The 243,922-nt window shown below is 57.5% G+C and overlaps 16 protein-coding genes across 38 annotated transcripts; 9 read left to right on the top strand and 7 right to left on the bottom strand.

Annotated features, from left to right (window-relative positions):
- Positions 1-3,020: 3,020 nt before the first annotated feature.
- Positions 3,021-5,393, top strand: RFC5 (replication factor C subunit 5). 2 transcript variants are annotated; one of them, XM_083874269.1, is made up of 11 exons: positions 3,021-3,071; positions 3,173-3,237; positions 3,338-3,474; positions 3,560-3,639; positions 3,860-3,933; positions 4,069-4,228; positions 4,321-4,402; positions 4,482-4,611; positions 4,793-4,870; positions 4,955-5,009; positions 5,129-5,393. In XM_083874269.1, exons 1-11 carry the CDS (start codon positions 3,040-3,042, stop codon positions 5,223-5,225), a joined length of 990 nt encoding a protein of 329 aa, XP_083730395.1. In that variant the 5' UTR covers positions 3,021-3,039; the 3' UTR covers positions 5,226-5,393. The 2 variants fall into 2 exon arrangements, with proteins under 2 accessions (XP_083730395.1, XP_083730394.1); XM_083874268.1 differs by having other exon boundaries at positions 4,793-5,009.
- A 403-nt stretch (positions 5,394-5,796) lies between these two features.
- On the bottom strand, positions 5,797-9,872 carry WSB2 (WD repeat and SOCS box containing 2). The gene is made up of 9 exons (XM_083873649.1): positions 9,816-9,872; positions 9,551-9,722; positions 8,556-8,791; positions 8,250-8,381; positions 7,869-7,969; positions 7,508-7,680; positions 7,077-7,190; positions 6,636-6,743; positions 5,797-6,434 (listed from the first exon to the last, which is right to left on the bottom strand). Exons 1-9 carry the CDS (start codon positions 9,829-9,831, stop codon positions 6,272-6,274), a joined length of 1,215 nt encoding a protein of 404 aa, XP_083729775.1. The 5' UTR covers positions 9,832-9,872; the 3' UTR covers positions 5,797-6,271.
- Positions 9,873-11,289: 1,417 nt separating this feature from the next.
- RASAL1 (RAS protein activator like 1) lies at positions 11,290-20,047 on the top strand (the record flags this gene model as incomplete). Its single annotated transcript, XM_083874298.1, has 20 exons — positions 11,290-11,439; positions 12,667-12,723; positions 12,812-12,925; positions 13,018-13,079; positions 13,183-13,312; positions 14,078-14,159; positions 14,283-14,420; positions 14,630-14,718; positions 14,811-14,928; positions 15,011-15,164; positions 15,332-15,396; positions 15,477-15,589; positions 15,749-15,935; positions 16,036-16,173; positions 17,089-17,233; positions 17,357-17,532; positions 17,948-18,085; positions 18,527-18,879; positions 19,248-19,391; positions 19,834-20,047. The coding sequence occupies exons 1-20, from the start codon at positions 11,375-11,377 to the stop codon at positions 20,045-20,047; spliced, it is 2,682 nt and encodes an 893-aa protein (XP_083730424.1). The 5' UTR covers positions 11,290-11,374.
- Positions 20,048-20,234: 187 nt separating this feature from the next.
- On the bottom strand, positions 20,235-28,465 carry DTX1 (deltex E3 ubiquitin ligase 1; the record flags this gene model as incomplete). Its single annotated transcript, XM_083874282.1, has 9 exons — positions 20,235-20,609; positions 21,174-21,263; positions 21,341-21,502; positions 21,858-22,016; positions 22,109-22,170; positions 22,393-22,554; positions 22,655-22,716; positions 24,328-24,985; positions 28,207-28,465. 9 exons carry the CDS (start codon positions 28,463-28,465, stop codon positions 20,385-20,387), a joined length of 1,839 nt encoding a protein of 612 aa, XP_083730408.1. The 3' UTR covers positions 20,235-20,384.
- Positions 28,466-33,195: 4,730 nt separating this feature from the next.
- On the top strand, positions 33,196-43,186 carry EMID1 (EMI domain containing 1; the record flags this gene model as incomplete). The annotated part of the gene is made up of 15 exons (XM_083874297.1): positions 33,196-33,320; positions 35,705-35,818; positions 35,905-36,008; positions 37,781-37,867; positions 37,957-38,018; positions 38,137-38,263; positions 38,508-38,624; positions 38,800-38,937; positions 39,550-39,636; positions 39,723-39,775; positions 39,859-39,912; positions 40,028-40,072; positions 40,153-40,197; positions 41,715-41,805; positions 43,056-43,186. The coding sequence occupies 15 exons, from the start codon at positions 33,196-33,198 to the stop codon at positions 43,184-43,186; spliced, it is 1,380 nt and encodes a 459-aa protein (XP_083730423.1).
- A 1,580-nt stretch (positions 43,187-44,766) lies between these two features.
- EWSR1 (EWS RNA binding protein 1) lies at positions 44,767-66,279 on the top strand (the record flags this gene model as incomplete). 5 transcript variants are annotated; one of them, XM_083874080.1, is made up of 18 exons in its annotated part: positions 44,767-44,833; positions 47,792-47,828; positions 48,046-48,097; positions 48,558-48,611; positions 49,854-49,977; positions 55,263-55,449; positions 57,679-57,846; positions 58,521-58,735; positions 59,343-59,523; positions 62,216-62,253; positions 62,892-62,924; positions 63,522-63,640; positions 63,961-64,090; positions 64,213-64,335; positions 64,411-64,588; positions 64,920-65,017; positions 65,384-65,657; positions 65,928-66,279. In XM_083874080.1, 18 exons carry the CDS (start codon positions 44,767-44,769, stop codon positions 65,965-65,967), a joined length of 2,118 nt encoding a protein of 705 aa, XP_083730206.1. In that variant the 3' UTR covers positions 65,968-66,279. The 5 variants fall into 5 exon arrangements, with proteins under 5 accessions (XP_083730206.1, XP_083730208.1, XP_083730210.1 ...); XM_083874082.1 differs by having other exon boundaries at positions 44,786-44,833; positions 62,219-62,253; XM_083874084.1 differs by lacking the exon at positions 48,558-48,611 and having other exon boundaries at positions 44,786-44,833; positions 62,219-62,253.
- A 1,867-nt stretch (positions 66,280-68,146) lies between these two features.
- Positions 68,147-77,028, top strand: GAS2L1 (growth arrest specific 2 like 1). The gene is made up of 5 exons (XM_083873718.1): positions 68,147-68,795; positions 71,254-71,361; positions 71,700-71,796; positions 72,446-72,725; positions 74,336-77,028. Exons 1-5 carry the CDS (start codon positions 68,151-68,153, stop codon positions 75,327-75,329), a joined length of 2,124 nt encoding a protein of 707 aa, XP_083729844.1. The 5' UTR covers positions 68,147-68,150; the 3' UTR covers positions 75,330-77,028.
- A 71-nt stretch (positions 77,029-77,099) lies between these two features.
- On the bottom strand, positions 77,100-99,491 carry AP1B1 (adaptor related protein complex 1 subunit beta 1). 3 transcript variants are annotated; one of them, XM_083873604.1, is made up of 24 exons: positions 99,439-99,491; positions 94,918-95,027; positions 93,713-93,775; positions 92,752-92,857; positions 90,126-90,261; positions 89,219-89,464; positions 88,283-88,473; positions 87,636-87,857; positions 86,513-86,633; positions 86,263-86,358; positions 85,454-85,569; positions 84,604-84,769; positions 83,630-83,728; positions 82,820-83,070; positions 82,308-82,500; positions 81,463-81,483; positions 81,181-81,210; positions 80,907-81,062; positions 80,611-80,756; positions 79,978-80,107; positions 79,692-79,776; positions 79,349-79,435; positions 78,916-79,070; positions 77,100-77,911 (listed from the first exon to the last, which is right to left on the bottom strand). In XM_083873604.1, the coding sequence occupies exons 3-24, from the start codon at positions 93,747-93,749 to the stop codon at positions 77,837-77,839; spliced, it is 2,865 nt and encodes a 954-aa protein (XP_083729730.1). In that variant the 5' UTR covers positions 93,750-93,775; positions 94,918-95,027; positions 99,439-99,491; the 3' UTR covers positions 77,100-77,836. The 3 variants fall into 3 exon arrangements, with proteins under 3 accessions (XP_083729730.1, XP_083729731.1, XP_083729732.1); XM_083873605.1 differs by lacking the exon at positions 94,918-95,027 and having other exon boundaries at positions 99,439-99,463; XM_083873606.1 differs by lacking the exons at positions 81,181-81,210; positions 81,463-81,483.
- A 2,338-nt stretch (positions 99,492-101,829) lies between these two features.
- NEFH (neurofilament heavy chain) lies at positions 101,830-107,153 on the top strand (the record flags this gene model as incomplete). Its single annotated transcript, XM_083874295.1, has 4 exons — positions 101,830-102,622; positions 103,756-103,955; positions 104,675-104,799; positions 105,108-107,153. The coding sequence occupies 4 exons, from the start codon at positions 101,830-101,832 to the stop codon at positions 106,675-106,677; spliced, it is 2,688 nt and encodes an 895-aa protein (XP_083730421.1). The 3' UTR covers positions 106,678-107,153.
- Positions 107,154-108,041: 888 nt separating this feature from the next.
- On the bottom strand, positions 108,042-121,025 carry THOC5 (THO complex subunit 5). 5 transcript variants are annotated; one of them, XM_083873880.1, is made up of 21 exons: positions 120,913-121,025; positions 120,152-120,203; positions 119,715-119,795; positions 119,197-119,340; positions 118,370-118,483; positions 117,694-117,791; positions 116,961-117,107; positions 115,164-115,278; positions 114,600-114,732; positions 113,624-113,701; positions 113,414-113,454; positions 112,110-112,209; positions 111,864-111,972; positions 110,659-110,760; positions 110,469-110,565; positions 110,108-110,222; positions 109,196-109,299; positions 109,015-109,102; positions 108,780-108,895; positions 108,431-108,621; positions 108,042-108,241 (listed from the first exon to the last, which is right to left on the bottom strand). In XM_083873880.1, exons 2-21 carry the CDS (start codon positions 120,185-120,187, stop codon positions 108,178-108,180), a joined length of 2,073 nt encoding a protein of 690 aa, XP_083730006.1. In that variant the 5' UTR covers positions 120,188-120,203; positions 120,913-121,025; the 3' UTR covers positions 108,042-108,177. The 5 variants fall into 5 exon arrangements, with proteins under 5 accessions (XP_083730006.1, XP_083730005.1, XP_083730007.1 ...); XM_083873879.1 differs by having other exon boundaries at positions 120,092-120,203; positions 120,913-121,024; XM_083873881.1 differs by lacking the exon at positions 119,715-119,795 and having other exon boundaries at positions 120,092-120,203; positions 120,913-121,024.
- A 957-nt stretch (positions 121,026-121,982) lies between these two features.
- Positions 121,983-125,391, bottom strand: NIPSNAP1 (nipsnap homolog 1; the record flags this gene model as incomplete). The annotated part of the gene is made up of 10 exons (XM_083873890.1): positions 121,983-122,330; positions 122,417-122,500; positions 122,573-122,667; positions 122,776-122,807; positions 122,961-123,101; positions 123,193-123,263; positions 123,369-123,463; positions 123,729-123,774; positions 123,900-124,027; positions 125,309-125,391. The coding sequence occupies 10 exons, from the start codon at positions 125,389-125,391 to the stop codon at positions 122,266-122,268; spliced, it is 840 nt and encodes a 279-aa protein (XP_083730016.1). The 3' UTR covers positions 121,983-122,265.
- Positions 125,392-130,719: 5,328 nt separating this feature from the next.
- NF2 (NF2, moesin-ezrin-radixin like (MERLIN) tumor suppressor) lies at positions 130,720-178,092 on the top strand. Of its 4 annotated transcripts, none has more exons than XM_083873877.1 (17): positions 130,720-130,861; positions 142,268-142,393; positions 143,395-143,517; positions 145,712-145,795; positions 150,301-150,369; positions 150,512-150,594; positions 151,218-151,293; positions 151,519-151,653; positions 154,127-154,201; positions 155,678-155,791; positions 158,501-158,623; positions 159,002-159,219; positions 159,869-159,974; positions 165,059-165,186; positions 167,408-167,567; positions 169,238-169,282; positions 176,753-178,092. In XM_083873877.1, the coding sequence occupies exons 1-16, from the start codon at positions 130,748-130,750 to the stop codon at positions 169,271-169,273; spliced, it is 1,770 nt and encodes a 589-aa protein (XP_083730003.1). In that variant the 5' UTR covers positions 130,720-130,747; the 3' UTR covers positions 169,274-169,282; positions 176,753-178,092. The 4 variants fall into 4 exon arrangements, with proteins under 4 accessions (XP_083730003.1, XP_083730002.1, XP_083730001.1 ...); XM_083873876.1 differs by having other exon boundaries at positions 165,056-165,186; XM_083873875.1 differs by lacking the exon at positions 169,238-169,282.
- Positions 178,093-186,141: 8,049 nt separating this feature from the next.
- CABP7 (calcium binding protein 7) lies at positions 186,142-192,595 on the top strand (the record flags this gene model as incomplete). The annotated part of the gene is made up of 5 exons (XM_083873648.1): positions 186,142-186,250; positions 189,997-190,140; positions 191,312-191,424; positions 192,179-192,332; positions 192,468-192,595. The coding sequence occupies 5 exons, from the start codon at positions 186,142-186,144 to the stop codon at positions 192,593-192,595; spliced, it is 648 nt and encodes a 215-aa protein (XP_083729774.1).
- A 5,246-nt stretch (positions 192,596-197,841) lies between these two features.
- On the bottom strand, positions 197,842-212,798 carry ZMAT5 (zinc finger matrin-type 5). 9 transcript variants are annotated; one of them, XM_083873744.1, is made up of 7 exons: positions 212,694-212,733; positions 211,203-211,285; positions 207,606-207,828; positions 207,191-207,253; positions 206,679-206,759; positions 200,489-200,603; positions 197,842-198,066 (listed from the first exon to the last, which is right to left on the bottom strand). In XM_083873744.1, the coding sequence occupies exons 3-7, from the start codon at positions 207,730-207,732 to the stop codon at positions 197,937-197,939; spliced, it is 516 nt and encodes a 171-aa protein (XP_083729870.1). In that variant the 5' UTR covers positions 207,733-207,828; positions 211,203-211,285; positions 212,694-212,733; the 3' UTR covers positions 197,842-197,936. The 9 variants fall into 9 exon arrangements, with proteins under 9 accessions (XP_083729870.1, XP_083729872.1, XP_083729869.1 ...); XM_083873746.1 differs by having other exon boundaries at positions 212,690-212,710; XM_083873743.1 differs by lacking the exon at positions 212,694-212,733 and adding an exon at positions 212,380-212,450.
- Positions 212,799-212,866: 68 nt separating this feature from the next.
- On the top strand, positions 212,867-214,351 carry UQCR10 (ubiquinol-cytochrome c reductase, complex III subunit X). The gene is made up of 2 exons (XM_083873753.1): positions 212,867-213,041; positions 214,110-214,351. Exons 1-2 carry the CDS (start codon positions 212,901-212,903, stop codon positions 214,146-214,148), a joined length of 180 nt encoding a protein of 59 aa, XP_083729879.1. The 5' UTR covers positions 212,867-212,900; the 3' UTR covers positions 214,149-214,351.
- Positions 214,352-216,145: 1,794 nt separating this feature from the next.
- Positions 216,146-240,664, bottom strand: ASCC2 (activating signal cointegrator 1 complex subunit 2). Its single transcript, XM_083873873.1, has 19 exons — positions 240,617-240,664; positions 238,215-238,310; positions 236,577-236,735; positions 236,066-236,236; positions 234,002-234,131; positions 232,136-232,203; positions 231,587-231,697; positions 230,568-230,680; positions 229,470-229,544; positions 228,852-228,959; positions 227,729-227,797; positions 227,033-227,107; positions 226,442-226,619; positions 225,658-225,872; positions 223,972-224,091; positions 220,194-220,415; positions 218,355-218,463; positions 217,781-217,857; positions 216,146-217,040 (listed from the first exon to the last, which is right to left on the bottom strand). Exons 2-19 carry the CDS (start codon positions 238,293-238,295, stop codon positions 216,872-216,874), a joined length of 2,250 nt encoding a protein of 749 aa, XP_083729999.1. The 5' UTR covers positions 238,296-238,310; positions 240,617-240,664; the 3' UTR covers positions 216,146-216,871.
- Positions 240,665-243,922: the final 3,258 nt, after the last annotated feature.

The raw sequence follows: 243,922 nt of genomic DNA, 5'->3' as shown, positions 1-243,922 counted from the left end.
CTCCCAGCTGGTATCCCCATCCCAGTCCCTCTCAGCTCTGGGAGAGCGCAAGCCAAATTCCCAACAGCTTTATCCGTGCTTCCAGCGGTCGACTCCCTTCAAGCTGGGCTATGGCTAAAAAAGCTGCAAATCTGCTGATTTTTGCCTTTTTTCTTTAAATCAGGACTTTTAATTTCCCCGAGATGGGATGTCCCTTTTGTGTCCTGTCCCCAAGGCTGGCTGTGAGGGGGCTCAGAGGGACCACTGGGGTGGGAAATGAAGTCAAGAACTGCCCAGCACCAGGGAAGGGAAGGGAAGGGAAGGGAAGGGAAGGGAAGGGAAGGGAAGGGAAGGGAAGGGAAGGGAAGGGAAGGGAAGGGAAATATAAAATAAATTGCCATCAAGGAGACTCCATTCCACTGGGGTAAAAGAACCATCCCAAAAGCCCGCAGCAGCAGAGCTGCAGGGATATTCACCAAACATCATGCTTCCCAAAAAACCCTACAGCAGCCTGTGGGATAGCTCCCATGCTTGGAGCTGGCCATGGTCTGAGGGGATGAACATTCCAGACAGTGGGAATGGCACAATCAGTCCATATTAAAAAATCATATTTTAATTGACTTCTGTTGTTTTTCTCCATAAGAAAAGAGTTTGGAGTGACTCAGGGTCTCTAAACTGGGTTAATACTCCCTCAGTGCCAAAGGTGCTCTTCCAGGCACGGCATCCTGCTGGGAAGGGAGAGGGAATCCCACAGCATGGCCACTCCATCCTGGGAAAGCACCACCACTGCATCACACCAGAGGTTTCCCACCTAATTCCCCCAAACCACCCCACGAGGGTTCATTGCTCCAGCTCGGGGTGAGCTGCTCCAGGGGAGCCTGTGGATATCAGCATTGGGGTTTCTTGGTGATTAATATGGCAAAGAACTTCTTCAGCTCCACGTGGGGTGGGAGGATCCCTTGGATTTCAGCTCTCAAGGAGCACCTGTTTTTTCCTCTGTGGAAAAGAATTTTTTTCATCATCCCCTCCATCCCGTCACCTTTGTCTTATCATCCCCATCCTATCACCCCTGTCACCATCTTCCCTGTCCCATCAACTCTGTTCTATCCCTGTCCCTTCAACCCTGTCACCATCATATCTGTCCCCACCATCTCTGTCCCATCACTTCTGTCATCAACACCACTGTCACCATCATCTCTGTCACCATCTCTTTCATCATCTCTGTCCCATCATGCCTGTCCCATCAACACTGTCACCACCTGTGTCACCATCACGCCTGTCCCATCATCTGCCTCATCTCCATCACCATCATTCCTGTCACCATCCCCCTATCCCATCATCCCTGTTCTCATCACCTCTGTCCCATCACCCCTGTCCCATCAACACTGTCACCACCTCTGTCACCATCATGCCTGTCCCATCTTCCCTGTCCCATCACCTCTGTCATCATCTGTCACCTCTGTCCCCTCATCCCCACCCAAGAGGGAAATCAGAGCCATCCCAGGGGGATGCCCCCATCGGTTTAACCCTATCAAACAACACCCCAAAGATTTTCCCTGCTCCGGAGCTTGGCATTTATTAATGATGGGGAAAACGCCTGGGAAAATCCATTTAGGAGGACAAGAGCCTGCCCCAGGCCAAGGCAGATCCAGGGGGAGAGCTGCAGCTCTGGATCCAGGACGTGCAGGAAAATCCCAGCTCCCGGCTGTTCCCAGGTGCCCGGGAAGGACCTGGAGGCTCCGGAGGGAAGGGCCATCTGTCACGGCTGTCACGCGCCCAGAGGGACGGCTGAGGCTGCTGACCTCAGCTTCCAGCTCCTGCTTTCCTTTATGGGGCTGCAGGGGGAAAAAAGGGGGGGAAAAGCCAGGAAAGCAGCTGCCCTCCAGCAGATTTTTGGGAGTTTTGTAGGAGCCAGCCTGGACTCTTGATGTTTCCACTTCCCTTGTCAGCAACGGCATTTTTCCAGGGATTTTTTTTTTTCCTGCCCTGCACCTCTACTTCCCAATGGATCGCTTCCCATCCTCAGTCCACCTGCGTTTTCTGAGCCAGTGCCTCTCACTCCTGCCTGCTTTCCTTTCTGGGATCAGAGCATCGCTCCAGCAGCCCGGGCTAATTCTCACCTCTAAGCTCCTTCTCTAAAGGAGACTCCAGGGGTTTTCTGGGAGGCAGCAGGAACAGGGATAAAGGTATTTTGTTCTGGCAGCCACCTCTGAAGTTTGCTGTTCCTGTCACACTGGGAGGATCCCAGATCTCCTCAAGTGTCCCTGCACCCAAAGGCGCCCCTCTCATCCCAAGAGTTTTCCTAGGGCAAGGGCACTGTGTTGGTCCAAAACCGTGTTCACAATCAATCCAACCATTCCTGCTGCCGTGACTTCCCCAGGATCACAGGCACCACCAAGACCGTGCTCTTCCCACAGTCACAGAATCATGGAGTGGGTTAGGTTGGAAGGGACCTTAAAGGTCACCTGGTTCCATCCTCTGTCATGGACAGGGACAGCAGAATGGCAGGGGTTCTCCCTCTCCACTCAGGTGAGATCCCAGCGGGAATGCTGTGTCCAGCCCTGGGGCCCAGCACAGGGAGGACCTGGAGCTGCTGGAGAGAGCCCAGAGGAGGATTTGCTGCCAGGGCTGGAGCCCCTCTGCTCTGGAGCCAGGCTGGGAGAGCTGGGGGTGCTCACCTGGAGAACAGAAGGCTCCAGGGAGAGCTCAGAGCCCCTTCCAGGGCCTAAAGGGGCTCCAGGAGAGCTGGAGAGGGACTGGGGACAAGGGATGGAGGAACAGGACACAGGGAATGGCTTCCCAGTGCCAGAGGGCAGGGCTGGATGGGATATTGGGCAGGAATTGTTCCCTGGGAGGGTGGGCAGGCCCTGGCACAGGGTGCGCAGAGCAGCTGTGGCTGTCCCCGGATCCCCGGGATCGTTGGAAGGCACCGGGATGTTCCCGGGACGTCCCCGGGATGTTCCCGGTCCGGCAGGACCCACCCGCCCCTTCAGGTCCGCCCCGCCCCGCCCCGCCCGCAGCTCTCGCGCGCTTGGCGGCGCTCTCGCGAGACTTCCCAACATGGCGCCGGCGGGCAGCGCGAACCTGCCGTGGTACGGCCGGGAGCGGGGGAGACAGGGATACCGGGATAACGGGATAACTCCGCGGGAGCTGCACCGGGGCTGACCCCTGCTCCTTTCCTTCCCCTGTGCAGGGTGGAGAAGTACCGTCCGCAGGCCCTGTCCGAGCTGGTGTCTCACCGGGACATCCTCAGCACCGGTATTTAATCCCACCCCCGCGGTGACCCCCCCGCCGGTCCCGGGTGTCCCCCAGCCCCGTTATCCCGCTGTTATCCCGCTGTTATCCCGTTATCCTGCAGTGCAGCGCTTCATCAGCGAGGACCGGCTCCCCCATCTGCTCCTCTATGGGCCGCCCGGCACCGGGAAGACATCCACCATCCTGGCCTGTGCCAGGCAGCTCTACCGGGACCGCGAGTTCGGCTCCATGGTGCTGGAGGTGAGCAGGAACAGGGTGGGATGGGATGGGACGGGACGGGATGGGATGGGATGCAGGGACAGGGATCCACACCATTCCCTTCCAGCTCAACGCCTCTGATGACCGGGGCATCGACATCGTCCGAGGGCCCATCCTGAGCTTCGCCAGCACCAGGACCATCTTTAAGTACGTGGTGGGTCTCTGCTTCCCGAAGTTCCCCATCTCTTTGGCATCCTCCTGGCCCTGGCACTTGGACTGGGAAGGGGATTTGGGAGGTCCCGGGGTGGGTGGGAACGTGCCCAGCAGGCAGAGAGGGTGAGGGTACAAGAAGGACTTCCCAGGAGTCAGGCTGGGAACAAACCTCCCAGCTCCCCCTTCTCCAGCACCAAACCCACCCTCTTCCCAGGAAAGGCTTCAAGCTTGTCATCCTGGATGAAGCCGATGCCATGACCCAGGATGCTCAGAACGCACTGAGGAGAGGTGAGGAGCACTGGGAATCCCACACCTGAGAATCCCACACTGTGTGCAGCCATCGGCCTCATCCAGCCCGGCACAGGGTGGGAATCAGGACAAGGCAACAGCCAAGGACCCTCCTCCCCTCTCTCCTTTTTGCAGTGATCGAGAAGTTCACAGAAAACACCCGGTTTTGCCTCATCTGCAACTACCTCTCCAAGATCATTCCCGCCCTGCAATCCCGCTGCACCCGCTTCCGCTTCGGCCCCCTGACCCCGGAGCTGATGGTGCCGCGGCTGCAGCACGTCATCCAGGAGGAGGGGTGAGGGGGGATCCCTCCATGCCCGTTCCCTGCCAGGGAGGAGCAGCAGGTTGGATGCCCACGGTTCCAGATCCCCGGGTGTTGTTTTCCAGGGTGGATGTGAGCGAGGACGGGATGAAGGCTCTGGTGACCCTCTCGAGCGGGGACATGCGCAGGGCCCTCAATATCTTGCAGGTGGGACTGCGGCCGTAAGCCCCTGGCCAGGGGAGCTGGAGGGGCCTCTTCATCCTTCCTGTTCCCTCCTCTTCCTCAGAGCACCTCCATGGCCTTTGGGAAGGTGACAGAGGAGAACGTTTACACCTGCACGGGGCATCCCCTCAAGTCTGACATCGCCAACATCCTCGACTGGATGCTGAACCAGGATTTTTCCACCGCCTACCGCAGTATCCTTTGCCCTGGGGGTTATTCCCAGCTGGGATAAATCCTGCTCTTTCCCAGGGATCTCTGTGGCCTCTGGGGTGAGTGCTGCTTGCTGGGGAGGCCCCTCAGGGTTGCTGCAGAGATGAGGAGCAGATCTGGCAGGGAAACACCTGGAAGCAAGGCCTTGACTCACTCTCATCCCAGAAATCATGGAGCTGAAGACGCTGAAGGGCTTGGCCCTGCAGGACATCCTCACTGAGATCCATCTCTTCGTGCACAGAGGTGGGGAAAGGGTCTGGCTCCAGATGATCCTGGAGAGGCCAAACTTCCCCCTGCCCCTCACTGAGTGTTTCCTTCTCTCCACAGTCGACTTCCCCCCCTCCATCCGCATCCAGCTGCTGACCAAGCTGGCAGACATCGAGTGAGTGTCACTCCCCCAGTCTGGGCACCCTGGGGTGGCACTGCTGGCACACAGCCCATGGCTTTGGGGGGCACCCACAGTGGCAGAAACCCCCAAAGCTGTCCTTGTTCCCTCTCCAGGTACCGCCTGGCTGCTGGCACCAGCGAGAAGATCCAGCTGAGCTCCCTCATCGCCGCCTTCCAGGTCACCAGGGACCTCGTGGTGGCTGAAGCCTGAGTCCTGCTGCTGGATTTGGGAAGGACCATCAGCCCCATGCCTGGAGCTGCTCCCTGCAGCTTCCCAGTTCCTTTCTGGAAGCTTTGAGTGCACTCAGGGTAAAAAGGCTGTTAAAAGGTAGCATTATTCCCAAGCTCCATGGGAAAATACAGGTGCCTCCAAAGCCCAGCAGGTCGCACTGGTCTTTGCTTTTCCCTCCTGAAGGGAGGTGGGGGGTTAGGGAAGCACCAGCTTTCTCTGTTCAGCTCTTCCCAAGGGAAAAACAACATCCTGGGGATGTTTGGGGGAGAATTCCCTCCACAAAGCCTGCCAGCACACAGGGAATGTGCTGTTGCTCCAGCCACCAGCTAAGCTACAGGATGGGGACAAACAAAACATGCTGCATGTTCAGCATGTCTGGGAATTTGGCTGATTGAGTGCCCTGCTCCAGCACAGAGAGAAAACAGAGCGATGGGAGCAGGGGGTGGAGTGAAGCCACCTCTTCCCACAGGTGGACACCTCTGCCACCCCTCCCTCGCAGCCAGGGCGGTGCCAGGCACTCCCAGGTCACCTGAGCAAGCCAGGAGGGAAATCATGAGGAATCAATTTTTATTTATTGAGACCTGCTCGGGCTTGTCCCATTCCTGTCCACGCCGGGAGAGCGGCAGAGCCCGCGCTCCACTGGGACAGAGGGACATTCCCAGGTGGGTGTTTTGGGGGGGTTTAGCCCCATATTTGTGCAGGTGACAACAGCTCTGCTCCTACAGCAGCTGTTCCACCATCCCACACCATTGCACTCAGAAGCAGAAGCACCTGACCCAACCCCAGCAGGGGACAGGGGGACCTGCGTCCCACCCATGTCCCCTGCAGGGCCACCACAGCTCTGCCTCTCACCCTCTGCCTGGGATTTTGCTGGGTTTTTGTATTATGACACCAAGAAAAGCCCTCCACAGTCCCAAAACCACGGGAGCAGCCACACTTCTGGCTCACGGCTCGGCATTCCTGCGGCGCCGCCGGCCCAGGCTGAGCCCAGGGCTCACCTCCGTGCCTCTGCTGTCCCTACTGCCTTAAAAAGTCCGGTAAGTGAGGAATTCCTTCAGCTTCCTGGGAATGGGCAGCGCCAGCACCTGGTAGGTGGTGAGGAAGGTGCGCAGGGCTTTGCGGCACAAGTGCTTGAGTGACGAGAGGACCCTCGGGGCCGTCCAGAACTGCACGTGGCCATCCCTGGTCCTGCAATGGGATCCAAACAACCCTGAGCACAGGGCAGAGGGACACGAGGAATTCCAACTGATCCCAAATATTCCCAAGCTTGCCAAGGAGCGTGTGCTCCCCAGCCCAGGAAAACTATCCCCAGGGAAGCCCAGAATTTGCTGAGCTGCAGGATCAGCTCAGCTGATCTCCCTATTTCTCCACCCTCTCCTGTTTACTCACCCTGTGGCAATGAATCCTCCATGTGGGAAGTACATGCAGCACAGACCATTGGTCATGGGGGCAAAGGCCACTGGAGACCGAAATTCCAAGGCCCAGATCCTCAGGAGCCTGTGGAGAAAGGGAGAGATACGATGCAGTGCCTGTTGCCAAAATAAAGCCTCTGGGGTCACCTGAAGACACACAAACAAGGATTTGCTTCCCTTGGAAGTGTCCCAGGGAGGACTGTTCCCTGCTGAGTGAGTGACATGCTGAGGGTGGCACAGCACCCAGCAGGGCCCTGACCTTGCCACCCCTTGTCACAGCCAAGCCATAGTGTTCCCACGGGCCTGACCTTTCCACTTATTCCAGGACCTGGCGCATTTATTCCCCACCTCCTGAGCTCCTGGTTCATTCTGGTCTCCTCTTGGGCCCCTCTCTGGGTCCCCACAAGGGTTCACTCACCTGTCATCTGCCACTGTGGCCAGGTAGAGCCCCTCGGGGGAGAAGCAGACGGAGCGCAGGGAGCTGGTGTGGATTTCACTGCTGGAATCCAGCGTGGAGTGCAACGGGACGTGGCTGTGGGTGGGGACAAAATCCCAGAGTCAGCTCTGAGCTGCCACCAGCCCCTTCCCCAGCTGAGGCTGGCAGAGCTGCCTAACTCAGCAAGCCAGGCCCCCATCCTGCCTCTGGAAGCAGAGGAGTGGTGATGGCTGTGCCCAGCGAGAAGAGAAAGCCACATCCAGCCCTAAAAACCTCTCTGGCATTGCTCTGTGCTGTCCCACAGCGTTACCATGGTCAGTGTACAGATGGTGGCTGTGCCCATCCAGCTGGGAAAGCCACATCCAGCCCTAAAAACCTCTGTGGCATATCTGTGTCCCCTCCCAGGCCTGTACCGCAGTGTCCTGAGCTGCTCCCCGGTGTAGGGGTCCCACATGATGACACAGGCGTCGTAGGAAGCGGTGACAAGGAGAGCAGAGTCTGGGGAGAAGTCACAGGACACCACGCTGCTCTGGTGGCCCTCCAGCCTCCGGATGAGTGTGTAGGATCTCATGCTCCACAGCAGCGCCTGCAGGGTTTGGGCAGGGGATCAGGCTGGGAGCATCCCAAGGTTTAAACCACGTGGGCTCTGATCCCAGTTTCCAGCTCCTGAGGAGCCAGGGCAGGATGGCCTGGCCCTTCTCCCAGGGGGTTTCTGGGGACACAGAGGGCTGGATTCAGCAGGCACAGGGATGGCTCCCATCCTGCAGGACTCACCGACTTCTCGCCGGCAGCGGAGCAGAGCATGCTGCAGTCTGGGGAGATGGAGCAGCAATAGACCCACTGCACATGGCCCGACAGCACCTGGACCTGCCGCCCTGGGGACAGCAGAAATGTGTCACCAGAGGGGAACAGGACTCCTTGGCTCTGCTCTCCTTCCTTTCCCCAGCGGGAATTTACACTGGCTGGGGATTCCCTGGGTAAATCCCAAGGCAATGCCCTCCTGCATCTCTGAGGTCAACTCTGCTCCCTGTCACAGGGCTGTCCCCTTCTGCCTCAAATACTGTTCCCAAAGGTCCTCTCCCACCATCTTCCCTCCCAAGATGGGTTTCTCTCCCTTCCCTGACCCAGCACAGGGATATCCCTGTGCATTCCTACCATCCCTGCTCAGGTCCCACACGCGCAAGGTCTTGTCCCGCGAGGCCGACACGAGGATGGGGCTTCCATTGGGAGCAAAGCTCAGGTCCCTGACAACATCCTGGTGTCCCAAGAGGCTGAAGAGGAGGTGCCCTGCAAGAGAAGAGCCATGCTCAGGGCCATCCATCCGTGGGGAATGAGGCGGAGCCCCTCATGCAGCCCTGCTTGGGACAGGGCAGGTATTGGGGAAGGAGGGAGATGGGATCTCCTTCCACAGGGGAACAAGGGGACAGCCAGCCTGAAGCCACGACAGGGAGGGCTGCTCACCTGTCTGCACCTCCCACACCTTGATCTGCCCGTCGTTGAGCCCGGTGGCCAGGACCAGGCAGGGAAGGCCCACGGCACAGGCAGGATCTGTGTCCCCATCCTCAGCTGCTGGCCAGGCACTGAAGGCCAGGCCCCACACGATCTGCCCACACTCCAGAGTCTTCTCCTTGGCTGCCCCACGGCTCCAGGTCTCCGCTTTGCCGCCCCGGCTCTTGCGTTCCGAGGCTTTGCAGCCGCTGGAGGGAGGCAGGGATGGGTGGAGTGCTCGGAGTGCTCACCCCGAGGCTCCCCACCCCAGCTCCATGCACCCATCTACCCACACTGAGCAACCCCTGGGATCAATCCAAGCTGTGGAATGAATGGATGGAGAGCAGCACTGGGAGGACTTTGGTGCTGGTGAGTGAGGGCTGGAAACCAGAAACACCCTGGGCTGATCCCCCAGTGTGGGCAGCAGGGGAAGGGGAATTCTGCCCCTCTGCCCAGCCCAGGTGAGACCCCACCTGCAGAGCTGCCCCAGCCCTGGGGTTCCCAACATCAGAAGGATGTGGAGCAGCTGGAGTGAGGCCAGAGGAGGAGATGCTGCCAGGGCTGGAGCCCCTCTGCTCTGGAGCCAGACTGGGAGAGCTGGAGAACAGAAGGCTCCAGGGAGAGCACGGAGCCCTTCCCAGGGCCTAAAGAGGCTCCAAGAAGCTGGAGAGGGACTGGGGATAACGAATGGAGGAAAGAGACATGGGGAATGGCTTCCCAATGCCATGGGCAGGGCTGGATGGGATATTGGGCAGGAATTGTTCCCTGGGAGGGTGGGGAGGCCCCGGCACAGGGTGCCCAGAGCAGCTGTGGCTGCCCCTGGATCCCTGGCAGTGTCCAAGGCCAGGCTGGACAGGGCTGGGAGCAGCCTGGGACAGGGGAAGGGGTCACTGTCCATGGCAGGCAGTGGGACTGGACGGACTTTAGGGTCCCTTCCCACCCAGCCCATTCCATGACTCTGCACTCACAGCTCGGCCTCCCCCAGGGGCCACGGGATCAGTTTGACCACGCAGTGTCCCTGGGACCAGGCGAACCAGGCCCCGTCGGGGGAGAAGGCGACGCTCCAGGTCTCGCAGCTGGATTTCCAGTCGTAGCGCTGGGGCCGGCCCGGCTTCAGCTCGGCCAGCAGCACCGGCTCCTCTGCGGCGGGACGGCCCCGTCAGCCCCAGAGCCCCAAACCCGCCACCCCTCACAGCCCCAGCCCCGGTGTGTCCCCGCCCGGGCCCCGCTCACCTCCGCTCGGCTTCATGGCGGCCCCACCGCCCGCTCGGCCCCGCCGGGCCCGCCCGGCCCAGGGCGGCGGCGGCGGCGGAAGCGGCGGCGCGGGGAGGGGACCCGGAGCCGCCTCCTCCGGCCCCGCCGCCACCGGCACCGCCCCGCCACCGGCACCGCCCCGCCACGGGAGCGCCGGGATGGGCCGGGAGGGACGGGGGAGGGACGGGGGATGGCGGGATGGGGCGGGGAGGGACGGGGAACAGCCCCCTGAGGGAGAAAGGGCGGGCACCGGGCCTGCCCCCCCCGCCGGGCCCGGGGTGACCCCTCAGGGCCCAGCGCCCGCACCGGGACACTCCCGGCGGTGACACCCCCCAGGGCCCACACCGGGACACTCCTGGCGGTGACACCCGGCCCCAGGGCCCACAGGGTGACACCCCCAGCAGTGACACCCCCCAGGACCCACAGGGTGACACCCCTCGGCAGTGACACCCCCCGGCACCCACAGAGTGACATCTCCCACCAGTGACACCCCCAGCACCCACAGAGGGACACCCCCAGGACTCAGCACCCACTGGATGACACCCCTCCCCCCCATCCAGCAGCCCCCAAAAGATCAGCCCCCCCATATTCAGCCCCCTCCTCAGGAGCCCCCAAGGATGTCATTGAGCCCCCCTTTAGCAGCACTCCGAGGACCCCCGTGCCCCACATGGTCCCCCCAAGAACCACACCCCAAGAACCAGCACCCCGCTCTGAGCCCCCCCAGCCCACCCTGGGCGATGCCCGCCCTGGCAGTGCCGGCCGTGAGTCACACACCTGGCCAGCCCGCCAGCACCACGAATTCCGCACCTTCCAGCCCCCCAAGCCCCCACTGCCCCTCCCCAGGGCAGAGATGTCCCCCCTCACCCCCCGTGCCCTCCATCCTCTCTGGCTCAGGGCCCTGGTGCACGGGGCCGGGCTGCAGGGAGCGGTGGGTTGGGGTGCTGCACCCACAGACACCCCGAGACCTGCTGGAGTCCCCCCAGTTGGGCTCAGCGTGTCCCCTCTGAGGGCTGGGGTCACCGGGATGTCCCTTGGGGGTCCCATGCACCTTCTCCCTCCCCTCATCCCTAACTCCAGCGTTCACCCATTCCCCCGCTACTCTGGCACTTTGGGGTCCAGACCGAGCCCCCCACCCCGGGGGCACCCACCCCTTGCGCCCCTCAGCTCTGACATGACAGAAGCCCCCCAGCACAGGTGCCCCCGCTCTGCCGTGCCCCCGTGCCTCAGTTTCCCCGCCTCTGGGCCGGGGGGCGGCTCTGCTCTCTGGCCGCCGGCCCGCGATGGGACCCCCGCGGTGGGCACGGTGCCGCCTCGCCCTCCCCCGTGTGCCCGCCTGGACTCTCGCCCGCGGCTCGGGCGCAGGTGGGAAGCGGCAACAAAAACAGCCGAGCAGAGGGAAGAGGAAGGAGCGCGGTGAGGAGCGGCGGCGGAGGACGAGGCCGGTGCTGGCAGCCCCGCGGCGCTCTGCGGGGGCTCAGGCGCCCCGGGCACCCATCGCGGCCCCCAAGTGCCCACCCCGAGGGCTGAAGTTGGCCGGGATGGCCAAAACCACCTCGCTGCGCTGCCGGGTGCTGGAGGGGAAGGACCTGCCCGCCAAGGACGTGTGAGTGCCTCGGGGGGTTCAGGGCCCCCCACTTTCCCCCGGACCCACCCCGGGAGATGTGGCGGGGAGGGGTGCTGGGCGCTCTGCCCGCCCTGGGTGTTCTCTCCGTACAGTTTTGGGGGTCTCTGCTTGCACCCCTTACCCCCAAAGTGGGGGTCTGGGGTGTGCAGGGGCTGCCAGGCCCCCCCATCCCCATCCCCCAGGAATGACGACCCTCCCAACCCCTTTAGCATCCATCGCCAGCAGGGCGGGCACAGAGGATCCCCCCAAGCCTGGGGGTGACCCTGGGGGGGCACAGCCCTGCAGCCCCACCCCTGCTGGCCATCCGCACCCTTGGGGGGTGGGGTGGTGAGCGGGGGGCTGCAGGGAGACCCCCGCCCGCTCCTGCCCCGGGGACACGGCTCAGCGGCGCTGGCAGTCCCGGGCACTCCGGATGTGCCAGCTTGGCACCGCCGGCCGCTCCCAGGGCCGGGCAGGCGGGAGCGGTGCCGTGTCCCTGCCTCAGTCTCTGCCCCCAGGGGTGTCACAGCACCGCGCTGGGTGTGCCACTGGGGGGTCTGCACAATGATGGGGTGCCCAGTGCCGCTCCCAGCGCCCCCAAACCCAGCTTGGGGCTGTCGTGGGGCTGCAGAGGGGGTCGGGGTGAGCCGCTCCCACTTCCCGTCCCGTGGCAGGGACAGAGACTGCGGTCACCTCCCTCATCCATGTCGGGGTCCCAATCCTTGTGGAAGCACCTCCTGGGGATTTGGGGCTCCAGTAGCACCCCAGGGCCGCACCCTTCGGTGCTGCTTCAGCTGCCATAAATCAGCAGGAAGGGCTTTGCAGGGACCGGGTGGATGATCCCTGGATCCGTCCCTCATCCCTGCATCCTGTGCTCCCGGTGAAAAGGGCCTGCCCGGTGTCACCCTGGCCCCGTGGGCTGTCACAGACTCGGGCTGGGCAGTGCTGCTGGACAGGCAGCGCACCCACGGGTGGGTGGCACAGGGACACGCGATGACGGCTCGGGGTCACCCACAGAAGGTCCCTCCGTTCAAAGAGGGCCAGGAAAAGGGAGTGTCCCCATCCCAGTGTCAGCTGCGGGGCCGGGCTGAGACCGGGCAACCCATCTCACCCCCGGAGCTGAAGGGCACCATCCACCTGGTGCTTCACTGTCGGGGTTTGAGGCCCCCGAGGGCGGGGGGGATTCCCGAGTCGGGGCTGACCCCGGGCACCCCCATCCCTGCCCAGGTCCGGCTCCAGCGATCCCTACTGCGTGGTCAAGGTGGACAACGAGGTGGTGGCCAGGTACGAGGACACCGTCCCACTCTGGGAGGGGACATGCCGGGGTGGGGGATCTTCCCTGGGGGGGCAACCACCTCTGCCATCCCGGCAGGACGGCCACGGTGTGGAAGAGCCTGAACCCTTTTTGGGGTGAGGAAATCACGCTGCTTCTGCCCCGTGGATTCCACAACCTCACCATCTACGTGCTGGACGAAGACACCATTGGGTAGGGGGACAACACGGGCAGGGTGGGCACTGGGGACCCCCCGAGGGGTGGCAGGTCCCCAGCAGTGTCCTGCTGTGTCTGCTCCCTCACAGGCAGGACGATGTCATTGGCAAGGTCTCGCTCAGCCACCAGCAGATCTCGGCCGAGCCGCGGGGTCAGTGGGGGGCACGGTGGGGTGGGGGACAGCAGGACCCATCCTGGCACCGTGGAGTGCCCACACTGTCCCCACGCTGTCCCCACACTGTCCCCCTCGGCAGGCATTGACCGCTGGCTCAGCCTGGCGCCTGTGAACCCCGACCAGGAGGTGCAGGGTGAGATCCACCTGGAGCTGCGAGTCCCCGAGCGGGGCCACCCACGGGTGCTGCGCTGCCACCTCATCGAGGCCAGGTCGGGGGGCTGGCAGCTCGGGGGGCTGCGACCACCACGGGGGCTTATTTTGGCAGGAGGGAGGAGAGATGGGGATGGGGACAGTGGTGGCACAGGGTTTGTCCTCCCCTTTCCACACTCAGAAGGATCCTCGCTGTATCATGTTGAGGACATCAGTGGTGCCAACTCACGTGTGACAATGCCATGGGGGCTCAGTGGGAGCTGTGCTGCCATCCCTGCTCGGGGACAGGGGCACTGGAGCGCCATGGAGTACCCAGGGATGGTCCCCAGCAGAGTGCTTGGCTCTCACACCATGTTTTTGACCTTTAGTTTCAAAATTTGGGGAAACTGAGGCAGGGCTCAGGCTGCCGGTCTGGGTTTGGGGCTGTAGCTGTGTGTACAAGTGTGTGCACGCGTGTAAGAGTGCACGAGGACACACACACGCACACGGTGACACGCACACAGACACACACAGCTGATAGATGGAGCAGCCGGCAGAGGCAGCATCCCGCTGCCATGGCAACCAAAGCGGCTACCAAGGCAACAGGATGGCCATGGGGACAGGCTGGCCATGGGGACAGCCAGGAGGGACGGCAGCACCCCCGCTAGGGACTGGAGGAGGAAGGGCTCCCCTGGAAACGGGGCAGGATCTCCCCAGCATCCCCCGGCACCTGCCGGATGCCCCAAATGCCCGGGCGAGCTGGGACAAAGGGGACACGGGGCGCTGCAGGGACCGTGGTGGTGGGGACAAACCCCCCGCCCCTGCTGACCCCCGTGTCCCCACAGGGACCTGGCCCCCCGGGACCACTCGGGCTCCTCGGACCCCTTTGGGCGGGTGTCGTGCTGCGGGCACACGTTGGAGACAGCGGTGAGTCAGTGCTGGGTGCTGGGTGTGGCACCCGGGCCCCCACGGACCCAGGAGGCTCAGGCACCCTCAGGCAGCCTCAGGAACCCTCAGGCAGCCCTCGGCCACAGTCCCTGTGCCCAGCAGGTGATTAAGAAAACCCGGTTCCCGCACTGGGATGAGGTGCTGGAGTTCGAGCTGCCAGAAGGGGAGCTGGGAGAGGTTGTGCTGAGCGTGGAGGTTTGGGACTGGGACATCGTGGGCAAGAACGACTTCCTGGGGCAGGTGAGGACCTCGGGGCACACGGGAATGGGGCAGGGTCCTGGGAGCACCTCTGCAACCCCAGTGTGGGGTCTGGATGACCACAGGTCAGGACCCACGGGGATGGCGACAGTGGCACACGCAGACCCTACCTGCTCTGGGCTGTCCCCCAAGGGAGGTGCAGGACAGGGGACTGGCACATGTCCCCCTCATCCAGACCCTCTGTCCCCTAGGTCGAGTTCTTCTTGGACACCCTCTGCCCAGGCCCCACCAGGGGCTGGTTCCAGCTCCTGCCCTTCCCCAGCACCACTGAGGACCACGGGTGAGTGCAGGCAGAGGGGACAGGTGGTGGTGACCAGAGCAGCACGAGGTGGAGGGCACAGGACCCATGTGAGCCCCCCGGTGTCATTGCAGGGGACAGCTGGGTGCCCTGAGGCTGGCAGTGAGGCTGCTGGAGGACACAGTCCTGCCCCACCACCACTACCAGCCCCTCATCCAGCTCCTCACTGAACCCATCCTCTGCCCGGCCCAGGTGGGTGCTGGGGCTGTGGGGAGCTTTGGGGTGACCACCCCAGTGCAGAGGCCTGGCTGTGCCCACCCTGCCCTCCCCACAGTCCCCTGAGGGCACAGCCCTGGCTGTCCTGGAGGAGGTGACCTCAGGGGAGAGCCGGCAGGACGTGGCCACCAAGTTGGTGAAGATCTTCTTGGACCAGGGGCTGGCTGTGCCCCTCCTGGACTACCTCACCACCCGCGAGCTGGCCAGGACCTGTAAGTGCCCAGGGCCACCTCAAGAAATGCCAGGCCAGGGGTCCTCCCATAGAGAAAGAGTGAGGCCACCAAGGGAGAGGCAGGAAAGGTGCCACATGTCCCTGGGGTTGGGCACACCAGGGATGTCACCCTGTGGCCGCCTTGTCACAGCCTCTGTGCTCTTCCAGCTGATCCCAACACCCTCTTCCGCTCCAACTCACTGGCCTCCAAATCCATGGAGCAGTTCATGAAGGTGAGGCTGGGAAGGGACACCTCCATGATGTCCCAGCAGGGCATGTGGTGACAAGGACAATGCCTTCCCGTCCCTTGCAGGTGGTGGGGCTGCCCTACCTGCACGAGGTCCTGAAGCCGGTGGTGAACCGCATCTTTGAGGAGAAGAAATATGTGGAGCTGGACCCCAGCAAGATGGAGCTGAGCCGGGGCAGGTGGGCACAGGTGGATGTCTGGAAGGGGCACAGGGCACCTGACATGTCCCTGTGTCCCCTGCAGAAAAGGGCCACCTATTGCTGCTGAGCCCATGGGTCACTTTTGGCCAGCTCGGTGCCCCTGTTCCTGGTGTCCCTGACCTGGCAGTGTCCCCACAGGAGGATCTCCTTCAAGGGGTCCCTGTTGGAGGTGCAGGAGAGCAGCCTGGAGCTGCTGAAGGGCTACCTAGGAGACATCATTGATGCCATCGTGGGCTCGGTGGACAAGTGTCCCCTCCCCATGAGGGTGGCCTTCAGGCAGCTCCGCAGGCGGGTGGAGGAGCGATTCCCCTTGACACAGCATGAGGTGGGGCTCACGGTGGGGCTGGGGGTCTGCACAACCCCAGGACCACCAGCCCAAGCTCTGAGCTGGCCCTATCCCCATCCCTGTCCCTGTCCCCTTCCAGGAGGTCCGGTATTTCTCCATCAGTGGGTTCCTGTTCCTTCGCTTCTTCGCTCCCGCTGTCCTCACCCCGAAGCTCTTTGGGCTCCGGGAGCAGCACGCAGAGCCCTGCACCAGCCGCACGCTCCTGCTGCTCGCCAAGGTGGGGGAGAGGACAGGGACACCAGAGAGGGGGGACCCTTGGGAAGGAATAGGGACACCAGAGAGGGTTGGGGACCCTTGGGAAGGGATGGGAACACCAGAGAAGGTTGGGGACCCTTGGGAAGGAATAGGGACACCAGAGAGGGATGGGGACCCTTGGGAAGGAATAGGGACACCAGGGAGGGATGGGGGCCCTTGGGAAGGAATAGAGACACCAGGAGGGATGGGGACCTTGGAGAGAGATGGGGACATTGGGGAGGGGATGAGGGACCTGGGGAGGGATGGGGATCCTTAGGGAAGGTGGGAGTCCTGGGGAGAGATATGGGTGTTTGGGGATGGATAGGGATCTTGAGGAGGGATGGGAACTCCAGGGAGGGATGGGGAACCTTGGGGATGAATGGGGACCCTTGGGGTGGATGAGGGACCTGCAGAGGGATGGGGACCACTGGGAGAGACAAGGATTGTGAGGAGGGATGGGAAGCCCAGAGAGGGTTTGGGACTTCAGAGAGAAACCTCAGGAAGGACAGAGACTTCCATGAGGGATGTGGACCCTGTGGAGAGATGGGAACCCACAAGGAATGGGGAGGCCAGAAAGGCAGGAGACCCTGGGGAAGGACAGAAACCCCAGGGAATGATGGGGACTTGGGGACCCCAAGGAGGGCAGAGCCATTCCTGCCCCTGTGCCACACACCATGGGCTGGCTCCTTCCTGTGCCACTTGAGGCCAGTCCTGCCTGTCCCCAGGCCGTGCCACCACGAGTGGCAGAGTTCAGGTCCCATCACCCCTTCAGCTGGTCCACTTTTCCTTTTCCCACCCCAACCCCTGAGCCCTCGGGGTCCAGGGGAGCAGCCAGGGGGGTGCAGGGGATCACACCAGAAGGGACACAGCAGTGTGACCCCTTCCCTGTGTGGCACAGGCCCTACAGACCATCGGGAACCTGGGGCTGCAGCTGGGGCAGGGCAAGGAGCCATGGATGGCCCCGCTGAACGCCGTCCTCCTGCCCAGTGTCACCCGTGTCCGGGCCTTCCTGGATGCCCTGGTCACCGTGGAGAGCCCCGAGGGTGAGCGGGGACAGCGGAGGGGACATTGCTGGTGCTGGGTCAGCGGCATCACCCTGGTGCTGCCAGGAGCACCCTCGGGCTGTGGTGGCACTTGGGGTGACACCACTCCCTCCCTCCCTGCAGTGGGTGAGGTGGCAGTGCCACAGGGACATTCCCAGCCCTCGGCCACCATCAAGGAGGGTCCCCTGCACACCTGCCCAGAGTGGGGGGTGGCACTGCTGCCCCGCTTCGCCTTCAAGAAGAGGCACTTCAGGCTCAGCACCCAGGCCCTGGCCTGTTCCAAGACCCCCGGGGGGCAGGTGGGTGCTGCCCCAGACCCCCACCCTAACCCAGGTGCCCGGGGGGGGGGGAAGGATGTGGGCAAATATTTTGGGGTGTTTGGGGGTATCCAGCTGTGCTGCTGCATCCCTGTGCCTGCACATCGCTGGTGCAGCAGGTGGGGGATACAGGTGTGGGAACAACTTTTGGGGTGTTTTGGGATATCCAAGTGAGCTGCTCCATCCCAGTGGAGTGAATGGGGGATATGGCCATGGGCACATATTTTGGGATGTTTGGGGGTATCCAGGTGCACCCTTCCATCCCAATGGAACAGGTGGGGGATATGGATGTGAGTTCCATTTGTTTTGGGGTGTTTGGGGTTCCCCAGGTATTCCATGGATATGGGTAATGGATATGGACATGGGCATGTATTTTGGGGTGTTTGGGGGTCCCCAGGAGCTCAGCTCCATCCCAGTGGAGCAGATCCGGGCAGTGGAGCAGGTGGACAAGGGCACCTTCCAGCACCCCCACGTCCTGCAGGTGGTGGCACAGGATGACACCGGGCAGCTCCACACCACCTACCTGCAGTGCAAGGTGGGTGACCCCACCCTGCCCCTGCACCCCAAAAATCCCAGGAACTCCCCACCACAGAGGGGCTCCCTCCCCAGCACCCAGCCACAGGTGCCCCCATGGAACAATGGGAATGGTCCCAAATGGTCCCAAATGGTCCCAGCTGTACCCAGACACTTGCTGTACTGGGAGCATTGGGAGCACTGAGGTCAAGGGTCTAACTGGGATTACTGGGGAAGTTGGGGTGTTCTGCCCTGGCTGTACTGGGGTCACTGGGGTACCAGCCCTGTTTGTACTGGGAACACTGGGATACCCTGGCTCCTGCAGCACCATCTCCCCTCACTTCCTTCTGGGCAGCTTTGCCACCAAACTGTCACCCCTGTCCCCCAGCCCTGCTGCCTGTCCCTTCCTCCCCCCTCCTCCTCCTCCTCCTCCCTCGCGCTGGCAGCGCCCAGCCCAGGGTACCCCTGGGGGTGTCCCTGTCCCTGCTGTCCCCGCAGAGCGCCCCGGAGCTGTGGCAGTGGCTGTGGGCGCTGCGCCGGGCCACCAGCGCCAACAGGGACATGCTGCCCGCCTGCCACCCCGGCACCTTCCGCGCCCGCCGCTGGACCTGCTGCCTGCAGCCCGCCCGTGCCGGTAGGAGCGGGGGAACCCTGGGGTCGGGGTGCCCGGGAGGGGGGTGTTGGTGTCGCCGTGTCCCCACTGGTGTCGTTGGCAGCGCCCGGGTGCAGCCGTACCCACGGCACGGTGGTGCTGGGAGAGTGCAGCGACCTCGGGGACACGGCGGTGGCAGCACAAAGCCTCTACGGGCACCTGCGGTGAGCCCGGGGGACAGGGGGGCCCGGGGGGCTGGGGGACGCTGGGGGGCAGGGTGGGAAGCCGCTGAGGGTCCCTGTCCCACTGGCTGGTGGGGATTTGGGATCCTGAGGGCAAATATGGGGGTCCTGAGGGTCCTTTAGGTGGTGGTGGGCAGGGTGGTGGCTGTGGAGGGTCCTTGTCCCCAAGGACAGTGGGAGCTGGGGTTCCCGGGGTCCTTTGGGTGCTGACAGGCATGGTGACAGTCTGCTGAGGGTCCCTGTCCTGCAGGGTGGTGGGAACCAGGGGTCCAGAGGGTGGCACAGGGATCCGGGGGACATTAAGGTGCTGGTGGACAGGGTGGGAGTGTCCTGAGGTCCCTGTCCCCCAGGACGGTGGGAGCTGGGGGTCCCGGGGTCCTTTGGGTGCTGGAGGGCAGTGGGAGTGTCCTGAGGGTCCGTGTCCTGCAGGGCAGCGCTGGCCGGGGGTCCCGCGGGCAGAGCCGGGGCCGGGTCACCCCGCCCGGGCCAGGCAGGTACGGGGAGCCCCGCGGGGCATGGGGGGACCCCCACGGGGCGGGGCGGGCACCACAGACCCCTGCGGGCACCACAGACCCCTGCGGGCACCACAGAGCGCCGCGCTGGCTCCCTCCACGAGGGGACAGCAGATACACACGGATGGGGGACACGGGGACACGGGGACACACGCAGCCCGGGGGGATGGCGGGGCACGGGGTGGGATGGGATGGGCCGGGGGGATCGGGTGGGGTAGAGGCGTGTTAGGGGTAGGGGACGGGTGTGGGGGCTGGGGGGACACCACGGGTGGGTGTCGGGGATGGATGCGGGGCTGTGGGGGGGAAATGCCCGCGGGTGGATGCCAGGGGGGCTGGCAGGGAGGTGGAGGGTACGGGTGGGTGCCACGGGTGGGTGCCGGGCACTGACCCCACCCTGGGGTGCAGGGGGGCCCGCTGGGGACAGGCTGCAGGACGTGCTGCGGGACCTGGACATCGCCCACGACGCCTTCGCCCGGCGCGAGGAGACCCCAGAGCCACCCCCGAGTCCCCTCCGTGCCCCCAGACCCCCGGCACGCCCCCGCCCCGCCCCCTCAGCCCCGCCCGGGAGGGGCAGCGACGCCAGTGGGGCCACAGAGGGGACGCGGGGACAGCAGCCCGGCACGGGGTGTATTCTGTAACACGGAGATGTACATGGCACCGGCTGTGCGCGGCTCCCTGGGGCAGCGGCGGGTGACACGGGTGACACGGGTGGCACGGGTGACACGGGTGGCACAGACGCGCAAAGAGGCCACGGGTAGAAAAAAAACCACGACGCTATCGCCACGAGAGCGGGGCGAGCCGGGACGGGACGGGGCGACAGACAGACAGACGGACGGACAGACAGACAGACGCACACGGGGACACGCGGTGGGTGGCACCGGGTGGCCCGGGACGGGGAAGAGCCCCCCGGGCGGGGCTGCGGTGAAGCGGCGCAGGCGGAGGCGGCACGGGCGGGGCCAGGGGGGCTCCCCGGCCTCAGTCCTTCAGGGTGGCCTCGGACACGCCCTGGGCCAGCAGCTCGGCCAGGACGTTGTCCAGGTAGTTGGGGTCGGGGTAGCCGTGCCCCGTCAGGTTGGAGCCGAACTCGGTCTTGTGGTGGATCTCGTTCCACACCACTGTGTCCGACTCGCCCGTGGTGTTGGACGTGCCGATGGTGAAGATGAGCCGCCGGTCCCAGGCCACGATCAGCAGCTTCAGCACCTGCAGTGGGCACGGCCATGGCTCGGCCACCTGGGACCCCTGGCACCCCTGGCACGGCCTGGCACAGCCTGGCACGGCCATGGCTTGGCCATTTGGCACCCTGAGCACAGCCTGGCACGGCCTGGCACAGCCACCCAGCACCCTCAGAACCTCCTCCCCCCAGCACAGCACAACCTCAGCCCCACCAGGGTGGGATTCAGGCCCAGCACGGTGCCCACAGGATGCCACCCTTCCTTGTGGTACCCCCCACCCCATCCCAGTGCAGCTGCAGCCTCCCCATCCCATCCCTTCCCATCCCTTCTCTTCCTGACTCCATCCCATTCCTTCCCATCCCATCCATTCTCCTTCCATCCCACCCTATGCCGTTCCATTCTATCCTCCTCGGTTTTTTTCTTCTCATCTCATCCCATCTTTTCTCCTCTTTTCATCCCATCCCACCCCATTCCCAACAATCCCATCCCATCCACCCTCCTTTGACCTCATCCCTTCCCATTCTGTGCCATCTTTATTCCATCCCTGCTATCCTTTCTCCTCTAATCCCACTCCACCCCATCAGGGTCTCACCTTCCTGCCCTTCTCATTGTCGGGCAGGTAGCAGTGCCGTGGGAAGCCTCGTGCCGTGAATTTCTTCCCAGGATTGGGATGCTCTGGGCCCTGGGTGGGTGGGGGACAGGGGGTGAGTGGGGGACACTGGGCAGGGGTCCCCAGCCCGCCCGGGGGTCCGGCCTCACCTGGATGCCGGTGGGGATGTCGTAGACAATCCGGATGGTTTTGGAGTCGGTGTATCCCGGGAGGGAGTGGGGGATGAGGTGGAATTCCATCTTCCCGGGGGGCTGAGTGCCCGTCTTCTCCCCATAAATGGCCTTACAGGTGGGGCACTGCAGGCTCCCGTCCTGGGGACACCGTGTGGGCCTCAAGGGTGGCACCCGCCCAGCACCCACTGGAACATTCCAGCACTCCCCAGCACCCACTGGGACCATCTCAGCACTCCCCAACACCCACCCAGCACCCACTAGGACCCCCTCACCACTCACCCAGCACTCACCCAATGCCCACACCCACTCCAACACCCCCTCAACCTCACCCAGCACCTGCCTGGAACATTCCAGCACCCACCCAGAAGCCCTCACACCCACCCAACACCCAGTACCCACCCAGCACTGCCCAGCACCCCCCCCTGCACCTACCCAACCCCCCTGGCCCCCAACACCCGCCCCGCCCCGCAGGCGGCCCCGGGGTGCGGCTGACCTTGTTGCCGTTGTTGTACATGGCCAGCAGGCACAGCAGGTGGTACATGTGCCCGCACTTGCCCAGCTTGCCCACCAGCTCCGGCTTGATGCCCCTGGGGCTCAGCACGCCCTCGTAGCCGGAGGAGGTGACCAGCCGCTCCATGCAGATGGTGCAATCCTGCCGGGAACGCCATCAGCATCCGGGGGGGATGAGGGGTCACCCCCGGCCCCGCCTGAGCCTCCTGGAGCCTCCCAAACCCCCCCACTCACCTCATCCGGGGGGTTCTTCACCTTCTGGATGTAGCGGCGCACCACGTCCTCGGGGGTCTTGCCTGAGGGGAACGACATCAGAGCCTGCCCGCGGTGTCACAACCCCCCTGCCACAGGAGGGGGCAGCCCTGCCACCCCCTGCCACCCCCTGCCACCCCCTGCCACCCCCACTTGGCACAAAGCAGCGATGGGGATGGCCCCACGCACAGCCCTTGGGGGTCTCTCACTTCCCCCTCCACGTGTCCCCTGTCCCTGATCCCGCTGGGACATTGGAGGCTCCTTACTCTTCTTGAGCTGCTTCTTTTTGGTTTTCCTGCAGATGCCGTTGACGCCGGGGACAGGTTTGATGTCGCTCTTGCTGACGGGCGGGGGGTGCAGGATGGGTTTGGGGGCGCGGGTCAGGCACACGGGCAGCCCGGCGGCGCACATGAGGATCCCCGTCATCCCTGCGCCGGGAGAGCGCCTGTCTGTCCGTCTGTCCGTCCTTCCCACCCCCCGGCAGCGTCACCCCGCGGTGACACCCCGCCGCTGGCCGGACCCGCTTACCTGCCAGGGCGGGGTGGACGGGGCCGGTGCCGTTCAGGTTCTTGACCGGGAGCGCCGGGACCCTGCAGGGACACGGGAGAGGAAGGGGCTCAGCCGGGCTGGCACTGTCCCCTCCTCGCATGGCACGGCCCCAGAGCGGCAGCATCCCCACGGACACAGGGCAGTGTCCCCTGAGGGCTGCTGGCGCTGTCCCCAGGCAGTGTCCCCCCCACGGGACACAGGGCAGTGTCCCCTGAGGGCTGCTGGCACTGTCCCCAGGCAGTGTCCCCCCCACGGGACACAGGGCAGTGTCCCCTCACCACCTTGGAGAGCTGCTGTCCTGTCCCACGAGGCTGTCACCCAGTGCCACCTGTCCATCCCTGGGCACCCAGTAGCACGGGTGGCATCATGTCTTCCTCAGCCCAGGGTAGGGGCTTTGTCAGGGCATCCCGATGGTGACACCTCATGTCCCACACCCCTGAGGGGACGTGCCACCACTCGTGTGCTCCCCAGGGACCCCACCCTGCTGGGGCTGCCAGCAGCAGGTGGCCCCGGTGTCACCGTGCCCAGGGCAGTGTGTGGGGCAGGGGGACCTGGGGACAGGGATGGAAGGGGACAGGACCATAGGGGTGGGATGGACAGAGAGAAGAAAGGAGGGATGGACAGACAGATGTGGGAGGGAGGGAGGGAGGGAGGAAGGAGGGAAGGAAGGAAAGGGAAGGAAAGGAAAGGAATTTAAAAAAAAAAAAAAAAAAAAAACCACGAAATCCAGTCCCGAGTGCTCCTGCCCTGGAGGCTGCCCATCTCAGCAGCCTGTGGACAGCCCAGAGCAGTGGCATCATCCCCCTCCCTGACCCCAAAACCCCCTCCCATCCCAGCCATCGCAGTGATGAGTTCAGCAGGGCTCAGAGCTGGGGCTGAGGGCATTTTTCCTTCATTCCCAAAGCTCCTCTACCCCACACAGGGCCATGGCAATGATAGGGGCCCAGCCCCACACCAGGATCTTCCTGTCCATAGGAGTGTGCCAGAACAGGGACAGTGATGGGGACAGGGACAAGGACAGCTCAGCCCAGCACTCAGAACACAGAAGTGAAAGCAGGACGTCAGCAGGAGAAGGAAATGTGCCAGGAGCTGCCAGGGACTCAGAGAACCCACCTGTCCCCCCAGGCTGGTGCTGGCAGCCCCGAGGGGACACAAGGCCAACCCACCACGGGGCACAGCTGTGGAGATGTGGGTGCCAGGACAGGGACACCCACCAGGACACAATTCCAGGGGTCTGCTCACCCACCTGGGCCCCCCTGGTGAATCATTCCCACCACTGAAGGGATGCCAGGGCTGCGGTCCCTCCCCACAGCTGTGCCCTCCCCTGGTGGCGTCAGGCCAGGAGCTGGGTCACACAGCCCATGCTGGCCCTGGGGACACCATTCCCCTCGGACCAGGCACTCCAAGTGCTCCAGCTGCCATGGATAGCACGGCACAGCACGGCACAGCACGGATCACCCCATCCCCTCTGCGGGGATCCAGGCACCACCAGGATAACCCAGGTGTCCCTCCCACCACCACATCCCCGGGGCTGGAGGTGCCACAAGAGCTGGGGCTGCTTGCCAGGTGACAGCAGGGGACGTGCCCATCCCCACATCCCCTCCCCGCCTCGGTGACACCCCGGCTGTCCCCTCCCCTCCCACCCAGCTTACCCGGGGGGGACGGTGGCCCTGGCGCCCAGTCCAGCCCCGCGCTGCGTCCCGGGCCGGTTGAGGTTGTTGAGGCCGGACAGCGCCGCGCTGGGCACGCCCTGCCCGGGGCCGAACCCCGCTCCGGCCACCCGCAGCCCTTCGCCCTTGTTGCCCCCCGCCAGCACCGCCGGCGGCCCCGTCCCCGGCGGCCACAGCGTTCCCCCGGCGAAGGTGCTGCTCTGGCGGACGGCGCCGGGGTAGAGTTTGCGGCGCTGGGACGCCAGGATGGCGTTGGAGGCGGCGCGGGTGCTGTTGACCAGCAGGCACTGGGGGCACGAGCAGGGCGTGCCCGTGCTGGAGCCCACCGGCCACGACTGCGACTTGGGGATGGAGCCCATGGTGAGGGGGTAGGCCAGGTCCATGCGGCGCCGCAGCCGCCGCTTGCGCTGCGTTTGCCGGTTCATTTGGGACATGCTGCTGAAGTAGATGAGGTAGCAGAAGCCCAGGGAGGAGAGGTCCAGCCAGGGGTGCTGCTTCTCGTAGGCGTTCTGGATGGTGATGCAGATGTCCATGTCGTAGGGAGTCCAGGAGTTGTTGTCGTTCTCCCATTCCCACACGATGCCCTTCCCCGGCGCCGAGGAGGGGTCGTAGAAGTTCCTGCGGACGGGCCGCATGGTCCCTGGGGAGACAGGGGGTGACACCAGGGGGGGCACCCACACCCTCACAGACATCCCCGTGTCCAGCCTCCAGCCCGGCATCCCGCGGGGATTGGGGTACAGAGGCGCTTTGGGGTGCAATAGCTGCTCTCCTCCTTTATGACAGTCCCTATTGCACCCCAACAGTGCTTCCCTACGGATCAATCCAGCCCTGAACCCGCTGTTGGTGACAGTGGCTGGGACTGCCAGCACTCGGGATCACTGTCCCGGATGCCCTGGGAAGGGTGATGCTGCTCAGCCCTTCTGCTTTTCCCAGCTTTTTCCATCCCTCTGGTCCAAGCCCTTCCCCACCCTCCCCTCCCCGTGGCCATCCCAGGCCGGGGGAAGCATTTCCCGGTCAGGAGAGGTTTCCTGACAGCTGCTGGCTCTGGCAGTGACACAGCCAGGGATTGTCCAACCCGGCCAAATCCCGGCCCCTCGCTGCTCCTTTGGGATGGAGCTGGATCCTGCAGCTCCCCCCGGAGCTCCACGGTGGGGGGAGGCATCGCAGCCCTCGCCTCGAGTCCCCCCCCGGCACGGGGCCTGTCTATCCCCTCGCCGGCACCGTTTGCCCAGCTCGATTAACGGCGCTAATTAAGGGTCATTAATCATGGGCCGCATCAGGCAGCAGAGCCAGGCCCCAGCTGCCGCCGTGTGCTGAGGCAGCTCTGCCGGGGCTGGGAGGGGAGCGGGGGGGCCCTGCTGCCCACATCCCACATCCCAAATCCCGCTGCTGCCTGCAGGCCGCTCACACCCACACCCCACTGCCCGCTGCTCCCCTCCAGCCCCACTGCCCGTTCCCATCCACATTCCCCTCACATCCGTGTCCTGTGTCCCACCTCAGCTCCCAGCCCGGCCTCCTCGCATCCATAAACACATCCAGGCCCGCTGGTCCTCGTTAATACATCCCACATCACACTGCCCCTCACGAGCCCTCCCAGATCCCACATCCCCATCCCAGATCCCACATCCCCCTGCCCTTCACATCCCGCATCCCACAGAGAACGTTGGAGGACCAGCCCGTTCCCATTGACACACACAAGTCCTGGTCCCCAAGGGCCACCAGCTGTCCCCAGTCCCCAGTCCCTGCCTCCTCTGCCAGCCATACCAGAGCCACAGGGCCAAGCCAGTGTCCCCAGGGCCCCCGGGAGGGGACGCACGTCCCTCCTCTCAGAACGGGGTCACCTCGTTTTGCTCTGTCACTGGGTTTGTGTCCCCAGGCACTGCGTGGGCCAGGCCCCCTGAGCCCCCACCTCCTGCCAACCTTCCCTGTGTCCCCATGTCACAGCAGGCACCAGGAGCACCCTCAGCTCAAGGGACCCTCCTGTCCCCAAGCACCATGAGCCACGTGAGAGGTCAAACCCTGGGCCTCACCCTGGAGAAGAGAGGATGGGGAGAGATGGATACAGGGATGGGGATGGGGCACACGGAGACCACAGTGCTGAGGACAATGGCCACATCCCTGCCATGACTCCCCTGGGGACACTGAGGTCCCTCTCTCAGCATCCCTGTCCCCAAGTCCTGCTGGCACAGGGACTGTGGTACAGGGACATCCTGGGAAGAGTTGTTTTGTCACCCCAAATCCATTTATGGCCCCATCACGGGGACATGTCCCCAAGGAATACCCAGCACTGTGGCCATGGGATGTGATGCCAGCTGCTGTCAGAGGATGGGTCCTGGCCAAAGCTGGCAGGAGGTGGCATGGGGACAGCCAGGGTGTCCCGGTGGCTCCCGCAGCTCTGAGTCAGCGCGGACCCTCCGGGTCGTGCCGGCGTCCTCGCTGACTCAGGGCTGCAGGTGCCAAGCTGCCCTTTGCCAAGTCCGTGACCGGCTGGAGATGGATTCAGAGCCAGGCTGGATGGCAGAGGCAGGTGGCAGGTCCCTGCTTTGGTCCCCATCTCAGTCCCCAGCCCACGGCAGGAGCCATATGCACACTCAGGGTCATTTGGCATCACTGGGCACTAGGAATGGTGGCATCAGTGGCCAGGCTGAGGTGGCACAACCATGGGGGTCCCGCTGTGGGGTGTCCCCAAGCATGTCCAGAGGGTGTCACCTGACGTGTGCAGGTCCCCTGCCTGCTCTGCCCTGGGTAGGGATGCAGGGATGGGCAGGGATGCACCCAGAACGGCGCATCCCCCACAGCACAGCCAGCACGTGCTGCTTTAATGGGTCACACCGTGACAGGGACACATTTAATGGGGTCTGGGCTTGGTCCCAGCCTGGGACCAGCTCTGATTTCCCACAGGATACGTGGCCTGGATGCGCTGCCACAGCACCAACCGGCACAGCTCCAACCATCCCAGTGCCCACCACTGCTCCCAGTGCCCAAACTGGGGCCTCCCCACTGCCTTGGGGATGGAGCAGCTTGAAGGGAAAGATGAGGGGATGGTGGGATAATGGGACACACCGCAGCACCCCACAGAGGGGAGAGGGCATGGAGGGATGTGGGGACATGTCCCTCTGGGGTGAGGGTCCATGGAGATGGGAAAGGAAAGGGCTGGAGGAGCCTGGAGGGGCACATGGGGGGACTGGAGCCCTCCACTGGAGGGCTCCCCACTGGAGAGTGAGGGGAGGAGAGAGGGAACAGATGGATGGACAGATGGAGGGATGGAGGGAGGGATGGAGGGACACAGGAATGAAGGGACAGACAAATAAGTAAAAATGAGGAAGGAAGGAAGGAAGGAAGGAAGGAAGGAAGGAAGGAAGGAAGGAAGGAAGGAAGGAAGGAAGGAAGGAATAGAGATACACTGTCAGGGAAGGAGTGAGACAAAGATGGAGGGATGGACGGATGGACAGACGGATGGATGGATGGATGGATGGATGGATGGATGGATGGATGGATGGAATGACAGACAAACAGACATGAAGTGACAGATTCACGGATGAATGGAACAAGACAGATACACACAGGAACATGGGAAGGGAATGAAGGGATGGATGGGAGGATGGAGGGATGGAAGGAAGGAGGGAAAGATGGAAACGTGGCGGGATGGAAGGACAGAGGGAGGGAGAGAGGGATCTATCAGTGAAGGATGGATGGATGGATGGATGGATGGATGGATGGATGGATGGATGGATGGATGGATGGATGGAAGGAGAGAGAGAGGGAGTGATGACTGTGTGGATGGACAACTGCATGGATGGACAGACAGATGGAAGGACGGACGGGTGGCTGGATGTTCCTGGCTCAGTGCCAGCCCCTTACCCGTGTCCTGCCGGAACTGATGCATGGACTGGAGGTCGATGACGTAGGGTGCCAGCTGGACATCGACCTGTCCCAGCACCACGCTGCCACGGGCGTCCTCCTTCAGCACGTTCTCGATGTGGTGGCACACGGCGGCCGAGTAGGGCCGCCAGCGCCCGTGCTCGTTCAGCCACTCCCACACCACCACGCGGGCCAGGTTCTGGGGGGGGAACCCCAGGCCCCCCGAGGGCAGCATGGCCCCCGAGCCCTGCCGTGCCATGCCCGGGGGACGGCGGCTCAGCCCCGCAGCATCCCCCGGCGCGGGGACGCGGGGGTCACCCGGGGCCCGGCCAAATCCTCCTCCCGGCCGCGGCCGGCTGCGGGCCCCGGAGCTCAGCGGAGCAGGCGCCGCGGGGCTCTGCAGAGGCGGGTGCTGCCAGCCAGGGCCCCGAGCTCCCCGAGCCGCCCGGTCCCGCTCCCCCGGGGCCGCCGCGCGGGGCTGGGGCCATCCATCACCCGGCACGTCTTCCCCGGCTCTTCCTCCTCCCCGCGGGGCCGGCAGGGCTCAGGCTCCAAAAAGCCACCGGGACCCCGCAGACCGCGTCGGCTCAAGGCTGGCGGTGCTCCTGAACGCTGGTGGGGACACAGGCACGGTGCTGTCCCCGAGACACCCACTCCTCCTCTTCCTCCCGGTGTCCTGTGCTCAGCCCACGTCCTCGGCGGCTCCACGGCTGCCCCCGCCGCCCGGCACGTCACCGGTGGCGAGTGAGGGGGGTGTCACCTGCAAAACAGGGCCACGGCGGGTCACCCCGGGCACCCCGGGCGGGTGGCAGCGGGGGGACCGTCCCCAGGCCCCGCGGAGCGGGCGGGCAGCGAGGCCGCGGTGCCCGCAGCCCCGGCAGCGCGGGCTGTTTGCCAGCCCCGGCCGGCTGCTGGCCTCCAGCGTGACACAGGGGACAGCGGGGACAGGGGGGACAGGGCACCCCGCTGACGGCCCCGGGGGGCTGCCGGGGGTTCCACGAGCCCGGGAAGCCTCATCGCTCCCCGCGCCGGTGCCTCGGGTGCCGGGGAGCCCGCGGGCCCCGGATCCCGCTCCAGCCGCCGCTGATTTATGATCTGCACTGCAGGCATCGGGCTGGGGGGGATCCCGGCCCCCCGAGCCCACCCTGGCAGCCCCCAGCCCCACGGCGGCGGGGGGGGGCCCGGGCAGGGGGGAGCGGCCGCACAAACAGGCGGCGGGCGGGGGACGGGCACGGCCGGGCGCACACAGACACACGGACACGGACAGACACGGGCACACGCACGGCCGGCGGCACGGACAGACAGCGGGACCGGCACGGACAGACAGCGGGACCGGCACGGACAGACAGCGGGACCGGCACGGACAGACAGCGGGCGGGCACGGGGAGCCAGGGCAGCACAAGAACCCCCCGCGGGCACACACACACACACACACGGCCACACGGGCCGGGCTCACCGCACCGCGCACCCCACACCGTGTGCGCCGTGACCCCGAGCGCCGCCGGGGGGGACCCCCACCCCAGCCCTGAGCCCCCCCGGAGCGCTCGTCAGGGACCATCCCCGGGGACAGCAGCCCCCCCAAAGCCGGCCCGGCTGCTCTTCGTGCAGGGGGGTTGGAAGAGCAGGCCTGGCCCCCGAGCACGGTGTCCCCCCCCGCACGGCACCCCCCGGTGCGGGGTCTCCCGCGGTGGCCGGTGCCCCCCGGTGCAGGGCAGCCCCCAGGCCGCCGGCGCCCGGCCCCCCCGGAGCACGGCACCCCCGGGCACGGCGGCTCCCCCCGCTCGGTGCCTGTTGTGTGCCCCCCCGGCGCACGGTGCCCCCGGTGCACGGCACCCCCATCCCTCCGGCGCACGGTGCCCCCGAGGCGCGGCAGCCTCGTCCCCCCGCGGTGCCCCGTCCCCGCAGCCCGGTGCCCGGTCCCCGCCGTGCACGGCATCCCCAGCCCGCCGCTGCCGGCTCCCACCGCCCCCCGAGCCGCCCCCCCGCCCCGCCATGGCCGCCGCCGCCCCAGCCGCGGCCCCCGCGCCGTTACCTCCGCCGGCCGCAGCCGCGCCGGGACCCGCGGCCGCACCGGGAGCAGCGGCGGCGGCGGCGGCGGGCGCGGGGCCGGGCGGCGACAGCGCTCAGCCAGCGCCAGGCAGACACCGACACCGGCACCGGCGGCGCGCACGGCCGCGGGCACACGAGCCGGGAACGCGCGCCGGGAACGCGCGCCGGGGAGCGGGGGCGCGCACGGGGGAGCGGGATCTGCACCGGGAGCGGGAATACGCACAGGGAACCGGGCACGGCACCGCAGGCGCGCATCGGGAGCGGGGTCACGGCCGGGGACACGCACCGGGGACACCCCCCGGGACCGCGGGTCTGCGCTGGGGACACGCAGCGGCCACCTGGACTGGGGCCGGGCAACTGCGCCGGGAACACGTACCGGGATCGGGCACCCACAGCGGGGACACACACTGGGCACGGGGGGACACTCTCGGGACACGTAGGGGACCTGTAGTGGCTGTGGGCGTCCACAGTGGGGACACACATGGGGACCAGGGACACACACTGGGGACACACACTCGATGTCTCCGTGGGGGTTGTCCACCACCCTGCTTGGACAGCTGTCCTCAGCCTTGTGGGGAAACTGAGGCACAGGAGGTGGCAGGAGGCCCTGAGCCACAAAGGCACCGCAATATCTGTCACCTTCAGCCCAAGGACTGGTGGCTCTGCCTGCCAAAGGACAGATCTAGGGACAGGTGTGGGGATGGGATTGTCACTCTGTCTGAGACCATGAAGGGAGGCAGGGGAGTTGTCATGGCCGTGCCCACGGCAGGACAGATCTGGGGACAGGGGAGGTGACAGTGGGGTTGTACCCATGGAGAGGCGTTTGGGGACAGATCTGGGACAGGAGATTGTCACTCTGGTTGTGCCCATGGAGGGGCAGATTTGGGGACAGGACTGGGGTTGGGGCAGGGGCCGGGCAGCGATGGCCGCGGTGACCTCGCAGTGCCACCTGGTGGCTTCGGGCACGTGCCGTGGCAGCCCGGGGGGTCCCGGCGGAGCGGGGTCGGGCATGGGGACACCCACCCGTCCCCCTTCCTGTCCCCACGCTGGGGACCTCGCTCCCTGCCAGCCCGCACGGGCTGGGGCCACCCGCTGCCATCGGTGCAATGAGCTCTGCTCGGGTCTCGGGGGGGCTGGCACCCCACGGGCAGGGCACGGGGCAGGGACATGGCACGGGGACACGGAGATGGCACGGGACAGGGACATGGCATGGGGACACGGCATGGGGACACGGAGATGGCATGGGGGCACGGAGATGGCATGGGGACACGGAGATGGCATGGGGACACGGAGATGGCATGAGGACATGGAGATGACATGGGGACACAGAGATGGCCTGGGGACACGGAGATGGCACGAAGACATGGAGACAGGGCACCAGTCTGGAAATGGGACCTGCAGAAGGACCTGGAGCTGGGGTGGGGACACAGCACGGGGACAGAGCTGGGTGACACCATGGGGACATAAATCCAGGGCAGGGACATGGCATGGGGACCTGGAGCCAGAGCAGGGACATGGAGCTGGGACTTGATAAGGGGACATAAAGCTGTGATGGGGACACAGAGGTGGGACAGGGCCATGGCACAGGGGCCTGAAGCCCCTCCAAGGAGCCCTGAAGGGGCTCAAGCCGTCAGACAGGGGCTGAACAGGGCAGGGGACCCCGGGGCCAGCTGGGTGTCATTTAGGGCCTTGGGGACAGGATCCCGTGCAGCCGAGGCTGGGCCCTACATCTGTGTGGGGACACACAGGAGCATCACCCGGTGCAAAACCTGCTGTCCCCACCCTCGGCCCCCCCGCCCCGGGCGCCGCCACAGCCGTGTTTAGTCTGGGCAGGAGCGGGGGTGACCTTCGGCTCCCGCGAGGGTAAACAGCACCCGGGCCCCGCCTCAAGGACACCAGGGGCGGCCGGAGGGTGGGGGTGACCCCAAGGGGCACCCATGGGTGGGGGTCCCTGGGGGGAGCGCCCCAGCGCCGGGTGCTGCTGTGTCCCCAGCACGGGTGACCGGGACAGGGTGGGGGGATGTGCTGGGGTGACCCCCACCCACACCCCACAGGGGACAAGGTGGGGAGTCCCGGGGTGCTGCCACTGCAGGGATGTGCCCCAGACAGACAGACAGACAGACAGCCTGTAGGGCCCCCCGGCGGGGACCACCCGTGCACACCCATGCACACACACACACACACACACACACACACACACACGGCCTCCTTGCACGCCCCGACACAGGGACCACACACACGCACACACATGGCAGAGGCAGCTGGAAGAACAGCAGGAGACAGACAGACAGACGGACAGACAGACAAAGAGGCAGACAGACAGAAGGGTGGGTGAGCACACGCCCGGGCCGCACACACACACACACACACACACACACACACACGCAGGCACAAACACACCTGGGTGTGCACACGAGTGTGTGAATTTATGGGCACACAAGTGTGGATTCTGTGTGTGTGCGAGGGTGTAAACAATGAACAAACGCGGATTTTGTGTGCACACGCGTGTGTAAACCCACGGGGATGCACACGCGGGGTCCCGCACACGCGTGTGTCCCCACACCGGTCCCCAATCGCTCCCAGGGGACCCGTGTCCCGCAGCCGGGCCCAGCCCCGCACCGCGCCCCCTCCCCGCGCTGCGCCTTCCCCGGGCCCTCACCGCCCCCGGCCCCCCGTTCCTGCCCCCCCCCGGGCCGGTTTGTCCCCCCCCAACCTCCCAAATTGCCCCCGCGCCCCGTGTCCGCCCCGCCAGCGGGACCCCAGTGCCGGCGGGGCGGAAGGAGGGGGAGCGAGCGGGGGGGCGGGCGGGGGGTCCCTCCTCCATCCCTCCTCCATCCCTCCTCCTCCTCCATCCCTCCTCCTTCCTCCTCCCCTCCCCCGCCGCCCGCTCGGTGCCGGTGCCGGTGCCGGTGGCGGGCAGCCCGAGCCCCGCGGAGCGGCATGGCCGGGGGCTGGGGGTGCTGCCGCCGCCCGGCCCTGCCCGCGGCCCTGGGGCTCTGCCTGGCCCTCTGCCTGCTGCCCGCCGCCGCCTGGAGCCCGGCCCTGCTGCCGCCCGCCGCCCGCAGGTACCGCCACCGGGGACACGGGCATGCGGCACCGGGCACCATCGCCTGTTGGGGGCACCGGGGGCTCTGGCTACCGGGGACACCAGGCACCGGCAGCTGCGGGTTCTGGGTACCGAGTTCTCGGCACCGGGGGCGTCAGGGACCGGGCACGGGGGGCACCAGGGATGTGGGAACTCGGGACACTCCGGGGGTCTGTGGGGACCAGGGGTCCGAGGTACCGGGCGTGGGGCCATGGGGTGTGGGGGCATCAGGCACGGGGGGCTCTGCGGGTACTGGGGGCTCTGTACCAGCTGTGAGAGCACCAGGGACAGGGACCACGGGCTGCTGGGCACCCCAGGGAGGGGCTGGGGCGGGGAGGGCTGGGGCCAGCAGGACTTACTGGGGGGTTACTGCGTCTAACTGGATTTACTGGGGGTATCAGAGCTGCCAGGCTTGGCAGAGTGCTGGGAGGTGCTGGGGCTGCTCGGGCTGCCTGGGCATTTTGGGGTCCTGGGGCTGCCCGGGCACACTGGGGCTGGGACTGCTGGGACTGCTGGGTTTACTGGAGCTACTGAGGCTACTGGGATGGATTATTGGGGCATACTGGCACTGCTGGGGCTGCTGGGGCTGCCTGGGCATACAGAGACATGCTGAGGCTACTGGGGCTGCCTGGGCGTATTGGGATACTGGGGCTGCCTTGGCATGCTGGGAATACTGGGAATGCTGGGCATGGTGGTGCTCCCTGGGCACACCGGGTGTGCTGGGGCTGCCTTGGCATGCTGGGAGTGCTGGGCATACTGGGGGGGCTGGAGTTGGTGAGGGGTGAATGTCCCCAGCCCCAGGGTCCTGCCCGTCTCCTGGGGGTGGCCCAGCCCGGGGCTCTGTGGGTGCTGGGGGGGCTGTGGGTGCTGGGGGGGCGGTGGGTGCTGGAGGGGCTGTGGGTGCTGTGGGTGCTGGGGGGGCTGTGGGTGCTGTGGGGGTCTGTGGATACCGTGGGGTCTGTGGGTGCTGGGGGGGCTGTGGGTGCTGTGGGTGCTTTGGGGGGCGGTGGGTGCTGGGGGGGCTGTGGGTGCTGTGGGGGGCGGTGGTCCCTGTCCCGCAGCGGCGGGGGGTTTCTGGCGGGATGGGGGGGTTGTTTACAGGAAACCCTTGGGTCTGGCCGTGTCTCCGGCACCGGATTGCCGGGACCTCCCGGTTCCGCTCGGCTCAGTGAGGCGACGGGCAGAAGCCGCCTCATTTCCCCTTCCCCTCCCGGCCAAGCCCAGGAAGCCCCCGGCGCCTTGGCACGACCCTGCCGTGTCCCCCCGCGACCCCCCAGGCCAGCACCCAGCACCCACGAGCCCCCAGCCCCAGCCCATCCCTCCCTGACCCAGCACCGCCGGGATCCCACGTGCCCCAGTCGGGGGCACAAAGCCAAGCGGGTGATTTTGGGAATGGGAGCGGGATTCGGAGCCAAACCTGGTGTGGGCTTTGCCCCGGGTAGGGACAAGCCCTGGCAGCAGAGGCCGGACCCCCGGGGTGCCCGTGCGGTGCCAGGTGGGCCGGGGTCACGCCAGGCCACGCGGGCGCTCACATGCCAAAGCCTGCCAGCTCCTGCCCCGCTCCCGGGAGGGCATTCCCCTTGGGAAACGAGCCGGGACCCATCCCCATCCCATCCCATCCCATCCCAAGAGGCATTTCCACAGCTGGAGCTGGCACCGCCCAGGAGCTGGGTGTCCCTCCACGGGGGCCGGTGCCCCCCGGGACCCCTCGGCACGGCAGGGCGGCAGCGGGAGCGCGGCAACAGCCCCGGCGGGCTCTGAGCTTGCAGAGCCCTGGCGCGGTGCCCGCCTGGGACGCTGCCCAGCCGGAAAGCCCTGTGCCACCCCGCTGTCCCCCCCGCCTCCGGCACCTCCCAGACAATTGTCCCCCCGCGGCGCCCGCTTGTCCTTGCTGCCACCGCCTCCCTCCTTGCAGCACTGCGGCGGTCCCGAAAAGCTCATTTTTTGACCCAAATTGTGCAGCCTTTGAGTTTGGAGCTGCCGAGGGTACGGCAAGTCCTTCCTGCCGTGGGGACGGGGACACTGGGCATCGTGTCACTGCTGTGTCCCCCTCTGCAGGGGGAAACTGAGGCTGGGGTGCCCGGGGAGGGGGTGGGCAGAGCCTGGCATGTGGGGCAGAAGAAAGGAGCCTTTGTGTGGGGTGGGCTGGGGGTGTGGGGGGCTCTGGGCCCTGCTCCAGGCCGGCCGCCACCAGCGCCATGCCGGGAATGCAGCAGGAATGTGGGGCCCCGCATGTCAGAGCAGGGCTCCCCATGGGCACCCCAAAAACCGGGCATGGGCAGCTCCCAGGGTGACAATTTGGGTGGCAGCACCCCTGTGATGTCCCTGCAGAAGGGCCGGTGACATCGGTGCTTTCTCTTGCAGCAACTGGTGCTCCTACACGGTGACACGGACGGTGTCATGCCACGTCCAGAACGGGACATTCCTCCAGAGGGTCTTCCAGGGCTGCCGCTGGCCCCTGGCCTGCAGCGGGGGCAGGTGAGCGGGGCCACCAGGGTCCCCTGGGGACAGGGACACCTGGGGTGTCCCCAGGATGGGTCTGAGTGCCACCCCTCTGTCCGCAGCTACCGCGCCGTGGTGCGGCCCCTCTACAGGGTGACCTACAGGACCCTGACGGCGCTGGAGTGGCGCTGCTGCCCCGGACACACCGGGGCCAACTGTGAGGAAGGTGGGAGCTGGCAGGGATGGGGGGCTGTGCAGGGTGGGCAGGGGGCACCCAGGGGCTGTGGGACACGGCCTTCTGTGTCACTGGTGGGGATGGGTGAGGAGAAGGACCTGTGGGTGGGTGGGATGGATGGATGGATGGATGGATGGATGGATGGATGGATGGATGGATGGATGGATGGATGGGTGGGTGGGTGGGTGGAGGGGTAGAGGGAGGGATGGATGGATGGATGGATGGATGGATGGATGGATGGATGGATGGATGGATGGATGATGGATGGATGGATGATGGATGGATGGATGGATGGATGGATGGATGGATGGATGGATGGAGGGATGGATGGATGGATGGATGGATGGATGGATGGATGGATGGATGGATGGATGGGTGGATGGGTGGATGGACGGACGAATGGACAGAAGGATTCTCCCACGGCTGTGCGAGTGTGTGGATGTTCCTCTGTATCAATGGCTGGCTGTGCCCATGGATGGGCAGATGGGTGGACAGGGGCTGGATAGAACTTCCTGCGTGGGTGAGGGTGTGTTCCTGTGTGTGCATGGATGGGGAGGTCCCCACCTGGGTGGGTGGGGCAGTGGATGGACAGTCAGGTGGACAGGAGTGGGTGGGCAATGGGATGTGCCTGGGCTGGGGAACTGAACCAGCTGATGGACAGGGCGTGGGTGGATGGACAGATGGACATTCCTGGGCATGGCAGTACCCACCAGGGGGTGTGGCCCCCCACCCACAAGTGGCTGGGTGCAGGTGGGTGGTGGATGAATGGGTGCGAGGCTGTGCTGTGTGGGGGGGGACGGGCGCTGCCAGCTCCTGACAGGGGGGTCTTTGTCCCCATTGTCACCACATCCTCCTCCTCCTCCTCCTCCTCCTCCTCCCTCTCCCTCAGGACCCCGCTGCAGGTTCCAGCCCGGCCCTGGATCCCACAGAGCCAGGGGTGTGAGGGCAGCAGGTGGCACCCAGGGGTGGGGACACCCTGGGGTGGCACTGAGGGTCTGCAGGGCAGTGGGTGACATGGGGGGCCCGGAGGCAGCTGGGCGGGAGCAGCGCTGAGGGAGGCGGGGGGTTCTTCCTCCTCCTCTCTCTCTTTCTTTTTCTCCTCCTCCTCCCTGTGTGCTTGGCCGCCTGCCCCACATCTGGCCCCACTTAGGGCTGTCCCCTGCAGCACGGCGGTGGCTGTGCCGGGGTGGGGTGACAGTGTGGGGGGGCTCGGGGGCCACCTCTGCTCCAGGCACCCCTTTCCTGCCGTGCTGGGTGGCCCCAAGGATCCCTCTGGGGACAGGGGACTTGGACTCCACCACGGGGTGTGGATGTGGGCAGTGTCCCCAGGATTGTGCCCCCTGCTCCAAAGCCACCCCAGAATGGAGCTGGGGGCCATGGGGGTGTTTGGGGAGATGGGGGTCAGGACTGAGGAGGGGATTGGGGGGGGCTGGAGCTGAGTTTGGGGCTGAGATTGGGGTGTGATCATAGGGAGATTTGGGGGGTCTGGTTAAGGACTGTGGGTGGGTTTGAAGGGCTGTGGGTTGGGGGGAATCTGGTGTGTGGTCATGGAGGGTTTTGTGGTCTGGTCCAAGACCATGGGTGGGTTTTGGGCTATCCCGACTTGGGGTTATGGGTGGGACTGGGGGTCTGAGGCTCACCCAGAGCAAGGCTGGGGCCCTGCTCCCCCAATATATTAGAGGGAAGTACAACATGAAGGTCTCCCACAGGAGGTGATGCCCCACAGGGGGGTCCCCCCGTGCTGACCCCCGTTTCCTCGGCAGAGGCTCACACCCTCCTCACCCTGCGGGACACGGGCCGCCCCAGCGCCGCCCCGCGCCGGCCCCCCCTGCACCCCGCCGCCTTCTCAGGTGGGTCCCTCCCCAGACTGCCCTGGGGTGGGCACAGCGGGCTGGGCACCCCCCACCCCACCGCCTGTGCCCCCCAATTCCCCCCGCAGGGTGCCTGAACTGCAGCCGTGTCGGGGAGCTGACAGCCCGGCTCGCCACCCTCGAGGCGCAGGCAAGTCCCAGTTTGGGATCCGGCCACCTCCCTCTGCACCCCCCGTGGGGCACGAGAGCCCTGGGGGGGTCACCTTGTGCCCCCTGCTGTCACCCACCCCCTCCCGTGTCCTTGGCAGGTGGCCCGGCTGGCAGTGGCCGAGCCCCCCGGGCCGGCAGCCCCCAAAGGCAGCGCCCCGGGCAGGGGGCCCGAGGCCGGGCAGCTCTGGGGGTCCCCGGCCGCCCGCGGGAGCCCCGGGGATGACGGTAAGGCAGGGTGACAGTGACAGTGACACCTGACAGCACTCACAGGGCTGGGAACCCACCCGGGTGTTGTCAATATTGGGGGGAGGCAGTGCAGGACCCCTCACTTTGGGGAAAAGCAAAGCTGTCCCACCCCAGCTGTGACACTGAGCCACCCGCGGGGACAGGCCAGCTCTGGGGAGGGGGTGGCTGATGGTGGGGGCCGGGTGTGGGTGGGGGGCACCCCGAGGGGCTGTCCCCCCCTCAGGGTGCTGCTCTGCCGCAGGGAGACCCGGCTGGAGGGGACCCCCCGGCCCCAAGGGCGACGCGGGAGGACGGGGACCCTCGGGAATTCCTGGAGTGAAGGGTCCAGTGGGGCCACCAGGTAAGGGGGGACAGTGTGGGGGGACCCCAGCCTGGTGCCTGGCCCAGCCGAGCCCCCCCTTTCCTGGTGGGCAGATCTTGGGGGGTCCGTGCAGCAGTTTGGGGGCTCAGAAGGGCTCCAGCGCTGCACAGCTGTGAGCACACCCCAATCTTCACCATCCTCTTCCTCCCTGCAGGTCCCCCCGGGCCCCCAGGACCACCCGGCCGGGATGGAGCCAGGGGGCTCCCCGGAGAGAAGGGGTTACCCGGGCCCCCCGGCCCCCCGGGCCCCCCTGCCCCCCTGGGGCCAGAGATTCCCCGCCTGGCCGAGCCCAGTAAGGGGGGGCTGGGCTGGGGGTTCCCCCCAGTGTGACCCCAAAAACGGGACTGGGTTAGGGCAGAGCTGGGCTGGGGGGTTTGAGCATCACCTGGGCTGGGAGTGCTGTGGGGACCTTCTGGTCATCCCTGGGGATGAGATGTGGGACACTGGGCAGCACTGGGGACCCCCAGGCCATCAATGGGGTGCAGAGATGAGCTGTGGGGCACTGGGCAGCACTGGGGACCCCCAGGCCATCACTGGGGTGCAGAGATGAGCTGTGGGGCACTGGGCAGCACTGGGGACCCCCAGGCCATCAATGGGGTGCAGAGATGAGCTGTGGGGCACTGGGCAGCACTGGGGACCCCCAGGCCATCACTGGGGTGCAGAGATGAGCTGTGGGGCACCGAGCACAGCCAGGGACCCCTGACCAGGATTCCAGGCATGAGGTGGGGGGCACCGGGCACTGCAGGGGACCCCCTGCCAACATTGGGGTGAGGCTCTGGGAAGAGCTGGGGACCTCCTGCCATCACTGGGGTGACAGGGATGAGACACAGGGGAGGAGAATGTGGTCCCCCGTGTCCCCAGGTGGTGCCAGGAGCCCAAACAGCCCCCTCCATTCTTCCCCCAGGGGACCCTGTCCTCTCCAACACCTTCACCGAAGCCACCAGGAGCATCGTGGGTCCCATGGGACCCCCCGGACCCGTGGGGCCAATGGGTGAGGGTGTCCCCCCTTCCTTTGTCACTCCCCAAGGCTTTCGGGTGCCCCAAAGTGGGGCTGAGCTGTGTCTCCTCTCCTTGCAGGTCCCCCCGGCCCCCCAGGTCCCATCGGTCCCCCCGGGCCCCCAGGACCCGATGTAAGTGCTGGGGTGGGGGGCACGGGGGGCGCAGAGCCCCAGTGTCCCCCCAGGGCTGATGTCCCCCCCATGTCCTCGCACAGGGTAGAGCAGGAGCACCCGGAGCTGCCGGGCCCCCCGGGGAGAAGGGGGACAGGGTGAGTGTCCCCAGCCCTGCCCTGTGACACCAGCTGGGGGAGGGGGGGGGGGGGGTCAGCCAGGGGGGTCTGGCCGTGCCCCCCAGGGGTTCTGACAGGCTCTGTCCCCCCGCAGGGTCCCCAGGGCCACCCGGGCAGCCGCGGGCAGGACGGGACACAGGTACGTGGGTGGGTGAGCCCCTCCCCCGGCCCAACCCCCCGTGCCCCCCGCTGCCAGGCCCTCTCCTCTCTGTGTTTCAGGGCGAGCCGGGCCCCCGGGGCGAGCCGGGCGACAGGGGCACTTGGGTGAGTGGCACTGGGGACACCGGGGACAGGAGGGGACACGGTGCTGGCAGGGCTTGAGTTGGGGGGTGATGGGCATGGGAGGACCCCGACACCCTCCCGGCTGCCCCCTGCACTTCATCCCCAGGACCCAATGATGTACTCAGGGTCCCCACTTGTTCCCACTGCTCACGGGTTGTCCCTGGGTCCCCAGTGATGCCCTGGGTGTCCCCAGCTCTGCCCAGTGCCATGTCTCACCCCAACGGTGGCACTGGGGGTCCCTGGCTGTGCCCAGTGTCACCTGAACAGGGCGATGGGGCACAGGGTGGGCGCAGACCCTCCCGGGGTAGCCCCACTCCTCTCCCTGGTGTGGTGGTGAGTTGGGGGTCCCCATGTCCCCTCCATTCTCCCCCCACGGGGTGGCCTGAGGCCATTTGGGGTGCAGCTCCCCCTCAGCCCATCCCTCTCTTCCCCAGGGGGAGGGTTTGCACCAGCTCCGCGAGGCGCTGAAGATTTTAGCGGAGAGGGTTTTAATCTTGGAAACAATGATTGGGCTCTACGGTGAGTAGGGGGACGGGGACCCCCGGGGTGACCCCCACCCCTGCCAGCAGGTCACCGGGTCCCCGTGACCTCATGGTGGCCCTTGGCTCGCTGATGTCACGGAGCTGCAGGCAGGGGACCCTCAGCAGCCCCTCCTCATGCCATGGGGGGACAGGGACAGCAGGGTCACCCCCCTCCAGGGGTCACCCCCATCCCTGCCGGGAGGTCACCAGGCCCCCAGGACATCATGGTGGCCCTTGGCCATCTGACATCAGCTGTGCATGATGGTCACACCCTCATGGTCACACCCTGAGGACTGGGGACCAGGAAAGGCCACCAGGGTCCCCCCACCCAGGCACCCCAGGGCCCCCCCAGGCACTGCCCACCTCGGGCAGGGAGACCTGGGACAGTCTCAGTGTTGGGGACAAGCCGGTGGCCTTCTGACAAGGTTGAGGACATGTGCCCCACATTTTGGAGAGCTCAGCGTGCTGGGGGTGGCAGAGGGAGCACCTCCAGCAGGGGACATCAGTGTCCCCCCAAATGTTGGAGAGCTCAGCGTGCTGGGGGATGGCAGAGGGAGCACCCCCAGTTCAGGGACATCAATGTCCCCATCAGGGCACTGTCAGGGACATCAAACCAGCAGTGTCTGCCACAGGGCCAGCACAAGGGACGCCCCTGTCCCCATGGACCTGCAGGGATGGGGGAGCCCCCGGCACCCCTCTGAGACCAGGAGGGCCCTCCTTGGAGACCTGGCACCCCCTCCTCGTGCCCTGGCACCCCCATCCCGCTGGGGCTGCACCCCTGCCGTGCCCCTGCCCTGCTGTGCCACCCCTGCCGTGCCGTGTCCCCACCCCTGCCGTGCCGTGTCCCCACCCTGTGTCCCCACCTATGTCCCCACCCCATGTCCCCACCCCGTGTCCCCACCCGTGTCCCCGTGCCGTGCCCGCCGCGGGGCCAACGCGCTCTGCTCTGCTCTGCTCTGCTCTCTCCCTCTCCCCCAGGCCAGTAGCTTCCAAACCCTCCTGCGGCAGCAGGCCCGGCTGGAGGTCCTGGCTAGAAGGGTCACCTTGCTGGAAGCCATCATCTGGCCAGGTAACCACCCGGAGAGCCCCCGGGAGCGGGCCTGGAGCACGGGGGCTGGAGCCACCGGGAACGGGGCACCGCAGAGCTCCGGGGCCGCGGGAGAGCTGGGAGACCTGCTCGGATTGACGGGGCAGCCATGGAGATCCGCTTGGACTGAGAGGGGCAAACATGGAAATACTCTTGGATTGAGAGGGGCAAACATGGAGATTCTCTCGGATTGAGAGGGACAAATGTGAAAACACTCTTGGATTGAGAGGGGCAGCCATAGAGATCTGCTTGGATTGAGAGAGGCAGTCATGGAGAACCTCTTGGATTGAGAGGGGCAAACATGGAAATACTCTTGGATTGAGAGGGGCAAACATGGAAATACTCTTGGATTGAGAGGCGGCCAGGGAGATCCGCTTGGACTGAGCCACACAACCATGGAGAACCATTTGGATTGTGAGAGGCAAACATGGAAATACTCCTGGATTGAGAGGTGGCCATGGGGATCCTCGTGGGCCAAGGGAAACTCTGGAGCTCCCCAAAGGTTTAAGAGAGACCGTGGAGAGACCCTCTCACTCCAAAGGAGCCCATGGAGGCCCCTCTTGGACCAAGGGGAACCCTGGAGCTCTTTAGGGTTCAAGGAAGACCATGGAGCCCCCCTCACTCCAAAGGAGACCATGGAGACCCCTCTTGGATCCATGGAGGCGCCCCAAGGCCAAGGGGAACTCCAGAACCCCCCTGGAACCAAGGGAGACCTTGGAGCCCCTCTTGGGTTGAGAGAGGCAACTACAGAGCCCATCTTGGGCCAAGGGTAACCCTGGAGCTCCCCAGGGCTCAAGGAAATCCTTGGAGAAGGGAGACCATGGAGACCCTCTCAAGCCAAGGGAGACCCACGGATCCTCCCAGGCTCACAGGAGACCATCCTCGGGCTGAAGCGGCTCCCAGAGCTCCCGTTGTCCCAAGGGATCCCCTGTGCCACCCCCCGTGCCAGGGTGCCCAGCTGGGGACAGCGGGTGCCCCCACCCTCATCCCTCTCCCCTCCCCATCCCAGCTGTGCTTTTCCCCAGGGCTCCAACCGGGGGTGCCAGGCAGGGGTGCCAGTGGGGGGTCCTGGGGGGATGTCCCCAACCCCTGGGGACACCCAGGGCCACAGCGGGGCAATGACCCCATTTCCGTGGGGCAGAACACCCACAGCCCCCAGCGCTGATTTGGGGATTTTTGGAGCGGGGGATGACATCCCACCCCTGACACAGCCCTCTCCTCTCTTCCCGCAGAGCCAGAGCCCGGCTCGGGCAGCGGCGCCCCCGGCACGGCGCCCCCCGCGGTGGCCCGGGGCCGGCGGGGCAGCGGCCACCCCCCCTATCGCATCGTCACCGCCGCCCGCCGGGGCCCCCCGGAGCCGTGACGGGGGCGGGGGCGTCACCCGGGTCACCCCCGCCGTGCCACCCTGGGGAGCAGGGCGGGGTCACCCCCCGTCCCCCCTCTTGGTGCTACTGGTGGCACGGTACCGCCCCCCCGCCACGCTTCGCCCCCATCGCCGCCGCCTGAGCCCCCGGGGGGCCGGGGGTGTCCCCAGACCCATTTCTGTCCCTCCCTCCGAGCTGCAGCTCCGGGGGATGGGTTCTGTCCCATCCCATCCCCATCCCGGGCACCCCAGGCTGGGGGGAGGGGACAGGGGGGCTGGCGGTGGGGACCCCCCGGGTGGGGACCCCCCTGCGCCGCGCGCTTCGCTGCTTTGGGACCTGCGAGGTCATTAAATGTCCCCAAATCCGTGTCCGGGGGTGTCGCTTGGTGTGCCAGGGACCTCCCGGGAGACGCGGGCAGGTGTGGGGGTGGGATGGGATGGGATGGGGTGGGATGGGGTGGGATGGGATGGGATGGGATGGGGTGGGGTGGGATGGGATGGGGTGGGATGGGGTGGGATGGGATGGGATGGGATGGGGTGGGATGGGGTGGGATGGGGTGGGATGGGATGGGATGGGATGGGATGGGGTGGGATGGGATGGGGTGGGATGGGATGGGGTGGGATGGGGTGGGATGGGATGGGATGGGATGGGATGGGATGGGATGGGATGGGATGGGGTGGGATGGGATGGGGTGGGGTAGGATGGGGTGGGATGGGATGGGATGAGATGGGATGGGGTGGGATGGGAAGCGATGGCACAGGGACACCCAGGGGACACGCGGCTCTGCCATGGGACACCCACCCACGATGTGACACCAATCCAAGCAATGTCACCCCTGGGACACCCGCCCATGTCACACCGCTTGTGGGACGCCCACCTGTGGCACCACAACCCGGGGCTCCCGCCTACCCCCCGCAGGACACGTTGTACCCGCACCCCCTCCCGTGTCCCCGTGGTGGGATGACGTCACACAGCAGTGTCACACAGTGACGTCACTCCGCCATGCACACCACGTGGGCAGCACGTAGTGCCAGGCAGAGCACGGGAGCCCAGCCAGAACCCGCGGTGCCACTTCGTGGCTCGTGACCCGTGACACCTGGTGACGTCACATACAACCCATGGTATCAACTGCGAGCAGGTGACACCCAGTGACCTCATGGGCCAGAAGGCGCCACCAGGGGACCGCGTGGCACCCAGGGCACACCGCCGGGTACGGTGCGTGACGTCACAGCGGCCCCGCGCCACCCGTTACGCCGCAATGACATCACTACACGGAGCGTGACGTCACGCCCCCGCCGCGCCCCCCGCTCCGCCTCGCGGCCCGAGCGCCTCTTGCGCGACGGTCCCTAACGGCCGCGGGCCGTACCATCCCACCGCCCCGCGGGGGGGAAGCGCCCAGCGAGGCGGCAGAGACGCGCCCCGGAGCGGCGGGCGCTGCCCTTAGGCCCGTCCCGGTTCTCGGCGGGCGGTCGGAGCGGCGGGCGGGTGGCGGGACGGGGCGGGCCGACCCCTCAGAGCGCCTTCTCCCGCCGCTCCCCCCCGGGCGCGGGGTGGTGCGCGCGGCGGGGCCGGGCGGCGCATGCGCGGCGCGGGGCGGGGCCGGGCGGGCAGCGCGGAGGAGGAAGGCGAGAAAATGGCGTCGACGGGTGAGCGGGGCCGGGGCGGGCCGGGCCCGGGCAGGGGGCGAGGCGGGACGGGACCCCTGGCAGCGCCACGGACTCCGCCACGGGGTGGTCGTGAGGGGCGCTGGGGCGGCGCCGCCGGCCCGTAGCGCCGCGCCCGGGGGCCGCTGGGGCCGGGCCGTGCAGGGCCCGTCTCGCCCGTGTCTCCCCGCGCCGCCCGCCGGGGCCTCGCCGGGCCGGGGGTGTCTCCCCGCAGTGCCCGGTGCTCCACCCGCGGCCCCTCGGCGCTGCGGCCCCGCGCCGTTCTCGGGGCTCGGCGAGCCCGGGCTCCCGCCGCGCTCTCGGCCCTGCCGGGGCTCCGCGGGCGCGTTTCGGGCGGATACGGGACTGGGGAGCGCTGCGGGTGGGAACGGACCTCAGGGCTCGTCCCACGGGCAGGGACACCCTCCGCTGCCCCAGCCTGCTCCCAGCCTGGCCTTGGGCGCTGCCAGGGACGGAGCATCCTCCGGGATATCCATTCCAGCGCCTCGCAGCCAGGAATTCCTGCCCAATATCCCATCCAGCCCTGCCCTCTGGCACTGGGAAACCATTCCCTGTGTCCTGTCCTCCGTGCCTTGTCCCAAGTCTCTCCTGGAGCCGCTTTAAGGCACTGGAAGGGGCTCCGAGGTCTCCCAGCTTTTCCCCATAGGGAAGCGAGGTGTTCCATCATCTCCATGGGTCCAGATTTATCTGAATGAAATGTTTTTCCACGAGGGCTCTAGCTGGATACAAGTAGTTGGAAACTGAGACTCCCCAAGTGTGGGAACATCACCTTTAGAGTAGTTGAAAGTCCCGCAGCCCAAGATCTGACTCTCCTTAAAGAAGAAGGATTTTCCTTTTTTCCAGAAAGGAAAATGTCCCAGGGCAGGGAATGTGAGGAAATACCACCAACAGCACCTTGGAGAGCTTGAAAAAGAAAAGCCAGTAAAGGAACATCTGCCAACGGAATTGTCAAAATGGGGGGTTAAAACCACAGCTGTGTTTTCCCTTAATTCATGGAATTGTTCCTCCTGGGAGCTGCTATTTTCAGCCTCTGGTGTGCTCCTGAGCTTCGTGGAAAAAAAAAAAAAAAAGGGATGAAGATTAATTTCCCCCTGGAAATAAAAGCCAGGAGATGGGTTTAACTAAATGAACCATAATATTATTTTTTATTAATGTTCCATGTTCCTCCAAATCCCAGCAAATTAAAAGAGAGGCATCACCACAGGCAAACTGCAAATTCCACACCTGGAATTAAATCCTACAAAGGGAGAAATGTTGGGTTTAGGTGGGACTGGAGAGGGCTGCGAGGACAGGGGTTAATTGATGCCCCTGTGTGGAGCTCGAGGCCAAAAAGGGGCTGGAAATGGAGAATTAAATGAAGCTTTGGTGGCTGGAGGGTGAGCAGGGAAAAGAGTGGAGGGGAATGAGGAGGTGGTAGGAAAGGGAAGCTGGATGAGGGGACCAGGCATTAATTAACACTGAGGATTTAGCAGAACCACGTGTAAAGTGAATTTAAAAAAAACCCAAAAAACCCAACCCTGAACTGAACACGGAAAACGTTCCACGTGCCAACCTGAGAGGGAAGTGGGAACGATGCCAGAGGAGTTCAACAACTCGTGCTGTGTGTCCTGGGAGGGGGGAAACCTTTGGAGAACTCAAAGTGTCTTCTTTGTCCGTGTGAGGTGTTCTGGACAAGGTCAAAGGAATTAATAACTCCCAGGAATTCCTGCTGGGATCACGGCAGGGCTCCAGGGGCTCTGCTCCTGCACAGGGAGCAGGAGGAAAAGCTGGGAGTGCACCTGGAGCGTGGGGAGGAAGGGTTTGCTAGGGATGGATGCACAGGCTGAGGAACAGGTGGTTGTGGTGGATCGAAGCTGTGTTTTCCAAGTGATTCCTGGTGCTCCATTGCCTTGGGAATAGTGGGATAAAGGCGTTGGGAATAGTGGGATAAAGGCGTTAAAGCCAGGCAGTTGCTTCCTCAAATTCTCCAATGCTGGAGTTGAACTTGATCCGTGTGGATCTCTCCCAGCTCAGGATATTCGATGATTCTGGGATAAACTTGGATTTCTGACCAAGGTGTGTGATGGTGATGGGAGCACTGGAAACTTTTCCCACCCAGGGATGTCTGGGAGCAGCTCCACTGATCCAGCTCCTGCCTCTGCCTCAGCTGCTGTGGCCTCCAGTGGGAACTTCTGGGCTCATTCCTGATCTCAGGACTGCTGTGGTCCTGGGAGAGCTGAGATCTCTGGCCAGGCTTGCTGGGAATGATGAATTCATCCCTGCTGCAGACCTTGGGATGGGAGCTGGAGCTGTTGGTGCCTGTGAGGGAACTGGGAGCTGCAGTTGTTTCAAATTTAGCCTCCTAATTGCCATGTGGATTCATTTTCCCTCCTCGCCAGCAAATCAGTTCAGCACAGGCTTTGCTGCTTGGATTTTCAGGATTTTGGTTCTCCCAGTCAGTGTGCTGACATGGATTGAGGATTTGGGGAGGGAATCACTCCCAGCTCCAGCCCTTCCAGGGGACAAGTGGCTTTCCAGCCACCGGTTTGTGTCCTTGAAAGGGAGAGAGTGAAGGTGGTGAAACCTTCCAGCCCGGCCCTTTCAGAGCAGGGTGAGGGGTTTGTAAGGCTCAAATCCCTGTTTTTCCTTTGTTCCAACCCAAATCCCCCCCTGCCAGCCCCCTGGGATCCATCCAAGGTGGCAGTTAAATTGAAGCGAGGTCATTTGAGATCAAAGTGGCTGCTGCGAACAGCAGGAACAATGAGGGGAAGAGAGGTTTTGTTCCCCTCAAAAAAAAAGGACTGAAAATGTGCATTTACCTTCCACCCTTGGGAAACTGGAATTCCAGCGGTTTATAGGGAGCTGCAGGAGGAAATTCCAGCTGCTGTGCTCTTGGAGTCTTTAATTTTGTTAGGCCTTTATCAACATTTTTATTCTTTTTTTCTTCTCCTTTTCTTTTAGATTACAGTACCTATAGCCAAGCTGCAGCTCAGCAGGGGTAAGTAGCTTATCCTCCATGTTTTAAAAAAGATGTAATAAAAATAAATCATAATTATGGTTTGGGCTTAACTCAGGTGTGTTTGGAAATCCAGAGGGTTTTCCTGGAGCTTTGCATTCCCATAGAATTTCAGCAGACACCATTGGGCTGCTTGAAAATTTGACTGGAGATGCAGATTTGGGGCAAGATTTTAAATGTCTTTACATTCACTCCACAGCTACAGCGCCTATGCACCTCAGCCAGCCCAAGGATATGCACAGACCACCCAGGTAAAATATGGGGAGGGGGTGGAACTCCTGCTCAGTCCTCTGTTTTTCCAGGAAAACGCGCAGCCGGGAGAAACTCCGAGCAGCAGCGTCAAAATCCCCGGTTAAAAGTTGTATTGGAGCTTCTCCCCCAGCCCAAAGTGCTTTTTAAAATAACCTCAACAATCCCCCTTTTTTTTGTTAATTTATTCAATCCTGATCCAAGAAAAGCCAAATTCTTGGTGTATGTTTGACATCACCACGTTGGTGGGTGTTGTAATCAGAGGTGTAGGAGGGAAAAAACGTGGGAAGAAAAGGGGGGAATGGCCTTTTGGGAGATGGCAGAATTGGACAAAGGAGGAGGAGGGAATCAGTTATTTCCTGGAGTTTTTATTGCTGTAACTGTTCATACTCTCAGTTGGCTGGACTGCAAAATAATGATGGTCTTTAAGAGATTAACTTAATGCTTATTTTTAACCTTTAGAATCCAAGTTACTACAACCACATTTGTCTGCAAACTCCAAGTATGTTTCCAAAGGTAAATTCTTGTCCTCAAAAAGTGCTGTAGGCTTAATTTTCCTTCCCAAGAGGAGGAAGACAGGCTCAGTGTGGGCTGAAAGGAAGGTGATGGTGACTTATTTAAAATAAAAGACTTTGGAGATAACAACTGGAAGAGCTGCTCCCAGTTGTAAGTGAGGTGAAAGGTGGGAGCAGCATGACAGGGGTAGGAATAGGAGGCCTCAGCAACTAAAACCAGCTAATTAAACACCTAACCAGCTAATTGAACACCTAACCAGCTAATTAAACCCCTAACCAGCTAAACTCAGCTGTAGGCATGTGTCCATGGGAAGTTTGCAGCATTCCCTGCCTCTTGCTGGAGGGAACTTCCAGGGATAGGGATGTGTTCACGTGGCCAAGGCTTTCCTGCTCCTGGTTCACACCTGTGCCCTGAGTTCAGGAAGGCTGAATATCCTCAAAAAGTCCAGGCTCTCCAGAAGTCTGAATTCTTACAAAATCTGGAGGTTAAAACTGTCTCCATGTCACTCCTTGAGTTGTATCCAGATTTTTATCCTAAGCCAGGAGCTGTTGGAAGCTTGCTGGTGCCTGGAGCATGAGCTGTAGGGCATGGCTTGGGCAGCTGGTGACACCGCTGGGCGCAGCTGCTTCTCTCCTTTCCTCAGCCATTTTCAAGCTGGATTTGGAAATAAAATCAGGGAATGGGTGAGGTGAGAGCTGATCCCTCACTGAATGCACAGGCACCGGAATGGGAGCAGCACCACCGGGATACTTTGGGTGTTCCCATGGATCCCATCCTTCCATGCCTGCACCAACTCCTCTATTTTTCAAATTAATGTCTGATGGGCATGAAAAATACTCCAAATAATGTAATTGAAACCTTGCACGGGTTTCTTTAGCCAACACCAAAGCAGTTTTACACTGAAGTGACTTCTGCTTCGTGCAGTTCCACCCTCGGAGCACTCCCATTCCCGTATTCCAGGTTATTCCTGGGATGGTGCCTGTGAGTGCTGCTGCTAGCTGTGTGGAGCTGGGAGCTTTCCTGTTTGCTTTCCACAGAGCAGAGGTGTGTGGTGACAATGTCAAGAGCCTGTTCCTTCAGTCTTGGCAGGGAAAAACCACTCCATAACCTTGCAGAGCTGACCCGGAATTTCCCGCGGCACCTAAACTTTTCACAGCAGCCTTGGCTTTGAGAGTGCTCAGCAGCTGCAGTTCCAGGGGGTCACTTGTGCTCATGGATTGAATCTGTGTCCTTTTGGAGCAGACCTACGGGCAGCAGAGCTACGGGACCTACGGGCAGCCCACCGACGTCAGCTACACACAGCCGCAGACCACGGCCACGTACGGGCAGACGGCCTACGCCACGTCCTACGGGCAGCCCCCGACAGGTGAGGGCCCTGCTGGGCTGGGACGGCCTTCATGTCACCTGGGCCAGCCCCTGCCATGGCCAGGGACACCTTCCACAGGTTGCTGCAAAGCCTGGGAAAACTTGGACACTCCCAGGGATGGGGCAGCCACAGCTCGGGGTAACGTGTGTGATCACACTCACAGGGAACAATTCCTTCCCAATATCCCATCCAGCCCTGCCCTCTGGCAGTGGAAGCCATTCCCTGTGTCCTGTCCCTCCATCCCTTGTCCTCAGTCCCTCTCCAGCTCTCCTGGAGCCCCTTTAGGCCCTGCAAGGGGCTCTGAGCTCTCCCTGGAGCCTTCTGTTCTCCAGGTGAGCACCCCCAGCTCTCCCAGCCTGGCTCCAGCCCTCCATGGACTGGCTCCAGCAGCTCCATGTCTTTCACAGAATGGTTTTGGCTGGGACAGGCCTTGAACCTCATCTCATTCCCCACCTGCCATGGCCAGGGACACCTTCCACCATCCCAGGTTGCTCCAAGCCCTGTCCTTGGACACTTCCAGGGCTGTGGCAGCCATGTGTAAACAGGACTAAATGCACTGTTGAGTTTTCAGGGCAGGGTTTGGGTGCTGTGGGACTGAGCAGGACATGCTGTGCTCAGAGCCAAGGGAACAGTGTCCCTGGCTGCTCCTCAGCCCTTCCCTGCCCTGCCAGTCCTGTCACTGGCAGTGACATGAGCCTGTTCTGATCCTGTACCTTCTCCTTCTCGTCTTGTGCTTCCCACAGTGGAAGGGGCCAGTCCAGGTTGGACTGTCCTGCTCTTGCGTGGAAAATTCCATCTCATCCTGTCAGAACTTGAGGTCCCCTTTAGTGGGAACCCTTGAGGTGTCACTTGGTTTTAGTGCCAAAAGCCTGGAGTGTCAGAGCTCACACAGGCAGTGACAGCAGGGATTTGTGAGGCTGCAGTGCTCTGCAAACTCTCCCAAGTGCCATCTTCACTGATAAAATCCTGACCACTAAGACCTTTTAGGTGGCTCCAAGCCCATTATCCCCCCATTTCCTAAAGGATGAACAACATCCTGCCCTCTGCCTTTGCCTGCCCCATGGTGGTTTTGGATTTCCAGAGCACATACTTGTTCATTAATGCTCTATAAACTCTCCCAACGTGTTCTTGGAGCTGGAATTTCCTCCAGACGATTGTCTAGTGTTTAAAACTATTGAGACGATGTTTAATTCATGTATATTCATGTTTATTTAATGTATGTTCGCACTGAATATTCAGGAAGTTTAGAAAGCAGATTTTCTTCCCAGTGATTCCTTGGGTGCGTGTCCTGCAGATTCCTTGGAGAGACATTATAAACATTTTGTAGTTGGAATTAAACACTTCCCAAAGCAGGGGAATACCAGGACTGACACTGGCTATAGAGGCCATTGAGGAATTCTTCACAGGGAAGAGCTGGAAAGAAAATTATAACCAAAATTAAAATATTTACCATCTTTACACAGATCAGGAAAATTCCTGCTCGTGAGTTCCATATCCATTAGCCAGTGTCACTGGGGGTTATCTACAGGGCTTTTTCCTTTCATTTAAGACTACCTAGACAAAAGTTGGCAGCAAAAAAGGATTTGTGAACTTCTAAAATTCCTTTCTTAGAAATATTTATGTCCCTGTGACTCCTGTGGACTCTGGACTCGCAGGGGTCACAGGAAACTGCTCTGTTTATGTTTTTCCTTCTCCCTTAAGAGGAGATTTGCTGGAGGAATAATAATAGTAATATCAGCCTTCCTTTTTTATTTTCTGCACAGCTGCACTTTTTTTTTTTTCTTTCCTTTTTTTTGTAGGCAAAAAAAAATAAAAAATAAAGCTTCATTTTCTTTTCATCCATGAAAAAACCACCAACTTAGAAAGTGGTCAAGCAAAAGATCCTATCAGCCCACAGAGCAGGGTTGTGGCAGCTCTGGGCATGGAGCCAGGTTGGATTTATCCTTCCTCCACCTGCCTCTCCTTGAGGAGCCAGAGCTGTGGAAAGGAGACTGCAGCCCCTCTCTCTCTCCCTCTCCCTGCCTTTCACGCTCAATAAACCCCTGGGCCAGACATTGTCATGCCCTGAGAGACGTGCAGCTCTTACAGTTGAATCCCAATCCTGTTTTCCTAAGAATCATCTTTTTGTACTGCAGTTCCTTAAAGCAAAATGATTTTTTTTTTCCCTGCCTAAACAGCCTGAGGTTTGGGGAAGGTGTTGTGAGGTGAAGGAAATCCAAGGTCTGTGTGGATGCAGCCTCTCAGGATGGATGGGAATTACAGGGATGGATTTTTCCTTCCCAGCATTCTGTTATCTCACCTTGCCCTGCCTCCAGGACATGCCAGGAAAGAGTTAGCACTCTCCCTCCTTCACTCCCTGGGGCTGTAGGAAAAGGTGTCTTGGAGCCACCCAGCCACTTTGTTCCAGAGAAAAAAGGATTTGGAAGCAGCTCCCTCAGGTTAGGGATCACTGGGCACCCTCAGACCTGTGGCTCATTAATCACTGCAGGGTATTAGCAAGAATTACAGGAGTAAATAAAGAGCATTTCTGTGTCCAGGTGTGGATCTCTTGGAAGTGGGATTGCTCTCTAAAACCAGCCAGCCCCTGCTTCCTTTTATCTGGGAAATTTAGGGTATGGATATTGGAATTTCTGATGGGTTTGGAATTAATGAACACACAGCTGCTGTAACCCCAAAATATCCCAAAACAGGCTGGAGAGGGGATCACCTCTGCTTCCCTTCTCCAGCCCCTCACTGGTGAGATACACACAAGCCAAGCAGGAGGCAGCTCTCTTCCTGAATAAATCTCTTTGGAAAGAAGAAATCTCTCTGAATCCAGCCTTTTCCAGTTGACTTTCTCTGAGGATCAAATCCTGCAAGCTTCTCCACCACCTGAAGAATTTCTAGGCTTCACTAAGGGGTTGGTTTGGAGCCTTTGAGAGGAATTCAGACACTTTCAGCAGGTTATTATTCTTCTGTTAGCTTTTTCTTTCACCAGCTTTCCTGCTGTGTCAACTTTAATCTTCCTAGCTGGGAGGGGAGGAGAGAGAAGTGATGTAACAGAAATGCCACCCTCAAAATGACAGCTCTTGAGGGTTCCCAGAGTATCTAAACTGGGCTTGATTTGTGATTTAGACCAGTGGGATGGGAAATCACTGCCTTTCCTTTGGGACAAACCCTTCCTGCTGAGCACACTCTTCACGAGGGAAATGCTCCATCTAGAGCTGAAGCTTTAAAATTCAACGTCTTCCTTTTTTTTTTTTTTTTTTTCCTCCCTTTTATCCTGCTGCCTGTGCAAAGCCCAGCAAAGCTTTTTGCTCCCAGTAACAGCACTGGGAAAGGGGGCCCAGCTGTGGGAGGAGCACCCTGGGGCTCCAGATCCAAGTGGAACAGCCTGGGGCAGGGCTGTGGCTGCAGCACAAGGGCTGCAGGCTGTATTTAGCCTTTTTTAGTGTGTGGTCAGACTTTAGCCAGTTAAATTAAGGGTTTATTTAACTCCTGGGATTGGTGCTCCCTGTGGAATTGCTGTCTGGCCTCACATTGAAGTGTTTGGGCTGCTCAAATTTGTCCAAGGCTTTAAAAATCCTCCCGTTGGGCATCATCTCCTTCACCTTTCTCAGCAACACTTGTCAGAGAACAGCAGACAGAAAAGCTGATTTATCTAGTGATTCCTACAAGTTATTTCCCAGTGGGAATCCAGTTTACATTCCCAAGTTGGCAGCCCTGGGATGGGGATGGGTTGGGAACCAGGGGTAGGAAGAGGGAGAAGTGGGCAGAGGGTCCAGGCTTGGCCTTGTGTCTTCATCAGGATCCTGAGGGTCAGCAGAAAGCTGAACTTTCAGGGGTGTTTTTAATGAATTTGCAGTGCAAACTTCCTGCCCTCCTCCTGTTCCTCTTTCCTGCCCCCAGGGAAGGGCCCTGGTGTTGTGGCAGCCCCGGGGCTGTGGCAGTGCTGTGGTGCTCTGTGAGGGCACAGTGTGTTCTGCTGCTGGAAGTGCTGTTTGCTTTGCAAATGAGAAGATTGGAATAAAATGCTGCAGCCCAATTTGCCTAAAGGAGAAGTGTGTCACAAGCCTCCCGTGTTTATTAAAAATCAGAAGTGATGGGAGAAGCTGTTGCCTTCACTGATCCCAGCCATGACAGCAGTTGGCTGCTCTTTTTGCCTTTTTTTTTTTTTTTTTTTTTTTTTTTTGGTCAGGTTTGTTTAACAACATTTTTTATTGCTGTTTTTCAATCTAAGTCTCATATTCTTAATTTGAAAACTTGCTAGAAAGGTTGTTAGAAGCAAAACCCCACTGTGTTCATGCCAGCTCACCTTTGTGACAAGGCAAATACCACTAAATTACACAGGAGCTGTTTTGGGATCTTGGATATTGTAAAACTATTGAAAAGCAACTCTGTGAACTCTCAGCCTTTTCCCTAAACCAAACTGAAATTCTGAGAAAAGGGAAGGTACATAAAGCATCAAGAGCTGCCTGTGTCTCTTTTGACCTTTTTCTCATGTGAAAGCAAATGGAAAGTGCTTTTCTTTTGTTTCCAGCTTTACTGATTTAAAATAAGCCTTCAGAAATGCCTCTGAAAGACTTCCCAGGTCAGGTTTTGTGCCTTTATTTTACAGAAAAGCTAAAAGGATGGGACTGTACTTGCTAAATCAGTTGGATTTCTTTTACTTTGGAGCTCAGGGGGTTTTGTTACCTTGCCTTTGTTGAAGAGATATTCCATGTCTCAGCTTGCCCTGCCTGAGCTCTGGTTGCTGTAAACAATCCTGAGTGCTGGTCCAGGGGTGGCTTCCAGAAAGTTCCTAGGAGTGGGATTTTGGGATGCTCAGGGGCTGGAGTCTGAGGCTTCCTGAGGTGGGAGGGTTCTGTAAGGAAGGCAAAGGGGCAGGATGGGGTAATTGATGGTTTTTGGGTTGTCTGAGGTGTTTTTGTGGTGGTAAAGCTGCGTCTTTGTGTTGAGTCCCAGGATCACCACAAGGGCCAGAGTCTGAGATATTTGGGAAAGCTGGAGAGGGTCTGGAGGGACAGGGTAAGGGGGAATGGCTTCACATGGACAGAGAGTAGAATTAGGGATACCGGGAAGCTGAGCTGAGGGAGGTGACACAAAGGAGCTGTGGCTGTCCCTGGATCCCTGGCAGTGTCCAAGGCCAGGTTGGCCAGGGCTGGGAGCAGCCTGGGATGGTGGCAGGTATCCCACGGCAGGGGGATGGAGAGAGAGGAGCCTTAAACTCCCCTCTACCCACCCCATCCTGGGACTGCCTGGTTCCCAGCAGCGCTGTGGGGCTGAGCGTGGTGTGTGTGTTGCAGGTTACAGCGCCCCGACTGCCCCCCCTGCCTACAGCCAGCCCGTGCAGGGCTACGGCAGCGCCGCCTACGACACCAACACGGCCACGGTGACCAGCAGCCAGAGCTCGTACGCCGCCCCGGCCGCCTACGGCACCCAGCCCGCGTACCCTGCCTACGGGCAGCAGCCGGCCCCGGCCGCCCCCGCCAGGTACTGCCCCTCCTCTGCTGCTTCCTCTGCCTCCTCTGCCTTCTTCCTGCTCTTCCTCCTTCCTCTTCTGCCTCCTCTGCCTCCTCTGCCTTCTTCCTGCGCTTCCCCCTTTCTCCTCTGCCTCCTCTGCCTCCTCTGCCTTCTTTGCCTTCTTCCTGCTCTGCCTCCTTTGCCTTCTTCCTGCTCTTCCTCCTTCCTCTTCTGCCTCCTTTGCCTTCTTCCTGCTCTTCCCACTCTTCCTCCTTTGCTGCTTTCTACTCCTCCTCCTCTTCCTTCTTCCTCCTCTTCCTTCTTCCTCCTCCTCCTCCTCTTCCTCCTTTGCTGCCTTCTCCTTCTCTCTTCCTCCTTCTCCTCCTCCTTGTTCTCCTCCCTCTTCTTCCTCCTTCTTATCCTTCTCCTCCACTCACTCCTCATCTCTTCATTCTTCTCTTCCTCTTCCTCCTTTTTTTCTTTCTCCTCATCCTTCTTTTCTTCCTCCTCCTTCTCCTCTTGTTCCTCCTCCGCCTTCTCTTCCTTCTCCATCTCCTATTACTCCTCTCCTTCCTCTTCCTTTTTTTCTTCCTCCTCCTCCTTCTTCCTGTTTCCTCCTCTTTTTGTTCCTCCTTCTCCATCCTAGTTACTCCTCCTCTTTCCTTCTCCTCATCTTCATTCTTCTGCTCCTCCTCCTCATTCTGCTTGTCTTCCTCATTCTCCTTCTCCTCCATCTCTTCTTCCTGCTCCTTCTACTCCTCTTCCTCCTCCTCCTCTTGTTCCTCCTACTCTTCCTTCTCTTCTTTCTCCATATCTCATTACTCCTCTTCTTCTTTTTTTTCATCCTCCTTCTTCTCTTTCCTCCTCCTCAATCTTCTGCTCCTTCTCCTCCTCATTCCCCTTCTCTTACTCCTTCTCCTCCTTCTCTTCTTCCTGCTCTTTCTACTCCTCTTCCTCCTCCTCCTCCTCCTCGTTGTCCCCCAGCCCCCGTGGCTGTGGCAGCCCCTCCTCCCCGCCTGTTGCCGGCGCTGCAGGGCCGGGGGAGCAGCGTGGGAGGGCTGTGCTCTGTGCTCTGTGCTCCAGCACGGTGAGTCAGCGCTGCTCCTGCGGGATCAGGGAGCCACCACACAGCCAAACCAGGCTCTGGGCTCTGAGGGTACAGCCCAGGACTGACTCCTGTCTGCTCCCGAGTCACGGGGTCAGGCAGGATGCTGGGGTGGATGCACAAGGCTGCAAAACATTTCCTCTTTCAATCTCACCCCTCTGGGCACTGCCTGTCATCTATTGAGTCAAATTGTTTGCTCAGAGGATATGAAAAATTTAGAATGCATAATGGGAACTTGTTTAGAAGTGAGTAAAAGCTGATTTATTCCTTTACCTGGTGTCTGTAGCCGGCGCTGTGGGAAGGAAAGGCAGAGCCTGGCACAGCTCTGAGAGGTTACACTTTAAAGGGATGTAAATTTGCAGGATGAATCCTGACATTGTGAATAATTTTTTTCCCAGCTTCTACAGCAAAAGCAGCTTCAGTCTTTCTACTCCACTCTGAGAAACAAATAGAAATTAAAGACTCATAGAATCCTTTGAGTTTCTGAGATCACTGAGGCCACCACTAACCCTGTCCCCAAGTGCCACATCCACACAGCTTTTAAACTTTGGGACAAACAGAAGGGGATGTGTGAATCACATGCAAAAAGTTCTCAATTTTCAGGCCTTGAGAGTTAATTCTAAACACGCAGTCACAGAGTGGTTTGGGTTGGACGAGTCCTTTAAAGGTCACCCAGTCCAAGCCCAGCATCCTCTCTTTTCTGTGGGATAATCGGGATAACATATATGAGGCAATATCTGCCTGAGCTGGATTCTGAACCAAACAATGGGGCATTTCACTGCCTGCTTTGCTGGCTGCTTCACCTCCTGCTTTCCCAGGGCTCTGCAGGAGCAGCCTTGCTGGCATTCCACACCCTCCACTCAGCCCCACAGCCAAAGTCTGAACCCCGTGGCTTTGGGATGAACAGGAGCTGTGGTGATCCATGCTCTCTCTGTTCAGGACACTGCCTGGGCCTTTCCTGGAGTGTGCAAATACCCAGGCAATGACTGCTAAAACTGTGTTTATTACATATTTATTGACTGTCACCAATCAAGGCCAGCTTTAATGCTACCCCAAAAAAGAGGTCACAACCCTCAGTCCTGGGGGGATCTGAGCCCTTTGCTGCTGCCAGCTGTTGGGCTGGGCACTGATGTTGTTCCATAATTTGTCCCCAGACCCCAGGATGGCAGCAAACCAGCAGAGACCAGCCAGCCCCAGTCCAGCACGACGGGCTACAGCCAGCCCAGCCTGGGCTACGGGCAGAGCAACTACAGCTACCCCCAGGTGCCTGCCAGCTACCCCATGCAGCCCGTCACCGCTCCGCCCTCCTACCCTCCGACCAGGTGAGGCTTGGCAGGGCTCAGGTCGGGGCTTTCCTGGGGGATTTTAGGGAAAAGGAGCTTCCAGGGGCCTGGGAGGAGGAGCTGTGCTTCTTTAGTTGTTGTGGTGGGGATGGGGAGGCTGTGGCTGAGTGTAGAAGTGTCTCTTGTGTGTGCACATGTGGGAAGGAAAATGATGACAAATGGGTTTAAGACATTAATTCTACTGTTTTTTTTTTATTATTTTAACTTTTTAAAATTTTAATACTTGAGAATTTTAAGAATTTTCCCAGAGTGACCTTTTGCTGCCTCCTTCCACATTCAGCTTGGCCAGGAGCTCCCTTCTCCCCTCAGCTGCCTTTAATGTGACTTCTAAAACGTACACTTTGAAATTCTCAAAGCCTCAGCTCCATGAGGGGAACGTCTTTTATCCAGGGCCTGTTACCTCCATTACCACTGAGTTTTGCCCTGGCACTTGTGCCTTTTCCTAGAAGTGTGAATAAACTGAGATTGGCCACGTGGTTTTTGCTTTCACAGCCCTCCAGACTGGCCTCCATAGGATGACTTCAGCTTTTAAAGTGATTTACAGCACTAAATACAGCCTCTAATTGCATTGCCTTCCAGCATGGAGCCACTCCACACACACTGCCAGGGAATTGCCTCATCATCCCACCTTTCCCAACGCTTTTCTCTTGCAGCTATTCCTCCACACAGCCAAGCAGTTACGATCAGAGCACTTACTCCCAGCAGAGCAGCTACGGGCAGCAGAGCTCTTATGGCCAACAGACCAGTTATGGCCAGCAAAGCAGCTACGGGCAGCAGCCCCCTCCCACCAGTTACCCACCTCCCACTGGATCCTACAGCCAGGCCCCCAGCCAGTACAGCCAGCAGAGCAGCAGCTACGGCCAGCAGAGTGAGTGCATCCCTGGGGAGGAGCCCTGGCCTTAGTTTGGATCTAAAACTCACAGCTGGGTTGAAGGGAGAAAGGGTTGGAGCTGGGCTGTGGCCTTTCTTGATGAAAAATGGCATCTCTGGAGGCAGTGGTGGGTTAGGATGGTCCCCTCAGGGGAAGGGTGGGAACACAGAGACACAAAATACTTGTGGGGAGGAGTTGAGGGGGCTCATCCTGGAGAAAAGGGGGCTCAGTGGCGACTTTCTGGCTCTGCACAACTCCCTGACAGAAGGGGCAGCCAAGGGGATTGGGCTCTACTCCCAGAGAATAAGTAATGGGACAAGAGGAAATGGCCTCAAGCTGTGCCAGGGGATGGTCAGGTTGGATATTGGGAAAATTTCTTCGTGTTGGTCAGGCCCTGGGCAGTGATGGAAACCCATCCTTGGAGGGATTTAAGAGCCATGAGGATGTGACACTTGGGGACAATGGGGTGATGGTGGCCTTGGCTGGGGGAACAGCTGGAATCGATACTCTCAGAGGGATTTTCCCAAACTGAACAACTCCAATGCTGCTGTCGTGGCTGGAGCTGAGGGCTGCCTGTCCCTGACCTGTTCCCACCCTTCCCCAGGCTCGTTCCGCCAGGACCATCCCAGCAGCATGAACATGTACGGGCAGGAGTCCGGAGGCTTCTCCGGCCCCGGAGAGAGCCGGAATCTGAGCGGCCCCGATAGCCGGGGCAGGGGACGAGGGGGATATGAGCGTGGAGGCATGAGCAGAGGTGGGCGGGGAGGAGGACGCGGTGGAATGGGGTAAGAGCAAAGCTTTTCTCCTTTTCTTTAATTCTGGTTTACCCATAGGATTTGAAACGCAAAAGAAGGGACTGAAAGGTTGACGTTCCCAGCTGTGTTTCCATGGAGGACATGTCTGTGTAGCGGCATTGCTTGTCATCCATGGAAACATTATCCTAAGGGAAATAGGAGCAGGATGGTTGGTTTGTCCTGCAGCTGGTTGGGCCCCCAGGGAGGGGGTAATTGGGGGTAATGCTGGCCCTGGCACTTTCAGCTCCCTTCGTGGTCGCCCAGAGGTGGAATCCTCTGTGGGGTTTAACAGTAACTCTGGGTGGAACACACACAAACCTCCCACCAGCTCCAGGGGATGCTCCCTGGGCCTCAGGAGCGGGGATTTTGACAGGGCAGGAGCCTTGTGTCAGCCTCCTCCTGCGGAGCCTGTGAGCTCGGAGTGCCCGGAACACTTGGAGCACGTGGAGAAGGAGCCCGAGAACAGAGAGAAAGAAGTGCTTTGGCTCCCAGGCCTGCTCCCCCTCGGAGCATTCAGGTGCTCTGAATCAGTTTGGCCATTTCACCTGATGGCACAACCTGGTTTGGTGCCACCTATGCCTTCAGGTGTGTCCCCATGCGTGGAGGTCGTTCTGATAGAGGTGAGGGAGGCTCCCAAAGGCTCCTCCAGGAGAGAATTCACAGCTTTGTGTGTGTTCCATCCGCTCACCCCGTTGCTCAGAGCTCTGCAGTGTGTCCCCAGGTGTGGCACAGGACACGCTGTGCCCACCCTGGTGCTGGCAGGGTGGCTGTGATGGCAGCTGCCCTCCAGAGGCCATTTCCCGTGTGGCACAGCCCGGTGACAACCCCAGTTTGGCAGTGGATGGCCCCATTCTGCATAGCTCTGTCGCAGCCCATTGACGTGGCATGAAATCTTTATCAGAGAAATCCAGCAAAGAGTGGAAAAGGCTGGTTTTGTGTGGGAGCACATCCAGCTTGGAATTGGCTCGAGTGGAACAGAGTTCCAGGGATCTGCATAAAGATTTCAGCCATGCTGTATTGATCTCTTAACGATGAAAGTAGATGTAGACACCTGAAATGTCTATCATCACATCTTCAAATTTCTAGCCCCTTCCGAGCTTCTCATTGCCAAAGATTTGTCACCTGTCTCTGATCTCACACCTTAATCCCAGCTCAAATTTGCCTCCCGAGTGATTTCCCACCTGGCCAGGCCCTTACAAAGGGTCCCCCTCCGGCCTTATGGACGTAAAGTTTGTGATGTCCATAGAACAGGTGGCTTCAGGGGACACCCAGGGCAGGTAGGGGAACTCGGCCCACCTTAGCATGCTGTGGTGATGGATTTCAGTGTCTCCAGCAGGTAAGGAGCTCGATGTTATTAACGTGCCCTTTTTCATTGCCTCGATGATTTGATATTTTTATGAAAATGGAAAACTTTTTAACATGCTTTGTCGCATTTATATGCTACAGGTTACAAAGTGAGAGCCTTGTAAACACCTCAATACTTAAAAAGTACCCGTACTCAGTACTCAGCCGGCAGCATAATGAAAAGTGGGACTAGACACGGTGTCCATATGGAGAGGAAAAATATACATAGAATATTTTTAACCCAATGTATTGATTGTATAAACGGAATCCTTCTGTAACTTTGGTAACTGCATACTTGTTGTTTGGTAATAAAACCAGAGGAGGGTATACTACTACTTTAGAATTGTGTAACGTTAAAGAAAAAAAAAAAGTGTAAAAATCTTATGTTTAAAAAGAGAGACATTACGTAAATGGTGTGTACTTTAACGAGAGGAGGCAAAGCTGCATGCAACAGCTCGAAATTCTGTATTGACTTTTTTTTTCCCAGTATTAGAGGTGCAATACTTGCTAGAAAAATTCACGGTGCTCTCCCTCCTCCGCTCAGCTCCTTCCAAACAGCTTGCTGGCTCACCCAAAAAAAGAGCAAGAAGCAGCCCAAATCCTTTCTCAAGGTGGCATTTTCCTACTTCACCACCACGCTCCAAAGCGGTTTTAGCTGTGAAAGCTTCAGCCAAAGCTTTTGGTGAAAACTGCGGCCCTGTTTGCATTGGCACCTGCCCAAAAGTAGTGAGTGTGTCCACAAAGCTGCACCCCAGGCCTTGGAGCCCCCGCTGTACTCTGTAAGTTTTCCCTCCAGAGAGTTGTTAAATTCAGTAGTGACCTGAATGTATGACTTTATTTTGAGGGTTTTAGGGGCGATGTCAGCTGAACTGTGTTGTAGGTCTCGCGTGTGGTTTTGTCTCCTTTTACACTGTTAAATGTCAGGGACCCGCGGGCCCACGCTGCCACAGGCTGAGGGTGCACCTTGGTGGACACACCGAGGGGAGGGAGTTGACCACTGAAACACCCCCAAATTGCTCTTCAACAACAACAACAAAAAACCCCCACTGTGATTACAAACAACCCCCATTTCTCAGCCAAGTATTGCACTGATGATACCCGAGTAACGCCAGGGCACCGACAGCAAAGCGGTGCCTCAAACCACACCAAGGTTGCTTTATATGTAAAGAAAATTTGAGCGAGCTGCCCTGAAGAAAGGCCTAGTGCCAAGATGAGAGAGAGACAGAGAGATGTTTGGAGATGTTTAGCCAGTGCCCTTCTCCCCTGTGAGCCGCAGAGGCTCAGAGCGGTGCTGGCTTTGTAAAGGGAAAGGCCTTCATTTCTTCGTTTATCCCCCCAGCAGCGCTGGAGAGCGAGGTGGCTTCAATAAGCCTGGTGGTAAGTTTTTGAGCATTACAATGGATAGTGTTAAAAAAAAAAAAAAAAAAAAAAAATTGCAGTCAGTATTTTTTTTTTAGCACAAAGTGTAATTTTTTATTCATTTAAGTGGTTTAAAAATGACAATGTGCAACCAGACTGTAATGGGTACTGCCGGCGATGCCCAGGGGTATGCGGACACAGTGGAAGAGTTGAGCAACCACTCCTGTAATTTTGGGGAAAAGAAATGGTTTGGATGTAATAAATCTTTTTTTTTTAAATATATATAAATATATTAAGTAACTTTTATTAATGAACGTAAAAACCGATTGGCTTGGTAAAACCTTTTAAAAAGTCAGCGTTAATAGTGGTTATCAGTTTGAAACCTGCTAAAAAAATCAGTGTAATAGTGGTTAACGGTTTGAAAGCTGCTAAAAAATCAGTGTAATAGTGGTTATTGGTTGGAAAAAAAATGCTTAAAACCAGTGTAATAGTGGTTTTTGGTTGGAAGAAGTGCTAAAAGAGCCACCTGATGGCCCAGTAAGGTGCAGTGCTGCTGCTTGTGCGGCGCAGGTCGTAGCTAGTGTTGTGTGTGTCGGTTCTCCAGCCCGCAGGGCCCCCACTAACACCCTTCCCTGTGCTTCTCTCCCGCCTGGCAGGACACATGGAGGAAGGACCTGACCTGGATTTAGGTAATTGCCACCAAACTCCCTCCTGAGGAGCAGACCTCATTCCGAGGGCTGCGGCCACTGCAGTGTCACCCCACAGCTGCTTGCAGGATTTCTGGCTGTCCCCATCAGTTCTTCATTCCCAAACAGCTGGAAAACCACACGTGGTTGGGAGATGCTCCCCCTTCTCTGCAGGAATTAGAGGGGTCGGGGACTGCTCTGGGGCCCTTCCAGGGAGCCTGCAGCACCCCTAGAGCCTCATCCATGGCTTGTCCCTTCCTGTCACAGAGGCGTGTCTGGAAGTTCTGCGTCAGCCTTCCAGCATCGGAAAAAGGGGGGTGGATGTCCTTGTGTGGGAGCCCAGGGGGCACGAAGGTCTTCCTCATCTTCTCTGGGATGTGTCCTGAAATAACCTGGAGGCTCTTCCCACGTGGGTGGGTGTGGGCTCTGTCTGGCACTCAGAGGTGATGGGGTCAGTCACCTCCCTGGGGCCTGGGGTTTCCTGTCACTCCCAGAGAGCGAAGCTGCAGCAGTGGCGGGGATGACGGGATGGAAAGAACTCGGCCCTGGGATATCCCTGCCCTTCCTCTGCCTGCACTGACCCCAGGAATTGTCTCCTAGGCCCCCCCATGGACCCAGAGGAGGAGTCGGACAGCACTGCAGTCTATGTGCAGGGACTCAATGATAATGTGACCCTGGAGGATCTGGCAGATTTCTTCAAACAGTGTGGTGTTGTCAAGGTGAGAAGACACCAGTGACCCTGCCACTGGCAGAGGGAGAAGGGTCACCCATCTCCTCCTCTTCCTCCTCCTCCCTGCCCATTGCTCCCGTCCTTCAGGCCCATCATGTCCAGGCTCTGGGAGAGGCCTGGCAGTGCTGTTTGGGGTCTGTCCCTTCATTCTGGGATGTCTGGGCAGTTGCTGTCATTCTTGGTAGACCAGGGGCCCTCTTCTTCTATCCTGGAGTCCCTGGAATGAGCTTCTGCTGGAAAGTGGAACAGAGTAAACCCCCGCTGGGCTATGGGGAGACAGGACTTGGGTGACATTCCACTGTCCCTTAGATGAACAAGAGGACGGGGCAGCCCATGATAAACCTCTACATCGACAAGGAAACGGGCAAGCCCAAGGGCGATGCCACTGTGTCCTACGATGACCCATCCACTGCCAAAACAGCCGTGGAATGGTTTGATGGTGAGTTTTGGGGACATTTTGGGGTGGAATTCCAAACATTCCAGGTGTGGGAAGCACCTGGGTGCAGGTGTGTGAAGCAAGGACGTGATTCACTGATGCTCCTGCCATTGTGTCCCTCCCAGGGAAGGATTTCCAGGGGAGCAAGCTGAAGGTGTCCCTGGCACGGAAGAAGGGCCCGATGAACAGCCTGAGGGGCGGGATGCCCCCCCGGGAGCAGCGGGGAATGCCCCCACCCCTCCGTGGAGGTACCGTGCAGCCCCTCCAGAGCTGCTGCCCGCCCCTCCCGTGGCTCCCAGCACTAACGGGCCTCCTTCCCGCAGGGCCAGGGGGACCCGGAGGCCCAGGAGGCCCCAGCGGGCCCAGCGGCCCCATGGGCCGGATGGGGGGCAGAGGAGGAGACAGGGGTGGCTTCTCCTCGAGAGGCCCGCGGGGATCCCGGGGAAACCCGTCCGGAGGGAGCGTCCAGCACCGCGCCGGGGACTGGCAGTGCCCCAACCCGTGAGTACCACTGCTGCCCACAGCCCTGCGCCAGGGGCATCGTCCCAGGAGCTGACAGGGCAACCAGGCCTTTCCCAAACCCATGACCCTTGACCTTTTCCCAAAATCACTTGCTGGGCCTTCCCAGGAAGCAGCTTTCACCTGGCACGGAGGGAGGGAGGAGGTCGCTCCTGGGGGCTGTGGGTGAAGGGGCAGCCAGACCCCACCCCACTGTGGGAACTGTGCCCCATCTCCGGCCCCTGTCTCCCCTCTCCACGTGCTCTCCTCGTGCTTCCCAATGTCACCCCAGCTGGAATGCTGTCCCACTTGGCTAACTGGAATTTGTACCCAGGGGCTGTGGAAACCAGAACTTTGCCTGGAGAACAGAGTGCAACCAGTGCAAGGCGCCCAAACCAGAGGGGTTCCTCCCACCCCCCTTCCCTCCTCCAGGTATGTTTGGGGGAATCACAGCCCCACTTCCCAACAGGACACCCCAGGCCTGGCCTTGGGCTCCTTGGTGAATGGCTGGGACAGCTCCAGGAGCTGCCAGGCCTTCATCCCTCTGTGAGCCATGACATGGAGCCTGGGGTCACCATTTCTCCTGTGCTCCCTGGATTTGGGTGGCTGTCAGCACCATCCTGACTCCCCAGGGCACTGCTCCAACCTTAATGAACCCTGAATCCCCTCGGGTCCCGGGCAGCTCCCAGCCCTTCTCCTGCTCTGCCAGGGCTGGATGTGCTGGGATCGGGGGCTGGGGAACACGGGGGCGGGCTGTGCTCCCCTGGGGTCGCTCTGAGGGTCTCTCCTCCTCTGCAGGCGGTGACCGCGGCCGAGGCGGCCCCGGGGGGATGCGGGGCGGGCGCGGCGGGGGCCTCATGGACCGAGGGGGGCCCGGAGGGATGTTCCGAGGCGGCCGCGGCGGAGACCGAGGGGGATTCCGAGGAGGCCGGGGCATGGACCGAGGCGGCTACGGAGGAGGCGGCCGGAGAGGAGGAGGAGGCGGCGGCCCCGGGGGACCCCCCGGACCCCTCATGGAGCAGATGGGAGGAGGAGGCAGAGGACGGCGCGGAGGGCCGGGAAAGATGGACAAGTATGGATGGAGGGCGGGGCGGAGAGGGATGGGAGGGGACACTGGGGAGGGGGAGACTCTGATGGGGAAAGGGTCGGGGGAGCGGCTGGGGTGGGACAGATGGGTGGAGGGGCAAGGGGGTGAATGGCGGGGGGGGGCAGGGCGGGATGGGGGAGTGGGTGGGGTGGGAAAATGGGTGGCAGGGTGTCTGGGGCGGGGATTGAGGAGCCTCCCCGGGCCAGGGAGGGCTCCTGGAGCCCAGGACTGACCCCTGTCCCCCCCGGCCCACAGGGGCGAACACCGCCAGGATCGCCGAGACCGGCCCTACTAACGCCGCCCCCCCAGAGCCGCATTTACTACCAGATTTATTTTTTAAACCAGAAAAAAAAATGTTTTAAATTTATAATTCCATATTTATAATGTTGGCCACAACATTATGAGTCCTCCTTGTCTGTACTTTAGTATTTTTCACCGTTTGTGGAGAAACATTAAAACCAAGTTCAACGGTAGCGTGAATTCTTTCTTCCCCCCCCCTCCCCCAAAATAAAACCGGTTGTTTAACGCGCCCCCGCCCCCCTCCCCGCCTGTAACGCTGTGAACGGTTGTGACGGTTGTTTTTTTAAATAAAATTCCCGCTGTTTGTAACCGCACCATTGCTGGCCTTTCTTGAGAGCATCCCTGGGAGCCGGGGGAGGGTGGGATGGAGGGGGGGCCGGAGCTGCCCGGGGATCCCGCTGTGCCTCAGTTTCCCCTCGCGGTGTGAGTTCCGGGGTGGGGGGTGGGGGAGGAGGCGGATCAATGGAACCGGGAGCCGCACCCGGGCGGGGGTGGGGGATGTCACCGCGTGTCCTGTGTGTCAGCCCCGTGTCCGTGTCCCCCCGCCATGGCCGTGCCCCCCTGCGGGTCTGCTCCTCCCCGTGCCCGGGCCGTGTCCCCGTCCCCGGTGTCCCCCCCGTGCCCGTGCCGTGTCCCCGCCCGCCGCCGCCGCCCCCGTCCCGGCCCTTTCTGGGCCGCCTCCAACTTCCCGGCCGGGGCGCGGCGGCGGCGGCGGCGGCTCGGCGGGGCTGCGGCGGCCGAGGCTGGTTGGGCGCCCCCCCGGCCGCCCCCCGGGCCGCTGCGGTGGCCGATGGCGGCGGGGCCTCGGCGGGGCCCCCCGGCGCTGGGAGGCGCGGCCCGGCCCGGAGCGGGGAGCGGGCCCGGCCCGGCCCGGCGGGCGCGGAGCGGCGGCGGTGACGGTGAGTGCGGCCGGGGGCGGGCGGGGATGGCCTGGGCCCGTGTCCCTCCCCGTGTCCCCGCAGGTGCGGAGCCCCTCCCGCCGCCCCCCTGGATCGCCCCGCAATAGGGAGCCCCGCGCCGAAAGGGACCCCCCCACCCCGGGAAAGAGACACCCCAGGGATGGACACCCCCCCCCGGGAAAGGGGGACCCCCATACGGACACCCCTCAGCACGGACACCCCCCCGAGGGTAGGGACCCCCCAGCACAGACACCCCCCCCAGGGAAAGGGACCCTCCAAACAGGGACCCCCCCCATCCCCGGGGGAAGGGCACCCCCGGCAGGGACAGCCCCCCCCCCCCCCAGGGAAACGGAGACCCCCCCACAGGATCCCCCACTCTGGACGGATGGGGAATGGGGACCCCCCACAACAGAGCCCCCCATCCCCGAGGGTCGTAATCCCCCCCCCGCCCCCCCCGAGCTGAGGGGACCCTCCCCAGCAGGGACACCCCCTCCCAGGGCAGGGGACACCCCAAGGAGGACAGGGGACACCGCAGGGGAAGGACCCCCCTCCCGGGATGTGGGGCTGGGCTGGGGGGTGGCAGTGCAGGTCCCTGGGCCCCCGGGAGGGGGTGACCCCTCTGCTGAGACATCCCTGGCTCTTGTACCCCCACCCCAGCTCAGGGCCGGCCCGGGGCTCCCCCAGGTGCAGCCCCCCCACCATGGCTGAGTGTTGGGGACCAATCCCCCAGTCCCCCCGGTGGGTGCAGCCCCTCAGGGTTGAGCCCCACCCGGGTAAAGGGGGGCCCCTGCCCCTGGCACTGCCATCCCTCGGGGTGTCACCTGCTCCCAGGGTGGGGACACCAGGGTGAGGACACCCACCATGACTGGGCAGCGTTTAGGGCGGGGTTGGGGAGGGATGTCCCCTCTCTGCCACAGCCCCGCCGTGGGGTGGGCATGGGGGACAAGGGGCTCGTTAACCTGGGGGGCTGGAGGGGACACAGGATGAGGGGACACAGAGTGGGGGATGTGGAGAATGGGGGGACAATGGTGGAGGGACACGGGCTATAGGGGGGACACATGGGGTGGAGGGGTGCAGAGTGGAGGGTGCTGCAGGTCCTGGCAGGGGTCAGGCAGGTCCTGGAGGGGAGGTGGTGGTGTCAGCAGTGACGCTCCTGCCACGGGTAATGTGTGGGGGAAACTGAGGCACAGAGGGGTCACTGAGGTTGGTGAGTACTTTCGGGGTCTTTGGGGGTTCCTGGCCATAACAGCCCCCGTTGTCCCCCCGCAGGAAGCTGGCCATGGCTGACCCCAGCCACATCCAGTCGGCCGCCTCCAAGAGCATCCGCCCCTTCCGCTCCAGCGAGGAGTACCTGGAGGCCATGAAGGAGGACCTGGCCGAGTGGTTCAACACCCTCTACGACCTGGACATCCAGGTGGACACCTTCCTGGAGAGCCTGGAGACGGGCTGTCACCTCTGCCGCCACGCCAACAATGTCAACCGCACCGCCCTGGACTTCCAGGAGCGGCACCCCGAGGCGGCCGCCCGCATGCGGGTGCCCCAGAACGAGGTGGTCTTCCAGGCCAAGAACGTGGTGCCCGGCTCCTTCATCGCCCGGGATAACGTCTCCAACTTCATCCAGTGGTGCCGGCAGGACCTGGGCATCCAGGATGTGCTCATGTTCGAGACCAATGACTTGGTGCTGAAGAAGAACGAGAAGAACTTTGTCCTCTGCCTGCTGGAGGTGGCCAGGAGGGGCTCCAAGTTCGGCATGCTGGCGCCCATGCTGATCCAAATGGAGGAGGAGATCGAGGAGGAGATGAGGGACCAAATGGGCGACGGCGCGCTGGGCACGCGCCGGGAGAGCCGGGACCCCCAGGCGGGCGCCTTCCCCAGCCGGGCCCGGCCCATCACCCTGTGCGACCTCAAGAACCTGGACGAGCTGGTGAGACACGCGCTCCCCTGGGAGCCCTGTGCCTGGGTGAGGGCCTGGCCGCCCTCCCAGCGCACCAGGGGCACCGCCAGGGCCTCGGTGGGCTGTGGGAGGTCCTGTCCATCCACCCCACGGGCAGCTCTGGGCTCTGGGAGGTCTCTGTCCACCCAACGGGGTGCCCGCTGTCTCCTGGGAGCTCCTGTCTGTCCGCCCCTCTGTGGCCGCTGGGAGCTCCTCTCTGTCCACCCAGTGGTCACTCTGCAGGTCCCACCTGTCTGTGCCTGTGGGAGAACCTCTCCATCCACCCGGTGGTCACTCTGTGGTCACACTGAGGTCCCACCTGTCTGTGGGAGAAGCTCTCTGTCCACCCAGCAGGGTCCATGGGGAGTCCTACCCATCTCTGCGGCCCCCAGGAGTCCCCTCTGTCTGTGTGGCCCCTGGCAGGTCCTGTCTGTGTGCCCCATGAGTGCTCCATGATCCCTGGGAGCTCCTGCCCACCTGCCCCCCCAGCGGGGCATCCTGTGGTCCCAGGCAGGTCCCACCTGTCCCTGTGACCCCCAGAGGTCCTTTCTGCCCATCCAACGGGGTCCAGGGGAGGCCCCACGAGTCTGTGACCCCCGGGAGGTCTCTGCCCACCGCTGTGGTCACAGGATGTGCTCCACCCCCCCATCCCAGCTCTCCATGGCTACGGGAGCTCCTCTCCGCCCACCCGCACCCCCCTCGGCTCCCGCGGAGCCTCCCGACTCCAGGGGGGTTATTTTGGTGGCTGTGAGCAGAATCACAGTGGGGACACACAGGTGTCACCTGTGCCCTGCCACCTCCTCCCCGTCAGGGGGTGACTCACAGTGGTCCCACCCCAGGACTTCTCCTCCTCCTCCCCCCACCTCGGGGCTGCTGTCCCCAGGGCCGGCCGTGGGGACATCCCGGCTGCTCGGGGTCACAAATTGGGGTGTCACAAGGGGGGTGCAGGCCCCCCCGGGCCGGGGGCTCAGGACGGATTAAAGGCGGGTGCAGGATCCGTCCCGCGGGCGAGGCAGCGGATTAATGTGGGGCGGGGGGGACACGGGGGGACAGGGGGCTCTGCCCTCCCCTGACTCCCTAAGCCTTTATTTAATTGAAACCCAAATTCCTCATTAAGTCCCTCATTAAAGAGCATCCCGACCCCTCCCTCCGCCCAGTGCCGCTCCAGGGGGGCCCCCCGTGGCTGTTGCCCCCCCAAGCCCCCCTGGCCGGGCGCTGCCAGCCCCGGCTGCATTTTTCCGGGCTGCGTAATTCCTCGCCATCGGCTTTTATGGGCAGCGCCCGAGGCGGGGAGGAGCCTGGCGGAGCGGGGTCCGGCCCGTCCCCAGGTGCCCCCCGGTGTGGCCGCGGGGTCACGGCCCCCCCCAGTGCAGCCCCCTCCCCCCCCGCTCCCTCCGTGACTCAGTTTCCCCGGCTGGGGCTTTCCGTGTCACCCGGATGGGAACCGGAGCGGCCACATCCTTCCTTCCTCTCACCGCTGTGATGGGCACAGGAAGACCCCAAAAATCTCGGGATTACTAAAGAACCCCCAGATTTGGGGGTGAGGCGGCGCTGTGTCCCCCCCACCCCCCAGCCCGGGCCGGGGCAGGATGTGTCCCCGTGTCCCCGCGTCCCCCCCGGCTCCCGCTCTAATCCCTGACGTCAGCCCGGGGATGGAGCCGGCAGCTGGCAGCCGGGGCCACCCCACAGCCCCGGGGTCCCTGCCCGGCCCCCCAAACCCGCCCGCTCCCTTCTTCCCTGTGCCTGACCTTCAACCTCAGAGACCTTCAAACCCCCGCAGGGATCTACCCCATTTCTGTCCATGGATGTGGGTCCTGCCCCACGGCGGGGATTTGGGGGCAGATCCCCCGTGGTTCAGGATTAGTGGGGAGGGGGATGTTTTGTGCCCAAACCCGGGGGTCCCGGAGCGGGTAGGCCCCAAATGAAGAGAGTTTCACTATTATTAATATGAAATTTCATTTCATTCAGCAGCTGAGGGGCTGCATCTGCAGCTCCCCATCTGCATAATGGGGATCCACAGTGACCCTATAAGGGGTTTGTGCCCCACCGGTGCCATAGCAGGGGTTTCTATGCCCACCGGCCCTATATCGGGGTTTATGCTCACTGACCCTATAGTGGGGCACTGTGCCCACCTGCCCTATAATGGCGGCTCTGTGCCCCACTGACCCTATAGGGAGGGTTCTGTGCCCACCAGCCCTGTAACTGGGGGATCTGCACCCCACCGGCCCTATGGCAGGGGGTCTGTACCTACCCATCCTATAGCAGGGGTCTGTGCCCCGCTGAGCCCGCAGGGGGGTTCTGTGCACACCGGCCCTATAGTGGGGGGTCTGTGCCCCACCAGCTCTGTAACGGGGGTCTATGCCCCACCGGCCCTACAGGGGAGTTCTGGGCCCCACCGCCCCTATAGCAGGACGCCCACGCCCCGCTGACCCTCCCCTGTGTGCTGCAGGTGCGGGAGATCCTGGGCTGCTGCTCCTGCCCCTCGCAGTTCCCCATGGTCAAGGTCTCGGAGGGGAAGTACAAAGTGGGCGACTCCAACACGCTCATCTTCGTCCGAGTAAGAACCATCGCCGCCTCCCTCACCCCAGTGTCCCCCCCTCACCCCAGTGTCCCCTCCTCCCCCCAGTGTCCCCTCCTCACCCCAGTGTCCACCCCTCACCCCAGTGTCCCCTCCTCCCCCCAGTGTCCCCTCCTCACCCCACTGTCCCCCCATTACCCCAGTGTCCCCTCCCCATCCCAGTGTCCCCCCCTCACCCCAGTGTCCCCCCATTACCCCGGGACCCTCCACCCGGGCAGGGGGGGGGGGGGGGTCCCGAGCCGTGTTTCCGGCCCGCGGGGGCTCGGGGGGCTACGGGTGCCGTTTGGGGCCGTTTTTGGTGCCAGCGCTGCCCGCAGGTGCTGAGGAGCCACGTCATGGTGCGCGTGGGCGGCGGCTGGGACACGCTGGAGCATTACCTGGACAAGCACGACCCGTGTCGCTGTGCCGCCCTCGGTGAGTGTCTGCGGGGCCCTCAGCCCGCCTGGGCACCGCCCGGCCCGCTCCTCCTGCCTTCCCGGGGCCTTCCATTGCTGCGGGGTCCGTTCTGGAGTCCCCCTGGGGCCCCTTTCCCTGGTTCTCTGTGGGGTTTGTTCCCTATCTGTGAAGTTCCGTTCCCTGGCTCTCCTCGGGACTCTGTTACTGGTTTTCAGTGGGGCTCCATTCCCTGTTTCTCCACGGGGCTCCGTTCTGTGGGGCTCCATTCCCTGGTTCCCCATGGGTTCCATTCCCTGATTTTCTGTGGGGCTCCATTCCCTGGTTTCCCATGGGGCTCCATTCCCTGATGTTCTGTGGGTTCCATTCCCTGGTTCCCCATGGGTTCCATTCCCTGATGTTCTGTGGGTTCCATTCCCTGGTTCCCCGTGGGGCTCCATTCCCTGGTTTCCCATGGGGCTCCATTCCCTGGTTTTCCTGTGGCTGGGCTCCTCGGAGCGCTGATCCGGCTGGAAGGGGAAAAAGGGGAGTGAGAAGAGTCGGGGTTGGGGGGGGGGGGTCCCCCAGATTCCCGAGGTGTTCCCCACCAGCCCAGCTGGAGCCCCGGGGCGCAGTGAGGGGAGGCGGGCGATGAGCGCTGTCCCCCTGACCTCTCCTCTCTCCGCTCCAGCTCACCGCCTGCCCCAGCCCCGCGCCCCGGGCGTGTCCCCCCAAAAAGCGGCTCCCGGCCCCTCGTCCCGCGCCTCCAGCCCCGGCACCCCCCGGCGCCCCCGGCCCGCAGGGCCCCCCCCGGGCGGGGCGGAGCGGGAGCGGGGCCCGCAGCCCCGGGGGGACCCCCCGAAGGGCCCCAGGCAGGAGGGTTTGCCCCCCCGCGGGGGTGCCGCGCCCCGCTCCGGCTCGGGCAGCCCCTCCAGGAGCCCCGCCGAGCCGCGGGGAGCGGCAGCGCTCAGGTACGGCCCCCCCGCGGCGCTGCGCCGGGACCCCACGGCAAAGGCTCGGCCCCACCGAGAGCACGGGCAGGGAGCGGGCAATGGGGGGACAGCGGGGGAATGGGGAAAACACCGGGGGGCAGGGGGGGGAATGGGGGACAAGGGGCGGGAGGTGCTGGGGTGGAATGGGGGGACTGGGCTGGACTGGGGGATGCAGTGGGGAACAGTGGGGAGATCATGGGGGGGCACTGGGGGGGGAATGGAATCACTGGGGGGCAGTGGGAGGTTCCAGAGGGTGAAATGGGCAAAGGAGGAATCACTGGGGGGTACTAGAGGGGGAAATGGGGGGTGCAGTGCAGGTAATGAGGATCAGTGGGGGGTGCAGTGGGGAAATGGTTGGGGGAAATGGGGGGACAGTGAGCAGTACTGAGGGGGCACTGGAGGGACGCAATGGGGGCAGCGGGGGTGAATTTGGGGTGAAATGGGGGTGCAGCAGGAAAGAATGAGGTGCAGTTTGGTAGGGCAGTGGGGACAGTAGAGAAGGACAGTGGGGGGCAGTGGGAGAGGAATGGGGGGCAGTGGAGGAATGGGGGTGCAGTTAGGGGGGAAATGGAGGAATGGGGGTGCAGTTAGGGGGGAAATGGAGGATGACAACGGGGGTTTGGTGTGGGGCCATGGGGGGCTATGGGGACAGATCATGGGGCACTGGGAGGGGATGGGTGGTGGAATAGGGGGGCACTGGGAGGGGGTAAATGGGGAAAGCATTGGGGGGTCAATGGAGGGGAATGGGGGGGCAGCAGGGGGAGGGAAGGGGAAATGGGGTGTGCAGTGGGGCATGTGGGATTTTTTGGGGGAGTGCAGTGGAGGGGGCAGTGGGGGGCAATAGGGGTTCACTGGGGTGCAGTGGGGGAACAAGGGGGGATGGGGGTGGAATGAAGGGGCAGTAGGGGAAATGGGGGTACAGTGGGGTGTGAAATGGGGGGGGATGGGATTGGCAGTGCAGGGAATGTGGGGCGCTATGGGGTGGCTATAGGGGAGTTCAGAGGGGGAAGGCAGTAGGTGTGCAGTGGGGGGAAATGGGGTGCTGTGGAGGGAATAGGGGGTGCAGTGGGTGGAGGCTGAGGGGGAGAATGGGAGGATTCAATGGGGATTTATTGAGGGGGGAAATGGGGACAGTGGGGAGGGAAATGGGGTCCTGGGGGGTGCAGTGAAGAGGAATGGGCAGGGAAGAGGGGGAATGGGGGGCTTATTGGGGGGTTATGGGGGGCGAGGGGAAGAGAAATGGGGTTCAGTAGTGGGAATATGGGGTTCGGTGGGGGTGCAATGAGGAGGGAAATTGGGTTTAAGGGGGGATGTGGGGTGCAGTAGGGGAGCAGTGAGGAGGAATGGCTAGTAAAGGGGAAAGAATGAACGGGTGCAACGGGGAGAGAAACGGGGTGCAGTGGAGGGAACGTGGGGTGCCTGGGGGAGAGTGGGGAGGGCTCAGCGGGTGGGGGGCACTGGGGGGGTTCCACGAGGAGGGGCGCAATGGGGGTCTCAGTGGGGGTGTTCACGGAGGCTGTGCAGTGAGGGGGTGCCTTGGGGGGCACACCAGGGTGCTCATCACCCCCCTGTCCCCCCGCCGCCCCCAGGCCGCGCACCCCGGCGCGCTCCCGGCGCTGCTCGGGCGACAGCGACTCCTCGGCCGCCTCTGCGCAGAGCGGCCCCCGCCGCCCCCCGGCCCGCCGGGACCCCTCGGAGCCCCCCGCGCCGGGCTCCCCCCGCGCCCCCCGCGGCTCCCCCCGCGCCTCCCGCAGCCCCGGGCGCGGCCCCGCGCCGCTGCTGCTCATCCGCCGCCGGCCCGACGGGCAGCACTCGTGGGCGCGGCCGGAGCCCCCCACGGCCGGGAGCCCCGGGGGGCGGCGCGACCCCCGGCCCGGCGCCGGGGACCCCGAGGAGCTGGCGAGGAGGCTGCGGGCCCCGCGCTGGCTGGAGCCCGGGCAGGAGCAGCGGCTGTTCCAGCGGCTGGAGGAGGAATTCCTGGCCAACACGCGGCTGCTGGAGCAGCTGGGAGACACGGAGAGCCCCCCGCCCGCGCCCCCCGCCACCGCCGACTCGGCCTATTGCTCCTCGTCGTCCTCGTCCTCCTCGCTGAACGTGTTCGCCAAGCACGGGCTGCCCGCCGGGAACAGCGACGGGAACAACAACAACGGGAACAATAACGGGAACCACGGCGGGTGCCCCCCGCTGCCGTCCAACCCCACCCTGGCCGATGCGAGGCGCCGCTCCACCTTCTCCAGCTCCTCCGACGAGAGCTGCTGCTTCCCGGCCTCCTGGGACAACCGGGAGACCGCGGGGAACCCCGGCTCCGACACCGACTGGGCCACCGGGGAGGACGAGCTGATGGAGCTGGAGGAGAGCCCCGCGCCCCCGCCGCGGCCCTGGGCCAAGCCCCGGCTGGACACGCAGCCCCACAAGGCGCCGTCCCGGATCCCCACCCCCCGGGGCTTCGGGGCAGGCGCCCACCGGGCGGCCAACGGCAGCCCCAGGGCCTGGGGGGCTCTGCAGAGCATCCCCTCCTCCCTCCTGGAGCCCCCCTGGGCCCCGCAGGAGCGCCAGGGGCTGGAGGAGAACGCGTGGCCCTGAGGGCTCGATGGCAGTGGCAGCTCCCGGCAGCCCCTGGGGACATCCCCGAGCTGCCGCGGGAGGGTGGAGGTGGCACCTGAGTGAGACGCCGGGCCGGGCGATGGCCACAGAGCTGGGGTGGCCAGGAGCCCTTTCACTCGGTGACTGTTGGCATTGGGGTGGGCCCTGCAAGGCACAAAGGGTGCCAGGGGTGTCCCATCCCAAGGGGAGCAGCTCCACAGGGGGCTGTCCTGTGGGCAGGGCAGTGGTGGCCAGAGCACAGCTGGCACCGGGGAATGGGGCTGCAGAGCACCTGGGTCTTCTCTCCCTGCTCTCTTCATCCCCACCTCCTTCTCCACTTGTTTTCCTCATCTTGGCCTTCTCATTTTCTCCCCCTCTTCTTGCTATTCTTGTCATCCTCCTCCTCATCTCATTTTCTCTCTCTTCTTTTGGGCTGCCTCCTCCTGCTCTTGTCTTCTCTCCTCTTGGCCTTCACATCCTTTTCTTCTGCCCTCTTCTCTTCTTGGCCTCATCATCACCCCCTTGTCCCCTTTCTCCTTTCCCCTCCAGTCTCCTCTGCACCCCTGAGATGACTTGGGGACAGGCAGTTGGTCACCACAGCCCGTTTCAGGGCAGGAGAGGGTCACTGTTCCCTCTCCAGCCCCCAGCCGGCCACAGCACTGCCCAGAGCTCCTGTTGATGTCCCCGGGGTGGGACAGGGCTGTGCCCCCAGCCCAGGCCACCGTGGCCCCACTCCTGCAGCCCTGCATGTCCTGTCCAGCCAGTAAAGACCAACGGAGCTGAGCCCACCCTGTCTGCTCATCTGTCCAGGGGGTTCAGACCCCCCAGGCCCAAGGGAGAAAGGCTCTGAGGGTCCCAGGAGGGGTGGGGGCAGTGAAGAGCTGGGGTGAGGCTGAGTCCCAGTGTCCTGTACCCCATTACAGCCACTGGGACCATTCCAGAGGTGTCCCTAGAGCCCAGACTGCCCCTGGCCAGGGACCTTCCCCTCAGAGCTGCTGGCCTGGGGGCTGGGCAGGCTGTGGGCCACCAGGAGAGTCCAGACCTGCTGGTGGTGGCCACCCTGCTGTGACTTTGGGGGCTCCAGAGCCAGGTGTGCACTGTGGTCCCTGGACACCTGTGCTGCCTCTCCTCTGGGAGTGGGGCTGGTGGCCCATGGGCTGCCCCAGAGCAGCACCAGTGATTTATGGGGTGCCTCAGAGCAGCACCAGTGATTTGTGGGTTGGCCCAGAGCAGGACTCAGTGGTGCTGCCCATCCTTGCCAGGGACTGTCACTCACTCCCCACAGGGACCAGCAGCAGCTCCTGGGGATCCCATATCTGTCCCCAGCCCCAGCAGGGGTTGGGGCTCCCAGACTGGACACCTTGTAGGGGTGCAGGGCCATGCTGACCTTGGATCCCCGAGAGGCTCCAGGGGCAGAGCCAAGAGCTCTCCAGGCCCATCCTGTCCCCAAAGAGTGAGTGGCCCCGTGTCCCTGGCCCACAGGCCCAGCCCTGTCCCTCTGCTGTGTCAGGCCTTGCCGTGCCAGAGGCCACTGGCCCCAGGGCAGGGTTATCTGGCCCTGCAGTGCTGGCAGGAAGCTCCCAGGATCCTGCTTCCCTCGGGATCACCGGGCCATGGCCACCCTGGCAGCGTCCCCATGGGCCAGTGTTACCTTTATTCAACATTCCCTTCAGACCAGTGAACATTACAATATATTTATCTTTCATATATTAGAGATTTCCTGCTTCGAGGGAGGGGGGGACCCATGGCTTGAATTTGGGGGGAGGGAAAGGAGCAGTGGGAGCCCCAGGGGAGCACCCAGGGGGCAGCAGCTGTGGGGCTGGGCAGGGGGAGTAGGGACACTCAGAGCCCTCCCAGCCCCATTTTTAACCTGCACATTAAGTACAGCCTCACATTTGGGATCCTTGAGCCCTTCTGGGAGCTTTGGGAAGGGCTCCCATGGGAAGGAGACCCTCTGTGAAGGGCTCACCCATGGCTCTGCTGAACCAGGGCACAAAATCAGGGAGAGGCAGAGAGGGGAAAGAAGCCAAAGCTGTTTCCCACCTGCTCCAGCCCCAAATCCCAGGGCTCCAGGGGGATCTGCAGCCAGAGCCACCTAATCCCACGACACACTGGGCCCCCCAACCACTATTCCCAGGGTTTGGAATGCTGAACCCACCACCAGACACCACTCCATGAGAGCCAGGACCAGGAGCTGGGGTTTTTGGGAGGTGGGAGAGCAGCCCCCCACAGCTCCCAGCCAGAGGGTAAAACAGACCTGGAGGGAGCAGCAGCAGCCGGGAGGACACAGCATCACTCACACACGGAATGCTACAGGGGTGCAGGGACTGGGGACAGCCCCCCTGCCCCCTCTGCTCCCCCCAGCCCCCCTGGGACAGGGAGAATCCCAGGGGCTGCTCCCTGGGCAGGAAGGAAAGGGGACATGCACACGGATCCGGCCCTGCTTCCTCGGGCGGGAAAGGGAGGAGAGGAGGAGGAGGAGGAGGAGGAGGGGCTGCAGCAGCACCTCAGTTCTTCAGGATGGTCTCGTAGGCTTGGTAGATGTACTGGGACACCTCTGGTGCTCGGCATTTCAGGGATAACTGTGGGGAGAGAGGGAATAGTGGGGTCATGGAATCCCACCCCACGCTGGAGAGCTGCCAGCCCCAAAGCAGAGCCCTGCATGCTGCAGCACCCTCCCACAAGGCAGTCCAGCTCCTGAGTTCAGCTGGAAAAAGGTTATTAAACCCCTACAAGCCCTCCCAGGGCAGAGCCATCCACATGCAGCACAGGCAGGGAACAGGCAGGGGCAACACTCCAGTTTTTGGGATTGGATTCAGTGCCTGGTGCTCCAGGGTGAAGGGTTCCCCAAAAACATCCTCCTCTCCAAAGAGAAACTAGGCCCTTCAGGTGTTTGCTTAAATATTAAATCATTCCAAAACCAATTAGCTCCTCAAGCTGGGAAAATTCATGGAGAATCCTCTGGGATTTGCAGCTATCCTCATCCCCAGTGAAACCAGGAGGGCAGTGGGGACACCCCAAGCATCTGAAACATCCCTTTCCTTGTGCCAGCCCTGCTGGGAAGGAGAGGCAGGAGGCACCAGGAGACTGGCAGGGCAGGGAAAAACATTGGGGGAGGCAGGAATATCCAGGCAGCAGCCAAGGAGAGCCCAAAGCCAGGGAAAAACCAGTCTCTAACCTCCAAATCCTGCAAGAGCGGGCAGGCCGGCGAGGGCAGGCGGCGGGGACGGAGACACAGAGAGAGGAGTCAGGGTGACACAGCTCGTCCCACCCCAAAGACAGCGGGCTGCCAGGGAGGTGGGGAGGGGACAGGGAAAGCAGGGATGGCTCATGGATAGATCCCTGCTCAGGGAATGCTCTGAGGACAGGGTTTAATGGAGCTGGCTGGGTTGGGACCCCTCTGTGTCCTTCAGCTGTCCCCACAGGAGCAGTGTCACCCTCCCCATGAGAGAGGGATAACAGGGTGGCACCAGCACCACCAGCAGCTGGGGAGGGTCCCACCAGCAGGGATGTGCCCTCAGCTCGGGGCAGGGAGGGCAGGGAGCTGCCCCAGGGGGCTGGGGGCAGGCAGGGGATGGGGATGTACCGTGAAGCTGGGATTGCTGGGCTGGATCCGGAGCTCTGCCAGCACCCAGATGCCGTTGGTGAGCTTCAGGGACTGGTAGAGCATGTCCTGCCCCTCCACGTTCCTCTTGGCGATGGTGAAGATGTTGCTGCCTTGGAGTTTGCTGCTCACAGCATCTGGGATGGGAGAGAGAGGCTGAGGGGCTGGGCTGACCCCCTGCTCCCTTTGGACTGCTCCTGCCCTACCTCCTTCCCTCCTTGTCATGGAAGAGGTTTAGATTGGGTATTAGGGAAAATTTCTTCATGGGAAGGGTGGTCAGGGTGGCACAGCTGGCCAGGGCAGTGCTGGAGTCCCCACCCCTGGAGAGATTTAACAGCTGTGTGGATGTGGCACTTGGGGACAGGGTTAGCTAAGCATGACCTGAGCCAGCTCCTTCCAAGGGGGTGGGACTCACCTGCATTGAGGGAACAGTCTTTGATCTGGAACTGGGTCTCGTTCTCATTGGGAATGTCCTTCCAAGTGGCCAGGAACATCTGCCTCTCTGCAGGGAGGGAGGAAAGCAGCACTGAGGGAGCTGCCGGACTGGCCATCCCCAAAGGTGACACAGTACAGGTGACATGGCAGCAAAGGTATGTCACCCCACCACCCCCTCCAGCAGCTCCCCAAGGCCAGGCTCAGGGCAGCCACCTGCTTTTGGGGGCTCACCCAATGTGATCAAGAAGGTTCCAGGGGCTGGGATGGCACCTAGGGACACATGACAGAGAGCACCTTGCTGGAGCCATGGTCACCCAACTCACCCATCTTGCCATCCTCCACGAACAGGATGTGCAGGGGGTACAGGGTGCTGAAGTAGAAGACATCAATGTTGTTCTTCACAGCCACCTGGGGTGGAAGGACACGGGCATTTCAACACCTCCAAGCCACAGCAGGTTCCCAAAATGTCCCGTCCCATCCCATCCCTCTGGACCCAGGAGTCACTGCAGCAAGTACATGTCTCCTGCTGTCACAACTCCCTCTAGACTTCCCCAAGGGACCCTGCCCCATCCCCAGCTCCCCAGGAGGGGACACCCTCATGTTCCCCACCTGGAGGTTGTTGAGGGGATCCATCTTCATGACGGAGCCCACGGTGTTCAGGGGCAGGGAGATCTCCACGGACTGGTTGGGAGCCAGAGGTGCATGCACCTGGAGAGGAGCTGCTGGGGCCAGGCCAAAGCTGGGGAACACCAGGGAGGGCAGGGGGTCAGGGTGGGGACAGCAGGTGATGGCACAAGGTGCTGTCCACCCAACCCTGGCACTCCCTGCCCTTCTCCACCGGCATCCCAGGAATTGCCTTGCTGCCCCTGCACTGTTCAGGACAGGCCTAGCTCTTGCTGTGCCCACCCTGGGCCACCCCCAAGATCTCTCCCCTTCCTCCTACAACTATCTGTAGCATTCCTGCAGCATTTCCTCAGGGCCTTTGAGGGAAAAGGAAGCATCAGCTCCCCAGGACAAACAACAGGACAATGGTCAGACCCCTGAGGAACGGCCTCTTCAGCCAACTTCTTAGAGGCTTTGGTTTGATGCTCATCACCACCACAGCCATCAGAGAAAGAAGAGTCATCACCAGAGGCTGTTCCCAGCCCTTGTAGCTCCTTCCCTCATGCCCTTTTCTACACAAAACTGCTCCAGGCAGTGTCTCCATGAGTCCCAGGAGACCCCAGCCCAGGTGGGACTCACCTGTTGCGGTTGAACTGGATGGCAAAGTCAGACATGACCTGCAGGGCTTTGTTGGTCAGCACGAGGTCCATGGAGATGGAGCCCACCTGGCGGCTGAAGGTGCCAGAGATCTCCAGCCCCTTGGCTTTCATGGCAGGGAGCCAGACCTGGGCCAGGGAGACAAGAAACCCTTGGGGTGTCACCCAAAAGAGACCCCCTGGTGTTCCCCCACCTCCTCCAGGGGAGGCTCTGCTGTGGGGGGGGTGGGCACGGGGGTCTGTGCCCCCCTTAACCCCAAGCCTGACTGCCCCACTCACCGTTTTGGGGGCCACGTAGGATCCTGAGAGGGTTCCCACCCCACCGGTGAGGTCGAAGAGGTCACCCAGGCCACTGTCAAGGGGTGCTCCCACGTTTGTGGGCGCTGTGGTGCTGGGAGCTGGTGTGAAGCTGCCACTGCTGCCACCGCCACCCATCTGTGGGGACAAGGGAGGGGTTACAGGGGGCACCACGGAAAGGGGAACAGGAGGAGGAAGAGGAGGATGAGGAGGAGGATGCAGAGAATGAGAGGGTTTGGGTGTGAGGCAGACTCACAGCAGGGCTGCCTCCCACATCGCTGCGCAGCTGCAAGAGAAGAAAGGGGCATCAGCAGGGGCAGGGCTGAGGGCACAGAGCCCCCCAAAATGTCCCCTCTGGACACTCCCTGAAAGTAGCAGTGTGGGACAAGGGCCTGGAGTTGGGATGCTGCAGTGGTCTCAGAGCAGGAGCTGTGAGGGGCAGGGGTGTCCCCACAGGGAAGGGAGGTGTCATTGGGGCTTGGGGGGGAGCAGGGGCAGCCAGGGGTGGGCACGGGGCTGGGCACAGGGTGATCCATACCCCTTCCGACTCGTCCCCCATCTCCAAGCAGAAGCAGGCAAGGTGGAGAGAAGAGCCAGCCACATGCAGAGAGAAGCCAGGAGAGAAGAGACAAAAAGAGAGAGAGAGAAGGGGAGGAGAGGACAGACGTTAGTCCTGTCTGTCCATGGCTGTCCTGGAGCCAGGGGACAGAGCCAGACCTCATTCCCAGCTTCAGTGCCAGCCCATCATCAATCCCCAAGAGCCACAAGGCGCCAGGGCAGCACTTGCAGGGTTACAAAACAGGAAAGGCAGGGACGCTGCCTCCCCTTGGGGATAAATGCTGGATTTCATGAGTCATGGAGGAAACTCCAAACTCCATTCCTTCAGGGAGCCTGGCCCATCTCCAGCACCCACAGGGCAGGTGTTCCCACACAGGGAGAGGTTTCCATCCCGCCTCACCCCGAGGCCAAACCACTGCTTGCGCTGCAATCCCAGGAGGATACGCTGTCACCTCTGAATCTCCTGGCACAGGGGACACCCCACAGGCTGGGAGTGGGCACATCCTGGCCCAGCCCTGCAGCAGTTTGGGGGTCAGAGAGGGGCCCCCAAGAGCAGCCACTCCTGCAGCACAGCACATGGAGTGGGAACAACCACACAAACTGAGAGAAAAGGCACCAGGAAGTGGTAGGTGGGACACCTCCACTGGATAATGGCAGGATAAATTGGGGTGCAGTGCCCTCTGTCCTCACCCACTGCAGGGAAGGACCAGCCCGCATGTCCCCAGGCTGTCCCATGACAGCCCAGAACAGGGCCAGCATCAAGCCCAGCACAATGCCAACGGGACAACCTGGAATCAGGGAAGGAGCACAGGAGCTGGGACGTACCAGGATGTCCAAGCCACCCCCGAGGAGGTCCACGGCGCCCATCTGCACGGTGGCCATGGGTGGCCCGCTCACTGGGGGGCCCAAGTCCAGGTTCAGCAGGTCCCCCAGCAGGTCCCCCTGGGTGGGGATCACCGAGGGCTGATCCGCTGCTGGCCCTGACGGGGCTGTGTCCGGGCTCTCAACACTCTCACTCCTGAAGGGAATGGCACAGGAAAGATGGGAGAAGATGAGGTCCCACTGCAGATAGGAGTTGGCCCAGTTGGACCCTCCAGCCCATCCTGGCTCCCAACACATTCTCATGGAGATCACCTTCCACTGGATCACTCCTTCAGCTTTTTAAGGACAGGGCTGAACCCACCCAGCCCTGCTCCTACAGAACCTCCCTTGGGGATGGGGGCTCAGCTCTGAGCTCTGAGCCCACAGCAGCCCCTCACCCACTCAGCTCCACATCCAACCCCTCCATCCAGAGCCCTGGAAGTCCCAGCACTGGGTGGGGACACGGGAATACTCACGAGACCGTCCGTGGGGGCAAACTCTTGTGCACGACGCCCTCCACGAAGGCGCTGGGGGGTTTGTGGTACACCGAGGCCAGGGTGCCGATGTAGCAGATGAGCTCGTCCAGCAGCGTGGGCTCGATCAGATCCGTCTCCTCCGAGATCAGCGGCTTCTCTGCCAGCACCACCTCCTTGGCGGCCACAGGGTCCGTGGAGAGCAGGCGCCAGTAGATGTATCCACGATCCCGCAGGTCGGGGTTGTCCGAGTCCTTTGGGAAGTCATTAGGAAGCTGCAGCTACTACAGGGCTGCTCGGAGCAACTGCTGCTACTACAAGGCTGCTCAGAGCTGCTTTTCTCATCCAAGCCTTGCCCAGAGGGATCACAGGGATCAAAGAGGTATGTCCTGAGCCATGGCAGTGTCCACACTCTCCATGCTGTCAACTGTCAGCATTCCCAGAGGGACTTGGGACAAGGGATGGAGGGACAGGACACAGGGAATGGCTTCCCACTGCCAGAGGGCAGGGCTGGATGGGATATCGGGAAGGAATTGTTCCCTGGGAGGGTGGGCAGGCCCTGGCACAGGGTGCCCAGAGCAGCTGTGGCTGCCCCTGGATCCCTGGCGGTGCCCAAGGCCAGGCTGGATGGGGCTTGGAGTAACCCAGGACAGTGGAATGTGTCCCTGCTGGCTGGAACAGGAGGATCCTTAAGGTTCCTCCCAACCAATTCTGAATTAAGCTCCAACTACCTGCCTGCTGTCACATGACCAAGCCATTCCCACTGCCCCGGGGGATGGGAAGCCCTGGGAAGCTCTCCCAGGTGTCACCCACCTGTGTGGCCAAGCTCAGCACCTGCTGCACCAACTCCTGTGTCTCCGTGGGCTTCTTCAGGAACAGCTTCACAATGGCTGTCAGCAGCTGCAGCTGCACCTGTGGGGGACAGACAGGGTGAGGGATGGACAGACAGACAGGTCACACTGGGTTTGTGCAGGAATACATGGATTTGCCCCAGGACCTAACCCCAACCTGCCTTTCAAGGGACCAAAGGCACAGTGACCATGTCAGTGGCAGTGACACATGTCAGGGTACCTCACCTGGCCCCCTTCCAGCCCATTTCCACACCCTCAGACACAGCTTGACCCCAACATGATGGGGCAGGATCTTGGGAGCAGGTTACATGATCCCACAGGGCACAGGCCAGAGCATCCTTTGACTTCCACATGGATAAGTTGCAGGAATTCCCCTGTGACAGTCCCTCCCAACCTCTCAGGCAGCCTGGATCTCTGGCTTTGCTAATTAGCATTTGCAGGCTTTGCCCTGTTCACCGTCACTTGGTTACAGGGTGTTTTGCAGTTTTCCAGAGATGGAAACTCTCCAAAATTCCACAGGCAAACCCATTGGCCTCAGTTGCCCTGGGAGACAGGGCAGGCACTGCTTCCTCCGCTCATTTTCCAGCTCCAAAGGGATCCTGTGCTGGCACAGTGGGATAACCAGGTGACTGCTTGGTGCCCCCCAACCATGGAATAGGGAAGGCATTTGGGACAATGCCATGCTGGCATTTCATAAAACCATGGAACAGCTTGGGCTGGAAGAGACTTCAAATCCCATCTTATTCCCCCTCTTGCCACGGGCAGGAACATCTTCCACTATCCCAGGTTACTCCAAGCCTGGACCACACCCTACACCCAAACCTGCCACAGGACACGGCTCCAAGCACCTGCACCAACAATCCCTTCAGAGCAAACTGTCCCGGGCTCCACTCAGTGTCACAGTGTCCCCCTGAGCCAGCAGGACCCTTGGCACACCTGGGTGCTCTCATCATGGAAGCCCTCCAGGAAGCTCTCCAGCAGCTCGTCGGCGTTGTCGATGCGCTCGGCGTATTCCCCCACGATCCAGATCATGGCAGCCCTGGCCTCGGGCTCATCCAGGGAATCCAGGTTCTCACAGAGCGTGGCGATCACGCTCTCGTACCTTCCCGAGGAGAGGACAAAAAGCAGGAAAAAGCTCACCAACAGCAGGAGACCCGAATCCTGATCCACCCAAACTCCAAACCACGTCCCACTGCCCACAGCAGAACTGTGTCTGAGGGTGCCCTGCCTGGGGCTGTGCCCTCTCTCCATGGGCAGCACCCACACTGCTCCCAGAGCACATTCCCTGCTCCTGAATTAACCCTGCTCATCTGATCTGCTCCTCTCCAGAGCCACCGGCTATTCCTGCAGAGTTCTGCTCGTCACCAATTCAGTTCATTAGTATTTATTACCACTATTAGTCCCCAACTTCCTGATTACAGAGTTGCCTATTCATCCTGGCTCAGCTGGAACATTCCCTCCCCTCTCCTCCTGCTGCCCTTGTTCCAGCATCAGGAGCTGGACTGAGAGCCAGGGACAGTTTCTGCTGACGCAAGGGACCTGCACATCCCTGGCAGCTCCTCTCCACTGGAGCCCCTGGACCTGGAACTGCCACCATGGACTGATCCTGGGGCTGGGGACAAAAAAACCCAAAGCCACCTGTGCTGGGGGGAGGCTCTGGGGGCTTCATCCCACCAGGAGTTTGTGGCCCCTTCATTCTGTCCCCAAGAGCACAGAGGGGAGGGAAGAGCTCGCGTAGGACGGGGAGCACCCCGGGGAACCCACATCCCAGAACATCCCCACGCACTTGTTGGGGTACTTGCGGAAGATGTCCTTGATGACCACGATGGCCTCCTGCACCACGTAGTTGACCTTGGTCTGGATGAGGTCCAGCAGGGTGCTGACACAGCGCTCGGCCGATTGCTGCAGAGGGACTCGGTCACAAGGGGACAGTCCTGGGCACTGACCCCCTCACATCCCCATCCCAAACCCACCACTGCCACCCCACTCTCCCTTATCCCCCCCAAATCCAACCCACAGCACAACAGGGCACACATCAGTGTGGTCTCCCCTTCACATTCTGATGTGGCTCCTCCTCATCCTCTCTGCACATTCCCACAGGCTCCTCTCTCCCCATGGGAAGCTTTCCAGCCATGCAGAGCCACCTTTCCAGGGAGGTTTTTAATAATCCCCTTTGAAAAACTATCTCCACAGGGAAGCAAAGCCTCTGAGCAGCCCCTCAGGCAGGGACGGATTCCCTCCTAGCCCCTCGGGAAGGCGCTTGCAAAATGATTGGGACCTTCCCAGCCCCCTGGGAGGGGATCAGCTCCCTCCCAGTCCCACTCTGGTCCCCAGCAAGCCACTGGTATCATCCACTGCATCCAGAACTGGCCCTGCTTTAGGCAGGGATCCTAAAGCAGCTCCAGTGGCAAAGGATAAAGGGATGGAATACTCTCCTGGCACCTCACTGATCCCCATGGAACAACTATGGCTCATCCTCATGCCTGAGAAGGCTCCAACTTGCAAATTCCTGGGAGGAAATGGCCACCATATACTGGAAAGTGCTGCCCTGCCCAACCAGAGGTGCCACCAGGCCCAGTGTGTCCCAGCCCTCACCTCCACCTTGATGGCACAGCGGCCGATGGCTCTCACTGCCTTCCTGACAAAATCCACATCCACCTCCGTGGCATATTCCTTCAGCTCTGCCAGCACCTGAGGGGTGGACAGCACAGTGAGAGCCTGGCAGCAAGGCAAAGCCACCAGGAGAGCGGGGCACTGACCCAGCACGAGCAGCCTGGGTGGGACAGCTGCCCCAGCCAGAGCTGGGTTTTGGATAGGCCTGGATGCCCCAGCCCCAGCTCCTGACCTGAGCTATGTTGGCCTGGGAGGCCAGGCGGATCATGATGTCCAGTTTCTCCAGTTTGACGTAGATGGGGTCGTTGTACTTGACAAAGAACACCTTCATCTCGTGCTTCAGGATCTCGGGCCTGGGGGCAGCCAGAGGCAGCGTTAGGGGCAACATGCACTCACTTCTACCACAATCCCAAGGTTTTGGGGGCCTCAAGGAATCCAAGTCATCACGATTATCCCCCAGGACTCTGCCCCTTGGCTCCCCTTTGCTGGCACACAGGGGACAGAGCACAACCTTGTCACAAACACGTGACAGACGTGAGGCAACGGGGGACATTTGTCCTGCCAAGGCTGGAAGGGACGTTTTAGTGGGAGCAGAGACACAAATCCAGACCCCAGGGCTAGGCTGGACCTTTCTCATCAGCTCACCCTCTCTCTAAGCTGGGACAGAGCTAGGCCAGTTCCAGCTCCAAGCTGCCTTCCACATTCCCACTCCCAGGGACACTAATTGCTTTCCACTTCTCCCAGAAATTGCTGCTATTTTTAAGAGACGACCACGGCGCTGACTGGGAGGAGGACAAATCATCTGACTGGGCTGGGGCTCTCCAGCTGCCACTCCTGCTCCAGGCACATGTGTGGGGCCTTGGCCACCTCCTGCCCACCAGGATTTTAGATCAGCAAAGGGACAAAAGGACTCTGAGCACTTGTTCCAAGAGGACAACTGTGGAGAAAGCAGCTGGCAGAACAAAAATCCCTCCCTACACACGGAGTGACTACTCCAAAGTCTTAAAGCTTTCGGCTTTGCCATCCTTTGCTGCCCCAAATAAAGAATAAATTAAACTGAAGGATACATTAAACTGGAGATCCCAGCTTAGCTCCCTGCTCATTCCCTCACTTGACTGACTCAAGGCCAGGCTGGATAGGCCTTGGAGCAACCTGGTCTAGTGGAAGGTATCCCACAGCAGGGGGTGGGATAAGATGAGCTTTAAGATCCCTCCCAACCAAACCATTCCATGATTCCATGACTCCCCTTGGATTTTAAACAAGAGAGAAGAAAACACCCTACAGGATGTGTTGTGACACTGCTGCAGCCAGAGGGACTGAAGCACCTGTGGCTAAGAGGGGACACCTGGACTCACCTTTTCTGCACGATGAGGTTGATGTTGCGGAGGGCCACGTACTGCAGCTCAGGCTCTGCAGACAGCAGAGTGACCAGTGGTGGGGCCAGCTTCTTCAGGAGAGTGCCATAATAATCCAGGTCCTTGGACAGCATCTCCATGAACTTCATCAGCACCTTGACAGCCGACAGCACCACGGCAGAGTTGGCGTGGGACAGCCGTGGTGTCACCCGCTCGCAGATGCTGCCGGGGCAAGGAGAGGGGAAAGGAAATGATCCCAGCCCTTCCTCCTGCTGAAAAACCCCTGCCAGCACGGAGGAAGGACTTGCAGGAAAGCTAAGCAGCCCTTGGGACCTTCCCAAAGAGGCTGAATTGGCTCCTGAATGCCCCAGTGAAGGTTATTCCCCAGGCCCTGCAGAACCCTCTGGCGGTGACCCCGTTTCGCGGCTCCCTAGTGCCCATTGTCCCCTGCAGCCACATTTTAAGCAGCTCAAGGAGCACAATCCCAGTGCCAGGGCTCACTACAGGACCAGGGCAGGCTCCAGATGGCCATGCCCAAGGCACAGGTCCAGCAGATGCCCGCTGTCCCACCTCCTGCAGCAGGGTCAGGAGATGAAGACTCTCCTCAGAGGAGAAGGGGCAGTGCCAAGCCCTGCCTGTCACCTCACCTCTGTGCTTCCCGGTCATCCTTGGGCATGTAGTTTGCCAGGCAGTCCAGGATGAAGATCTGGCCCCACTCAGTGCACTCGTTGAGGGCTGTGAGCAGCTTGTTGATGGACTGAGGGTTGAGGTCCAGGAGGTTGCTGCTGGGATGAGACTCTGCTATTTCCGACAGCGCCGCCACCGCGTTGGCCACCACCTGCCAGTGGGGACAGGACACGGGTTGGTGACACCAAATGTGGCGTGAGGGGATGAGCTGCCTCCTCACTATGAACCCCTCACATCCACCCACATCTGGGCTCCAGCTTCTCCCTCCCCCAGCAGATCTGAGGGGGATGGATGAGCCATCCCCACCGGCACACTCCCACCGCCCACACTGCAGCTCCAACGGCTCCCACGTGTTCCACAGGAGCCAGCCTTGGCTCTGTGCCCAGTTCCCTTCCCCAGGCAGCTCCGAGGAGTCCCAGAGCTTTCCACACAGCTCCTGGGCTCAAACACTATGCCCAGGGTAACACTGGAAAAGCAGGAAAGCCTGTGGGAAGAGAGACCCTGGGGAAAGGTGGTTTTAAAGTTCCCCATGCCTGGGGAAAGGGAAGGAAGCTAAAGCCCAGCTGCCGGGAAAACAAGAGGCAAAAGCCACTGGCTCTGTGGTATCAGAACCAAGAACCAGCTTCCCTCTGCCCTGAGCCAGCTGGAGCAGCCTCCTTCCCACTAGGAACAGAGGAATAACACACTGCAAGGAATGGGAGAAACCCTCTGTCCAGGACACACAGTTACAGGGCAGGGAACACAGCCTGCAGTCCTGAGAGGCAAAAATTCCCCAAAAGTGGTTTGTTAACACCAAAAAGAGAGTTTGGGAGGAAGGGAGTTGGATGTGAACGTGATGGGAGAGTGGTGACTGCCACTTGGATGAAGAGGAGGTGTAGAAGGCCAAAAATGATCACCATGGGGTTGGAGTCTGAGATGAGGTCCTTGAGGGTGTCCAGGAAGCCCTGGTCCTCCACCAGCTGGGCGTTGATGTCGTGCAGTTTGGCCACGCAGACGGCGGCCGTCTTGCGCACGTAGGGGTCCTCGTCCTTGAGGCACTTGCGCAGGGGCTCGCACAGGTACTCCGTGATCTTGTCCACGCGGATGCAGCCCATGGTCCGCACAGCCAGGGCCCGGATCAGCGGGTTTGGGTCCTCACAGTCCTGCAGGGAGAAGAGGAGACGTTGGATCTCCCAGGCTCCTCAAGCACAGGTATCCTCCAGGAGGATTTGGGTTCAAATCCCGAGGTTTTCACGTTCTGCTCTTGAGAACAAGTCACTCAAGAGAAGTTTCTCACCCACTGAGTTCCAACACCACCAATCCTCACTCCCAAAACCCCTCAATCCACGCAGGAATCCCATGTCCTCATCACTTACACTAGGTACCTGAACCCAAACTGATGCTGGAAACCCATATCAGGATTATTATGTGGGGTTTATGCTCCCTAAAAAGCTTGAACTCCCTCTAAACACCCCAGGCCTTTTCGCTGAGTTTGGCAATATCCTGGTTCCTAACACACTCTTCAGTTCCCAGCTCCAAAGGGAAAATCACGAGGGATTTCTCAGCACATAAATTCCCATGACGGCTCCTGATCACGGGAGCTGCCCACACCCCTGACAGAGAGACTGGCACAGGATGGCTGCCAAAAAATGGGTTTCTGCATTACTGGACAAATTCAATCAGTTTTCTAGAGCTTGGAGAGGCCCTCTTCCAGAAGGGAGAGGCTTTGGAAAGCTGCCCACGCTCCCTGATTTGCAGCTTGGCGCAGTGAAGTGGCACATGGTGTCCTCTGTGGCCCCAGGACACAAAGCCCTGTCCCCTCACCTTCACAAAGGTGTTCACTGCCATGATGGCCATGTCTGGCTGGCTCTTGGCATAGTTCATCAGGTAGAGGTAGACCAGCTTCTTCAGCTCCAGGTTGTCTGTCTGCATGCAGTTCACCACGTCTGGGAAGAGAGCACTGAAACAGAGAGAGCTCTGTGAGGGCAGGACACAGCCACACTGCCCAAGGGATCTCCTTCCCATGGATAACCCTCTCCTAAAGCCAGGAGAACCCAGCTCCCTCCTGGGAGGAAAGGCTGGGAGAGCTGGGGGTGCTCACCTGGAGAGCAGAAGGCTCCAGGGAGAGCTCAGAGCCCCTGCCAGGGCCTAAAGGGGCTCCAGGAGAGCTGGAGAGGGACTGGGGACAAGGAGTGGAGGGACAGGACACAGGGAATGGCTTCCCACTGCCAGAGGGCAGGGCTGGATGGGATATTGGGCAGGAATTGTTCCCTGGCAGGGTGGGCAGGCCCTGGCACAGGGTGCCCAGAGCAGCTGTGGCTGCCCCTGGATCCCTGGCAGTGTCCAAGGCCAGGCTGGACATTGGGGCTTGGAGCAGCCTGGGACAGGGGAAGGTGTCCCTGCCCGTGGCAGGAGATTGGATTACATGGGCTTTAAGGCCTCTTTCCCACCCAAACCATTCCATGATCCTATGATTCCATGACCTGCAGCAGACATGGCTGAAATCCCCATGGTCCATTCCTCAGTGGATTTTTTTAATGGATCTATATCAAAACCAGCCCTTGATGGACCAAAATTGAGCTTTCCCACAAGGCTCTGCTGCATCTCCACTCCAGGGCACATCCACTACCTGGGAGAAGGTGCTGGACAATTCTCTCAGGCACAGGATGGGGTTGTTGGGGTGTTCTGTGCAGGGCCAGGAGCTGGACTGGATGATGGGAATCCCTTCCAAGACAGGATTCAGGATTTTATGCATCATCACAGGATGGTGCCAAAAGGAAGAGCCCCACTCCCCTGGGTGAGTCCTGAGCACCAGGATACTCTGCTGGGATGGAGGGGGATGGAGCAGATCAGGTGCCTGCACAGAGCTGGGGCTTCTCCTTCCCAAACACCCTGGAGCTGTGGGATACCAGAGATGCTCTTTCATCCAAAGACAGACCAATTAGACAATTAAACCACCTCAGGGGAGGCAATCAAGATCCCAGGGCTATCACAGGGGATATTCCACCCTGACAGATGTCCCAAGGCTCCAGGAAGTTTTTCTACCTCCACAAACCCAGCCAGGATCAAACCCAGGGCCCCCTAAATCCAGGGAACTGGGCTTTGCAAAGCTGCTACCCTCCTGGGCTGGTCTCACCCTGGGCTAAACCAGGCTTTGCTGGCACCTCCTGGGGAGCAGTGAACTCAGCAAACTGCCTCCCTGCAGCCTAAAACAGGCACACAGCAAACACATGGGCTGGCACAGCCACAGGACCATGGAATGGGTTGGGAATCATGGAATCTTTAAGCTTATCAAGTTCTACCCCCTGCCATGGTCAGAGACACCTCCCACTGTCCCAGGCTGCTCCAAGCCCCAATGTCCAGCCTGGCCTCGGACATTTCCAGGGATCCAGGGGCAGCCACAGCTGCTCTGGGCACCCTGTGCCAGGGCCTGCCCACCCTCCCAGGGAACAATTCCTTCCCAATATCCCATCTAAATCTCTTTTAGTTTAAAGCCATTCTCCTTTGGCCTGTCACTATTTGTCCATGTAAAAAGCTTTTCTCCCTCTTTTTTTAAGCCCTTTCAAGTACTGGCAGCTCCTGCCATTTCCATGTGATTTCCACAGTGGTCCCAAGATGGACACTCCCTACTGCTGCTGCTCTGGGAGCCAGGGATGCCCCAGTTCTCCCAACACTGAGTGTGTTTTTCCTCCATTTAATCTCAAATGCACCGTGAAAACCAAACTGCTGATGCTGCCTGTGCTGGGACAGGTCTGTGCAGGAAAAGGCACGGAAGGAGCCATGTGCAGCTCAGCCAGATGGAAAAAGGGAAGCAGGAACAGCAGCTGCCTGACCTTTTGGACTGGAGAGGCTGTAAAGGGTTTATCAACATCCAGGCACTGCCACCAACCCTCCACCACAAAGCCTCCGAGGGGGTCCTGCTTGTTTTTAGCAACACACAAAGGGAGTGGGAATAATCCCAACAAACTGATCTGGCAGCCAGACCAATCCTCTTTTAGCCAGATTACAACAAAAGCCAGGAGAGCCCCCACCTGCCAGGTGGCCACGTGGACACAAACTGCACTCCAGGAGGGAGAGCTGCAGCCAGGAGCAGACCTGGGTGAATCCCGAGGGGAAAAACAGCATGGAAACCCCCTTGGAAGCAACAGGGGGAAAAGGGAACCCAAAAGCCATCTGAGTTTGTCTTGGGCACATGGGAGAACAGCATGAAGGAGAGGTTTAGGATAAATTTCAAATAAAGGTTCTTCCCCAGAGGGTGCTGGGGCACTGCTCAGGCTCCCCAGGGAATGGGCACAGCCCCAGGGCTGCCAGAGCTCCTGGAGTGTTTGGACACCAATCCTCCAGGGATGGGGATTGTTGGGATGTTAGTGCAGGACCAGGAGTTGGGCTGGATGATCCCTGTGGGTCCCTTTCCACTCGGGATATCCCACGGTGCAGCCCCAGCACACACCTGACGTCCTTGCCAACGGTCATGGACGCAATCACCTTCTTCACAGCCTCCTTCTTCTTCTCCTTCTTGTCGCTGTTCAGCTCAGCTTTCAGCTCAAATATCTCCCCTGGGAAAATGGGAGAAGTGGCAGCTCAGGGATTAGTGGAAGGGGCGCCCCACCCTTCTGCTAGGTGAGCACAGCTCCCACCTGCTGCATGCCAGGGTTCCTTTGCCACCCCTGAAAAGAGGGATTTAACTTCCCAAACACCTCACCAAGGGCTGGGGCTGCTCTGAGGGCTCAGCTCCCATCCATGGGAATGGAGACGAGCCTCCTGGTGAATCCCTGGGGCTCCTCCAGCCCCACAGGGATGGGAGATCCTGCAGGAGCCAGGAGCACCCCCATGGGGTTATCAGAGGGTATTTCTGGCTGTGGCTGGTTATCCCAGCCCCAGCAGGCCCTACCCTTCCCAGGGATGATGGCAGATGAATTTTGGGCACTGTTCCTCAAGTCCATAGGAGAAAGGGTGGCTCCCAAATCCCTCCCTGTCTGTGGCAGCAACCCCCCAGCCCAGGGCACCATCTCCTGCCCTCCTGAAGCCACACTGAGCTCCTTATTCCCTCCTGGGCTGGCAGATTGAAGAGGAAGATGCCACATGGCTTCTCTCCACATTAATTCCTCGGTCTGGAGAGCGCTTAAGGCCCCGAGCACTGCCCAGGGGAGCTCCTGAGCTGCTAAAGCCGATCACCAGCTGCCACCAGCCCTGGCCGGGGTCAGGGGGCTGGGGACAAGGTGTCCTGACCCCACAGCAGCCCAGGAGCTGCTCCAGAGCAAGGAGCAGGGTGGGGTGTCAGCCACAGCATCCCACAGGAACTCAGGGCATTCCCACAGCAGCTTCCCAACCCTCCCCAGCTGGTTTATAAAGGTGTAGGAACCAGCTGGTGGTTTTGGGATGAATTGTGATATTCCTGCTCCTGCCCTTACCTTTCTTGGTGGTGGTGAAGTACTTGGAGTCCGTCATGGTGGTCTCCAGCCAGCAGCACGGCCCTGGAGGACAGGCAGAGCACAGAGGCTCAGGGTTGATAATTTCCTTGCAGGGATTGTTATGGAGAGCTCCAGGAATGAAAAAAAAACAGGGGAGGGAAAGAGTTTGGGATCTCAGGGGGAGAGTCACAAGGAGAAGCACAATCCCTAAAGGACAGTGAGCACCTTGCAGCTCTGTGATGATGGAGAATCAGCTGGTTCTCCACAGAGGATGTGGAGGAGGAAGGGAATGACTGAAGATTCTAGGGCTGCAGCCCTGACTTTGCTCATCCCACCCTGCACAGAGCCAGGCAGCAGGTGCTCAGTGATCCCCCCTGGATTCACCTCTCCTCATCCAAAAACTGCATTCTAAAGGAAAACTCACACCCAGCCCTCCCTCGCAGCTACACAGGGAAGAGCTCTGGGCTGGGGAGAGGAACTGAGCCAAACCCAAGGCTCAGCTCCACAGGACGGAGCAGCCAAGGGGCACGGATCTGCCAGATCAAAGGGAGCCTCTTCCAGAAACCAGCCCTGCTCCAGCAGGGTTGCTTTAAATTCCAAGGGTGCAAGGTTTCCGCCCAGCACTTCAGGCTCCATTATATAATTCAGGCAGTTTAGGGCAGATTTAGGGCTTGGCAGGCTGAGGAAGGAGATGTGCAGCCCTTCGGAAAGGTCAGCAGGGATTTGGCTTTTACAGCTCTGGTTTTCCCATCTTTCCTTCAACAGGGAAGGAACCAGAGGCTTGTCCTTGAAAGCCTGCAGTGGCCTTGCTGTTTTGGAGGGGCAGGAACACGGGAAGCAAAGCCAAGTGGAAAAAAAAAAAGAGATTAAAAAAAAGAGCTTGCGGATGGGTTTAAAATGCAAATGAGCATCTTGAAAGCCAAACGCAGCAGGAGCACAGAGGAACTGTGTCCTCTGTTCCCTGTCCAAGCTGGAGAGGGATCCCCAGCAGGGATAAAAAGAAAATCTGGATGAAATCTGGGGGTTGAGCACACTGGGCAGAGCACACAGCTTGGCAGGGAGGGAGAGAGGAGTCTGTGTGGGTTTGGGGCTGCTCTGGGGGCTGGCAGCATGATCCTGGTGCTATTCTGGAGGGAGAGGCCTGTCACCACATTGCCACAGCCCTGCCCCTCGTGAGACAGGACACTCCTCCCTGCCTCAGTTACCTGGGATTGATTCAGAGCCTTTTTTATCCCACTAAGTCGATGGCTCTCCAGGGAACAGCGGGAGCTCCGGGCTGCACCGCAGCTCTCTGCACCTCACTGCAGATCTCGTCCTGCCAGACAGGGAGGAAGGAAGGAAGGAAAGAAAGAGGATTCACTGCAGTCCCTCTGATTCCAGGACCTGGCTCACACTCAGCCCTGCTCTGCAGAAGTGCCTGGAAAGCAAACTTAAAGGCGAGCAGGGAATTTCTGCAGGCAGCTTGGAGACATGAATCACACCGGCTGCTTCCCTGCAGCTTCCTGCTCTCCCAGAGCCAGGGAAAGCACAGCCTGTGGTTTCCCCATCCACAACCTCACCAACATGTGGGTCAGGCGCTCAAAACCCCACTGATTTCAGAGGCTGAATCACCCTTTCCCCCCATTCCTTTAAGCCCAGCAGCAACTCCAAGAAGGAAAGTGGCTCCCCCAGCTCAGGAATGAAGGCGCACCCCTCGCGTCTCACACTGACACAACCTTCCCGGCAGGAAGCACCCCAGGGCCTGGAGCAGGGTGATGAGGGGATCCAAACCCCTGCCAAAGCCCAGTGCTCAGCACCCTGCACCCTGTGTGTCCCCCAGGCTGTGCCAGGGTGACAAGGCAGGGCTGGCTGCCAGCCCAGGACGCGACCGCCGCAGGTGAATTCCCACAGCTCAGCCCTTGGGCAGAGGCCAGTGCTGCTGCCTGCCTTGGGTTTTAAGGATGCAACTCTGTGGTGCAGAGCTGGAAGAGAAAGTGTTTGCTCCCTCAGCTCCAGCAATTCCCACCCAGCTCCCTTTCACTCTGATCTCCCAGTGAGAGGCTGAGTGGAGCAGCTCCTCACTCACAAAAGCAGGGTGAGAGCAAGAAAACAAAGGGAACCAACCACCCCTGACCTTGTGGCAGCTCAGGTTTTACCTCATCTTCACACCAAACTTGTTTTAAGCTGGTCTGGCAAACAGGATACAAGGAGTCAAGTGTCCATAAGGATCTGGGAGCTGCTGGAGAGGAGCACCCAGAGCTCCCCCACACCCAGTTTGGGCTCCTCAGGTCTGCTTTTGGGACAGGTTTTGGCAGTGGCACAAACCCAAAGCTTTTATCCCTGATTTCATTCACTCCAGGGTACTAAATTCTGCAGCTCCACACAAATCAGAGCCTCTCAAGCACCCAGGGCAGGGAGATGGCAGAGCTCAGCCACCCCATTTTTCCCACTGCCACACCAGCACCTCCCAAACTCAGCTATCCTGGGAAAATAAGAGGCTTATAAACCCAAAATACAACAACAAACACATCAATGGGCTTCCCACCAAGGTGGTGCTGCCAGTGGCTTCCTGGGAATGACACCATTGCCAAATGAGCCATTGCTGGGGCTGCTCATTTCCCCTTATGGAGAGCGGAGGAAAACTCGTTTCTTCTGCTACTTTTATCACCCTGTTTTAGGATAATTCCTCCATCCTTGAAGGTGGAGATGCTGCTGACCAGAGACTTTCACCATGGAATGGTTTGGGTGGGAAGGGATATTAAAGCCCACTCAGTGACACCCCCAGCCATGGGCAGGGACACCTCCCACTGTCCCAGGCTGCTCCAAGCCCCAGTGTCCAGCCTGGCCTTGGACACTGCCAGGGATCCAGGGGCAGCCACAGCTGCTCTGGGCACCCTGTGCCAGGGCCTGCCCACCCTCCCAGGGAACAATTCCTTCCCAATATCCCATCCAGCCCTGCCCTCTGGCAGTGGGAAGCCATTCCCTGTGTCCTGTCCCTCCATCCCTTGTCCCCAGTCCCTCTCCAGCTCTCCTGGAGCCCCTTTAGGCCCTGGCAGGGGCTCTGAGCTCTCCCTGGAGCCTTCTGTTCTCCAGGTGAGCACCCCCAGCTCTCCCAGCCTGGCTCCAGAGCAGAGGAGTCCAGCCCTGAAAACATCTCTGTGGCCTCCTCTGGACTTCCCTTCAGCTTCCACCAACACAGACTCACTGCCAGGACCAGGATGCAGCCTTTAACCTGTGCCCAAGACATCCCAAATCCCCACTTATCCCAGCCCACCACAGCTCCCAGATCTTTCTACACCCTCTGACAGCCCAGCCCAGGAGTTCTCTGCCTGCCAGAGTTCTGATCTGCCCATCCTGGCCCAGTTCTCAGGAAGGAAGGGAGAAAGGCAGGAGGTTCATCCCTGCACACACATTCCTGCTGTTCAGGGGGGACAGGCTGGCACCTAAAGCAAGGGAGAGGAGAAAGGAGCAGGAACTCAAAGGGGAAAGGAAAGGGCTCACCTGGAAAACAGAGGGGCAGCTGGAGGTTAGTGGGGAAAGGCAACTCCCACAAGGAAACACCTCAGCTGGAAATGAAGCACTTGAGGGCCAAGGTGGCATATTTAGGGAAATAAAGGAAGACTCTAAAAAATTTATGGGTAACTGGAGCCGTGGGGAATCACATAACTGTTCCCTGCTGGTGTGAGGCAGTTCCAGGGCACTGCAGCGGCCAGGCAGGGGTGAGGTGGTGATGGCTCCCCACAGCTCCCAGCACATCCCTGACCTATGGACAAACCCCAGGAGCTGCCACAAACACGAAACACCCCAGGGTGGAAGAAGAGAACCAGAGGCTGAGGATACACAACCCCCCAGCCAAAGAGCCTGGTGCTGATCCCAATTCTTGCCCTTCTCACTCACAGCAGTGTTTCCCCATCCCACAGCCATGGGCACAGCCCCCAGCCCTGTGCTCATCCCACCTCTGCCAGGCTGCCACAAACCCCCAGGGCTCACACCAGCCCCACACACATTCTCACAAATATATTTTTCCTCTGTCTGGCCTAACTGGAGCCAGTCTTTGCTCCAGCTCAGCCCTGCAGCAGCGGGAGGCTGTGATCCCACTGCATCCCAACCAGGAGCATCCACATCCTCTCCCAAATCTGTTCCTGACCAATCCACAGGCACTCCAAAAGGCTCCATCTCCATCAAACAAGGGGCTCCTTGGATAACTCAGGGGTAGGAGCCAAACTCACTGTGCCATCAGCAAAGTGCCCAAAACCACGGCAGATCCAAGGCAGAGGCACCAGCAAATGAGCTGTAACCAAAAAATCCCATCAACCAAGAACTGGGGAATAAACTCAAGGAAAAAGGACAATCCTGAGGGGTCCCCTGCAGCACTCACTGCCAGGATCCCACTGCCACAGAGGCCAAAGCACCATGCTAAGAGCTGGGGGGATTTTTAATCACCTTGAACAGGGATGGCACCCACAAGGGCTCCCCCCAAACTCCGGCTGAGCATCCTCAGAGACATCAAGGACCTTGTTCTGGACACAGCATCAGGTTCCCACAGCAGGGGGGATGTTCTCCTCCTGGGAAAGCCAGGTGCTGTGGGGTGGACATCTCCTGCCATGGAATTCCCAGCCTGGCTTGATCCAAGCAAGGCCCAACACCTCTGGAAAGCCCCTTGGGGTCCCAAAGCCCGTTCAGCCTGGCAGTCTGACCCCACAGATGGGTGTGGGAGACACAAACCACATCAATCCAACTACTCATCCAAGGCTTATCCCATTCTCTGTCACCCCAGGAGAGAGGGGACACAAAACCCCACCTGAGCCCCCGCAGCTGCTGGGGATGGGAGCCCTGAGAGGTGTTAAAACTCTGGGAAACTCCACACAAAACACCTGCAAGAACAGCAACACCTCCAACACTGCTCCTTCAGGCCGGAGCTGTCTCACTGATCCTTTTTACCCACTTTGGGGCTTTTTCTCCTAAAATCTCCATAGAGGAAGCAGCCAGCGCAGGATCTATCAGCCCAGCTGCCTCCTTGTTTGTTCCATGCCCAGTTCCCAGCTTATTCCATGCAGAGCCAAGACTTTTCCCTATGGATGTGCCATGCCCTGGGGTGGGTGAAGGAGACACCCCGTGTCCCCCAGCCCTTGCAGAGGGTCCTGCCCCCAGTGCAGTGCCCGTCGGGGCTCCGGCTGTGGCCAGGACACGGTGCCCGGTGCTGGGGCGGGGAGCAGAGCCCGGGGCGATCCCTCCGGGAGGATCCCAGGGCTGGGACACGGGGACAGGCGGGACACGGACACGGCTCTGGCCCGGGGGAGGCTGCGGGGTGGGGGGACCCCTGTGAGCCCCAGCCGGGCGTGGGAGGGGACACAGCCCGGACTGAGGAGAGGATGGGGACACAGTCCAGACTGAGGAGGGGAGGAGGGGACACAGTCCGGGACACGAGGTCAGAACAGGGACACGGCCCGGGGACACAGCCCGGGGCAGGAGGACACAGCCCGGGGCGAGGCGGAGGCCGGGCGAGGGGTCACAGTGGGGAGACAGCCGGTGCCAGAGGGGCGAGAGGAGACACAGCGCAGGTCGGGGGGCGGGAGGGGCCCGGGCCCAGGAGGACGCGGCGCGGCCCGAACCCCGGCGGGGGACCCGTCCCAGGTGCGCACGGGCGGAGCTCGGGGAAGGCGCCCGGGGCAGGAGCAGCTGCGGGTCCCGGCGCGGCCCCGCGGGGTCCCGGCTCAGCCCCCGGCCCGGCCCGGCCCGGTCTGTACCTGCCGCCGCCGCCGCCGCCGCCACCGGAACTGAGGAGCGGGGAGCGCTTCCGGGGCGGGGCGGGGCCAGCGCGGGGGCGGGCCCGGGGGCGGGGCCACGGCGGGCGGGGCGGGGCCGGGAGCGGGAGCGGGACCGAGAGAGACGGGGCGAGGAAACGGGGACTGGGGGTGGGGACTGGGGACGGGGACAGGGGACGGGGACAGGGGATGGGGAGGGACAGGGATGGGGAGGAGGACAGGAAGGGGACAGGGATGAGAATAGGGATGTGGACAAGGAAAGGGAAAGGGATGGGGACAAGGAAAGGGAAAGGGATAGGGACAGGGATGGGGAAGGAGATGGAGACAGGGGATAGGGGCATGGTATGGGGACAGGGAATGGGGATAGAGGATGGAGACATAGATGAGGACATGGACAGGGACACAGGATAAGAACAGGGATAGCGACAGGGGTGGGGACAAAAGGACAGAGACAGGGGATGGAGAGACAGGGTGGGAACATGGGATGGAGCAGAGAGATATGGGGACAGGGGATACCCCACAGATTGGGATGGAAACGGGGAAAGGGGCTTGGGGACAGAGAGGACAAGATTTGGGAACAGGGGTCACACCCTCCATGGCCTGTGTCCCCATTTCTCAGGTGGATGTCCCCACTCCTGGGGCCCGTAGGGTGGGAAGGACCCTCTGGGGCATTGTCTGTCCCCCACCCGTGGGTCCCCCATGGCCCCAGGCTGGGGGAATGGCCAGGAGCCATCCCCGGTGGTGGCCAGTGGGAGCAGGGCGGGCACAGAGCTGCTCAGGGGTGGCCAGTGCCTGCTGTCCCCGTGTCCCCAACGCTTCCCAAGGATGTGTCACCAGTGGCCTGGCCGAGGCTGGGGGTGCTCAGCCTCCCTCTCTCTCCTGATGCATCCTGGCTGCTCCCGGAGCTGCTTCCATGACTTTTGTGGGATGAGGGATGGGGTGGGATCCTGCTCCCACATGGGACAGCTGTGGGGGACAGCAGGGACACCATGGCTGCTCCTGGGATCTATGGCCCTGCCTGCTGATTGGCTGCGATTTACAGACACATGTGATGATTGGCTGGGAATCTATGGATCTGTGTGTTGATTGGCTGGGAGTCTGTGCTCCTGCCTGCCGATTGGCTGGAATCTATGGACCTGTGCATTGATTGGCTGGGATCTCTCAGCCTGGCTGCTGATTGGCTGAGATGTCGGTACCTGCCCAAATGTTGAGCTCTGTGTGTGCTGATTGGCCACTGGTCCATATGGGCCGACTGGCTGGGCTGTCTATGAATGTTGATTGGCTGGATGGCACCTGAGCGCTGATTGGCTGTATGGTACCCAAGTGCTGATTGGCTCTATGGTACCCGAGTGCTGACTGGTCAGATAGTACCCGAGTGCTGATTGGCTGGTGTTCCATGCACGCCCAGGTCCCAAGGGCAGGTTTGGGGGGGTCACATCCCCACACCCCATCCCTGTCTCCATCCCCATCCCAGCCGGGATAGAGACCTGGCCCTCACATTCCCTCCCTCCCTGGAGCCCCCAGCACCCCGCGGGGTTGTCCACTGTCCCCACAGGGGGCCCTCCTGCCACCCACCTCCCCCAGCCCCAGTCAGTGCCTGACCCCGGGGGGACACCAAGTGAGGGCCCAGCCCAGGGCCGCCGCCCTGGTATCCCACCCTTGGGGGGTGTCTGTGCCACCCGGGGTCCCCCCTTTCTCCACCCCACCGGAGTGGGGACCTGCTCTGTTCTGGGTGGTCCCAGCTTCCTTCCCAGGGTCACTTGCTGGGGACCCCACTCTATTCCCAGGTGTTCCCCTCTCTGCTCAGGGGGTCCACGGTCACATCAGGGGGTTCCCCGCTCCCTTTCCGTGGGGTCTTCGCCCTGTCCTCGGGGGTCCCACCTCCCTTTCTGAAGGTCCCACCCTCAATTCCTCCTATCCCCTTCTCTGCTCGGAGGGTCCATGCTCGCTTCAGGGGCTCTCCACTTCCCACGGGGCCCCCACTCTGTCCTGGGGGTCCTTGTTCCCTTCCCGGGGCTCCCATTCTCTCTTCCCAGCGGTCCTGCTCCCTGGCCGAGGGGTGTGTTCTCCCTTCGGGGGCACCCTCCTCCCCTTCCCGGGGGTCCTGCCGTCTGCCCGGGGGGTTCCGTGCTCTCCTCGGGAGCTCTCCACTCCCTTCCCGGGGGTCCTGTTTTCTACTCCCGGAGCCCCCGTTCTCCGGCCGAGGGGAACCCGCTCCCCCCTGGGCGTGGCAGGGGGGTCTCCCGCACCCGCGGGGCTGCGGCGGCGGCGCGGGGCGGTGCCGGTGCCGGTGCCGGTGGCGGGGCGGAGCGGCCGCCCCGAGCGCTATAAAGCGGCGGCCGCGGCGGTGCCGCAGCGAGGGCGGGGGTCGCCATGAGCCTGATGCTGGAGACGCTGCTGGGCCCCCCGGGGGGGCTCCGCAAGGAGCCGGGCCGCGTTCCCCCGCGCTCCGCCGCCTCCAGCGGCTTCTACTCGTGGCCGGCCCCGGCGGCGGGACGGGCGAGGGGCGCCGGGGGCGGCGGCGGCAGCGCGGCCGCGTCCTCCACCGAGAGCCTGGACTCGCTCAACGGCGAACCGCGGGCGCGCAACGAGAAGGAGCTGCTGCAGGTGCTCAACGACCGCTTCGCCGGCTACATCGAGCGGGTGCGGGCGCTGGAGCAGCAGAACCGGGCGCTGGCGGCCGAGGCGGCGGCGCTGCGGCAGCAGCAGGCGGGGCGCTCGGCCATGGGCGAGCTGTACGCGCGGGAGCTGCGGGACATGCGGGGCACCCTGCTCCGCCTGGGCGCCGAGAAGGGCCAGCTGCGCCTGGAGCGGGCGCGCCTGGCCGAGGACGTGGCGGCGCTGCGGGGCAGGCTGGAGGACGAGGCGCGGCAGCGCTCGGAGCTGGAGGCGGCGGCCCGCGGGCTGGCGCAGCGCTCGGCGCAGGAGGAGCGGGCGCGGGCGCCGCTGGAGGAGCGGGCCCGGGCGCTGCGGGAGGAGGCGGAGCAGCTGCGGAGGCAGCACCGCGCCGAGGTGGGAGCGCTGCTGCGCGGGGCGCGGCCCGAGCTGCCCGCCGAGCCCCCCGCCGCCCTCCGCCCCGGCGTCACCGCCGCGCTCCGCGACCTGCGCGCACAGCTGGAGGGCACGGCCGTCCGCAGCACCCTGCAGGCCGAGGAGTGGTTCCGCGGTGAGTGCGGGGTGTGGCGTTCCCGGGCCTCCCCGGGGACACACCGGGATGGGGTTGGAGCGAAGGGAGCTGGGGAGTCCCGGGGGATGCGGGGAGCCCCTGCTCTCTGTATCATTTTAAGGTGCCCCCATCCCGGGAGGTGCAGGGCCCCCTCCCACCTCTGCTGCGCTCCTGGAGGGTGTTGGGAGGCCGTCGCCCCAGGAGGGTGCAGGGACTCCTCATATAATGTGCTCGGGGAGGGCGTTAGTGTCCCCAGGGTGTGCAGGGACCTCCCGTATAGCCAGTGCCGGGGAAGGCTCCAGGGTGACCCATCCCTGCCACCAGACCTCCAGTGGGTGCGCTGCCCGAGCCCCCCTCTGCCCCGCAGTGAGTTTCGAGGCGGGTTCCAGGATCACTGGCCCGGCCCCCTGCACGTTTTTGGGGTGCCGGACCCCCCCGATGCTGCAGGGGGTTGTGCTGGTCCCTCCCAGCCGGGGCTGTTTGCGGTGCTGGGGGGGCGGTTCCGCATCCCTACGCGGGAGGGGAGGGCAGGGAGTGGCCCTTCCTGGGGGGGTGGGGAGGGGTCACCACGGTCCGGGGGGACGCGGGGTGGGGTCGGCAGCCCAGACTGAGCCCCCCGGGCGGGCCGGGCGGGTCCAGCACCGCGGACAGCGGCGGTTCAGCACCGCGGGCAGCGGCAGCGCCGACCCAGGGCCGCCCGTCCCGCGGGGCCGCAGGATCCGGGATCCCCGTTCCTGTCAGATCATTCCGTGCCCCCCCTCCATGTCCCCTGGGGTGTCCGCAGGGCGCTGCGGCAAAACCCCCCCGCCTCGGGCCGGGGTTGGCGTGTGCGGGATGCGGCAGCGCCCTGGGGCAGGGGCTGTGGCACGGCTGAACGGGAGGCGGGGGCTGCAGCGAGGACCTGCACTGGGTGAAGTCCAGGATGGCAGAAACACCCCCGAGCTCGTCTTGCCCGTCCTCCTTCACTTCTCGGCGGAGATGGAGCGAGGGGTGGGGAAGGCAGAGTGCCCAGGGAGCCTGGGATGGCTCTGCAGAGGACAGGGATGTGTGGCATGGACGGGTTTGAGTTTCCCCAAGGAGGGGAGACTGCAGCCCCCTTTCCCCCGCCCTGCAGCTTCCCGTTTCCATTGCAGTGAGGCTGGACAAGCTGTCGGAGGTGGCCAAGGTGAACACGGACGCCATGCGCCTGGCCCAGGAGGAGATCTCCGAGTACCGCCGGCAGCTCCAGGCCAAGACCACCGAGCTGGAAGCCCTGAAAGGGACCCAGGAGTCCCTGGAGAGGCAGAGGCAGGACTCAGAGGAGCGCCATCATGCAGATGTCCTGTCCTACCAGGTACCGTGGTGCAGTGGGCAGCGGCCCAGGATGAGGAAGGACCATCCAGCTGCTGGGGAGGAACAGCGCTGGGATTTTGGCTTCAGGGATGTGAAGGAGTTGTGGCAAATGCTCAGGGCTGTGTCAGAACTGACCTTCCCCAGCCCAGAGGGATCAGGAACCCAGAGCCTGAGGTGGTGTCTGGGCTCTTGTATCCCTCAGCAGCCCTGGAGGTGGCCCATGGCTCTGCCTGGCACTGAGCTGCCTGTGAGGATGGTCATAAACACCATGGAAGAGAGTCCAGGGTTTGAGCCACATCCTGGGGAAGTGAGGGCTGCCTTGGTGGCCACACAATGAAGTGCTGTCCCCAGGGTGATGCCCCATCAGCCTCCAGCTGGAGTTCAGTTGCCATTGGACTCCCCCAAGTCCTAGAAGCATTCCTACCATTTGTCCCTGTTGGAGGGAGGTTTAGGTGTGGGCCAGGGGCTCAGCTGAATTGCAGCTCCTTGCTCAGGGTGTGCAGGACTCCTGCCACACCCATAAAGGCAACTGGACACCCTGACACCACCCTGGCTATGTGCCCTTTGCTGTGTGTCTGCAGGAGGAGGTGGCTGCAGACTCCACTGTGAGGACGCCCTGGTGCTGGAGACCAGGGAATAGTTTAGGGGGTGCTCTGTGTCCCCCTGCTCCTGGGGACTGTGCCATGTGTCCCCTCCCATTATTGCTCTGTCTGCCCACAGGAAACCATCCAGCAGCTTGACAACGAGCTGAGGAACACCAAGTGGGAGATGGCAGCTCAGCTCCGGGAGTACCAGGATCTGCTCAACGTCAAAATGGCCCTGGACATTGAGATTGCTGCCTACAGGTACAGGGGGCCAGGGGAAAGTGTGAGGAAGTGTCAGGCAGGTTAACAAGGTCCCTTGTTAATACCTGGGCTCTTTTTGGTGATCATCCATCCTCCAAAGCTATGGTTGGCAATGTCCAGTTGGGTGATCCAGTGGTGCATGGAGGGAAGGGCAAGGAAACCTGCTCATCCCAGGCCACAGGAGCAGGAGGATCATCCAGGATGGGGCAGGGAGGGAGTAGAGCTGCAGGACATTGCTGGCAGCTCCTGGTCACAGGAGGAGATGAGAAGCCATCACTGAGGGCCCTGCTCTGGTTTCTTCCTGGCAGAAAGCTCCTGGAAGGGGAGGAATATCGGCTTGAGACTGGCATTGGGATGCTCTCCTACCCCGAGGTGGTCCCCAAGCCTCCCAGCATCACCACCAGCATCAAGGTGAAGAGCGAGGAGAAGATCAAGGTGGTGGAAAAATCAGAGAAGGAGACAGTGATCGTGGAGGAGCAGACAGAGGAAATTCAGGTGACTGAGGAGGTCACAGAGGAAGAGGAGGCTGAGAAAGAGGAGGAAGAGGAAAAAGCTGAAGAGAAGGAGGAGGAGGGGGAGGAAGAAGAGGAGAAAGCTGAAGAAGAGGGTGAAGAAAAGGCCAAGTCTCCTGCAAAGGAGGAGGCCAAGTCCCCAGAGAAACCTGAGTCCCCCTCAAAGGAGGAGGCCAAGACCCCAGCAGTCAAGTCCCCTGAAAAGCCCCCAACCCCTTCAAAGGAGGGGATCAAGACCCCAGTTGTGAAATCCCCAGAAAAACCTGCAACCCCCTCAAAGGAGGAGGCCAAGAGCCTGGCTGTGAAGTCCCCAGAGAAACCCTCGACCCCCTCAAAGGAGGAAGCCAAGACTCCAGCTGTCAAATCCCCTGAAAAGCCACCAACACCCTCAAAAGAGGAGGCCAAGACCCCGACTGTGAAGTCCCCAGAGAAACCTGCACCTCCCTCCAAGGATGAGGCCAAGACCCCAACAGTGAAATCCCCAGAGAAACCCACACCCCCCTCTAAAGAGGAGGCCAAGACCCCAACTGTCAAGTCCCCGGAGAAACCCCCAGCCCCCTCTAAAGAAGAGGCCAAGAGCCCAGCTGTGAAGTCCCCAGAGCCACCTGCAACTCCCTCAAAAGAGGAAGCCAAACCCCCATCTGTCAAATCCCCAGAGAAGCCCCCAACCCCCTCTAAGGAGGAGGCCAAGCCCCCAGCTGTGAAGTCCCCAGAGAAAGTCAAATCTCCCGTGAAGGAGGAGGCCAAGTCTCCACAGAAGGAAGTGGCCCCAGCCAAGGAGCCAAAGGCCCCTCCCAAGGAGGAGCAGCCCAAGGAGGTGAAGGCTCCCTCCAAGCCCGAGGAGGGAAAGAAGGAGGAAGCTCCCAAGAAGGACATCCCAGCCAAGGCAGAGGAGAAACCCAAAGAGAAGGCAGCTGCTGTGCCAGAGACTCCAGCTCCACAGGCCAAAGAAACCAAGCCAAGCCCCAAACCTGCTGAAGAGGGAAAAGCTGAGGAGGCTCCAGCAAAACCTCAGCAGGAGGTCAGCAAAGCGGCCACCAAGGAGGCTGAAAAGCCAAAGGCTGAGGAGAAGGTGGAGGAGCCTAAGAAGAAAGTAGAAGAACCCAAGAAAGAGAAGGTGGAAGAGGCCAAGGAGAAGACAGAGGAGCCCAAGAAAGAGAAGACAGAGGAACCTAAGAAGGACAAGGCAGAGGAGCCTAAGAAGGTGGAGGAACCCAAGAAGGAGAAGGCAGAGGAGCCCAAGAAAGTGGAGGAACCCAAAGCTAAAGCAAAACCCAAAGATGAGCCCAAAGCCAGTAAGGAACCCCCCAAAGCCGAGGCTCCCTCCAGCAAGGAGGGCACAGCCCCAGAGCCAGGGAAGAAGTGATGGAAGAGTCCTGGGCGCCGAAGGCACCTCAGGGCATGGGAGCTGCTCCGCTCCCTCCGATGGCTGGGCTGGGGTGGGACCCCAGGCCCCCCAGGCCAGGCTTTCCCTTAGCAATAGGCCCGTGAGAGCCCCTCGGGTGGGCGACTGCTTCCCTCGCAGAACGTGATTTCGCCGAGCGCCACATTTAAACACTTGAATTATAACCCAGGAGAAGAGAGGGGGACCTGCAGGGGAACCCCACCACCTTTCTCCTCTAAGTGCATTTATTTAATGTATGTGCAATGGATGGATGAGTGCAATGCAGAGCTGTAGCTGCTTGGGGGGCTGGCGGGGTCCTGCCCTGCCCTGGGGGGTGACAGTCCCTCTGGGCAGAGGTGGGAGAGGCTGGGAGCTGCTGGAATGCTCACAGACACACACGGTGCACCAGGAACCTCAGCCCACTGATCTATGCTTTCTGTGCAATAACCAAATAAAAGTGCTTACACAGACACCCTGGCTCTGCTGGCTTGTCCTGGGGAGAAGGCAGGGAAGGAAGGTGGGAATGCAAGTCTGGGATCTGTCGCCCAGGGCTGGGGTGGGTGACATGGGGCTTTCTGGAGGGAAAACACATCCCACAGCAGGCACGGAGGACCCTGTGTCCTGAGGATGGAAACAGGGCCAGCACTGCCATGCTTTCCAAAGGAATTCAGTGTGTTTTTTCCCTTTCTTCTTTTTTTAAAGCATGGCTCCCAGGGGACTGGGAGAGCCTGGTTTAACCCAGGGGCTGCGGCACAGCCTGGCACTGCAGCACTGCACTGAGGGCAGGGGCTGGGGGGGAGCAGGAGAGGGGCTGTCAGCCCTCCTGGGGGAGAAATCACTCCCAGAGGAGACACGGAGAGTCTGGGGTGAAGGAGGGACAGTGACCTTGGGAGGGGGACGGAACCCCAGCTCTGCCAGTCTGGGACCCCCACACAGAGTGGTGCCAGGGAGGGGGCATATCCCAACTCCCTGATGCCAAGTGGGGCAAGCTGGAATGTTCCAACCCTCATCCTGCCCATCCCAGGACCCCAGTCTGCTCTCCCCCAAGCCCAGGAAGCAGAGAAGCCCCCCAGGATGCAGGGATTGTGCTCAGTGGGATGGCAGCCAGCCGGCAAGGACAGGCTGGGGCTGCAGTGCGGGCTCTGGAAAAGGGCTATTTTTAGCCATCTCAGTTTTTAGCCATCTCAGCTCCCCAGTCCCTGTGGTGGGGAGGGAAGTCAGGAGGCAGGGAGCATCCCTAGAAAGGCTGTCAGAGCCCAGGGATGGGACAGAGGACTTGCTGCAGCCCTCACAGCTCCCTCATCCCAGCCCTCTGCACAGACAAGGCGCCCACACATTTTTTCTTTAGCTTAGTTTAACCCCTTTGACTACAAAACCTTCAAACAAACCCCAAAATATTGTAAAAGGAGCAGAAATGTCAGGATGGGTACACTCTTTCCACAGAGTGAACAAGTCCCATCCCAGAATGATGCCCAGGGCTGCTCAGCGATGGCTGAAGAACCCCTGGGGGTAGTTGAACTTGAAGGGTTTCAGGCGCAGGGGACCCCTGGAAGAGGAGAAGAGAGAGAAGCTGTGACCCACAAGGACCAGGAACATCCCATGGCACCCCCAGAAAAGGCTCAGTTCCTGGGCTGTGGGGGCAGATCCCCCTAGGACAGGCTTCCAGGCTGGCTCCACAAAACATCAATGCCACCAGAGCCCCTGCCAGCACCCTCAGCCCCCAGCCAGCTCCCACCTGACCAGGCGCAGACACATCTTCTCCTGGGGGAATTCCTTGGGCCCCTCTACGCTGGGATCGTGGGGCTCTGTCTCCAGGTACACGTCCAGCACCATGCACAGGCGCTGCAGCTGGTTGGTGAGGAGCTGGTAGCCGGGTTTGGGCCCCCACAGCTCCTTGTAGTAGACATTGACCTCGCTCTCCATGGCCTGGAAAACAGGGATGAGGTTGGCACAGGCTTGGATCTCTGCTCTGCATGCCCAGGAGTGTCCAGCCACCAGCTTATCCCAACATCCCCTTCTTATGGACAGAGAATTGCTGGAGACACCCCCAAAATCCAGCCCCCTCTGCCCCCACCCCACAGTACCCGAATGTTGTCGTCGTTGCTGCTGTTCCTCTCTCCCTTCCAGTTCAGGCACAGGCTGAAGACGGGAGGCAGCGTGGAATAACCAGGATTCAGCACCACAGCTGCCTGGAGCTTGGCTGAGCAGGGAAAAGGTGTCACTCACAGGGCATCCAACCAGGTGGATTATCCATGAAGACTCCCAGAAGCTGCCCTGGGATGGGGATTGGGAATTCCCAAGAGAAGGAAAGGTGCCTACCTGTTCCCCTCTCTATCAGGGCCATGTAGTAGAGGTGAGTGTCTTCAGCCAAGCCGGCCTCTATCACATCCTTAGTGTAGGGCAGTTCCTGAGAGGAGGAGGAGGAATGATGGCTCCAGTGCCATGTGGGAGCAGGAAGGGACTGACCTCCTCAGTCACCAGCCTCATGCTCAGCACTTACAGCATAATCCTCATAGGGAATGGCAGTCCACTTCACCAGGCGAGAGACGATTTTGGTGGGGAAGAGCTGCTGGCACTCACTGGACACGGGCACAACACCGTGCTCTGAAAACAAGGACAGGGCCCTGAGCAGGGAGGGCTGGGGATGCAGCTCTGGCACTGCCCTGCAGTGGGAATGCTCCCAAAGCAGGACCTGAAGATGATGTTATCCTTCAGCAGCTTCATCAGGTGCCCAGCAGAGGCCTGGGCTGTGATCCCACAGGATCCTTGGCCTGCAACCCCACTGGATCCCTGGCTTGTGATCCCCACTGGATCCCTGGGCTGCTTGACAGGCACACAACATGCACAGTGTGCAGTTCACCTCCCACCACATCCCAAATCACTTCCCAGAGCTGGGATGGCCATTCTCAAAGAGGTGCTGGGCACTGGAAGGAGCAGAGTCTTCCTCTGCCACCCAAAATAGGGCAGTTCCTTCATTCCTACAGCTCCCAAGGGCTGAGGAAACAACTGAGAATGCTGAGGGTGGCACTGCCACCCACCAAAGGTGACATCAGCTACCTGATGTCTCCTCTCCTGTGACTGCTGCTATCCCACTCTCCCTCCCAGTTCAGGCACTGCCTGAAGATGAGCAGTAGCTTGGAATAACAGATTCAGGACCATGGCCACCTGGAGCTTGGCTGAGCAGAGAAGAGATGCTTCCCTGCATGATGGCTCTGCCACTGCAGCCCTGTCCCCAGGGAAGGATGGGGAGCCTGGCAGGACCCTGCCACTGCAGCCCTGTCCCCAGGGAAGGATGGGGAGCCTGGCAGGACCCTGCCACTGCAGCCCTGTCCCCAGGGAAGGATGGGGAGCCTGGCAGGACCCTGCCACTGCAGCCCTGTCCCCAGGGAAGGGCAGGGAGCCCAGCACTCACCGAGGGATGCAAACTGCTTGTGCAGGGCCAGGCGGGACTGCAGGCGGCTCCGGAGCAGCTTCACTGTCAGCTCCATGTGGCTGGCACTCAGGGAATTGTCAGCAGCCACCGTGTGCTGTGGGCAGGAGGGATGTCAGGCCAGGAGCCACATCCCCACAGGGACAGGCACCCATCATTCAGTGTCACTTAAAGGGCTTGGACTATCATGTGTGTGACATGAAATATGTCAGCGTGGCCCCACACACAGATCCAGCCCAGCTCAGCCTGTCCCAGACATGGTTTGGGAGCAGCAGGGGGACAGGACTGGATCCCAAACCTCAGCCCAGTGTTGTGGGGGAGAGGGGAGGGGTTTGTGCCATGCCTGAGGCTGATCCTTGGGGAAATGCAGGCCGCCCAGCTTCTGCACCCACACGTAGGGGTGTCCCAGCTCTGTCACGTAGTCACTCAGGGTCAGAATGCTGTGGGGACAATGAGGAAGGGTCACACCAAGCCAGGGAAGATTTGCTGTACTGGAGCAAGGAACTGATGGCAATGGCCTGGGTGACACTCACCCCACTTTGTCAAACTGGAACTGGTTGGCCGGGTTGGGTGTTTTCCTCCCGTGGTCCCCTGGATAGAGGCAGTTGAGGAGGGAGTCCGGGGAGAGCAGGTCCCTGGCAGAAAGAGGGGAGAGGTCAATCAGCAGCAGTCTGGGCTCTTCGTCCCTCCACAAACAGGATTCAAGCCCAGAGAAGGGGATTATGGGCTTCATGAGTTCTAGAACAGAATGTTTTTCCCCTAATTCCACTCCAAAAGGAGAGCTGTCTCCTCCCTGCCTGGAAGAAGATGGAAATCACAGGGCACCAGCTATTCCAGGAAGCTGCTCCCTCCAGTGCCATAAAACTCCTCACGTCTCACTGTACTCACAAGACTGACCAAACACAATGGGCTGTAGGATTTGGGGTGTGGCTCAAGGCACAGCCTCCCCGGTTTGGGGTAACACAGCCCAGGTGAGTGAGAGGGAGGGAATGCCCTGCACAGGATCTCCAGCTGCTGTCAGAGGGTTTGGGGTGTCTGCAGCAAGAAGAGAACCCCAATTGGATGAGGAGGCTGCATATGGGACAGGCTGGGAGGCAGCACTTGTTCCCAGGCAAGTCCAGACCAACCTCTCCCACCTCCCTCTTCCTCAGGCACCTTCTGTCCCAGGGAGAGCCACCAGAGAGCTGGCAGCTGGTGGGAATTCCCTGGGCAGGCTCCCAAAGCTGCCACTTCAGCTTTTCCTCACACCAATCAGGCTCCAGCAGGCTCTGGGGAGCATAGGGAGAGGCAGCTGCATCTCTGGAGCTCAGGACAAGGTGACCTCAGGAGCAGTCAGGTGAGGGAGCTGCCAGGCTCTGCCTGTGGGAGGGAGGCTCAATGTGTCAGCAGGAGAGGCTTTCCCCCAGTTCCTGACAGCTCTGGCACTGCTGAGAGGTTCCCAAACTCCCTGACCCTGGGTTGTCACAGCAGAGGAGAGGGGGAGGAAGGTGCTTGGGCCGTGCGGGGCTCCTGGACCCACGGGGGCAGAGGGGTCACTGCCTGAGGAGCTCTGGGTTGTGTAGGGCACCCAAATCCCACAGGGCAGAGGGGTCATTGCCCAGTGATCTTCAGGCTGCATGGGGTTCCTTGATCCTACGGGATCAGTGCCTGATGATCTCCAGGCTCTGCAGAACTCCCAAACCCCAGAGAGTCACTGCCCAATGATCTCCAGGCTTGCTGCCCACAGGGCTCTCCTTACCCAGCACTGATGGCCGTGGTCATCTCCACAGCCGTGGTCACCTTGGCTTTCACGGTCATGACATTGAGGTTCATCAGGTAGTAGAAGGTCAGGTGAAGCACATTCTCATCTGCCCACACAGAAAGAGTGACATTGGTGCCTGCTCCAGCTCAGAGAAACCCCTCCACACTTCCAGCTCCCCACAGGGTCCCTGGGGTGCTGCTGGGGTCAGTCCTTGAGCTGCTGTCACAGCCCAGAGTCCCTCACCTTTGCACTTCAGGTCGAGGGTGACAGACAAGGGGTGTCGCTTCAGCATCTCCTTGCGTTTGTCGTCCAGCTGCACGCCCAGGGTGGGCCTGCGCCGCTTCTGGGGGGCAAAAACAGCTGTCAGAGCCTCCTCCTGCTCCTCACCAACCCAGGGACCGCCCCAGCCCACAGCTCTTTCCCTCCAATCCAGTTCCACAATCCCCCAGCACCATGGCCACAGCTCCCTGGGGAGGGAGATGGGAAACCCTCACTCAGCTCCAGTTCTTGTCATTCTTTCAGCTCCAAGGAATGTCTCCAAGGAATGTTCTGGGAGACAAAGCCAAGGACCTGCTGGCCCAAAAGCTTTCCCACTGCAAGAGGCAGAACGTGGAATCACTGAATGCTTTAGGTTGGAAAAGGCCTCTGAGAGCATCAAGCCCAACCACTCCTGCAGCCCCGCCAAGGCCACCACTGTCCCCATGTGCCACAACCACACAGCTGTTCAGTCCCTCCAGATATGGGGACTCCCCCACTGCCCTGGGCAGCTGTGCCAGGCTGGAGAGCCCTTTCTGTGAAGGAATTTTCCCAGTATCCTCTGGCAAACTCTTCTTTCCTTTCATCTTTTCCCTGTTCCCTGGGAGCAGAGCCCGACCTCCCCGGCTGTCCCCTCCTGTCAGGGAGTTGTGCAGAGCCACAAGGTCCCCCCTGAGCCTCCTTTTCTCCAGGCTGAGCCCCTTTCCCAGCTTCCTCAGCCTCTCCTGGGGCTCCAGCCTCTTCCCCAGCTCTGTTCCCTTCCCTTTACCATTCCCCACAGAACAGCCCCATACACCTGGCTCTGCTGCTGGGTGCTGGGAGTGGAGGCCCAGAGCCCCTTCAGGCTTTGCTGCTGGGAGCAGCCAGCACCTCCAGCCTCGCCCTCAGCATCCAGCAGGAATTATCTGTAGGAGAAACACTTCCTCCAAGGAGTGCTGAACAAGCCCTGGTGCAGAGAATGCTTTTGGCACAGGATGGACACGGATCCCTCCCTGTTGGACACCAGCTCCCTGCCCTCAGGCTATTTATACAAAGTGGAGCAGCTCCAGCTGGAGAGCTGCAGGGCAGGATGGGACACCAGAGGAGCAGCTTTGTACCCTGGCTGCTCCTGCATTTGGGACACCAACTGGAAATGACAGCTCCCTCCTCACAAGGAAGGCTGGGATTTGACATCACTGCACTTCCACACACACTCACAGCGTGTAGGGGCAGTTCCCAGCCCCAGCTCTCCCAGTACCTCCCGCAATGCAGTGCTGGGAGAGGACCCCGAGGGGGACAGCGCTGTCCCTTACCGTGGTTTGCTCCTCCTCTGCGTCGGAATCGCTCTCATCATCTGTGCAGAGACAGGGTGTCACCAGGGTTCAGCTCTCCTACCACCAGTAGGACCACCAGGGCTTTTTCCAAGCCCATGGCTCCCCCTGGCACTCCTCTGCCAACAAAAGCAGGGTCCCAGGAGCTGCAGGCACACAGGGACAGGCCTCCAGGGCAACATCACAACTCACCCTGCGAGTCCTCAGGTGGCTTATAAAGGGCTTTGGCTTCCTCCACGCTCCCTTCAATGGCCACCACAAGCTTCTTATCTGCAGAGGAGACAGGAAAACTGAGTTAGGAATCCCACTCCTGCTGCAAGGGCAGTCGGCAAAGCAGCCCTGCCCCAAAAGCTCCTGGTTCCTGGTGAAGGAAGCTCCAGAAATAGGCCAGAGGGAAGAGCAGCTGTCTGGAAGGTTCTGAGAGGCCACTACTGGGCTGGATCTCCTGGGCGGGATGGGGTCAGAGGATGGAAAATGCTGGGTTTTGAGTGACTGTCCCTGGAAACCATGAGGGCCAAATCTTTATTAAGAGCCAAGAGAGGTTGGGGTCTAGCTGGGGACAAGCAGGGACCAAAGAGCAGTGTCACCATGGCCTGGTGTGGCCAAGCACCATCGTGTCCTTCCATGCTCCTCCAGCACTGAGAGGAATAGGCGACACCACACCCCTCACCACACAAGGTATGCACAGGCCAATGGCATTCCTGACCTCTTCGAGAAAATACCTCCCAACTCAGGGAGGCTCCAGAAATCCCCTCAAAATACAAAGCTTCCTGAGGGGATGAATGTTGCCAGATGAGCTGTGGGAATGGCCCCTACAAGGCCTGGGGTCCCCACCACCCACAGGTGGCACAAGGCAGGGGGTGACAGCTCTGAGGAAGCTGTGACAGCACTGAGCCAGCTCACAGGCTGCAAGGACATCCCTGCTGACCTTGGGAAGGGGGGAAGGGGTGGGAAGGGAGCTTCCCAAGCACTTCTTCCAGAGAGGCAGCTGAGCAAACAAGGTTTCAAATGCTGCTGCCTCACTGCACCATGGGGCCGCCTCTCTGCTCTGAGCTCAGCAGAATCTCCCAGCAGAGCAGACAGCAGGGAAAGACCCCCAAAAAGTGGTGATTCCTGCAGGCAGGAGTGAAATCTGACCCGTGGGGGGCACTGCCCCCTCAGTGCTCACCACAGGCCTGTCCGTAGGCGCTGGCTTGGACGAAGAGGACGTAGAGAGGAGGCGGGAGGTGCCGGGCAGTCTCGTACTGCTTGTGAGCCTGGTCAAAGGGCATGAACAGGTACTCCTGGACAGGCAGAGAGGCCTGGGGAATGACAGGGAGAGCCTTCATCACTGGGAAGGGAACAGCTCATCCTCCTCGTCCCAAAAGAACGGGAAATTAAGCCAGCACGGCAGCAATGGTGCAGGGTTAAACACAGAGAGCCCCAGGGAAGGGCTGGCAGCTGCCTCTGCTGGGAAAGTTTTGGATCTGGAAATAACCCAGTTCCTTCTCCTGTTCTTCCCTCCCAAGGTAGTCACAGGGGGCTGGAACTGCGTGGGGCTCTCCAGGGAAAGGCCCATTTAGCACCTCCTGCAGCTGCAGTTCTGCAGGAATTGCCGCATAAACAAAACAGGAGATCCGGAGGGGTCTCGGATCTGCTCCTCGCCCACCCCGACTGGGAAGGAAACATCTCCAAACCCAAACCAGCCCAGGAGCTGCCCCTAGGAGTGTGACCTGCTGCAGGGCTCAGGTACCTGCATGATGCTGTTGAGTCGAGGCTGGAGGCTGCTCAGATATTCCTTCTTCACCTCAATCTCCTTCAGGATCTTCTCCTTGCTGGTCAGGCACTCCTTGTACTTCTCTGCCAGCCTAAGGGTGGGAATTCTGTCACTGCCACACACCACAGCTCTAAACCCACTGGGGTCCACATGGATGATGAGCCCCAGCACCTCTGCCCTGACATAAGGAACAAGGAGAGCTCAGACATGGGGCAAACACAGAGCTCCTAATGCCAAGGGCAAGTGGGGTCAGGCAGGAACTGACTGGAGATGGAAAACAAACAAGGGGAAGCTCAGCCTCGTGCTGTGCTCCATGGAGGCACAGCAACTGGATCTGCCCTCAGATCTGCTCCTACACCAGGCTCTGCTGCCAGCAGCATGACCCGTCCCAGCCCCCTAAGAGGCTTTGTCACTTCATGTCACATAGTCAAAGTTCAATAGGGAAAGCCCAGGAAAATGCAAGCCCAGCACGATGCTCCGAGCTCTGGATACATTCGTGTTTAGGGAGGACACACCAAATCTCCTTATTGCTTATGACTGCAAGCCCTTTCCCAGCAGGAGCAGGGAAGCTGGCTATGGAAGTGGCCTGCCCAGGACAAGGGCTCTCCAAGGGGGAACAGACCTGACTTTGTGGAACTTGGATTTTGTTTTCAAGCACAACTGTATTTGTAGGGGTCAGTGCACATCCCAAGAGGCTCCTACACGAGCTCCAGTGTTCACACACCTTCCCAAAACAGAGCTACTGAAACCCCTGCACACCACTACAGAGGCACTTCACACAAAAAGGAGAAAAATCCAAAGCCAATCCAACGAGGTTTAAACAGCTAAAAACACCAACATAAATTAGAGACAGATGTCAACAACCCCAACATCAGAAAATGCCCAAAGCACCACTGGCATCTGCTCTTGAGCAGCTGAACAGGCCATATCCCACCTCAGCAGTGATGGGAGATGGACTGGGGCATTACTTAGATACGACAGAGTGAGGACTGGGAATGCCAAGGCTTCTCAGCAATCTAATGTGCAGCTGTGGGTCTCCACGAGGTTTGGAGATCAAAATCATCATTTTTAAGCCCAACTCTCAGAGATGTGCAGGCTGAACACTCCTCAGCTTGTACCACAGGCAGAGCCAGCTGGAGAATCCTGGATGTGCCTTCTACCAGGAAAAAGCAGCCAGGTTTTAGGGAAAGGATTTGGGAAAAGGGAAGGGTTGGAGGCACCCAGCACTTCTCACTGCTCTGTTGAGTTGCCCTCAGGCAGCACCAACCATCACTGATCTTTCCAGAAGGCGCTCTGGGCACTGCCTGACTGTTATGCAAACACATAAATGCTGTGTCATGTTTGCAGTTCCCAGGGGGCAAGAGTCAGGGAGCAGCTGGCCCCTGGGACAGTGGTGACGCCAGCAGCAGGACACGGGGCTGTGCCAGCCTGGTGTGGTTGGCAGCTCCACACCACGGCATGGAATGGCAGCAGGTCCAGCCAGGACGGGCTCCCTTTGCTCCTTGGATCATCAGGCAGTGACAGAGAACAAGAAAAAGATTCCCAGCAAGCCCAGCTCTGCGCAGAGGGAATCTCCCAGTTGCATGATAAATGCCTGCTCCACACTGATCCAAGACAGTGTGAAAAATTTCATCCCTACATTTGCTCTCCCAGCAGCTCTGGGTGTCTGCCCAAATTCCTGAAGTTAGGACATGGAGTGGGGACACCCAGAACTCCAGGTGCCTGCCCAGATCCCTGGAGCAGGGGCAGGGAAAGGGAACACCACAGACCCACCTCTTGCGCTGCTCCAGCTCCCAGTCTAGGCGGGCCAGGGTCTGCTGGTGGGGCTCGGTCAGGGTGATGGCAGGGCGGCTGATTTCAGGGGGGGCCTCTTTGTAGAACTCCTCCAAGCTCACCAGCTCGATCTCCTCGTGTTTGGATCTGCCAGGACACATGGATCAGACCAGGAAAAAGTGGGAAGTGCTCAGCATGTCCCACTGATGCTTCCTGCCCTGACTTCCCTCCACTACTGAACCACTCCATCAGTGAGCTGAACTTGTTTTGACCTCCACTGTCTGTGCCTAAAGGGGCTCCAGGAGAGCTGGAGAGGGACTGGGGACAAGGGCCTAGAGGAACAGGACACAGAGAATGGCTTCCCACTGCCAGAGGGCAAGGGAGAGATGGGATATTGGAAAGTAATTGTTCCCTGGGAGGGTGGGCAGGCCCTGGCACAGGGTGCCCAGAGCAGCTGTGGCTGCCCCTGGATCCCTGGCAGTGTCCAAGGCCAGGATGGATGGGGCTTGGAGCAGCCTGGGATAGGGGAGGGTGTCCCTGCCCATGGCAGGGGGTGGGACTGGATGGGCTTTAATGTCCCTCCAACCCAAACCATTCTATGATTACAAACACCTGGAGCACCCGCTCTGCTCCCACAGTGAACTCAGAGAAGGTGAGAAGAGCTCCCAAACACGGGCATCACCCACCCATCCCAGACACACCAATGCTCCCCTTGCTCCCTGGCCACACTCACTTGAACTCCAGGCACTTGGTGATCTCTTTCTGCAGGTGCATCACCTCATAGAGCAGGTTCTGGAGCTGCAGGTGATAGGCATCGACCTTCTGCTTTGCCTGAAATACGGACACAGCCAGAGCAGGGATGGAGCAGGAAAGACACCCCGAGAGAGTCATCAACACCCTGTGACTATGGCAGCTTGGGACAGCAGGTTTTAGGGTATGCAACAATTTTTTTGGGGAAAAATGACATTTTTAAGGGCTGGAGCAGCAAAGGATTGCGACATGAGACTGATCCTGCCCCTTCCCGTACATTTCAAAGCCAAGGCACAGGACAGGGCTCATTTGTTGGAGCACACAGAATTCCCTCTCTGAGAACTCTGGATATGGAGCTTCCAGGCCAATCATCCACCCATTTATACACCTGCAGAACACCAGAATCTTAAAACAGAGTTTTCTCACTTCCCACTACACTTGAAACAAAAGCAAAGAGTTCTCCTTCATTACTTATCTGCCCTGCACCAAGCAGGAGTTCATCAGGATCAGAGCATCCAGACAAACGCTCAACTCAAACCCCACGACCTGGCTGAGGTGTAGCTCCTCACACCACACACACAGAACAGGCAGGACCTGCCCCATCTCTGACCCTGCTGAATCCCAAGGTGCATTCCTCACTCGCAGCCCCTCCTGGGTACCTCGTGGGTCTGGTCCCTGCCTTTCTTCAGCCGGATGTGAGCCAGGCGGTTCAGCTTCTTCAGGGTCATGAAGTGCACACAGCTCTGGACGCGCCGCTCGTCAATCTCTGCGGCCTGAGGAGCAGGAGAAAGGGTTTGGAAGCAGGAAGGATGGCTGGCACCATCCTTGCAAGGAATTCCTGCCACAAAAGGGGCTCCACACTTTGCTATTTATGTCACTGGGGCTTCTGAGGGAGCCTCCCCCTGCCAGATCACAGGGCACTGCTGGGAAGAACTGGGAGGGGGTCCAGGCTCCAGAAAGAATCACTCCAGGCGTTTTCCTCAGCAGTAGGAACAGAGGTGGTTCGGCCTGAAGCACCTGACATGTCCCAGGAGCCTGGGACAAGGGAGGCTATTCTATTTCCAGAGCTAAACCCCTGCCCCAGGAGCCCAAGAAAAGGGAAACTGTTCCATTTCCAGAGCTCAATTCCTGCCCCAGCAGCCTTGGACAAGGGAGGCTGCTCCACTTCCAGAGTTCAATTCCTGCCCCAGCAGCCTTGGAAAAGGGAAGCTCCTCCATTTCCAGAGTTCAATTCCTGCCCCAGCTGCCTGGGAAAGGGAAGCTTCTCCATTTCCAGAGTTCAATTCCTGCCCCAGCAGCCCGGGAAAGGGAAGCTTCTCCATTTCCAGAGTTCAATTCCTGCCCCAGCTGCCTGGGAAAGAGAAGCTGTTCCATTTCCCTGACTCTGCCCAGGAGACACCACAGCTCCTGCTGCCTTCCCTCTGGGATTAATGGGGAAACCCCAAATGACAGACACGTTACACCACACGTGGAGACCTTTCCTCACATTTTCCTTGATGCCCCGGCTCTTCAGCTCCTGGATCTCAGCCATGAGCCTCTGGAGCTCCTGGCAGGTCTCCCTGTAGAGCTCGTAGTCCTTGATGGGGTCGCGCAGATCCACCTCGCTCTCCTCGCTGTAGTACCTGACATCCTGCCAAGGCAACAACACCTCCCATGGCTCATTCCTCCCCCTGGAAAGGGCTCTGGGGGACAAGCTGCCATTTCTGGCTCTGCCCATGAATCCCACAGCTTTACACAGGGAGAGGACTCAGCTCCAACAATCCCAAACCCACCAGTCACTAAAACACCTGCCTAGTTCAGGCTGTTTTTTATTGTTATAAATTTGAATTGGCACCGTTGGGGTCTCCTGTGCAGGGCCAGGAGTTGGACTGGAGGATCTCTGTGGATCCCTTCCAACTCAGGATATTCCATGATCTACATGACCTCAGAGAATAAACCAGAAAGGTGATTCCTCCTCCACCCCACTCCCCAGTCTGGCTGATCCTACACTATCCTGCTGCTCACGGGAGGGTTTGAAGGCACCATGCAAATCCCTGAGGGATCTTCCAGCTTTGTGCTCACTCTCCAGAGGAGTGTTTGTGTCTCCTGAAAGAGATGGAAGCAGGTTTAGGAATTCATAGCAGGAGTTTAAGAAGCATTGGAAGCTAGGGAAACTGGGTCTCACAATCCATGGAAATCCAGAATGGTTTGAGTGGAAAGGGACTTTAAAGTCCATCCAGTCCCATGGGCAGGGACACCTTCCACTATCCCAGTTTTCTCCAAGTCCTGGCCTTGGACATTGCCAAGGTGGGGCAGCCACAGTTCCTCTGGGCATTGTTTTCCAGCAGGGAGAGCCAGGCCAGCAGGGAGGGCAGTGGGAGAGTCCCTGGGCAGGTCTGTACCTGGTCCGTGTCGCCCTTGCCCCGCTTGCCCTCGGCTGGGACCCCATCCGTGCGGATCACCTTGGGCTTCCTCTTCTTGCTGGACTCGGAGGACATGGTGCTGCTGGCAGGGCTGGGGAGGGGGCACAGGGGGAGTCCGTGGGGGCCAAGCCTGCCTTGACTGGGGCTCTCCTGCCCCCCCCCCGCCAGCCCCGCCTGGGCTCTGCAGTGTCCCCTGTGCCTCCCTCCATCCTGCACCTCGCTCCCCTTCCCAGCCCCCCCAGACCGGCTGAGCCCCACCAGCACAGCCCCCCCGGACCCCGCACTGCCACTGAGCTCCCTTGGGACCCCGAGCACTCAATCCCTCCCGGCCTCAGGGGCTGCACAGCCCCTGAGCCCCCAGACTGCACACCGGGATCGCGGCTTCTGCCCCTCCAGAGCCCCCCAGACCTGGGACCCTTCGCTCCTCCAGAGCACCCCAGACCCTCGCTCATCTATCCGGGGCGCCCGCTCCTCCAAGCTCCCCCAGACCCGGGACCCTCCACCTGTCCAGAGCCCCAGACCCCAGCACACCGGGCCGAGAACCCTACACTCCTTCAGGGACCCCCCAGACCCTCCCGCCGGGGACTCTCCGCTCCTCCAGAGCCCTCAGACCCCAGCACACAGGGCCCGAGGCCTCAGAGCTCGCCCAGCCCCCCAGCACGGTGCCTTTCGCTCTCCGGACCAGGACCCTTCATTTCCACTGATCCCCTTACACACACACCGGGCCATGGACTTTCCGCCCCTCCCGGGGCCGCCCCCGCCATCCCCTCCCGAGGGTCCCGGTTCGCCCCAGCACGCACCGCGCTCTCTCCTCCGCGCCTCCCGGAAGTGACGTTACGGAACAACAGAGCGCGGCACGGAGCGGCAGCGAGAGGCTGCCACTGCTACAGGCGCCCCCTAGCGGATCTGGCACACTGGAGGACCCGCAATGCGCGTTGGGGGCGTGGTTTCCACAAACGGGCGTGGCTTGCGACGCTGGGGCGTGGCTTAACCAAGGGGCGTGGCCACCGCCCCATTTGCAGACCCGGGAGAAGGAGGAAGGGCAGCCTTGGGGGAATCCATATTGGGCACACTGGTGGGGCTGGAGGGGGTCCTGGTGTAGAAGGGCACAGGAATAGGGAGAGGTCGCATAGGGGTTCCAGAAGCCCTGATGGGTGTCCATGGGCTTGGAATGGGCTCCCCAGTGGCACTCGGGCCACTGGTTGGGGGGCGCATGAGAGGGGGTCCCTGATGGCACTGGAGGTACCCATGGGCTTGGGATGGGATCCCCAGTGGGGTGAGGGGCACAGGATGGAGTCCTTGATGATGGTGCGAGGATCCATGGACTTCGGGGAGCCTAGGGATGGGGTCCCCAATGGCACTGGGAAGAGCCGTGGGCTCAAAAAGGCATGGGAAGAGGTCCCCAGTGGCACTGGGAGCATCCAGAGGGAGCCACTGGGAGCTTGGAGGGTCATGGGATGGTGTCCCCTTTAGCACTGAGGGGTTTCAGGGGTTTAGGATGAGGGCCCCAATGGCCCTGGGTATCCATGGGCTGGGTTGGGCCTTGGTTTGGAGTGCCCAGTGGTACTAGGGGATCCCCAGGAGCTTTGGGGGGCACTGGATAGGGTCTCTGGTGGTGCTGGATCTATCCGTGAGCTTGAGGGGAGCATGGATGGGGTCCCTGATGGCACTTGGGGGTATCCATGGGTTTGGCAAGGGGACCCCCGTGGCACTGGAGGTACTCTGGGGTTTTGGAGAGCCCCTCAGTGTATCACAGCACCCATGGGTAGAGGTCCTTTGGTGCAGGAAGCACCCACGACGTGAGGCAGGGCAGCCCCCTGGGTGACACCAGCCTAAGGGGTCTCACCAAGCACCCCCAGAGGGCCCAGGCTTTAGCATATTAAATATTTAATTGGCAGCAAAGGCACCCGCTGGGCTCATTAGGAGCAATTACGCCTCCCCCACCTCCACAGCCTGCCCAGCCCCCCCCCAGGATGGGGGGCTCCCACCTTCCCCTCCCTGCTCTCAACCCCACCAGGGCATCCCAAAATGGGGTGGGGGAGAGAGCTGGGAGCCAGGGGGCGCAGAACCCCCCAGCCCTTCCCCAGCAGGGCCAGGGCACAGGCAGGGAGCCCCTGGAGATGCAGAGAGACACCCCCAGCACGGCCCCCCAATCACTGCAGGGGGGAGATCTTCAGGGGAATCATTATCCGTGATTCCATGGTCCGGATCAGCGGGACTGGGGAAGGAAAGGAGAGAGAGGTGAGGGCAGGGAGTCCCCAGCACAGGCAAGGGGTCCCCAAAGGGCGTGGGGGTCCCACTCACCAGTGTAATAAACGTTCTCATCCCAGCCCCTCTTCCTCCAGGCTGCATTCCTTGTCTCCTCCCGGGACTGCAGATCCCTGTAGGCTGTGGGGAGAGGACAGGACTGGCACCCTGAGCCCCCCAGGCTGGGGGTCCCCCCAGGGTGACACCCCTTACCCCAGAGGTGATGCACCACGTAGAGCTCCCCGATCTGGGAGAAGAACCCCCCAACTGCCTCCTGGTTCTCCTGGCGGTACTTAATGGCCCGAGCCCTGCACAAAGCAGGGGACACATAGAGGGACTGCCCCAGGTGGGGGCCCCTCTCCAGAGGGAGCTTTTCCCACCTCGGATCTCTCCATGCTGGGAAACCAGTGGCTTACCAGTTGTTGCCCCACTCGATCATGGTCCCTGGCTGGAAACAGGGGAGGAAACCCAGTCAGAATGCCCCTGCTCACGCAGCTTGGGGTGTCCTCATCCAGGAAGGAGGAATTTGAGGGGCTGCCCGCCCAAATCCTGGGGTATACCAGCCTGAAGATCCCCCCCTGAGGCAGAGGCTGATCCCCACCTTCAGCTTGTAGGACCTCAGCTCGTAGATGTTGGGTCCCTGGCGTGGCCGGGGCTCATTCCAGAAGCTGAATTCCAGGAGCAGCTGGTTCCTGCGGGACAGCAGCATCCGGCTCCTCTCCTTGCGGAAGTCCAGGTACTCCTGGGGACAGCCCCAGCCGGGGGTTTCGGGGTGGGGGCGATGTGGGCCGCGGGTGTCGGGCACAGGGGTCTGGCCCCCACCCCGGTGGTACCTTGTTCTGCCTGAGCTTGTTCATGCAGTCCATGAGCGCCGGGTACCCGCCCGAGAAACGCCACAGGTGCACTGCAAAGAGGGTTCTGGGGTGGGCAAGGGGAGCAGCACCTCAAAACCCCACCAAAATCTCTGCCTTTGGCAGCAGAGGCACCAGGAGCTGCTGCCTGCCCTCACCTGCCTGGTCCTGCTCGCCATACCATGTGTTCCAGTTGCCCACCAGGTCACAGGGGTAGTCGGGGTCTGAGTGGAGCTTGGGCAGCACCTCTTCTCTGTGGGGGCACAGAGGGGAGTAGTGGGGTGGGGGGCAGCACCCCAGAACCCCCCCAGTTCCCCCCTCTGCCCTCCCAGGGTTTGCCCAAACAGGATCTGGTGCAGCCTGGGGGATGCATTCATTTCACAGGGAGGGAAACTGAGGCACAGGACAGGGACACACATGCACCCAGGAGCCCTGCAGGAGCCCTCCTGCCCCTCTCACTCCAGAACAGCACCCCAACATCCTGCTGGGATGCTGGGAAGCCCCCTCAGTGTGCTCACGTCAGCTTGTTGTAGGTTTCCAGGCACTCCGGCTTCACATTGTGAACTGCAGGGACAGGAGAGAGGGGCTGGGAAGGAGGGAAGGAAGGGGAAGGATCCGGGAACGGGGGTCCCAAGGGGTGAGGGGTGCACCCCATCTGTGCCTGCCTTCTTCCCCGCAGGAGCACTCACACTGGATCTTGTAGAGGTTGCTGGTCTCCTTCTTGGAGAGGAGGTTGGAATGTGCATCCTTGCGTGGATCCACCTTGTGCACGAAGAGGGAGCGGAACCAGCTGCCCTCGGCATCCCTGGAGTACCCCCTGTGGGACAGCGGGGCGGGGAGACACCGGGAATGACCGGGAATGACCAGGAACGACCAGCTGGACGGCAGAATGGGATCCAGAGGCCTCACTGCCAGTCCTGCAGGCAGCTGCCGCCATTGTCCAGCTTCTGGGAGCCCCAGGACTTCACTGACTCGTGCTCAGTCCATCCTGGGAGCCCTGTCCCTGCTCTGGGGTGAGCCTGGCCCCAGTTCCAGTCTGGCCCCATGAATTCAGAGGGGGTTTGGCTGTGCTGCCCAGCCGAGCAAGGACACTGGTGTGGGGTGTGGGACAAGGGGGACAGCCCCATGGGAGCCCCCTCAGCCCCAGTGGCCCCCCCAGTGACAGTGACCCCTCCCCGGGCAGGGGGACACGGGGCAATGGGGCATCGCCCCCAAGGATCCCCTTTACCCGGGGGCTGCTCCGGTGCCGGTGACCCCTCCACGGGCAAGGGGACACGGGGACACGGGGTGGTGGGAGCAGCCCCCAGCCTGTCCCAAGGTCGCGTTCCCCGCCAGGGCAGCGGCGGGGGGGGACGGGCCCCTCGGCCCCGGGTCCGACTGCGGCCAGACCTTTGTCCCCGGCGAGGCAACGACCGTGGGGCCACTGCGGGGGCCGCCCGCGGGTCCGGGAGGGTCGCGGGGTGCGGGGAGGGCTCAGGGGGCTCAGGGGCGGGGGTGTGGGGGGTGCGGGGTCCCCGCCCGGGGGATGCGGGGAGCTGCGGGGTCCGGAGGGGATGAGGGGCCCGGGGGGGTCAGAGTGGCGGGGTGTGGGTGTCCCGGCCCGGGGAGATGCAGGGCCCGGAGCCCGGGGAGGATGCGGGTCCAGGGGGAGGATCAGGACGCCCAGGGGAGCGGGGTGCGGGGCCCCTCCCGGGGCGATGGGGGAGCGGGGAGATGCGGGGTAAGGGTGGGGATCAGGGGTCTCAGAAGAGGGGATGGATAGGGGTGTCCCGGCCCGGGGGATGCGGGGTCCGGGGGAAGGGGGGGCTCGGGGAGCGGGGTGCGGGTGTCCCCGCCCGGAGGATGCGAACAGCGGGGGAGATCTGGGCCTCAAGGGCTCAGGGGTGGGTCTCCGCCCGGGGGATGCGGGATGCAGGAAGGATGGGGGGCCCGGGGGAGCTGCGGGGTCCAGCGAGGAGGAGGCTGCGGGGTGTCCCCGCCGGGGGCGATGCGGGAGCGGGGCGCACGCGGAGCCGGGGGAGGGTGAGGGACCCGAGGATGCCGCGGGGGCTCTCAAGGCGGGGGTTGCAGCGGTCCCCGCCCGGGGGTCCCCACTCACCGCGCGCCCCGCGGGGCCGCGCCCGCGCCCCCGCCCCGCAGCCGCCGCAGCGCCGCGCTCCCGCCGCGCGCTCCCGCCGCCATCTTCCGCACCGGGGCGGGGCCGCGCGCGGCGCGTGCCCACCTGGGCCCGCCCCCTCGGCCCGGCCCCGCCCCCTCAGAAGCTGGCCTGCAGCAGCGTGATTCTGATTGGCCGCCCGGCCACACCTTCGCGCGCCCAGCCTCGCCCTCCCGACCCCGCCCGCCGCCGCTGCGACGCTTCATTGGACGCCGGCGCGGGGGCGGTGTCCGCGGGCCCGGCCGCGCTCGGCAGCCAATCAGAAGAGGCGCTCGGGGAGGCCGGTGGCCGATCGCTCCCGATGTCTCGCTCCGGCGGGGGCTGCGGAGCCGCTCCAGGGGGGCGGGGCCTCCTCGGGTTCCGCCCTGGGGAGGCGGGGTCAGAGTGGGCGGGGCCGCTCCGCCGAGGGGCGGGGCCGGGTCTCACCTGCGGGCGCGGACTCGGGGGGTCCCCCCGGTGTGCCCTCAGCACTGAGGGGACATCCCCGCACCGGGGGCTCCTCCTGGGCTGGAGGCACCTGAGGGAGGGCACAGGGAGCGCTGCTCTGGCCGGACCTGCGGGGTTCCCGGAGCCGCTCCTGCCCCAGGGCCCCCTCTGCCCATAGCCCCCCTCTGCCCATAGCCCCCCCCTGCCCATAGCCCCCCCCTGCCCATAGCCCCCCCCTGCCCATAGCCCCCCTCTGCCCACAGCCCCCCTCTGCCCATAGCCCCCCCCTGCCCATAGCCCCCCTCTGCCCACAGCCCCCCTCTGCCCACAGCCCCCCTCTGCCCATAGCCCCCCTCTGCCCAGAGCCCCCCTCTGCCCACAGCCCCCCTCTGCTCACAGCCCCCCTCTGCCCATAGCCCCCCTCTGCCCACAGCCCCCCTCTGCCCATAGCCCCCCTCTGCTCACAGCCCCCCTCTGCCCAGAGCCCCCCTCGGCCCCATTGCCCCTTCTCTCTACCCCAGAGCCCCCCTGCTAGGCCGATAGCCCCATAGTTCCTCCTGCCCCATAACCCCCGTCCCATCTCTCTCTCCCCCCGCTCCGCCCCATAACCCCCTCACCGCACAGATCTGCACCACAATCGCCCCATCACTTGCTCCCCTCATATTTCCCCCATACAGCAGTAGTTCCAGTCCTCCCCGCGCCCCCCAGATCTCACCTGGCTGTGGGGCCGTGGAGGGGCCGGGGGGCAGCAGGGAGGGGGCACGGCCGGGCCCCCGGGCCCTTCACCCGCGGAGTGCGTGGGCAGTGGGGGCGAGGGAGGATCCGCACCCCGGGATCCCTGGAGTGTCTCCGGGGAGAGGGAGCGGGGGGAGCTGGGAAAGGAGGAGAAAACAATTGTTAAAGGGTTAACTGCCCCCAAGACCCCGCCAAAGGCTCTGTGACCCCCACAAAACCTGTGACCCCCTCCGCAGCTTCCTCAAACTCTCTTTGTCCCTCCCCAAACTCTCCAACCTCCTCCTGCCGCCTGGGATCCCCCGAAACCCAGGTCCTCTTTGTGCTCCCCCCACCCATGGCCTCAGGCCCCCCGAGCCCCCCGTGCCGCACTGACCCGGGCAGGGGCGATGCCCCCCGAGCCCCCCGTGCCGCACTGACCCGGGCAGGGGCGATGCCCCCCGGCGCAGGGCGCTGACCCAGGCGTGCAGCTCCTCGGGGGTCTCGGCCCCCAGGCAGTAGGTCCGCATCCCGGGATGTTCAGCCTGGGAATGGGGATCCTTGGTAGACGGGGCTCAGGTGTCCGGGTCCCGTCCCCCCCAGGGCACCCCCGGATCCGGAGGCCCAGGGAGCTGTGACTGACCGTGAAGAGGAACGGGGGGGCGCGGGGGGCGGGGGGCAGGACGCGGATCTCGTAGCCGGGCAGGGGGAGCCCGCCCCGCACTTGCTGCTCGCTGCTGTCTGGGGGGCAGAAGGTCACGATGAGGGGCACCAGAGCCCCCATCTGTCCCCCGAGATCTCCAGTACCATCAGGGGGACGGCGAGGACCTTCTCTGAGTCCCATCAAATGTCCTCAAACCTTCCAGAGCCCCCCAGTCCTTAGAACCCCACCAAGAACCTCATCAAGACCCCAGAGACCCCCGATCCCGCCAGAATCTCATATCCATCCAGAGACCCCAAATCCCCAGGAATTCCCAATGCTCCAGAGACCCCCAATCCCTGAGGGATCCCGGGCTCCCCCAGAAACCCCCAAATGCCCCAGGGATCCTTGATCCCACTGGGATCCCTGACCGCCCTGGGGACCTCCAACACCCCAGGGACCCCCCAGTCCCCCAGGATTCCTGGTTGTCCAGGGACTGCCCAACACCCCAGGACTCCTGAGCCCCCCAGAAACCCCCAATGGCCCAGGGACACCCTGACCCCCCAGATCCCTGTGCCCTCTGGGCTCTCCCGGCCCCCCTGTCCCCCCTCACCCCGGTAGTAGTAGAGGCAGAGATCCACCAGCACAAACCAGCGGCGCTTCCAGAGCCGCAGCCCCGAGCTGTCCTGAGAATCAGAGGGGGGGAAGCGGGCTGAGCCCCCGCAGCCCATCCCCCCCCGGGACCCTCTGCTGCCCCAGACCCCTCAATCCCTTCCGATCCCCCCAGGTGACTGCCATGCCAGACCCCCAAACTCCACAACCCCCCGGCACCCTCTTCCATCCCAGACCCCAAACTGCCCCACACTGCCCCGTCCCACCAAGTGTCTCTGATCTCCCCAAACCCCATAACTCTCCCTCCCCACCCAGTGAACCCCCCAACTCCCTCTGATTTCCCCCCCAAGCCCCATATCCCCATGGCCCCCTGACACTCCAGACCCTCAACACTTCGTGCCCCAGGTCCCCCAAACCCACAAACCCTCCAGAATCCCGCACCTCAAACCCCATACACCCCCTGAACCCCCTCCCCAGCCCTCCCCGCGCCCCCCACCTCACCTGCTTGTGCAGCCAGCCCTGCATGGCGGGGGGGCTCCGGGGGTCCCTCCGCAGCGCCTGCTCCCCCTTCCCAAAGGCGTGGACCCTCGGCACGGGCCGGCAGGGCTGGGCAGGGGGGGTCACCCATGGTGGGGGGCCAAGGAAGGGGCCCAGCACCCCTAGAGCCCCCCAGGCCTCCAGAGTGTCTACCAGCCCTCCTATCCCAATTTATCTTTGCTGCCCAGAGCACCCCCCTTGTGTCCCATAGGTCCCTATGGAGTGTTGGGCTCCCCTGTACACCCCAACGCTCCACATGCCGCCCTCGTGCTCCCTCGGGTGTCCAGGTTTCCCCAATCCCACCCCCTCCCCAACCCCTCCAACCCCCCCCGGTTCCCCAGTTTCCCCCCCTGCCCCCCACCCCCTTTGCCCACCTGGGGGCGGGGTCCGGCGGGGGCGGGGTCCCGGCGGGGGGAGTTGTCGCGTTCTGCCATGGGGGGTCCTGCGGGGGCAGCGGGGGTCCCGTCAATGTCCCCATTGTCCCCGCGGGGACAGAGGCCCCGTTCTTCCCGCTGCGGAGGCGGGGGCCGCTCCCGGACGCCTGAGTCCCCCCGGGGGTGTCGGGGGGGCTTCTGGTCCCTTCCCCCTCCCGATCCTGCCGGATTCAGGTCCGCCCGTCCCCCTGTGCCGGTCCCAGTTCTGTCCCAGTAACCCCAGACTGGTCTCAGTTCCTGTCCCGTTACTCCTGCTGATTCCAGTTCCCGTCTCCTCATCCCCGTGAAGGTCCCAGTTTCCGTCCCGGTATCCCTCAACCTCTCCGTCCTGATTCCCACCCCAGAATTCCCGTGCTGGTCCCAGTTCCCGTCCCGGTAACCCTGACCTGGTCCCGGTCCCTCCCGTTATCCCTGTGCCGGCTCAGTTTCCGTCCCAGCGGGTCCCGGTTTCTGTTTCGTTCCCCCCCGCCCGTCCCGGTTCCCAGCCCGTTATCCCACACCGGCCGGGGTGGCGGTCCCGTCCCCTCGCCCCGGTGGCGGGTCCCAGCCACTGTCCCTCATCCCAGTGGCGGTCCCGGTTCCGTTACCGCGGCCGGTTCTGCTGCCGGTCCCGTCCCGTGTCCCGGTGTCGGTGCCCGTCCCGTCCCGGTGCCCGCGCTGGTCCCAGTCCCGCAGTCCCCGTTCCCGTCCCGGTCCTGCCCCGTGTCCCCGCCCGCCCCGGGCGCTGGTCCCAGGCTCTGCCCCCACCCACGAGCCGGAGCACCGCGTGGGTCCCTCGCCCCGGCAGCGCCGAGGGGACAGCGCCGCGTGTCCGTGTCACCGGGAACCCCGGGCTGCGGGGACACCACGGCACTGGGACACCCGTGACACGGGGACACCCTACGGCACTGGGGACACCCGTGACACGGGGACACCCCACGGCACTGGGGACACCCGTGACACGGGGACACCCACGGCACTGGGGACACCCGTGACACGGGGACACCCCGCGGCACTGGGACACCCGTGACACGGGGACACCCTACGGCACTGGGGACACCCGTGACACGGGGACACCCCACGGCACTGGGGACACCCGTGACACGGGTCACCCCACGGCACTGGGGACACCCGTGACACGGGGACACCCCGCGGCACTGGGGACACCCGTGACACGGGGACACCCACGGCACTGGGACACCCGTGACACGGGGACACCCCGCGGCACTGGGGACACCCGTGACACGGGGACACCCACGGCACTGGGACACCCGTGACACGGGGACACCCCGCGGCACTGGGGACACCCGTGACACGGGGACACCCACGGCACTGGGACACCCGTGACACGGGGACACCCCGCGGCACTGGGGACACCCGTGACACGGGGACACCCCACGGCACTGGGACACCCGTGACACGGGGACACCCCACGGCACTGGGGACACCCGTGACACGGGGACACCCCGCGGCAGCGGGGACACCTCAGGGACCTTACGGAGCCACAAATCCCGCACATCTCAGGGATCCCTGACACCCCACGGACTCCTGACACTTCGTGGTCCCTGAGACATCCTGGGGACCCCGGACTGCACACGGGCCCCGGACACGCCAGGATCTCCTGACACCCTCCCCTGTCCCCCCGTGTCCCCCCGTGTCCCCCCGTGTCCCCGTGTCCCCTGTATCCCCCGTGTCCCCGTGTCCCCCCGTGTCCCCGTGTCCCCGTGCCGGGTCCTGGTGCCCGCCCCTCTCCCGCTGGCCTCTGCAGCGCGCTCCTCCCGCCGCCAGAGGGCGACACCGCCACGCCTAATCTCTTCTACACACAGCCCTGAATGGCCCCGCCTCACCCCGCCCCTTTTCTTGAGCGGCGTCCTCTTTACCCAATCAAAGCCGCTTCTTCTCCCGCCTCCCTAGCACAACCTTTTCTATTGGCTACAATGCGCGGCGGGGGCGGGCGCACCGCGCGGCGCTGCCAATGGCGCGGCGGGGGGGCGGGGCCAGGCCGCCATGGCGCCGCCGCCGCGCTGACCGGTCCGCGCCGCCATGGCCGGGGCCATCGCGTCCCGCATGAGCTTCAGCTCCCTCAAGCGCAAGCAGCCCAAGACCTTCACCGTGCGCATCGCCACCATGGACGCCGAGATGGAGTTCAGCTGCGAGGTGACGGCCCGCGCGGGGGCGGGGCAGGGGTCCCGCTGAGGGGGGATGGACCCCCCGGACACCCCCACACCCCTGAGGGGCCCGGGCCCCTCCCGGTACCCCCGACCCTCCGCAGGGCCCCGGGCCTGCCCCGGCCCGGCCGCGCCACCGCCTTGTTTTGGTTATAAATCAGCGTTATCCCGGTGTGATTTTGCACATTATTCTGGTTATAATTCGGCTTTTCTTTGGCCGTAATTCACCTTTGCTTTGGTTATGAATCGGTGTAATTTGGCTTTACTTCGGTCATAACTTGGCTTTGTTTTGGTTGTAATTCGGTGTTATTGTGTGTGTAATTCAGTTGTATCCAGGTTGTAGTTTGGCTTTGTTTTGGTTATAATTAATCCTTATTATGCGAGTAATTCAGCATTATTTTGGTCATAAATTGGCTTTTTTCTGGGTATAATTTGGCTTTATCCTGGGTATAATTTGGCATTATTCTGGTTATAATTAAGTTTATAGTTTGGTTATAACTCAGCTTTATTCTGGCAATAATTTATCTTCACTCCAGGTGTAATTTAGCTTTATTTGGGTTATAATTTGGCTCCATTCCTGTTATAATTCGGTCTCATTCTGGGTACAATTTGGCATTATTCTGGGTATAATTCATCCTATACTTTGGCTATAATTCAGCTTCATTCTGGATATAATTCAGTTTTATCCTGGTTCTAATTCAGCTTTATTCTCATTACAATCCAGCTTCGTTTGGGCTCCAGTCCATTGCTATCCTGCCATCCCAGCCCGAGCCAGCACTGCACCGTGGCTGTCACAGGGCAGGGGGAATCTCATTGTCAGGATTTGAATCCACAGGAATCCAACTCCCACGTGCTCCACAAACACCCAAGAACAGAATTTTGGCATTTTCCTGAGCTCTTAGCTCACCATGAGGGATGCTCCAGGGGGTTGGGTCTGGTTTTTCTGTGATGATTTCCCTTTTTGGGGCCCTTGTAAAACCTTCTCCCAGGGCGTTGCTGCCAAACCCTGGGGTTTGCTCTGCTTTTTCAGTTGATCCAGAGGGGTTGGCCAGAGAAACTCTGAAACCCCACTCCAATCTCTTCATTTAATAGTTTATATTTCATTAGCCTCACCCAAAACCTGACAGAATCCCAGTGTCCATCAGCCAAGGGGTGTTTGTCATCACTGATTTCCTTGCTGTGGAAATCTGCTCTCAGCCCTGAAGAACTTCCTGCTTTTCCTAGAGTTTAAGGATTTGCTCTTAGGCAGCCCTGTGAGCTTCCCACTTCCAGCAGGGTGTGAATGTCCTGGCTCTGTTTTTCCTGGTTTGTGGAGGCTGCAGCAGTGACTGATGATGGAGAGTAAATAATTGTTAATTTCAGTGGCCGGGTGTCCTTTCCCGCTGGGATCAGGGGGTTGTGCAGCGATGAGACAGCATTCCCCTGGGATTTGACTGTGGAACTGGTGCATCTCCAGCTGACTTTTCTGGGAGGCTCCTGCCAAAAGAACTTGTTGCTGCAGAGAGAGTTCTGCAGCTGGAAGGAGCTCTGGAGCTGTGAGTGTGGCCCTGCTGAGGAATCCTGGGTGGTGCTGGGGGGATGCAGAGGGAATCCAGGCCTCCTCCTTCAGCACTGGAGCAGGACGAGGGGATGGATGGAGGGATGGGTGCAGGTGGGTGGTGGGGCTGTTTCACACTGCAGGTGAGGAGTGAGTTTTCATGGAATCATGGAATGGTTTTGATGGGAAGGGACATTAAATCCCACCCAGTGCCACCCCTGCCATGGGCAAGGACACCTCCCACTGTCTCAGGCTGCTCCAAGCCCTGTCCAGCCTTGGCTGGGACACTGCCAGGGATCCAGGGGCAGCCACAGCTGCTCTGGGCACCCTGTGCTGTCCCAATGGGACACAAAATAAAGATGCCTGACCCCAGTCAGGAGGCAGTAGAGATCAGAAGGTTTATTTACAATTCATTCAGCCCTTTTATAACACGCTGTGCTGAGAAGACACGTTATTGGTCCATAAGGCTGGCACCTCTCCTTTGGCTCAGTAACAGAAATAGCCAACAACACCTTTTGTTGTGGGAAAGGAATATTGTTTACACAAGGTTGTTTTGAGAAAAAGAAAACTGTTGAAAAGTTTCCTTTGAGAAAAGCTCAGCAATTTTCAGGCTCAGAAAATATCAAGCCCACACTGTGCCAGAGCCTCAGCACCCTCACAGCCAGGAACTCCTCACCAATATCCTATCTATCCCTCCTCTGGCAGTGGGAAGCCATTCCCTGTGTCCTGTCCCTCCATCCCTTGTCCCCAGTCCCTCTCCAGCTCTCCTGGAGCCCCTTTAGGCCCTGGCAGGGGCTCTGAGCTCTCCCTGGAGCCTTCTGTTCTCCAGGTGAGCACCCCCAGCTCTCCCAGCCTGGCTCTGGAGCAGAGGGGCTCCAGCCCTTGGAGCATCTCCATGGCCTCCTGGGCTTGCTCCAAGTCCAGGGCAGCCCAGCTTGAGGTGTGAGTTTTATCCAAGCTCTATCTGAGCAGTCTGGCTCCCTGGCTGGATCTCTGTCCCTGTGTTTGTGTCACTCTTGGGAGGCTCCGGGAAAAGCTCCTTGTTTTGCTGACTCTGCAGAAACATCCATGGACAGAGGGATCAGACACACCTCGAGTCCTGGGGTTGGGAAGGTGGCCCAGGGAAGGGCTTGGCTTCCTCTACACCCACAGTGAGACCTGGAGCCAGGGGTGGAGTTTGTGCCCTGCTGAGAGTCAGTGGGGTGGGAGAGTCGATTTTTGGGAATGACAGTGCTCCTCCCTGAAGGAATCCAGCCCCCATCCCAAGGTTTGCCAGGAGAAGAGTGAGCAGCACTGTTTACCCCCCTATCTGTGTGCTTTGAGGTGTCTTTGGCCAGGAAGGAGAGCTGCTGGCCCCAGCAGGAGCCTGGGAGAGGGAAATCTGCCTCACAAACACTTGAGAGGATCACTGGAAGGAGGTGCAGTGGGAATCCTGCAGTTTGGGGGTGCTGTGATGTGCTTTTGTGGCCTATGAGTGGCACCTTGTGCTGACAGGGACAGAGAGCTGCTGATCTGTTGGATGTCTGGAGCTGGTCTTCCATAATCCCTGGGAGTTCCTCCCAGCTCAGGATATTCCATAATTCCATGACCCAGCCGTAGCTGCTGGAGACTCACCTTGTTTCTCAGTGTTAATTTTTCAGTCTGCTCCCTAGAAATCCCCAGCTGTGCATTTTAAGGGATTAAACCTGCTTTGCATCTGTTTATTCTGCAGTTGATGTCTCTAAATTGAGCCTAAATCTAAAATAATTCCTAGAAATGAAATCTTAATCTTTCTAACACAGTGATGGAGATTAATAATCACGGTTGGGGTTTCACTTTAAAGACTTAAAATTTGTTTGGGGAAATCTTGGAGGCACAAAGCGAGTGTCTTCCTTTTGTTACTTCCATCTCAGAGGTTTGAGCTGTACCTAATTAATTGATAACATCTGGAGGAAGGGTAGACATTTGCATAACTCTTGAATCCCTGTGCTAAAGCAACCCCAGCTGCCTTTACCTTCCTGAGAACCTTGGATAGCCATGTAGAAGCCTCTTCCCTGTGAGGGTGGGGAGGCCCTGGCACAGAGTGCCCAGAGAAACTGGCTGTCCCTGGATCCCTGGAAGTGTCCAAGGCCAGGCTGGATGGGGCTTGGAGCCACTTGGGATACCAGAAGATATCCCTGTCCATGGCAGGGAGGTGGGACTGGATGGGTTTTAATGTCCCTTCCCACTCAAACCATTCCAGGAGTTATTCAGTACTGAAAACCCCATGGTATTTTTGAGTTCACATCCAAAGCACTGTTTATCCCACATCTCTGGTGGGGTGGCAGAGGTGTGGTGCAGCTGGTTGGTCTCACCCTCTCCCATGTGCAGTCTTTTCCCTCTCAGTTCCCTGGCTGATGGGAGAACCCCTCCATCTTTCCTTTGGTCTCATGGGTGTCTTTGCCAATTTCTTCCTCTTTCAGTGCTCAGCCCCATCAGTGTCCCTCCATCTCAGAGCCACAGCCTGCTTTCCAAAGGGTGTGTTTTGCTTTTTCTGTTGTGTGTGTGAACTTGGGCTTGAATCCTGCAGGGATGGTCACTCCATTAGGGTGCAGCTCGCTGCCCAGCTGCTTCCCAACCTTAATCCTTTGATGTCTTAGAAATGAATTGGAAAAGCTTTACAGCCAGCCTGGAGAAACAGCTTGAATGTTCAAGCAGCAAGAAGAGGCAGGTTTGTGCTGATGTATTTGCTGGTCTAAACATGCATCCTGTTATTGCTTCAGTGCTTAAGCTGTTCCTCTCTGTCCAGAGGATAATCCTAGTTGGAAGGAATCTTTATTTTAGCCCAGTGCCCCAGTGGGTGCAGAGCCAGTTGGACGAGGTTGGATGTAAAGCCCTTGTAAGTAGAAGAGTTCTGATTTCGGCCACGTGCGGCCGAGTGCTGTCCCTTTGTCACCAGACACAGAGAGTTGTGTAGCTGAGCTGCAAAGCTCATCCTCTGGAACAGGAACAACCGAGGATTTGGTGGTGGAAATCTGGGTGGAAATGAGTTTTTGAGGAAGAGCTGGTTTGGTAAATCGGAGCTGAGTTTTGAGATGTGTCCAGTCACTGCACCAAAATAAAAAGACAGGGAAAGGAAATCAGGGAATGGAATGCCCTTGGCTTCCTTCTGCATTGCAGGATACTTGGAAGAGAGTTTATAAAGATCCATGCATTGGCAACTGCACGCAGCAGAGTGCTGGTAGAGACAGTGACCTCTTGATGCTGCACAGCTTCCATGAATGGACACAAACTTAACAGGAAAACACCAGTCTGTGTGCAGGAACAGCTGTTTAAAAAAGCTGAGAGAAATAATCCCCTCAGGTACAGCATGATTCCCAAAAAATTGTTGGGATACCAGCTGTCAGGTCAGTGTTTGGTTCCCCCATGTGCCCGTGTATCCTGATTTTGTGCCAGCACTCAGGAGCGTGTGTGGCTGTCTTTGAATCTGAGACACAGCAGGTAAGGGCTGTTTCCTCACTCATGTCTTGGAGGGGTTTGTGCCCCAAAACCTCAGAATTTCTCATTCACACCACTGACATTTGGGAGTTAATGTTTTGAGGCGTCTTGCTTGGTGCAGTTCATTCCTCTAAGTTGTGCTTGTGACTTCTGGACATGGATCCTCTTTGGCTTTGGTGCCTCACCCTGCACCTGAAAAGTTCTCTGGATCTCCTGTTCCCATCACAGCCTCTTCCAAGCCAGTTGGAAACTCCTGTTACTTCTCTCCAAAGACTGTTTAAAACTGCTGTCAATCTGCAGACTCTGTTAATTAATCCAGAGATGAGTTGATGCAGAGGGGAAGGAAGGAGGAGGGCATTTGGGACAGTAAATGTTTCCCTTTTGGTGTATAGACTCCAGTTTTGATGCTCTTTAATACCTCTTTTTTTTTTTTTTTTTTTTTCTTTGTAGAGGCAGTGTCTTTCAAGTAGGTGGTTTTTGAAATTAAAGGTACTTGAACAGGGAAGCATCCCAGGGAATAATCTTCTTGAAGCTGGGAGGCAGCACTGATAGGGAATCCCAGAGCCCTGGAAATGGGAAGAGGGGTGTTTATCCTGGCATCACCCCGAGGTGAGCCCCTCTCCTGCCTGGGTGAGCTCTGTGCTCAGAGCTCAGCAGTGTGTGAGGGCCCATCAGAGCAGGGCAGGCTGGGCTGAAACACCCTGTGTCCATCAGCAATCAGCTCCTGCGTGAGGGAGAGCTTGGGGCTGTCCTTTCCCAGGGCAGGGAGCAGTGCTGTGCTGCAGGTGTGTAAGTGCAGCACAGAGAGCTCTGGCCGATGTTACAGCTCTGTGCATCCTCGGCAGAGCTCCCTGCAGGATCCAAATCCTCCTTTCATCCTTTTGGAGCTTCTTGCTCTGCATTGAGCTGCTGCTTGACCCTGTAACTCCTCACCTGTGTGAGCCCAGCTTATGGGGTGGGGTGAGGCTTTGGGACATGGAATCATGGAATGGTTTGGGCTGGAAGGGAGCTTAAATATCATCCAGTTCCATCTTGTGCCATGGGCAGGGACACCTCACACTATCCCAGACTGCTCCAAGCCCTGTCCAACCTGCCCTTGGACACTGCCAGGGATCCAGGGGCAGCCACAGCTTCAATCTGTGCTTACAGGGAACACTCTGGCAGTGGGAAGCCATTCCCTGTGTCCTGTCCCTCCATCCCTTGTCCCCAGTCCCTCTCCAGCTCTCCTGGAGCCCCTTTAGGCCCTGGAAGGGGCTCTGAGCTCTCCCTGGAGCCTTCTGTTCTCCAGGTGAGCACCCCCAGCTCTCCCAGCCTGGCTCTGGAGCAGAGGGGCTCCAGCCCTGGGAGCATCTCCGTGGCCTCCTCTGGACTGGCTCCAGCAGCTCCAAGTCCCTCCTGTGTTGCGCCCCTGGAGCTGGGGGCAGCTCTGCAGGTGGGGTCTCACCTGAGCGGGGCAGAGGGCACACTGTCACCAGTTTTTGTCCCCTGTTCTCCCCTGGCTCCGTCTGGTCACAGCCGCCTGTTCTCAGTGTTCCCGCTCCGTCTCTGTCTCGGGCAGACACCACGGAACGTGCTTGGCTGCACCATCTGCGTCCTCATGCCTGGGCGCCTTTTTGGCCTCCTCGGTGGTTAACAGAAATAGGTTTTAATTAAAAGCTCGTTATCGAGTTGTCGTGTAGCATTAGTAAATAAAAATAACTTTTACAGCCCTGCCTTGTGACTCAGTAAGTGGCAATTGAAAATATTTGACATCGCTTTATTTAAAACAAAATTGACGAATATTCCATTTTTGATTCCCTGTTTACTCCAAATGGGCTTTAAATCTAAATAAATGGTTGTCTGTGGCACTGTGGTTATCATTCAGGTCCAGAAGGAGAAATAAGTGTGGTCTGCAGTCTCAAAATCATCTCCATTTCAGTTGTAAACTGTTGCGGCTGGGTGGTTTGGGCATCTCCGTGGGACAGGGTTTTGGAACAGCTACAGCCAACATCCATTTCCTCATTCCCAGGTGGTTAGTGGAGGGATGCTCTGCTCAGGCCCAGCTCTTTCCATTTGGTCCTCTCCATCCCTGTTTCAGTGAAGAGGTGTCATGTTATCTCATTGAAACTTGATTCTAAACAGGAATAACTTCACTCTGAGCACTCTTTCCCGGGGCTTGGTCCCCTTTTCCCAGCAGTCCTTTGGCTGTTGTATCACAGCAGGGGCTCTTGCCTCTCTTTGCATCCCTATCACAGAGCTATCACCTAATAAAATTATCTGCAAAGCAAAAAGCCATTTTCTGTGTTATTTACGGGTAAATTGGTGCAGTAAAATACTCCGTAAATGTGAGTCATTTCTTCAAGGTTGTGTGTTAACCTTGTCCTGTGGGTGGGGTGTGCAGGGATGGCTGCTGTGGGTTTCCCCGGGAAGCAGCTGAGCCTTGATGCCCTCTGCTCCCTTGCTTGTGCCCTTATTGCCTATCCTGATCCCAGGAGGAGCTGTAGCTCCAGGGGTTTGTGTTTATGATGAGGAGAAGATGAGATCTTTATCTGTACCCACTGAGCAGAGCCAGGTTTTGTCCCCTGGAGTTTGGGCATCTCCCAGTTGTCCCAGGAGAGCCTCTTGCGTGAGGAACCTAAATATTAAATTAAACCCATCCCTCTTACCTTCCCTTTACCACCTTTGACACCGTTGAAGGAAAAGCATCAACCTGACAATGTTCTGGGAATCTCTTTTCTGTGTAGATCCCTTGCTCAACCGTCTCCATGCAGGATGGTTGCACCCCTTGTCCCTTGCTGCCCATTTTTTTGAATTGTGGAATATCCTCAGTGGGAATGGGCCCACAGGGATCATTGATCCATCCCCTGTCCCTGCCCAGACCCCCCAACAATCCCACCCTGGGCACCCCTGGCAGTGCTGTCCAAAGGCTCCTGGAGCTCTGGCAGCCTCGGGGCCGTGCCCATTCCCTGGGGAGCCTGGGCAGTGCCAGCACCCTCTGGGGGAAGAGCCTTTCCTGATCTCCAGCCTCAACCTTCCAACACAGCTCCATTCCCTGGCTTGCCCTCCCTCCTTGTCGCCCCCTGATGAGAGGACCAGACAACCCTTCTGCTCATTTTTGGAGCTGCTTTATCGAGTGGGGAGCTGAGGAGCAGTTGTGAAACTTGACAGAGAGGTTATGCTCCAAAATAAATCGCGCAGTTGCCTGCGAGTTGGAAATGACTCCCGGTGCAGGTTAATAAATAATGCAAACCCTGTTAATAGATGCCAAATGCGCCGTCTCCGCTGGAGAAAAAGATGATGCCAATAATCTGGACTGGAAATACTCTGTTCTAGCCACTGGCTGCAGAGTTTTAAGTGTTTAGTGCTGTTAATTTAAAATGCTTTGCTGATAGATTGTAACTGGTCTGTACTTAGTAAAGAACACAAACAGCTCGGTGGAGTAACAGCCTGTTTATAAAGCACTTCATTCCCGTGTCCCTTCGGTGACTCCTGAATCCCTGCAGCCGCCCATTCTGTGATCCTGCTAATGGGAAAGGAGCTGCAAATGTCAGAGGTGATGCCTGCAGCACAGGGAGGATGCTGGAGTGGTGCATCCCACTCTGTCCTGACGGTCACGTTGAGGTTATCATCATGTAGCTTTTTGCTTGGAGATGGAGCTTTGTTACAGCATCGTGCCAGCTACCCCAGCATACAGCTGAGAAGGTTATTTTTCTGCTCTGAGCTCCTTAGTTTTGTTTTCAGGAGCTCAGAATGGCTTCTAAAATCATCTTTGTACTTCAGGTGTCACTTGAGTGCTGTGCAGGGAACAGCATGACGGACACACAGTAGATGGGAATGGCCAGCCTGTCCTGACTGTCCCCCAGGCTCTCTGGACAGCAGCTCTGTCCATCCCCTCATGCCCTGGAAGGGCTTTCTTTTTAGTCGTTTACAACCACAGAATGTGGCAGTTAATGATACAAAACCTGTAAAAGTATGAGTGAGGAGGGCTGAGGTCCTGGATGTCTGTAAAGCAGTTGGAGTTCAGCTGTCAAAAGATGCCACTTGAATGCAGATCGTTATTTTAAGTACCGAGGTGTGGAGGGAAATCATGTCTGTTGGAATAAAGGTGGCTGCTGATCATTGATATATTTAATGAAGGTAATTCAGCGCAGTTGGGGAGGATCTGTGCTCTGTTATGGCTGGAGTCTTGAGCATTGTGCAGGAACGTTAAATGTCTATTTCTGCCACCACAGAAACGCGTGGTGACAAAGCGCTGGTGTAAAATGCAGCAGCAGAAGCTTCACTTAAAATACAGTCCCTTAAAGAGGGGCTTGTAAACAAAGGAGAGAGAGTTTTTAATGCAGACAGATAATGATCAGGGAAGGGGGAATGGTTTTAAACTAAAAGGAGGGAGATTTAGTTTAGGTGTCAGGAAGAAATCCAACTATGAGACCCTGGCAGGGGTTGTCCAGAGAAGCTGTGGCTGCCCCTGGGTCCCTGGAAGTGTCCAAGGCCAGGCTGGACAGGACTTGGAGCAGTCTGGGATAGTGGAAGATGTCCCTCTCCATGGCAGGGGGTGGACCTGGATGATCTTTAAGCTCCCTTCCCACCAAAACCATTCCAAATTCCCATCACAAAGTTAAAAATGCAGGGGTGAAAACTGCACAAAGCTCCGGCCGTAATCCTCAGTGCTGCTCTTCAAAACAAACTGGTGGTTTGTGTTTTGAGAGGAAACCTTTGGATCCTGTCAGCTCCTGAGCGTGGTTTGGATACCTGAGGTGGCTTGGTGAGGAGACACAGTCGATGGAAATTCTACATTTAACATACTGATCCAATGGGATGTGGAGGAATGTCCTGGCACTGCTGTTAGCAGCAGGCAGGAGCCTGTCCTGAGAAGGTTTGGTGCAGGCACTGCTGTGCTGAGACTGAAATACGGTCTTAGAGAAGGAAAAACAGCCCATAATGCTTTATACAAAGCAGTTTAGTGAAGAAATAGCCTTTTGCTGGCAGCCTGCTTTTATGTGCCTGCAAAAATGGTACCAAATAGCTCTTTTAATGGGCCTCACTCTGTTTTGTCTGAGCCCTCGAATTAACCTCCCACTTAAAATCATAGTCAGGAAAAGATTTTCTGCAGTCTGAGCCATCCTGTGCCGAGCTGGAGCCCATCCCGGGGGCTGGAGGATAGTGAAATGTGTGAAATTAGGGGGGTTATAATTACAGCACTGCCACACTTGCTGCTCCTGGCGTTTTGACCCCGAGGTGTTGACAGCGCCCGATCCGAATTGCGGCGAGCGCTCCGGGGGTGGTGTTTGTCGGGAGGGTGGTGTCGGCTTTGTCCTATTCCGGGACTGTCGGCGTGTGTGTCTGTGCTCTCTGGGAAGGGGGAGAGCAGTGACGGAGTCATCGCTGAAAGGCACAGCTTGGCTGAGCTGGGCCTGCCTGTGCCCACAAGGCGGCAGTGGGTGACAGCGGGAGCAGCCCCGCGTTAATATTGATGTGTCCAGGTGGCACCAGGATTGAGCTGTAGTGACAAGAGAGTGCTCGAGATCTGTTTGCCCAAGGGCTTTGGAGTAATGGCCATATGTCTCGGTCCAGCAATTGTTTTCAGCGTGCAGATGGAAGACGAAAGTGGCTTTGGCATATTAGATTCATGTGGTTTATGTCCCTCTTCACCTCTCTGCCTCCCAACACCTCCCGGTTTTATGAGCAAACTTCAGTAGCATCATGGATGCAGCTGCAGGATTGCTCGAAGGACACGGTCCTTGAGCAGGACCAATTTTCTCTGCTCCTTGGCTGCTTTTGTCACCAACATTTTCAGCAGAAAATGTAGTTTGACTCTATCAAAATGTGTTCCCAGAGAACCGCTGACTTCAGTGGTAATGATGGGGGTTTTGGAGCTCTTTTTCCCGTCTATCTCTGCAGGGTCTGGTGGCACTGCACTCCATGCAGGGATTGTGTCACTGCTGATTTTGTGGTTCCTCTCTCTGAATCCCTTCTGCTGATGGTGGTGCTCATGCAGGGCTTCCTGGGCCTGTAGGGAGACACATTAAAGCCACCAAGGGGCAATTCAAAGGGATTTTTATTCCCTTCTGGCAACAGGCAGGAACCTAAACATGTCAGTAGTCTAAACCTGAGCTCAACAGGAGCCTAAATGAACCCTTAGTTTCCCAGGGCAAGAAACAGGGGCTTTACGGTGTCATTTTTTGGAAAAGCGGGGGAAATCACATCTCAGTTTCCTACTGAGGGAGGAGCTGGTGATCTGCAGATGAGATCAGATGGAAGGAGATAACGTGTGCCTCCTTAGGGTGTTTTCATGTCTGTACCAAATGCATTTGCAGGAGGGTTAAACTTGACCTTGTAAAGTGAAAACAGTGCGTTTGGTTGAACAGAGAGAAGTTCTGAAATCCATCTTTATAACTCTGTTTCCTGTTTTCTCTCTGGCAGGTGAAGTGGAAAGGGAAGGACCTGTTTGATCTGGTGTGCAGGACACTGGGACTGCGGGAAACCTGGTTCTTTGGGCTGCAGTACACGATCAAGGACACGGTAGCTTGGCTCAAAATGGACAAGAAGGTTGGAACCAAAGTTCACAAAATCCCGGAATGGTTTGGGTTGGAAGGGATCCTGAAACTCACCTCGTCCCAAGCCCTTGCCATGCACAGGGATATTTCCCTTGAGAGGTCGTGTAGGATGACGAAGGAGAATGTCCTTTCCTCTTTCGTTGAATGCTCAAGGTTGTGTGGTGGGTGAACTGGGATGGCTGTATTTAAATCCCATCTCCATGGCATCAGGGGGTGGCAGAGATGCCCCATCCCAGCATCTGTGCACACTGAATCCCCTGGAGACATTTTGGGACACAGCCATGCTGGGGTGCTGCGCTTTGGGGTGACTGCAAAGCAAATAAAACCTAAAACTCTCTCTTTTGTGCCCCTGAACACAAAACCATTAGCAGTAAAGTGGAGTTGACTCTTGTTTTGTTGTTGAGAAATACAGAGGGCTTGGGAGGAGGAAAACCAGTGTGAAAAGGAGGTGGGGATAAGGGAGGAAATGCTTCCCAAATCTGTGAGGGGTGGGTTGTGGAGGTGTCAGATGTGGCTCTGTTCACATCCAGAGGATGTGACACTATGGCCAGATGGTCATGGACACTGAGGGAGGTCTGGATGTCCCACCTCTCAGGCTGAGGTTTTAAACCAACATTTAACTGGGCAGTACCAGAGCAAAGTGTAAGAAACCCCACTGAAATAAACTCAGTGCAGGCAAACAAGGAGAAAGTCGGGTGGTGGCGCAGCAGGATCCAACATTACTCCAGAAGGATCAGGAGAGGCAGCAAGCACGTGGCAGATCAGGATCAACCTTCACTGTCTCATTTCTCATGCTGTTTGTTTCTGCCTTTTTTTGTTCCCTTGCATCATTAGGAGTGTCAGAAATGTTTGTTTTCTTTTTTTAACTATGGTGTCTGAACTATTTGGGTCTGTTCTAGATGTCTAAAAGTGTCTGACAGGAGATGTGCTGATCTGAACAGAAGGGAGCTGGGTCTTGTCTTGAAGAAACCAAATGGCTTTTGTATTCCACAGGTCCTGGATCATGATGTCCCCACAGAGGAGCCCAAAACCTTTCACTTCCTGGCCAAATTTTATCCTGAGAATGCAGAGGAGGAATTGGTCCAGGAAATCACCCAGCACTTGTTCTTCCTGCAGGTAGGAGTCAATGCACTGCTATCCAACCTGAGGGAGCCAGGATGAGCAGAAGGTCCCAGGGTCAGAGAGTTGGTCAGCAGAGTGTGCTCCACATCCTTATGTTCACACCTCTCCAAAGGGACTTGTCTTCAGCAACAAAAACTTCTTAAAATAGGTGAAGGATGGTTTTTGTGGAGGAAGCAATCTGCCCAGACTGGCAGACCTCTGAACTGGCAGTCAGGAATGATGAGGTGATCCATAATATCCATGGGTGGTGGCTCAGGGACATGGATCTGTCGGCCAAAGGCTCGTGTCCCTCTGCAGGGTGTGGGATGAGCTCTGCTGAGGAGTGGCTGCTGCCTTTGGATGTGATGGCATTGTTGTTGTGGAGCAGGGGAGTTTCATCCTGAAGAGCAGAGTGCAGCAGCCTGTTCCCAGGCTGTACAGCAAAGTTCCCCTCCTCACTAAACAGCCTCCAGGGAACTGGAGCAGAACAGCCCAGCAGCTCAGCTCCCTGATGGAAAAACAGAGGAGAATGGGAAACCTCACAGCCTCACCTGCCCCAGGAACTCCTGCCCTTCAGTTCAGCGTTTGGAAACTGTGGTGAACACATCTTGGTTGGATTTTTTTTATTTAAATTACTCTAAAAAAGTTTGTGTCCAGAGAAGTCAGTTCAGCTGATGATGTGGCAATGCTGCATGGCTAGTAACAAGGAGCTGCTATCACAGGAGCTCTCTTTCAGAGAAGTGATCAATTTTCTGCCACAAAATCAATTTTCTGACACATTTTTCCTCAGAAGAGTTGTGTCAAGCATGGTTACAGGGAATAGAGCCCTCCTAGTCAGACCCCTGGATACTCACTGGGATGTTTCAGCTGCTCTGTGGCTGTTAATTTGAAGATAAATAACAAAAAAAAAAAAAAAAAAAAAAAAAAAAAAAAAATCACTCATGTTTCTTACACCAAATTCAGAACAACCTGGATTTGGGAATACCTCTGTAGCCTGCAAGGTGTTCTGCCCTTTCCAAGTGAGTTCACTGGTCTCTTGATACTCTTCACTCTTCTGAAGTCCATCTTTTTTGTCCAGAGCCAAAAGTGCTCTAAATGCAAAGTATTCTTGTTAATTTCCAAGCTCTGTCTCGTGCACTGGTGTCTCTGTTGGGTTATTTCTGAATGCCTCATTTGCCAGGAGCTTATCCACAGTGAGGAAAAATGCTTTTGGCATCTTTGAGAAGGAAAATCAGAGAGGAAAAGCCATTCAAGCTGCATTTTCTAAATGCAGACCATGACTTTGCTGCTGGGATTTCTGTGCTGAGAGGAGCCTGGGCTCCTGAATGCATTTGGGAAACAGGAGCACATCTAAGCTTGTAAACTCTCCTGTTTTTTATCTTGATGCAGCAGAATATCTGCTGTGATTATGTTGTACCCAACTTTGAGGACTCAAAGCACGTTATAAATTCAAATTGATGTTCTTGCATCTCTGACAATCCATTTAAGCCTCCCAGGAAATCGTAGGCTTTTTAAATTTTTTTACCCCCCTATCTTTAATCAGGAAAATTAAGTGTGCCAACCCAAAAAATATCTAACATGACAGGTTTAATTTTTTAATGCACAGAAGGCAGGGAGGTAAAGCTGTGCCTTCGGGGAGCTGCACGTTGGCTCTCCCGGGAGCGCACACGGGGCTCTGCCTGCTGCTAAAAGCTCTGCCATGGAGGTGACCCACAGCTCTCCGTGCTGGGATCCAAGGAATTGGCCTCCAGCACAGGTGAGCACTGACTCACAATGAGGCCTGAATGTCCCAGAGCAAAGCTTGCAGTGCTTAGAGACTCGGCTGCAAGCTGCTCTTTTATTTAGCAGCGTGGCTGGATGTCCTATCAATCCATAGCTTGTGCCTTAAGAGGTTTTATCGCTGTGTTTACATGCAAGGTTCCCCCCTCCTACTTGCCTTTGGCAACAGGAGAGAGGTGCTGTTATTTTCCATGTACAAATTTAGCTCTTCTCACCAACCTGTCTGAGAAAGGTGGTCTGTGAAAGCCTGAGCCCTTCGGAGCCGCCAGAGATTTCCTGGTTATGGACTGTGATTAGTGTTAGGAAAATTGTTAACTCTGTGTGGTTGACAGCTCAAGTTAAAACAAACTGCAGCCATCTGCTGTGACAGTCATGCTCTGCTGTGCTCCACTAAACGTGTGCTATCTGTCCTTTGCTGCTCTGTGTGCAGGTGAAGAAGCAGATTTTAGATGAGAAGATCTTCTGTCCTCCCGAAGCCTCAGTCCTGCTGGCCTCTTACGCTGTCCAAGCCAAGGTAGGCACTGAGAGATGCCTCAGGGGCCTGCTGAGGTAGTGTTGATCCAGGTGCTTTGTGGTGGAGCCACTTCGTGGGGAAAGGGAAGGCAGGGAAAGCTGTGAAAACTTGGGAAGTGAGGGGGCTACACCAGCACTGCTGCCTTCTCCACATGGCTGGTTCCTGGATACCTCCAGACATTGGATGGGTTATTGCTTTCTCTTTCCAGGACTCTAGCAAATGCTCAGCTCATGAGCTGCAGAGCCTGCTTGAGTGTGGCTTACTGCTGGAGCAGGTGAATTCCCTGAGCCTGAGGTGTTTTGGATCTCCCTGCTTTTGCTAGTGTAGCCAAAGGCAAGCCAGCCATGGGACTCCCAGCTACACTGTTCCCTCAGAATACTTATCTTGATAATGACTTTATTTCAGAGCTAGAGCTGCCACATCCATTTTATTGCACTGTGAAAAGGCTTTTCCTGGCTTCTCTATTTATCTTGGATGGTTGGCCTCATCAGACAGAGGGAAAAGTCAGTGTTCATTGAGTTACCCTTGTTCCCCTGCTGCATTCTGCTCTGGGCCCAGAGTGGATGTGTTTTGCTGAGGGTTTATTCCAGAGGACACTGTTTTCCATTTTGGGGTGTGCAGCCTTGGATAGCTTGCCCAGGGCAGAAAGACTCCTGGGATGGAGGGGGTAGCCCAGGTTTCAGTGGCAGGGACATTCTTGCAGTCAGGGACATAATTTCTGCCTGTGTATGCACATGTGCTGCTGCTCAATTAACAGCTGGAGCTCAGCTCGTTTGTATGTGCAAAGATTCTGTTTTGGGAGGGGGAGGAGTGACTGCAGTCTGAGCACAGCTCAGCCATGTAGCTCCTGTTGGTTCTGATTCTGGGTGGGATTTTGGGAGGGTTTGGTCACAGGACAGCAGGCAGGTGGCCGTGCCCTGGGTCTGGCACATCCGGCTCCTTGAGGAGCACGGCTGTGGAGAGGTTTAGGAGGAGCAGCTCTGTGGGACCATCTTTGCTGGCAGTGCAGGCGAGGGGGTTTGGCCCTGTTGCCAGAAGAGAGGGCCTGATCCAGGTTGGTTTTTTCCCTATGGCCATGTAATTTTCCTCATAACTCTTCAGTCTACACTCTGAGTAGAGCCCTGGGTGCCATGTTCTTTGATGGTTCTTTGACTTCACTAGGAATTGGTGTTTTCTCCTCATAATCAGAGTATTGATGAAGCCATGTTTTGTTCAAGAGACTCATCAGCTGGGCAAAGTAAAGTGGCTTTAAGAAATGTTTCTGTTTATGGGAAACATTCATCACTCTTATTACAGTGCATGAGTAAACACTTCCTTGGCTTTCCTTCCGTTGACCTGAGCTGAGGATATGTAGGGCATGACTTTTCTGGCTGCCAGAATGAATAAACATTAGGTAAATATTGAGTTCTGTTACCTGGTGGCCAGGACAGCTCCTGCTCACATGCTCAGGGACAGGCTGTGACTTGGTGCAGGTCGGTTGTGCTGTCGTCCCCTTTGTCCCCTTGCCACCTTGAATGTCCTGGGGTGCTGGGAGAGGGTCACATGGAGTCAGAGCAGTTCTGATCATGCTGAGATCAGGAGAAGGTGGAGCAGGAATGACTTTTCTACTCTTCACTAAAGGGCTTTTCTTCAGACGTCCCTTTCCTTGCTGCCCCTCCAGCCTGGGATTCCCCTTCTGCTTTCACTCCCAGCAAGGGCGAAAGCTGAAAGCACATCTTTGATAGGGAACTGGGAAAAAAGATGTTGCAGGTCATCTCCTTCCAGTTAAATAGGATAATGATGTCCTTCCTGGACAAGAAAGTAGGCAGAGAGCGCGGTAATTTCACTAATAACGTGCTGATTTGCATGATTAGGGGCATAATAGCCTGACACAGCAGTGTGTCTGCATCCAGCAGCCACTCATTGACAGCCAGGTGCTGCTGGTCCATCCAAAACAACCTGAGACAGCAAAGGAAACAGGGGGGTCATAAAAATAACGGTTTATTTATTTCTCTCTCGTTGTGTTCATTTGGGGAATTACTATGTGCTTTCCCCTCCAGTGCTGTTCAAACCACCCACATGGCTTTCAGAGGTTGGAGGTGGTTCAGGTTTTAAATAGCTGGGAAAGACGTGGGCTCAACTGGAAAAAAAAAAAAAAAAAAAAAAGGGAACATCCAGGAGGTTCTTCTATTTTTTGCCCCTTAAATGCAAGTTGCTGCCATGCTGCAACTCTCTCAGCACTTCAAATCTTGTAGCACAGCAAACAGCTCTTTAATTATTATTGTTTTTCCCCCAAACAAGCAATACTCGGTGTTAATTTGTAGCCGAGCGTGCCTGTGTTTATCCAACAATCTAAGCCAGGCGTATGAATGTGGTAAAGGCAATTCCATACCCAATCATGAATATTAATCATACAGTTCAATTAACAAGAGCTGAAATTCCATGACAGTTTGAAAGTAATGATTTAATTGGAAAGGCCTTTAGAAAGTACATTCGCAAAATCATTTGAGCCAACAAATTCTGCAATACTTAAGCCATTTGTTGGTTTTTGACTTGTGAATAATTAATGTTCTCATCCAGACTCCCCTCTCAGTACAAATATTCCTCTGGGACACAGCAGTATTTTTTAGCACATGAAAAGTCACGTAATCCATATTTAGTCTTGGACCTCCACGGAAGATCACAACAGAAAATAATTGTGCTAATCCTATTTGCTATTATTTTCATCACCTAAAAATTATTTACTTGCTGCCTGTCCAAAGTTATTGGAGTTGCTTCCTTCACCAGTGCCCCATTTTTAGTGCTGCTTCCTTTTGAGGGGGGCTCAGGAGCTGCATACCTGCAAACTGCTGCATCCCAAGGAGCTCCAAGACCTTGAAGACAGAGAGTTGGCGCCGCTCTTGGATGAAATCCGGGCTGGTTTTGTTCTATTAATTGAAGTCTGAGTCAGTGTTGGTTGTTGTTACATGCTCCCTCCGCATCTGCATTGGCTCCAAATCAATATTTGTGTCTTTAATCCCCACGTGTTGTCTCCCAAGCACAGAGGTGGGATGTGTGTAGACTTTTGATGCTAAGCTCCGGTTTCGGTGCACAGTGTGATGGTCCTGGCACGAAAAGGAGACTGGGAGGAAAAGCCTCCTGACTTGTTGCATGACCACTGGGTGCCTCTTGGTCTTGTGTTTGAAAATTGTCCCCATTTTGCACTTCCTGAGCTAAGGTTGCTCAGAAAAGCAGGGAGGGAAGGGCTGCCTTACTTGCAAAATGAGTGGCTTGAGCAAACGGCTCTGTGTCTCCTGCAGTCAGGGACTGTCACCTCTATCAGTGCAGAAGTCCTGGTTGCCAGGTGAATGGAAGTCACAGCGCTCTGTGTACGTGCCTCACATGCTTTGTTGTTCTCCCTCTGAACTTGCTGGGTTGTTGGAGGAGCCGTTTTCCAGTGTTTTCCTGCCCTCTGAGGCCGTGCAGGAGGTAAATTCATTTTCACATGCACCGCAGGGACACACAGCTCTTCAATCTGTTAATAAGCAGTTTTCTTTCTCAGTCACTTTATATGCTGCTCAAAGAGATGTAAATCTAAACAAATACCAGTAATTAGTGGATGCACTTAACAAATCTGAATTGGATTCCATGACCCAGTTGAGCAACAGACCCTCTGATAGAAGAGCCACCACCTGCCTGAGAGGAATCTGTCAAACTCCTCTCATTTTTTTTATACTTATTCATTAGGGTGATGAGCAGCGACAGAGGAACTGCCATCTGCCTAACCTGGATCGCTGCTATCCATCAATTTTGGGGGACAGGTCTTTCTCTACATCTTATTTCCTTGTTTCCTTGTACCTGTGGAACCTCAAGGAACTCTCAGCTATAGAGTCTTGCCCTGCATTGGGGGAAATGTTAATTAGGGAATGAGAATGAGAATGAGAACGGAATGGAATGGAATGGAATGGAATGGAATGGAATGGAATAGAACAGAACAGAACAGAATAGAATAGAATAGAATAGAATAGAATAGAATAGGACAGAATAGAATAGAATAGAATAGAATAGAATAGAATAGAATAGAATAGAATAGAATAGAATAGACCACCATCATCCAGTCCAGCTGGATTGATGGAGGACATCAGCTTGGTCGTTAACTGAAGGTTGTGGGAAGTGGTGGAGTCACCATCCCTGGAAGTGTTCAGAAACTGAGCAGATGTGGCTCTTGGGGACCTTAGGGGTGTTCAGTCACAGGCTGGACTTGATCTTGGAGACATTTTCCAACCTTTATGATTCTGTGATGGTGGGAAGTTTGTTTCTGCTCCCAGCTCTGCTGCATGAGTAGAAGGAAGTTGTTCCTATTAGCAATGAAATGACAAAGAAGCCCAGGTAATTCACCTTACAGAGCAGCAGGTTCTGTGCTCGTGGTGTGAAGGGGTGAGCAGGCTGTGTTTGCTGTCTCTCAGGGCTGGGTGTGAGGGGGTAAAGAGTTTGACTTGCTCTTGTTGGTAACGTGGGGTGGGCACTGTGTCTGTGCTTCTCCCCAGTACGGCGACTACGATCCCAACGTCCACAAGAGAGGCTTCCTGGCACAGGAGGAATTGCTTCCCAAGCGGGTAAGGAGCTCAGCAGAGTCGGGGAATCTGTGTCCAAGCTCTCCTGAGGCTGGATGTACTTGCTGGTGTCTTGGTGTTTCTGGCTTTCTTGCTGAGCCAGGAGCAGTACTGTGACCTGGGGTCTGTCTCCCACCTATCCCAGGTAATAAACCTGTACCAGATGACTCCAGAGATGTGGGAGGAAAGGATAACAGCCTGGTACGCAGAGCACCGGGGCAGAGCGAGGTGAGCCTGTGCTGCTGGGCTGGGTCAGGGCCAGTCCCCTCCCCTGGAGAGTCACCAGACTTTGGGGAGCTTGGGCAAGTGCTGGATGAGCTCTGCCAGCAGGTTAATCCCAGCACATCTCTGCAGCAGCCTCAGGAAGAGCTCAAAGCTTTTGTTGATGGCTCTGCTTGTGCCCTGCTGTCCCCTAGTCACTGTCGGGGTCCTCAAGGGAATTTAGGAATGATGCAAAATAGGGACTCACCTGCATCAAGAATCTGGGAGAAGAAATAGGGTAGGGATTCAAACTATATGGCTGTCTCAGGTGGGAAAACGCTCCTTTTGGGGGATAAACCTAAAGCCATGGATCTGAAACAGTGGCATCCCAGCCAGGGATTTCCTATTTATGCTGAAGGGATTGGTAGGTAAACAAAGCCAGGCTTGGACTGCTGCATCTCAGCAGCCACTCAGATGCTGGCAACTACAGAGTGGGATTTGCTCTTGGACTTTATTGATCCTGTCAGCAAAGACAGGATTGACCTGTGTGATAGAGACAGTCCAAGCTTTAAAGCCTAGTGAGTGCTTAGGATCGGCAGAAGCAGCCATGTCCCTCTCTGATCCTCCCAAACACTGTTCCTGCCTGACAGAGATGAAGCTGAAATGGAGTATCTGAAGATAGCCCAGGACCTGGAGATGTACGGTGTGAACTACTTCGCCATCAGGGTGAGTTGGGTGGGCTGGGGGTCCTGTTGTCCTGCCAGGGTAATCTCCATGTCCTGGAGAGCCAGGAGAGCTGGGAGGTGGCATTTGGGGACACCACCTGTGCCAAGGGGAGGCAGCAGCTCCTGGTACCCAGTGCTGGGTCACTGCTCGGGGCTGGCTGAGGAGAAAACAGTGGTTCTTGTCTGACTCTCCCAGTGATTTCTGCTTCTTCCTTTCCTCTTGCAGAATAAAAAGGGCACAGAGCTGCTCCTTGGAGTTGATGCCTTGGGTCTTCACATTTATGACCCAGACAACAAGTTGACCCCTAAAATCTCCTTCCCATGGAACGAGATCCGGAATATCTCCTACAGTGATAAAGAGGTATGGATGTGTCTCACCTCCTCCCTGAGAGCAGCAAGAACACAACTGGGATTTAAAATGATTTCTCTTGGCTTCTCTATCTGCTGTGCTTGCTCTCACCAGCTTAGCTAAGGGCAGCTCAACTCCTCCAGTTGAAACCTTAATCCAAGCCTTCCTGAAACTGTGCAGGAAGTGGGCGTGCAGGGGGTCACTGGGGAGCTGGTTCTCCTCTTTGGTTTCAAACCTTCTATGTAATAATCTTTTCAAAAACCCAAAATTACTGTTGATGTGCTTAGCCCAAATACCAGAGTTCAGAAGTTAAAATCTCTTCTTTACTGCATATATTATGGTATTTATTACTGTGGTTATATTCTGTATTATGGAATACAGGGAGATGTATTCCTGGGGAGAAGAGCTCTTGCCATCTCATTACATCATCTTGGGTTTCAGGCTGCTAGGCTTGGCATAGCAGCTGGAATCTTTTTAGGAAGTTGAGCAATTTAAGCCCGCTGTCGGATAGTGATTTATTAAATCCAGAGTCTAAATATGGGTCTTTGGGATTGTTGGCCCCCAAACCTAATTGAGAACAGAAGTGCAGTTGGCTGAGGAGGGAGGACTGAGCAGCTCCATTGTAAGTCTGAGAAAGCTACTCAAAGAAACCAGCTGCCTTCATGGTAAGGAAGAGAATTAACTTCTTAATTAAAAATGGTTTTCTAATCTAAACATGATATTGATCAGGGGAACAGCTAAATGTTTCTCATCAGCTGCGTTTATTGCATGTCTTGTGAAGTTTTGTAAGCAGTAAATCCATGGTGGAATCATCTCCACTTGCTTTACTCCTTAAAGAGCTTCACAAGTCCACAAAAAGCCCAGCACTGAGTGACTTCCAGAGCTTCCCTGCCTGTGACAGTGCAGTGGGAGCTCCCTAGAATCCAGGGACTCCAGGACCCCTCCATAAGCCTTGCCACAGGACTGTAGCAGAGCTCTCTCCAGGGGAAACACCAATCCCTTCCATCAGCTCAATCATCTGTGTAATCAGGTGCCCACGAGCAGGCCTGACCTGATACAAACAGGGCCAATGGCTGGGAACAGCAGCTCTGCTGACACCACACTGGGGTTATCCCTCCTAACAAAGATTGACTGTTCACTGTTCACTGAAACTCCTCTCCCAGCACATTCCTGCTGCTGCTCTCAGTGACTGCTGGGGGCTCTGTCAGAGCCCGAATCCAGGGACGTTCATGCACGTCTGCTTTTGTGAAAGTCTGAAAAGATTGGCTCTTAAACTGCCAGAGTGAGACAGTGCCAGGGCAGGGCCCTTTGCAGGCAGGGCCGTGTATTGACAGATCTCCCACTCTAATGGACACACTCTGTCTGCTCCAGCTCCTCAGCCCGTTATTTCTGTAGCGTGTGGGGGAGTGATGGAATATGTGCATGTCTCCTAAAAAATGCCATCTTACAGAGCACTCCATCTCTTCAAGTACCCTTTTGATAGTGCAGAGGCTTCTCTCCATCCAAGGGCTGCATTACCAAAGCCCTTGAGGGATTTGTGCCACCACTGGCCTCTCAAGAGGGCTGCTGTGGGAGAGCCTTGGAGAGGGTGAAGCCAGGCTAGAGCTGGCTGGCTGGCACATGGAGTGTAAATGCAATTTCGAGCCAGAGAATAACAGTTTGAATTGTGGGGAAGTCTTAGGACACAGCTAAGTTCTGGAGAAGAAAATGCGTGGAAAATTTTTCTGGGGAGCTCCTGTGAGTGGAAGTGTTGGTGGGAAGGGCAGCAGCTCCTTGCTGTGTTCCTGATGCAGCTCTCCTGCCCTTTTAACAGGAGAGTGCAGCCAAGAGGGGGTCAGGCTCTTCTCCCAGGTAACAAGTGACAGGATGAGATGAAACAGCCCGAGTTGTGCCAGGGAAGGTTTAAGTTGGATATTAGGGGAAATTTCTTCATTAAAGGGCTGTCAAACCCTGGCCCAGACTGCCAAGGAGAGTGTTCAAAACACTTGTGGATGTGGTACCTGGGAACATGGTTTGAGGGTGAACATGGTGCTGTTGGGTTGACACTTGAATTTTATGATCCTGTGGGGCTTTTTCAACTTTAATGATTCTGTGGTTCCCTCAGGCAGCTGAGCTGGTTCTTCTTCCCTTTGGAAACATCCTGAGTTCCTGCTGTGGTTTCTGTGTTCCCTGCAGCTCCCAGGAGAGCAGCACCTTGCCTGGGGAGGTGCTGAGCTGAACCCCCACCTCTGCAGGGTTCTCTGCAGAGGACACCAGCTCCTGTGGCCCCCCATGTTTTCCTGACAGGAGGAACAGTTGTCTCCTTGGCTGCTTTTGATGCGAGTCCTCTTGCTTGGCTCAGAGCCACGAGGACGGCTCTGAGCCGTGTGTCTGACCCTGCTGACCTGCTCTGAGCCAGAGCTTTCAGGAAGAATTTTATAGCTGCGTTTTTATTAAATGCACCACTCTCTGATAACTCTCTCCCTCTTTATTTTTTCCTTTTCAGTTTACGATTAAGCCATTGGACAAAAAGATTGATGTTTTTAAATTCAATTCATCAAAGCTGCGTGTGAATAAGCTGGTAAGTGCACAGACAGTCTTTTTTACTGCCTGCAGCAGTGGGTTCCGCAGAGAGTGTGAGACAACAAGCTTTTGGGGCTTTTCCTTTGAGAGGGAGCTGCTGCTGTGTGGTTGTGCTGGGCTGTAGCAGTTACTGCTCGCTGAAGGAGGGAAGGGGGAGACTCAAGACAAGCTGCTCCACAGAACCTCTCCCCCTTCCCTGTTTTTGTGCTCCCTTTTGGAGCTCTTTGCTTTCAGCTGACCTAAATAGTGGAAGCACTTAGTAAATACAACTCCCAGCTTTGCTCAGTTCCTCTTTCTTCCCATGTGGATCTTTCCCATTCTGCCCTGTGTCATAGCTTTTCCTGTTTTGGGAGGCACCTTTACCAGAGTCCTGGCTTTTCCCCCTCTGAGGACACTCTCCTTGGACAAGGATGGGCTGCACTGAGCTGTCCATGTTGGAGACCAGCTTTAGCTGACATTCTGGATTTGGATCCGTTGTTAGGCTGCACAAGGGCCTTTGCTGTTCTGGTTGTTGGCTGTGCTGTGTCCATAGGAAATGGGGCTTCCTCATTCCCTGCATCATCAGGTTCATAGTGCTGAAATCTTCAGAGATTTCAGCATTTGTTACCTGGGTGGTGTCTGCCCCATCACTGGAAGTGTTCCAGGCCAGGTTGGACAGGGCTTGGAGCAGCCTGGAATAATGGAAGGTGTCCCTGCCCATGGCAGGGGGTGGCACTGGATGATCTTTAAGATCTCTTCTAACCCAAACTATTCCATGATTCTGTGATTTTAAAAATGGAAGAAGAGCATGTAAATCAGTCCTTTAGAAAAGAATCCAAATTTAGAACCCTGCTTTTATTGCCAAAAAAATCTTTTCACTCCTCTATGTGCCCACCTTGTGCTAACCCTCCTCTAGCACTGCCACCTCCCTGGTCCTTACCAGAGAGAGAACCACACTGGGGCTCAAATCCCTTCAGCAAAGTTATCTGGTGATGCCCGAACAAGTTTTTGATAAGCCTTCTGTTTGTCCAAGTTGAAAGTGGTTTTCTTTTTTTTAAAAAAAAATTAATTTATTTTTTAATCTCAGTGCCTTAAATGTACAGTGGGCAGAGGGTGCAAGTTCATCTTGAGCCTAAAGAAAGGGGGCAGTGAGAACCAGGGAACCAGGCAGAGCTCTAGAAATTTTTATTTCATTATTTGGCCTCTTGCCTTTTTAGGGTGGGTGTAAAACAACACCCATGCTGTGCTGGAGGCACAGAAAATTGGTCTCTGCAAAGAGCTGCTGTACCCAGGAGCTGGTGTTTGGTGTGGGACCTGGCTCCCTGCCCCTCCTACAGCTGTGAGAGCTTGCAGGGTTGGAGCTCAGTGGGTGGAAGCACTAACAAGCACCAAATCAAAGCAATTCTAGTGTTTTTGTGTGTCAAGAATACAAACCACCTCACTGCCATCACGAGTACAGCTGTTTCTCTCCGCTCTTCACCCCTGACTGGAACAGATTCTTCAGCTGTGCATTGGGAACCACGACCTCTTTATGAGGAGGAGGAAGGCAGACTCGTTGGAGGTGCAGCAGATGAAAGCACAGGCCAGGGAGGAGAAGGCCAGGAAGCAGGTGAGCCGCATGTCCCATAACCAGTGAGCCAAAATGCACAAATGCAGATGGGCTTGGGAAGGACAAGTCTCTGGAGTGACATCAAAGCAGCTTTCAGGGAAGGTCCAGCTGAACAGTTTTTAGTAGCCTGCTCCCAGCTCTCCAGTCATCTCAGCTTGGCTCTGCAGGTTAGTGGCAGCCTGAGTCCAGCCTCCAGTTTGGGAGCAGAACTGAGAGGACAGGAGGGAAGAGCTGCCCTGGGTGTGTACAAGTGCGGGGCAAGACGTGTGTTGGGACAGCTGATAAATCAGGGGCTGTGAGGGGGAGCTGTGCTCTGCCATAGCTCTTTGGCTCGTTTCTAATTGCAGGGTGATGGAATGCACACCGACACTCCGGGCTGTGCAGCCTGGAATGCTGATTCCACGCTGGCCTCTCTCCGTGCCGCGGGTCAGCCCGGGCGGCCGGCGCGGCGCGGCGGAGGCAGCGGCGTGGAGCCCACGAGCAGAGATCAGCAAATTGAATTGTATGAATCATTGTTTTCTGCTCGTAGACCTTTTCTACTCACTGAAACCCACACAGCTAATCTGAGCACTGGTGCTCAGAATATAAATGGCCCTTTGGCAAAGGAGCCACTAGAGAGGAGCAGGAGAAGCCAGAGCAGTTGCTGCACCCAGCAGGGACTTGTGCTCACGGATCTGGGTCTTACTGTGTTTGAGTGTGGCCACAGAGGTGCATATGTGGGGTGGGGTGCTCAGCTGGCCTGGAAATGGGACATGGCTTGTCCTTCAGGCACCTCTCTCAATCCTTGTGAGGTGCTCAGCTGGGCTGAAGGTTGAACATGACGTGTTCTTCAGGCACCTCTTGGTGTTTGTGTGGTGCTGATGTGCTCAGCTGGCCTTGAAATGGGACAAGGCTTGTTTTTCCTGCATCTCCCAAGGTGCTTGTGTGGTATTGAGGTGCTCAGCTGGAGGTGGGATGTGACTTGTCCTTGAGGCACCTCCTGAAGCAATTTTCTCTCATGTAGCTCGTGGAGTAGGAGGAGAGGTCTGGACTTGAGTCACTACAAGCTCCACTGGGGAAGAGGGGCTTTGTGTCTCCCACAGGGATTCCTCTGGGCAGTAAGGAGTTGGCACTATAGAAACCACTGAGGGTGGAAGAGTACTCTGATGCCTCCAACCATCAATCCTCCACCACTGTCTTCATTAGGCCGTGTCCTTAGTGGAGCAGAAGGTCCTTGGAAGGAGCAGCATGGTGTCCAAGTGCTGGCAGCCTCAGAGATGGTGGTCAGGCATTGGAATGGGCTGCCCAGGGAAGTGGTGAAGTCACCATCCCTGGAAGAGTTCTAAAGTGGATGTGGCACTTAAGGATATGGTTTTGTGGTGTCCACAGTGGTGCTGCGATAATGGTTGGGCTTGGGCTTAGAGGGCTCTTCCAGCCTTAATGATTCCATGAATCTTTAGGTTTTACAATCAATGAGTTTTTGATGTGTTAGGATAACACCACACCCAAGAGCCTGTGCTTATTTGGGCTGCTGGAAGAGGTGAGGACTCTGGGAGGGAGCAGCAGCTTACAGCTTCACATAACCTGCCAAATCCAGAGCACTTGGGCTCCATGGGAAAGGTCAGGCTCCTGTGTGGTCTGGCTGCCCTGTCCTGAGTGAGCCACTGTGCTGTCTGCCCTGCGCTCTGCTCCCTCCACAGCATCCACAGTCATTAACTGGTTTCAGATAGTCCTTTTAGATCAGGAATTCTTGTTAATGAAAGTCCGGGGTGGGATGCAGATCATAATGATAATTAATGAGGGGAACCTTTAATAGAAGGAAGCAGAACGGTTGGAACAGTGGGCGTCCCGCTTTCAGAGCACAGCTGGTGTCCAAAGAGCAGAGAAATGTGGCTTGTCTCACTTCCTTCCCTTATTAAACCCAGCAGGTCTCCTGTCCTGGCTGCAGCGTGGATATTTATAATGCCCCATTCCTGTGGGACTGGAGGGATTAAACTCAGTGTGTTAATTAGCCCAATGGCTCCCTTGGGCTCTTGGCTAGTGAAGAGGCAGTCCCTGGGCACAGCAACCCTCCCAGCATCTTCTGGGAGGAACTGGCAGATCCTGTGGCTTGGATCTTTCACTTCTGGAGAAGTGTTTCTGTTCCCTGCAAACAGAGAGCGTTTGTTTTATCCAGGAATTGCCAGAGGTGGTTGCACTCTGTGTGACCTCCCTCTGAACGAATGGAAGTGAAGGTTCCAGGATACTGGGTTGGTTATCTGATCAAAAGGAGCAGCTGTTCTTGTCCTTCAGCCTCCTGCCACGTGCTGTGGTGTTTGGGAGATGCCCTCAGACTGTCCTTAAGCCCAGTCCCGATGTAAGAAACTCCAGAGAGTTAAGCTGGAGATCTTGAGACCTACTTGTCCTGGTCTGCCCTGTGACTCAACCTAGGAGGACACTGTCTGGGGACATTGTCACCTGCAGGCAGCTCCTGTGGCCATGCTGTGAGTGACAGCCTGAGCAGAGGATGGGAATTGTCTCAGGATGGGCACTTTTCAAGGGAGCATCAAACAGGCTGGCCAGGGTGGAATCACCATCCCTGGAAGGGTTAAAAGAACATGTGGATGTGGCACTTGGGAACATGGGTTAGTGGTGGCAGCAGTGCTCTGGCCTCACCTGTGGTTCTTTCTCCATGGAAAACCTTCCTCATGTGTGTTTTTCTCCTCACTTTCCCCAATCCCTTTTTCCCAGATGGAACGACAGTGCCTGGCACGAGAGAAACAAATGAGAGAAGAGGCTGAGAGGACCAGGGATGAGCTGGAGAGGAGATTGATGCAGCTGAAGGAGGAGGCAACGATGGCCAACGAGGCTCTGGTAGGTCCCTGGGAGGCCATTTCCCGAGCACTGCAGCTGCTCCTCACTCTTTCCACTGCGGAAGCGTTTTTGGAAGCGCTCCGCGACTACCCTAAGACTGCTCCCAAACTGCTGCCAGTGGCCAGTGGGCAGCAGGCTGGATGGAGCTATTTCATCCTGCTGGGCTGCTTGGGAGGAGCACAGCCCTCATGAGGATGATTTGGGACAGAGCCTGGGCACATCCCCGCCTTGGCGGCAGACGGCTGCAGGCTTTCACGGAAGGCAGGGATTCTATGGAGCGTGTCAGAGCGAGCAGCTCGGGGCCCTGCTTCGGGGGCTGTGGGCACATTTGGGGAGACATTGGCTGTGCTCAATGGCTTCATGTCCCGGAATTGTCAGATGAGGTCGGAGGAGACGGCGGATTTGCTGGCGGAGAAGGCGCAGATCACGGAGGAGGAGGCCAAGCTCCTGGCCCAGAAGGCGGCCGAGGCCGAGCAGGAGATGCAGCGCATCAAGGCCACGGCCATCCGCACCGAGGAGGAGAAGCGGCTGATGGAGCAGAAGGTGCTGGAGGCAGAGATGTTGGCACTGAAAATGGCTGAGGAGTCGGAGAGGAGGTCAGAGGGTACAACCTTGCAGCTGCTTCTGCTTTGCTTCCCACCCCCTTCAAGTTATCCCTCTGAGTTATCCTCCCTCAGCTTCCCATGTGTGTCCAACAGCAAATGGACCTTTGGTCCAGCTGGTTTCCTTTTCCAAAAGCCAGCTCTGCTTTTGGTGCTTTCTGCAACCTTCCCCTGCATTCCCCAAAGTGTTTACAGCATTAGTAACACTTGGGGGTTGTTCTTCCTCTGGATGGTGGATCTACATTCCCTGTCCTTACTCCTTACTCCTCCTTACCTCCTCATTCCTTACTCCTCTGCTTAGCTCTCAGTTGTTCAGTTCTCCTTTCCAGCCATGAGTTCTGTTCCAGGTTAGCATTGAACAGAGACTTTGCTCCTTGTTAAAATTGATGATTCCACCCTCCTGATACCCAAGTCCAGGTCCCACGGTGAATGTGGCAGTGAGCAAGTAAAAGATCAGCCTTGTTTCCTTCTGGCTGATTACTCCTTTCTGTGTGAGAGCCTGTTGGGTGTCAGCCCTTCTGCTTGGATGAACTCAGCCCTTCTATGTCTCTTCTTTCCTATTCCCCACTGTGATCCTGCTTCTCCATCCTCTCGTTCCCTCTGGCTCCAGTCTGATATTTGCTGTTTGCTGTTGTCTTTGCAGGGCAAAGGAGGCTGATCAGCTCAAGCAGGACCTGCAGGAGGCTCGTGAGTCGGAGCGCAGAGCGAAGCAGAAGCTCTTGGAGATCACCAGCAAGTCTTCCTACACAGTAAGAGAGATCTGTGTTGTAATTCCCAGCTCCCTGCCCTCCTGTGCAGCCTGGAGGAGCCTCCTTCTCCATCCCAGCCATGGAGGGGGCTGAGCTGTCTCATTGCTGCTCAGAAATCCTGAGCAGTGCTTGCCCTTTTCATCCCTGCATCTCATCCAGCAGAACTTCACTATGCTCTTTTTTTTTTTCCACCCACCTCTTGCTACGAGAGCAAAGGAACTGCTGGTGAAATTAAAGCAGCAAATTTTAAACCAATTCAGCAGCCATGTCAGAGCCACTTTGCCAGCACATGCGGAGTGCACCAGCTTAGCAAGAACCTTTAAAATGGGGTTAAATATGTCCTTACTCTTGTTAGGTGGGATAAACACTGTTCAGAACCTGTAAATTCATTCTCTGAATGTAAACTGGACCTTTATGTGCTGGAAAAAAACTGACTGGAAGGAAGATTATTCCATAATTGTCCATTAAGAGGATTTCACACCTTCCTCTGAAGCATCTGGTCCTGGTTCCTGCCGGGCACTGAAAAGCCAGACTAGATGACCATTGCTCTGACTTGTCTGGCAGTTCTTTTCCTCTGCTTCCCTAACTGTGCCTGCAAACCCCATCAGGTGCCCCCTTCCCTGCAGCTCACACCTGTTTCTTCCTGGTCTGGAGGAAGGGGAAGAGCATCAGGAATAGGTTTGATGTGGAAGTTATGGACATGCCAGGACTGAGGTTTGAATTTGTACCTGCAGGCTCCTTCCCTCTTTCTCTGGAAACTTCTTAGGAGCAGATTGGAGAGGGATTGAGATGAAGCAACTTTTCATCCCAGTTCCCTGGAGTTCACTGCAAGAATATTTGGAAGCTGTTAAAAATAACAGTGATGGAAAATAATCAGGTGCTCTCAGCTCTGGGACACTCAGTCAAGTGAGTGCTGGATAAAGCCCAGCTTTGGAGTGCTCCTTCTCGTGCCAGTCACTAGAATTCTGGGATGCACCAGCTCCTTGATTCTGGCTTTAACTTGTGCACAGGGAGACACTTGTCCTCACTGGAACTCTGCTGCGTGGCTACACCAGCCAGTGTGGAATTGGGCAGCTCTTCCACATCCATGTTCCCTCGTGTTGCCATGTCCATCCTTAGTGAAACCAGCAGAGCTGCAGCTCAAAGCCCTTGTGCCAAAACTCCGGTGCAGGGGAGCAGCTGGGTGGCTCTGCTCTCTGTTCCCGTGGAATTAGAGCCTCATTAGGGGAATGTTGTGGGATTGCATGGAGCTCAGCTCCACCCCTCCAGCTGCATCTGCCTGGAGGCAGAGCTGCCACTTCCAGACACATGGGGCTGTGTCCTCTCTCTGCCTTCCCTGAAGGGCCCTGGCCTTCTGGACACAGCTTCCATTTGCCTGGTGGGAAGGGAAAATGCTTTTTTCCTCTCCATTTCAGTGACAGGGTCCCGTCATGCAGCTGCTGTCCCTCCTGCCCCTCTCCCTGCTCTGGGATGAGGGCTGTGCTGCACAGGCCCCCATGGTTGTTGTTTTCCAAGGCCAGAAGGAGGCTGTTGTGACCAGCATGTTCATATCCAGGTGAAAACACCTTGCTGGGCTCTTGTATCCTCTGTTACACTTCCCTGGATTGCCAGCACATGGAGGGATCCTGTTTTGAAAGCTGTTATTGAAAGACTTGAGTTCCTGAGCTCTGATGAACGGTGCAGGATTCCAACTTTCTCCTCCTGAACAAGTGTGTAACATTGGGTTTTTTCTTTTCTATGGTCCCAGACTTGTGCTGTGTCATCCCCTGACACTGGGACCTCAGCAGGACTTCACAAGAGCAAGAGAGGAAGGAGGGAGCGGGTGGATGTAGAATCATTTAGGTTGGAAAAGACCCTTAAGAGATCGAGTCCAGTCCTTGACCTAACTCTGTGCTGCAGAAAAGGCAAAAGAAACAGATAAATTTATATATTTTTCAAATTTAAAATCTCCAATCCTGGTTCTTTAAAGCTTGCTTCAGTGTCTTTTTAGTCCTTGAAGCCCAGGCTGCTTTTATGATGTCACTGGTAGGTGATGCATGAGAAGTGAGATGTGGATCTGAGTCTCAGGCCGTCAGGGCTTGGAGAACAACTCATTCCTTACGGACTTGGCCGCAGCTCTTTGCCTCCCTCAGTGCCCTTCAGGTGCCAAATAAAGGCAATCACCTCCTCTCCAATCCTATGGGAGCTGTAAGTGGCTGGTTTGGGCTTGCCCAAATTCCTGAGCAGCAAAATAAGAGCAGTGGCAGCACCAGGAGGAGTTTTCCCTGCAGGGGAAACCTCCTGACCTGGTCTGTGCTCCCTCCGGGTTCTCCGTCTCGCTCTGTATTCCAGAGGGATCCAAGGGATGACTGCTGCCAGCGTGGTGCTTCCCTCTGTTAACGGCAGGAAATTGCTGTAATGCAGGAACAGGGCTTTGCAGTTTGTTCCAGGTGAGGGAACACATATGGAAAAAGCTCCCTGTCCCTTTTATCACCTCATGGCCTCAGATTAGAAATAACAGCACCTGCTGCAAGAGCTGCCCAGGAGTGTTGCAAAGGGCAGGAAATCTGCAGCAGGAATTTTGGCCCTCTGCCCTGCTCAGGTGAGACCCCACCTGCTCAGAGCTGCCTCCAGATCTGGGGTCCCAGGACAGGAGGGACCTGAAGCTGCTGGAGAGAGTCCAGAGGAGGCCACAGAGGTGCTCCAAGGGCTGGAGCCCCTCTGCTCTGAAACCAGGCTGGGAGACCTGGGGGTGCTCACCTGGAGAACAGAAGGCTCCAGGGAGAGCTCAGAGCCCCTGCCAGGGCCTAAAGGGGCTCCAGGAGAGCTGGAGAGGGACTGGGGACAAGGGATGGAGAGACAGCACACAGGGAATGGCTTCCCACTGCCAGAGGGCAGGGCTGGATGGGATATTGGGAAGGAATTGTTCCCTGGGAGGGTGGGGAGGCCGTGGCCCCAGAGTGCCCAGAGAAGCTGCCCCTGGATCCCTGGCAGTGCCCAAGGCCAGGTTGGACAGACCTTGGAGCAGCCTGGGCTGGTGGAAGGTGTCTCTCCCCACAGCAGGGGTGGCACTGGATGATCTTTAAGGTCTCTTCACACCCAAACCATTCCATGATTCTATTAAATGCTTTGCTCCAGATATCAAGCCCATGCCTTTGCCCTGAACCTGCTCACTCTTTGCCTTTTCCATACTCTTCCTCCTGCTTTTTCATACTCAGACTCCTGCTGCTCTCTTGACTTCTCCAGTTTTTTCCTTGCTCTGTGGCAGAGCAGTGCCGAGGGAAGAGAAGGACATAGTGGCTGTAGCAACCCTGATAAATTGGCTCAAGCCTTAATGGCTGCAGCAACTGAAATTCTTGCTCAACTGCTACTGCTGCTGTTGGGAGTTTTTAAAAACAAAACCCAGCAAAGCTTTTACTGAAAAGAAACCAAGCTAAAGGTTGTTTGAAGGCCAGTGGGCTGGCTTGGATGCTCCTGGCTCTCCTGCACTGCAGGAACAGGAGAACCTCACATGGGAAGGGCTTTGGGAACGCCTGTGTGCCTTACAGAGAAGGGACTTGAATGTCAATGGGATGCAAGTATTTAAATCAGTTAAGTGCTTTGGCAGACCTGTCCCCTTTCCTTCGAGACTGGAATTTAGGTACTGAGCTGTCCCTTCCAGCGCCTGCTCCAGAATTAATGTGGTTTTGTTCCGTGCTGGCAGCAAAGGGGGAGGAAGGAGTTGGGTTTCCTTGTCATGTGGGTCTTAACTCACCTGGAAGGCTCCAGCCAGGCCAAGTGCAGTTTGAGGCACCCCCTTGTTTATGCTTGTACAAGGTGTTTGTGTTCCAGCTTCGCTGGTCGATGAAATGTTGTCCCTCTCAGATTTGTCCGAGCTGGGAACGAGCCCTGGCTGTTTGTGAATTCCAGGCTGGTGGTGAGGGAAGAGGCAGGTTATTGTGCAGAGTAAATCTGTCACCCCAGTGCTTGCAGGTCTTGCTGAGGAGCAGCTAGCTGAAAACAGTGCCTGAAGTATCCCAAATAGGAGAAATGAGGGAAAGAAAGAGCCAATGGAAGCTCAAACTCTCATTTGTTAGAGCAGCTACCCAGCAGTGCCATTCCAGGTTTGGGCACATTGTTTTCCTTACAGGAGTCCCTTAAAGCAAGAAGGAGCATCCAGGAGGGAGGTGGTGGATCTTTGGGATGCTGGGCTGGATTTCTCATATCCCAGAGCAGGGCTGAACAGGCTGGCAACAATTGTGACTCAGCCCCATCTGATGCTGCTGTGCCACCCTTGACGTGTGCTCTGTTTGCCACCTCATCCAGCGTGCTGCAGGAGCAGAGCCATGACTCCAGCAGGCTTTTCCTCTCCTTCTAATGAGCCCATTTGTTAGAAGTGTGACAGATTTTTTGACTGAAAGGAAGAAGGGTCATTTTTTAGGAGAAGATAAAATCTGAGGGCCTGGCAGTATGTGTCACTGGGGGATGGCAAAGCAGTTTGCAGGAGGAAGAAAGTCCCAAATCCTTACTCAGGTGTTCCAGGAGTCATTTGCTGTGTTATCTCCATTTCCAGCTGAATCTAGAAGTGGTTTCTAAACCTTTGGAGCTGTAAATTACTGAGGAGATAAAAATGTGTCGGTGCATCTCCATGGACCTTGCTGGAATGGCATCCTTGGGGTCACATTGGTCTTTGTTCAGGCTTTGGGGAGCTGTGGAGTGCAGGACTCTGCTGTCACACGGGGTCTTACATTGTCCCTGCTCACAGCTTGAACTTTATAAACCTGACTGAATGTTAAGTAGCAGACAGATGACTCCCAAGAGGCAGCTTCTGTCCAACCTGAAGTGACACAGCAGTGATAAAGCCTTGATTTTACCAAGTTTTGTCAATAGATTTTGGAGGCAGGTGGTGTTTTGTCTCCTTTTTAAGGCTGCAAAGAGTCGTGGAGGAGCAATAGCTTTGAACTGAAGAGCAAATTGGGATTGGAGCAAAGGGGTCTCCTGGCTGATCTTGTGCTCAGGACTCTGGGCTCAAGTGTTGCTCTGATTTTACCTTGGCATTGCAGAACATCTGCCGTGGTGACACTTGCATGGCCCAGAGTGATTAACTTGTGCTCTCTCTGCAGCAGTCCATGAACTCGAGTACCACAGCACTGCCCACTGACCTGCCAAGCTTCAACCTCATCAGCGAGAGCCTCTCCTTCGACTTCAAGGATACGGACATGAAGAGGCTGTCCATGGAAATCGAGAAGGAGAAGTACGTGGCACGCGTCCAGTCCGGGCTGGGCTGGGATTTGGGCTGGACATGAGCCGTGTGTGGCCAGGAAGGTCAAGGGCACCTGGGCTGTGCCAGCCCTGGGGTGGCAGCAGGAGCAGGGCAGTGCCTGTCCCCTGTGCTGGCACTGCTGGGGCACCTCCAGGGCTGGGGCAGCTCTGGGACCCTCCTGGCAAGAGAGACCTGGAGGGGCTGGAGCGTGTCCAGGGAAGGGAACAGAGCTGGGGAAGGGGCTGCAGCCCCAGGAGAGGCTGAGGGAGCTGGGAAAGGGGCTCAGCCTGGAGAAAAGGAGGCTCAGGGGGGACCTTGTGGCTCTGCACAACTCCCTGACGGGAGGGGACAGCCGGGGGGGTCGGGCTCTGCTCCCAGGGAACAGGGACAGGAGGAGAGGGAACGGCCTCAGGCTGGGCCAGGGGAGGCTCAGGCCAGTTATTGGGAAGATTTTGTCATGGAAAGAGCTGTCCAGCCTTGGCACAGCTGCCCAGGGCAATGGGGGAGTCCCCATCCCTGGAGGGATTTAACAGCCATGTGGGTGTGGCACTTGGGGACATGGGGCAGTGGTGGCCTTGGCAGTGCTGAGGAATGGTTGGTAACCTCAGAGGGCTTTTCCAACCTGAGCAATTCTGTGCTTGTCCTGGCTGAGCCTTTCCCTGGTGGAGATCTGGTGTGTGAGACCTGTCCCTGCCACCTGCTCACAGGTGAGCTCAGGGCCCTGCTCCAGGCAGTTCCTCTCCGTGTGGGAATCCTGGCTCCTGCTCAGGCTGGAATTGCCCATGATGGTGGAAAGAGTTAACAGCAGCCTGAGTACTGGAGGCCTGAGTTTGAGGCTTTGCAGGTGTCCAGGGAATGTGGTGATAGCTGGGGTGTGTTGAGGTCCTGCACTAAGGCTTTAACCCCTTTTCCTTGGAATTTGTGTCACGTTCCTGGATAAAAAGTGTTCGCCAGCAAGTTTGGATGTGATTATGAGCTTTGATCTTGTGTTTTCCTGAGGGTGTAAGTGTAGCCTTCGAAATTACCAGTTGAGCAGAAATCAAAGCAGATCAGATTTTAATCTCTGTAGTAATGATGTGCTTTGTTCATCGATTGGGTCGTAGATCAAAGCCACAATGGCTCTGTCATCCTGCTCCGGCCAAAACTTCCCCAGGCTGCAGTGACACACCCCTGGATCCCAGAGGGTGCTTTGGTTTGCCTCTGCTCAGTGCCCTCTCCCGTGTATGAAATCACAGACCTAGAGACAGGAGATTAAGAACTTTTGAAAACTTTTCCCAAAGCCAGAAGGAAAAAGATAGAAGCTGAAAATAACAGGATAATTCCTGGTTCTGTACCCAGGTTGCTATCTAGGTCATCCTGCTCTCCTGAGCAGGGAGAGCTGCCTCTGCCAATTGCTGAAAGCAGTTAGGATGCTTTTCCTGTCTTCTCTGGGGCTATTCTCTTTCCTCGGGTGCTGGGATAAACTTCTCTACAAATTTTGGCACTGGAAAGGGTTCCTATTACCCTGCTGGCCCTCTGACCTGGCTCAGGGGGTTAATCACAGGTACAAAACTCATGGGGTGATTTTTCCAGTTGATTTTTCATTGTGGAAGGCACTTCAGGATGAGTTATGGGAATGCCTGGCTTTGTGGGTTGGTTTTTTCCCTCTTTTTTTTTTTTTTTTTTTTTTTTTTTTTTTTTTTTTTTTTTGTGGAGATTTTCTCTCTGCCAGGGATGCCCTATGTCCCCTATTCTGGGGACAGCACTTGCTCCCACACAGTTTACGAGCTAAATGCCTCTAAAACACAACAAATCAGTACATCAGGGTCTTTCCTCATGGGAAGATTTCTGGATTTGGGTTATGGAGCAGGTTTGGGAAGGGGTGCAGGGGTATAGAGCTCTCCTGAGTAGCTGCTTAAACCGTGGTGTGGTGTAAACCTCTGTCAGCTTCACTGGCAAATTGGGAGGCTTAAATTACACCCAGCTTGGGTTTAATTTTGTATAATAATGCAACTTACACTTTTATTGCTGGGTTGGCTGTCTGGGTCCCCTTTAATAAGGAACAAATAATTGCTCTGAGTAGCTCACTGTGTGCTATAAACTGATATCATCAGTTCCACATGCTAAAAATAATGAAGAAAAGCAGTTTCTGTTACAATTCTGTTATCAGGGTGTCACATCAGCACGTGCAACTGGTCAGTGCTAACCCAGGGCTGTTCTGTGTGTGTGTTAGGGTGGAGTACATGGAGAAGAGTAAGCACCTGCAGGAGCAGCTCAACGAGCTGAAGACAGAAATTGAGGCACTGAAGCTCAAGGAGAGAGAGACAGCTCTGGATATTTTGCACAACGAGAACTCCAGCCGGGGCAACAGCAAGCACAACACTATTAAAAAGGTATCAGAGGGCCCCAGTTTGTATCTCCCCTGATGAAACCCTTTAAAAAGAACCCTAAAGTCACCCAGGTTTTGATAATAAAATTGTTGGATCTAGGCTTTCTTCCCTAGCTGCTTAGCTTTGATCAGAGAATTCCAGCCTCTGGTGGTCCTGGTGTCCTGACCCAGCCTGGTCTCTCCAGTGCTGTGGGAAGGAATGTGAAGGTCTCCAGGGCTGAAGGTCTTGCTGAACCTTAAAAGCTATACAAGGATGTTTTTGGAAGGGCTCTGCATCCCTAGTGAACAGGAAAAGCCCTCCCTTCCTATTGCAGCCATTCCCTATGAGCACTGAGCTTGTCTGGTGAATAATGAGGGCAGAAATACTCCTGGCTTAGGAGCTTTCAGTGGAAAAAGCCAAAAGCTCTTCCTCTATTTTAATCTCTCTAGAGAAACCTGTAGTGCAGCTTCAGTCACTAACAGCAAAGCCTTTGCTGGCAGGGGGTGTGAGACCTCTGCTCCCTGGAGCCACCTGCCTCCCAAAATGGGGCTGACATGAGAAACTGCAGCCAAAAATTGAGGCTGCCTGGGCCTGCTGACCCGTGGGTCACCTCAAAGCTCACAACAAAAACCCTTCTTTATTTCTACATCCCATCTTTTTCCTTTGCCTCAGTGCTGGGCTCTGTAACAAGGGGCTGGGGGCACATCCATGATGGATTTGCATGGTGGTGGTCAGCCCCACTCACCTGCAAAGGCTTTTTTTCCTGCAAAGGCTTTTTCCTGGCTGGCTTTTTGCTAGCAGCTGTCCTTGGGAAGGATTCAGAAATCCGTACGGCACGGGATGCAGGCTGTGGCAACAACTGCAGGCTTGAAAAACAAATCCTGCTCTCTTTACTACTCCCAGCCACGAGTTATGTCTGAAAGAATTTGGAAATATCAGTTCTTGCCGACTTTCATGGCTGGGAGTTAGTGATCACTGAATTGGGGCAGGAAAATGAATCTAGCGGGGCTCACTCGCCAGTTTCCCCATGCTGGCCTGGAGCTATTCAGGTTCCTGTCACACTAGAGAAGAGAAAATAAAAATCTTCACAACCCCTTTTGTCATTGTAGAATCTGGAGGCGTTTCTGCTCCCAGTAGGTTTTGGTAGGATTTGTCTCTGTGTTCCAAGTCCTTGGTTTAAACAGAAACTGCTAAATTTTCACTTCTGACAGAGAGGAGTTCATAGAGAGCTGATGGTCCCATTTGTCTTCCTTAAAGAGGGTGGCTGGGCCATCATTTCCACGTCTGTCAGGGCTTGTCACTGCGCCGTCACTTTGCCTCCCTTTGAAGATGGAGCCTTGTCCTGTCCCCTCCCTTCCGGAGGCAGTGGGGGCTGCCCGGCCGCTGAGTCTCAGCAAGGAGCAAAGGTTCCCAAATAATAGACTATTAGTGGAGACATCAGAGGGAAACTACAGCCTGCCCTGCTCAGAGAGGTCAGCAGGGCTTTTGTCTTTGCTGTGGTGAAGGCAAGGAAACACAGGGCACTGGGAATGGGATATCAGTGCAGCAATACTTCAATGGCACCAACCCTCTGTCTCACCTGGAAGCTGCTGATTGCTCCAGGCAAGCCCTAAGATCCCACAAATCACCTGCCCTTCTATCACACACGGGGATTATTATTATTATTTGTTGTTCATTTTATTTTGCTGGTTTAGCCTCAAGCCCAGGGCAGAAGACCTATCTGCATTTGAGAATTCCAAGTAGGTTATTCCAAGGTACTCTGCGTGGGGGTGCTGGGATCTGGCTGTGGCACTAACCCGTGCATGAGCTTGCCTGCGCTCCAGCGGGACCGGCTGCCCGCTGTCACCCGTCCAGCCCGGCTCTCCCTCCCTCAGGAGCGCTCCCAGCCTCTCTGCATTTGTTCCTACACCTGATCCTCTGTGCTGGGAGCTTCTTTCTTGGCAGAAGTTGAGTTGGCAACCTCAGAGGGGGAGTTCAGGTAGAGGCACTTAAATAATTCAGCGCGCCTGGTTTTGCACACCGGTGCTTGGGAATCTATCGGAGGTGCAGGGCAGCCTTTGAAGATTCCTTTAATGAAATAAACCAGCACCTTCCCCCCTTGTTTGTTGCAGAAAGAAATTCAGGATGTAGAAAAAAATACCCCAAACAAACAGCCAAACCCCATCAGCTCTGCTGCCAACACTGTCAAAATAGGCTAAAAATGCGCAGCTCCATCTCAGAGCGGAGCAGCATGACGATGCTCTGCCTGTTTGAGAAGCATCCCAGGAAGGTAGAGCAGAGGATTGAGGACAGCTGGTGTCTGCAGGTGGCTCTTGTGCCAGGGGAAGGTCACCAGCACACCTGGGGACAGGAGTTGTTCTTCTTCCTTCACTGCCTCTGCCTGTCCCTTACCTCCTCCCACCTGGGGGGTCCTGCTCTGTTAATGCCACATCTCTTGTTCCTGGAGCCTGCTTTCCTCCAAGGATTTCCCTCGATCCACAGGCTGTGTGTGCTGAGCATCCACTCCCTCCTTTGGGAGGATGAGTTTGAGGAAGCTGTCTTGCTCTGCCCTGGGGCTTGGTTCTTGCACAGCCACAGGGTTTTGGGAGCTTGCAATTGGTGGCACTCAGGGTACTGGGATACCACACTCAGAGGTGGCAGAGCTGGCGGGAAATGCTTTTGTAAAGGATAGAGCAATTCCCCAGCAGCTCTGGAGCTCGGGAGCAGAGACAGGAGGTTGTTTTACCCAGGAGAACTCAGGACAAGCTGTGCTGTTCTTCACTGCACCAGCTATTCCAGGGGCTGTAAATCCCTGCAGTTTGGATTTTGTGCCAGCTCTGGGGAGCTGCACGTGTTCCCCCAAACAGGCTGCTCTCATTGTTAGGCACTTCCATGCAGAAGAGGCTAAAAAGGGTGACCCTGCAGGTATAGGCCACCTTGGGGGAGGTGTTGGATGTTGCCAGACAGACTGGCCATGGATGAAACACGTTATTCCATCCCACCTGGCTTGAAGACCTCTGGCAGGTAAAGTTGGGGTGAAATCCACTTGTGGCCACAGCACAAGGAGGTGGAATGAAGCCCTGGCAGTTTGTGGGAAGACTCTTCCAGCAGCTGGGAGCGCTGCAGTGCCCAGGAGGACCCCCATAATTAAAGCAGCTGCACAGTGAGCGCTGCAGCGTGACCTCTGGGGTTTGGTGCCTGCCTTTGAAGGCGCCTGCTAAGTTTTTCATGTTTAATTACGTGGTTAACATGCTAATCCCTTTTTATGAGCTCTGTGGGCACAGCACAGACACCTCATCTGGAAGCGCTGCTCTCCCTTCTCCGTAGCTCCCTGCCGTGGGCTGGTGCTGTGGCTCCAGCTGGCTCCGATTCAGGAGGGTTTGTCACTTAGGCTGTGGCAGAGGGTGAAAAACCCACTTCTTCCTCATCTCCTCTGCTGCAGGAAAGCTCCTAGGACAGGCTGCTAAAACACAATCAGGTCTTTGATTCCAGTTGCTTTCTTCTTGCACAGTCATGCTTATTTACTGGGATTTAAGCCCTTTGAAGTATCCAGGCAAGGAGCAAATCTCCACGCCTGTTCTCAGACAAGCAGCTTTGTCGTTGAGCCTCTGGTCCTTCCACAGGCAGCCTTGGCCACTCCTGCCAGGCTCTCACGTGGCTGAGAGCAGCTTCTCCAGGGCTAGAGCTCAGTCCCAAGGGATCACTTTTGGGACCCATGGGGATCATGCAGATCCTGCTGGCTCCTCTCCTGGCTCTGATCCTGGACGTGGTGCAGTGTTGTCCTTGGCTTGGATAATGATCATTGTGAAGATGCTTTGAGATCTGAGCTAGGGGAGTGTTCAGACTGGAGAAGAGAAGGCTCCAGGGAGATCTCAGAGCCCCTTCCAGGGCCTAAAGGAGAAGTGGGGAGGGACTTGGGACAAGGGGTGGAGGGACAGGACACAGGGAATGGCTTCCCACTGCCAGAGGGCAGGGCTGGATGGGAGATTGGGCAGGAATTGTTCCCTGGGAGGGTGGGCAGGCCCTGGCACAGGGTGCCCAGAGCAGCTGTGGCTGCCCCTGGATCCCTGGCAGTGTCCAAGGCCAGGCTGGACATTGGGGCTTGGAGCAGCCTGGGACAGTGGAAGGTGTCCCTGCCCCTGGCAGGGGGTGGGACTGGATGGGCTTTAAGGTTCCCTTTGGATTTAGCCAATAAACAGTTCCGAGCTGGAAGCAAAGAAGGGTGAGTGAGGCAGGGCCAGGGGGATTTCTGCAGCCTTGTCCTCCCTCCTCCTCCCTCCTGCCACCTTTGGGATAGGCTGTGCTCTGTCCTTGTGAGGACGGTGGCTGGTGATGGCACTGCTGCCTGTGTGTCTCATCATGCAGACAGGATGTGCCACCCCCAAATGTCAGAAGGCTCCTTCATCATCTGGACAGGTGGAAGGATTCTGAGAGGCTGGTGCTGGGGCAGACACTTCATCTATTTTCCACCTGTACGGGATGAGCAGTGTGCTAGGGATCACTGAAACGTGTTCCTTGAGAACTTCACAATTTCTGTGCGGTCCCTGTCACCTCCTGGGGACTGCCTTCCTCATCTCTCCCCTTCTGGAACTACAGATTCTCTGGAATAGGTCTGTTTTGCTCTAGTGGTTTTTTTGAGAGAAGGAAAATGTGCCCCTTGCAGAGAGAAGAGACCAGCACAAGGAATGCTCTGGGAAGGACAAAAGGAGGGAGCCTGGGTGGGACAGAGCAGGCTGAGCTGCCTTCCTTCCCAGTAGATCTTGGGACAGGGATGAGGTGCTCTTCAGTCTCCTGCAGGGCTGTATAACCCAATCCTGCCTGGAAAGGGAAGGCAGAATGGGCACACCACCAGGAAGGGACTTCCCAGGAGCAGCAGCACCAGTGTTTCCCATTTCCTTGGGAGCTGTGAGATTGGAAAAGATCAGTGAGGCTGCCAGCTTCTCACTCAGCCTGGCACCTGGCTGGGGTGCACGTGGGAGCCAGGAGATACCCAAGTGGGCAGAGCATCTCTGGGAACACATTTTCCAAGTGCAGGAGGAGATGGAGACTCATCCCACATGGACTTGCCCACATGTGAGAGACCACATCCCTTCCAGGTTCATTTTCTTTCCAGTTCTCCTCGGAGCTGGGAAGTGAAACTCCCAGGCAGTTAAACTGGGACACGGCAGCCTCTTTTCCTTGTTTACAAGGAACAAGAGGAAAGTAGGAAACGTCAGGCCTATCAGCTATTTCTGTGGCAGCCTTTGAAAAGCGTTTCCTTCACATGGAGCGTCATCTTCTCCTTTCAAATGGGCTCATCAAAGCGTCGGGGGCTGGGGGACAGTTGTGCTCGGGAGAGAATAAACGGCAGCGTGGGAGTGAGAGAGGAGAGGGGAGGGAAATGGGAAGAATCACAGGAAAATAGGGGTTGGGTTCAAAAGTAACAGTGAGAATTGAAAGGTCCACCTGGCTGGTGGCACTGAGGAGTGGGCAGGGATGGAGAAAGGCATCAGGGCACTGAGTGGGGAATAAAGAGGATTAGTGTGTGGAGCAGTGGGTGATGATTAGCAAGGACTGTAGATCTTCCCAGCAGCAGGAAAACATCTTGGCATCGCACAGAGGAGGGTGGCACAGGTCCCCCTGTCCTCCAGCCTGGCCATGCTGCAGGATAAACAAGGAAACAGCAAGGAAATGAGACATCTTAAACCTCTCGCTGCTAGGGGAGGCTTGGGAGCAGGTTGATGTGAGTTGCAGCCCTTTCCCCTCCCTGGTGCCTGGGGTGGCCCTGGCTGTGGGGGCTCACAGGAGCCATGGGGGGTTTCCCTGGATTGTGTTTTCCCAGCCCCGGCAGTGCTGTGCCTGCACTTATTGGGTTACCTGCTCCAAACTGCTGTGCCTGCCAGGCTCTTATTGGGTTGCTTTGGTTTGTTTGTGTTTCCTAAATCAAATCAGTCCAGCAGCCCTGGGTAGCAGCAGGCTCGGAGGAGCCCCGGCACAGGAATGCAGGGAGCAGGACTCTTCCCTCTCTTCCCTTCCTCAGATCTTGATTCATCTGAGCTCAGGCCCCTTAATTGCGCTGCCTCTCTCTCCCCCTAAATTTTCCTTGATGGCTCTGGTAGAGCATCGGGAGCCCACCCTCCCTCCTGCAGGAAGGAGATTATCATAATACTGCTTGTAAATCAATTTTTTTTTTCCTTTTCTCCGCGCTGACGAGGATGTAACTCCCTCTTAATCACCCTGCACAGCGTTACGCTACGGGGAGGGATATTTATTTCTCCTTGCCTGGCCATGAAAAGGAGATGCAGAGACTGCAGAGAGTTTTTGGAGGTGTTGGAGACTTTCCCCACAACAGATGATGGAGAGGCCAGCACAGGGCAGAGCTCTCCTCTTTGCTTTCACATCCCAGTGCAGAAAAGAAGAGAAAAGCAGTTGAGGGAGTGGGATTTGCCTGCAGGAGCTCCCTGTGCCCACCAGCTCCTGCAGCCTCAAGGTGCCTGTTGAGATGAGTCAGGATGGCCCCAGAGCTCCCATCAGCTCTTCCCATCTTCCTCCAGTCCATCCCTCAGGACTGGTCCATGTGGTGCTCCCTGTGGGAGCAAGGATAGCCCTGCCTGTACTCACGGTGAGGAAAACAACAATAAAAGAAGGGAAAAGGGCAGGGGAGAGTCTTCCCAGCTGGCACAGGCAGTGGAGAATTGGGGTGCAGTGAGGAGCAGCCCTGATTTCCTCTTGGAGGATTCTGGTGCCTTGGCTACAGTTGGGTGTGAGGAGGCAACTGCCTAGAGCTGCTGGGCAGTCCCGGTCCTGGTCCTGGTCCTCACTGGAAGGGCACTTAAAACCCACCCAGTGCCACCCCCTGCCATGGGCAGGGACACCTTCTGCTGTCCCAGGCTGCTCCAAATCCCATCCAACCTGGCCTTGGACATGGCCAGGGATCCAGGGGCAGCCACAGCTCTGTGCCAGGGCCTGCCCACCCTCCCAGGGAGGAATCCCTGTGGTGTTTGTCTTTCAGGTGGCAAAACACAGCCACTGTGGGAACCAGTGACCCACAGGGCGTGGTCCTCTTGGGAAGTCTGTGCTCACTCCTCTCCATGGGGTCCCATCTGCTCAAGGCCTGCCTTTGCTCTGATTCCCTGTATGGCTGCTCTACCCATGCCTCAGATTCCCTGGATAGGTAAAAAAAGTACCCTTGAACCTCTCTAGGAGCTTTTGGGTGTTGTGGATGAAAGCATCCAGCAAAGGAGCAAGGCTGCATCTCTCCTTTCTCCCCATGCCTGTGCTGGATGCTCTGGAGCTCTGCCTCCACCTGCTTCCCAAATCTCTGGGCTGAGACAGGCACAGCTTGGGGCTCAGTCTGCCCTTGGGGTACCCCAGGGGCCCCAAAACCTGTGGGGGGTGCAATGGAGAGCTGTGTGTAGCTACAGGCAGAGACCCAGGCTTGAAACAGTCAGATTCCTTGATAAGCTTGAGGGAAACATCTTCCCTGTGCTCCCTCAGCAGCTGCAGCTGGCTCTGTACCTCCTGCCAGTGGAGCACTGGCTTTGCCACGGGGATCCTGTGGGCAGCTCCCCTCACTCTGCTGGGAGAGAATGGGCTCCTGTGGGCTGGGAGAGGGGATGGGGTGGAGGAACAATCGTGGAAAGGAGATGGAGGGCAGGTAGATCTTGGAATCATGGAATGGTTTGTGTTGGGAGAGATGTTGAAGTACATCTCATTCCACCCCCTGCCATGGGCAGGGACACCTCCCACTGGCCCAGGCTGTTCCAAGCCCCATCCAACCTGGCTTTGGACACTGCCAGGGATCCAGGGGCAGCCACAGCTGCTCTGGGCACCCTGTGCCAGGGCCTGCCCACCCTCCCAGGGAACAATTCCTGCCCAATATCCCATCCAGCCCTGCCCTCTGGCAGTGGGAAGCCATTCCTCCTTACCCTGTTGCTCCAGGCCTTGTCCCAAGTCCTTCTGCAGCTGTTTTGGGCCACTTTAGGCACTGTAACACTTCTAGGAATGGGGTTTCCTGTCAGATGGCCCCAGCAGTGGGTCTGGCAGCAGCCTGGGCCTCTCTGCTCTTTTTTTTTTTTTTTTTCCTCTCCAGCCTTAGAGAGGAAAAATGCTGCCTGTAGCACACAGAATCCCTGTCCGACCTCACCCACCTTCCAGCCAGCTCTGGAGGGGACACTGGAGCAGCCAGGGGGATGCTGAGGAGGAGAAGAGCCAGCCCTGGCCCAGGAGCTGCTGCCAAGAAAGATTATTAAGTCCTTGCAGAAATTTCCTCTGCAATACAGATTTTTTTCCAACTGGCATTAGAGCTGTAAAGGAATTACTGAGGAAAAGCCATGGGGGAGAAGCAGGGAGGGGGAAAAGCGCCTGACTGCTCCGTTGAGGGGCTTAACTCACTGTAAGGTGATCCCAGGATTCCTGTTTCAGCACAACCGGCATTCCCGGCGGAAGGCACCGTGCTTAATCCAGCTGAAACGGAGCCCTGGCAATTAGCCGGCTGCTTTGGCAAACTCCTGGTGATCCAGCAGCTGGCTGGAAGGTGGCACTCCTCCCACTGCACTGCATTGGGTGGTTGTCTGTAAATCCTGGGATTTCTTCCCTGCCACTGAGGATTTCTTTTCTCTTCTTTGGCCCGTTAGCAAATGGGCTCACGGCTGCTCCGTAGGGAATTATTTTTGGGATGGCTGTGGAAAGCTTTCCAAGGGTTTCCAAGTCCTGCAGAGCCTGCAAGGACAGTCCTGGGAGTGAGGGCTCTCCAGCTCTGACCTCTGGCAGAATGGGTGGGGCGGGGTGGGATGAGATGAGATCCCAGGGTGGCTGCATGGATCACACGTGGTGGGATGAGCTGGGATGTGAGCATGGAGAGGTTGGGCCCTGCTTGGTGACAGAGGGGACACATGTCCGGTGACACATGTTGGAGTTGTGGGTTCTCCCTCAGCTCATTGAGGTTTCTCCTCCAGCTTCCCAAGACCCCCTCCTTGTCAGGGGCCCCAGGGCTGGCTCCTTGGATCCAGTCTCCCATGAATTCCACATGCTGGCAGGCTCAGCCATGCCGATGACCTTGATGGAGTCTCTGTCCCCGCTTTCCCTCGGGCTGTGCTTGCTGTGGTGGGGGCTGCACGACCCCTGGCTTCTGCAACCCCTGGGCTCCGACATTCCCGGCTATTTCCGGAGGGATACAGACAGCAGCTCTCTCCTGGGGGTGCCCTGTGGGCGGTTGGGGTGCCCCCTGATCCCGCTCTGCTCTCTTCCAGCTCACCCTACAGAGCACCAAGTCCCGTGTGGCCTTCTTCGAGGAGCTCTAGGGAACAACTGCTCCGCACCGCTGCTGCTTCCCAGCGCCTCCCGCCGGCCGGAGCCGGGGGCTCCCACAGGGATCATCCCAGACCCGCCGGCTGCTCCGGCCTCTGCCGCACCCACAGACTCGGGCCGGCTGCCCACGGAACTACCTTAGCAGCCGTTCATCCTCCTCCTGACACTTTGTTTTCCTGGGTTTTCCAGCTTTTTTTTTTTTCCTTATTTTTCTAGCATTGCTTCCAGGCTCGGCCCTCCAGGCTTTTCCCTGGAGCCGGGGCCGGGGCTGTGTCCGTGCCTCCCCACCCTGGCAGCCAGCAGAGGAGTGTGCCCGAGGGTCTCCCTGGGAGGGGGTGTCACCCCTCTGGATTGCCTTCTCCTGCCGGCTCCGGAGCCCCTTTGTGCCGCTGGAATTCCACCTGCCGGGCCTGGAGCCCCCGCTCCGCTCCCGGAGCCCCGTGCCGGCGGTGCCGGGAGCTCCATTAGGATCCCGAGCATGTTCCAGTGGAGTGCTGTAAATCAGGAACGTCGCGCTGGCTCTCCCGGCGCCCGCTGGGGTGGGAGAGGAGCAGGGAGCGGGAGGACAGCGACCTGGGGCTGGGGGGGTCCTGGGCTGCTTCCCTGGGGAGAGGAGGCGGGAGGAAGGACTCCTCCTCCTCCTCCCTGCTGGGAACAGGGAGCGGGAGAACAGCTAGTGCCAACCAAATAAAACCTTATTGTTCCTGCAAACTGTGACAAACCTGGGCAGCTTCAGGCTGGGGGGATCCAGGGGCTCCGGGCTGGGCTTTCCCTGGGTCCCGGGGCATCCCAGCCCCTCCGAGCCCCCGGGAGTGCCGCTATCCCGGGCTGGGCCCGGGGCCTCCTGCTCCTGCCTGTGCCATCGCGGGTGCCTTTGCTCTGACTCCCCGCGGGGGAACAGGGATGCCCTGACCTTCCCGTCCTGCCTCCGTCCCGAATCCTGTGCCCCTCTCGGGTGGAATCCTCCTCCAGCTGCGTTTACCCTCCAGCAGAGCCGGTGCTGCCCCGGGCATCCCTCACATCCCCTCAGGACCCCCAATTCCTCTTTCCCACAACCTCACCCGACCCCCAGCCCCACCGGAGGCTCAGCCCGGGGCTTGGCGTGGAGTAAATCCCATCCCAACCGTGTTTATTTAAACCCCGGGATCGATTCCCCGCACGTGGCTGCAGTTCGGATGGCTGTGGCCTGGCACAGCCGCTTTCCCATTCCCTGGACTGTTGTACTCCGAAGGAATAACTGTTTTCTCTTGTTTTAATAAAAATTCACAGCACTAGGAGGGGAGCTGAGGCTTCTTTGCTTTTTTTCTTTAGGAAAAGCTGCTCGGAGCCGGGCTGCCGCAGTTAGCGGCGCCGGGATTAATGGGAAGCGCAGCTGCAGTGCTGGGATCCCTCCGGCAGCTCCCGCGGGATCGGGAGGGATCCGCTGTGCCCTCGGGGCTCTTTCCATCCCTCCTTGAGGGAAAAGGGGTTTGGGGTGCCCAGAGAGGCTGAGCCCGCGGTGTTTGCCGTCCCTGATGCTTCCTGATCCCATCCTGCCTGGAATAAATAAAGGATGTGCTGCATTGACCTCAATTTTATAATTAATCGCGGATGAAACCGGCCCAGCCCAGCGAGCCCCGACCCCCGGGGCTGTTCCCGGCCCCGCGGCCCCGCCGGGATCGGCGATGGATGCGCTTTTCATCCTCTCTCCGCCAGCAGAATCCCGGGAGATTCACCGGAGCTTCTGGCCAGAGCTTGTCCCCGCGGGTGGGCTGGGGGATTTTTTCCGGTTTTTGTTGTTTTAAGCAGGGCTGAAGGGGGCGGGGTGGGGTTTCTTTTGGCAGAGGGGTGCCAGTGGGATGCCCACGGGAATTTTAGGGAGGCTGAAGGCAGCCGGTGAGGGATGTGGAGGGTGACCTGATTTCCCACGCGGCCTCCAGTGACAGGAATTCAACTGGTGTGTCACCTGCGCTGCCTGCATCCTGAAAATAATCCAGAGGAGCTTTTTCCAGCACAGGGCAGGGGGATAAACTGGGAATGTACAGGGGATGGATGTGGAGGGAGGGATGTGCTGGGATGGATGTGCTGGGATGGATGTGCTGGGATGGATATGAAAGGATGGATTTGCAGGGATGGATGTGCAGGGATGGATGTGCTGGGATGGATATGAAAGGATGGATTTGCAGGGATGGATGTGCTGGGATGGATGTGCAGGGATGGATGTGGAGGGATGGGTGTGCTGGGATGGATGTGGAGGGATGGATGTGGAGGGATGGATGTGCTGGGATGGATGTGGAGAGATGGATACACTGAGGATGCGTTGGGTGAAGCCAGGGATGAACCCAGCATGGATCCACCTCTGGCAACGAGGTTCCTGTTGCTTCCAGGGGCTCTGCATAAAGCACTGCACACTCCCAACCTTCCACACTCCCAGGTCCCAGGACATGGGGACATGGGGACCACACTCCCAGCCTTGCACTCTCAGAGTTTTGCACACTCCCAGCGTTGCCTCTCACACTCCCAGCCTGGTGCCACCTCCCTGCCCGCCCTCCCTGGCACATCCCAGACCGTTTCTCTCCTGTCAAAGGAAGTTTCACCCTGATTTTTTTCTGTTTTTAGCAAACTGAACTCAACAGGAGCTGTGGGTGTGGGTTGGTGTGAGCTCCCTTTGCTCAAGGAAAAAAAAAAAAAAATCAAAAAGCCTTTGCCATGTACCTCTCCCAGCCCCTTCCCCAGCCATGGTTCCTGAGGAAGGAAATTGGGGATTTGGCCAATCCCAGGCAGCACCTGAGTGCTTTGGCAGCAGTTCTTCACTTTGGGGTTCCCAAAGCCTCCTCAACTCACATTATTTCACTTCCAAACCATTAAATACTCTCAAAAATAAAATAAAATGTTGCGAGCTGGGGATGAAAGGAACAGAGGAGAAACAGAGTGACCTGTGGGTGGAAAGTCTGGGGCCAGCAGCCCTGGAGGGCAGTCAGGGTGCTGGTTCAGAGCCCACACAAAATGTGCACAGCTTTGGCCAGCAAATCCTTCGGGAAAAGAGCTTGGAATGGGCAGAGGGGATGGATGGGGAAACTGAGGCAGGGATGGCTCTGGCCTGGCTGTGCAGCCCAGGGGCTGCTGCTGTGGCCTCCCCACAGCCATGGGCTGCTGCCCCATCCCCCCATTGTCCCCCTGCACCCCGGGGTGCTGCCTGGCCCTGAGGACAAGGGAGGGGGTCACTGTGGGGACAGGGGGGACACTGGCAAAGCCCCAGGCAGGACTGGGGGCTCCTGCTCGTGTTGGGGGGTGTGTGCATGAGGGAAGGGTCTGAGCACAAGGACACAGCGAGCCACAGTGGCACCTGGCCATGGTCACCACAGGGATGGGCTGGAGCTGGGGGCACCAGGGTACCCCAGGGTTGTGGGTGGTTCTGCAGGGTCACCCTCTGCCCACTCCATCGGGGTTTGGTTTGGGGGAGCAGCCCACGAGACACCCCAGCCCTGCCCACAGGCACCCTGGGGTGCTCAGGGCACCCACTGGCCTGGGCAGGTGAGGAGGTAAAATGCTGTTCCCAGGGGTCACAGCTGCATCCTGCCCTTTGTGGGCTGTGCCTTCAGGACATGGGGACCTCATTTCCCCTTGGCTGACAGCTGCCAGCCTGGCACTGTCCCCGCTGTCCCCATCCGTCCCCATCCAACCTCATCCATCCCCATCCAACCTCATCCATCCCCATCCATCCCCACCCATCCCCACCCAACCTCATCCATCCCCATCCAATCTCATCCAGCCCACCCAACCTCATCCAGCCCATCCATCCCCATCCATCCCCATCCATCCCCGCTGATCGCTGGCACAGCGCCGCCGGCTGGGCCCCTCCACCTCTGTCTTCCAGGGAGAAATAAAGGGGAGGGAAATGAATTTAAGAGGGAGAAGGGAGGGGCGAGGCAGCCTCGATGGGGACGGGCACCCAGGGCCACCCCGCTCCCCACGGAGACCTGGCAAGCTCCGAGTGTTCTGCCGGGTTAATCAGGGATTGATTGTGCAGAGAAGGCGCAGCTGCAGAGCCGGAACCCCTGGCTGGGACCGGAGCTGCCCCTCAGCCCCGGGAAGGGATAATACATGGACCTTGTGGAATCAGGTGGATGTGGAGCTGCTCCAGCGAACAGAGAGCGAATCCCTGGAGCCAAGTTTGGGGCGAGGTGCGATGGGTGTGGGATCCTGGTGGGGTTCAGGACCAGGCGGGGCCGTGCTGCCATCCCTGCCCTGGGGTCAGACCCGGAGCAGGAATGCTGGAGTCCCACCGGCATCACCTTCTGCTCGGCCACAGGGACACTGGGCATCGTCACAGCCCTGCAGGGATGTGCCTCCTGTCCCTTTCTGGCCATCCTGGCACTGGGTACCACCGGATTCTGGCATCACAGGTACCACTGCAACAAGTCACAGCACCCTGGAGAGATGGAGCTGATGTCGCTCTGCACAGTGGGGTGGGAGCAGAGCCACGCCCGGTGTCCCGGAGGCGAAATTCCCTCCAGGAGCCACCGCCGTTCCTTTCGAAAACACCAGATCCCTCCCTGTGCTCCGGCACTCCTCCCTGGGCAGGCTGTGCTGTCCAGAACGTTGGTTCTGATGCTGTTGATGAGCTCGAGGGTCTTTGGCTGGGATGTCTGGGAGTTGTTTCCTGCTCCATCTCCTGGCAGGAGCAAGCGGAGTCACCGCTGCCCTCAGCATCCCGGGCTGCATCCCCTTGGAGGGGTGCTAAGAACAGGCTCATCTCAGTCTTTGCCATTTTTCCATAAAGAAAAATCCCCCCTAAGCAGAATTCCTGCCTCCTCCCCTGGCAGGGCTATTCCCTCCCTTTCAAAACCCAAACGTAGCAGAGCTCTCCGAGTTTTTCCCATTCCCCCTTCCCTCCCCGCCCGCGCAGCTGGAGCTGTGCCCGGTGTTTCCCATTGCGGGTGGGATTTGCTCCCGGCTGTGCTGGGAGGAGGCTCCCGACCCCTCCCCAGGGTCTGTCTGTCCGCTGCCCTTCCCGGGATTCCAGCGGGCTCCGGGAGCTGCCAGCCGGCGGCCGGGATCACCTTGTGGCTCGGAACATTGCAGCCATCCCTCTTCTCCCATCAAGCGTTCATTTAGGAAACATTTCACTAAATACCCACCTGACAGCACGGCCCCGGGAGATTGATGCCTCCGGCGCCTTGAGGGCTCGGTGCCAGTGACTTTAAAATGTCACAACGACACCCCTGGGGCGCTCAGGTCCCCTCCCGGTGCCCGGGGAGTGATTCGAGTGTCTGGAGGATGCTGTGGTGCCAATCCCCATCCCAGCCCCCTCAGGATGCCAGGAGGTCCCCGGGGCTGTCCTGAGGGATCTGAGAGCACCCAGCACAGGTTTGTACCATCCCCAGCCACCAGGTTTCCTCATCCCTGTCAGCTTTCCCTTGGTTTCGGGACATCCTCATCCCATCTCCAACCCCATCCCCATCCTATCTCCACCCACACCCCATCCCTGCCCCTCCCCACTCCTGTGAGGGGTCTCTATCCCATCCTCATGCCCATTTTGTCCCATCCCATTTCCAGCCCTGTCCCCATCCTCATCTCATCTCATCTCTCTCCCCATCCCTATGTCATCCCCATCCCAATCCTCATTCCCATCTCGCTCCATTCCATCCCCACCCCTATCCCATCCCAATACTCATCCTCCCCCCATTCTCAATTTCATCTTCATCCCCATCTCATGCCATCCTATCCCACCTCACCCCCAGCCCATGCCAGCTCCCACCTCATCCCAGTCCCATCCCCATCCCATCCCACCTCATCCCTCGGCTGGGCAGGGGGGAGCCAGGGGGGCCCTCAGCGCTGCCACAGGAGGGATAAACAAGGAGCAGATTAATTAAAGCTCAGCCAGTCCCATCCGTGTGCCAGAGTCACTTCAGTCCTTTTCCTTTCCATCCCCTCAAATTCCTGAAAGAAATAAGGATGTTGATGTTGGGATGTGAACCCAGAGCAAGGGCCCCTGACAGTGAGTTCGCTCTGAAGCTGCAAATAAACCACAGAGCACCAGGCCTGGATCGAGCTTCTCCAGCCTCATTAGTGGGATCAGCTAATTAGGAAAACACCTGGGAGTGTTGGGGAAGCGCTGCTGTCTCCGGAGGGACAAAGGGACAGAGGGGAGGGTGGCACTGACCTGCCGGCAAGGCTGGCCCGAGCCCGGCTGAGATAAGGGGGGATTGTGGAGAGGAACATTCCCAACATCCAGCGACAGTGGCTGGGATTTGAGCTGAAATCCCCGGGACTCCACTGCCCCCACCCATTGTCCTCGGACTGAGCTCTGAGCGAACCCCAGAGCTTCCCCCCCAAACCAGCGGGGGAATTGAGCACAGGGATGGGGCGGAGCAGCGGGAGCCGGCACAGCCTTCACCCCGAGAGGAGCAGAGCGGGGCTGGGCTGGGCTCAGCTCGGGGAGCGCTCCGGGAGGGATCCCTGGTGAACAGAGACACAGTCAGGGCTTCCAACGCAATTAAACCACTTAATTTTCCTCCCCCCCGCCCGCCCTGTGCCGCCTGCCCACCCCCATCCCCGGGATCCCCGGCGGCCCATCCCGGGGGAAGGAGGCTCCGCTGGGGATTTGAGGGGAAAAGCCCAGAAATTGGCCCTGGTATTCCTGCTGGGATTTGGGTGGTGACAAATTTATGAGTTTCCACCCCAGGACCTCTGGAGAATTAATTGGGAGGGAACTTCGTTAACATCGAGGAGCAAATTGATCTGCTAAAAAAAAAAAAAAAAAAAAAAAAAAAAAAAAAAAAAAAAAAAAAAAGAGGAGATTTTCAATCAGGCTTTGCTTTTCTGGGGTTGTTTCTCCCAAAAAGCCTCTTGTTATTATCAGCTCTTCCCCCTTGGGGTGCTGAGATCTCACCCGCAGTATCAGACACCGGAGACTCCCTGCGGGGCACAGATCCCCATCCCGAGCTCCGGGGGAGGAGGGAATTTCAGCAGAGCTGGGAAAATCCACCCCCAAGCCACGGATCCCCAGGGAGGAAGGACCCTGCCCTGGGAGCTGAGACCCCACAGCCCCGGGAATCGCACATCCCTGAAATCCCCTCTCCGGAGCGCGGCCGTGCGGGTTTTCTGCTGCCCGAGAGGGAGATTTCTCCCGACTGAAAAATAGCTTAAAGGGGACCCCAGCTGGTTAAAGGCAAGGGCGGCCGCAGCAGCAGCAGAAACAGCAGGTCCGGCCCGGCCCGGCCCGGCCCGTCCCGGGGGGATGGAGGGGGCAGCACACGGGGGTCGGGGCAGCCCGAGAATTCCCGGCAGAGGAGAATTGGATGGGGCTGAGCACGAGTCAGCGGCCACTGCAGGAGGCGAGGGGGGGGTGGCCAAGCGGTCGGAGCAGCAGCAATCCTATTGTAAGGTTGTGGGGGTTCTTGTGGCAGTGCCAAGATGAGAAACACATCCGGAGCCTGTCCAGCTGTGCCTCAGTTTCCCCATGGCTCTGACCACCCTTGGAGCCTGGGAGGTGCCAACTGTTCCCCTTTTCTCTCTCCCACTCTGCTCCAGCTCTGGGAACCGCGTCCCCCCGGCCCCCAGACCCTTCCCTCCCACCACGGCAGCTCCAAAGGTGCGGAGCCGGAGCCTTGCAGCCCCCCCGCGCCACTGTCCCCACCTGCGGAGGTGCCACCCGGGCACGGGGGACACTGTGATCCCCCATCTCCAGCGGGCCGGGGTCTGCTGGGACAGCCCAGCCCAGGGAAGGTGGACAGCGGGATTTGGGAGGGAAGATGTTCTGGAAGCGTTCCTTGCCGTGTGCCTGGGCACAGGGATGTCACAGGGATGTCACAGGGATGCCACAGGGACACGGATGCCATGGGGACGTGGCACGGTGGGGACCTGCCCTGGCGCAGGAGCCCAGCTGTGATTAACCAACGTCCAAGGGAGAAATAAGGTGAAAAATGTGACCAAGGCTGGGGGCAAACAGGGGGTGACTGGGAAAGGTGACAGGGATGGAGGGCTTCGCTCCTGGCCCGGTTCCTGCCTCTTCCATGGCCCATTTTTCCCTGCTGTGGGAGCAGGAGGTCTGGCCGTGGGGTCCCTGTCACCCCGCAGGACCCCGGAGTGATGGCTGGCCCAGGGTGGGACACAGAGGGACTGTGGGGTGGGGACAGCCTGGGGTGCCAATGGGGGGACACAGGGGTGACAACTGCCCAGGCACGGGATGCCACGTGCAGGGACCTGGGGGCGACTGTCCGGGTTTGGGGTGCCACATGTGGGTCACGGCCTCTTGGGGTGGTGACAGCCCCAGAAACCTCCGGGCCCCCGGGGCGGTGACTGCCCCACGAGCTGGGTGCCACACGTGGGACCCGGGGGTGGTGGCAGCCCGGGGTGCCGCACGCAGGGACCTCGGGGTGACAACTGCCCGGGCCCGCGGTGCTGCGTGTGGGGACCCCGGGGTGGCACCTGCCGGGACAGGAACCCCCAGCCCATCCTGCCGACCCCCGGCGCCCCCCGAGCCCCCCCCGCGGTACCGGCATCTCCCCCTCCCCTCCCTGCGGCCCGGGACGCTCCCCCGTCACTGCCGCACTGCCCCCCCTCGCCGCCCCCCGGGGGGAGGCCCCACCTCCCCCCCGCCCCCAGCCCCATTTCCCGGGCGGGACCGTTCAAAACCCGCCCGGCGCCGCCGCTGCCCGGATTCCGCCGCCGCTTCCCGGGGCCGGGGCCGAGGATGCTCCGGCTGCCGGCGGCGGCGGGGGGGCGGCGGGTGCGCGGCGGGGGCTGAACCCGGCGGCAGCGAGCCCCGGCCTGCCCGGGACACTTGGCGGGGAGGAAGGAGAGGAGGAGGAGGAGGGAGGAGGAAGACGAAGAGGCCGCCTTCAGCCTCGGCCCCGCCATGCCGGGCCCCACCGGGGAGCGTGGCCCGGTGGCAGCGGCTCCCCGGGGGCTGTGAGCGGCCCGGGCCCGGCGGAAAGGGGGCCCCGGGCGGAGGTGGGGGGGGGCTCCGGGCTCGGGGGGGGGGCCCGAGCGGCATGGCCAGCCCCGTCCCCCCCGCCGCCGCCGCTCGCACCGGGATTTAACCGGGGCTTGGATGCTTTCACCTCCCGTTTCCACTTCGGGAGGGCATGTGCGCGGGGGAAGCGGGCCGCCCCCAGCGGAGCCCCCCCGCGCCCTGACTCGGCGCTGAGGGGCTCGGCCGCAGCCCCGTCCCGCCGCCGGCCCCGGAGGACGGGGAGCTCCGGCCCCCCCTGGCCCGTGGGCACCGGGCGGGGGGCGGCGGGGACCGGCAACTTGTGCTCGGCGTCCGGCGCCACCGACCGGGGGGAGCTCCCCCTCCACCCGGCGAGATTTGGGTTTAAACTTTGGGTTTTGGGGAGCCCCGAAGATGCCTTTCCACCCGGTGACGGCGGCGTTGATGTACCGGGGGATTTACACCGTCCCCAACATCCTCGCCGAGCAGCGCCCCGTGGAGATCCCCGAGGATGAGCTGGAGGGTGAGCGGGTTCGGGGGGCTGCGGGGGCTGCCTGGGGCTCGGGGGGGATGCGGGGGGCATCCCACGGGACCGTGGGGTGAGGAGGTTTGGGGACGGGGATGTCCATCCCGCGGGATGCGGCTGTGGGGCGGCCGGGTGCGCGTTCCCCCCGCGCCGTGGGGAAGCCGAGGGCGAGCGGGATGCGGATGGATGGAGGAGGAGGAGGAGGAGAAGGAGGAGGGGAAGAAGGAAAGCTGAAGCGGGGAGGCGAGCGGGGGTCCCGGGCCCCCGGGTTGTGGCAATATGACACAGCAGGGACCGGCGGTAGTGGCGGGGGGCCGCTTTCCCCATCGCGGCGCGGGGGGGTCACCCCCTCCCCGCTGTCATAATATGACAGTGGCTGGTGGCGCGGGGGACCTGAGGGGTGGCTGTCACCCGTGTCACCCCCCGGGTCACGGCAGCCCCAGGCAGTCCCGGTGTCACCGGACTCCGGCCGGGAGGAGCGGCCGCCGGGGCTCTGCCCACCCGTGCGATGAGCGGGGCCGAGCTCAGCTCGCCGCCACTGGAATGGCTTTTTCCACCCCAAAAGTTTGCCGGGGTAGCGGGACGGGCACCGGAGGTGCCCGGCTTTGGGGTGTCCCCAGGGAACCCGGGGGAAAGGGCTGCAGCACCCCCGGCTCCAGCCCCGGCACCAGGGGGGAAACTGAGCCACGGGGGTGACCCCCCACACTCTGCCTGGGGAGAGCCCCCTCGGCCCAGCATCAAACCTGGAGCCCTCGGCATCCCCGTGGGGAAACTGAGGCAGGGACCCAAAGGGCTGGGGATAAGGGGAACCCCAAAATCCATTTGGGAGCCACGAGCAGGTGCTCACACCCGTGTGCAAGGGCTCTGTGTGTGTGTGTGCAGCTCTGCAGGGCGTGCGTGTGCACTGACGTGCCTGTCACAGCCTCACTGCAGGGGCTGTGTGTGTGTGCACAGGCATGGCACACCCCCTCCACACCGTGCTGTGGGTGTGCTCACACATCTGTATGTCACACATCTGTATGTCACACATCTGTATGTCACACATCTGTATGCACACACATGACCTCGCTGCAGGGTGGCTCCGTGGTGTGGCTGTGCCAGTGTCACTGTGTGCGTGGCTGTGCCAGTCCCAGTGTTTTTGTCACTGCAGCACGTGTGTGTGCCCATGGCCAGCCTCGCTGCAGGAGGTGTTTGTGTGAGTGTGCACACGCACAGCGTCACAGCAGGACGGGCTTGTACGCACAGCCCTGCTGCAGAGGGTGTTTGTGTGCCTGGGCACAACTTCAGCATCGCTGCAACGTGGTGGGGTGTGTGTGTGTGTGTGTGTGTGCAAACACAAGCACAGCTTTGCTGCAATGGAGTTGTGTCTGTGCAGGCACAAGTGCAGCTGTGCACGGTGTTTGTGTGTCTGTGTGCACGAGTGCAGCATGGCTGTGACGTGGCTGCGCATGTCCATGTGTGTGCACACACAAGTGCAGCACCACTGCAAGGGGCTGTGGGTGTGCAGGCACAGGGATGTCACTGCAGGGGGGTTGTGTGTGCATTAATGTGTGTGTGTGTACACACGCAGATGCAGCTGTGCTGTGTGTTGGCGTGTGCACACGCAGGTGCAGCACCGCTGCATGGCGGTTGTGCGTGTCCATGTGTGTGTACAAGTGCAGCACCACTGCAAGGAAAGTGTGTGTGTACACACACGAGTACCTCAGGGCAAGGTGTTTGTGTGTGCACACACACTAGTGCAAGGTGTCAGTGTGTGCTGCATCCACGCACATGCACAGCACTGCAAGGGGGTTGTGAGTGCACCCGTGTGTGTGTGTGCATGAGCACATGGCTCAGAGGTGTTGGGGGTGTGTTTGCACACTCACATACATCACTGCAATGTTTGTGTGTGCACACACAGGTACAGCATCACCGTGACGTGGTTCTCGTTGTGCCGCTGTGTGTGCATGCACAGTGTCACTGCAAGGGGGGGTGTGTGTGTGTTTGTGTGTGTGTGTGTTTGCACACTTAGGCACATCCCTGCAAGGTGTTGGTGTGTAACACCAGCACACCATTACCATAAGGAATGTGTGTTCCTCTGTGCACACACGGGTCCAGTGTCACTGCCAGGGCTGTCACAGGGGTGTTTGTCTGTGTGTCCATGTGTGTCAGTGTGTTTGTGTGTGTTTGTGTCTCTCTCTGTGTCTGTGTGTCTCTGTGTGTGTGCTCACACCCCTCCATGGTGTCCATGTGCCCACTCCCCGTGTCCCTGCACTGGCTGTTGTCCCAGTTCACCAGTCCCCTGGGTCCCAGTGTGGTGTCCCCCCCTCCCTCAGCACCCACCTGTGGCAGCGGGGATTGATGGCAGTGCTGGGAGCCCCAGGAGAACCCCACAAGGTGCCAGACACCCAGGGGCTCCTCCCTCTGTCCCCCTGCTTTGGGGGACACTGGTGACATCCTGGCACGGCTTCATGCTGGGGCTGAGCAGAGTCAGGGTGCAGCTGGGGCAGGGGGTGCTCAGTGGGGACCCTGGACCCCACTCTGGGCACTGCCAGGACATGTCCTTGCCTGTCCCTCAACACCCTGAACCATCTGCGGAAGAGCCACCTTCGAGCTCTTTGGGATGAGAATCCTTGAAGGATGAATTTTGGGGGTGCTTGGAGTGTAGTGAGACCCCCCAGGAGCACAGGGAGAAGCTGGAGGATCTCACTGCCCAGGCAGGGACACTGGCCATGGAGAAGCTCAGACTGACAGGCCAAAATCCCACAAAACTCCCCCAAAACACCCTGAAGACATCACCCAAATGACACCATCTGGGCAGGGATGTTCCCAAACCCTTGGGGTCAGTACCATGACCCAATATGGTTTTTTTTCCCCCAAACCCAAAGTTCACAGCCCATTTCTCCTGCTGGGATCCTCCAGCACAAATCTCCCTGGCAGGCACAGGGAGAAGGAAGAGGCACCAACATTCTGGCCTGGCTTCCCACTGTCCTGCAGTACAAATTCCCTGGTCCTTCTTTTCCATCAGCCTGATTCCAGCTTTGCACATCAGGTGGCATCAAAAAGCCAGAAATTGTCCCAAAAAGGAGCAGAGTCCTGAGTGCAGCAGGAGGTGGGATGGAGTCAATGGACTCAGGCCGTGCCTCAGTTTCCCTGCAGTGTCTCCCTGCCACCCTGCCGGGATCTTCTCCTGCATCCCAGGGGTTCATTTTGAGCCAGAAACCCCCAAACCTCCCACTTCATCCTCCTCTGCACCCAACAGGGCTGAACACTGCAGCAATTTCATCAAGATTTGGGATTTTTTTGGTGTGAAGTGTGGCCCAGCTCCAGCACCCACCCCTGGACCTCAGGATGGGGGCACAGACCCAACCTCAGACTGTGGGATGGGGCACAATCCCGGCCCATGATCCCGGGACGCTGGGATGGTGACAGTCCCCAGCCCCCCCTGGATGCCCAGGAACGCTCCCTGGATGCTGCAGCACCGGGGGATGCCCCCAGCTGCAGCGCCCAGCGGGTGGCACCCCAGGCTCAGGCACATCCAAGGGACGCGGTTTTAGGGCAGAACGCCGCGGTTTCGGCTGTGGCAGCAGCGAGGGCAGGGGGGGTGCGGCCAGCGGGAGACGGGAACTGGAGCAAATATCCGGGGTCTCTTGGGGAGGTCGGACCCCTCTGGGGAGGCCGGAGGGGCGGGTGGGATCCCTACAGGGGTTCTGTGGGTGCTGGAGCGGGAAGCTCAGCCAGACTCATTCCTGCTCCCCCCACAGAGATCCGGGAAGCCTTCAAGGTGTTCGACCGCGATGGCAACGGGTTCATCTCCAAGCAGGAGCTGGGCACGGCCATGCGCTCCCTGGGGTACATGCCCAACGAGGTGGAGCTCGAGGTCATCATCCAGCGCCTCGACATGGACGGTAGGAGCCCGGGACGGGGACAGGGACGGGACCCGCAGCAGGGAGAAAACACACAATTCTCCTGTATTTCCACCCCACACGCTGGACATGACACGGGATGTGCGATGAGCCTGACCCAGGCTCTGCCTCCCGCTGCAGCCTCCCGCTCATCCATCATCATCATCATCATTGCCACTGCCGCTTTGTTTGGGAAGATTTAAGGATCCTGGATGCTTGTGGGATCGCTAAACCTGCTGGCACCGCGCTGCCGAGGCTGGACCCCGCACCCAGGGGTGGATCCTGCACCCTGGGTCGTGTCCTCAACACCCATCACCCACCACCCTCCAGCACTCGCTGTCACCATGGCCCTGTGCTCACCCCTCCCTCGCCCATCGGGACCTGAAAGAGCTCCTTAATTTATCGCTTTTCCTTTTCTCCCCCATTTAAAAGCCTTTCCGGCAGCGCTGCCAAGGCGCCGCTCCCCTCATTATTCATCGTTAGTGCTGCCCTGACAGCCCCACGCCAGCGTCCCCCGCTGCCAGGGGACATGGCCAGGACGGCCACCAAGCACCCCCAGGGTCACGGCCACCCCCAGGGTCACAGCCACCACCAGGGTCACAGCCACCACTGGAGTCCCTGCTGGAATTGGGGTCCCAGCTGGAATTCACAGTCCTGGATAGTGTTTGGCTTCCCCAGCCAGTACTGGGGGCTTCAGGTGACACTGGGTGTCCCCAGGTCCCATTGAAACGGGGCCCAAATGGCAGTGGGGGTCCCCAGATATTGCTGGGGGCTCTCAGCCAACACTGGGGGTCCCTACATGGCACTGAGAGTCCCAGCCAGCACTGGGGACCCCGGCCAGTGTTGCCATCCCAGCTGGTGTTGGAGATACCAAATTTTGTTGGAGGCCCCCACCAAGTGTTGGAGTCCCTGGTTGGTTTTGGGGGTCCTCATTTGTGGTCCAACATTTATGGTCCTGGAGGCCCTGGCTAGCACTAGGGACCCCCATCCAATGTTGGGCATCCTGGCCAAAGCTGGAAGTTCCCTAAATTTGCTGGAAGTTCCCAGCTGATCCTGGGGTCTCCAACTGGTTTTGGATGTCTGTGACCACCCATGGGGGCCCTTCTGGGAGGGGGAGTGTCTCATGTGCCCCCATGCCCAGGCAGGGGGTGACAGCCACCTCTGTGTCCTGCAGGTGACGGTCAGGTGGACTTTGAGGAGTTTGTGACATTACTGGGGCCCAAGCTCTCCACCTCGGGCATCCCAGAGAAGTTCCACGGCACCGACTTCGACACCGTCTTCTGGAAGGTAGGGACACCCCGAGCCCCACGGGAACATAGGGACACCCCCAGCCCCCTGAGAATGTAGGGACACTCCCAGCCCCTGTGGGAATGTAGAGACACCACCAGCTCCCTCCCAGGGGCAGCACCCCAGAACCTGCACTCAGAGCACCACGGAAGTCTCGGGGTCAGAGCCAAGGTTGGGGTTGGGATCAGGGATAGGAGGAGAGTCAAGGCTGGAATTGGGGTTGGGCTGAGAGCGAAAGTCAGGCTGTGGGTCAAGGATAAGGTTGGGGTTGATTTAAGAGTCAGGAGTAGGTTTAAGGTTAGGGTCAAGATCAGGATTTAGGATTAGTACAAGCCTTAGGGTCAGGCTCAGCACTGGTTTAAGGGTCGGGGTTAGGGCTAGGTTTAGGATCCTAGGTTTAGGGTTTGGGTTGGAGTCAGGGTTAGGATGAGGGTTGGGATCAGGTTTAATGGTGTAGCCAGGGTCAGGATTGGGGTCAAGAACAGGTTCAGGGTCAGGATTGGGGTCAAGGTCAGGATCACGATGAGGTTCAGGATCAATGTCAGCTCCTGTGCCCCTCTCACAAAAGGGCCACATTTGGTGCCAGCACCCTCTGTGTGCCCCTCACTCTGCTGGGGGTCACCAGGACACCAGGCCTTTCCCAGACAATTCCAGGGTGATCCACCCAAACCACCACGTCCAAAGCTCCTGGGGGACCCCGGAGCCCCCCGTGCTGCCGGCCATGGGGTCACCCCGAGCCCCCTGTCCCTGGCAGTGTGACATGCAGAAGCTGACGGTGGACGAGCTGAAGCGGCTGCTGTACGACACCTTCTGCGAGCACCTGTCCATGAAGGACATCGAGAACATCATCATGACGGAGGAGGAGAGCCACATGGGCACGGCCGAGGAGTGCCCTGTCGACGTGGAGAGTGAGTGCCGGGCACCGGGAATGCCAAAACATCCCCCCCGCGGGGATGCCAAACCGTGGGGATAGCACTGGTTACCCTTAGTACACGGAGAGTGTATTTGGGATTGGGGTAACTCGGTGTTTGTCCCACCCCCAGCCTGCTCCAGCCAGCAGATCCGCCAGACCTGCGTGCGGAAGAGCCTCATCTGCGCCTTCGCCATCGCCTTCATCATCAGCGTGATGCTCATCGCCGCCAACCAGGTGCTGCGCAGCGGGATGAAGTAACGGGGTGCCCCCGCCGCCGGGGACCCGCAGCGACAGCGAGGAGGAGACACCTATAAATATCTATAAATATCTCTATGTACATCCATCTGTGGCCCAGAGACGTGACCCCCCCCCCGGGAGGGGGGCAGCCGAGGGGACAGAGCCGCGCCGGGGCCCCGCCGTGCCGGGCGCTGCCGTCGCTGCTGTTGGCAGAGCACGGAGACTTTGGTACCGACACACCGACCCCCCCTCGCCAGACAAAAACCGACCCGTGAGTGCATGTGACGTGCATGGAGCCCCGTGAGCCCCCTCCCCGCGCCGGGCCGGCGGCCCCTCCCGCGGCGGATCCCGTCGGATTCTCCGATCTAGCGTTTAGAGCTCATATTTAGGATAAACCAAATCATCCCCTAAGCAATACACGCGCCTGAGATGGTTCCTAGAGCCGGGAGCGTTTGCATGGACTTGGCTGCCAAGGGCTGGATTCCACCCACCCCCAAAGCCCCTCCCTGTCCCCCCGTCCCGGCCCCGTGCCGTGCCTCGGTTTCCCCACCTGCCCGGTGCGGGGACGTTCCTGACCTCCTGCTTGATGCACTTTGAGCCGACCCCCCTTGGGAAGAGCCGGAGCGACCCCGAGGCCGGGGAGCCCCGCACGCCCCGGACCCCCCCAGCCTGTATGTAGCACCCACCTGGGCACGGACTGGTTCGGATGTGGGGCCGTTTCTCATTCTTTGGAGTTTTTGGGGGTTTTGGGGTGGTGTTTTTGTTTTCGTTTTTTGTTTTTGTTCTTCCTGGTTGGTTGTTTCCGATCTGAAATAAAACTGGGATTTCTGAAGCGCTCTGGGCTGTGGGGGCTCCTGGAGATGCTGGGGTGGAGGGTGATGGGCTGGGGCCCTGGGAGTACCTGTGGGTGCTGCTGAGTCCTCCTGAAACGGGAGGTGGGCACTGAAATGGGGGGCTGTGACCCCCAGGATTCTGGGGGCTGGAGCATCCCTAAACTTTGGAGTAGCAGGACCTGGCTCCTTCCCAGCAGCTCCCATGTCCTGCTGTGGATCCTGCTCTAGGTCCTGCCTTTTCCCATGGGTCCCAGTGGTTTTATCCCCCTCTCCATGTCTCATGCCCTGATATTTTATGTTGGGTTTGATGAATGTTTCACTCCCCTCTGCCTTGATGTAGAGGACGCTCAGCCCAAGCCCCTTCCCAGAAGTGCTTTCACCAGGATTTACAGTAATTCCAGCAGGAACCAGGATCTGTCTGTGGTGCTCAGAGAGGCTCCACAGACTCACAATTCCTGGGCCGGGCTGGGGATCCTGCCCGAATGCTGGTGATGGGGAGCACCTTGTTACTCTTGATTTACACCACTGGGGCCTGGCCCCGGTGTGAGCCCCCCAGGCTGAGGGACATCGGGAATCTCATGTCTGTGTTGTGGGAACCCATTCCCACCTAATGGATCGCCCTCCCCGAGCCCCCAGAGATGCATTTTTAATGGCAAAGTGATTAAAGGAATAAATAAAAACAGAAGAAGTGCTTGGGGCTGGGAGAGAATCAGGCAAAGCTGCTGCTCCCCCATTATGGGGCAGTTCCCACTGGGAACGGGGCTGGAGGAGCCCATCCCAGGACACTGGGGCTGGGACATCCCCACCTTCACCTCCCGGGCTGTTCCCATGGGGAAAACACATTTCCTTGCATGGGAATTCCTACCCTGCAGCACCACGGAGGGGACACCCCATTTGTAGGATGCCAGGAGGAACTGGTGGCATTTTATTGATTTGGGGTTTGGGTGGGGCCATTTTTTGATCTCCTTTAATTTATCAAACAAATTGGAGCGAACGTCCAAATGAGAAATGGAAATGGGAAGTGCTCCATGGCAATGAAATCATTCCGGCCGCCTCGCAAAGTGCGGGAGGCTCCGCATCCGTAATGAAATTTCATCCATCTCCCCGCAGAAAGTTTGGATTTTTTATGGACTGGCATTTCCAAAGGAGCCACGTGGCCTCAGAGACATGTGTGTATATATATATATTTATTTTTAACCAGGTCTATTATAGACACTGTGAATAAACATAAGAGAAGAAAAAAAAAAAAACAATCCAACCCAAAAAAAAACTAAACCGAGGACAATTTAATTTGCCAGAAAATACAATAACGTAAAAGAAAAAAATAGATAAAAGGAATAACGCCATCCCCCAAGCTCAGCGTTTCAAAGCTGCTCAATTAATTTTAATGGGAATCGGCAGAACGGATTTCTCGGGGCAGGTTTGGAATGGCAGCTCCCGGAGCCGGAGCAGGCGGGATGCAGGAGCGGGGTCCCAGCCGCGTCCCTGCTCTGCCGCAGCGCCGACGGATCACTGCGGCTGCTGCAACAGAGATGCTCCGGGATAATTCAATTAAGGGACCGCCAGGAAAGGGAAAAACAAAGGGAATGTGCCGGGAGGTGGGGGCTGCCGCGGGCGAGGGGAGGTGGGAGGGAGCAGGACCCTGCACAGGTTCTCTGGACATGGAGACAATGTAGCAATGTAGCAAAAGTGGCAGCAAACCCAGTGGGGGTTCTAGGGCTGGGATTCCATAGCTCTGGGAAGTGTTTGGGATAGGAAGGGAAGAAGTTGGTAATGGTTTTTTCTCTTTTGTACTGCAAGAAGTGTGGGATGGGCTAAGCTCCACCCCTGTCTCAGTGCCTTTCCCATCCCTGTCCTTGTCCCAAGCTCTGTCTCCATCCCCAACCCCATCCTCAGTCTCACTCCCATCCTTATGGCCATTCCTCTCTGTCTCTTTCTCCTCTCCCCATCCCCACTGCTGTCCCATTCTCATCCCATCTCCATCTCCATCATCTCCCCATCCCTGTCCCATCCTCATCCCTGACCGCTCCCCATTCCCATTCCCATGCTTATTTCCATCCCTGCCTCTCTCCCCTCCCCTTATACCCATCCTTGACTATCTCTACCCAGATTTCAACCTCTTTACCAATCCCTCTCTCTGTCCTGTCCTCACCCCAGTCCACGTCCTGTCCCCATGCCCACTCCTGTTCCCATCCCCTCTCTCCCAGCAAGAGCTGCCAGAGGACACGGGCAGAGCCCAGCGGGGCTGCGCTTGGCAGGGGCCCAGCAGCCGCTCATTTCCCTAAAAGCTTCCCGATAAATTACTCCGGCTCTTGCTCCAGCAAAGGCACTTTGGCTCGGACTTCACTATTGGGCAGCAGCTCCTCCACCCCACCCTGGGGACAGTGAGTCCATCTCTGCAGCATCCCCTGGGACCAGGTACCAGCCATCCCTGTGGGAAGGAGCCAGAGCCCCATCTGGCTTTGGTGTCCTCCTCCCACAGCTTTTTCCCGTGGATGAATCCACAGTGGCTGTGTCCCACCCCGGGGATCCATGGCATTGTCACACCTCCTGCCACCCACTGGAACACAACCCCCACAAACCCTGCAATTCCCAGCCTCCTCCACCCCCGGGAGTTACGCAGCTCCATGAATCCACAACATCCTGCAGGTGGTGCTAGGCTTGGCCCATTGGCCACACATCCTGCAATTTTTGTGGGAAAACCCCAATTTTAATGAATCCCCCTTGCCAGCCCCTCTCACCTCCCCCTGGACAGGCTGGAGCTCAGCAGGGAATGCTCCTGCTCTTGCCTTTTGGCATTTATTGGGAATTTCTGCTTCCAGAGCAGCTCAACTCCTTGGGAGCAAGGAAGAGCATGGAAAGCCTACGGCTGTTGTGTTTTACACTGGAATTTTAATTTACAGTTGGGTTCCAGAGCTTGTCCAGAGAACTCTATCTTAAGCTGGATCTGGGGACCCCTAAAGTTTAGGAGTGTTGGGTAAAACAACTCCTCCAGGATCAGCTGGAAAACCCACCAGGAGCACATGGAGCAGGAACAAGCTTGGGGGCTGATCAAAGCACAACTCCCATCAACACAAGGAACAGAGAAGGATTTTGATGTTGACTGGGAAAAAAATCCATGGAAGGGACTGGAGTGAGAGTTCCTTGATCTGTTGGTGCCAGTGGCCTTGGAAGGTGTCCAGAAGCGTGTCCTGGCTGCCACCAGCAGAGCAGCCACTGTCCCCCCCCGTCAGTGGAATCTCTCAACATTCCCCCAGCACTCTTCCCCTGTGCCAGGCTGGGGCATAAGAATGCACATACAAGCTTGGAGAGAGCAGGCCAGCTCCCATCTGAAACATCCACAGCCCCTGAGGGGTCCCCATTTCCCATTTCCTTGGGGGTAGGGTTCCCTTGCTACAGGGACTCCAATCCATTCCCAAAGAGGAACCAGCTGGGTGCTCTTATTGATCCACCTGTCCTGCATGTGGAAGAGAAGACAGGACCAAGCCCTGTGCTCCTGCTTTCCAGCAAGCCCAGGGCTCCTGCCTGGAAGAATAAAAACATTCTCTAGTTAGACCTAGAGCTCATTCAGGCTCCAGCCAAGGCTGTTTTCAGGCTGCTGTCACATCCAGTCCCTGCTCCTGTCAGAGCCACGTCCCAGGATGGGGCTGATGCTCCAGTGACAATTTGCCATCACATCCCGAGGTGGGAGCCCTGCCCTGCTGGAGCCATCCAGGAGGGATTTGGCCACAGGCAGCTGGCTCCTGCCTGTGCTCTTTATGAATCTGGACCCATCACCTCCCTGCCCAGCCAAACCTGGAATGCTCTGGCAGTGGGCACAGCCCTCCTGGACAAACCAGAGCTGCCCCCAAGGATGCTGCTGGACAGGATTCCCCCTTGCCCCTGGAGCTGCAGCACCCTGCTTCCTTCCTGAGACAGCCAAGGGCCTTCCTCACCCCACGCTTCACCAGCAAGGAGAGATGACTCCAATTTTCACTGTGGACAGACCTTGGGATATTTTCCCTCCTTGCCCCTCGCTTCCAGCACAGCAGAAGCAGGGTTGAGGGAAGCTCCTCAGGCTCTCCATTGGGAGCTCCAGCACCTGGACCCAGGCAGGGTCACACCCTGAATTTAACAGGAACAAACATGGCACAAACACCTGAGGAAATGAAACATCAGTTCTAAAAGCCTGTGTCTTTCTTCGGCCTGATCACAGAGCCCAGCATGGAGTTGGACTGAGAGCAGGCAGAGCAGACAGCAGTGATCTGAGGGGATGGATCCTACCCAGGAAATGGGGAATGTCAGCTCTAGGTGACAACAGACAGCCCCTGAGCAGGGCTGGACTCTGCTGAGCACAGATCCCTGTTCCAGAGGCAGGGAGAGAGCCAGGGGAGAGGCTCAGCCCATGGGAGAGCAGAACACGACACACAGAGGCTGCAAGGGGCGGGAGGAAGGTTTATTGAAATAAAAGTCTGTATAAATAATCCTGTCCCTTTCCCAGGGCAGAGGCAGCCAGCCAGCCCCAGGCAGGCTCTGGGGGTGCCCTTGCCTCAGCCCCACTGCAGATTGGGGGGCACAGGCCACCCCCCGGGTGGGGGGGCCTGCAGGGACGGGGGCAGCTCCTGCACTGGTGGCCAGCCCGGAGGGTACTGGAATGGTGCTGGTTTCTCAGGAAGAGCACTGTGAGGGGAGATGGAAAAGGATGAGGTGAGAAGCAGTGTGTCAGTCTGACACCAAGGCCGTGCTGGGGGCTAGGCTTCCCTGTGCCCCCTCCATTAGCTCCCAAAGAGAAGGGGCCAGCAGACGAGAGTTTTTGTTGTCACCAAATAGGTTCATTCACCCCCCATCCCAAATCCAGGACCAGAACAGTTGTGTGACAATTCCCAGCATATCCAAGCAGCCTAACACAGTGTGTGACAGTTAAAACTCAGGTGGGAACACTGAGGTGAGGGGGTCTGGGATGGAGGGAGCAGCACAGCCCCCCAAGAGGGGCTCAGCCCGCATAGCTGCCAGGTGCTGGGAGCAGGGCTGGTCCCAGCCCCTCCATCCCCACTCCTCACACAGCTGAGTTGGAAGAACAAACAAAACCAGCAGATGTTTCTTTCACAGCAGCCCAAATCCCAAGCCAGCTGTGCACTTCCCACAGGACAAGGACCCCTCGGAAACGGAGGAGCTGCCAAAGCAGCAGGGTGTGTGCACCAGAGGACCCTTCAGCAAAGGGAAGAGGCTTCTCCCCACCCCACGGCCTGGGAATTACTCTGTCCATGCCCCTCTCCTCAGATTTACTGGTCGAGGCTGCTGCAAACACCACACTGGAATGAAGAAGTGCAGGAGCAAGAACCATCTCTCCCTTGCCTCCAGCTTGACCGGGGCATGTTTAAATTCATGGGAAACGCACCTTTTCCATTAATTCCCAAGGGCAGGAAGCTCATTTGTTCTCTCACACAAACCCTGACAGCAGCCTTGCAGCTTCTCAGGCCTCTACCTCCGATCCTGATGAATCTTTTTAATTGTCATGCCAGAAGAAATCTAATCAAACTCCTTTACATAACCCCGGGGAGAAGCAGCACCCTCCTCTCCCTGCGGGGCCATGGCCAAGAGCCAACTACAGGAGTAGTTTTCCAGGAGCGTTTTCCAGGCAACTAACACAGAGCAAAGTCACTTGATTCAAGGTTTATCCCTTCAGTGGAGATTCTGCAGAGCCCAGGATGAGGCAGGACCATGAGGACATACACCAGCCCCTCTGGGCAGGGATATTTGGTGTCATTCCCTCAGCACTCAGTAGCATGGAACATAGGGAATGCTGCAAGGTGCATCCATCACCTAATGAGCTGTTCCCTGAGCAGCAGGACTGATCAATAGGCAGTACTAGGGCTCAATTCTCTGGGGTCTCATGAGTTACAAGGGCTCTATCAAAGGTTTACCTACAGCTGGAGCATTCTCTATGGCTGTCCCAGAGGGATTCTCCAGTGGCCAGCAAGGTCAAGAATATTTCCTTTCTAAAGGTGTTAATGGGATCTCTCCCCACCTGCACACTCACGAAACTTGTGACATCTCAGAAGCTTTGTGGCCTCGGACCCTTTCCTGATGGAAATCCACGCTCTACGTTTCCTTTAATCCATAAAAATCAATCCCATGAAATGAGGGGCTGGAGGGAACAAGGGGAGCACAGAGATGATCGGGAGAAGCATTGGCAAGGCTGGAGAGAGGAAGGAAAGTTCCAATAGTTGGTGTTTAATTCCTGTAGCAGATGGTTTCTGAGAATGCAGGGACAGGGAGGCTTGAAAAAGAGCAACAATCCTGGAAATTTGTTTTGTGTATCTATGGAGGCAGCAGGGACCAAGTTCTGAAGGTCTGAGCATTCCTCTGGGTATGACCAAGTAATTCTGAAGGTCTGGAAATTCCTCTGGGAACAATGATGGCTATCTCCTTTAAGAGCTGATCTACCCCAAGTTCCAGGGATCCACAGGCAGGAAAAACAAAATGGGGCAAGTGAAGTGTGGAGGACAGGAAGGTGGGCACCTCTGCAAGGCCAAGGGCAGCCGAGCTGAGGGACAGAACAATCCCAGAGCAACAAGCTCAGACAAGCACCAGAAGGAAGATCCTGCCCAGTCCAAACACAGAGAGGACGGGAACAAACAGAGAAAGAACAGAAGAGAGATTTGGCACCTGCCCAAATGTCATCCCATTAAGCCTGCGGCACAGTCAGGTGAGCAAGGGAACAGCCGGCGCCGAATCCGAACGGATACTGTGAGGAGGAGCCAATCCCACCTCCCTGGCAGGCAGGGGATGGGGGAGCTGTCAACAGATGAAAGCAGGCTCCTGACACTGAACTCTGGGCATTAATGACCCAGCACAGCACGGCTCTGTCCTTACAGGTGTGTCTGTGCAGAGAGCAAGGGGCTCTTTGCTGTGGCTTGCTCCCAAAATATGTCCCCTGACACATGGGGACACCTGTGCACACATCCCTGATGGGGCAGGGAGGGCTGGATCCAAACATGTGCCCCTCATGAGCCCTGCCTGGGAGTGTTGAGACCTCTGATCCCCTGCACCTTCCCGTATCCCAGCCCTCCTGCATCCACACCTGGATGATCCCCAGTACCTGTTACTCTGAGCTGTGCTCAGCCTCTGGGCTCTCTTGTCCAGCCAGTCCTCGATGGTGCCAGGTGGGATATCTGCTCCTTCCCTCTGCAGCTCCTTCAGCCTCTTCTCCCCTGCTTGAGAGAAAGACTGAGATCAGAGAGGGCTGGATCAGAGGGAGGGCCATGAGAGAAAGGGCCACCAGACCCTTGTTCTTTCACTCCATTAAACCTGATGCTCATTACCCCGCACAGTTTCACAGGCTGGAGAGTGTGCACCATGCCTGTGGCGGCCCCTCCTCCTCCTCTGCCCTCCTGCCATCTGATGCTTGGAGTCATCCTTGGTGACAGCTTGCAGCCAGGCAGAGCAGGGGATGAGAGCTAAACCAGCATGGTGGCAGTTTGGGCACTGAGGGGAGTCTGACATCTCCCCCTGGGGCAGATCACCCTCATCCTCGCCCAGAACAGCCTCAGCAGGCCCTGAGCCATTCCCAGAGCCGTGTCCCTCCAACTGGCAGCAGCAGCCGTGCCACCCCTGCCCTGTTAGGTGGGAGTGACAGGGACAGTGTCCGGATCGATGCAGCCTTGGCAGCCCGGGAGAGTCTGAACAGTTCCGGGTGCGTGTTCCAGCCAGCAGGCAAATCCCAGAGCTGCTGTCAGGGCTGCTTAAGGAGCTCCCTGCCTGATGTGTCCCCTGCCCCTGCACAGCCCAGGCAAAGCTGTCACCAGCCCAGGGGCAGAACGAGGGCAGAGAGAACCAGGGGACAAGTTCTTGTATTTAGGACCATGGAATGGTTTGGTTGGAAGTCACTTCAAAGCCCATCCAATCCCACCCCTGCCACAGGCAGGGACACCTTCCACTATCTCAGACTGCTCCAAGCCCTGTCCAACCTGGCTTTGACACTTCTAAGGATCGAGGGGCAGCCACAGCTTCTCTGGGCAACCTGTGCCAGGGCCTCACCCTGTCAGAGAGAAGCATTTCTCCCATAAATCACAGAATTACAGAATCAACCAGGTTCAAGAGAGATCTTTAAGTCCAACCTACACCTAACCTAAATGTCCCCTCTTTCAGTTTGAACCCATTCCTCCTTATTCTGTTTCTCATGGTGGCTAGGAATGAGGAAGGAAACTGGGAGGAAACCTCTGCTGCTTACTCAATCAAGATTTCAACCCCTCCAATCAGCCTGGAAGGGCTATGTGGGGCAGATGCCCACAGGCATCCCTGGGGGGAAGGGCACAGAGCCAGCATTGCACAAACCCACAGCTTAGCAAAGCTCCCTGGTCTCCCTGAGTTGCAGGGAGGGAGCTGGTGCTGAACAGGAGTCCTGACACAGCCACACTCCTGTCAGCACATCAGGGATGAGGACATGGTCCCAACAATCCCATCTCCAGCCTAGTGGAAACTTCCCACCTAACAGAAGAGGGAACACAGAAAACCAAATACTGGTCACAATACAAAGGAAGGAGAGGCAGCTGCATGTCATTCCCTTAGCCCTGCTCCTCCATCCTTCTGAGGGATCCCTGATCCCATTTAGGGACTAAGGCACCTGCAGCCATGCCCCTCAGGAGCCTGCTCCACACCCACCCACCATATGCCATACGTTTTAAGGAAAATATTATACCTTTGCAGACAGAGTGTGAAATTAATAGTGCTTGGGCAGAGTGAAGGATCACTTCATCCTACTGGTGGCAACCAATTATTCATCTGCCTGTTGAATACTAAATCAGGATGGCAGGGATGTGCTACACAATGAGCAGCCAGATGGATAATTTGTCATCCAGCCTTTTCAGCTGCTGCTGCTGGGCGGGGTGATGATGTGCCCAGTGCCACCACAGAAAGCCTGCTGTGGTCCTGATCTCTGGGTGCTGCTCTGAACCCACCAGCAAGGCTGGAGACAGGAATGTTCCAGTCTCCCACAGCTGTTCCCAAGGATTAAAGCCCCAGCAGAACTACATGGGGTCAACCCAACCAGCTGGCCAGGTGAGGGGATGGGGAGACAAGAAGCTCGGGCAGGAGAACTGGGCACTGCTCACACTCAGGGTTAGACTCATCTGGCAACCTTCAGCACCTTATTTCCCTTTATTCATGTTTTTCTACCTCCTGAGCACATCCCACCTCAGCAAGGGGCCAGACAAGCAGTGTATGAGAAGCTTTGATGAGGCAGGGAAGAAAATCACGGAGAGAATCTCTCCCACCTCTCTGTACCACTGTGATTTCTTCATCCAACTTCCAGCCCCAACAGACAACAGACCACAAACAGCCCAAGCTTCTCTGTTCAGAGCAGGGAGCCCCAGGCTACCGCACCAGAGATGGAGTAGCCATAACTCATGGTCCCACACAGAGAAGTTCACTGGATGCCGTGGAACCACTCTGGATTTGCACTGGCCCAGATGAGGCCCCAGGTATCCACATCAGAAAGATATCCAGCTGTCTCCCTGTTCTCACACCTCCAGGAGCTGCTGCTCCAGAGCTGCTGCTCAGGCTCAGAAATACAGCAGCAGGGAGCTCTGGAGCACACACATCCCATCCAGGGACCACTAAATTCACCCTGCCTTTGGAAATACTCCCTGAATGTCAACGGCTATTCCAAGAAGCAGCTCTGAAAGGCCTTTATCAGCCCCTGCTCCCCACACGTGGCCGTGCAGCTGGACAGGTGTGAAGGTGCTTCTCCTCTCCTCCTCCTTATTGTGGTGTTGCTTCAAAGTCTAATTACAGCAAATTAAAAGAGCATCTGTAGTCGTGAAGTGCCTCTAATGATGCCAGAGAGGGGTCCACATTTATCTTCTCTCTCCATGGGTTTTCTTCTTGAAAAAGGCATTGCTGTGTGAGAGCTGGAACCCCCAGTACGGGCGAGTCACCCAGCCAGGAGATGCACATGAAATCCTTCAGTTCCCAACCAGCAAGGAGATCCACATGAAATCCCTCAGCTGCCTCCCTGGTGGATGATGTGGAACTCCAACTCCTCCAGAGCACAAGAACAGCCCTAGAGCGTGGCTGAGATGAGGCTGAGGAGCCCCTGCAGTGGGAGCAGCCAAACAAGTGACTGTCCTGCAGCCCAGTGTGAGCGCTCCTCTCGCTCACCGCCCAGCCAAACCAGTGCACTCCAGCCACCCCAGCAGGCTCCCTCAGATCCTTTCAACCTCATGGACACCCACCAGATGTGCCCTCCTCTGGCAGCCCTGGCTGCTTGGAGCCACCAGAGCCCAGCCAGGTCGATCCTGCCTGCACCAGGGACACGGATTAGCAGGGAGCCAATAACTCTGAGCAAGGAGATGGCAATTTGACAGTGACTTTTCTTGACACGACTGTACTTAAAATGACAGCCTGGAAGTGTCTGGCTGATGAATGATGCAGCAGATGCAGAAGGCTAATGCTTTGATGGGGGAACAGCTGGGAATATGAGCTCCCTCCCTGCTGAAGGTGTAAACTGTTGCTTCTTGATGAGGATATTCTACAGGGTGCAGAGATGCTGATGCCAAAGTAGGCCAGGCTCTAAGCTGTTCTAGAACATGGAATCATCCAGAAATTTTCCTACTTAACCCACATAACTTAGACAAACTACAGGGTGAACTCCCAGCATTAAAAAGGCCAAATGTTAAGGATAATGCCACGTTTCCTTTGGCTGTGATAAAAATGCTTTGTTATCAAGGTGAGTTCACGGACACACCAACACCAAACACTCACAGGGACTCAAGGACAGGTTCAATATTTACATGATAAAAAAAGTGCCATCACGGTTTAGCTGGGTTAAAAAAAAAGTCAGACATGGCTCTCCCTGCACTAGAGCTGAGGGAAGGGGAGTTAAGCAGCACAGTGGGCCCACCAGGAGAGCATCCCCCACTAACCTGGCCACCCCTAGCACGGTCACCCCAGGCTTGGGAAGGCTCTGGAGCTTCCAGCCTCTCAGCTCATCCCAAATCCCTGATAACCCCTGGCTCCAAACCTGCCAAAATCTCCCAGCTGGGTCAGTGAGAGGCAGCCTGGTCCAGATTGCTCCAATCCCGCTGGCTGTGGCTTGGGATGGCTCATGGCTCAGAGATCCTGAGACTGGGTGGGAATGCACGTGGGACATTACTGATGGAGGATCCTGTGTGAATTACACACCCTGCCACACATGAGCTTGCCCTCAGCCCCAGCACCTGCGACACGAGTGATTTGGCAGCTGAAGGAGTGCTGGAATGTCCCCATGACTCACCAGAGTCTGATCCTTCCATTCTGTTATTACAGGCTGTCCCTCTCCTCCACCAAACCCTGCTGAGCCCTTCCCTGCACCAAATCCCTCCAAACTCTCTGATCAGAGCTGGAGTCTGTGTGATACACGAAGTCACACCACGAGAGAAGCAAGCAGGATTGAACTCTCCAACCAAGCACCCCCTGCCCCCTGGCCATCGCTCCTTCAGGGCTAATTGGTAAATGAAATGTTTGATTCCGGAACACAAATGCAAGGTTTCCCAGTAATCTCCCTGGAATTGCCTCTCAGCAGCCAATCCTGCACTTACACCGACCCCTTTGACACAAGTCAATACTCAATAACAAGTGTAATTGGCAAGGAAAGCTGCCCAAGCATAGAGGAGCTGCCAGCCCTCCCTGCTCCGCTCCAGAGAGCTCCCACTTCTCCTGCAGGAACAGCCAGTGCCTGGAAATGCTAGAGGTTCCTGTGCCTGTCCCTCTGCGCCACCCTGGGGAGCCCAGCAGAGAAGGGTCAGGGTGAGGCTCTGGCTGGAAGGTGACTCTGGGAAGGGCTGGAGCGCTCCGTCCCCACCGTGGCTTTATCGACTCAGAGATTGATTCAGAGTCACCTCGGGAACTCTCACTGACTCAGCACAGCCTGGAATAGCTCTGTGCTGCCTGCCTGCCTCCCTCTGGCTCCCCTGAGCTCTTCCTCCCCAAATGGGATCCCTCTGAGGGCCAGGAGAGGCTCTACCCCACGCACACCCCCTGTCTCACATCCCACACTTCCAACACTTCAGCCTGGCTTTGCCAGACTCTTGGCAAAATAACAGCTGGCCCAGCAAGGATGTGGGCATGGGAGCTGCTCCAAGCTGGGCTACACAGGTTGGGGAAGGAATCCTTCTTCTCTGTTCCACACTGTGAGGCCACATCTAGGTGTTGTGCCCAGTGCTGGGCTCCCCAGTACAGAGACAATGGGCACAACCCAAGATACAGGAATTTCTATTTAAATATTTAATAAATTACACACTTTTATTATGAACCTAGTCAAACTGTGGATCAGGTCACCCAGAGAGTCTCCAGCCTTGAGATATTCAAACCACAACTGAATGTGGCCCTGAGCACCCTGCTTGAGCTCACCCTGCTTTCAGCATGGTTAGGACTAGATGATCTCCAGTGGAGATTTCAACAATTCCACAAGTTCTCACCCACACCTCACTCACATTCCCTGGAAGTGTCCAAGGCCAGGCTGGAAGGGGCTTGGAGTAACCTGGTCTAATGGAAGGTGTCCCTGCCCATGGCAGGGGTAGAGTGAGACAAGCTTTAAGATCCCTTCCCAGCCAGCCCAGTCTGTGATTCTGTCATTTTCTTTAACCACTGAAGTAACAACTCCTATGGAGAAAACAGAGCTACCACCTCTTTTCCCTAAAAGAAAAGTAGTTCCAAGAATGGTAGTCCCAGAATGAGAAAGTTCAAAAGTGTTCTGCAAACTCCCAGCAGGGAGCAGCTGCCATCCACCCTCTGCCCACACTTCACTTCCATCCAAAGCCACCCAAGCAGAGGCTGTTTCTGGATCCAGGACCCCTTTCACAGCCCGACAGCAGGACAGCTCTTCCCACCAGCTCTTCCCACGGGTGGAAGCAGCAGCTCCCTGGTAATAGCAGCAAGGTGGGGGGAAATCAAATCCATAAATTTAAGGGGACGTGATGTACCAGTGCCCTCTGCTGCTGACAGTTTTTATTCCCTGACTGAACAAAACCCTGAGGGCTCACGAGGGCCACTCCAAAGTCTTGCTGCCAAGTGGTAACAGCACTGCTCAGCTCCAGGTTTGTGTCTGTGCCAGCAGCTCGAGAGCAGGGAGCATATGACAAACTGCAGCACTTCCAGGCTCACACAGCACTGGGGAGCAGGAGGGAGGGATCCATGCTTGGCTGGCTCTGTGCAGGCAGCAGGGGATCACAGCCTGCACAACCCCTCACACCTCCCTGCAGCAACTCTCCCCACAAGGAGATCCTTGGACATTGCCTTGTTGGAGGCCTCACCTTGAACCTGGGCACTCAGCTTTTCCAGGTCCTGCTCTGTCATGTGGGAAAATCTGCAGTTGGACCCAAAATCACACTGTCCTGGAATGAAATAGGGAGATTTGAAAATTCAGTTTCAAAATTTTCTAGATTACATATTAGGAAATATTTCTTCACAGAAAGGGTTGTAAAGCATTGCAATAGGCTGCCCAGAGAAGTGGTGTAGTCACCACCCCTGGAAGTGCTCAATAAGTGTGTGGATGTGGCACCTGGGGACATGGTTTAATGATGCACATGGTGGTGCTGTACTGACATTTGGACTTGGTGATCTTAAAGGTCTTTTCCAACTTCAATAATTCTAGGAAAAACCAGAGTTCCATGAGAACCACCCAGAGGTGGTCCTTGTGCAAGCAAACCCAGGCTCCAGCACACCTGGATGCCAGACCCAGGCCCAAACCCCTCCCTCCAGCCTTGGCTGCCTCTGGAAGGAGCTGCTGGAGCCCAGGCACTTCTTTCCACCTCACAATCCTCACCTGTTTGCAGAAACTTCCGACAAGGTTTCTTGGTTTGCTCTTCCTGCAGGATAGCAGCAGCATCTGGGGAGACAAAGGATGAACCCAGGTAAAGATCTCGGGCACAGCAAAATCCCATCACGTCCAGTCCCAAACTGGTCAGGGACCAGAAGGAAGCAGAGGGACACCCAGGCAATGGTTTCACAGCCAGTTTAACCCACTCCCACACCTGGAACTGTGTGCTGAGACAGGTCAGAGCTACACACGAGGGTTTCACCTCTGAGACTGCCCAATTCAGCAGCACCGTGTGCTCAATTTACAGGCACACAGAGTGTATAAACCATCAGTGCTGATTTTTTCTCTCTTCCCACTCCCCCCCTCATCCATCACCTCCCCAGTCCCAGGAAGGGAGTGGCAGACAGCTGGGAGCACCCACCTCGGAATAAGTCGTACCAGACTCTCTTAGCCCGGAGATGCTGCACTCCATTGAGGTGTTTCTTCCTGTTGTGCAGGTTGTCCTGGAAGGACCTGTCACAGTAGTCACAGAAGTACCTTTTCCCCATCTCTCTCCTGGCAAAATAGCATCAGCATGTCCTGGAATCACCAGGCAGCTCCTCGGCGCCCAGCCATGGGAATGGAGGATCCAGGATTTACAGCGCCTGCTTCCAAAGGAGAACTCAAATCACTTAGGGTTGGCAGACAGAAAAAGAGGTGAGACCCAACAGTTTATATCCTTGTCCATCACAGACTGCTGGGACAGGATCTGCTGCCTGTACATGGGAGAAAAGGCCTGATCTGCATTTATCTCTGTCACCCAAAGCAACAACAGCTCTGCTGGAAGGATTCCCCTTCCCTGAGTTCAGACCACAGAAAACAGAGAGCCACAGGCTCCAGGGAATGTGCAGCACAAGCCATCCAAGGTGCAAACAGGAGGAGCTGGAGGTCCTGGGGACCTCTGACCACAATCTCCACAAGCTGATACAAAAGAGGAAGGAAACTCCCCCGTGTCCATCTCTGCAAGGTAAGGAGGAAACTCAGCAACGCTCATTTTATCCTCAAAGATAGAACAGAAGCTGGTATCACCTGTCCTGCAGGTGGGAAGCTGCATTACAAACATTACAGATTTGCTACAATCCACTGAGCCACCTGCCTTTTCCTGTACATCATGGACTGCTCTCCTCATCCTCTCCAGCCTATGGCACCAAGATGTGTCTGCTCTGAGTGCAGCACTAATATCACAACAGAATTTGGGAGCTCCCACCTGTGCTGGGCCTGGAGCCACTGTCAGTGCAGGTGAGATCAGCTCGTATTTTATCCTTCAGGAATATCCCATCCGATGTCCCTGCTGGAGGTGCAACAAACACCCTGAAGGAGCTGCAAGCTCTCTCCCGAGGGATATAAAGGTACCTGATGATTGGCAAAGATGGATGGACTGGAAGATAAACTCCAAAAGCAATTCTCCAGGTTTTGACACTTTGACAGCTGAATCCATTTAAAAAGTAGCACAGAGACCAGCACAAGAAATAAAGATTTTATAAATAAAACGGGTCCAGAATCAATCACAGCCCCCAGGCTGATTCCTCCGGCTCAGCACGAAGAGCACCAGGCAATCCCTCAGAGCCCAGTGTGCCCAGCTCAGGCAGGGCTGCCAAGCCTCCTGCCAGACATCCCTCCCAGCAGGAACACCAGCATCACATTCCCTTCCCCTCCCCTGCTCCCAGGAACTGCTGCTTCCAAAGCAAACCCCTGGAAATCTCCAAGGCCTCACACCACAAGTTAAAGCAAAGTGGCATTTGACGGGAAGACCTTCTGAGATTTTTTAAATTGGACTGAAAACCTCCACACTGAAGGTAAAATATTTAAATATTCCAAGTGAACTGGAAATCTTGTGTTGAGGCTCTTTCCTGGGGGGGTGAGGGCTGGCCATACCCCAGCCATGTGTGCTGGGACCCCAAATCCCACATGTCCTGGGCTGATCCTGACTCAGCTCTGCAGAGCTTGAGGTCTGAAATCGTCCTCCTCCAGCCTAAGAATCCAAACCCAAGTACTGCTTAATGAGGATGGAGCCATAAATTCCCTCATCCTTTGCATCCCTGAGTTTTGCAGCACTGTAGTGGGGCTGCTGGAATTCAGAAGGAATAAGTCTGGCCCATTGGCAGGGTCTGCTTTTACTGAAAAATCCCTGAAAATACTAAAAAATCCCTGTTCCACATGTTATTCCATAGTCTCCCAAAATTTCTGGAGACACAAAAAGCTCCCTGTCTCAGCTGCTGGCTCCTGCACTCCATCTCTGCAGAAGAGAATGCTGCAAACAGGGAAAACAAATGAGATTCTGCAGTGGTCCCACACAAGTTTCCAGAGCTCTCCCAGGGAATTCTGCCTGCGGAAGCCCAGCAGCAGCCAGCCTTTGAAATCGTATTTCAAACTTTCTCTTTCATCACCCCGACAGCAATAATTGCAGAAGCTCCTTCCCCCTCCTCCCCCAACAACCAGGGCAGAAAGCTCCAACAGATTCCAGACAGTCAGATCCCACATCCCACAGCTGCCTGCTCCCAAATTCTCCAAGTAATTCCCATTGCAGGGGACAGATGGATTGTGAAAAACAATTAGAGGAGTATCAGATTCTCCCTGAGACTTCTCCCTTCAGTGATTATACCCAATACTTATTCCCATCTTTTCAAGGATTCCACTGCATGGATACCTTGCTGGGTTCTGCCAACTCTCTGCAACACCAGCACTCTCCAGTGCTCTGTGAGTCCAGAGGAGTAAAAAGCTGCTTCTGAGCAGCACCAACCTATTTCCATCTCCCCAAACGGCTCCAGCAGTAAACAAAGAGCGTTATTCAGCTGAAAACAGAGATGGTTCCTAATTAAATCCATCTTAGTCATTATGAAATAAAGTAAATGTAGCTGTTCTATAAAGAACTGCCCCAGCCTGGCTGTTTCCTCTCAGCATCTCCAGCTCCTGATTTGCAACTGAATCAGGGAGCTCAGACCTGGACCCACCGCAGCCATAAATGCTTCCAGCCATGCTTTGTGCTAGTTTAAACGTCTTCCTGAATAAATGCAAATAATAATAAAAAAACAACAACACAGGGCTTTGTGTTGTATGAAAGTATAACAGCAATGCTGTGTGGTGTCTCCTGTTGGGTGAGCAATACCCTGCTGTGAGGCACCTCGAAGGTGACAGTGAGGGGCTCGGGACAACTCCAGCCAAGATATCCTGGGCACCATCCCACGTTTTCCCTTCTCCAGCTGCTGCCAGAACACTCCACGCTGCTCTGTATCAGCTGCAGATTTTATCTCAGACTCTCCGGGGTGTTTCACAGGCAGAGGGAGGAAGGTGACCCCGGAAGGGGCACAGACTCCTTTGTGTCTGGGGGAGCTGCTGCTCTCCACACTCAGACCCGAGCCCCGGGAGGTGCTGCTGGGCCTTGACCTCAATTTCCTGCCTCCTCACAGCCCGGGCTCGGGGCCATTGCAGACACTTTGGATACTCAGGCAGATGTGAATTAATTAAATCCAAGTGTCAGGCTTATGATACTCGGCTGCCAATTTAAATGGGCTCAGATCTGCGGGGAGACTTGGAATGGCAGCAGAGTCTGCCAGCACCTTCCCAATGACAGAGGCACAGATCCTGCTTTCCATTACACCCAGAGGAAATCACAGAATCATGGAATAATTTGGGTTGGAAGGGACATTGAAGCTCATCCAGTGCCACACTCTCCACTATCCCAGGCTGTTCCAAGTCCCATCCAACCTGGCCTTGGGCACTGCCAGGGATCCAGGGGCAGCCACAGCTGCTCTGGGCACCCTGTGCCAGGGCCTGCCCACCCTCCCAGGGAACAATTCCTGCCCAATATCCCATCTATCCCTGCTCTCCAGCAGTGGAAAGCCATTCCCTGTGTCCTGTCATAGAATCATGGAATGCTTGGGTTGGAAGGGACCTTAAAGCTCATCTCATTCCAATCCCTGCCACAGGTAGGGACACCTTCTACTGGAAATCTAGAGCTTGATTTGGGATCAACACCAACCTGACCACACACAAACCATCCTGGTGGCAGCAATGAATGGGCAGCTGGGGGAATTTGTCTTATATAATCCAGAGCAGTTACATCTGAAAAATAAAAATTAATTTTTTTTGAGCTCTGCTCTGTGGTGACCAAGGACAGAACCCAGGGAAGGGCTGGAGCTGGGCCAGGGCAGGCTCAGGCTGGAGATCAGGAAAGGCTCTTCCCCCAGAGGGTGCTGGCACTGCCCAGGCTCCCCAGGGAATGGGCACGGCCCCGAGGCTGCCAGAGCTCCAGGAGCCTTTGGACAGCACTGCCAGGGGTGCCCAGGGTGGGATTGTTGGGGGGTCTGGGCAGGGACAGGGGATGGATCAATGATCCCTGTGGGGCCCTTCCTACTCGACATATTCTGGGGTTCCAAAGGGATAACACTGTATAGGAATGTGCCAGGCACCTTCCAGGCTTCCAGGACAAGCAGAGGTCTTGTCCTAATCAAGAAAAATCCCACGGATCTCCAGTCATTCCATGAGGGAACAAATATAAATAAATCAGGAGAAATTAGTCTGCAGCCAGACCTTGTGCTACTTCTGAGTGGGTGAGACAAACAAAACAACAGAGCAGCATCACTTGAGGGTCTGCTCTGGAATTTCACATAGATACTTGCTTAACAACAGCCCCGTGGGGAAACAGCTTCAGTGTTAGGATTCCCCTTACTATCCTTGTCTGTTCTGCCTTCCTAAATCCAATTTTACCTCTCTCCCATCTGTGCTAGAGTCACCCCGGGGCTGCTCTGCCCTCATTGAGGTTTAAAAAGAGAGAAACACAAAGAGAGGGCAGCAAATGGGAACATTCCCACTTTTGTTCTGCCACGAGGGGCCTGGTCCCACTCCTCCTGAGGCCTCTGGAGCAGCTGTCAGAGTCCCCTGGCCCTGGCACAGGGTGCCCAGAGCAGCTGTGGCTGCCCCTGGATCCCTGGCAGTGCCCAAGGCCAGGTTGGACATTGGGGCTTGGAGCAGCCTGGGACAGTGGGAGGTGTCCCTGCCCAGGGCAGGGGGTGGGACTGGCTGAGCTTCAAGGTACCTTCCAACCAAACCATTCCATGCCTCGTGAGCCCCACAGCGTCTCCCACCCCCGAACACTGACACCAACCACCTTTTGCAATCCCAAACTGCAGAAAACACCCCAAATCCCTCCCACCCACCTTCCGGGGGTGAGCTGAGGGCAGTGACCGCAGCCTGTTTCCTGTTCCTGTCACCCTTGGCCGGACACCCGGGCAGGGCAGGGCAGGGCAGGCCCGGGTGTCTCTGCCCTCATCAGCGCCCCCGCCCCGCTGTCCCCCGGCCCCAGCCCCGTCTGGGTCCCGCCCCAGACACGGCCGGCCCGGTTTCACCGCACAAAGCCGGGCAGAGATCCCGGAGTCGCCCAGCGGAGGCCGCTGAGGACAAGGCGGGAGGGACGGGACAAGCGGAGCCCCTCAGGGACCGCTCTGAGGGACCCCCGGCCACACTCACCCACCTCTGGCCAGGCCCGCGCCGCGCCGCCTACAACTCCCGCAATGCCTCACGGCAATGGCGCATGCGCAGATCACAAACTGCACAGGGCGCGGTCTACAACTTCCAGCATGCCCCACGGGCGCTTGGTACGCCGTACAAATTACAGGGCACCGCCTACATCCCCCAGCAGCGCCTGCGGCGCGGCGCAGGCGCAGAGCGCGCGGCCAAGATGGCGCTGCTGCGGCAGGTTTACGGGTCGCTGTTCCGCCGCACCTCCACGTTCGCGCTGTCGGTCGTGCTGGGCGCGGTGCTCTTCGAGCGCGTTTTCGACCACGGCGGAGACATTCTCTTCGAGCAGCTCAACGAAGGGGTAAGGGCTGTGTAAGGTCCCACCGGGGCTGCCCGGGCGCGGGCCCAGCGCTGAAGGTCAGGCCGGCCCCGCTGGGCCGTGCCCCGGCAGCCCCGGCCCCGGGGCTCCCTGAGGGTCAGCGCCGCTCAGCCGCGCCCGAGGGGGCTCCGTGCATGTCGTGGCGCTCGGTGGTCGGGGCTTCGGGGTGTCCTTGGGCTTCTCTGGCCGATGGGAAGGGGCGTACAAGGCAGGGTGGAGCGGGAGGGGTAAAAGGAGCTTCTTTTGTGCCCTGTAGTCCTCCGGCTTGGCCCATCTGCCCCTGGCGGAGGAAGAGGATAAGGGCTGGTGGCCTTGGGTGTCCCCAGCGTGAACCTTGGGTAAAAGGGGTCAAGTTGTCCTTAGGTTCCTAAGTACAGCAGTGACGGGATAACGACTGCAGGGTACCGGGGCGGGCCTGGGGGAGAGCTCAGAGCCCCATTCAGGGCCTGCAGAGGCTCCAGGAGATAAGAGGACTTTGGACAAGGGCTTGAAGTGACAGGACGCAGGGAATGGCTTCCCACTGTGGGGAAGGGCTGGATGGGAGATTGGGCAGGAATTGTTCCCTGGCAGGGTGGGCAGGCCCTGGCACAGGGTGCCCAGAGCAGCTGTGGCTGCCCCTGGATCCCTGGCAGTGTCCAAGGCCAGGCTGGATGGGGCTTGGAGCAGCCTGGGACAGTGGAAGGTGTCCCTGCCCAAGGGAGGATGTGAGACTGGTTGAGTTTTAAGATCCCTCCCAATTCAAACCATTCCATGAATAGGATTGTTCTGTGCATCCCTTATGTGCAGGAGCAGTACTGCCCTCTCCAGTCTGGGTGGGAATTCAAGGTAGTCTCTGGGCCACTAATCCAGAGCAGAACAGGGGAAGGGGAATCTGTGCAGCTTCCTCCCAGTCCAGATTAGGAGCCCTTATGTGCATCCCTGTGTCCCCCAGATCCATACAGGACTCCATCACCACCTCCACAGGCAGGATAGTTTACATTTTGGACAAACTCCACTAAGAAACTGCCTAAGAAGTCTTGATTTTTTTTCCCCTCCCTATTTGGCATGCAGAAACTGTGGAAACACATCAAGCACAAGTATGAGAACTGAGCAGCTCAGCAGCAGGAACTAGCCTGGGGTGGCAACAGGCACTGCAGGGATGGATTCAGCCTCCTGACACTGGGAATTCCTGATGGAACAACTCCGAGCCAGATGTTATCAGCCACCTACTGATACGATGTGAAGCCAGATGGACTCAAGGAGTTCTGCTGCTCTACTCAACTTAGAGTGTTCAAATAAAACTCCTAGTCCTATCTTGTGTCTGTGTGTTTGTCTCACTCATCCTTTGACCTTTTTGTGCCTCCTTCTTCTCTGGAAGGTAGAGAATCTTTAAAAACAGCCCTGTTCCTTAGTTCCAAGGCACTGTCAGGAATCACAGTGTCTTAAAATAGATTTGAAAGGTTTTAGAAAGTTGTAATTCATGACAGACCTTGGCTTCTGCCTGGGAAGGGTGAGAAGGTGTCTGCTTCTTCCATTCTGTCCACAGAAAGGGGGCTTAAAAATAATTTTGTTGCTCAGATGTGAAGGAAGTTCCTGGCCTGGCCTCTTTCAGAGCTGTAGGTGCTGCTGCAGCCCTGCCCTAACAGAGGAATGTGTTTTGCACTGCTGGGCTGAGAATGGGGATCAGCTGTAACTTTCAGAGGTGATGTGGATCCCTTTCCTCATTATTCCTGTACCTTCTGGCTCCTCCCATGGCTCGAGGAGCAGAAGTGGTGTCAGGTTTGTGTGTCACACCTGCCTCCATCCTGACTGACCCAAGGGAGAGGGATCACTCAGGTCCCCCAGCAGCTGGCTCAGAGGAGTCACGGAATGGTTTGGATGGGAAGGGACCTTAAAGATCATCCATCCAGTTCCTCCTCCTGAACCTTCTCTCACCCTGAGCAGAGTCATTCCCTTCTCCCTGAAGAGCCCAGCCCTGCCTGGCCCTGTCAAACACTTCTTTCTACACAGGAAGGGATATTTGTACACTTTCTGGAGTAATGACTCAGTTAATTCCTCAGCTCTCAGGTTGCTGTAGGGAGATCTGGCTGAGTAACTCCTCTTCCCACTCTCTGAGCTCAGCAGCCCCATCTCTCCCTCCTCAGTCCATTTTCACTAATCAGGAGGAATTCCAGCACAGGCTGAGGCAGAGGCCATTAGAGCCAGTGCTCACAGCAGCTTTGTTGGGTTTGTAAACGAGTGCCAGGGGGATAAAACATTTACTCTCTAAACACAACGAGCACTTAAACACTTGTGCTTGTTTTTGGAGCCAAACCCAACTACAGCTGTCCCGGTCCCAGCTGTGCTTTATGGAGATGGTTAGGAGAAAGGTTTAAGCTTTCCTGGGACAATCCCATCCAATTGAGTGGCAGCTCCCCGTGCTCTGCTGCTGTTCCACATTAGGCTGAGCAGCTTGGAGAGAGTTGCAGGCTGTGAGCAGCAAGAACCAATGCTGAATACAGGATGAGGGGACAGCACTGCAGTGGGCAGCAGGGAGGAGCTGAAGCCATCGGTGCAGAGAGCGGGAGCTGCAGGAGAGCAGCATTATCCCAGCAGGGGATTTCCCTGGATACAGCATTTGGGGATACTGATAAAGGTAATTCCTTTTTCCATGCCTGTCAGTGGGAGGTTTGGGCAGCACTGATAGGCAAAGAAAAATTTCCTCAGAGCACTCAGGGCTTCCCCTCATTTCATGGCAGTGACTGTTCTGCTGCATTTCTGCCTCTCTGCAAACAGCCCCACAGCAGCTCCAGTCACATTCCTGCCCTCTGCACAACACCAGGCACCAAGGTGTGGACCTTACTACCACCCTACTACCACTTTACCACCCCACTGCTCCTGCAGCACTGGGATTGCCCTGCAGCACAACCCACTGCTGATTTCCTCACTGTGGGAGTGACAGCCACAGGCACAGCTGCAGTGCAAGAAAATACAGCGTGGTGGGGAGGTGGCACTCAGGGCACATTAGCCAGTAAATTAACCAAGCAAAGCCTAATTGGATACCAGGAAGTTCATCAATACTGTCTGTAAGGGCCTAAAAAAAAAACAACTAAGACATCTACATCTTTTATTTGTACCATCTGTTTTCACAGACCTCAGTCAAGGGACAGAAATCCATAAGGTCTTACTCACCTGAACCCCTGTGGGTCTGTTGGCAGTGGGAATAGACTGAGCCTTTCTCTGCCAGCACAGGGCTGTGTCAGGAGGTTTAGGTGGAGAAAAGAGAAAGGTTCTTCCCACAGAAGGTGCTGGCACTGCCCAGGCTCCCCAGGGAATGGGCACAGCCCCGAGGCTGCCAGAGCTCCAGGAGCCTTTGGACAGCACTGCCAGGGGTGCCCAGGGTGGGATTGTTGGGGGGTCTGGGCAGGGCCAGGACTGGGACTCAGTGATCCCTGTGGGTCCCTTCCAACTTGGGACAATCTGAAACTCAAGTTCAGGATAAGGCATGTCCATGGAAGCTGTGCTCTTGGAGCTGCCCACTCCGAGGTGGGCACGGAGGGCACAAGGAACCAGTATGAAAATAAAACTCTGCGAATTATAAATAGTACAAAAGGGCAGGAATGGCTGCTGCAGCCTATCCCATGTATTGGGTGCAGCCACTGGCACACACAGTCAGGGCAGCTCCTTCCCGGGAATGGGCAGCACTCCCACAGGAAATGCAGCTCCATGTGAGCCCCGGTGCCAGGTATTGCACACAACATCCATCCCCTGAGCAAAGGGAATGCCAAGGAAACGAGCCTCCTCCGGGGCAGGGGCCTGGGGATGGTGCAGGCCCTGCTCTCAGGGGAAGCTGCTCAGGAAGGGATCATGCCCTTGCTGCGCTTCCTGTCGGCCATGGCCCGGCGGTTGTGGTTGGCTCTTGTGCTTTTGTTCGCTTCTTTCTTCCTGCGCTCCTGCACCGTCTCCCGGTTCTGCCCGTGGCCCTTGGCATTCCCAACAACGGCAGAGCTGTCATGCTTGTGCCTGGAGGACACAGAGAAAGGACATCGCAACAGGCACCCTGCACTCCTGGGGATAAAATCCCAGATCCCCACAAATACCAGGGTGTGAGGGGCTCAGCCTCAAGCCTCAGCCCATCCCAGGGCTCCCACAGCAGCCCAGGAGCAGCATCAGCCACACCACCACTGTCCTTCCACACACTGAGCCATCAGCTGGAAACAGCTATGAAACTGTCCCAAAATCCCTATGGGAGCTGTTGGAGCTCTGGAAGTTGTGCTCTCCAAAATCCCGTCTTGCACAGGGTTTTGCTGCTTGGAGTGACAGGACAAGGGGGAATGGCTTTATGCTGAAAAAGGGGAGATTTAGATTGGGTATTAGGAAGAAATTGTTCCCTGGGAGGGTGGGCAGGCCCTGGCACAGGGTGCCCAGAGAAGCTGTGGCTGCCCTTGGATCCCTGGAAGTGTCCAAGGCCAGCCTGGACAGGGCTTGGAGCGACCTGGTCTAATGGAAGCTGTCCTTGCCCATGGCAGGGTGTGGGACAAGAGTGTCTTAAGGTCCCTTCCCACCCAAACCACTCCACAATTCCATGCCATGCCCACCCCTATTCAATGGGATAAAAACAACCATCAATAAGGGGTGGGTGAGGAAGTTCACCCCACTGTGGTAGGATCGTGACACACAGGAATGTCAAGGAGCAGGAACACCCTCAACAATTCCAATCAGCAGCAAAAGAGCAGCAGAGCCAGAGGGAGATCCTTGCTTACCCCTTCCTGGCAAGGAACGCCTGGCGCCTGGCTTCAGCCCTCTCCCGCAGCACTGCCGGGTCCTGCACAAAGTGGTCCTACAAGGAGGCAAGGGAACAGGTCAGGAGACTCATCAGCCCCTCATCAAGCCTGGAGAGGAGAGGATTCTGTTGGGAACAGAGTCAATTCCTGGTTCATTACCTCTGCATCAGTGGGATTGGTGTCAGGGACTCTAAACACAACATTTGGCACAAACCCTGCCTGAAAACCTTCCCACACCAAGGCTACTCCCAGCATATCCATGGAAATGGAATGTCAGTGAGCCTCAGAGTGCTCTGCTGGCACTGTCTGTCTCTGGGATAAAGCAGATTAAAGCTCCCCACGGAGGAAGTGTCACTTCTCCAGCAGTCAGGCCAGGAAGCAGCAGAGGGCTGTGCTTGGGGCACATCACAGCCTAGCAGCCATTGAATAGCTGCTCAGTCCCTGCTGCTGCTCAAAGATTCCCTCTCTGAAATGGGAAATCTGCTCCACATCACCTGAGGGTGAAGCAAGGAAGGAATGTGGTAAATCTTAATGCAACCAAGCTAAATGTCACCTTTGCTCTTTCCTTTTCAGCTTCCTCCTCCTCCTCTTCATCCTCTTCCTCTGTCTCCTGTCCTTCCTCCTGCCCTTTAGGTCTCAAGACCTGAGGAATTGTGAATGGCCTGGGAATTAAGACACAAATAGTTAGAAAAGAAAACAGCACAGCCACAAACACTTCTCTGAACAGCACATCCTTTTTGGTTTGCATTATGTCCTTAAAAATATGAGACTCTACAGATTTCATGGACTTCATTTTCCTCAACAAAAAAAGCCAGGAGACCCAGGAATTAATGCCACATTCCTATGGGCAATTAGCAAACACACACTCTCCACTGGGGAATGTTCACTATGAAATTGTCATTGAAAATAATAATAATAGTTAAAAAAAAAAACAATCCTGAAACCTCACAAGGAATTTCTCCACAGAAACAACTGCTTCCTTTGGGAAGTGGGCATCCAGACACAGCCACAAGGCAATATTAAGGAGTATCCTCTGCCAGGCTTTAGCTCAGCAGACAGTCTGTTGGTCAAGACAAATTTGGACAGCATCATCCATGCTCAGCCAGTGCTGTGCTCCAAACCCTCTGACTGGTCAGGGCTATCCAGGGAGCTCCAGTTCCACTGCTGTGTCCCAGCTTCCTACAGGGGGAAATCCCTGGAGAAATTAATCAGGCTTTATGAATCACTCTGGACATGCAGAGCAAAGGGCCTGGGGGTGGAGGAAGAATTTACCACATGCCTGTAACTCTTCTTTAACATAAATATGTGTCTGTGTTTAAATTCCATTGGAATTCAGACCCACCATTCCACTGCCAAAGAAATAAATGTAAAACCAGAAAAGCCTTTGTTATGTCAAACCAACAGATCCAGTTTTCAGCAGTGACATCCACTAATTGTTTCTAAAGGCAGTGAGACCTGAAAGAGGGGAAAACACCTGGGTGCCACATTCTTACAGGAAAAACACAAAAAGGATTTAAATTGAAGCTTCTCAACACTTTAGGAGGGGGAAAAAGAGACAAAAGAGCCTCAAAGCTTGTGTTTGGTTTGAGGTTAGGAATGGTGACATCTTCACAATACATCAGAATTCAAAAGGCCACTTTCAGAAATATTAAAGCAGCTTTTTAACCATGTGATTTCTAAAATAAATGTTCTCCAGCCTCCATCCCCACTAACCCTTTGCTTCCCAAAAGCTAATTGTGTGCAGCTGTCAGTCTTGGTGCAGAGTGCTGTGCAACCCATCAGGGACTCAATTCCTGCCTGCCACCACTCAGAGGGGGTTGGCAGGGAAAAGTCTGGTTGTAAAATTTCCCAAGTTTTGAAGTTTTCCTTTGCCAACCAGCCATTCTAGGTTGGCCAGCTCCACTGATTTTCCAAACTGTTTTTCCCTGCTGCAAGGTAGTTCCTCTAAGGAGAAGCACTGCTGAGTGCAAGGTTCCACACGTGGCAAATTCCCCTCTTGGATTTGCTGATTAATTGAGGCAACAGCAGAGTGGAAGCTGGACAACATTCTGGGCACACTCTGTTTGCCTTTGTAACACATTCTGGAAGTTTAGGAACTGTTTGGCTTGGAATTTAGTTTGCATTTATGTACAGCCACTTTTCATTGAGCTTCTTTGCCTCAAGGGTGCAATCACATTGTGTTCAAGGAATAATCTGCCATGTAAACACTCCCTATCCACAGGAGAGGGAGACCCAAACCTTCCTCCTTGCGCATCACAGTGAAAACAGAGAAAGGAGTGGTTTCAAAGCTCTCCTGGAAAAACAGAGGCCAAAGCACCGGGTTTGTGGGAGGCAGAGAATGCCGTGGTGATTCTCCCGCGGTTCCCTCCCTCCCCCTCCCCTTAGCACTCACCTCCTGGAGATGAGCTCGTCATCTGAGTCAGCGTCGTTAGCGCCCACTTGGTTCCCGTCGTAGGTGTCGTCGTACTCGTCCTCGTAGTCCTCGTAGTGCGGGGCAGCCCCCGGCTCCAGGGGCAGCTCCTCCAGCACCACGCTGTACTGGCTGTAGCGCTGCCTCTGCTCCGTCACCAGCCGCTTGTCGTTCACCAGGCTCCGGGTCGTGTCCTTCTCCCTCCTGCCCGGGAACAGGGGAGGAAAGGCAGGGGTCACAACCTTCCCTTGAAGCTGCTTTATCCCCCTTTAGTCAGTGGAATGTGAAGCAATGCAAATCTCATCCCCAATGTCACAGGCCCTCCTTACCCCACCCATTGGCCTGCTGGTTTATGAAATCAGGGAATGGCTTGGGCAGGAAGGGATCTTAAAGCTCATCTTACTCCACCCTCACACCTCCCACTGTCCCAGGCTGCTCCAAGTCCCAATGTCCAACCTGGCCTTGGACACTGCCAGGGATCCAGGGGCAGCCACAGCTGCTCTGGGCACCCTGTGCCAGGGCCTGCCCACCCTCCCAGGGAACAATTCCTGCCCAATATCCCATCCAGCCCTGCCCTCTGGCAGTGGGAACCCATTCCCTGTGTCCTGGCATTCCAAGCCCTTTAAACAGTCTCTCTTCCATCTTCCTTGTCAGCCCCTTCACGTGTTGGAAGGTCACAATTAGGTCATCTCAAAGCTTTCTCTTCAGGCTGGACAATCCTAATTCTCTCAGCCTTTTCTCCCAGCAGAGCTGCTCCATCCCTCTGCTCATCCTGGTGCCTCCTCTGGTCTCACTCCAGCAGCTCCCGGTCCCTCCTGTGCTGGGCCCCGGGGCTGGATGGAATGATCCAGGGTGGGTCATTTCTACCAGGGCTGTTTGGCCACTAAAAAAGAACAGGAATTGGAGACCCCCACTATCACTTCCGACAGGAAAGAGGAGGAAGATAGAGAGAAGGCTTTCACAGGAGGCCAAATGCAATTCTACTCCAAATGAAACCTGGCCAAGGCACATGGAGCACAAATGTGAGGGGAAAAGGACCAACGTAGATTGGGAGATTCAAAAAATAACCAGTGCAGGTGAGGACGAGAATAAACACAACTGCCAAGGCAAAGAACAAAACAACAGAGAGTGACTGTGATTCAACCTCTCGGAGCACTGCAAGGGCTTGTTTTTTAAATTTAGAAGACAAGTAAATTATAGTCATTTTAAAGAAGGCAAGACCAAGAAACAGAGGGATTAAAAAGCAGCTGCTGAGTGTCTCAAGCTGCACAAGCGTAAGCTCTGAAGTCCCATTTTTCAGACAAGTACATATTTACAGCAAAGCAACAGGGGATTCTACTGTCCAGCATTCTCAGGACAACTTGCAGCCCCCGAGTCCAGGAGGACCCAGCATCAGTGGATTTTATCAGAGAAAGGACCTGTCCAAGGCAGTGGCAGTGACTCAGGAAGGGACAGACTGGGGGGATGTGATCCAGCAGCCCTGATTTTCATTCGGAATCTCAAAACAAAGGAAGTTTACAGCTGGAGGTGGCTCCCTCTCTGCCATGACTCACTGCCTGCATTGGCTGCACAATGCCCTCCCAAGCACGTGGTGAGTTCACCCATGCCAGGATCCCTGGGATAACACCTCCTGTGGGAATTCAGCTGAGGCTGAACCCAGCTCCTGCTAATTGCTTCCTGTCAGGCTGGTCCGATGACTGCAGAGGAGCTGCATGAAATGGTCTGGGCACCAATCCCAGGAAAAACAGTGGGATAGCTCCTCTAGTCCCATGGAGCTCAGGACATGCTCTGGCTTCAGGAGACAGATTCAGCTGACAGCTAGGGCTGGACAGGCACAGACAAGTGCCATCACTTTTCAGGATCAGCAGTCTACGTTGGCACATTAATTTCCTTGTGTTTGATTCCCTCCTCATTCTGGCTGGATCTCTCTTTCTCAAGGACAATCCCTGCCCCAAACTGCTGATGATGAGTGTGGCCAGAACAACCTGCTCTGGCTCTTTGGGCACTATGGTGACACCAGGCTTAGCAACAGCACCCCAAACACAAGAGAATTTGGTGAAAAAAAGGTATTTGGAAGGAGAAAAAAAATTAAATATTTGATACAATTCAAATCCAAAGCAGACCTCAGACTAAGCCTGGAGAGCCCTGTTACCCCAACACTGGAACCATCAGTACTGAATATTAAATCCTGGAGACAAGCTACTGCAGCTTTTCCTTAGATTCAGCTGGATATGGTCATCTTTGGGCTTTGCTGATCTCCAGGTTTTAAACTACTCAAGCCACAACTAATATGCCTGGAGTCCTGCAGTTTTCCCAAATGTTCTGGAATGAATAGAGGCAAATGACACCGGGAAGAGCAGCAGCAAGAGGATAATCCAAAGAGGTCACGTAACTACAGCAAGAGAGAGAAGAACTTCTCCAGGAGTGATGGTACCCCTGGAGGGCAGATCCCAGAGCCCAGCTCAGGGATGATTTACACCTTCCAAAGCTCTCCAAGTGATCTGCAGAGGGAGCTCTGAGCAGGATATTCCAGCCACTGGATGCTTTGTGCTGAACTCGGTGCTCTCTGTCCTTGACCAACTGCTGCAGCAAGGCTTTGGGAACCAGGGATAACCCAGCACACCTGTGCAACGCACCTGTCTCACAGAGCAAGACACCACCATGAAGAGAAAGGTTCTGCCTGTGAATTCTCAGCTATGGACACAACAAAAGTCATGGCCTTGGCCAGAGAGAAAAGAAATTCCTTTCTTGCTTGGCCAAGACAGGGCCAGCACTGTGGAGCTGGGCCACTGGACTTGGGTACAAATGTGGTTTTCTCCTGGAGTTTGATGCAACTTTGCAACCAAAACCTTAACTGGGAGCTCTCAGGTCATGTGGCTCCAAATCCAGCCAGACTTTTAGCTATCTGCTGTGTAAATACATCCCAACATTAAGATCACACTTGGCTGGTTAAATGAGGTATATAAAGTGTAGTGGAAGGTGTCCCTGCCCATGGCAGAGAGTGGAACAAGATGAGCTTTGAAGTTCCTTCCAACCCAAACCATTCCATGATTCTGTGGTATGTTTTAAAAGAATCTGGAACAAGGGAACTCTACTATAGAGTTGACATCAGTAGGGGCCAGCACCACACACCCAGCTAGGCAGAAAGCAAAGTGAAAACTGGTGGGGTTTTGTAGAAATCTCTGCTCATGGCAGGAGATCTCTGCTCATTGCAGGCAGATTGACTAAATGACCTTTAAAGGTCCCTCCCAACCTGAACTACTCCACAAGTCCAAGTGCCCTTCTGCAGAAAGCTTTCCAGCAGTAGCAACAACAGAAGTAGTCTAAGGCACTGAATGTTACCAGATGCTGAAGTAGATGGATATTGAATCTTCCCTTGGCTCTAAATCAAATCATTAGTTATTCTCAGCTCTGAGTCACAATCCCAGGCTCAGGGATGGTGCTTTTCAAGGTTTGTTGTTCAGTGCAAGTTTAACATTAAGCCCAAGGAACAAGAGCCTGACATTACAAATGAGCTTGGCAGAGCAATCTCCAGCAGCAGACACAGGAAAGCCAATTAGGAAAAACACTAAGTGAAACCAACCCCCTCATATTATTTCATTTTACTTTCCCAGACAAACAGGTGGGAAACATCTTTGATAAGCCTTTCCCCCTGCCAAAACATTCCTGCAGGAGGTTTTTAGGAGAGATAAATGAGCAGGTTCCAAGGTGTTTGTTCCTTTTGACAAGGCAGAGTTAATGACTGGGTGCCAACACTCACCTCTTGCCTTTCTGGATCCGAGACACATCCACTGCATCCCTACTGAAAACATCAAACTCATCATTCTGGAAAACGTTATAGCGAGAGCTGACCAGAGGGGTAGGGTCTGGCTTCAGCTGTCTGTTAAAAACAAGGAGAGAGAATAAAAACAAAAGTGAAGTGAGGGAGAGAAATCCTCTTCCTTCCCTAAGGCCTTGGTTTATCCTTTGTCAGTCACAAAACGACCCTGAGCACACCAAGAGGTGCTGGCTGAGTCTCAGGGCACAACCCTTCCCTTCCCTGCTCTGGCACAAGCATGGCACTTCCCAAAGCTTGGATTTGAGGGGAAACTAAAGTAACCTACAGAAAGCCAAGAGAAAATGCTTCTGTTCATTTCAGAGTCTATCAAACCATGCAGGACAGCAGAATATTCAACAGACTGCCTGGTCTCAACACAGTGACTCAGTGAAGACAAACACTAAGTGTGATGAATTACAGGCTGGAAAAAATTCCAATAATTTGTTGCTGCTGATTTCAAGATATTTATCTCCCTAGTTAAATCTTTCTCAGGGTTCCAGGTTTATGTTTGTTCAACTTGTAAGTCAAAAGACTGTACTTTTGACATTCATTTTGGTGGTGCAGATGGCTCAGCTGGGCAGCTGCAAATGCTGCTGTGCTCCCCTATAAATCAGCAGGGGTCAGAATTTGACATTTCCTATCGAACCAGCAGCTTTGTTTCAAGATGCAAAAGGCAGGAAGAAAAAAAATCCAACTCTATCTTGTGGAACTGCTGGCTTTGCAGAAAAGCCAATCCTTCCTAAAGCCCGTCCTGCACCAGTTGTGCCAAAGTCAGCAGATCTGACTGCAGGAACACAAAGATTGTTGCAAAACTAAGATTTTTTTACATCATTTTTCCGATAAAGATGCTTTCCTTTAATGCAACAGTGAGACAGTCTGCCCATAACTCCATGAAATGTGAACAAAACAGCACATTCACTTCCTGATGCTCTGTCAGGAACTGCTGGTGCAGCACAAACACACACTCCCAGCTGCAGACAAACTCCAACAACTCAATCCTGCCACCAGCTATAAACCCTCCATCCCTTGTCCAATCCAGGAAAGCAGCACAAGCCTGGCAAGTTTGTCAGAGGGAACATAAAAACAGATCTGAATTGTCATATCTTCACTCACAAAACAGCAGCCTGTTAAATAACCATATTTGACCCTGTGGGTTGAATTCCAGCTGAATTGGCTCCTCTGAAGATGCCCTTTCCTGCAGGACAGCTGGGATTTTCACACCTGTGACAATGAACGCTGCAGCAAAATAACTTCTGAAGGCAACATATTCTATTGCCCAGCAATCCATTCCATTCTATTCTATTCCTATTTTATTCTATCCTATTCTATTCTATCCTGTTCTATTCCTATTCTATTTTATTTCTATTCAATTCTATCATTTCATGTACAAGTGGTTTTGTCCTCTGTCACAAAACACAACCCAGCACCTGCTCTACTTCAACAGTGAGCAGCAAAGGTCCCAGTTCTCTGTAAGGACACAAGGAGGGCAGAAAACTGGTGAGTGGTGACAGTGAGAAGCTCTCACTGCAGTTCTCCACCCCAAATATGCAAATTCTTAGAGCTCTAAAAGTGTTGAGCCTTCAGTGAGAACAATTAAGTGAGACCAAACAACCAGAGGTTGTCCCGCACCTTTGCATCCTTCGGTCCAGTTTATCCAGGTATGGCACCAGCTTATCTTCCAGGATGTTATTGATCACCTGCTCTGTGTCATATCCATACTCCTTCAGGCAGGCCAGGATGAATCCCTCTCCAAGGTCTGGCAGCAGATCCTTCACTTGGGAGATGAGGGAGTCCAGCTCCACGCCGGACACGCAGGTGACGGGTGCGGCCGCAGCGCCGGCACACTGCGGACACCAAACACAACTGGTGGGCACTGGGCAGGGACAGAGCTGAGGGCAGGCAGTGTGCACAGAAACACAGGGAAAGCAGCACTCTGGGCTTCAGGGTTTAAACACACAAGTCCGAGACTGGAGCCAAAAGAGAAATCAGCTGTTTAAACTACACAAGGTTTCTGACACAGATTTGGGCGCACAGCTACTTTTGCCAGTCCCTGAGTCAGCAAGGACACCCTGGAGAATCCCTTCCTCAAATAATAGGCGAGCTCTGCATTTCAAAAATATGTACATGAACTGCAAGGATGAAGCAGAGTATTTGAATAATCCCCAGCAAGGGAAAACCCAAGCCATGAGAGCTGGAAGCAATTTGCTCAGAGATAACTCAGGATTCAGGTGTAGCTTCAGCTCTCATTTCCCAAGGCTGCATGGAGATCCAGCAAAGGTCAGAAATGACACCAAATCCCATGTTGTCCCCTAAGCTGAGCAAATTGAGCCTGTCCTCACAGATAAAGGAAGGCCAGGAAGAGCAGAGCCCCCAGGAAGAGCAGAGCCCAGTCCCAGCACAGAGCTGTACCCACCTCATCCTCCAGGGCACACGCAGCCCCCGGATCCTCCCTGTCCTCGGGGATGCTCTCTGCTATTGCTGAAGCTCCATTGGATGCTGCTGCATCTTTAACAGCTTGTCCTTTTTTCCTGCCTACCCCTTCCCAGGCACTTTCCACTGCCTGGAGGATATAGGCTGTCCTGGTCTCGTCTCTAAGAGCACAGCATTAAGGACATTCCTGAATGCACATGTTCAGGGATCACCTGGAAATAACTATGGGATTGTCAGCGACGTCCAAATTTGTGCCTACATCAACACTCACAAAACCACTGAATGGTTTGGGTGGGAAGGGACCTTAAAGCTCATCTTGTCCCACCCCCTGCCATGGGCAAGGACAGCTTCCATTAGACCAGGTTGCTCCAAGCCCTGTCCAGCCTGGCCTCGGACACTTCCAGGGATGGGGCAGCCACAGCTTCTCTGGGCAACAACTCCCCCCTCTCCTTTTTTTCTGTTAAGGGAAAGCTTCCCAGTACTCCTTGCCAGTCATGCAGCCTTAACTAGAGGCAGAAATGTCACTGGTGTGAAGGAATCCAAGAGCAGCCAGCTGTGCAAAGCCCAAGGATACAGTGCAGAGGATGCCTGCTGGAGCAGACTCACATCATCCTCAACAGGGAACAGCTCGTCGTAGTCACGGAGAAATCTGAAAACACAGGAGTAAGTTGAATCAGTGGAGCTCAATTAATTACCACTACTGTGCCTCTCTGAGTGCCTCAGTGCCCAGACAGGAACAGAGAACCTCTCACCCAATGCTGGATTCCAGCCATGCCTGATTTTGGTCCCACTGCACCACAGCAAGACTCTTCAGGTGTGAGGGCTGGAACCCAGTGCTGCATTACAGGGAAAATCTCTGCTTCACCATGTGAACGTGCTCAGAATGCCAGCATAGGCAGAAGGACAAGATGGAATTCCCAGTTCTGCCACTTCCTTTGCATCTCCAGCATTAGTGTTTAATATTTTTCTGGTCTGGTCAGCCCAGCTGGAAAGCACAGATCAGTAATAACAGCCTAACTTATCAAGGGAGCTAATGGCTAAATTGCTCTTCTCCTCTTTGAGAGGCTGGATTAAAGGGAGTGAAGAATAGCATTTCTCAGTGCCAGGATCTGTGCTGCAGGCTGAAATCCTCTCACTGCACTTCTCCCAACAACTCACAACGATTTCTGACTCCCAAATGCCTCGTAATGCTGCCTCAGGCAATTCTGCTGTAAAGAATGGCAGAGGAAAGAGCTGAGCCCCCCTCGGGCCTCTTGTCAGCCAGACTCACCTCCTTTCCTGAAGCACCGAGGTGAAGATCTGCAGAAATTCCTCAATAAATGGCTGAATATTCTCACAGCTGCAGGAAACACAGCACAGTGAACACTCAGAGGTTAAGTCTGCCAAGGTTTGGCCCCACCAGCCAAACCACTTACATTTACACACCAATGGAAAGCCCCATTTGAAAAGAGATTTCAGGCCACATTTGGCTTTCTCAGGAGCAGAGTCAAACGGAAGCAAGTGGTTTTTAAGGCTCCAGCAAACATTTCAGCACTTAGATCTAAAGCTGTATCATGGTTAGAATTTTAAGTTTTCAGACAGACTTTACAAATAATTTGATGCCTCAGACTTGCAGTGAGCAGAAAAGGGTGTGTAGAGCTTTTGTAATTGTGCCTTCATGATGCCTTGGGATTACACCAGTGAACTTTCCAGGAAGTTTGTGCTCACCTGTGCAAGAACAGCTGCCAAGCAAACTCCCATTGCAGCCTCAGTGCCCAAATCCCTGGGTGCTGCTGAGGCTCCAAGCCTTATTCCAATGCACCTTTTGGTGGGAAGAGACCTTAAAGCCCATCCAGTTCCACTCCCTGCCATGGGCAGGGACACCTTCCACTATCCCAGGCTGCTCCAAGGTGCATCCAACCCAGCCTTGGACACTTCCAGAGATGCCTAGCTCTCTGGGCACCCTGTCCCAGGGCCTTACCACCCTCCCAGAGAACAATTTCTCTCCATTATCCCTGCCCTCTGTTTGTAGGAAGCCATTTCCCCTTGTCCTGTCACTTCAAGCCCCTGTTAACAGTCTCTCTCCATCTGTACTGTTGGGCCCTCCAGGTCCTGGAAGGTCACAATCAGGCCTCAAGGTGTTACACATGATCAAAGTTTGCATGAGCCACACACTGGGGTCAGAAAGCTCATTGGACCCAGCTCACCACAGAGATTCTGGACCAAACAGCCCCATCTGGAATATTCCTGATACACAGGACAACAGAATTTGACCTTAGCCAGGTCTTTGGCTACAATCCCAACACAAACAGCAGTTTCTGTTCGTTTTCTCCAGTAAAGTTGTAAATGAGAAACAATTTCTCCCACACAGCAATCAAGTAATTGGTGAGTAGCACAGAGCCAAGTGCCAATACCTGCTCTCTAGGATGGGCTGCAGACAGACTTGGTTTATTAGGATGTGAAAAACTTCCATCATCTTCTTTCTGGAGTGTGAAATCCTCCTCCACAAATCAGCAAAAACACTTCAGAGAGAGCAAAAGACACTGTTGGTTTCAGCACAAGAATCTGTAACACATCTTTATGCCAGAGTTAATCCTCCAGAAGAAGAATTTCATTAGGAGAATAATTTTCTTGCTGCAAAGACCAGATATTAGACACATTTCATGCTCATTAAGGAAATCCATGCTCCAAATAAATCTGGTTTCAATCCCAATTGTCCTGGCAGCTCCCCGCACGAGATCCCCACTGTACCAGCACAGCCTGTGCCTTACAGTGATACTGAGCTACACAGAGATATCATTCATGTTCTCACACTTTGATACAATTCGAATGCACCTCCCATCAAATTCCTTCTTACACGGTGCTAAAAATGATTCGTCATCCCACTGCCCAGGAAAATTTGGAATTATAGAAGTCATCTCTTCAGAGCTCTTGGAAGCAGCATAAAAAAAAGCCAGGCTCCTCAGGGATGGGTAAAGCAGCATGAAGTGAAATTTTAACTAAGCCCTTAGAAGTCTCACTGAAGATCTCACCTGTTATCTTCATAATGCCTCTTCTTGATTGCAGATTCCAACTCAGGAGTTGCCAGTTCATAAAACGAAGCTAATCTGTACAAAGGGGGAACAAACCTGTACTTATCAATTGAGGTTCCAAAAATTATTTGCTAAAAGGCAGAACAAATGGCTGATTTCATTAAACCCTCCCCACCAGCAGTACCCATGAGCAACACCTCATTTTGGTATTTTTGCCCCAAAACACAAGCAAAGACACCACAGACAAAGAGCAGCACTTTAAGGAAATCACAGAGAGGTCTTTGAAGAGGTAGGAAAGAAACGCATTTGAAAAACATTCTAGTGCTGATGAGAACCATCTGCTCAACCCAGAAAAACCCCAACACAGATCTGCAGCCTGCAAAGACCCAACACTCACAGAAACCTTCATGTTGGAAAAGCCCCCTGAGAGCATCAAGTCCAACCATTCCCCAGCCCTGCCAAGGCCACCACAGACCATGTCCCCAGGTGCCACATCCAACTGGCTGCTAAATCCCTGCAGGGATGGGGACTCCAGCACTGCCTTGGGCAGCTGTGCCAGGGCTGGACAGCTTTTTCCATGAAGAAATGCTCCCTAATACCCAACCTGAACCTCCCCTGGCACAGCCTGAGGCTGTTACATCTCATGCCTTGTCAGCTTCTCCCAGCCACTCAGCTTTTGCCAAACCTCATTGAGATTCTCTAACATAAAACTTGGGCATAACATCAAAGACATTTGTTTTCAGACTTTGAAGAACTATTTCTCTGAAATACTTTCTGCTTCCCTTGTTTTGGGTCCTACTGGAAGTATTTTTTTGCCCATAACTTGTCTCTCTCCACCCTTCCCAGAGCACACCATGTACTGACTTTGGAAATTGTCCTGGGTGCCTAGCTCTAGGATCACTCCTAGATAATGACACACATAGAACAGAAAATCCACACATCCCTATATCCATGTATTTATTATGCTGCACTCCTGTCAGAGAGAACCCAGCAGCCACTGCATCAAATCTGTCTCATTTAACAATGGGACAGGACACAGTAGCACATTCAGTATTTTTACATGGCCAGTACAGGCTCTGTCTGCACTCCAAGACATACCTGTAACAAAACTCGTGTTTTTGGAAGGTCTGGCAAGCCAAGGGAAAGACATCAAGAAATGCCCAGAGAGTTGTGCAGGTGTCACATAAATACAGCACAATGTCCTTCAGCTCCTGAGAGGAAAGAGCAGTTACTGAGGGAAGAGCCAGGCAAGTTTTCCCAGCAGGGACACAGAATATTGGGGCCAGGCCTCTTCCTGACTGCACAGAGCCTGTATCAACCATAAACCTGTTACAGGGTCTGGGGGCAGAAACAACATTTCTCCTAAAACTCGTACCCTTTAAAGATCTATAATGCAATCCCAACTGTCTGCTTTCATTAAAGATCCTGTGAGATTTTAAGAATCCTCATCAGATCTTGTTCTGGACAGTGGCTTTGCCCTCAATACACCCTCCACATATGGAATTCTTCCCCATGCAGCACTTATCATGAAGCACTGCAGGGCAGAAACATGGGAATCAAAGGGATGTTTTCAGCAGTCTGGTCCAGTGCAAGCTGCCTTTCCAAGGCAGCTGAAACAAACTGAATGACACATTAAATTATAGTTTCAAGCTATCATTTATCAATAAATCATAGTCTGAACTGATAGTTTGTTCCCACACACAAACTGAAAGACTAAGGTTTTGTAGAAGACCACATTCACTGCCTTTGTACAGCCCTCAGCACACAAACCCCTCTCAATTAACTACAGTTGAATTATACTGTTGTTAAAACACACATTTCTGAAGAAAAAAACCCCACCAGCTCTTATCACTTGCCAGGGTTAGGTGGAGACTTGTGTCAGATATTCTGTTACATTATTTATAAGCTGGTTAAGCAAAAAAGTTGCCAGGTTTAAAACTATCCACGTTCCAAAGGATATGATTGAAATGAATCAGCTCATGGTGGAAAGGTTTTATCATCATGTCCCAGGACAAAGAGTGCAACAATGGCACAGAACCATGAGCTGTAGGAACTTTTGGGAACAGAATGATCCTCTGTGCTCTGTTCAGCTGCAGGAGCACAGAGTTCAGTCCTACCTGGAGGGGCATGTTCCCTGCAGTCACACTGACTTTCTCTTCCAGTTTCTGGGGCTCAGCAGAGGCCCCTTCACACTGCAAACCACACTTGTGCAAAATATTGTTGAACACCTAAATCAGGAGAACAGGGAACTGTTAACAAACAGGAGCCAGCAGTGGGAAACAGCAGAGAAGGCCAGAAGCTGAAGGAAGGTGGGAGGGAAGAGTCATCAAGTAATAATTTCCAATAAAGGTTCAAAACCTCCCTGACATACATTAACAAACTAGAGAAAGGAAGAAACAGCAAAGTCAGGGGAGATTTAGGCTGGATATTAGGGAAAGTCCCTCTCCCAGAGGGTGGTCAGAACTCAAGGGGTGTTTAGACAGTGAGTGGGATTGCTGGGGTGTCTGTGCAGGGCTAGGGGCTGGGTTTGATGATCCTTGTGGGTCCTTTCCAACTCAGGATATTCCATGATTTCATGAAATACATTCTGCCCACCTATAATGTTCCCTTTCCACTCTCCAAGCTATGCCACATTTCCAGATGAAATCCCATCAGGAAAGCAGTACCTGGAGGACAGTGGGCAGAGTTTCATCAAGGTCACTGAAGTAACTGGGCTGCTGAGTGAAGATATTTCCTGAAAAGGGAAAGGAGAGCATTTCCATCAGTTCAGACATTGACACCAATGAGCAAATTTGCACCAGAAAATGTTACTTGTGTTACTGCTGACATCCCCCAGACACACCTACTGACCATGTGGGACACAGCCCGCCCTCACTCCTCAGCTCAGGCGCAGGATCTGCTCCCAAAAAGCTGATCCATCAGCTCTCCAAAGTCATTGGAGATCCAGCAACGGGAATATGCTCATCAGAGCAGAACAAATGAGATGTCAGATGATTCACGCTCCAGGGGCTGAATCAATGAATAATGCAAATACTATCACTGAACAACCTCAGCTCCTTTATTTGACAACTGGAGTTGACTTTTAATTACTGATAACAGTTCAGCACACACCAGGAGATGTGCTGCCGAATATTTCTTAAAGGTAATGAGGCTTTAGTAAAACCTGCTATTATATTACTAGGACTCCATTATCTTTACAAAATACTCCACTGAGTAATGCCATACCATAAATCCTCACCAAGTAAGCACCAAGGCTCCTATTTTCCTGGAAATTACTGTTCAGATTATGAAAATTAAGAAAATTAATTTCTTCTCCAGCAAGGACAGAGCTATGAGACAAATTTCAGATAAATTTATACCCTGAAAAGAACCTCGAGTTTACGAAGTCATGAATTACACACCAGAACTGCTCACGCCATAATAAAATAATCAGGTGAGCAAATGCTTGGTCACCTGCATGCAGCATGATTGTGTGGCACTCCACAGCATAATTCAAAGCAGGCTTCACTACTTAGGTTATTTTGGAATATTTTACGACCCAGATAATCTAAGCTTTGCATCTGAAAGGGAAGTATCTGTCTTGCCATGCCTGTTTTCCATCTCTGAGGCTCAACTGAGGAATTTAGAGTAGAAGCTATTGAAAAATGATAAAAAGCTAAAAAATGCAAAGGTTTATCTAAGGTTTTCTGGTTGGAAATTTGTCTGCACCACATGATCTCTAACACTTCTCATGTTAGTGAACTTGCAAACAAGACAAAAATAACTACCAAAGAACAAAGAAATGGAAAACCTTCACCCTATGAGCTGCAGACGAAGTGGGTTAGAAATCTGGAAGAGCTTGCTTAATCCAAGGGTAGATATTCTTCCACTCAGGTGATGTTAAAGATCACAGGATTGGGAAAGGAGCACAGGATAAACAGAGAGGCTAAATCAATATGCTCCATCTTCACTCCTCAGCATCCATGGCTGGATGTTCCTCCCTGTGTACTTGCCACTAAGGCCTTGTGTACAGACACAGAAATCCAGGGATAAGCACAGCCTGAGCAAGGCTCTGAAGTGTTTGTGGTTTGGAAGCTCTGGATACATCAATGTCTGCATTGAAGTTTCAGGTTCTCCCACTTCCCACAGCAGTGGTTACCTCACTCTGAGTGTTTCACTTGGCTCCCAGCTCTGGGAACAACAGCACTCACAGCTGGACTGTGCCCATCTCCCAACACTCCTCTCTCCTCACCCTTTCCCATCTCTACCAGGGTTTTACAGAGCCCCACACTCCTCTTACAAGGGCTGAGGACACATTCAATTGGCACAGGAAACAACTGCGTCTGGGTTTAGGTCTAACAACATGAGCCTAGCTCAGGGCAGCAAAGCAGGACATGAGGCTTTCCTTGGAACAAGCAAAGTGCACATGGAAAAGAAAAGCACAATCTGATGTAGAAATGACAGATTTTCAGAGCAGTTCCACTGGTATAAACCCCACTTGTCATACAAGCAAAAGCCTAAATGTAACAAGTTGTTCCTTGGCTTTTACTGACCAATCATCTTCTGCAGCAGGAGGCCATTTCCTTTCCCAAAAAGGACACAGAGATCCAGAATCTTGGGGATATCAAACAGGAAGTTATTGTAAATAATTTTTCCAAAGACAGAGGGAGTGATAAAGTGATCCTACAAAGACAGGAAAATAAAAAAGGGAATTTAAAGGTTAATCCATATTTTGCCCTGCAGTAATTCCAGCATTATAATGACACTTGCAAAAACAGCTCTCAACGATGTATTAAGGAATTTATTTCATAGAAGGCAGCAACTCTGCTTGAAACAGCTTTTGTGGAGCCATCTATTTCCACATTCTTGTCCCTGCGATACCAGGCACCCCACTGATCCCTTCACCAGGAGGTGACTCAATCTACCTGAAAGTTTTACTAAAAATCTCCCTACAAGGTCACCAGTTCCCAGCCTGACACCACAACAGCTCAGTTCAGGAGCAGAAATAAGTAACCAGGCACAGGGACAGCCTGAGGTTCTTGTACCCTGGGGGAGCAGAACCCAGCACCAGAGACCACAGAATCAGGGACAGGCAGGGAGAAACCCCAGAATTGCAGCTCTGCATGCTGACTGCTGAACACTGTGCCAAAAACTCCCCACACTGAAGGCATTTCTTACAAAATTCTAGATGAGAAAAATTCCATTGTCTGACACTGAGAAACAGGCAGCTGAAATGTGATTTTGGATTTTCAGAAGCCCGGTTTGCCTGTGACAGCAAATGTTTTCAGTCCCAGTGAAAGGCAGGGCACATTCTCCCTGCTGAAGCAGAGGGATGGGGCTCAGTGCTGGCCAGGTTCCCTTTCCAGAACTCCTGCTGACTTCTGCATGACAATGGACTATTCATTCCCTGCAGATCACTCAACTAGAAAATGGTTTCAAATGCTCGCCTGCCTCTCGGAATGGTGAGGTTTAATCAGATCCTACAATGAAAGACACCACAGAGGTGTCAGGTACTTCTGCTGAAGTGGTGCCAGCTGCAGGCTCCAGCATTCCTTCATCCTGCTCCTGTCCCAGCCCTCCACTCCCAGGCCTTTCCCTCAAAACATCCTGAACGTCACCACTATGATAAGCAAGAGAATCAACACAGCCCTAACACATCATGAACCAATGAGATCCAGAGAGTGACTGCTGAAACACAGGGTGCCTCACTCATCCTGCCCAAAGGCCTGGTGAAAATCCCACAGCTCCAGATGGGAGTGGCACAACACAATTAACACTGAGGATGGCTTTTAATTATAGAATCTCAGAATGAGTTGGGTGGGAAGGGACCTTAAAACCCATCCAATTCCAGCCCCGCCACAGTCAGGGACAACTTCCACTGTCTCAGGGTACTCCAAGCCCCAATGTCCAACCTGGCCTTGGACACTGCCAGGGATCCAGGGGCAGCCACAGCTGCTCTGGGCACCCTGTGCCAGGGCCTGCCCACCCTCCCAGGGAACAATTCCTGCCCAAGATCCCATCCAGCCCTGCCCTCTGGCAGTGGGAAGCCATTCCCCCTTGTCCTGTTCTCCTCCAGGCCCTCGTCCCATGCTCCTCTTTAGCCCCTGTGGGCACTGGAAGGGGCTCTGAGGTGTCCCTGGAGCCTTCTCTTCTCCAGGCTGAATGCCTGATGATGCCAAGATAACAGTAATTTAGTGATTTCACTCTATGTCCAAAACCTGGGGCAAGTTCAAGGAGAGACAAGAATTAGCAGGAATTTTGTGGCACCACGTGGCCCTGAGGGGGTGAATGCTCAGGAGCTGGTGGCCTGAAGAGCCTTTTCCATGTGGCCACACAAAGGCCAATGTTCTCTCTCTCCTCTTACCACAACATACCCAACCACCACACATGGACAACCTGCTATTACTCAGGAAGGAGATCCAGGCAATCAACCAAGGAATCACTGCATAGTTCAGATACTTCAGCTCTGAGTGTTATCATCCCCACATGGAGAATCCAACTGATAAAATCATCAGGGAGAGGAATGTCGTGCGAGAAGAAAAACGATTAATTTCTCTAATTCTCTTTTTCCTGAAGTCACAGAGCTTGGAGCAGCTGCAAGGCATAGGAATATTTACCTTGGACTCCTTGTGGGTGGACATCCTGAGGAACGTGAGGAAGACACTCCGATGGAGGCATTTCTGCAGCTCGTTCACCTCCGGATGGCAATCCCACAGCGCGTCGAACTTGCGAGGGGCGGAGCGCAGGTAGGAATCCAAACACTTCTGCAGGCTCTCATCAAAGATCACCTGGCACAAGGAAAGGCAGGAAAATGGGAAGGAGGGAATGTCACACCTTCACAGCCTGTGCTCCTGAGCAGATCAGTTAAATTTAAAGCAATCTAAAACACTCAGGCATAGGAAAAGGACTCCCGTATCCACCAAATACAAGCCAACTCTTAAAATTCACACTGGAAAATCCTTAGGGAAATACTTTCTTTGCATTCTAAGGTGCAGTGATGGAAATTAAAATGTTTCCTGTGTGACATTATAAGCATAAACAAATCTTTATGAAAATGATATAAGACTCATGGCTTTTACAAGCACCTGGATGTTTACGTTGTATCTTCAGATAAAAAACAATGATTACCTGGCACCAGAATTTGTCATGAGGCAAAGCCAGAAGCCAGTTCAGGTCATCTGCAATGAATTTTGCTCGCTCCAGGAATTCTTCCACCAGAGCAGGGTCTCTGATGGCAGGAGGGGGTTTGTACAGCACGAACGACCGATCTGTTTTAATTTCTGGGTGCTGCAGAAAGCAAAAAACCCACTGTATTAAAACTCCAGACCAAGTAACAGGAATGCAAAGTTACCATTTGCTCACTGAATTCCAGGAAACACAAAGTTACCTTTTAACCTTGACATTATAGAATCACAGAATGACTTGTGTAGGAAGGGACCTTAAAGCTCATCCAGTTCCACCCCAGTCACAGGCAGGGACACCTTCCACTATCCCCAAGCTCCAACCAACCTGGCCTTGGACACTGCCAGGGATCCAGGAGCGGCCACAGCTGCTCTGGGCACCCTGTGCCAGGGCCTCTCCACCTTCACAGGGAACAATTTCTCCCCAATATCTAACCTAAATTTCAGTTTGAACCAATTACTCCTGTCAACAGAAACGTTCCATTCCCTGGTGACTTCTCATTTTATACCCTTTCAAGGTAGTGGGTATCCTTCTTTATGAGCTACATTTTCAGACCTTGATAATTTGGCAGATGTTGCTCCTTGCTTTCTCTTAACCACAGCCTGACAAAGCAATCCTCCCACACCTTCAGAACAAAGAGCAGGAGCTACCTGACATGCATTTGAACTCTCTCTTTTTCCTCTGAACTGGTTCTTGCACAATATTCCATGAACTCAAACTGACACAACCATCAAAGACAGAAAGAAACACTTCACTACCTTTCCCAAGGGTTACTGAACAGGTTTTGCCCAAATACACCCACCCTAAAAGGAGAATTCCAATGAGCAGCAGGTTTGGGCTCTGCCTCATCCCACATGCGTGAAAGTTCCTCAAGAGTGAGCAGCACAGTCCCACTCCTGCAACACACCCAAAAGGCTCTGTCCAGGCCTTATTTCTGGGAGGAAAGGGTTTCTGTGGGTTGAATTTTCTGGTTTCATCAAGCTCAAGGCCAAGGGATGGATGCCAGTGCTACAGCTCAGAGCTAAACTTGAGGCAGAGCTTGCAAAACTCCCTGAGCATCTCTCCATTGCAGCAGAGGTTACACACTCAAGAGAGGGAGTTGTGCTGGAAAAAACACAGTTTACTCCAGATGTTGAACACAGTGAGTCTGGTTCTTGTGTTTTGGGTTTGTTTTTTTTTTTATGGCGAGTAAAGGAAATCCCAACTATCTGAACACATTAAAAAAGCTTCTTTAACAAGCAGGCTGAGCAAATTTCACAGAATCACAGAATGACCTGAGCTGGAAGGGATCCAGAGATCATCCCAGCTCCTGTCCCTGCCCAGACCCCCCAACAATCCCACCCTGGGCACCCCTGGCAGTGCTGTCCAAAGGCTCCTGGAGCTCTGGCAGCCTCGGGGCCGTGCCCATTCCCTGGGGAGCCTGGGCAGTGCCAGCACCCTCTGGGGGAAGAGCCTTTCCTGATCTCCACCTAAACCTCCCTGGCACAGCTCCAGCCATTCCTGTCACATATCCCAGACCGAGCTTCAATATAAGACAATTATTTATTGAAGGTTTGTTTGGCTTTCAGGAAAAACAGAGCTCACCAGTGCTGGTAAAGTTCTCAGCTTTCCTGTCTTAGGATCCCTTTCTGTCAGCTGGAGCTCATCCAGAGGCAATGCTGGCATCCTGGTGGCTTCTTCCTGTCCTCAGCAAACAAAAGCAGCACAGGATGCACTTTACAAAGTCAGTCAGGCAAAAACAAAACAACAGAGTCTGCAGCCCTGCTGTAACACACACACACTGGCTGGGAATACATTTATACCAAGCAATTTATACCCAGCAATTTACACCCCACCAAAATGCCAGATCCTGAGGGAACAACCAGGAGCCACCTGGACATGTCTCAGAGGAAACTGGAATGTGATGCTAAACTTTCATCCCTGTCCCTTACTGAAAGGCCACAGATACCTTCCAGGACAACAAAACGCATTTGGGGACACTGTTTAATATGGAAATTAGATATTTAAATTGGGTTGCTGAAGGGCTGTGCTGAACTCTGGCCTTTGTAGCCTCTTTCAACACTTGCAGTGTCTCTCCTGACAGCACAGACTGCAGGGACAATGTAAACACAGCCTTGCCTGCGCTTTAAAATAGTATTTTTGGTGTCTGTGTGTAGAATCTCACAGCACTCAGCCAGACAAGGGACACAGGCTGAGCCTAGAAATGCTTTCCCCACTCCTGCCAATTCCCACGTGCTCACAAAACCACAGCTTCATCCTCAACAGTCTTTGTGGGCTCAGAAATGTGTCAATTAACATTCTGAAATGAACTATAAGTCAAATATTAGAGTAACTCAATAGAAAGAATGTTACAGCCACTGCTGAAGAAGTTTAGACTTAAAAAAAATGAAAGTTGCAGGTTAACAGAGCTTTTAAATTCTTTCAGGGCTTATGAGTTCTGCAAAATGGTACTAAAAAGTTATGTTCTTATTAAGAAGGTCACACATCTCCTCAGATGCACATTTAATTGCAGTCACATTGCCTGAGCTGAATAACAATTAAAACAAGAGCAGTGTCTCTAAAGCTGAACAACTCTGACTCAGGAGTTTAGACAGCAAGTGAAAAAATAACGTTTTTCATTCCATAAATTTGTCACCCATGGATTTAGGGAAAACTTCTGTAATCTAACATTTTAGAGCTCAATTAAAATAATACAGCAACAGCAATACCCACAGCTTAGAAAATTAAAAATAATTCTGTCTTTCCAGGGGAGTTTAAAAATTAGAATGTTGACAAGAGCAACCATTACTTTATGATAAACAACTTCTTTGTGAAAAAACACCACCACCAAAACTTTTCAGCAGAATAAGCCAAGCTGGCTTCCAGTTCAATTTCATCATATATTTAATTTGGCTCTTAAAATTTTTAGAGTCATTCTGAAAGCTGCACATAGAAACGTGTGTTTGTAACACAGAAAAACATGCCAAGTGTATCATTTCAAGCCTAGAAGGCACCAAAATCTCCAGTCCAAGTCAAAAACATCCTGGAAGAGACAGAAGCCCTGTCCAAGACCTTGTTCAGCTAGAGAAGAGAAGAGAATAAATCTGAGTATGGGATAACCTCAACAGAGAATTATTCCTGATCAGTCTCAGAAGCTTTTCCCCCCCACAAAGAACTTTGGTCTAAACCACAAGCCCACGATTAGTTGGTTGTGCCCTGTGATTTCAGGTACAGTGGAAGAGCCAAAGAACACGATGAACTAGGGAAACTTATTTTCCCAAGTTTTTCCAGGAAAACTTATTTCCCAGTGCCAAAAATGATCCCTGCCCTGCAATTCGCACTGATGTGCACATCCACGGGGACATCCAGGGTGACGTGACATTGCTGAGGATGAGGCAGCCACCAGAGCACAGCTGGCACAGGGAATGCTGCAGCATGGATTCATGGAATGGTTTATGTTGGAAGAGACCTTAAAGCTCACCCCATTCCAACCCTCACCACCCAAGGCTTGCTCCAAGCCCCAATGTCCAACCTGGCCTTGGACACCGCCAGGGATCCAGGGGCAGCCACAGCTGCTCTGGGCACCCTGTGCCAGGGCCTGCCCACCCTCCCAGGGAACAATTCCTGCCCAATACCCCATCCAGCCCTGCCCTCTGGCAGTGGGAAGCCATTCCCTGTGTCCTGTCCCTCCAGCCCTTGTCCCCAGTCCCTCTCCAGCTCTCCTGGAGCCCCTTTAGGCCCTGGAAGGGGCTCTGAGCTCTCCCTGGAGCCTTCTGTTCTCCAGGTGAGCACCCCCAGCTCTGTCACCTCTGCCCTACCCCATGGCCAGACACCCTCAGTTAACCCAACACCGCCGGTTATCCCGGGCCCTGCGGCTCCCGCCGCCCCCGGGGCCACGTCCCCCGCCCGGACCCTGTCCTTGTCCTTGTCCCTGTCCCTGTCACACCGGGCCCTGCCCAGCCGCTGCCGCCGACCCCAACCCAGCCCCGCCACAGCCGCCCCGGTACCAGCACTGGTGTCCCTCCGGCCCCGCGACGCTTCCGTGGCCCGGCGCTGCTTCCGGCCCCGAGCGGAACTACCGGGCTGGGCTGGGCGGGGCCCCGAGCGGCTCCGCCCCGGCACTGGCGGGACCGGCCCGGCTCCCGGCCCGGCTGCGGATCCCAGGGCAGGACTGGGCTCGGGCCGGTCTGCAGTGACCAAACGGGCGGGTTTAGCCCCAACCCCCGCCCGCCCTCGGGATCGGTGCGGCCGCGGGGCTGGGGCGGTTACAGTCCGTGCGTTGTCTCGGGAGGGGAAGGAGCTTCCAGCTGTTCTTCCTTCGAAGGAAAACCAGCTGGGTCAATAAATCACCTGTTTGAAGGAGATCTTTTTATCTGAACTGTAGTGCCCCATCCAGCGTCACGGGCGGGGAGAGGCCGGGCAGGGAAGGGAGGGGTTCTGCGGGGACAGGACCTGTCCCAGCCCGCGGCACTGACCCTTCCCTCGGCTGGGGCTTCTCCTGCTCCCCGGGGAGTGTCTGTGCATTACAGTCGGACAGCGCACGAAAAGGACAATTCCTGTCAATTCATTCGGGCACCGATAGCGAGAACAGATTACATCGTCACATTTTCACCGCACCGAAACCCCGGGAACGGGGCGCTTCCCGCCCTGCAAGGTGACACAGGCACATCCAGCCGTCACCAATTTCTGCTCCGAGGGGTCTCGGTTCTCCTCCGAAACTTAGCCCAGAGTGCAGCTTTAGATGGCAAAGTGGCCTAAAATAGAAACGACGCCATGCGCTGGGCCGTGTGCTCATTGGGGACGGGCTGGAGCGAGTCCCGCGGGCTGTGCCCTCTGTGCCCCGCTCAGGGCGGACAGCCGCGCTCCTCGCTGTCCCCGGGCTGTGCCCTCCGTGCCCCGCTCAGGGCGGACAGCCGCGCTCCTCGCTGTCCCCGGGCTGTGCCCTCCGTGCCCCGCTCAGGGCGGACAGCCGCGCTCCTCGCTGTCCCCGGGCTGTGCCGGCACCGGGGTGCCCGTGACCCCGCGGGGGGACTCAGCCGAGGCCCGAGCACCCCGAGGGCTTCCCCCGCGCCAGCAGCACCCCCGGGCTCTGTTCCCGTCACACAGAGCTGCGTGCTCGGGATTCACACAGCAAATGTCACCACGGGCTGTCTGGAACCTGCCATCTCCCCCATTCTGCTGAATTAGTAATTTTTAAATGAAATATTCATTGTTTCTGTTTCTCAAACATCACCGCACCAGGCCTTGGGACTGGAGCTCCAGCACCAACATGCTGTGCAGAACAGCCTAGCAGAACCAGTGATGATGTCGATCCAAGGTTTGCTCCAATTCTCTTTCCTGGAGGAGAACGCTTGGCAACTGAAATATGATTCCCTCGCAAAGGCATCTGTTTATCTCCCCTCCTGTGCCAACCCTCCTCAGAGCAGTGCTGGTGAGATGCCAGGTGACTCAGTGGGCTCTGAATGTGTCATCGAGCTGTTTTGAGTCACTATTCCTCTTTTTGGGGTGTTTTTTGTAACCTTACCAACTGTGTGTTCCCTATTTGATTTCCTAAAGCACCGTGATCTGTTGGAGCCTCTGCCCAAAATTGGGGATATTAACTCCAATGTACAACCCTGTTAGATAATTATACGTAGACACACTATTCACACAAATTTATCTAGCAAAAAAACTCTGCATCTGTTCACCTGTGACAACGTGCCAGAGACCTTCAAGACTTCACCACGGTAAAAGTTAAATCTGAAACCTTAATGGAAATTGCAGCTTTCCGATCTCAGTGTGCAGGGAAACTGCCGACCTGTCTTGCACAGATAAGGCAAAGCATCAAAATCAGGTTGCTGGCTGCTGATTCTTCTGAAAATCCATTTTTTAAGGTTCAATCCAGAGCCATCTGAAGGTACAGGGCAAGCAGGCTTCAGATCAGATGTGGAAGAGGAGAATTTCTCTACAAAAAAAAAAAAGTTTTGGAAAATGAGCTTTTATTGAAAGGATCCTTCCCCGGTGTGATTCATGGCTGGGAGGAAGTTGTTCAGCGCTGAATGTAACGGTGAGGATGATCAGATGTCACAAGTCAAGGCCTGGGACGAGTGCCCTGTTCCGGCAGCGCTGTCCTGGTGCTGTGACAGCTGCACAGGGATCACCTCCTGACTCCGGCTCTGCGCCGAGGCCGCTCCCTGCTCCGATGGTGACAAGACACAAAAGCAGCTTTTTCATTTTGAGCCACACAAAAAGCACCAGGAGGAGAACTGAAAGGCTGGAGTGACCCCAGGAATGTGCTGCTGGAGGTCAGTGTGTTTGCCGGGCTGTCATGGATGCTGCACCCTGCTTCCCAAACAGCACCGAGACTTCCATGGCTACTGGCTTTGCTCGAATTCCACCTCTAAGTCCCAAATGGCAGCCTGGGGCTGGGTAGAGGACCTGCTTTGCTGTTGTGCAGCCTCAAAGGAAGCTGTTCTCCTACTCACACAGGAGTTTTAGTAGTTTCTGGGCCCCACACCCAAACCAGGTGAGGCCCCTGTTATCCCCCTTGCTTCTCCCCCCTGCTTTTAAATGAAGGTTTAATGCTACTCATGCACAGGTCAGAGGGCCAGGGAACCCTGAAGTACTCTTAAACATACTTAAAAATTAGAAAAAAAATGGAAGAGTAATAAAATGGCTGAGGAAAATGTCAATGTAATCTAAAAAAGAGACCTGCAGTACTAAATTGCAAAATTGTAGAAAATGGCCATTAAATGTTCAAAGCAGCTGAAATGCAATTACAGTAATAGGCATGAATCAGGATAACCCTGGGCTTTGCAATATTTCAATCCAGCTCTACTTTTCCCTTTTTTCCATTTTATCTTAATGATATATACATTAACTTATCGAGGACTAATGGAAGTTAGAAGCCTTGGAATCACAGAATCACAGATTCATGTAGATTGGAAAACCCCTCCAAGTCTGACCAATTACCACCTTGGCAACTAGACCAGCCACTAAGTGTACATCCATGCATTTTTTGAACACTTCCAGAGATGGGAACCCCACCACTGTCCTGGGCAGCCTGGTCCAGGGCTTTACAACCCTTTAATGAAGAAATTTTCTCAATATCCAGCTGGAACCTCCCCTGGCCCAGCCTGAGGCCGTTCCCTCTCCTCCTGTCCGTGTTCCCTGGGAGCAGAGCCCGACCCCCCCGGCTGTCCCCTCCTGTCAGGGAGTTGTGCAGAGCCACAAGGTCCCCCCTGAGCCTCCTTTTCTCCAGGCTGAGCCCCTTCCCCAGCTCTGTTCCCTTCCCTGGACACGCTCCAGCCCCTCAATGACAATGACACCTTCCA

This window comes from Zosterops lateralis (assembly GCF_965231275.1).
Source record: "Zosterops lateralis genome assembly, chromosome: 17".
NCBI classification, from domain to species: domain Eukaryota; kingdom Metazoa; phylum Chordata; class Aves; order Passeriformes; family Zosteropidae; genus Zosterops; species Zosterops lateralis.
This window is presented reverse-complemented; position numbering and strand designations above follow the sequence as displayed.

Bases quoted from the DNA above. Each gene is read 5' to 3' on its own strand.
- RFC5 (XM_083874268.1), top strand. From the start codon at position 3,040: ATGGCGCCGGCGGGCAGCGCGAACCTGCCGTG. The intron at 4,229-4,320 runs GTGAGGGGGGAT...GTTGTTTTCCAG, and splicing joins CACGTCATCCAGGAGGAGGG to GGTGGATGTGAGCGAGGACG. The intron at 4,403-4,481 runs GTGGGACTGCGG...CCTCTTCCTCAG, and splicing joins GGGCCCTCAATATCTTGCAG to AGCACCTCCATGGCCTTTGG.
- WSB2 (XM_083873649.1), bottom strand. The intron at 8,792-9,550 runs GTGAGTGCAGAG...GCCTCCCTCCAG, and splicing joins CCCCTGGGGGAGGCCGAGCT to CGGCTGCAAAGCCTCGGAAC. The intron at 7,970-8,249 runs GTAGGAATGCAC...TGCTGTCCCCAG, and splicing joins GTGGGACCTGAGCAGGGATG to GGCGGCAGGTCCAGGTGCTG.
- GAS2L1 (XM_083873718.1), top strand. From the start codon at position 68,151: ATGGCTGACCCCAGCCACATCCAGTCGGCCGCCTCCAAGAGCATCCGC. The intron at 68,796-71,253 runs GTGAGACACGCG...TGTGTGCTGCAG, and splicing joins TCAAGAACCTGGACGAGCTG to GTGCGGGAGATCCTGGGCTG. The intron at 71,797-72,445 runs GTGAGTGTCTGC...TCTCCGCTCCAG, and splicing joins GTGTCGCTGTGCCGCCCTCG to CTCACCGCCTGCCCCAGCCC.
- AP1B1 (XM_083873604.1), bottom strand. From the start codon at position 93,749: ATGACGGACTCCAAGTACTTCACCACCACCAAGAAAG. The intron at 81,063-81,180 runs GTGAGTCTGCCT...TTGTCCCCACAG, and splicing joins ATGTGGGAGGCAGCCCTGCT to ATGGGTGGCGGTGGCAGCAG. The intron at 79,777-79,977 runs GTGGGGAACATG...CTTCCACCCCAG, and splicing joins ATCCCCTCAACAACCTCCAG to GTGGCTGTGAAGAACAACAT.
- THOC5 (XM_083873879.1), bottom strand. From the start codon at position 120,187: ATGTCCTCCGAGTCCAGCAAGAAGAGGAAGCCCAAGGTGATCCGCACG. The intron at 117,792-118,369 runs GTACCCAGGAGG...TCCGTATTTCAG, and splicing joins GCAGGGACCAGACCCACGAG to GCAAAGCAGAAGGTCGATGC. The intron at 110,761-111,863 runs GTAAGGAGAGCC...TCTTTCTGCCAG, and splicing joins ACCACGGCCATCAGTGCTGG to GGACCTGCTCTCCCCGGACT.
- NF2 (XM_083873874.1), top strand. From the start codon at position 130,748: ATGGCCGGGGCCATCGCGTCCCGCATGAGCTTCAGCTCCCTCAAGCGC. The intron at 130,862-142,267 runs GTGACGGCCCGC...TCTCTCTGGCAG, and splicing joins AGATGGAGTTCAGCTGCGAG to GTGAAGTGGAAAGGGAAGGA. The intron at 159,220-159,868 runs GTCAGAGGGTAC...TTGTCTTTGCAG, and splicing joins GCTGAGGAGTCGGAGAGGAG to GGCAAAGGAGGCTGATCAGC.
- ZMAT5 (XM_083873745.1), bottom strand. From the start codon at position 207,732: ATGGGGAAAAGGTACTTCTGTGACTACTGTGACAGGTCCTTCCAGGAC. The intron at 206,760-207,190 runs GTGAGGATTGTG...ATTTCATTCCAG, and splicing joins TCGGAAGTTTCTGCAAACAG to GACAGTGTGATTTTGGGTCC. The intron at 198,067-200,488 runs GTACTGGGGATC...CTCCCCTCACAG, and splicing joins AGCACAGCTCAGAGTAACAG to TGCTCTTCCTGAGAAACCAG.
- UQCR10 (XM_083873753.1), top strand. From the start codon at position 212,901: ATGGCGCTGCTGCGGCAGGTTTACGGGTCGCTGTTCCGCCGCACCTCC. The intron at 213,042-214,109 runs GTAAGGGCTGTG...TTTGGCATGCAG, and splicing joins TCGAGCAGCTCAACGAAGGG to AAACTGTGGAAACACATCAA.
- ASCC2 (XM_083873873.1), bottom strand. From the start codon at position 238,295: ATGCCAGCATTGCCTCTGGATGAGCTCCAGCTGACAGAAAGGGATCCT. The intron at 234,132-236,065 runs GTAAATATTCCT...CTGTCTTTGTAG, and splicing joins CCACCCACAAGGAGTCCAAG to GATCACTTTATCACTCCCTC. The intron at 218,464-220,193 runs GTGAGTGCTAAG...CTTAATTCCCAG, and splicing joins GACGAGCTCATCTCCAGGAG to GCCATTCACAATTCCTCAGG.